The sequence below is a fragment of the Cannabis sativa genome, chromosome 5, assembly GCF_029168945.1.
Source record: "Cannabis sativa cultivar Pink pepper isolate KNU-18-1 chromosome 5, ASM2916894v1, whole genome shotgun sequence".
In the NCBI taxonomy this organism is placed as follows: Eukaryota; Viridiplantae; Streptophyta; class Magnoliopsida; order Rosales; family Cannabaceae; genus Cannabis; species Cannabis sativa.
The window spans coordinates 43,208,902-43,497,259 of NC_083605.1; the positions used below are offsets into that span (position 1 = coordinate 43,208,902).

The following is a 288,358-nucleotide window of genomic DNA, read 5'->3' on the forward strand; positions in this document are numbered from 1 at the left end:
CTGCAAGAGCATTGGTCAGTCCAAAAGACATAACCAGGAATTCGTAATGTCCATACCTAGTGCGGAAAGCTGTCTTTGGGATATCCTCCTCTCGTATTCTCAACTGATGATAGCCCGATCGGAGATCAATCTTTGAAAAGACAGTCTTCCCCTGAAGTTGATCAAAAAGATCATCGATCCTAGGTAAACGATATTTATTCTTGGTTGTTAGCTTATTCAATTCTCGGTAGTCAATGCACATCCGCAAAGATCCATCTCTCTTCTTAAAAAACAGTACTGGAGCTCCCCAGGGTGACACACTGGGTCGGGTATGTTGGAAATTATTTTGCCAGGATCTTAGATCTACTCACAAGTATGTTTATTAACATCCTAAATAAGAACTTTCTAAAACGATAAATTAAACACATATAAAGTTTAAGAAACCTTACATTGGGTGCAGCGGAATAATATGACTCCTTCCATTCAGATATCTAGCCCTTGATTCCTTTCTGTAGTAGAGCATTATCAATATCTGAACCTGAATCTCTTTCTCTGAATCTTTGATGCTGAAACTCCTTTGCTGATGATCTTTCTTCACGATCTTCCTCACTATGATTGAGGTATCACTTGATGTGTGTGGGCACTACTCTAATCACTAAGGATTTCGAAATATTGAAGAAGAAGAGAGGGAGTGGTCAGCTAGATAGGGAGAGAGAAGGCTCAGTTTTTCTGATTCAGAAAGTGTCAGGAAAAAGTCTAATTTTCCTGAAGCCTTCACTATCTATTTATAGCATTCCACTAGGGTTAGATTTGAATTATATGGCATTAAAATAATGAAAAAATCAACTTAAAATACTACAATAAGTGGCCGGCCATACACTTAGTGGATTGGGCCTTGCTTTTTGCAATTTTGCAATTTTAACACCTTTTGTATCTGATTTTCTCAAAAATGTCAATTTCCTAATTCAACCATTTAAATGCCAATTCTAACTATTTAATAACTATAAATAATTATTAAATAATATTGTCATTTATCATATTTATTAACTGAACCATACAAAGTATCATAATTAACAAATATGCCCCTATAAACTCTTTCTTTACAATTTCGCCCTTACTTAGTGAAAATTTCACAAATAGACATAGTCTAATTTGAGAATTATAATTGATTAATCAAAACCAATTACATGAGTCTTACAAGCAATATTATCTCAACTAGTGGGGGGACCATGGGTTTATATAACCGAGCTTCCAATAAGTAGATCAAGAATTTAGCACTAAAATTAACTAACTTATTAATTCTTCGTTGAATCCACGCATAGAACTTAGAATTGCACTCTCAGTATATAGAATGCTCTATATGTTCCCCCATATAGACACATCATTAGTTATCCATTGTTATAATCCTAATGTGATCAATTATCCTCTATATGAATGATCTACACAGTAAAGGGATTAAATTACCGTTACACCCTACAATGTATTTATTCCTTAAAACACTTGACCCCGTATAAATGATATTTCAGCTTATGTGAAATGAGATCTCCACCATTTATTTTCGTTTGGTCAAGCTCGAAGGAGATCATCCTTTGCTTACTATTCGCCAGATAGAAGCTATAGATTCCATGTTTATGCTAGCGCTCCCACTCAATTGCACTACCGTGTTCCCAAAATGTACGTATCACCCTGACCTAAAAGTAGGCTTAACTAACAAATCAAAGAACACGAATAGCCTTTCAAGATTGAGCCTAATCATAACAGGATTAAGATTATTTGATCTAGGATAAACTAGGCGATATTGACTTGAATAGATTTTACGGTAACTTTAATTAAATCTAAGTCAAAGTTCAATATCGGTCCCTTCCGATGCATACTCCATGCATCCAACCTGAGCTTTACTTTAACCAATGTTCTGGAAAGAACATAGTATTTCTCCAAATACAAGTAAACTCTTGTTGTAGATTATCATATCAGTAAAACCCTGTGTCTGATAAATCTAGGAAACTTTATTCACATAGTCATGTTTACTTTCCAATGTGTTGACGGCACAATAAACAGGATCAAGTATGTGAAAAGGGTTTCAGATGAATCTATACATTATGTACATATAATCATGAAATAAATCATGTGAACCATGCAACATTAAATGTTATTTCTGATCTATATTAATAAGTAAATCTGATTATATTGAAATGAGTTTTATTTAGGGCATAAAACCCAACAGGGTAAACCCTATGTCAAGCAACCCCTGGAGTTGAATTTTCAATTCTTTAAGTTATGCTGAACCATTCTGTAAGGATCCTTGGAAACCGATTCTGCTCAAGGTGCCAAGTCAATAAGAAAATCAATTTCTCTTTGAGATGGTAAACCTGGAAGTTCGTCGGGAAAAACATCTAGAGATTCCCAAACAACCTTGATGTCTTCTGGCCGAACAGAGTTAGGCCGAGTGGTATCCAATACCACAGCTAGAAACCCTAGACATCCCTCTCGTAACAATTGCCTAGCGGTTAGCACTAAAATTACTGGGATCCGAGATCCCTGAACTAAACTGACAAAGACAAAAGGTTCTTCACCTTCAGGTTGGAAGATTACCATCTTCCTCTTACACTCAATACTGGCTGAGTACTTGGACAAGAAATCCCTTCCCAGTATAATATCAAGATCCACTAAATTCATCTTTATCAAATCAGCACTCAACTCTCTATCTTCTATTCTGATTGGCATAGACCTAATCCACCTTTTGGAGATAACTAACTCTCTGCCAGGCAGTAGGGTTCCAAACCTTGTTTCATAACTATCATGCGGTCTATCAAATTTACTAAAAATTTTGGCCGCCACATAAGAGTGAGTGGCCCCAGAGTCAAACAACACAAAGAAATAAGAGTTGTTGACTGAGAGCTGACCTGTTACCACAGAGGGGCTGGCTTCTGAATTAGTCCGAGTTATCACGAACACCCTGGCCGGAATGGGTTTCGCTGCAGTCTTTGGTGCTTCGATTCTGAGCTGGGGACAATCCCTCTTGTAATGCCCTAGCATACCACACTGAAAGCACCCCTGCCCTTTACACTCCCCCAGATGGTGCTTTTTACAACTGGGGCACTCTGGGTAGGTGTATCGGGTTTCAGTGCCACCCTGGCGATTGCCTCGACCCTAGTTCCCCCAGAACCTCTTATTCTGACCCGAGCCACTGGTTGCAGTAGATGCTTTTCTTTTTTATCTATGGTCGAACCACTACCTCCCCTGCTAAAACTTGATGTAGGAGGGGTAGGAGCCCCGCCAGACTCAATTGTACATCCCACTACACCCTCAGCTCGCAGTGCCGTATCCACCATTTTAGCATAAGTGGTTCTGTCATCAGTTGTAATCATTAGATCGTGCCTGATCTTTGCATTCAACCCATTCAGGTATTTTTCTTTCTTACTGAAGTCAGTTGGCACAATTCCTAAGGCCAACCTCGCCAAACGGTCAAATTGCGTTGTATACTCAGTAACACTCATATTTTCTTTCTGAGTCAAATGAGTAAATTCTTTTCTCTTAGCACTCCTAACTGCTTCATTGTAATAATTTGCATTGAAAAGTTCCTGGAACTTTTCCCAGGTCATTGTCGTAACATCCTGAATCATAGACACCATGTCCCCCCAGACCAGTGCATCTTCTTGAAACTGGAAGGTGGCACAGACCACCCAATCATTACTGGTGATGCCCATAAAGTTCAAGATTCTAGTAATCACTGTTAGCCATTGCTCGGCTTTCATGACATCCGGACCTCCCAGAAAAACTGGAGGTGCTTCTTTACGGAACCTTTCATACAGAGGTTCCATCCAATTCACCGCCACCACTGGTTCGGCCTGGACAGCAGGGGCAGGTGCCACTGGAATTTCTGGAGCAGGCACTGCAGGAGCACCCTGCTGTCTCAACTGTCGAATCTCATTATCTTGTTCATTGATTCTAGTTTGCATTTCTGCAAACCTGTTTTCCCAATTCAGGGCATCCTGAGCAGTTTGGGCAGCTTTGGCAACTTGTGGCGGGTAAGCATCACCCCGACCACGTGCCCTGCCCCTGGGACCTCTACCTCGGCCAAGGACATTTAGGTGTATCTAAGCTCCCTGACCATCATTAGATCCAACCGAATTGCCCTGGCTCTTGGTATTTCACGTAGCGTTCATGCTAATCTCAACAGCCTGCGTAACCAAGAGCTAGTTTGGTCAGATTGTGATCAAAGAGAAACTTACGAATGCCGCTTATTTGGAAATGAAAAACATGCGCCTATTCTACTATCACGCTACTAGTATGCTTCCTAACAAGGTTTTCTTAAATCATACTATAGAAAATAAACTACTAAGCAATAAAAGCTTACTGAACCGTGAAACGAGCTAACTGTTGATGATGATTGTGTTGGGTTTTATGCCCTAAATAAAACTCATTTCAATATAATCAGATTTACTAATTAATATAGATCAGAAATAACATTTAATGTTGCATGGTTCACATGATTTATTTCATGATTATATGTACATAATGTATGAATTCTATTTAAGTCCAGAACATATCAATTTGTTAATGATTATAGTGTTGTCAACACAGTGGAATATAATCTTAATTATATGTTTGAAAGTTTATTCCCTGATTTGTCAGAACACTGGATTTAGACTGACATGGTATAATCAGGGATAGGTATTCTTACACCTTGGATAAGTGTTATGTCCTTTCCAGGGCATTGGCAAAGTTTACCAGCATCGGATGTATGGAGTATACATCCGAAGGGACCGATATTGAACTTTGATTAGATATATTAAAATTTACCGTAATATCTATTCAATTCAATATCACCAGTTGATCATATATCAAATGATCTTAATCCTGATATGAATAGGTTCAATCTGAAGAGTGTTATTCGTGTTCTTTGATTTGTTAGTTAAGCCTACTTTTGGGTCAGGGTGATAAGTACATTTTGGGAACACGGTAGTAAAATTGAGTGGGAGCACTAACAGAATTATGGAATCTATAACTTCTATCTGGTGAATAGAAAGTAAAGCGTGATTTCCTTCGAGCTTAACCAAACGAAAATAAATGATGGAGATCTCATTTCACTTAGCTGAAATATCATTTATACAGGGTTAAGTGTTTTAAGGAAAAAATACATTGTAGGGTGTTACGGTAATTTAATCCCTTTACAGTGTAAATCATCTATATAGAGGATCATTGATCACATTAGGGTTATAACAATGGATAACTAATGACGTGTCTATATCGCGGAACATATAGAGTGTTCTATATACTGAGAGTGCAATTCTAAGTTCTATGCGTGGATTCAACGAAGAATTAATAAGTCAGTGAATTCAAGATATAAATTCTTGATCTACTTATTGGAAGCTCGGATATATAGACCCATGGTCCCCATACCAGTTTAGACTATGTCTAGTTTATGAATTTTCATTAAGCAAGGGCGAAATTGTAAAGAAAAGAGATTCTAGGTTTATTTATTAATTAAGAGACTTTATATGTCTAATTAATAAATATATTAAATGACAATATTATTTAATAATTAATTTTACTTATTAAATAATTAGAATTGGCATTTAAATTGTTGAATTTGAAAATTGACGTTTTTGAGAAAATCAGAGGCAGGAATGATAAAATAGCAAAATTGCATAAGTGAGGCCCATTATCCAAGCCCATGGCCAGCCACACTTTATGGGTTTTATCATTTATTTTTCATTATTTTATTGCCAAATAATTCTAACCTAAACCTAGGTGGTTACCTATAAATAGATAGTGATGACTCTCATTCACACTTGAACTTCTGTCAGATGAAAACTGAGCCTCTATCTTTTCTCTATTGGCCGAACCTCTTCCCTCTTCTTTTGTTCTCTAAATTTCAAATTCCTTGAGTGAATGAGTGAGTGCCCACCCACATCAAGTGGTATCTCAATCATAGTGTGTAAGACTGTGGAAAACCATCCAACAAGAAGGAGAATCAACATCAAAGGAAGGAGAGAAAGAGATCCAGGTTCAGATATTGATAATGCTCTGCTACAGAAAGGAATCAAGGGCTAGATATCTGAACGGAAGGAGTCATTATATTCCGCTGCACCCAATGTAAGGTTTCCTAAACTTTATATGTGTTTATTTCATTGTTTTAGAATTCATATTAGGATGTTGATGAAACATACTTGTTAGTAAATCTAGATCCTAGTAAAATATATCCAACAACTGGCCTCAGAGCCATGGTAATGATTTACTTTCATGAAATATGAATTCAAACGATGTTATGTGTTGATTTGGATGGTTTCATGTGGTTTATGTGCTTATTTGATGATAGTTTAGAAATCGCAATATATGTTACTGAAATCTTTTTATTTCGATCTGGAATTATTTTTCTGGAAAGTAGACGAAAAATTAATAAATTTAGGCTTTTACAGAACTTAATTTTGATTTTTTATGAATTAGTTATGATTTTTTGAATTTGAACGAAAATATCGGGTTTTGAATGTCACACGCGCGCGCACGAGCCTCGGATCCGCTCGGACTGCTGTCTAAAGGGCAGCTCGCGCCCAAGATCCTTGGTCAAATGGGGCTGCTTGCAGCCTCTATCTTGGGCCACACCCTTGCTTCCGCACGCGCAGATTGCATACCCCTGTGCCTCAAACTTGTTTTTGTCATAACTTTTGATTCAACAAATCGTTTTTCATTGAAACAAAAGCCAAATTTTTGTAGAATTTTGTGTAGAATCTAAATTTTCAAATAAAAATCTAATTTTCAGAATAAAATTAATTTTTATTAATTTTTTAATTAATTAAAATTAGTTTATGATATTAGTAGGCTTTGAATTTCGAAAATTTGATTTCTCACAAGGAGCCTTATGGTTAATTTTGAAATTTTAGATTATTTTATTTATTCTTAATTATAAGATCAAATATTATTATTTTTTAAATGATCTTACTTTGGTATTAAATATTATTTTTTTTAAAATAATTTTGTACTAATTTCAAAATTTGCTAACCATATCGTATCTTTTTCAAATTTGTTATTTTAGAAATATATTTTATTAATTAAAATTATAAGATTAGGAATATGTTAGGTTTAACATTTTATCTTATTAGACATTTTTTTTTATTAAAATTATATTTTGGCAAAAATAACATGAAAATTTAAAAAATTTGTTAGGTTAGTTTGAATAGATATTTTAAGGTTTCAAACCATAAATTTTTCAAACTTATTATTTTATTATTTTTTTTAAATATTCTAACCATATTAAATATCTTATTTTTCAATTAGTTTATTTATGTAATATTTAAATTTATTAAATTATAAGACTTAGAATATAATATAAATATCTAAATTTAAAATTCAAGATATTTTATTATATTATCTTATTAGAAATTTTAAATAAATTTAAATTTTGAATAAACTTGATATTTAAAAAATTGGTTAGATATTTTTGATTTTTTGTTAGAATTTAAGAAATTTACGAGTTTGTTGAATTTTGAATTTTTTCAAATATTCTCTAACAACCTAAATTTGAATTCTAGTTAAGATATTTATTTAAAATTTAATTTTATTTTAAATTTTAAAATTGAGATATTTTAGCTTACTTTCTAGATATTCCAGATCAGTTATTATTGTTTGTATTGTTTGATTATATTATTATGTATTCAAATTTTTTTTACAAACCTATTATTTATTTGATCTAAATTGCTATGATTAACTTGTTGACAGATCCAATGATCTGATTTTAATCATAGTCCAATTGTCAATAGATCTTATAAATAATTTGTAACAGGTAAATTTTGCAATTTCTTTCATCTGTGTAAACCTAGTAACATGATAGGGCCCATCCAAATCTTTTGACCTGTGTGAGCCTATATGTTTGCTATTGGGCTCAGATGCATATAAGAAGCCCATTTAAATTTTACTAAGTAAATGGACTAGGTTGCTAAAATAAATTTTGAAATAAGTATATTTATTTAGGCCCAATTAGATTTGGGCTTATTCAATGAGTAACAATTGTTTATTTAAAGGTTAAATTCCTCTCTTTTGGGCCTTGTGTGAGAGTTGGGGGCCAATAGAAGTGGGTATGACATACTGAACCCAGCTCCCCCTCACATGAACTACCCCAATTGTGAAGGCCCATTTGCCTTATTTAAATAATTGTATTAGGTTAATTATATTAGTCTAACCTAATTAAAATTGAATTAGCAACAGAATTAACTTTTCAAATATATGAAATTTAATTTTTCATTTCATATTTTAAAGTTAGTTTTAGAAAAACACTTAGTATATGAAATTATTCTAGATAGTTATTTCTGGAACTAGTTATTTTTTCTAATATTTAATTAGGAAAATATCATAGATTGTGAAATTAATTGTTTAATAATTAATTTTGGTACAATCTAAGTTAAGTATATTTTTCCTAGTATTAAACTACAATTAATAATTAAGTCTCTTCTATACTTAATTATTTATCTTGAATTTAATACATTTAATTAAATTGAAAATTTAAATATTTAAGTTGATTTTCATCATGATACTTAAATATTATTATTTTCATATTATTAATTAAAATTGAAAATTATTTTAAGTTTGAAATCTTATTTCATAATAACTTAAATTTGAATAATTTTCAAGATATATTTTATTTTATTTTATTAATCTTTTTCCCACAATTTCGAAATCGTATTTTTTAAATGCAATTATTTCGAATTTTATTTGAAAAATAGATTAAAGTTGTAAATTATTTATTTTTATTTTGGACCAACTTAAATCAGTGATTTTTTCATTTAATGATTAATTAAAATAAATGAAGTAATATATATTTAGTTAGAAAATGAATTAATTAGTCCATGAAAATCTAGATAGATATTATCTGTTTTTGCTTGAAGTATTTTTCTAGTGTATTTAATTAAATAGAATATTAATATTTAAGTTGATTTTCATCATCATACTTAAATATTTGAAATTTTTCTTATATATTTAATTAAATAGGAAAATTATATTTTTTGTTGTAAATTAATTTTATTAATTAATTTTGGGCCAACATTAAATTAGAATAATTTTTCTAGGATTTATTTTTATTTTATTTTAACAAGAAATTTCGAAAATTGTATTATTAAATACTTCAATTTTTCGAAATACAATATATATTTATAGAAAATTAAATTTGAGTTGTAAATTAATTTAAATTAATTTTGTAACAACTTAAATTGAATATTTTTCTAAATATTTATTGGAAATTATAACTAAGATGGAAATAATTCATGTTATTTTCATATCCATCTAAGTAAAATTCATAAATATTAAATTAAAATTTATAGTTAGAATTTTTCATTCTAAATTGGAAATTTTAATTAAATAAATATATATATGTAAAATAAATAGATTAAAATAAATATTCGAAGAAAATACACTTTAAATAATGAGCTTTATTATTAGGACATTCGATCTCCATTGTTGGTTTTACATAGCTTTTGTTTTAGTGAGTAATCCTCCCTAATGGAGGAACGTTCATTAGCAAGTTAGCACCGTTTAATCTCGAAAGATAAGTAGCTTTGTAAGTGTTTTATATGGTATGGATCACCCTACTGGTGGCGACTGTATTTGACTTACAAAATATGAAACAATGGTGGAAGCTCATAAGATAGAATAGCCTTGACTCTCGCCTAAACGGGACAACGTTGGATTCCAATCTTGATCGAATAAAAGGTTGCTAGAATGTTTTACATTTTAGATGAGCTGACAACTCTATTCAATGGATAGTAGCTTTGACTCTCGCCTAAACGGGACACTGATATCAGTTTGTTGAAGACCTTGGAAATTATTTAGGATTGTATGTTTTAGTATTTTCACTTGTCATTCCTACTTGCTATATGTTTAATAATTTCTGAATTGTGTATGAATTTATATTGAACCATGTTATTTTCTATTATTAAATTGTAGTTTAATTTCGAATCTTCATTGTTGGTCTAACTTGGTTTGTTTATCTAATGAGATAAATCCCTAATAGATTTTTACCATTAGATATACATAATAGTGTTAAATCTCGAAAGATAAATATTATATATGCAACATCTACCTGTTCATCAATAGATGACACCTTAGACTAGTATTTTTACAATATGAAACAAGAAGATTGTATAAATAAAATTACTTTGACTCTCGCTAATCGAAGCATCGTTGGATTCTTATTTATAAACAAAATTATCCTAATTCCTCTTAGCTTATTCATTTCGAATTAGCTCAATAAGATATCATTGGATGAATGGTCTATATATCATTTCATGTCATTCTATTTTTCTCCTCAGAAATTAAATGATGCATATGATTATAATCCTTAAATTCTATTCCAAAATGATATAAGTCCTCAATCTTAGAAATCTCCTACTTGTATGGGCAAATCTGACTTAGAGTTTAAATTACTAGTGGTGGTCCAAGAAAGAATTACTCATTATATTTGGTTAAATTTAAGTCTTTGACTTTAATTTTAGATTCCAAACAGAAATTTTTTTATATTTCTAATTCCAGGATACAATACAGTTACACTTTCACAAGTGTTTAATAACCATTTTCTATCAATGGATTCAAACTGTATGGAATATGAGTTTAGTATTCTGTGACCAGGATCCATTTTCACTATTCTAAGAACTCTTAGATGTAACTAAACCTAAGTCCTCAAAAAGACACAACCACACATTTTTAATCTATGGCTTTTGTATCTTGATCATAGTGGTATTGACAAGATCAATCTCTGCAAAGAGTTAATATGCCTATATCCACTGAAAGTAGGTTCATCTCATTCGCAGATGGATGTACATTTAGGGGTGGATATGAGTTTTTCGTTATATTCTTAAAACGATCACTCTAGATTTACCTTATGCAAAGAAATTTGAAATGTTTGAAAAATTTCATGAATTTCTAGCAATGGTGAAAACCATTAAGGTAAGTGGTTAAAGATCTTGCGAATTGAGAGGGGTGGAGAAATAGTTAGTAGATATGCAGTTCAAAGATCATTAAATTGATTTTTGAATTATATCCAAACTTACCTCCCAAGAAATTCGATTCGCATATTGATGATTAGTTACTAGTCGTTGCCTAAATCCTTTTATGGTAATACAATTTCAGAATGATGTAATGGTTGTAAACTTAATGTAAATCATTACTAGATTCATGGATGACCTAATCGAATTCTTAAGAAAATCTAGAACTGTTAACCATTGTTTGCATGTTTGTTCGCTATTCTAAGTGATTAGGGGTGGACCATCCCATAGTCAATAGATAAGAAAGTGTTTGTTTAAACAAATACTACTTTTCTAAGAAAATGACTAAGTCTAAAACAAAAGTAGAAAATAAAGGAGATATTTTTCTTGATTCCAAAAGTGTTCTATCATCTTATTTGACATAGGATGATCCCACTGCCTCTGTTGTCTTGTCACAACTGAAGAGGTTAATACCATTTAGTTTTCTTAGACATAATTCACAGTACCTTGTCGTAGTGGGAGAGTTTCTAAGAACTCACCTTCTTGGAAGACACTAGTGATTAAAATCCATTGTGATTTTAAACAAGTAATGGATTGTCAAGATAAGAAACTAAGAAGAAAAGCCAATAGAACTATGGTTTAATCCATTCAGATGGAGTAACCTAAATTTTTCTATTACAAGGACATAAAAGGAAATTTTGTTAATAAGTCTATTTAATGGACTTAACAAAACTTCATGTTCCTAGTATTATAGGTTTGAGTTTATCTAAACCTATGGCTTGTGGTATACCTGGTAATTACTTACTCTAATGCAAGCAACTTACTTTAGTAAGATGCTGAAGCATTTTCTTTCTAATGGCAATCTATAGAAGCTTCTCGACTTCTAGGCATAGATTTTATTTATCTAAGGAAAAGTCTCAACTATTCCAGAAAAGATAAAGTCATGAAAGAATTTCTTATATCAAGAACGAGAGGTCTCAGATATGCTTTAGTATGCCTTAGACCAGACACCTGCTGTTGAGTGGGAGTAATGAGTAGGTATCAGATTAATCCAGGAGAGGAACATTGGAAGACAATCAAGTAAATCTTAAGATTAAGAAGAGGAACTATATGTTAGTCAATAAGGGTGTGTTTCAACTCTTAGACTACACCACATCAGATTTCAAGACTTGCCTTTGTGTTAGAAAGTCTGCTGATAAGATGGTGATTACTCTGGGGTGGAATAGTGATTTTGGAGAACTGTAAAAACCTATATAAAGTCTCTAGGTCTACCAGAAAGGGCCTGAATGTTAAAGTTGCAGGAAAAGTACTTATTCAGTCTAAGGAAAGTTCTATACATTTGTGGCACCGTTCCAAATTGCCTTAACTACTAGTGTTACTTCCTGAATAACCAAGAAGTAGTTGCCAAAGGTATAGAATCCAGTATCCCAAAAGAGTAGACATATAGAAAGGAATTTCACAATATCAATGATTTTGTTATTAAGGGAAAGTAATGGTGGAGAAAAGGTTGTGTTTAATTCAACCTTTCAGATCCTATTACGAGGAGTTTACTACCACTACACTTGATTTGTATATCAAGGTGTTGAGATTATTTGAAATGCACATTTTGCTTTATATTAGTGCAAGTTTGAGTTTGTTGGGTTTTATGCCCTAAATAAAACTCATTTCAATATAATAAAATTTACTTATTATTATAGATCAGAAAGAACATTTAATGTTGCATGGTTCACATGATTTATTTCATAATTATATGTACATCATGTATGAATTCTATTTAAGTCCCGAACATATCAATTTGTTAATGATTATAGTGTTGTCAACACAGTAGAATATAATCTAAATTATATGTTCGGAAGTTTATTCCCTGATTTGTTAGAACACTGGATTTAGACTGACATGGTATAATCAGCGATAGGTATTCTTACACCTTGGATAAGTGTTATGTCCTTTCCAGGGCATTGGCAAAGTTTACCAGCATCGGATGTATGGAGTATACATCCGAAGGGACCGATATTGAACTTTGATTAGATATATTAGAATTTACCGTAATATCTATTCAATTCAATATCGCATGTAGATCCTAGATCAAATGATCTTAATCCGTATATGATTAGGTTCAATCTCAAGAGTATTATTCGTGTTCTTTGATTTGTTATTTAAGCCTACTTTTGGGTCAGGGTGATACGTACATTTTGGGAACACTGTAGTACAATTGAGTGGGAGCGCTAACATAAATATGGAATCTATAACTTCTATCTGGCGAATAGAAAGTAAAGGATGATTTCCTTCGAGCTTAACGAAACGAAAATAAATGGTGGAGATCTCATTTCACTTAGCTGAAATATCATTTATACAGGGTTAACTGTTTTAAGGATAAAATACATTGTAGGGTGTTACGGTAATTTAATCACTTTACAGTGTAAATCATCTATATAGAGGATCATTGATCACATTAGGGTTATAACAATGGAGAACTAATGACGTGTCTATATCGTGGAACATATAGAGCGTTCTATATACTGAGAGTGCAATTCTAAATTCTCTGCGTGGATTCAATGACGAATTAATAAGTCACTGAATTTAAGATATAAATTCTTGATCTACTTATTAGAAGCTCGGATATATAGACCCATGGTCCCCATACTAGTTGAGACCATACTGCTTGTAAGACTCAGTTAATTGATTTTGATTAATTAATTATAATTCTAAAGTTACACTATGTCTAGTTTATGAATTTTCACTAAGCAAGGGCGAAATTGTAAAGAAAAGAGATTCTAGGTTTATTTATTAATTAAGAGACTTTATATGTCTAATTAATAAATATATTAAATGAAATATTATTTAATAATTAATTTTAGTTATTAAATAATTAGAATTGGCATTTAAATGGTTGAATTTAAAAATTGGCGTTTTTGAGAAAATCAGATGCAGGAACGGTAAAACAACAAAATTGCATAAGTGAGGCCCATTATCCAAGCCCATGGCCGGCCACACTTTATGGGTTTTATCATTTATTTTTTCATTATTTTAATGCCAAATAATTCTAACCTAAACCTAGGTGGTTACCTATAAATAGATAGTGATGGCTCTCATTCACACTTGAACTTCTGTCAGAGGAAAACTAAGCCTCTATCTTTTCTCTATAGGCCGAACCTCTTCCCTCTTCTTTTCTTCTCTAAATTTCGAATTCCTTGAGTGAATGAGTGAGTGCCCACACACATCAAGTGGTATCTCAATCATAGTGTGTAAGACTGTGGAAAACCATCCAACAAGAAGGACAATCAGCATCAAAGGAAGGAGAGAAAGAGATCCAGGTTCAGATATTGATAATGCTATGCTACAGAAAGGAATCAAGGGCTAGATATCTGAACGGAAGGTGTCATTATATTCCGCTGCACCCAATGTAAGGTTTCCTAAACTTTATATGTGTTTATTTCATTGTTTTAGAATTCATATTAGGATGTTAATGAAAGATACTTGTTAGTAAATCTAGATCCTGGTAAAATATATCCAACAGATTGTACATGTCGTGACGATCTTCGGAAGACAACCTGGTGACTCTGATACCAAATTATAACACCCTTACTAGCATAGGCGTGTTAATGTGATTTTAAACATACTGTGCAGCTCGTTGCTAATCAACGAGGTTATTGAAAATCGTGAATAATTAAATATTGGTTTTTTTATTAAAAACTTAAAAGTATTACATACAAAATATTTTGGGATCCCGTTTACAAAATACTTTGCAAAAGTTTGCTATACACATATACAAAAGTTTTTCGCCTAGCGACGATGCAGCAAAAGCCTCGAAGTCCCAAAGATCCTACGTTTCAGGCCTAACCGCCCCAACATGTACAATCTTCATCTGCTCGTCCTCAAGATTCCTCAGCTTTAGCCTTGCCCTTAACTACACATGGAAATAGCATTTTGAGTCGACAAACCCAGTAAGAAAAGCATAACATAAACATACAACTAACCTGGGTTATAACCTGGCGCCCATACACCCGATCATAACCCTAATCCCCGTGTCCCACACGGTACTGAGTCTAGAACGTTCATACGATAATACTATCGACCATAATGTCATCCTATACTCAATATGCTAGTCATACTCTACCCATATTAATGTGACAACATCAATCAGTATTTTAGCCAACATACATATATCAGTAATCAGTACAACTCTATGTATACTATTACTGCTATCAATGTAATCTAACAGGAAATAACAACATGTACGCTAAACATGTAATAACATATGCATGATATTATACTAATCTTACCTCAATTGAGAATTCAGGTGTGGCGGTCCACCTGACTGGAACAACTGCTCGACAAATTATAGGCCCTCAAATCACATCGATAATAACACACATAAGTGACTCGCTAAATCACAACCGGGACTAAGGTTTAAAACCAAAACCCTATCTACTGCAACTTAATATGGTAATATCCCAAACTAGGAGGGAATAAACCAACTAGAAACCAGAAACTGACACGAAACGACAAGCTGAAAAACCGGTATTCCCCCTGCTGCAAAATCCGGGTAACCGGTTTTACCCAGAAAACAACAAAAAATTCATACCCTAACCAAATCGTTTCGAAACTCAATCAAACCTTCCAGACCTGCATATCACTACTACAAATATCAAAATTCTCGACGGTCCTAAAAATAATTTTTTTCGAGGACCGTCGCTAAAAAAATTAAGTAACTATTTAAAACCGTCAGGAAAAATTTAGTATTGTCGATGGTTTAAAATCGTAGTAAACAAAATAGGTGACTTTTTTTAATACAATGCGATTTTTTAATGGACCCTTATAGGCGACCGTTTAAAACCGTCGCCCATACTATAGGCGACCGTTTAAAATCGTCGCCTATAAGGGTCCAATTAAATAATCATCACCTACTTCTTGCCACATTTCCCATGTGCCCACCTGCTTTTTTTCTATTTCCCACATGCCCACCTATATCTTCTCACATATTTCTTCTCCATTTCCCACACCCTAAAACGAAAATCTTAACTCCCAAAAACCCCACCCACGCCTCCACACCATTGCCCTCCTCTCTCGCCACCTTCCTCCCTCTCTCGATCTCCCTTTCATCTTGTCTCTCTCATCCATCGATCTCCACCCAACCCTCCTCCCGTCGATCTCCCTCTACTCATCGTCGCATACATCGGACCACCACCACCTCCTGTCCGTCTCTTTCTCTCTTTCTAAGCTCGGTATAAATACATTTATTTATTTATATACTTTTTTATTTATTATGTATATTTATTTTGTTATTGTATAAATTTAATGTGTTTTAAAGTTAGTTGTTATTGTAACAAAATGAATTAGTTGTTTTATTTTAATTTAGGTAAAATGATAAAGCTAATGGAGGAAAAAAATGGGGGAAAATATAGATTTTATTTTAATGGAAGAAAAACCGTCACCTATACCCAGTTAAAGGCAACAATTTTAAACCGTCGGGAAACCCACATTAGCGACGGTTTTGAACCATCTCCTATTATGCCCGTTTTACGACGATCGTATAGGCAACGGTTATAGAAACTGACTGGAATACTTTAAACGACTATTTAAAAACGTCGGGAAAACCCATTTTTGTACTAGTGTATTATACCCTAATAAACTATTTCCAAGCAACAAAACAACAATCAAAGCCCAGAATATATTTTCACCATTAAAGCTTCAATCTTGAGTTCTAAAACTCAAAGCTTGCTAAAACCGTCGAAAACTGACACGAAACTACAAGCTGAAAAACTGGATTTCCTCCCTGTAGAAAAATCCGGGAACTGGTTTTGTAAGCATTGTAAAACCGGTTAATCGGTTTTACCCAGAAAACCAACAAAAATTCATACCCTAACCAAATCGTTTCCAAACTCAGTCAAACCTTCTAGACCTGCATATTATGCCCCAATAAACTATTTCCAAGCAATAAAACAACAATCAAAGCCCATTGTTAATTTTCACCATTAAAGCTTCAATCTTGAGTTCTAAAACTCAAAGCTTGCTAAAACCTTCAAACAACTACTAATTCATGCTTAACTCAACATAATAAATCATATTCTAACTATAGAAACATGATTCAAACACCAACAATAATCACAACAGCTACCAACTCAAAATCATGCAAAATCCATTTCTTCAAATTCAAGAAAACCTAACTAGAAATTGCTAGAAACTTACCTTCGCTTGGATTCACACTAAATCTTGCTTCAACTTGCTTGAATTGGGAAGAAAAAACCAGAACCTAAATGGTTCTCTAGTGTTTGAAAAGAGAGAGAGAGCTTGAGAGAAAAGTTTGCTTTCTTTTGAATTTTCTTATTTTTGGAAAATAAATGAGATAACACTTATTTTATTAAATATTTCAGCTAATTAAACTTTAAAGATCAGATTACTCATCAACATAAAGTCCACTAAAGGACAAAAATACAAATGGGCAAAAAGACCATTTTTCTCTTCCACAGTCACAAAATGGCACTAAGGAGGTATTTTGGGAAATTCTAAAATCCCGACTATTCCCAACATTCCTAATGTCAAAAATATTGTCCCGTTAAACTAAAAATACTAACATGTGATTCTAATAGCCATACACCGTGTTGAACTCGCTTTTAGCCAACGACAACGAGTCTATTTGATAAGCGATAAATGATTTATAATAACAAATATATTATAAAGCAATAAAGAGACAAAGGAATTTTATAGAGGTTCAGCCCCGAGCAGTTTGGTAATAGCCTAATCCTCGTTACTTGTATTGACTTAAGATCAAGGAGAAAGATTCCTTTTCTTATAGCTCTTACAATCTAGATTCCTCTGAATATATAATTCTTAGATAATATATTTAGGGTATAGTCTTAGCTCAACAGCTTTTTGACCGATCTCTTGCCAAGCGAACATGCATCACTATTTATAAGGCTAGTAAGCTTGGGGAGGAAGAGTATCCCCTCTCGTTACAATGCGTATAAACAGAAAGATCGTTGGATCAATGCTGAATGAAAGGATCGTGGGATTGAAATTTAGAATACAATCGATAGCGTGGATCGTGTTTATGCCATATCCATGTAAATTGATCCCTAAGTTATAGGGATTGTGTTGATGACTCATGATGCCAAATTTGAATTCGTTAAGTGTTTTGGCCATTCTGTGCGAATTAGTGAATACATTGCTCTAGGCATGCCAGTGAGGCATCCTGCTCGGATTGTGCTTCTCGAGCAGTTGTTCCAAGTAGACTCTATGTGTCACCATTCATTTGATGCCACGTTAGAGTGCAAAAATTGGAATAACATTTGCCCCCCAAGTTTGTACGGGCTTCCGAAGTTGCGTGTAGACTCTATCCAAGCCGCTCCTGCTTTTGGATGGGGACACGTGTTGAGTGCGACCGTCCGAGACTCGATGTGAGGCTTACTGGGTGTCCCTTCGGTTTCGACTAATAAATGCTCTGACACTTTATATTTTGAAATCTTTCTTTGTCTCTCCATGGCTGACGGCTACACTTGATTATTTTTTATTTCCCATATTCGCTTTTAAGGAGGAAAATTGAGGCGTTTGAGGTTCCTTTGAGACGATTATCTCCTTTTGTGACTTGCCTATAAATACCAAACACCATTGGCACATAAGCTCATTTTCATCACCTTTCTTTAATGAATAAGCTTCAGAGCGAAAAGAGAGATTCTTTGCTTCAAAGTTGCCGAAGCGCCTTCATACAAACTGCTTGTTGGATTGACGTTGCTCGCACCCAGACTTCTGACCCTCGAGTAAGTCTCAGGTTTCCTTTATGCTTATCTTTGCATGCTTATATGTCAAATGCACCCTCTACTTTGCTGTAGAAAAATGTTTAGGAAACCCTAGGCTCAAAAACCTCTGCGATTCTTCTTTATCATGTCTTCGTGTGATTTTACAGTCATAACACTTGTTTCTGAATTGCGCAACATCTATCTTTCATCTTGCTTATTCTAAGCTTCATGAACTCGAGAAAATTTTTTGACTTCTTGAGTTCTGACTTTTCTTCAAACATAATGGTTCTTTAATCTGTTGAGTACTTCTGGTCGGCATATTTTCTTGTTTATCGTTCGATATTCCGACAAAAGACTCATCTTGTGCGTTGTCTTTTGTAGATGAACTCAGGTAAGTCTTGGGAAAACGGACATCGGATCGACCAGGACTTGCTTCAACTTCTGCACGAGGATCATCCTCATCTTTGTTCTAGTCCACCTTCCTCTAGCGAAGGAAATTCTTCAAACCCTGTACCCAGCCATAGAATGATGGCTTGTACAAAGAAACTATGTGTCTGGCCGACGCGTCTGACCGACGCATCTGACCCTTAAGTGGCTCGGCATGCCGCTTTGCCTAGCGCCGAACAGGATCCAGCCGTACAGATGGAGGAGGATCATGAAGGGGACCCTGAGGTCCAAGAGATCGAGGGGCAGGACAATGTACGTCCTGGCAGTTCCTTCGAGGAGAAAAAAGAGGCAGAGGTTGCACCCCCAAACTACGGGGAGTACAACGAGGCTGGGGAGCCAGTCGATGCTAACGGAGATGTCCTGGTTGAGGTCGTGGACTACGTTAGTGAGGAACTTGCTGTGGTGGTTTCTCATAAAACGCAGGGTGCCTTGGGCGCCACGTGGGTAAGCCCTCCATCCAAGATAACGGAGGCGCGCCTACGAACTCTTGACCAGGGCGGATACTTGGGCGAGCTGCACTGCTACATTCCTGCCCACAATAATCATGCCACAACAGATCTTGATAATGCTGTGCTACAGCGAGGAATCAAGGGCTAGAGATCTGAACAAAAGGAGTCAATACATTCTGCTGCAATCAATGTAAGGTTTTCTTAAACCCTTATGTGTTTAATTCATTGTTTTAGAAATTCATATTAGGATGTTAGTGAAACATACTTGTTAGTAAATCTAGATCGTGGTAAGATAATTCCAACAACTGGACTCAGAGCCAGTAATTTTTTACTTTCATGAAATATGAATTAAAACGATGTTTTGTGTTGACTTGGATGGTTTCATGATGGTTTATGTGCTTATTTGATGATAGTTTATAAATCGCAATGTACGTTGCAAAAATATTTTTATTTCGATTTGAAATTATTTTAACTGGAAAGTAGACGAAAAAGTAATAGATTTTGTCTTTTACAGAACCTAATTTGGATTTTTTATGAATTAGTTATGATTTTTTGAATTTGAATGAAAATATCTAAAACCGATCACACACGTGCGCGTGCGGATGGGATGCTCCCTCGGACAAGAGGCCTTCAGACAAGGCGCTGTCTGAATTTTTCCCCTCCTAACCAAGGTTTGCCCCCCATACAGGCTGCTTGCAGTGTAACGCCCTAAATAATTAGGCACGCCACCCAAAATACCTATGAAACCCTAATCCCCTAATCGGGATTACTAATCAAAATAGCGCAGAATTTAAACTTTTATATTAAACAGAATGAAAATAAACTTGTGATATATATTTAAACTTTCAAAATAATTGGGATCCCAAAAATATTTACAAACTCATTACAAGTCTTTTCTTTCTAGCCGACCTAAGCGGCAAAACATAATTCAAAAGTTCAACATTGATAGACCCATAACCCGCTTGGTCTGAAGTGGCATGAACATGTACATTCTCCGCCCTGCTCTTGAAACTCATGGTTGATCAGCTAATGCCTTACCCTTTCCTGCACAGCAGAGCACCCATGAGCCAAGCCTAGCAAGACAGTATAAATTATAACAAATATTATAAGGTCATTCACATATGCCTGTATAGCACAGACCTGATCATTATATTAACATGCTCATTTATGTCTAAGTGGCGTAGACCTATGTGTTGCGCTCACACATCTAATTAAATCTACGTGACGTAGACCCACGTGTTCCTCTCACACGTCTAAGTACATTAAGGCCTTAGAAGAGGTTCATCTCGGTTATGAGTACCGAGTCCAACCTGATTATGCCTTGAGCGCATAATCCCTAAATCTCATTTCAATTAACATGGCATGGCATTTACACACATATATCACTAGGGAAATAACCCTCGGCTATTAAACCGTTCCTATTAGGGTAATAACCCTAATCCCGGTTACTAATCATTCATGCATATCATTCTCAATATAAGCGCCACTGCGCATACTCTACGTGCTAATCACTATCTTACCTGTTGTCCAGCAATGGAAAGAGATTCTGAATCCCCGGGTGCTCCTGATGAGGTGCCGGTAATCCTAGTCACACAAATCTGGGATAATTCACACTTATGTTTAACCCCCGACTTTCAACTCAATAAAATTCAAGCATGGCATTTACAATTCAGATAATCATATAGAGCTCGGAACGAGCTTTCCAAAGATATAAAGAACTCCCAAATCGGAGCTCGGAATCAAAAGTTACGAACTTTCGAAAATTAACTCAAAACTGCCCAAAAACACGAGGACGAGCCGCGACATGCCGAGACCATGTCGCGGCACCTGGGACCAATTCCCAGGTCCACTCAAAGGAGCGGGCCGCGGGCGGCATCTGGGTGTAGAACCCAGAAACCAGCAAGCTCCTCTTCGAATTTAAGCTACCAAACCTGTAACACCCTAACTAGCATAGGCGTATTACGTGATTTTTAAACATGCTGTGCAGCTCGTTCCTAATCAACGAGGTTTATGGAAAACGTGATTAATTAAAATTTTTGCTTTTTAATTAAACTTGTAAAATATTTATACAAAAGACTCGGGATCCCGATTACAAAATCATTTACAAAAGTTTACTATTCATACAAAATATTTGTCGCCTAGCGACTAGTTACAAAAATAGCCTCGCTGTCCCGATGATCGTACGCTCTAGGCCTAACCGCCCCGACATGTACAATCTTCATAGGCTCGTTCACGGTCCATCAGCTCTAGCCTTGCCTTTACCTACACATAAACATAGCACTGTGAGTCGACAGACTCAGTAAGAAAAGCATAATAATACTCATACATAAATCCCGGTCATGGTCAGACGCCCATACCCCTGACCATAACCCTAACTGCCGTGTCCAACACGATACTGAGTCCCCCTAACTGTCGTGTCCAACACGGTACTGAAGTCTGAACGTTCATAGGGACGGTACTATTGACAAGTAACAGCCTGATCGGTCGAACCGGTCATACTCCGGCTGCTGGTCATACTCCAGCCTGTACTGACGTGTTACAGTGTCAGCCTAATCGGTCGAACCGATCATACTCCGGCTGCTGGTCATACTCCAGTATGTACCGACGTGACACAGTTGGATGGTTCGAAGCCAACATACATATCTAATGTAATCTAACAGGCTTCCGGCATGCATGCTAAACATGTAATCTACATATGCATACTGTTATACTAATCTTACCTGGATTTCGAATTCAGGTGTGCCGGTCAACCTGACTGGAACTATCTGCGCGGTGGATTACAGGCTCCTAAACCATAAAAATCACAACACTATAAGTGATACGCTAGATCACTTCCCGGGGACTTAAACTAGCAACTAAAAGTTTCCCTATCGATAAAAAGCATGGCAATACCCCCAAAAACATAAAATCGAGGAAAACTAGGGTTCCTGAATTTTCCCCAACCGGTAGACTGGTTGCCCAACCGGAATTCCGGTTCTGGGAAATTTCAGAACCCCATCCGGAATTCCGGATGCACAACCAGAATTCGAGTTCCTCGCAGGCAGAACTTCAAAAATTCACACAATGCTCAAATCAACTCCAAACCAAACCAAAACTTCCAGACCTGTTCTATATAACACCTAGAACATTTCTAAAGCATCAACACAGCCCAGAAAGTAGAGAAATCAAAATCACCATTAAAGCCCAAGCTTTGAGTTCTAAACTCAAACTTGGTTAAACCTAGATAACATGCATCCAAACTAGCTCAAATCTACTTAAACAAGCATAAAATAACCTCTCAAAATAGTAGCAAACATCAACAACAAGTATACTACAGATTCAAGACATTTCTTTGAAAAATCATAGTTTTTGAACAAAATTTCACAAACTTGAACCAAGGTAACTAGCATGCATGAAACCTACTTAATTCCATTCAATTCAAGCATAGAAAATCACAGAAAACAACCTAAAACTACAACAGCAACAACATCAAAATTGAACATGCAACCATTTTAATTTTTTTCTTGAAAACTAAGAAAACTAAAGAGCAAGATTCAAGGCTTACCAAGAGCTTAGAATCACACAAAATCAGCTTGAAAATCAAAGGAAATCCAGCCCTAGCACCCACACAACCAGCCGAGAGAGAGAGAGAGGAAAAGAGAGAGTGTTTTCCAAATTTTTTTTCTATTTTCTCTAACTTTGAAATTTTGAAAAGTAAAATGAAATAAAATAAGGGATTCTAACTATTCTTTTCAGCCAACAAATAATTAAAATAAACACATAAAATTCATTCACTAAGTCCACTAAAGGACAAAATATCATTGGGGCAAAAAGACTATTTTGCCCCTCCACACTAAAATAAGATAAATAACACTAAAGGGGTATTTTTGGAAAATTCCAAATTCCCGGCCATTCCCGACATTACCAATGTCTAATAAACCGTCCCAAACTACTAACATACTAAGTTGTGATTTTACTGAGCCAAACACCGAGTTCCAAAATACCGGGCACCGGAAATGCAAAATTATGAAAACTACTAAATGACATAAAAATGCATCTCTGAATTCAATAATAACAGTATAATAATTATTTAAATAGCTATAAATAATTTTCATAATTAAACGTGATTAACTGCTAATTTCCAAATTAAACTAAGCGGTCTTTACAACTATTCCCCCCTTAAAAGGATTTCGTCCCCGAAATCTAACCTGAATAACTCTGGATATTGAGCTCTCATATCTGACTCTAGCTCCCAGGTGGCTTCCTCCACCTTGCTGTTTCTCCAGAGAACTTTGACCAATGCTATGGTCTTATTCCGAAGGACTTTATCCTTTCTATCCAGGATCTGCACTGGCTGTTCTTCATATGACATGTCTGGCTGCAGTTCAAGGCTCTCATAACTGAGTATATGAGAGGGATCTGAAACGTATTTTCTCAACATCGAAATATGGAATACGTTGGGAACTGCTGATAAAGCTGGAGGCAACGCTAACCGGTATGCCACTTGACCTATCTTCTCGAGAATCTCGAAAGGTCCTGTAAATCTAGGGCATAACTTGCCTCTTTTCCTGAAACGTTTGATTCCCTTCATCGGAGATACCCGTAAAAACATATGGTCCCCTACTTGGAACTCAACATCTCTGCGTTTTGGATCTGCGTAACTCTTCTGTCTACTCTGTGAAGCGAGCATTCTAGCTTTTATCTTCTCTATTGCCTCATTGGTCCGCTGCACTGACTCTGGACCTAGGTATTTCCTCTCCCCTGTCTCATCCCAGTGAATGGGAGATCTACACTTCCTACCGTATAACAGTTCATAGGGAGCCATCCCTATCGTACTCTGATAACTGTTGTTGTAAGAAAATTCTATCAACGGTAGATATTTATTCCATGAGCCTTCAAAATCCATAACACAGGCTCGCAACAAGTCCTCCAATATCTGAATTGTCCTTTCGGAATGACCATCTGTCTGAGGATGGAATGATGTACTGAATTTCAGCTTTGTACCCATTGCTCGCTGCAAACTCTGCCAAAATTTGGAGGTGAACTTCGGATCCCCGTCCGAAACTATAGACTTCGGTACCCCGTGAAGTCTTACGATCTCTCTGACACACAACTCTGCCAACTGATCCACTGTAAATGTTGTTCTAACCGGCAGAAAATGAGCAGATTTCGTAAATCGATCCACCACTACCCAGATGGAATCAAACAAACCCGTGGTCCTAGGTAACCCGACCACAAAATCCATCGTGATATCTTCCCACTTCCATTCTGGTAGGGTTAGAGGCTGCAACAACCCTGCTAGTCTCTGATGTTCAGCCTTAATCTGTTGACAAGTGAGGCATCTCGATACGAATTCTACCAAATTCTTCTTCATACCGCTCCACCAGAAGTACGGTTTAAGATCTTGGTACATCTTAGTGGTGCCGGGATGCAGAGAATACGGGGTAGAATGAGCCTCCTCAAAGATCTCATTCCTGTGTTCCGCACTATTCGGAACACAAACCCTAGCTTTATAAAGAAGCATCCCGTTGTCTGACACTGAAAAGTCCTTGGCTTGACCAGCCAAAACCTCATCTCTGATCTTCACTAACTCTGGATCCGTCATCTGAGCGACTTTAATTTTTTCCAACAGATCAGATTGCAGCGTTAAGTTGTGAAGCTGACCCACCACAAACTCAATGCTAGATCTAACCATATCCTCTGCTAGCTGAGGCGAGATCTGAACCATACAAGCTACTTGCCCGGGACCCTTTCTGCTGAGGGCATCGGCCACTACATTGGCCTTCCCAGGGTGATAAAGAATCTCGCAGTCATAATCCTTCACTAATTCCAACCAACGTCTCTGTCTCATGTTCAAATCTTTTTGAGTAAAGAAATACTTGAGACTTTTATGGTTGGTATAGATTTCACACCTTTATCCGTAAAGGTAATGCCGCCAAATCTTCAATGCAAAAACCACCGCGGCCAACTCTAGGTCATGAGTCGGGTATCGCTGTTCATAATCCTTTAACTGTCGGGAAGCATAAGCGATGACCCGATCGGCTTGCATCAACACACACCCCAGACCCTGTCTGGATGCATCACAATAAACTACAAACTTTTCATTGTCTGAAGGCAAAGCTAGCACTGGAGCGGTAATCAACCTTTGCTTCAGCTCCTGAAAACTAGCTTCGCACTTGTCTGACCAGACAAACCGCTTATTCTTCTTTATGAGTTCGGTTAGGGGCATTGAAATTTTAGAGAACCCTTCCACGAACCTACGATAATACCCAGCTAAACCCAAGAAGCTTCTGATCTCTGTCACTGTCTTCGATCTCGGCCAATCCCTGACGGATTCGATCTTCCCGGGATCCACCTTGATCCCGTCTTTGCTTACAATGTGCCCTACGAAGGACACCTGAGATAGCCAAAATTCGCATTTCTTGAACTTGGCATAAAGCTTCTGTTCCCGAAGTCGTTGCAGTACCATCTGAAGATGTAGCTCATGCTCCTCTTCTGATTGAGAGTACACGAGGATGTCGTCGATAAACACAATCACACAGATATCGAGGAAATCCTTGAATACTCTATTCATCAAGTCCATGAATGCTGCAGGAGCATTGGTTAGTCCGAACGACATAACCAGAAATTCATAATGTCCATACCTAGTGCGGAAAGCCGTCTTCGTAATGTCCTCCTCTCGGATTCTCAACTGATGATAAACCCAACAGAGATAAATCTTAGAAAAGACCGTCTTCCCCTGAAGCTGATCGAACGAATCATCGATCCTAGGTGATGGATATTTATTCTTCACTGTCAGCTTGTTCAATTCCCTATAGTCGATGCACATCCTCATAGTTCCATCTTTCTTCTTGACGAATAAAATCGGGGCTCCCCAGGGTGACAGACTAGGCCGGATAAACCCTATGTCAAGCAACTCTTGAAGCTGAATCTTTAATTCCTTAAGTTCAGCTGGAGCCATTCTATATGGAGCCTTGGAAACCGGTTCCACCCCTGGTGCCAAATCTATCACGAAGTCAATCTCCCGCTGAGGTGGTAACCCTGGAAGTTCTTCGGGAAAAACATCTAAAAATTCCCGAACCACCTTGATGTCCTCTGGCCGAATGGTATCTGGCCGAGTGGTGTCCACCACCACGGCCAGAAACCCTAAACAACCGCCATGCAATAATTCTTTAGCTGACATGGCCGAAACCACTGGGATCCGAGATCCCCGAACTGAACCAACAAACACGAACTGTTCTTCACTTTCCGGTTGGAAGATCACCATCTTCCTTTGGCAATCAATACTCGCTGAATATTTAGATAGGAAATCCATTCCTAAAATAATATCGAACTCTACTAAACTCATCTCTATCAAGTCAGCACTTAACTCTCTAACATCTATCCTGATCGGCATAGACCTAATCCACCTGTTGGAGATAACCAACTCTCCGCCAGGTAATAGGGTTCCAAACCCTGATTCATATCTATCATACGGTCTTTCCAATTTTCTAAAGACTCTGGTTGCCACATAAGAACATCCTTGACCTAAACACTCACCCGGAGGATGCCTCTTACTAATGAGACACTCCCGTAGGAATAGCGGGTCTCAACACTACCCTGACGACCGTCTTGATTCTGGTTCCCTTGGAACCTCCTGTTCTGCCCCGAGCCACCGGATGCAGTGGATGATTTCCTCCTCTAGTCCATGGCCGAACCACTACCTCCCCTGCTGAAACCTGACGCAGGAGGGGTAGGAGCCCCGCCACGTTCTGGAGTCCTAACTGATTCCAACATACATCTAACTGCGCCCTCAGCTTGCACTGCCTTCTCCACCATCACAGCATAGGTGGTCTTGTCGTCGGTAGTAACCATAAGGTCATACTTGATCTTCACATTAAGTCCATCAAGATATTTTTCCTTCTTACTGAAATCGGTTGGCCTAAATCCCGAGGCCAACCTCGCCAACCGATCGAACTGAGTAGTATATTCTGTCATGCTCATATTCTCTCGCTGGGTCAGGTGAGCGAACTCTTTCCTCTTGATGCTTCTGACCACCTTGTTATAATACTTGGCGTTGAAGAGTTCCTGGAACCTTTCCCTAGGTCATGGTGGTGACGTTATGGATCTGAGACACCATGTCCCACCAGACCAGAGCGTCTTCTTGAAACTGGAAGGTGGCACACACCACTCTGTTGTTCACGGTGACACCCATAAAATTCAGAATTTTGGTGATCACCGTTAGCCACTGTTCGGCCTTCATCACATCTGGACCTCCCAAAAAGACCGGAGGTGCTTGCTTCCGGAACCGTTCCTACAAAGGTTCCATTCACTTTGCCATTACCACTACCTCGGCCTGAGCAGCAGGGGCGGGTGCCACTGGAACTTCTGGCACCGGCACTGCAGGAGCACCCTGCTGCCGCAATCTCTGAATCTCATTATTTTGCTCCTCTATTCTGGCTTGCATTTCAGCAAACCTAACTTCCCAATTCTGCGCTTCCTGATTGACTTGGGCAACCTGTGGCGAGTTAACATCACCCCGACCACGAGCCCTGCCCCTGGGACCTCTACCTCAGCCCATAACACTTGGGGGAAAAACTAAGCTCCTTGACCTTGATCTGACCTGACTGAGATGCCCTGACTCCTAATATTTCGTCTGGCTTCCATCTAGTCTGAACCGCCTCTGTAAAGCCCGCTTAGTTAATTTGGAAATTATCAGTTGTTTATGATTGATTATGAGATTATTTATTACTATTTAAATAATTTATCATACTGTTATTTATGTTATTCAGTATCTTGGATATTTTGCATTTCCGGTGTCCGGTATTTTGGAACTCGGCGTTTGGCTCAGTAGAAATCACAACTTTGTATGTTAGTAGTTTGGGGACGGGTTTTAGACATTGGGAATGTCGGGAATGGCCGGGAATTTAGAATGTCCCAAAAATACCCCTTTAGTATGATTTATGTGATTTTATGATGGAGGGGCAAAATGGTCTTTTTGCCCCATTAGTGTTTTGTCTTATGTGAATTTGCTAAATGAAAATTAAATATTTATTTATGTTTACTTGGCTGAAATGAAATATGTTAAGTGGGTTTATATTATTTCTTTCATTTTTACAAAAAACACTTAGAAAAGAAAATAGAATTTTTCAAAAACTCTCTCTTTTCCTCTCCATTTTCGGCTGGGTATTTGGGGTGCAAAGGCTGGGTTTTTCTCCAATTTTCAAAGCTAGATTCAACCTAATTGTGAACTCTAGGTTGTGGTATGTAATTTCTAACTTTCTCTCTTTAATTTATTGGAAAAAAATGATGAAAAGGGGTGATGCATGCATGATTTTTAATTGCTGTTGCTGCTGTGATTTTGTTGTTAAATTATGTAGTTTAAAGCATGTTAATTGATGTTAATTGAGCTGTGTTGGAAGCATGTCGGATAGATGGTTTAAAGCTTGAGTTTTCTATGCAAAAATGTGGTTTTTGGAGGAAAATATAGTGATTCTGTTATTGTGTTACTGCTGTAGTTTCTAATAGTTTTCAGAGATGATTTTATGCTAGTTTAAGTTGATTTGTGCTAGTGGATTGCATGTTTAGGTGGTTTTGCTCAAGCTTGAGTTTGGAACTCAAAGCTTGAGCTCCAATGGTGATTTTTGATTCTGTGGTTTCTGGGTTAGTTTGAGGCCTTGGAAATGTTCTAGGGAAGATATAGAACAGGTCTGGAAAGTTTGGAACCAATTGGGGTTGAATTGGTCGAGTTATGAAAAATTTGGTTTGCTGCCTGCGAGGAACCGGAATTCCGGTTGTGCATCCGGAATTCCGGATGAGGGTTCTGAATTTTCCAGAACCGGAATTCCGGTTGGGCAACCGGTCTACCGGTTGGGGAAAATTCAGGGACCCTAGTTTTCCTCGTTTTTATGTTTTAGGGGGTATTGCCATGCTTTTTATCGATAGGGAAACTTTTAGTTCCAAGTTTTAGTCCCCGGGAAGTGATTTAGTGTGTCACTTATAGCGTTGTGATTTTTATTGTTTAGGAGCCAGTAATCCGCCGCTCAGCTTCAGTTCCAGTCAGGTTGACCGGCACACCTGAATTCGGAATCCAGGTAAGATTAGTATAACAGTATGCATATGTAGATTACATGTTTAGCGAGCATGTAGGAAGCCTATTAGATTACATTAGTTGTATGTTGGCTTCGAACCATCCAACACTGTCACGTCGGTACAGGCTGGAGTATGACCAAGCCAGCCGAGTATGACCGGCTTGACCGATCGTCGACACTTGGTTGGTGGTTCCGTGCTATTGACGTATCCCGTCGGTACAGGCTGGAGTATGACCAGCAGCCGGAGTATGACCGGTTCGACCGATCAGGAGGATATAGTAACACGTCGGTACAGGCTGAAGTATGACCAAGCCGGAGTATGACCGGTTCGACCGATCAGGTTGTTACGTGTCAATAGTCCCGTCCCTATGAACGTTCGTAACTCGGTACTCATGTTGGACATGGCAAGTAGTGGCTCGGCACCATGTTGGACATGGCAGTAGCGGGACTCAGTATCGTGTTGGACACGGCAGTTAGTATTATGTATGAGTATTATTATGCTTTTCTTACTGAGTCTGTCGACTCACAGTTCTACGTTGATGTGTAGGTAAAGGCAAGGCTAGTGCTGATGGACCGTGAGCGAGCTTATGAAGGTTGTACATGTCGGGGCGGTTAGGCCTGGAGCGTACGATCATCGGGACAACGAGGCTGATTTTGTAACTGGTCGCTAGGCGACATGTATTTTGTATATCAGTTAAACAGTTAAACCTTTTGTAAATGATTTTATAATCGGGATCCCGAGTCTTTTGTAATGTTGTTTTATAAGTTTAATTAAAAAGCAAAATTTTAATTAATCACGTTTTTCCATAAACCTTGTTGATTAGCAACGAGCTGCACAGCATGTTTAAAAAATCACGTAATACGCCTATGTTAGTTAGGGTGTTACAATTTGGTATCAGAGCCGCCAGGTTGTCTTCCGAAGATCGTCACGACATGTACAATCATCATCAGCAGTTAGCTCGTTTCACGGTTCAGTAAGCCTTTATTGCTTTAGTAGTTTATTTTATTCAGTTATGAAAAAGAAAAGCCTGTTAGGAAGCATGTTAGTAGCCTGATAGTAGAATAGGCGGATGTTTCGTTTTTAATTTCTAAATTAAGCGGCATTAGTAAGCTCTCGATGATCGTGACCTGAGTGCCAACTCGGGATTTCGAGGCGGTTCAGACTAGATGGACGCCAGACGAAATATTAGGAGTCAGGGCATCTCAGTTGGGTCAGATCAAGGTCGAGGAGCTCAGTTCCCCTCAAGTGTTATGGGCCGAGGTAGAGGTCCCAGGGGTAGGGTTCGCGGTTAGAGTGATGTTAACTCGCCGCAGGCTGCCCAAGTCAATCAGGAAGCCCAGAATTGGGAAGTTACGGTTTGCGGAAATGCAAGCCCGGATAGAAGAGCAAGATCTCGAGATTCAGAGGTTGAGACAGCAGGGTGCTCTTGCAGTTCCAGTGCCCGTAGTTCCAGTGGCACCTGCCCCTGCTGCCCAGGCCAAGATAGTGGTGGCGGCCATTAGATTGGAACCTTTGTGCGAGCGGTTCCGGAAGCAGGCACCTCCGGTTTTCCTGGGAGGTCCGGATGTGATGAAAGCCGAGAAGTGGCTGATGGTGATCACCAAGATCTTGAACTTTATGGGTGTCACCGGGAACGACAGAGTGGTGAGTGCCACTTTTCAGTTTTAAGAAGACGCTCTGGTCTGGTAAGACATGGTGTCTCAGATCCATGACGTCATCTCTATGACCTTGGAAAGGTTTTAGGAACTCTTCAGCGTTAAATGTTATAACGAGGCGGTCAGAAGCGCCAAGAGGAAAGAGTTCGCCCACCTGACCCAGCGAGAGAATATGAGCATGACGGAATATATTACTCAGTTCAGCCGGTTGGCGAGGTTAGCCTCGGGATTTGTGCCAACCGATTTCAGTAAGAAAGAGAAATATCGGGATGGACTTAGTGTGAAGATCAAGTACGACCTTATGATCACTACCGACGATAAGACCATCTATGCGGAGATGGCGGAGAAAGCATGGTGAGCTGAGGGCGCAGCTAGATGTATGTGGAATCAGTTAGGACTCCGGAATGTGGCGGGGCTCCTACCCCTTCTGCGTCAGGTTTCAGCAGGGGAGGTAGTGGTTCGGCCATGGACTGGAGGAGGAAATCATCCCGCACGCTCCAGGTGGCTCGAGGCAGAACAAGAGGTTCCGAGGGAACCAGAATCAAGACGGTCGTCAGGGTAGTGTTGAGACCCGTTATTCCTTCTGAAGTGTCTCATTAGTAAGAGGCATCCTATGGATGAGTGTTTAGGTCAAGGATGTCTGGTGTGAAAGCCAGAGTTTTTAGAAAATTGGAAAGATCGTATGATAGATATGAATCAGGGTTTGGAACCCTGTTACCTGGCGGAGAATTGGTTATCTCCAATAGGTGGATTAGGTTTATGCCGATCAGGATAGATGGTAGAGAGTTAAGTGCTGATCTGGTAGAGATGAGTTTAGTCGAATTCGATATTATTTTAGGAATGGATTTCCTATCTAAATATTCGGCGAGCATTGATTGTAAAAGGAAGAGGGTGATCTTCCAACCGGAAAGTGAAGAACCATTTATATTTGTTGGTTCGGTTCAGGGATCTCGGATCCCGATGATCTCGGCTATGTCAGCGAGAGAATTGTTGCACGGCGGTTGCTTAGGGTTTCTGGCCGTGGTGGTGGACACCACTCGGCCAGATACCATTCGGCCAGAGGACATCAGAGTAGTTCGGGAATTTTTGGATGTTTTTCCCGAAGAACTTCCAGGGTTACCACCTCAGCGGGAGATTGATTTCGTAATAGACTTGGCACCAGGGGTGGAACCGGTTTCCAAAGCCCCGTATAGGATGGCTCCAGCCGAACTTAAGGAATTAAAGATTCAGCTCCAAGGGTTGCTTGACACAGGGTTCTTTCGGCCCAGTGTGTCACCCTGGGGAGCCCCAGTTTTGTTCGTCAAGAAGGAGGATGGATCTATGAGAATGTGCATCGACTACAGGGAGTTGAACAAGCTAACAGTGAAGAATAAATATCCATTACCTAGGATCGATGACTTGTTCGATCAGCTTCCGGGGAAGACGGTCTTTTCTAAGATTGATCTCCGTTGGGGTTATCATCAGTTGAGAATCCGAGAGGAGGACATTCTAAAGACGGCTTTCCGCATTAGATATGGACATTACGAGTTTCTGGTTATGTCATTCGGACTAACCAATGCTCCTTCAGCATTCATGGACCTGATGAATAGAGTATTCAAGGATTTCCTCGATATCTGTGTGATTGTGTTTATCGACGACATCCTCGTGTACTCTCAATCAGAAGAGGAGCATGAGTTACATCTTCAGATGGTACTGCAACGACTTCGAGAACATAAGCTTTACGCCAAGTTCAGGAAATGTGAGTTCTGGCTATCTCAGGTGTCCTTCCTAGGGCACATTGTGAGTAGAGATGGGATCAAGGTGGATCCCGGGAAGATGGAATCCGTCAGGGATTGGCTGAGACCGAAGACAGTGACTGAGATCAGAAGCTTCTTGGGATTAACTGGGTACTACCGTAAGTTCGTGGAGGGGTTCTCCAAGATATCAATGCACCTAACCGAGCTTACAAAGAAGAATCAGCGGTTTATTTGGTCAGATAAGTGCGAAGCTAGCTTTCAGGAGCTAAAGCAGAGGTTGTTTACTGCTCCGGTGCTAGCTTTGCCTTCAGACAAGGAGAAGTTCGTAGTCTACTGTGACGCATCCAAACAGGGTTTGGGGTGTGTATTGATGCAAGCCGATCGGGTCACCGCTTATGCCTCCCGTCAGTTAAAGGATTATGAACAGCGATACCCGACTCATGACCTAGAATTGGCCGCAATGGTTTTTGCACTGAAGATTTGGCAGCATTACCTTTATGGGGAGAAGTGTGAGATCTATACCGACCATAAAAGTCTCAAGTATTTCTTTACTCAGAAAGATTTGAACATGAGACAAAGGCGTTGGTTGGAATTAGTGAAAGATTACGATTGTGAGATCCTCTATCATCCCGGAAAAGCCAATGTAGTGGCTGATGCCCTGAGCAGAAAAGGTCCCGGGCAAGTAGCTAGTACGATTCTGATCTCACCTCAGCTAGCAGAGAATATGGTTAAATCCAGCATTGAGTTTGTGGTAGGTCAGCTTCACAACTTAACGCTGTAATCTGATCTGTTGGAAAGAATAAAAGTCGCTCAGATGACAGATCCGGAGTTAGTGAAAATCCGAGATGAGGTGTTGGCTGGTCAAGCCAAGGACTTTTCAGTGTCAGACAGTGGGACGCTTTTGTATAAAGCCAGGGTTTGTGTTCCGAACAGTGTGGAACTTAGAAATGAGATCTTTGAGGAGGCTCATTCTACCCCGTATTCTCTGCATCCCGGCACCACCAAGATGTACCAAGATTTGAAACCGTACTTCTGGTGGAACGGTATGAAGAAGAATTTGGTAGAATTCGTATCGAGATGCCTCACTTGTCAGCAGATCAAGGCTGAACATCAGAGACCAGCAGGGTAGTTGCAGCCTCTAACCCTACCAGAATGGAAATGGGAGGATATTACGATGGATTTTGTGGTCGGGTTACCTAGGACCACGGGTTTATTTAATTCCATCTGGGTAGTGGTGGATCGATTTACGGAATCTGCTCATTTTTCTGCCGGTTAGAACAACATTTTCAGTGGATCAGTTGGCAGAACTGTACGTCAGAGAGATAGTAAGACTTCACGGGGTATCGAAGTCTATAGTTTCGGACAGGGATCCGAAGTTCACCTCCAAATTTTGGCAAAGTTTGCAACGGGCAATGGGTACAAAGCTAAAATTTAGTACAGCACTCCATCCTCAGGCAGATGGTCAGTCCGAAAGGACAATTCAGATATTGGAGGATATGTTGAGAGCCTGTGTTATGGACTTTGAAGGCTCATGGAGTAAGTATCTACCGTTGATAGAATTCTCTTACAACAACAGTTATCAGAGTACGATAGGGATGGCTCCCTATGAACTGTTGTACGGTAGGAAGTGCTGATCCCCTATCCACTGGGATGAGACAGGGGAGAGGAAATACCTAGGTCCAGAGTCAGTTCAGCGGACCCATGAGGCGATAGAAAAGATAAAAGCTAGAATGCTTGCCTCACAGAGCAGACAGAAAAGTTACGCAGATCCGAAACGCAGGGATGTTGAGTTCCAAGTAGGGGAACATGTGTTTTTACGGGTATCTCCGATGAAGGGGATTAAACGTTTCGGGAAAAGAGGCAAGTTATGCCCTAGATTTACAGGACCTTTCGAGATCCTCGAGAAGATAGGTCAAGTGGCATATCGGTTAGCATTGCCTCCACCAACTTTATCAGCAGTGCACAACGTATTCCATGTCTCAATGTTGAGAAAATACGTTTCAGACCCCTCTCATATACTCAGTTATGAGAGTCTTCAGCTACAGCCAGACATGACTTATGAGGAACAGCCAGTGCAGATCCTGGATAGAAAGGATAAAGTCCTTCGGAATAAGACCATAGCATTGGTCAAGGTACTCTGGAAAAACAGCAAGGTGGAGGAAGCCACCTGGGAGCTAGAGTCAAATATGAGAGCTCACTATCCAGAGTTATTCAGGTTAGATTTCGGGGACGAAATCCTTTTAAGGGGGGATAGTTGTAAAGCCCGCTTAGTTAATTTGGAAATTATCAGTTGTTTATGATTGATTATGAGATTATTTATAGCTATTTAAATAATTTATCATACTGTTATTTATGTTATTCAGTATCTTGCATATTTTGCATTTCCGGTGTCCGGTATTTTGGAACTCGGCGTTTGGCTCAGTAGAAATCACAACTTAGTATGTTAGTAGTTTGGGGACGGGTTTTAGACATTGGGAATGTCGGGAATGGCCGGGAATTTAGAATGTCCCAAAAATACCCCTTTAGTATGATTTATGTGATTTTATGATGGAGGGGCAAAATGGTCTTTTTGCCCCATTAGTGTTTTGTCTTATGTGAATTTGCTAAATGAAAATTAAATATTTATTTATGTTTACTTGGCTGAAATGAAATATGTTAAGTGGGTTTATATTATTTCTTTCATTTTTACAAAAAACACTTAGAAAAGAAAATAGAATTTTTCAAAAACTCTCTCTTTTCCTCTCCATTTTCGGCTGGGTATTTGGGGTGTAAAGGCTGGGTTTTTCTCCAATTTTCAAAGCTAGATTCAACCTAATTGTGAACTCTAGGTTGTGGTATGTAATTTCTAACTTTCTCTCTTTAATTTATTGGAAAAAAATGATGAAAAGGGGTGATGCATGCATGATTTTTAATTGCTGTTGCTGCTGTGATTTTGTTGTTAAATTATGTAGTTTAAAGCATGTTAATTGATGTTAATTGAGCTGTGTTGGAAGCATGTTGGATAGATGGTTTAAAGCTTGAGTTTTCTATGCAAAAATGTGGTTTTTGGAGGAAAATATAGTGATTCTGTTATTGTGTTGCTGCTGTAGTTTCTAATAGTTTTCAGAGATGATTTTATGCTAGTTTAAGTCGATTTATGCTAGTGGATTGCATGTTTAGGTGGTTTTGCTCAAGCTTGAGTTTGGAACTCAAAGCTTGAGCTCCAATGGTGATTTTTGATTCTGTGGTTTCTGGGTTAGTTTGAGGCCTTGGAAATGTTCTAGGGAAGATATAGAACAGGTCTGGAAAGTTTGGAACCAATTGGGGTTGAATTGGTCGAGTTATGAAAAATTTGGTTTGCTGCCTGCGAGGAACCGGAATTCCGGTTGTGCATCCGGAATTCCGGATGAGGGTTCTGAATTTTCCAGAACCGGAATTCCGGTTGGGCAACCGGTCTACCGGTTGGGGAAAATTCAGGGACCCTAGTTTTCCTCGTTTTTATGTTTTAGGGGGTATTGCCATGCTTTTTATCGATAGGGAAACTTTTAGTTCCAAGTTTTAGTCCCCGGGAAGTGATTTAGTGTGTCCCTTATAGCGTATTGATTTTTATGGTTTAGGAGCCGATGTCATCCGCTCGGCTTCGGTTCCGGTCGGGTTGACGGCACACACACGAATTCGAATCCGTGTAAGATTAGTATAACAGTATGCATATGTAGATTACATGTTTAGCGAGCATGTAGGAAGCCGATTAGATTACATTAGTTGTATGTTGGCTTCGAACCATCCAACCCTGTCACGTCGGTACATGTGCCGGAGTATGACTGGGCCAAGCCCGGAGTATGACCGGTTTGACCGATCAGGCTGACACTTGGTTGGTGGTTCCGTGCTATTGACGTATCCCGTCGGTACAGGCTGGAGTATGACCAGCAGCCGGAGTATGACCGGTTCGACCGATCAGGAGGATATAGTAACACGTCGGTACAGGCTGGAGTATGACCAGCAGCCGGAGTATGACCGGTTCGACCGATCAGGTTGTTACGTGTCAATAGTACCGTCCCTATGAACGTTCAGAACTCAGTACCATGTTGGACATGGCAGTAGTGGCTCAGTACCATGTTGGACATGGCAGTAGCGGGACTCAGTATCGTGTTGGACACGGCAGTTAGTATTATGTATGAGTATTACTATGCTTTTCTTACTGAGTCTGTCGACTCACAGTTCTACGTTGATGTGTAGGTAAAGGCAAGGCTAGTGCTGATGGACCGTGAGCGAGCTTATGAAGGTTGTACATGTCGGGGCGGTTAGGCCTGGAGCGTACGATCATCGGGACAGCGAGGCTGATTTTGTAACTGGTCGCTAGGCGACATGTATTTTGTATATCAGTTAAACAGTTAAATCTTTTTGTAAATGATTTTATAATCGGGATCCCGAGTCTTTTGTAATGTTGTTTTATAAGTTTAATTAAAAAGCAAAATTTTAATTAATCACGTTTTTCCATAAACCTCGTTGATTAGCAACGAGCTGCACAGCATGTTTAAAAAATCACGTAATACGCCTATGTTAGTTAGGGTGTTACAGCCTCGAAATCCCGAGTTGGCACTTCAGGTCACGATCATCGAGAGCTTACTAATGCCGCTTAATTTGGAAATTAAAACAAAACATGCGCCTATTCTACTATCAGGCTACTAACATGCTTCCTATCAGGCTTTTCTTATTTCATAAAATAAAGAAATAAACTACTAAAACAATAAAGGCTTACTGAACCGTGGAACGAGCGAACTGCTGATGATGATTGTACATGTCGTGGCGATCTTCGGAATACAACCTGGCGGCTCTGATACCAAATTGTAACACTAGCATAGGCGTATTACGTGATTTTTAAACATGCTGTGCAGCTCGTTGCTAATCAACGATGTTTATGGAAAACGTGATTAATTAAAATTTTTGCTTTTTAATTAAACTTGTAAAATATTTATACAAAAGACTCGGGATCCCGATTACAAAATCATTTACAAAAGTTTACTATTCATACAAAATATTTGTTGCCTAGCGACTAGTTACAAAAATAGCCTCGCTGTCCCGATGATCGTACGCTCCAGGCCTACCCGCCCCGACATGTACAATCTTCATAGGCTCGTTCACGGTCCATCAGCTCTACCCTTGCCTTTACCTACACATAAACATAGCACTGTGAGTCGATAGACTTAGTAAGAAAAGCATAATAATACTCATACATAAATCCCGGTCATGGTCAGACGCCCATACCCCTGACCATAACCCTAACTGCCGTGTCCAACACAATACTGAGTCCCCCTAACTGTCGTGTCCAACACGGTACTGAGTTCTTAACGTTCATAGGGACGGTACTATTGACAAGTAACAGTCTGATCGGTCGAACCGGTCATACTCCGGCTGCTGGTCATACTCCAGCCTGTACCGACATGTTACAGTATCAGCCTGATCGGTCGAACCGGTCATACTCCGGCTGCTGGTCATACTCCAGCCTGTATCGACGTGATACGTCAAATAGTACGGAACCACCAACCTAAGTATCAGCCTGATCGGTCGAACCGGTCATACTCCGGCTGTTGGTCATACTCCAGCCTGTACCGACGTGATACAGTGTCAGCCTAATCGGTCGAACCGGTCATACTCCGGCTCCTGGTCATACTCTAGCCTGTACCGACGTGACACAGTTGGATGGTTCGAAGCCAACATACATATCTAATGTAATCTAACAGGCTTCCTACATGCACGCTAAACATGTAATCTACATATGCATACTGTTATACTAATCTTACCTGGATTCCGAATTCAGGTGTCCCGGTCAACCTGACTGGAACTATCTGCGCGGCGGATTACAGGCTCCTAAACCATTTAAATCACAACACTATAAGTGATACACTAAATCACTTGCCGGGGACTTAAACTAGGAACTAAAAGTTTCCCTATCGATAAAAAGCATGGCAATACCCCCAAAAACATAAAATCGAGGAAAACTAGGGTTCCTGAATTTTCCCCAACCGGTAGACCGGTTGCCCAACCGGAATTTCAATTCTGGGAAATTTCAGAACCCCATCCGGAATTCCGAATACACAACCGGAATTCTGGTTCCTCCCAGGCAGAACTTCCAAAATTCACACAATGCTCAAATCAACTCCAAACCAAACCAAAACTTCCAGACCTGTTCTATATAACCCCTAGAACATTTCTAAAGCATCAACACAGCCCAGAAAGTACAGAAATCAAAATCACCATTAAAGCCCAAGCTTTGAGTTCTAAACTCAAACTTAGTTAAACCTAGATAACATGCATCCAAACTAGCTCAAATCTACTTAAACAAGCATAAAATAACCTTTGAAAATAGTAGCAAACATCAACATCAAGTATACTACAAATTCAAGACATTTCTTTTAAAAATCATAGCTTTTGAACAAAATTTCACAAACTTGAACCAAGGTAACTAGCATGCACGAAACCTACTTAATTCCATTCAATTCAAGCATAGAAAATCACAGAAAACAACCTAAAACTACAGTAGCAACAACATCAAAATTGAACATGCAACCATTTTCATTTTTTTCTTCAAAACTAAGAAAACTAAAGAGCAAGATTCAAGGCTTACCAAGAGCTTAGAATCACATAAAATCAGCTTGAAAATCAAAGGAAATCAAGCCCTAGCACCCACACAACCAGCCGAGAGAGAGAGAGAGAGGAAAAGAGAGAGTGTTTTCCAATTTTTTTTCTATTTTCTCTAACTTTGAAATTTTGAAAAGTAAAATGAAATAAAATAAGGGATTCTAACTATTCTTTTCAGCCAACAAATAATTAAAATAAACACATAAAATTCATTTACTAAGTCCACTAAAGGACAAAATATCATTGGGGCAAAAGGACCATTTTGCCCCTCCACACTAAAATAACATAAATAACACTAAAGGGGTATTTTTGGGAAATTCCAAATTCCCGGCCATTCCCGACATTCCCAATGTCTAATAAACCGTCCCAAACTTCTAACATACTAAGTTGTGATTTTACTGAGCCAAACACTGAGTTCCAAAATACCGGGCACCAGAAATGCAAAATTATGAAAACTACTAAATGACATAAAAATGCATCTCTGAATTCAATAATAACAGTATAATAATTATTTAAATAGCTATAAATAATCTTCATAATTAAACGTGATTAACTGCTAATTTCCAAATTAAACTAAGCGGCCTTTACAAAACCTAACCAAATCACTCCAATTTCATAACCAAACCCACAAATTAACCAATATAGATGCTAGCAATCAAGAAGGAATTTAAATCATAGCATCAAGCTTCAAAATCCAGCAACAAACCCTCAAGAATTCATGCACAATCATGGCTATACTAAGCTCTTGAACAAGAGCTTCATCAACAACAATCCAACCTTTTCAAGCAGTAAAAACCATAAGCAACAATTGGATTAAGCATGAAAAACAACTTTGAATTATACTCTAAGCTCAAACCAACACAACACAAGAGATTAACAAGCTTAAACATCCAATTCACTAAGCATGCAACCTATCATCAGATTCATCAACAACATGAAATTCACAAACCCAAACATGCCTTTTCCACAATATTTCAGCAATTAAAACAAGGTTAAGATCATAGAAACTACCTTGATTCTCAACAAAACAAGAGCAAAGATTTTCCTCCAAACTCAAGCTTCAATCAAAGAGAAAAACCAAGCTTTTTCTTCAACAATTCAAGTTTTGAAAACAAGAGGGTAAGAGAGGGAGAGGGAGAGGGTGAGAGATAAACACAAGCAGAAATTACATTTCACTTCTTCAAAAAATCACTTTTAATTCAATGTAAATCCAATATGGTCAAATGACCATTTTGCCCCCGTGGCTTAACATTCACACCCTCACAAGGGTAATTTAGCCATTTCACACTCAATTATATCCAAATAAATTTCAGATTATCACTCATCAAATAAAATGCCAATTAAATCAATTCAATTTGCATTTCAGGCCCGAACCCGGTTCGGCCCGAAATTCCCGATTATGACTATACCGCGCTAACCTGTCAGAACACACCTGAAAAGACAATACAGGCATACTATATACCAATATAGTTCTATTAAGCACATAATTAAGTTAATTTCATCATTTTACCCTTCTCGGGTCATAATTACCAAAATGCCCCTGGCTCACCAACGGGGTCTTACCATATTAAAATTCATATAATTTCAGATATATATTGAACTATATAATAATATAATTCCTCAATTATACATAATTATCTAGTTAGGGTTTTGCTAATCTATTTTTCTTAATTCCGGGTAGTACATGCAGTCTCTCCCTCGCGCATGTGCAGCCTCTTGTGCGCACGGGGAGTATGCAATGCATCAATCTTGTTTTTGTGATATCTTTTGATTAAAAAATCGTTTTTCATTGAAACAAAAATCAAATTTTGGTAGAATTTTGTGTAGAATTCAAATTTTCTATCAAAAATCTAATTGTCAGAATAAAATTAACTTGTATTAATTTTAATAAAAATTAGTTTTAAATATTAGTAGGCTTTGAATTTTGAAAGTTTGATTTCTCACAAAAATAGCCTTATGGTTGATTTTGAAATTTTAGATTATTTTATTTATTTTAATTATAAGATCAGATATTACATTTTTGTTATTAAATTTGAATGATCTTATTTTCGTATTAAAATATTATTTTTTAATTTTAAAATTTGCTAACCATATCATATTTTTTTTTTCAAATTTGTTATTTTTGATATATATTTTATTAATTAAAATTACAAGATTAGGAATATGTTAGTTTTAACATTTTATCTTATTTTATATTTTTTTTATTAAAATTATATTTTGGCAAAAATAACATGAATTTGGAAAAAATTAGTTAGTTTAGGTTTGAATAGAAATTTTAGGGTTTCAAACCATAAATTTTTCACACTTATTTTATTTTATTATTTTTAATAAAATTGAAATATTCTAGCCATACAAATATCTTATTTTTCAAATAGTTTATTTTGTAATATTTAAATTTATTAAATTATAAGACTAAGAATATAATATTAGGAATATCTAAATTTAAAATTCAAGATATTATATTATATTATCTTATTAGACAATTTAAATAATTTAAATTTTGAATAAACTTGATATAAAAAATTGGTTAGATATTTTTGAATTTAAGTTAGAATTTTTACAAACCTATTATTTATTTGATCTAAATTTCTATGATTAACATGTTGACAGATCCAATGATCTGATTTTAATCATAGTTCAATTGTCAATAGATCTTATAAATAATTTGTAACAGGTAAATTTTACAATTTCTTTCATCTGTGTAAACCTAGTAACATGATAGGGCCCATCCAAATCATTTGACTTGTGTGAGCCTATATGTTTGCTTTTGGGCTTAGATGCATATAGGAAGCCAATTTAAGTTTTAACTAAATAAATGGACTAGGTTACTAAAATAAAATTTCACATAAGTAATTTTATTTAGGCCCAATTAGAATTGGGCTTATTCAATGAATAACAATTATTTATTTAATGGTTAAATACCTCTCCTTTGGGCCTTGCGTGAGAGTTAGGGGGCCAATAGTAGTGGGTACGACATACTGAACCCAGTCCTCCCTCACATGAACCAACCAAATTGTGAAGGCCCATTTGCCTTATTTAAATAATTGTATTAGGTTAATTATATTAGTCTAACCTAATTAAAATTGAATTAGCAACATAATTCACTTTTAAAATATATGAAATTTATTTTTCATTTAATATTTTAATGTTAATTTTAGAAAAACACTTAGTTAATTGAAATATATTCTAGATAGTTATTTCTAGTACTAGTTATATTTTCTAATTTTTGAATTAGGAAAATATTTTAAGTTGAAAATTAATTATTTATTTTAATTAATTTTTGACCAACTTAAATTAAGAATATTTTTCCTAGTATTAAATTAGAATTAATAATTAAGTTTCCTTTATACTTGATTATTTAATTCTAGTATTTAATACATTTAATTAAATTGAAAAATTAAATATTTCAGTTGATTTCATTCTTGATACTTAAATATTATTATTTTTCAGAATATTTAATTAAATAGAAAATTATTTTAAGTTGGAAATTTTAATTTCAGAAGAACTTAAGTTTGAATAATTTTCAAAATATATTTTATTTTACTTTATTAATCATTTTTTTATAACAATTGGAAATTGCATTTTTTTATTTAAATGCAAAAATTTTGAATTTTTGAAAAATAGATAAAAGTTGAAAATTAATTATTTATTTTAATTAATTTTGGACAAACTTAAATCAATAATTTTTTCATTTAATGATTATTTAAAATAAATGGACTAAAATATATTACAATTAGAAAATGAATTAATTAGTCAATGAAAGTCTAGATAGTTATTGTCTGTTTGCTTGAAGTATTTTTCCAGTGATATTTAATTAAATAGAAAATTTATATTAAGTTGATTTTAATCATGATACTTAAATATTTGATAATTTTTTTAAATATTTAATTAAATAGGAAAATTTTATTTATGTTGAAAATTAATTTATTAATTAATTTTGGACCAACATAAATTAGAATAATTTTTCAAGCATTTATTTTATTTTATTTTATTTTAAGCAATTTCGAAAATGTATTTATTTTAAATACATTATTTTTTTGAATTTTGCATTATATATTTATAGAAAATTAAATTTGAGTTGAAATTTTTTAATTAATTTTGGATCAACTTAAATTGAATAATTTTCATAATATTTATTAGAAAATTAATACTAAGGATGAAAAATAATTTATTTTTATTTTTCCAGATCTTCCTTAAGTATAATTTTATAAATATTAAATTAAAATTTACATTTAGAATTTTATTCTAAATTGGTAATTTTAATTAAATAAATAAATATATATATATATTAAAATAAATAGATTAAAATAAGTATCAAAGACAATACAACTCTTTAAAATAATGAGCTTTAGTTATTAAGATATTCGATCTCTATTGTTGGTCCAACATGGTTAATATGTTTTCAATATAACCTCGAGACGCTAGACTTCGTCCCCCTAATGGATGGTTATTCGTTGAAGCATTTAACACTGTAACTATCTCTTATGATATGTATTTTGTAAGTTTTTGTCTCTATTAGACTCTCTCCTACGGTGACTACTTAGAGATAAATTTGCGAAGTATGAAACAATGATAGAAGCTCATACAATAAGAATAGCCTTGACTCTCGTCGAGGTTGCTAGAATGTTTTTCATTTTAGATGAGCTGACAACTCTATTCAATAAATGATACTTTGACTCTCGTCTACCGGGACACTGTATCAATTTGTTGGAAACCTTGGAAATTATTTAGGATGTGCTTGTTTTGTATTTTCACATGTCTTTGTTATTTGATAGATGCATAATAATTTCGAAATTGTGTTGTGAATTTATATTGAACAATGTTATTTTCTTTTATTAATTGTAGTTTAAATTTTGAATCTTCACTGTTGGTCTAACTTGGCTTGTTGTTTTTAATGGGACAAATCCCTAATGGATTGTCATCCATTAGACAAACATAATAGTGTTAGATCTCGAAAGATAAATATTTGTAAATGCAATATCTAGCTGTTCATCTATAGATGACACCTTAGACAAGTATTTACAATATGAAACAATGAAGACATTTACAAATAAGAATAACTTTGACTCTCGCCTACCGAGATATTGTTGGATTCTTATTTTATATCGAAATTATCCTTTACTTATTCCTCTCAGCTTATTCATTTTGAATTCGCTTACATAGAAAAATTATGTTTAGCAACACTTTTTCTTAACTAAAAAATATTAAAAGATAACACTTATAAAAGTGTTGCTTCCAAACCGTTGCCAAAAATTAAGACTTTAGATAAAACTTGTAAAAGTGTTGCTTAAGATGATATTTCATTTCTTAAAAAATATGGCTTATATTATCACATTTAATTCAAGTATTGCTATATGTTTAGCCCATTATTATTATTATTATTATTATTATTATTATTATTACTTTCACCATATTTAAATTATTAATATTTAAATAAAAATTAAAATATATATAAAAAATATTCAATAATATTAGGATAATTTTTTCTAAATAAAATTTGCAGTACAATTATAATATTAATAAAATTTGAAATTCCGTATTTTAATATTCCCAGTTTGATTATTTAATTAAATGATTAATTAAATGCGGAATAATAAAACTGGTACTGAAAACAGTTTTCTGTAGTTACAGAATGCAACTCTGTAACTCCAGAGAAATCCAGAAAAACAAACAGTGCATAAAAGTAAAAACACACAAGATTTTTGTACGTGGTTTCAACAATCCTTTCAGATTGTTACTAGTCCACGGGGCCACGCCCAGAGATAAGATTCATTAGATCGGTATCAAAAATACAAAGTAATTGACTTATGCATAAATAGACTCCCTCTTATTGTATGCCGCAAGCTTGATGTATTCCACCTACTAACCGAATCTTGATAAAACTCCAAGAGCTCGAACTCCCTTCGATCACCTTGAAGAGTGCTTGAATCCTCCCGATTCAAGGCTTAAAGGCTATCTCCCGAAAGCCTATACAACCATCTGCCGAAGGTTGTGTGCTTGTATCCTCCCGATGCAAGACTTCAAAAGCAATCTCCCGAAAGCTTGTAAATACCCTTCTCCCGAAGGTGCACTGATGTTCTTCTTCGTTGTAGACTTGAATACAGACTCAAGACAATACAAACAACAAATAAACAGAGTAAGAGTAGAACAACTCTTCTCTACAAAACAAAGACACTCTTTTCTTAAGATATGAAAGTGAATAAAAGAGTTAACATAACAAAGACACTCTTTCCTTAAGATATGAATACAATTCTAAGTGTGTGAAAGAGATACAAAACCTAGCAGCTATAAGATGTATTTATAATGAATATACATCTCATAGACAGCTTACATTCGGTCTGAACAAGACCTCAACCCACTAGAAACTTCCCTAAAATAATTCTTCAATCAGTCCAGGAATTTCCGTTTCTGTACCTACAGAATCGTGGGCAGTAACTACAACTTTCCTTTTATAGAAAAGGAAAGTTTAGCTCCGGCTTTCTCTTCAAGAAACGTGATCTTAGAAAATGTGAAACTCAACACAAGATCAGAATAACAGCTGGTTAGCAAAGAATCAATGTGTAATCAAAACTTACCATTTTTACCTCAATTTCCATAAATAGGAAAGCTAGTCAAACTTTCCTTCCAAGTTTAGATTTACACAAATAGGGAAACCATATCAATATATGCCAGCCGAAATATACATTAAATAATAAAATATTTTTGTCAATTAAATATGCCAAAAATGGAATTAACAATCTCCCCCTTTGGCACTTTGATTGACAAAACATTTTATTATGAGAAAACCTGCATCAAGTGTTAGAATCCAAAGCAAATAGCTTTTTAAAAATACAAGAGTATAGAAAATACTCCCCCTGCATGAAAGCTCTCTAACACATAAAACATAGAACTTTTTTTGGACGGAAAAGCTTGCAAACCGAAGAACACAACTTTTTAAATGTAAAAGTGTTAAACCACAAACAACTTTTTAAACGGAAAAGTGTTAAACCACAAACAGGCAACTCCCCCTAAAACCAAGGGTCCAGAGTTGTAACAAAGAGTTCAATGAATCCAAAAAATAATACTACTCCCCCTTTTTGTCTATCAAGGAGCCAAAGATAACAAAAACAAACATGGACAAAGTCATAAGTTCAAATAAACATTAATAAAAAGCAAAAGATAAAAGATTGAACCACTTATTCATCATCATTGGGTCGGAAGTATTTCATGATGTTGTCCATCTTCCTAAGAAGCAAGGCCTGACTTTTCTCCATTCTTCCCAAACGCAAGTTGAATTCTGCCATTTCTGTAGGAGCAGAAGTGGAAGCAGATCCAGCAGTAGGATCATTTGTAAGACCAGGGGAAGCAGACCGAGCCTTTCTTTGAGCAGCTTTTCCTTGAGGAGGCTTCTCAGGAATTTTGAAAGTGGTTCCAACAACAGGCATCTCAATTGATTCATTCTCAAGAATCAATTCCTCTTGATCAGATAAAATTTTATAGATTAAGTGAGGAAAAATGAGATTGAGCCTAGGTTTCTTACCCTTTCGAAGAGAGACAATTTGCTCCCAAATCATGTCAGCCAAATCAATTTTAGCACCAATTGAAACTTTATACAAAAAGAAAGCAAGTTCATTTGAAACATTTACCGGATTGGAGCAAGGAAACCAATTGGATAGGGCAAACCTCATGAGAGCAGCATGTTGATAGGTGAGTTGAGACATGTGCATGGTGTCGGAGAGTTCAATTTCATTATCACCAGAGAGATAACCGAACACCTTTTGACGATCAAACTCCACATCAGTTGGCTCAATTCCCATAGGCAAATTGAGAGCCTCAGCAACATCCTTCACAGTAAAGGAATACCAGTGTCCTCTGACAAAAACTTTGCCAAACATGAAAGAGTCCTCATCGAGAAACTCATCAGTGATGTTAGCATAAAATTCCTTCACAATTCTATCCACATACCCATCAAAACCGATCAAGGTATCTACCCATTGTCTTTCTTTCAACATGTTATACACTCCAAAAGGCTTATGAGCAATAACATTAAAATTTTTCTCCACAGTAAAATTCCTATTCTCATAGAATTTCATATCTCTAGCATGATCATTATAACAAAAATAATGAGAGTGGGGCTTGAAGTTATCAAGAGAAATACCAGAGGGCCTCTTTCTTTTCTGTGGAAGAACAGGATTTGTAGAGATAATGGGCCTTTTTCCTCTGTCCTTCTTTGGAACAGCAGGAGGGACTGGAACAGATTCTGTAGTGACAGGTTCAGTTTCTGGTTCTTCACTCTCGGATCCAGAATCATCAACAACAGGAAGATCTTTGGGCACAAATTCTTCACTTGAATCGGACAAGCCCTCTGAATCATGATCCTCCTCACTTTCTTCTGGTTCAGAATCCGAGGAAGAGACCGAAGGGGGATTCTCCTTGAGATTTTTGCCTTTTGAAGATGAAGAAACCACCTTTTTCCCTTTGGATGCAATTTTAGGTTTAACCACTTCAGGCTTTTTAGGAGTGGAAACCTTGGACCTAGGTCGAGAACTCACCGTGGGCAAGGTCACCAAAGTTTGGTCGACATTAGGAGCACCATTCGAAGAAGAGGACTTCGACAATGTGTGATCGGATGAATGGGATTCATCATGATCACCCAACCCAGGTGTTGGAGAAGCAATAGGAGAGGCACCAACAAGAGGAGATGAGAAATTTGCCACTGATTTTCGAGCTTGGGTCTTCGATTTCTTGGCAGACTTCGTCGGAGCAGAAGACGAACCAGAAGCTCCGGTTGCTTGTGCAGGCGGCGCAGGCGGGGTGACCGGAGAAGCAGAAGCAAAGCCACGAGAGGGCTTCTTGGACGGTTGGGCATTCTCAGTTTTGGCCATTTTTCTTTGAAACCCTAGAACACAAACACTCTGACACTTTGAAAAATATTAGACCTTTGAGAGAAAAAAAATAGAAAGAAAAGAGAGAGTGGTGATCGTGGGTTAATGGGTAGTTGAGAATATATAACATTTCAATTTTAATTACCCAATAAGAAAAAAATAGAAAAAAGGAAAGTAACTTACTTACCTTAATCACCACGTGGGGAGAGAAAAAAAAGGAAACCAAAAGATGTTTTTCAAAAATGGTCAAAGTTTCCTTAAATGGAAAAAGGAAACCAAATGTCCCCACAAAATCTAAGAATTTAAAAACCCTTACCAAAACCGAAATTGCCACCAAAAAGGAAACAAAAAATAATTAATTGTTTAAGTACAAGTTTCCTATACACACCAAAAAGACCAAATCTCCACAAATAAAGGAAACATTCAAAATAAATAAATACAATTAAAACATGTTTCCATAAAATGAAAAAACTAAAAGAAAAAAATTACAAGGATTCGAAAAATATTCGAAAAGAAAAATTGCAAATAAAGAACAAGAGAACACACCAAGACACAAAAAGCACTAATCACCACTTAAGAGCAAAAAATTGTGTCTAAGAACATAATGAAACATAACAAAAAAAATAACAAAAAAATTTTTAACAAAGCTCACTTGACAACTCGATCACGAACCTTTTCAATGGTAGCGTATCTTCTACATAACTCCTAATTACATAGTTCCAACTTACTCAGAGATGGCTTTCACACATTGAGATAGGTAGCTCTATTCATCCAATGGAGCTTGAACACACAGTTTTTGAACAACATTATTCGAAAATGGTAGCTTACATAACACTGTTTGATGAACCTGAATATTCCTGTGAGGAGTGGACAATTTTCCTGACAAACCTGTATGACATCATAATATTACAACATTAGCAATAAAATAATGACTGAAATTCTTATAAGGTTGAAATTTTCTTCTAGGACAAAGACAATACATTATGAACTCTAAGACAACTCAAATATCAAGGATTATGAAAAAATAAAAGCATTAAACAGTACAAACCCCTAAGGATTTCCTTAGTGAAATAAATAGGACCGAGTCAAGAGCTTTAGTAAAAATATCTGCAATTTGTTTGCTAGTTTCAACATATTCTAAGACAAGAATTTTATTTTCCACAAGCTCTCTAATAAAGTGATGACGAATGTCTATGTGCTTTGTGCGAGAGTGTTAAACAGGGTTCTTAGAAATGTTTATAGCACTAGTGTTATCACAAAGGATGGTTAAAGTTTTCAAATCAAACCCATAATCTACCATCATTTGTTTCATCCATAACAATTGGGTACAACAACTACCCGCATCAATGTACTCAGCCTCCGCTGTGGACAGAGAGATTGAGTTTTGCTTCTTGCTATGCCATGAAACCAGATTGTTTCCAAGATAGAAACATCCACCACTAGTACTTTTTCTATCATCTGCATTACCTGCCCAATCAGCATCACTAAAGCAAACAAGGTTAGAATTAGTGTCTTTTGAAAACCAAATCCCAAAATCAATAGTGCTATTTACATAGCGAATGATTCTTTTCACAGCAGAAAGATGGGATTCCATGGGATTTGCCTGATATCGTGCACAAACACCAACACTATAACAAATGTCAGGACGACTAGCAGTAAGATAAAGCAAACTACCTATCATACTTCCATACAAAGTTTGATCTACCTTTACTCCTTGTTCATCTTTGTTTAATTTCAAGGTTGTGCTCATGGGAGTGTTGGTATGTTTGGCTTTCTCAAGACCAAACGTTTTCACCAAATTCTTTGCATACTTGCTTTGAGTGACAAAAGTTCCCTCATCTGATTGCTTCACTTGAAGACCGAGAAAATAAGTGAGTTCACCTACCATACTCATTTCGAACTCCTTTTGCATTTGGGAAACAAAAACCTGCACTTCAGAGTTAGAAGTAGAGCCAAACACAATATCATCAACATATATTTGAGCAACAATCACATCAGAATTAATGTTTTTGATGAAAAGTGTTTTATCAACATTTCCTCTCTTGTAATCATGAGAAAGCAAGAATTCAGTTAGACGCTCATACCAAGCACGTGGTGCTTGTTTTAGACCATACAAAGCCTTGTCTAACTTATAAACATGATCAGGAAAATGTGGATCCTCAAACCCTTTAGGTTGTTCCACATACACCTCTTCTTTTAACAGCCCATTCAAAAAAGCGGATTTGACATCCATTTGATACAATTTAATACCAAGAATGCAAGCTATGGAAAGAAGTAACCTGATCGATTCCAGTCTAGCTACTGGAGCAAATGTTTCATCAAAATCAACACCCTCAACTTGAGTGTATCCTTGAGCAACCAACCTTGCCTTGTTTCGAATGATAGTGCCAAACTCATCACTCTTATTTTTGAAGATCCATTTGGTTCCAATGATGTTCACAAACGGTTGTCTTGGAATCATTTTCCAGACTTTGTTTCGAACAAACTGATGAAGCTCATCCTGCTTAGCTAAAAACCAATCTTCATCCATTAGTGCTTCTTTTACAGATTTAGGTTCTAAAGAAGAAATAAAACATAAAAATTGAATTATATTTGCATATTTTCTTCTTGTAACCATGCTCTCATCCAAGTTCCCGAGGATGAGATTTGAAGGATGATTCTTTTTAACCCTGGAGGATGGTTCCCTCTGTATTGGATCAGTGATTGAATTTAAAGGATACTCGGATTCTTTTGTTGTTGGTTTTTCTGTAGCAACAGATTCCTGCACAGTAGCCTCGACGACTGCTTCCGAGGCTTCGTCAGGTTCCTTTTCCTCAGCAGCAGGCTTTTCAAGCAAATCTTCAATCTGTTCTTTTGTAGAAAACTCAGAAAAATCTTTTAGATCATCAACAACAACATTAGCAGATTCCATAACAGTTTGGGTTCTCATGTTATACACACGATATGCCCTCCTATTTGTGGAATATCCTAAGAAAACACCTTCATCACTTTTAGCATCAAATTTACCAATGTAATCACGATCTCGTAAAATATAACACACACATCCAAACACATGAAAGTGACTTACATTTGGTTTCTTACCTTTCCAGATTTCATATGGTGTTTTGTGAGTACCTGGACGTAAGAATACTCTGTTGATGGTATAGCAAGCAGTGTTAATGGCTTCGGCCCAAAGACGCTTTGTGAGCTTCTTGCTATTCAACATTACTCTAGCCATTTCTGTTAGAGTACGATTCTTTCTTTCAACCACTCCATTTTGTTGAGGAGTTTTAGGAGCAGAAAATTCATGAGAAATACCGTTAGTTTTACAAAATTCATCATATACGGTATTTTCAAATTCCTTACCATGATCACTCCTAATCCTAACAATTTTGCCAATGTTACAATCTTTTTCAACTCGTAATTTCAAACACAGAGATTGGAAAGCTTCAAAAGTATCAGATTTTTCTCTCAAAAAATCCACCCATGAGAATCGAGAAAAATCATCAACACAAACAAAAATATACCTCTTACCATTTAAGCTTTCTACCTGGATTGGACCCATTAAGTCCATGTGCAAGAGTTCGAGAACTCTAGAAGTATTCACATCCGGGACACTCTTGTGAGAAATTTTCAGTTGCTTACCTAACTGGCATGGTCCACATTTTCCCAATGACTCTTTACCTAATTTAGGTAATCCTCGAACAATCCCTGAAACAGATAATTTTTTCAGATTTTTGAAATGGATGTGACCAAGTTTTTCATGCCATAGGTCAGTAACATTTTCAATGACAGAATGACAAGTGGCATGCGTAGTGAGAGTATAACAATTATCACTAGATAGCAGCCCTTGTAACACAGTTTCATCAAGAATATTATATACATAGCAATGATTGCTATCAAAGCTCACAGTATAACCCTGATCACAAATCTGACTAATGCTAAGAAGATTAACTTTTAGTCCTTCAACCAACATGACATTCTTTAGTTTAGGAAGCCCTTCGAACTTGAGAGTTCCCATTCCTATGACTTTACCAGTAAGACCGTTACCAAATGTAACTTCTCCACAGTGCATTGGTCTTATGTTCACAAGAAATTCTTTTTCACCTGTCATGTGTCTAGAACAACCACTATCAAAATACCACATGTTAGAAGCAACAGTTTTAAAACAAGTAGAACCTACCAAGCATTTGTTTTTGACAACCCATTTTTGTTTTTGTAAAACATGTTTATTTCCAATGTAATTAGATTTAAACATGTTATGCATGGTTATGCATTTAGGTCGAATGTGACCTTTTACTCCACAAAAATGGCAAATAGGAATGAAACGTCTTCCAGTCCCTTTGAAATTGTCAAACTTACCGTGCTGCTTCTTTTCTGTAACAGCAGAGTGCTTTGCTGTAGAGACAGAAACCTGCGAGGTAGAAACAGTTCTTCCAGAAACAAAACTATTAGTGGTATTAGAAACAGGTTGATTTGGAACATAACCCAGCCCAGCATGATTGGTTTGGCCAGATTTTTGAATTTTTTCAAAGATGGTGGAACCTGGATTTAGCATTTTAACATTCTTTTTAATGTTATCAATTTCCTTTGTTAAAGAAATAATCTTTAACTCTTTTAAAGACAATTCAGATTCACAACATTTGAGTTTATCTTCCAACTCATTAATGTTGTTACACAAAATTTTATTATCTTTAACCAGGGAGCGATTTTCAGCACAAGTTTCCAACCACTTACCAAACATTACCTTGTAGGATTCAACCATGGAATCCTCATCAATTTCTGACTCATCTGATTCGGATCTGGATTCTTCCTTGTTGTCATTGATCAGGATATTGTTCAAGCAAATGCTTTTTCCTTTTTCCTGCAAATTTCTTGACAAAACACTTGTTAGGACAACTTTTTCTTTTTCATCCTCACTACTCTCAGAATCATCACTCCAAGTAACATTTAATCCCTTTTTATTTTTCTTTAAGGTATTAGCACATTCGGATTGAGTGTGACCAAAACCTTCACATTCTCTGCATTTAATACCTTTTTTATTGTTAGATGAAAAAGGTTTAGAGGGAATATTACCAGAAATGTTACCTTTTGGGTTCTTTGAAAAGATCTTTTTATTTCCAGCAGATTTCATGAATTTTTGGAAATTTTTTGCCAATAGAACCATTTCATCATCATTTTCATCATCAGAAACAATATTTTCAGAAGCATTAAAGGCAATACCTTTGCTTTTCTCATTCAAGAGATTTTGCTTACTCTTTTTCTTGATTTGTTGATTCAACTCAAAGGTTCTTAAAGATCCCATGAGTTCCTCAACCTTCATTTTGCCAAAATCTTTTGCCTCTTCCATTGCAAGTAATTTTGTATCAAACCTGTCAGGAAGAACTCGAACAATTTTTCGAACCAAGACAGATTCATCTAGTTTTTCTCCCAAGGCAAAAAACTCATTAGAAATATCAGATAATCTTTCATAGAAATCATTTAAAGTTTCAGTATCTGACATTCTCAATTCATCAAATCTAGTTTGTAGCATGGTAAATCGTGATCTCTTTACATCAGCAGTACCTTCAAATTGAATTTGAAGGATTTCCCATGCTTCCTTTGCAGATTCACAAGATGAGATTAATTTAATAAAGCCTTCACCAACACCATTAAAAATAGCATGTAAAGCCTTATTATTATAACCGTGCTTTTTCATCTTCAGTGGTCCAACTGAGTTCAGATTTTACCTGAATATTACCTTTTTCATCATTTTCAGTAGGTTGAGACCAACCTGTAAGAATAGCTCTCCGTGCCTTCTCATCTTGCGATTTGATGAATGCTCTCATCCTGACCTTCCAATAAGGATAATTCGACTCATTTAATAGAGGAGGTCTAGAGATAGAGCTTCCTTCTGCAAACAAAGACATCTCACACAAAACAAGTTAAACGGAATAACCTCAAGATCTCACTAAGAATTTAGTGACTTGCTCTGATACCAATTGAAATTCCGTATTTTAATATTCCCAGTTTGATTATTTAATTAAATGATTAATTAAATGCGGAATAATAAAACTGGTACTGAAAACAGTTTTCTGTAGTTACAGAATGCAACTCTGTAACTCCAGAGAAACCCAGAAAAACAAACAGTGCATAAAAGTAAAAACACACAAGATTTTTGTACGTGGTTTCAACAATCCTTTCAGATTGTTACTAGTCCACGGGGCCACGCCCAGAGATAAGATTCATTAGATCGGTATCAAAAATACAAAGTAATTGACTTATGCATAAATAGACTCCCTCTTATTGTATGCCGCAAGCTTGATGTATTCCACCTACTAACCGAATCTTGATAAAACTCCAAGAGCTCGAACTCCCTTCGATCACCTTGAAGAGTGCTTGAATCCTCCCGATTCAAGGCTTAAAGGCTATCTCCCGAAAGCCTATACAACCATCTGCCGAAGGTTGTGTGCTTGTATCCTCCCGATGCAAGACTTCAAAAGCAATCTCCCGAAAGCTTGTAAATACCCTTCTCCCGAAGGTGCACTGATGTTCTTCTTCGTTGTAGACTTGAATATAGACTCAAGACAATACAAACAACAAATAAACAGAGTAAGAGTAGAACAACTCTTCTCTACAAAACAAAGACACTCTTTTCTTAAGATATGAAAGTGAATAAAAGAGTTAACATAACAAAGACACTCTTTCCTTAAGATATGAATATAATTCTAAGTGTGTGAAAGAGATACAAAACCTAGCAGCTATAAGATGTATTTATAATGAATATACATCTCATAGACAGCTTACATTCGGTCTGAACAAGACCTCAACCCACTAGAAACTTCCCTAAAATAATTCTTCAATCAGTCCAGGAATTTCCGTTTCTGTACCTATAGAATCGTGGGCAGTAACTACAACTTTCCTTTTATAGAAAAGGAAAGTTTAGCTTCGGTTTTCTCTTCAAGAAACCTGATCTTAGAAAATGGGAAACTCAACACAAGATCAGAATAACAGCTGGTTAGCAAAGAATCAATGTGTAATCAAAACTTACCATTTTTACCTCAATTTCCATAAATAGGAAAGCTAGTTAAACTTTCCTTCCAAGTTTAGATTTACACAAATAGGGAAACCATATCAATATATGCCAGCCGAAATATACATTAAATAATAAAATATTTTTGTCAATTAAATATGCCAAAAATGGAATTAACAAAATCAATTTTCTCTGATCATAAATGCTAAGTACACAATTTATTCAATCAAAAAATTAATAAATTTAAATACTATTTTGAATTGTTACAATAATATATCTAATTTATCAATATATATGATATATATGTATAAATATATTCATCCTCTAACACTTTTAATCATTTCACGAAGAAGAAAAGTTGTGTAATTCTAATTTTCCATCCTTCATAGTCAATCCATGTCGTATGTTAGCTGCACCATCGAAAAAAAAAATAAGAAACAGATTCATCAATTAAAGATAGCATATATACTTAAATAACTTACTTTGTATAGTCAACAAATATGTGATATTCATAGCAAAATCGAAATCTGTGAGACAAATAAAAATGTAGAATTGATTGATCAAAAGAATTAAACCATAAAAGTAATATGAATTAATTGAGTTAATTTAATAAGCATAGAGATATACATATATAGCTTTCTTTGATTTCTCTGCATTAGAGTTTGAAGGAATAATGATTGTTGGAGAAGAAAACAATAATCACGATCGTATTAGTAGGAGAAGAAAACGACTTAGTGGGGTAATTACATGCAACACTTTCTAAAAAGTAGTTGCCTCCTTTTTAATATCTATTTTAATTTTTTGTTAAAATATAATAATTATAATTAGTGACACTTTTTAAAAAAGCATGATAGATTTTATTATAGTGCAATATGAGACAACAATTATTTTAGAAGTGTTGCCTTATGACATTTAAGTTTGTTATTCAAATAAATATTTTTATTAAGTTAATATTATCTGGTAACACTTATTGTATATGTTTCTAAATAAGTATTTTAATAAATTTGTAACACTTTTTTCTCATGTGTTGCTAAAAAGGTGTTGCAAAATATTCTTTTTGTAGTAGTCCATGGATGAATGGTTTACAAATCATCTACTTATAATGTCATTCTATTTTCTTTTATGAAATTGAATGGCACAAATGATTCTAATCCTGACATTCTATCCCGAAATGATATAATCCTCGATCTTAGAATTTCCTACTTATATATGCTTACTTTAGGAAAATTAGACTTAATGTTAGATTAGTAGTGTGTTACGAATTTTATGTTTATTACGCAAGTATACGCAATCAAGTAGTATCTCACGCAAGTGAGGTCGAACAACAGGGAATTGGATTAAGTACTACTAAACTATACTTATGATTCTATTTGGTAAAATAATAATTTTGCAATTTAAAAGTAAATAACTCAGAAAATTAAAGAGAAAATAAACGAAGATTAATCAAGATGAGAGATTTGGGAGGTGAATCCTGTTGATAAGTTACCAATGTTAATACCTAATTGCTATCCTTATGTCAATGTGAAAGACAGATTATAAATTAACCTAACTCTTTTCCGATCTTTTAGGTTCTAAATAATATGTTCTCTAATTAACTTCTTAATTAAATCAACACAAAATCAGCATTACGCAATAATCTATTTGTCATTGAGGCTATATAAATACTTTCGTTTCACATCAAAACCTAGACTATCCAATTTTAGCATTCTCAATTCTCACTTTTCAGATTTAGACACATAGTCGACAACCAATAGAATGTACTAATTGCTAAAGGATGAAGGAAAAGGACCCATGAAGTCTATCCCCCACACATCAAATAATTCCACTTCTAAAATCCTTGTTTCTTGAGATATTACTTGTCCGTTGACAACGATCACATGCCTTAACAAAGGTAGTAGCATCCTTGAATAGTGTTGGCCAAAAGAATCCACTTTGCAACACCTTAGCAGCAGTTCTGGTTCCACTGAAATGTCCTCCACATGGTAAAGCATGGCAATGATTTAGGATAGAATACATCTCCTCTTCAGGCACACATCTTCTAATTATCTGATCGGCGCAGTGCTTGTAGAGGATTGGCTCTTCCCAGTAATAATGTTTCACCTCAGAAAAGTACTTCTTCAATTGCTGACGCGAAAGCTCGGGAGGGGTTATTTTTGCAGCCAAGAAATTGACATAATCAGCATACCATGGTACCATCAGGTTTTCCCTCACACTAAAGAGTTGTTCATCAGGAAATTGCTCATTTATCTGTACCTCCTTTGTATTTTGACTTTCTTCCAGCTCTAGTCTTGACAAGTGGTCTGCTACCAGATTTTCGGTGCCCTTCTTATCTTTTATCTGTAAGTCAAACTCTTGAAGTAGAAGTACCCACCGAATCAGTCTCGGCTTTGCATCTTTCTTAGTCATAAGGTATTTGATCGCTGAATGATCTGTGTAGACAATTACCTTATTCCCAATCAGGTAGGGTCGGAATTTATCACAAGCAAACACAATTGCTAGCATTTCTTTTTCTGTAGTGGCATAATTTAATTGAGCATCATTCAGAGTTCTACTAGCATAATAGATTGTGTGAAACACCTTGTCAACTCTTTGACCCAAGACCGCTCCAATTGCATAATCACTTGCATCGCACATCAACTCGAAAGGCAATTCCCAATTTGGTGAAGTGACTATTGGTGCTGAAATCAATCTCTCCTTTAGAACTTTGAATGCCTTTAAGCAATCTTCTCCATACTCAAATGGAACACCATTGACAAGTAAACTGGACAAAGGTTTTGAGATCTTTGAGAAGTCCTTGATAAATCTTCAGTAGAAGCCAGCATGTCCTAGGAAACTCCTCACTCCTTTTACAGAAACTGGAGGTGGCAAATTTTCTATTGTTGAACATTAGCCTTATCCACCTCAATTCTTGCCTTTGAAATTTTGTGCCCAAGAACAATTCCTTCTGTTACCATAAAGTGGCACTTCTCCCAGTTTAGCACCAAGTTAGACTTCTCGCACCTTGTTAGCACCTTTTCTAGATTTTCTAAACAATGATCGAAGGAGGAACCAAAGACCGAGAAATCATCCATGAAGATTTCAATACAAGATTCAATCAAGTCTGAAAAGATAGCCATCATACACTTTTGAAAAGTAGCAGGGGCGTTACACAAACTGAATGGCATTCTTCTGAAAGCAAAGGTACCGTAGGGACATGTGAAAGTAGTCTTTTCCTGATCTTCAGGTGCTATAGCTATCTGGTGGTATCCAGAGTAGCCATCAAGAAAGCAGTAATACTCTTGCCCCGCCAATCTGTCTAGCATTTGATCAATGAAGGGCAAAGGAAAGTGATCTTTTCGGGTTGCTTTGTTGAGTTTCCTGTAATCGATGCAAATCCTCCAACCAGTGACTGTTCTCGTAGGAATCAACTCATTCTTTTCATTCTTGATCACAGTCATTCCACCTTTCTTTGGAACCACTTGCACCGGGCTAAGCCACTTACTATCTGAAATGGGATAAGTAACTCCAGCATCCAACCACTTGACTACTTCTTTTCTGACAACTTCCTTCATGGGTGGAATGAGTCTTCGTTGAGCGTCGATTGTCGGTTTGGGATTGTCTTCCATTATAATTCGGTGCATCACCGTTGAAGGACTGATTCCTTTGACATCACCTAGTGTCCAAGCGATAGCCTAGTTGTGAGCTCGGAGTACCCTCAGTAGTCTATCAGTTTCCACATAAGAAAGAGAAGCTGACACAATAACTGGCAGCTTTTTATCTTTACCCAAAAACTCATACCTCAAGTGACTAGGAAGCACCTTCAATTCAAGTTCTGGAGGCTTTTCAGTAGATGGCATCAGCTCTTTTGGAACTACTCCCAATTCCTCATAATACCTTCTGTTCAAGGGCCCATAGGAATAAAGCCACTTCACATAACCCATGACCTCTTGTCCCTCTTGCTCCGTCAATTCAACTTCAGTTAAACTCAGTTCGAGAGGATCATCTAGCAGCTTTTTCTCACCCACAATTTCATCAATCAAATCAATGAAGAAACAGTTATCACTTGCCTTTGGGTATGTCATAGCCTTTAGCACATTAAAGACCACTTCTTCTCCTTGGACTCTCAGCTTTAATTCACCCTTTTGAACATCGATCAAGGCTTGGCCAGTTGCCAAGAATGGTCTCCCAAGAATGATTGGGACATTGCTATCTTCTTCCATATCCAGAACAATGAAATCAGCTGGAAAGATGAACTTGTCAACTTTAACTAACACATCCTCAATGACTCCTCTAGGATGAGCTAGTGATCGATCCGCCAATTGGAGAGTTACCGTGGTTGGCTTTGCTTTACCCAAGTGCAATCTTTTAAACACTGATAGAGGCATCAAGTTAATGTGGCTCCCAAGTCACATAGTGCATTTATTCCTTCAATTCTCCCAATAGTACAAGGAATAGTGAAACTCCCTGGATCTTTGAGTTTGGGAGGGGGTTTCTTCTGTAGAATGGCGCTGCAGTCTTCAGTTAGAGCCACTGTCTCATAATCCTCCATCTTTCTCTTCTTTGACAGAATCTCCTTCATGAACTTCACATAACTTGGCATCTGCTCTAAAGCTTCAGCAAAGGGAATGTTAATGTGAAGTCTTTTGAAGACTTCTAGGAATTTGGTGAACTGCTTGTCTAGACTTGACTTTCTGAGCCTCTGAGGATAGGGTATTTTCACATGGTGATCAATGCTAATAGGTGGAGACTTTTGTGGTTGTGTTGGGCTGTCAGTAGCCTTCTCTGCTGTTGGTGTTGGGGTTGGCATTGGTTGAGCTTTATTCTCCTTGTCTCCATCAGCTGGTTGTGGCAATTCAAGACCATCATAATTCTTACCGCTTCTCAGGGTAATTGCTTTGCAGTTTTCTTTGGGATTGACTTCAGCTGTGCTAGGCAAATTTCCTTGAGGATGGGTTGCTACCTAAGTTGCTAGTTGGCCCATCTGAGTCTGCAGGTCTTTGATTGAAGATCTAGTTTCAGTCATGAATTGTAGCAGTAAATCTGTTTGCAAACTAGAATTTCAACCAGAGGCTTGTTGCTGATTAAACTGTTGGTTTTATGTCTGGTTCTGATTTCATTGCTGATAGAACCCACTGTTTCTTCGGTTACCACCTTTGTTGAACCCATAGTTGTTGTTGTTATTCTACGAAAAATTTCCAATGGCTTTAGCTTCATCCATTGGCAAATCATCCACATCTGCTTGACACTCTGAAAAGTGATGACTTCCTCCACATAACTCACAAACAACTTTGGCTTGCTTAGCTTGCCCTGCAATTAGCTTTGTCAATGCCTCAACCTGAGCTGTCAACTTTGTGATGGCATCAACCTCTAACACACCAGCTACCTTCTTAGTTTGACTCATTTCAGTTGGCCACTGCTGATTGTTTAGAGCCATCTCCTCCAATAGATCGTAAGCCTCATTAGCACTCTTTCTCATAAAGGCTCCACAAGCTGCTGCATCTATCAGAGTTCTAGTGTTACCAACCAACCCGTTGTAGAAATTGTGGACCAGCATCCACTTCTCTATACCATGATGAGGGCACTTTCTGATCAGATCCTTAAACCTCTCCCAAGACTCATGGAGAGATTCATTATCTTGTTGGCAGAAGTTGTTGATTTCTTCTCGCAGCTTTGCAGACTTAGCTGGAGGAAAGAACTTTGACAAGAATTTCGTTGCCAGATCATTCCGGGTGGCTATAGAGTTGGGTGGCAAGGAGTTTAACCAACTCTTGGCTCGTTCTCTGAGCGAGAATGGGAACAGTCTCAGTCGAATGGCATCATCACTAACTCCATTAACTTTAAAAGTTTCACAAAGTTCCATGAAGTTAGAGAGATGCAGATTAGGATCTTCAGAAGGGAGGCCACCAAACTGAACTGACGACTGCACCATTTGAAGTATGGCAGGTTTGATCTCAAAGTTATTCGCATCCACTGCCGGTGGCCTGATACATGACTGCACTCCCGTCAGAGTAGGGAGAATGTAATCTCTCAAGCTACGACCATTAGCTTGATCTTCCACGGCGCCACCATTATTACCGTTATTACCTCCATTGTTTGCAGCATTAGCATTCACATTAGCAACCATGATTTCTGAAGTTTCAGCAGTTGCTGAAACTCCTTCTTGCCTCTTGTTCTTTCAGTTTCTCCTACAAGTTTTCTTTATTTCAGGATCAACTAGTAATATGACTGCTTGTCCTTGACGGCGCATACACTTAGGATTCCTGAAATAGATCAAGAAAATATTGCAAGAAAAAGGTTAGAAAATCAACAAGAGAAAATATACTAATGTAGAAGTTAGTATAATTTTGTGCAGTATTGATCTTTAAACAGTTCCCCGGCAGCGGTGCCAAAAACTTGTTACGAATTTTATGTTTATTACGCAAGTATACGCAATCAAGTAGTATCTCACGCAAGTGAGGTCGAACCACAGGGAATTGGATTAAGTACTACTAAACTATACTTATGATTCTATTTGGTAAAATAATAATTTTGCAATTTAAAAGTAAATAACTCAAAAAATTAAAGAGAAAATAAACGAAGATTAATCAAGATGAGAGATTAGGGAGGTGAATCCTGTTGATAAGTTACCAAAGTTAATACCTAATTGTTATCCTTGTCTCAATGTGAAAGACAGATTATAATTAACCTAACTCTTTTCAGATCTTTTAGGTTCTAAATAATATGTTCTCTAATTAACTTCTTAATTAAATCAACACAAAATCAGCATTACGCAATAATCTATTTGTCATTGAGGCTATGTAAATACTTTCGTTTCACATCAAAACCTAGACTATCCAATTTTAGCATTCTCAATTCTCACTTTTCAAATTTCGAATTGAGATCATTAAACATGTAAAAGGTGATCAAGCTTGCACGTGGAATTAAACACAAATATAGATAGTATTCACGCATAAGATGAAGGAATGGCAATTATTTATTAACTAGGCATAAACTTAAACAACATTCATCATCCTCCCTTATTGGGAAATTTAGTTCAACATAACTCTAAAAATATCCATGATTAATTCAGAAACAAAACTAAACATAAAAGAAGAAATTAAGGGTAAAAGAAAGAAACTAGAAGGTGATATCGCTCCGGGTCTTCAAGATAGCTTCCTCTCCACTTGCATCCACTATTTAGGTCTATTTCTGCTTACCCTGACCTTCAGTGTCATATTCCTTATATAGGGATGAGAGGTGTGCCTCCAATTTGAGAAAAAATCAAAATTAGGTCAAATCTGCGATTTCCGTACCTTGTCGCGACTAGCATTTAAGCTGGTCGCGACTATAGGCAAACCTCGAAAATCAGAGGTTCTGCCAAATCTCGAAGTCGCGACCAGAGTCGCGACCAGGAAAAAGGGTCGCGACTTGGCTCTCTGGAGGTCGCGACTACTGACGCGTCTGGAGCCGAATTTTCAAATTTTTTTCCAGTTTGTCCCAGTTTTTTGCCATTTGACTGAATTTGAAATTTAACACCCCGGGAACCTGAAATAATGAAAATCAAGCGTAAAACTGCTCCAAAAGACACCAATAGACGAGAAAATGCTAACTTTAAAGACCCAAAACATAGGCTAAATATAACCTAACATAGTGGTGGTCCAAGCTATAATCATTACTCATTGTATATTTGGTATAAATTTAAGTCTTTTACTTTAAATTTTAGATTCCAAATAGAAATTTTATATTTTTGTTTCCAGAATACAATACAGTTCAACTTTCACAAATGTTTAATATCAATTTTCTGTCAATGGATTCAAACTGTATATGTTAAAGTATGGAATATAAGTTTAGTATTCTGTGACCAGGATGCACTTGCACTATTCTAAGAACTCTTTAATGTAACTAGACCTAAGTCATCGAAAGACCACAACCACATTCTTATATAGATCTATGGCATTTGTATCTTATTCATAGTGGTTTTGACAAGATCCTTCTCTGGAAAGTGTCAATATGCCTATATCCACTGAAAGGAAAATCATCTCATTCAATGATGAAGGTACATGCAGGGGTGGATATGAGTTTTCGTTATATTCTTAAAACGATTACTCTAGATTTTACCTTATGCAAAGAAATTTGAAATGTTTGAAAAATTTCATAAATTTCTAGCAATGGTGAAAAACCGTTAAGGTAAGTTGTTAAAGATCTTGCGAACTGATAGGGGTGGAGAAATATTTGATAGGTATGCAGTTCAAAGATCATTAAGTTGATTTTTGAATTATATCGAAACTTACCTCCCCAGAAATTCGATTTGCATATTGATGATAATATAAGGTCTATGATTAGTTACTAATCGTTGCCTAAGTCCTTCTAAGGAAATACCCTAGTGATAGGAAAATTTTAGAATGATGGAATGGTTGTGTACTTAGTATAAACCATTACTAGATTCATGGATGACCTAATCGTGATCTTAAGAAAAGCTAGAACTGTTAACCAAGGTTTGCATGTTTGTTAGCTATTCTAAGTGATTAGGGGTGGACCATCCCATGGTCATTAAGATAAGAAAGTGTTTGTATTAACAAATACTACTTTTCTAAGAAAATGACTAAGTCTGAAAACAAAGTACAAAATAAAGGAGATATTTTTCTTGATTCCAAAAGTGTTCTATCATCTTATTCTGTATAAGATGATCCCACTACCTCTGTTATTTTGACACAACCGAAGAGGACAATACCATTTAGTATTCTTAGACAAAAAATTCACGGTACCTTGTCGTAGTGGGAGGGTTTCACGGAACTCACTCTGTGATGACTTGGAAGACACTTGTGATGAAAATCCATTGTTAGTTTAAACAAGTAATGGATTGTGAGAATAAGGAACTAAGAAGTACAACCAAGAACACTATGGTTAAAACCATTCACATGGAACAACTAAAAGTTTTCTATTACAAAGACAAGCAAGGAAATTTTGTTCGTAAGTCTATTCAATGGACTTAACAAAACTTCCTGCTCCTAGTATTGTAGGTTTGAGATTATCTAAACCTATGGTTTGTGGTATACCTGATAATTTACTTACTCTAGTGCAAGCAACTTTCTTTAGTAAGTTGTGGCAATCTATAGAAGCTTCTCGACTTCTAGATATAGATTTTATTTATCTAAGGAAAAGTTTAGCCTATTCCAGAAAAGATAAAGCCATGAAAGCATTCCTTCAATCAACAATGAGAGGTCTCAGATATGCTTTAGTATGTCTTAGACCAGACACATGTTGTTGAGTGGGAGTAAAGAGTAGGTATTAGATTAATCCAGGAAAGGAACTTTGGAAGACAATCAAGTAAATCTTAAGATCAAGAAGAGGAACTATATGTTAGTCGATAAGGGTGTATTTAATACTCTTAGACTACCCCGAATCAGATTTCTAGACTTGCCTTAGTGCTAGAAAGTCTACTGATGAGATGGTTATTACTCTTGGGGTGGAGTAGTGATTTTGGAGAAGTGTAAAAACCTATCTGAAGTCTCTAAGTCTACCAGAGGGACTGAATGTTAAAGTTGCAGGAAAGATACTTATTCAGGCTAAGGAAAGTTCTATACATTTTTGGCATTGTTCCAACATTTATTAACTACAAGTGTTACTTCCTAATTAACGCAAAAGTAGTTGCCAAAAGTAAAGAATCCAGTTTCCCTAAGGGAGTAGACATATATAGAGGAATTTTACAATATCAAGTATTTTATGATTAAGGAAATGTAATGGTGGAGGGAAGGTTGAATTGAATACAATTTGTTAGATCCTATTACGAAAACTATACTACAAACTACACTTGATTTGGATATCCAGATGTTGATATTATTTGAAATGCACCTTTTGTTTTATATTAGTGCAAGTGGGAGTTTGTTGGATTTTGTGCCCTAAATAAAATCCATTTCAATATAATCAGATTTACTAATTAATAAAGATCAGAAATCCTTTTATGTTGCATGGTTCACATGATTTATTTCATGTATATAAATTCTATTAGGTCCAGAACATATGTATTTGTTCATGATAATAGTGTTGTCAGCACAGTGGAATATAATAATGATTATATGTTCAAAAGTTTAATTCCCTGATTTGTCAGTTCACTGGATTTAGACTGGCATGATAATCAACGATAGGTATACTTACACCTTGGATAAGTGTTATGTCCTTTCCAGGGCATTGGCAAAATTTACCAGTATCGGATGTACGGAGTATACATTGGAAGGGACCGATATTAATCTTTGATTAGATATGATAAATTTACCGTAACATCTATTCAATTCAATATGACCTAGTTGATCCTAGATCGAATGATCTTAATCCTGACATGGTTAGGTTCGATCTCAAGAGTGTTATTCGTGTTCTTTGATTTGTTAGTTAAGCCTACTTTTTGGTCAAGGTGATACGTACATTTTGGGAACACGGTAGTACAATTGAGTGGGAGCGCTAAACATAGATATGGAATCTATAACTTCTATAGGTATTTAGAAGTGAAACGACGATTTCTTTCGAGCTTGGCTGAATAGAGATAAATGATTAAGATCTCATTTTAGTGATTATAATATTTCACTAAAATATCATTTATAGGTGGTCAAGAGTTTTAAGGATAAAGTACATTGAAAGGGTGTAACGGTAATTTTATCCCTATGCAATGTAGATCATCTATATATAGAGGATCATTGATTATTGGGATTATAACAATGGATAATTAATAGCGTATCTATATCGTGGAACATATAGAACATTCTATGTAACTGAGAGTGAAATTCTGAGTTCTATGAGTTGATGCAATGAGAAATTAATAAGTTAGTGGATTTACTTGGTAAATTCTAGATCACCTTATTAGAAGCTCGGTTATATAGGCCCATGGTCCCCATACTAGTTGAGACCATACTGCTTGTAAGACTCAATTAATTGATTTTAATTAATCAATTATAATTCTAAAATTAGACTATGTCTAGTTTAATGAATTTTCACTAAGCAAGGGCTTAAATGTGAAGAAAAGAGATTCTAAGTCTTATTTATTAGTTAAGAGACTTTATTAAGTCTAATTAATAAATATATTAAATGACAATATTATTTAATAATTAATTTTTAGTTATTAAATAATTGGAATTGACATTTAAGTGGTTAAGTTGGAAAATTAGCGTTTTTGAGAAAATAAGATGGGAAAATGACAAAATGGCAACATTACAAAGTGGGGCCCATTATCCAACCCATGGCCGCCCACTATGCATGGATTTTACAATTTATTTTTCTATTATGTTAATGCTAATTAAATCTAACCTAAATCTAGGTGGTTACCTATAAATAGATAGTGATGGCTCACACTTAAAGATTGATGAAATTTCACTTTCAGAAAAAAATTTCCCGAGCCTTCTTTCTATTAGGCCGAAACAACATTCTCCTCTTTTCTTCTTCAAGTTATCATACCTTGAGTGATAGAGTGAGTGCCCACACACATCAAGTGGTACCTCAATCACAGTGTGTCAGACTGTGAAGAATCCAATCAACAAGAAGGAGAATCGGGCTCAAGGAAGCAGAGAAAGAGATCCAGGTTCAGATCTTAATTATGCTCTGCTACAGAAAGGAATCATGGGCTAAAGATCTAAACAGAAGGAGTCATTATATTTTGTTGCAATCAATGTAATGTTTTCTTTAACCCTTATGTGTTTATTTCATTGTTTTAAAAATTCATATTAGGATGTTAATGAAACATACTTGTTAGTATATCTAGATTCTGGTAAAATAATTCCAACACATGCATCAACCATTCTAGACATACACATACATGTTTAATTTTTTTGTACAGCCGTAAAATTGTACTTACTTTTGCCTGGTCTACGAGGTTTTTTGTGATACTTGTTTCTAGGAACATCTTTTAGCATAGCAATATATTTAGGCTTTGACATTTGCAATGTATAGTTGCTTGTTAAGGGTTTTTTTTGAAGTGTGTGGTTCCAACGGCCATCACTCCAACTTTTTGACATTTATGGACTTTCTATCCCTCTACTAGCTTAGGAGGTACTCAAGAAGTACCTACTTCCTTTTGTTAGGAGAGATAATCTTGATCCTTTTTAAAAATTTCTCGAGACAACTAATGCTATTGAAAACATGAATGGTTTCCCATGGAGCTCCAAGATAACCTTATTTTCACAAGACTTTGATATTTTTTCAGGCGCTAGGGCCTTTTTTTTATCTAAGAAGGTCGGTTTCACACGCTATGGATTTTGGATGGTATTTTGGTAACGATAATACCAAAATCTATTGGAGCTCAAGTGAAGCCTTAATAGTTTTAATCTTTTTATATGAACATTCTTATAAAAGTTTCTGAGAAGGAATTCAGGCAAGTATCTCCCAATTGAGTGTATATATTAAGCTTCAAGAAGGAATTCAAGCAGTTGTTCCTTTGCTTAAGGAACTTTGTTGAAAACGGATCCTATTTTAAGCAAAGAATCATCAAAAAATAAATTGAACATAATGCGACACACCGTACGTTTTTTGGGGCACAATCAACTTGGCACAATCAACTAGGTATGATACCCTCAAAGTGAGCTAAGAAGTGTGGATGTCTCCACCTTACTGGTCACTTGTTTAAAACACAACTTGTGGCCTAAAAACATAATGTAAAATGTTAGCATAAAATACTTTTGTTCTCATTGGATGATGCATGGAGGCAATTTGTCCAGAAGTTAATTACATAAACTGTTTACAAAAACACTCCAAATTAAATCACTGCCCGGTGTGTATCGCCTATTTGTAATATCGGCATAAATGATCCGCATTCTAGGGGTTGGGGACCCTCGATCCATCCATCAATTTTAGACAAAAGTACCTTGTCCCACCTTCTCAAGTATCCCTTAGGGGCCTTCCTAGTTTGGGCTAAGCACCCCCACTCCTCGTTCCTAGGAAGCTAGGAAGACTCTTCGCAGTACAAGATTGCCAATATCGAAGGTACGACTTTTCACCTTTGAGTTGAAATGCCAGGCGATCTTTCCTTGGTACATTTTGAGCTAGACCTGGGAGTTATCCCAGACCTCGTCTATTAAGTCTAGTGACTCCTGAAGCAGAGAGTGTCAACGGGAAGGGTCGTAGGTGTCTTACTGATTGGATGGGATTGTAGTCTCTACTTGGATTACTGCTTCGCATCCATAGGCCATTGCATATGGCGTATGCCCCGTCATAGTTCTTTTGGTCATTCTATAGGCCCATAGAACTTGAGGGAGTTCCTCCGACCAATGGGCTTTACAAGCTTGCAGCTTCTTCTTCAACGTGGTCTTCAGAATTTTGTTGACAGCTTCCACTTGTCCATTAGCTTGTGGTCGAGCTATAGTAGAGAAGCCTTTCATAATTTCGTGCTGGACACAGAAGTTGGTGAAATGCTCACTATTAAACTGCTTCCCATTCTCTGACAGAATCTTATAGGGGAGTGCGTATCAGTAAATGATATTTTTGATAACAAAATCCAGCGCCTTCTTGAAGGTAACCGTATTCATAGGTTCAGCCGCAACCCACATGGTGAAGTAGTCAACAACGACAATGGCGTATTTGAGTCCACCTTTACTGGTGGGGAGGGATTCTACTAATCAATGCCCCCAATTGTAAAAGGCCAAGGGATTCTCATTAGGGTGATTTCTGTTGGTGGTGCGCGCAAGACATTAGTGAATCGATCACACTTCCTCACGTATTCCATGCAATCCTTCTTCATGGTGGGCCAGAAGTACCCTTGCCTTAGGATTTTCTTGGAAATGCTAGGTCCAGAAGTGTGATCTCCGTAGAAAACTTCATGGACCTCATGCCTTACTACGCTAATTTTTGTCTTAGTGATGCACCTCTAATATGGCATAGAAAACCCCCTGCGATATAGCTTCTCGTCCATTATCACATAGCGAGGAGCTTGGTATTGGACTCTAACACCCTAACAACAGCTCGTTGCTAATCAACGAGGTTATTGAAACTCGTGAATAATTAAAATTTGCTTAGCTAATTAGAAACATAAAGGAATACATCCATTAAATTCCGAGATCCCGTTACAAATTAAATTTACAAAATTTTACTAGTTTAATACAAAAGTTTTGTCGCCTAGCGATTGTCAGCAAAAGCCTTGATGTCCCCTAAGATTGTACACTCAGGCCGAACCGCCCTAACATGTACAATCTTCATATGCTCGTTCTCACGGCTCCACAGCTTTAGCCTTGCCTTTACCTACACATGAAAATAGCCCGGTGCGACTCAGTAAGAAAAGCATAACATAAAACATACTAATATCCCTGGTTATAACCTAGCGCCCATACACCCGATCATAACCTTAATCCCCGTGTCCCACACGGTACTGAGTCTAGAACGTTCATACGAAAATACTATCGACCATAGTGTCAGCCTATACTCAATATGCTAGTCATACTCTAGCCATATTGATGTGACAACATCGATCAGTATTTCAGCCAACATACATTTATCAGTAATCAGTACAACTCTATGTACACTATTACTGCTATCCATGTAATCTAACAGGCACAAACAACATGTACGCTAAACATGTAATAACATATGCATGACATTATACTAATCTTACCTCAATTCCGAATTCAGGTGTACCGGCCAACCTGAGTGGAACAACTGCTCGGCGAATTATAGGCTCCTAAATCACATCAACAATAATCACAAATAAGTGACTCCCAAACCACTACCGGGACTTAGGTTTAAACAAAAACCCTATCTACTACAAAATAATATGGCAATACCCTAAACTAGCAGGGAGTTAACCAACCTGAAACCTGAAACTAACGTGAAACGATAACCTGAAATTTTCAAGAATCCCTACTGCAAAAACCGGTTACCAAGTTTTACAGGCCCCTGTAAAACCGGTTAGCCGGTTTTCCCCAGAAAAACCAAAAAATTTCAAACCCTAACCAAATCGTTTCCAAACCTTACCAAACCTTCCAGATCTGCATATTATACCCCAATAAACCATGTCCAAGCAACAAAACAACTATCTAAGCTCAGAATTGAAAAACACCATTAAAGGTCCAAGATTGAGTTCTAAAACTCAAAAGTTGATTAACCCTACTAACAACCCCTTAATTCATGCTCAAATCAACATAAAACAACATAACTAAACTTCAGAAAACAAAACCAAACACTAACAGCAACCACATAGCTCAATTTCTCAAAATCATGCAAAATCCAAACTTTGAAACTTAAGAAAACTAAAGAAAGAGTTGCGTAAAGACTTACCTTGATTTAAATCCTCTTAGAACTGCTAGAAATCACAACAATTGATGGACAAACAAGGAACCCTTCCTGGTCTAGGGGGTTCGAAAAGAGAGAGAGAGAGAGACTTGAGAGATAAGTTGATTTTTGATTAACATTTGATTTTTTTACGTAAAATGAGATATAAATTGTTTGTTTTATTAAAAATAATCTGTCAACTAAACATAAAAATCAAATTATTAAATAAAACAAAGTCCACTAAAGGACAAAACACAACTGGGCAAAAAGACCAAATTGCCCTTGCCCACACTAAACAATCACAAAATCACTTAGGGGTATTTTCGAAAATTCTAAAATCTCGACAATTCTCGACATTCCCAATGTCTAACTATATTGTCCCGCTATACTAAAAAAAATACTAGGATGTGATTCTAATAGCCAAACACCGCGTTCAAATGTTGCCGGACAGAAAACATGCAAAAATTATGAAATTTCTATATATGACATAAAAATGCATTCTGAATTCAAATAAATCAACATAAATAAATAATTAAATATTTTCATAATTAGGCCCTAATTATATGCTAATTTCCAAATTAAAGCTAAGCAGTTTTTACATGGACCTTTCGGGATGCAGCCCAATCTACGGGGAGTTATCCCGTGCTAAACAACTGATAAATTCGTGCCATCCATGAGTGTGAATTATCAACTAGTGCACTCAACCCCTGGACGTCGATGCTGGATCTTTTTAGGTGACTAACATGGACTATTCCGTGTTCTACAATTTTTTGATTTGTAGCCAACTTAGCCAATATGTCAGCGAATGAATTTGTTCCCTCGTGATTTGCCTTATATTATAACCCTTAAATCCCTATAGTAACTCACGCAACATTAGGACATAGGAAGCCATTCACTCGCCTTTTGTCTGATACTCACGGGAGACCTGATTCACCACTAGCTGGGAATCACTTTAAATATCCACCTTGTTAGCGCCTACTTCTTTCGCTAGCTTCAACCCTACTATCATAGCTTCCTCTTCTACATCATTGTTCGAGGCACGGAACCCAAAACGTAGGGCACTTTGGAGCTGGTGTCCCTATGGAGAGATTAAAATTAAGAAAGCTCCAACCCCTTTCTCATTGGACACACCATCAACATAGATCTTCCAAGTGGGTAGCTTAGAAATGGGCTCTTTTGGGAGGTCGTTGAAGCTTTGTGCAGTTTGCTACAAAGTCAGTGAGGGCCTATTATTTTATTGACACCTGTGGCTGGTAATGGATGTCAAATTGGCTAAGTTCCATAGCCCACTTCAGTAATTTGCCAGACAATTCTGGCTTTTACAGTATTTGTCGTGGTCCTGGAAGTATGGTCGTAGCTTATGCAATGCTATTAGTATACAAAAGGTTAGTGTTGACCGAGGTTTTCGGCAACTATTAAAATATGATTATAATAAAGAGCTGTAAGAAAGTGAGATGAAGATTTTTTACGTGGTTGGGGCGTTAATGAGCCTTATTCCACGAGCCACTGTTATTAATGGATGTATTTAATACAGATTCTACACTTGAGAGAATGTCTTTCTCATAAATACAGAGAATGTTCTTGGTGAGTATTTTCTCTTTTTGCTCTTTTGCAACCCAAGATTCTCTACCCCATTAAATGAGCTTTGAGGGGGTATTTATAGTGTTTTGGTGGGGTAATCCCTAGAATTGTTCTTACACATGTGTCTGTAAGTATCCATAAAGTTGGGCATTTCCGATGAATATACCATGGGTGATGCATGGTCAAATCCCTAGGTGCTGTAGGGCTTTTATGGAGAATGTCCTTTTTGCCTTGTGATTGACATGACTCTTCGCAGAGTAGCCGTCGCTAGACTTAAATGATCATTACTGTAGCGCTGCTGTTTGGGGGTTGTGCCGTCAGACTTTATTGCGTGTTACAGTCCCAACACGCTTCCTCCCATGCAGCATTAAATGCGACTTGATCGCTCGGGAGAGACCTGACATATCTCGGAGAGCCTTCACGCTATACTAGCTTCCTAGAGTACCTTGTACTCCGGGTGCCTCCTCCGGGACCCATGCTAACAGTGCTTCCTGGTGGCGCACAAAGACTTAGCAAATCTTTCCAAGTTATCTGATCCACGTGTCCCCTCTCGACTGGTCCACGTATTTTGGGCGAATTCTGGAGCAACATTTACCCCCCAAGCCTTGTTTACTTAGTAAAAATAAACCAAGGCTTGTTCAAGTGTCTCCGGTTGACTCCTCGTTTCCCTAGCTCGAGCCTCGAGCGCGTGGGGGCAAATTAAATGATGTCATTTAATGCACCGATTTGCTTTTTGCAGGAATGTCTCCAGCCGCCTCCTCGGTCTTCTAATACGATCCTGGGGCGCGTGGAGGTGCGTCTGATAATGGCATTCAATGCAGCGATTCGCTTTTGCAGAGGTCGATTCGTTTCCCACCCCATGATTGATGCGGCGCATTAATGGTGTCAGACGGATACTCAAACGTTTCCACCGCCTTAATGGTAGATTGATCTGATCCGTGGATCTTTGGGAATTCGAATCGTGCGTCTCCCCCACCGTGCGATTGGTAGGTGGTGACACCTGTTCCTCATGCATTTTTGCCTATAAAAGCCACCACCTTTCCTTCATTTCGGTTACTTTCCATTCCTTGCCATTTCTGCTCGAATTTCCTAGAGAGAAAATTCCTCGAAGTAGCACGAACTGTCTTAATACCCAGACACTTCATTCAGTTTTCCGGTGTTTGACGTTGCCAGCTCTTCTCAACTCTCACTCAACCACATTCAGTACCTCCAGTTCAACGATCGACTGTAAGTTTCTTGCATCCTTAGATAATAACATGCTTATATTTACTTCGCTCGTTTTCTGGGTTCGTACTTAGAGGCTTCTGTGAGTGTTTAAGTTCTTCGAGTTCTGCTGTATGTTTACTGCGTTAGTTGTAGAATAGCCATTATCGTGCCCCTGTTGTAGTTATACAGTTCTGTTTGAAGAGGGCCATGTGTTCTTCGTTTAACAGTAGCTTAGGGCATATGATGGCTTTTCTCTTTTTTTTTTCTTTTTTTCTTTTTGCAAAACCACTTTCTGCGACTTCACTGCACCCGACACTTGTTCAGGGATTCTCTCCAGAGTTTCCCATGTGACACGTGTCCGGAGGGGGCCTCTTTCCAGCGGTTAGGGGACCCCCACTCCCTTTTTCTTGATTTAGGGTTTGGTATGGGACCTAACTGCTGGACTTTTCTTTTTCCCTTTTTGTTTTTTCTCAGAACACAAAATGTCTGCTTCTGGCTCAAAATCTTCGAAGAAGAAAGGGAAAAATATGGCCACGCTGGAGGAGGTTTCTCTGGGACCCGTTGCCCAGGAGGGGTACAAGTCCCGTGCAACCGGTTGGGAAGCGGCCGAGCTTCGATCAACCCTGACTTGTCCTCACCAGCTGGAGAACAGTATTAATGTGGCCGGGATCAAACCCTCCACCTCAGGGACATTTCACCGGCCTCCTCGCGACTCGGAGACGCCTAATCATAACTATGACGGCTTCGGGGCTTGGAGTCAGACCCATTTGATGACCGGTGCCATGCTCCCGCTCCAAGATTACTTTGTTAATTTTCTTGTATTTGTCGGCCTTGCGCCATACCAACTTATTCCTCAAGCTTACCGCCTGCTCTCAGGCTTATTTATTTTTTACACCGCCCGTGGCTGGGGGTCTCCCAGCCCGGCGGAAATTTTATATTTTTATGAACTTGTATCCGTCCCCAAGAAAGGGGACAAACTTAAGGATGGTTTTTATGGGTTCCGGATCCACCCTGCTAACGAGGGGGTGGTTCCGTATAATAGGCAGACTCATGTTAAGGAGTACCGCCACCGCTTTTTCTTTTCTTCCGGGTTCCGGGCCGTGGACCACCCGGAGCTTCTCACGGAGTGGTTGCGGATCCCACCTTATCAACGGACACTTCCCACTCAGGCTTTCCTTCGAAGGGCCCAAGCCTTTGCCTCCTACGACCACGCCGATCTTGATGTCGGGGGCCTAGTCACCACGGAGAACTGTAGGAAGGCCAAACTTATCCTTTCTCACCAATCCGTGGATGACTCCAACCTCTCACGGGTCATCTGCCCCAATGTGAGGGCGTCGGTTGCGGAGAAGGCCTTCCGGGATGAGCTCATTGCTACGGCAGAGAAGAAGTACCAAGATTATCTCTACCGGAAGGCCCAGGAGAAGGCGTACTCTAAGGCCCAGGCTGCCTCTGGGAGAGGGCTTCGCGTGGGGAGTCCGGTGGTGCGAAGGAGCCAAGCCATTGGCGGGAAGTCCGAAGCAAAATTTTTTGACAAGATACTTCAAGAAGAGATTGAGGATCGTCCTGCCGGGGGGCCCCTTCGTCTTGAAGATTCTTCCGAGAGACAGACTTCCTGGCCTCAGCCTTCAGCCCCTGAACCAAACTCGGGTGCTCCCGGTGCTAGCACTTCCGGTGCCGGCGGTAAGTCTCCCTTGATAATACGCTATGTTCCTTCCGTTGATGAATATACCAATCATAGGCCCGTAGGGTTCGACGAGCGTCTTCGTAGATTTAAGATGCCGTTGACCCGGTAAGGGGATCGATTGAATGAATTTTATTTTACTAACTTAGGAGATTACCTAGGTCGGTCCCGGATGGGCTCCGGCCCTCCGGAACCTATTCCCTTAGGTCCATCAGCTTACATAGCGTCCAGCTGGTTTCGGCCCTCGGACAGTTATCTTGGAGATGATGCTGCCAGCATTAAAGTTCAGGACTTTGCTAGGGCCGAATTAGGAAGTTCGGGTAGGAGTAGCTTATTTGCTGTATCTTTTATAAGCGGTTTCTCACGAACTTCTAACACTTGCTTATTTTTTGGAACAGGTACCTCCATGGATGCCATCTTGGAACAGCTTGCCGGGGTTCATACTCCCGTGGCTCCTCCGGCTTTCACCCCCTCTCCCCCGGCCCCTTCCTTGAAGGTTCCTTCCGGCGCTCCTCCCGAAACCATTGACTTAGTGGATGACGAGGAGGTGCTTCTGGGAGAGGCCGTTGAGGGTGCAGGAGAGCCTCAAGCCCTTCCGAAGGTAGCAGAGGAGGACGAGGAGGAGCCTGAAGTGGCCCTAATCCGCAAGCGTAAGGGCAAGATGATTGCCCAGGAAGAGCCGAAGAGGCCTCGGAGGGCCGACACTCCTGCCCATGGCCTAGACGGCGGGGTCTCCCCGATGGAGGAAAATCCTACTCCTCCCCACATCGAGCTTACCCCGATTCTGGGGGATGAGGGGAGGCAGGAGCTTCGCATAGCCAAACACAACTACGCTATGGACGAGTACTCCCGGGCGTATGCCGAAGTGGAGGCCCTTAGGAGGATTCTGCGGGCTGAGATTGAGGCGAGCATCAACCACCCGGAATACCGGGATCCGTGGAACCTCAATCTGGACCCCTTAACGGACTGGTTCCGGCCTCTCCTAGGGCCTACTTTGGCTCCCTTTGCCGCGGAGATGACCAGCGAGTTCGCCTCTCATCTTACACGTTGTGCGCCCAAGCGGTTTGCCACTTGTGCTTCCCTGAACTCCATCTTCCAGGTCCAGGACCTCAGCCATTCTCTCACGGTGGTAAGTACTTTGCGATTTTTTGCGTTTCCTTTTTGTTGTTTGTATTTTGTTTTCTTCCTTTGAGAAATTTTTCCTTATATCTCGTTATGGTTCAGCTTGCTGCTGAGGCTGGCCGCCTCTCCGGGAACATCATAAACCATGGCTTCGCTCTGTCCGACTTTGGGGACATGAATGACGTCAGGAAGGTCCTCCAAGACCTCACAGCGGAGAGGCAGATCTACCAGGAGGCTGCCGAGCGCCAGGAGGCAGCGGCCAAGGCCAAGGAAGAGGAGGCCAGACGGAGGGAGGCTCAGGCGGAGGCCATGATCCGGGACGAGGCTCAGCGGAGAGACAGGATGGAGGCCCATCATCAGGAGGAACTAAGGGCTGCTGCCGAGAAGGCCAGACGAGATCTCCGGGAGGCAAGGGAGGCTTTGGATGAAATGGCCGCCAAGGTGAGATCTCTAGAGGAGACTCACCAGTCAGACATTGAATCCAAGGCCGCTTTAGCTGCGGAGCTGAAGGAGCTTAGGGATTTCAAAGAACAGTCCACCAGGAAGGCCAAGAGGGTCGAGCTCCTTTCCCCTCGTTTCTCGCGCCGTGCCCGAAGCGCTTTGATGATGGTGTCTACATGGCTTGGGCCACCAATGATCGTAGTATCAAGCTTACTTTTTATCCCAAACCCGAGGAGATGATTGCCGCATTTCGGGAAAAGAAGAAGAAGCTTGATGCCGCGCTGAGGCACGGATTGGACCTCGTCTTCCTCCGCGGGCTGACTGAGCTGCCGTATTATTGACCCAGATTCTACCCGTTTCTTTTATAACTCTTTTTTTTTGTTTGTACATATTTGCTGCTGCCTTAGAACAATTTACATATAGGCGGCAGCTTTCCTTTGAAGGGGAGACAATTATATTTTAAGGCCTGTCCCCGGGCCATTTATATGTATATGACCTGCCCTTTGGGCTAGGATTTTTATACTTATGCTTTTTATTTTTGCGCATATTTTTTGACTTGCCCTTTGGGTCAGGATATTTTACTTAGTTTGTTTTTGTTTGTCCGTGCGGTATACCCTAGTACCCCCCTGAGTGGCATAGAAACTTTGTTTTTAAGGCACTCATTTTTATTTAATATAGAGGAGGCATACATTTGGACGGTACAAACCCTTTGAACAAAATCTAAGTTTAATTTGCTACTGGTAATATTTTCTGAGGTGATCGGCATTCCAGGCTCTTGGGACAGTAGTTCCGTCCATTCTTTTCAGTTTGTAAGTGCCAGAACCGATTTCGTCCTCGATTTCATATGGTCCTTCCCAATTTGCTCCAAGTACCCCCACTCCGGGTTCTTGGGTGGCTGGAAAAACCCTTCTTAGGACCATATCCCCAATAGCAAATTTTCTGTTTTTAACCTTGGAGTTAAAATACTTGGTCACCTTCTTTTGATAAGCAGCCATCCGTATTTGAGACTCATCCCGGAGTTCTTCGACTTGATCCAAAGCCTCTTGGAGCGAAGGCTCGATTAGTGGCCGGATCATAAGTCGTCCTCCTGTGGGATGGGAATAATGTTTCCACCGGGACCATTGCTTCACAACCGTATGCCATTGAGAACGGCGAGTGACCGGTTGTGGTTCTGGGGGTCGTCCGGTAGGCCCACAATACCCTTGGCAATTCTTCAGGCCAGTTATTTTTACAGGCCAGTAGCTTCTTTTTCAAGGTGACCTTTAGGATTTTATTTACTGCTTCCGCCTGGCCGTTTGTTTGAGGCCGGGCTACCGCGGAGAAGCTTTTTACCACTCCGTGTTGGTTGCAAAAGTCAGTAAATTCCTCGCAATCAAATTGCTTTCCATTGTCTGAGACTATTTTATGAGGCAAGCCGTATCGACACACTATGTTTTTAATAACAAAGTCCAATGCCTTCTTAGCAGTTATTGTCTTCATAGGCTCAGCCTCTGTCCACTCGGTGAAGTAGTCCACTGCTACTATTGCATACTTTACCCCTCCTTTTCCCGTGGGTAGAGACCCGATGAGATCTATTCCCCAGACCGCGAAGGGCCAGGGGCTGGTCATCAAAGTGATCTCATTTGGAGGAGCTCTCGGTATGTTTGCGTACCTTTGGCACGAGTCACACTTTTGGACATAGTCTATACAATCTTTTTTCATTGTTGGCCAGAAGTACCCTTGCCTCAATATTTTCTTTGAGAGGCTGGGTCCTCCTGTATGATCTCCACAGAACCCTTCATGGACCTCCAGCATGATTTGCCTAGCTTCAGGGTCCGATACACACCTTAAATAAGGCATGCTGAGTCCTCTCCGGTAGAGAATTTGATCCATCATTACATAACGATGAGCCTGATACTAAATCTTTCGAGACAGTGCCCTCTCTTGGGGCGACTCACCTGTGGTTATGTACTTTATGATGGGGACCATCCAGCTGGGTTCTTGACCAGCCGTTTGTGTGGTCTCTTTTATTTTGATGCTTGGCTCCGCCAAGCGTTCCACTGGTACTACCCCCAGCTCTTCGATTTCGCTGTCCGAGGCTAACTTAGCCAGACAGTCCGCATGAGCATTCTTCTCTCGGGGGATTCTTTCTATTTTGTAGTCCGTGAACTCGTGGAGCAATTCTCGGACTATGGCTACGTACGCGGCCATCCGCTCGTCGCGAGTTTGGTATTCTCCGGAAACTTGGTTTACGACCAGCTGAGAATCACTGTAGACTTCCACTCTCTTGGCTCCTACAGCTTTAGCCAATTTTAGCCCTGCTATCAGGGCCTCATATTCGGCTTCGTTATTCGAAGCTGTGAAGTTGAATCGGAGTGCTGCCTGGAGCCGCAATCCAGTAGGTGATATCATAGCCACTCCGGCTCCTGAACCGTTCTCATTAGAAGCTCCGTCCACAAATACTCTCCAAGTGGGGATTGGTGGCTCCGGTGTATTGGCTGTTGCCTCGGCTTCATTGCATTCGGTGATGAAGTCTGCCAAGGCTTGGCCTTTTATGGAAATCCGGGGCACGTAATGTAAGTCGAACTGACTCAGCTCCATTGCCCACTTGAGGAGTCTTCCGGATGCTTCAGGCTTCTGGAGAACTTGCCGGAGTGGATGATTGGTCAAGATTCTGATCGGATGGGCTTGGAAGTATGGTCTCAACTTCCTTGATGCCATCGTGAGGCGTAATACTAATTTTTCAATAACCGGTACCTTGTCTCGGCCCCTACCATGCGCTTACTAACATAGTACACGGGGTGCTGAATTTTTTCTTCCTCCCGACCAAGGCAAGATCGACCGCATGCTCGGAGACGGCCAAGTAAAGGAACAAGTCTTCTCCAAGGACGGGTTTTGATAGGATAGGAGGTTTGGCCATGTGGTCTTTTAACCTTTTGAATGCCTCCTCGCATTCATCTGACCATTCAAATTTTTGGCATTTCTTCAGTATGTTGAAGAATGGTATGCACTTGTCCGTGGATCGTGAGATAAAGCGGCTCAGTGCGGCTACCTTTCCGGTCAGGCTCTGCACGTCCTTATGTTTCTTGGGGGATGGCATATCCAGGAGAGCTTGGATTTTCTCTGGGTTCGCCTCGATCCCCCTTTGGCTGACTATGAAGCCCAGGAATTTTCCCGACTTGACCCCGAAGGTGCATTTTTTCGGATTGAGCTTCATGCCGTATCTCCGGACGACTTCGAAACATTCTTCTAAGTCGTTTGCATGGCTGTTGCATGCTTTGGATTTGACGAGCATGTCGTCTACGTATACCTCCATGTTTCGTCCCAGGAGGCTTTTAAACATCCGGTTAACCATTCTTTGATAGGTTGCACCGGCGTTTTTCAGTCCGAAAGGCATGACTAGGTAACAGTATACCCCCTTATCGGTCCTGAAGCTAGTGCACTCCTGGTCTGCCGTATGCATTTTTATTTGGTTGTACCCAGCATAGGCATCCATGAAAGATAGCAGCTTAAATCCGGACGTGGCGTCTACCATCTGGTCGATCCTGGGCAGCGGAAAGCAGTCCTTTGGGCAGGCTTTGTTTAGATCTGTGAAATCTATACAAACCCGCCAAGTCCCGTTCGGCTTGGGCACCAGGACCGGATTGGCCAGCCATTCCGGATAATACACGTCGCGGATCATGCCATTGGACAAAAGTTTATCCACCTCTTTCTCTAAGGCCTCGGCTTTCACCGAGTCGAGCGGGCGTCTCTTTTGCTGTACAGGGGGCAAGTCCGGGTTGACATTGAGTACATGGGTGATGACATGAGGGCTGATGCCGGTCATGTCTTCTTGGCGCCATGCGAAGATGTCGATGGCGCCCTTCAGTGTTTTTATTATTTTATCTTTTTCCTCCGGATCCAGGCTCCTCCCTATCCGGAGTACTTTGGTGGAGTCGTCGTCGCACACTGGTATTTCTTGGACGTCCTCCATTGGTTCCACGACCCTTTCAGACCCTATGCGAGGATCCAACTCGTCCTCTTCAGCCTTCTCTATCTCAGGGGGCCCCCGGACCATGAGTACTGGCAAGTGGGTGGCAACATTGTAACATTGCCTGGCCTCTCCTTGATTTCCCCTCACCGTTCCGACTCCGGCTTCCTGGGTAGGGAATTTTAGGCATAGATGTCGGATTGAAGTAATTGCACCAAAGTCGACGAGGGCCGGTCGGCCTAGGATTGCGTTATAGGCTGTTGGACAGTCTACCACCACGAAGGTGCAATACTTGAATGTGCTTTGGGGGTATCCGGGCACAGGTGACCGGGAGCCCGACTTTTCCCATCGGGATTAGCGTCGTTCCGTTAAACCCCGTGAGCCGGGATCCACTAGGCGAGAGGTCCCTACGGTCAACCCTATCGCAGTTGAAGGCTTCTTTGAAGAGCAAATTCACGGAACTCCCATTGTCAATCAGGACCCTAGCCACCACCTTATTTGCGATGGGGGTCTCTATGACCAGCGGGTCGTGGTGAGGAAAACGCACCGTCTTGGCGTCTTCTTCCGTGAACGTTATGGGCTGGTCCATTAGCCGAGGTCTTTGAGCCAGGAGTTGAGTGACCTCCCACACCTCACTGTGTCTTGCGGCCTCGGCATATCTTTTTCGCTCCTTGCGAGTGTTTCCTCCGATATGGGGACCTCCTGGAGATCATGGCTACCCGTCCATTAGGCCGGGCGGTAGCCCGGTATATGCCGGGTGTCACTCGGCGGGGCAGGAGGCAATACTCCCGCCGTAGCCCCCGGCGTTCCCCGAAGCATACCCCCGCCACCGCCCCGGATTAAGGTGGGGCAACCTATTTTTGATCCACTCATGAGGTGGCCCAAACGGATCAAATTTTCAATCTCGTCTTTGAGATTTTTACACTCATTGGTGCTATGACCAATGTCGTTGTGGTACTCGCACCGTTTCCTCGGATCTCTCCGGAGCCGTCTTTGTACAATGGCCGGGGTCTCCCGGTAGTGTGTATTCGCCTTGTGGCAAAATATACACGTTCTCGCGAGTCCGTGAGCTCCGTGTACTGGGTGTATTGGGGTGTGTACCCCTTCTTTTGGCGCTTCTCTCCCGTTCGGGTGCTGCCCTTGGAGGACCTTTTGCTCCTCGACCCCTGGGTAGGGCCTGTTAAGCTAGCAGTCGGGGCAGCCTGTGAAGGAGTCCGTCCATTCACCCCGGACGGGTTGCCGTAATGGGAAGATGCCGGGGCCAAAGCTTGACCACAGGCTGTATCCGGGAGTGGCGGAAGGAACTCGTATGCCACTTACCGGGAGTTGCGGTCGTGACGATGCCGAGGGCGACACTCCCGGCATGTATCCCGCTATCCCGGTGGGATAATAGCCTCCGTAAGCCACGATCCGGGCTTCTTCGAGGTTAATATATTTTTGGACTCGCTCGGAAGTCCTGAAGGCTAGCAGCGCCTTCTTGCTGTAATTCGTTCCAGAAGGGAGTCCCAGTGCGGATTCCTGCTTGGAGAAGCGCAAGCTGTTGTCCGTCGTCGACCTTCTTGGTCTTCGAGGCTTCCTCTCGGAACCTCTTGATGTAATTCTTCAAGGTCTCGGTGGGCAGTTGCTTGATGTTGGTCAAGGCACTAACCTCCAAGTTGACCTTCCTGGCAGCGACAAATTGTCTCCGGAAGTTGGTTTGGAGTTTGTTCCAGAAACCCACCGATCCTGGTTCCAATTTTTTGAACCATTCCTCTGTCGATCCGCTCAGAGTGAGGGGGAAGCACAAGCATTTGGCGTCATTGCTGACCCGCATGACTGTCATGACCCGGTTGAACCGTGACAAGTGATCACTGGGGTCGGAGTTCCCGCATATGCCGCCATTTCGGGCATCTTGAAGTTTTTAGGGAGCTCCGCCTCCAGGATATGTTTGGCACAAGGCTCCCGATCCTCACTGTCCGAGTCGGAGTCGTCTCCCTTCTGCCTCCGGGAGACTCGAGCAATATCTTTTCGAAGTATGGCAAGTTCTGCCATAATCCCTTCGTTTACAGTACCCGAGGAGACCACGGGCCTGTATCTTTTTTGGTCAAGGTGATCCCGGAGGTCACCTTGATTCCCATTGATTTGATTTCTCAGATCAATGGGTGGACATCTCTGTCCTCTTCTTCCTCTACCCCTGGTTCCTGGTGCACGGAAACGCTTTTCCGGTCCCCTCGATCCTGAGGGCCAAGACTCCCTCTTTGGGGCTTGCCCCTCTGCGGACCTTTCCCTTTAGGGAAATCCGAGCGGACCCTTCGCGGATCCTGCACCTTTTTCTTCCGACCAGGGGTAGAAGTAGGGTTTTTTGTTTGGTTTTCCTCAGCAGGGTGCCTTATAGGGCTAGGTTCCCTAGGTCTTTGCTGCTGGGAATTAGGCGAAGACGTCGCTGGCTCCCCGTCGAGCCCAGCGGCCATCGCTTTGGGATGCACGTGAATACCAGCTGCCTCCATGGCTTTCTACATGGCTAGCATCACTTCCTGCATTTTTTGGTTTTGCACTTTCTGAGCTTCGATCTCAGTTTCATGATCGATAGCTTTTTGTCTAAGGAGCACCAACTCCGAGTAGCTTCCTCCGTCGTAGGCATACTCGTCGAGGTGTTCCTCGTAGTTCTCGTCGGGAACTATTTCTTCTTCTTCTTCCTCGGACTCCTCTGCTGCCCTTGAGGCTACATCTTCCTCATTGGGGTCTTGAGCGTCTTCTAGAGGGCGAGGATGACGTGTAGCTCTTGTCTCCACCATTGTTGTGAAGTTAAATGCTTGTTGTGAAGCAGCTTTCCTCAGCTCTCAATGAAAGCACCAAAATGTTGACCGAGGTTTTCGGCAACTATTAAAATATGATTATAATAAAGAGCTGTAAGAAAGTGAGATGAAGATTTTTTACGTGGTTGGGGCGTTAATGAGCCTTAGTCCACGAGCCACTGTTATTAATGGATGTATTTAATACAGATTCTACACTTGAGAGAATGTCTTTCTCATAAATACAGAGAATGTTCTTGGTGAGTATTTTCTCTTCTTGCTCTTTTGCAACCCAAGATTCTCTACCCCATTAAATGAGCTTTGAGGGGGTATTTATAGTGTTTTGGTGGGGTAATCCCTAGAATTGTTCTTACACATGTGTCTGTAAGTATCCATAAAGTTGGGCATTTCCGATGAATATACCATGGGTGATGCATGGTCAAATCCCTAGGTGCTGTAGGGCTTTTATGGAGAATGTCCTTTTTGCCTTGTGATTGACGTGACTCTTCGCAGAGTAGCCGTCGCTAGACTTAAATGATCATTACTGTAGCGCTGCTGTTTGGGGGTTGTGCCGTCAGACTTTATTGCGTGTTACAGTCCCAACATGCTTCCTCCCATGCAGCATTAAATGCGACTTGATCGCTCGGGAGAGACCTGACATATCTCGGAGAGCCTTCACGCTATACTAGCTTCCTGGAGTACCTTGTACTCCGGGTGCCTCCTCCGGGACCCATGCTAACAGTGCTTCCTGGTGGCGCACAAAGACTTAGCAAATCTTTCCAAGTTATCTGATCCACGTGTCCCCTCTCGACTGGTCCACGTATTTTGGGCGAATTCTGGAGCAACAGTTAGCTTTTCAATCATAGGGTATTTTAACTGTGCGCTTAGTAATCTTTTGCTCACGTAATACACCAATACTGGACCTTGTCTTCCTCTCGCACAAGTGCGGCACTAACAGCATGATCTGACACTGCCAAGGACAGAAAAAATCTTCTCCTTCCACAGGTTTAGATAAGATAGGAGACTTTGTGAGATGGTCCTTTAACTTCTAAAAAGTGACTACGCACTCTTTAGTCCACACGAATTTTTTTTTTGCCTCGCAACACATTAAAAAATGGGATACGTTTGTTGGTAGATTTTGAAATGAACTGACTAAGAGCAGCAACAAGCCCTGTAACACTCTGGACATCTTTATGCTTCTAGGGAGAGGGCATATCAATGAAGGCCTTCATTTTCTCTGGATATGCCTCGATTCCCCCGAGAACTTACGATATATCCCAAGAACTTTCTAGAAGAGACCCTAAAGGTTCACTTTTTGGGATTCAACTTCATCCCATACTTCCTTATGACCGAAAAGACTTCTTCCAGGTCTCAGTCATGCCCATTAAAATATTTGGACTTTACCAGCATGTCATCCACATATACTTCTATGTTTCAGCCCAACTTGTCCTTGAACATCCAGTTCACCATTCTTTGGTACGTCGCTCTCGCATTTTTGAGTGCAAATGGCATCATCTTGTAGTAATAAATGCCTTTGTTAGTCTAAAAGTTGGTGTGGTCTCGTCAGAAATGTGCATTTTAATTTGGTTATACCCAAAGTATGCATCCATGGAAGTAAGCAATTTAAATCTTGATGTGGCAACTACCGTCTGATCAATTCGTGGTGGTGGGAAATAATATTTTGGGTAGGCCTTATTTAGGTCTGTGAAGTCTATACACATTCTCAACGTACCGTTGGGCTTTGGGACTAGAACTGGGTTTGCAAGCCAGGCTGGAGATAATGACTTCTAGAGGAAGTCATTGGCAGTCAACTTGTCAACTTCTGTTTTTACTACATTAGCCCTCATAGGATCTAGAGGCCTTCTTTTTTGACGGAATAGAGTTGCATCTTTGTCGATGTTCAAAGCATGGCAAATGGTATTTCGATCAATTCTAGTCATGTTAGAATGACTCCAGGCCAGTACGTCTTGATTTTCCTTCACCGTGTTAATTACGTTTTCTTTCATGGTTGGAGGAAGGTGCTTTCCCACACAAATTGTTTTAGTGGGGTCTTCCTTGCAGATGCTCACTTCCTCAATCTCCCCCATTAGTTCTAAATTTTGCTCAAGTTTGATTCTTGAATCTAACTCATCTTCATATGCCTTTGGTATAGCCTCCGTATCCATCAGGTCCTCCAACCCAAGTTCCCCGAGCGCTTCTTCCTTAACCATGTACACGACTCGGGTTGAAACATTATAGCAATTTCTTACGCTCTGCTAGTTTACTTTAATGTACGATGCATGCATCATCACATGGGACCGTCAGACATAGGTATCGGATGGAGGTCACGACACAAAAGTCCACCAGAGTCGGTCGGCCCAATATGGCGTTGTAAGCTGTGGGACAGTCAACTACAACGAAGGTTGAGTGTTTATATGCACTTGTCTTGTTTTCACCCTTGAGGGTGATTGGTAGATTGATTTTTCACATGGGCATCAAAGTGTCGCCATTAAAGCCTTGTAATTGGACAGGGCATGGAGTTAGATCTGCTTAAGTGACTCTATTTGCTTGGAACACAAACTTAAACAAGATATTAACGGAAGTACTGTTGTCAATCTGTGCATTGATTACCAAAGGATCGTTGTGGGGGAAGCGTACATTCTTAGTGTCTTCTTTGGTGAAGGTTATCGAGAGATTCATCATTCTCGAACACTCTGTGGGAGATTGTACCATTGCATAGACTTCCCCGTCTTCCACTTCCTTTATGTATGTTTTTTATACATTATGGGTACTTCTGGCGGGATGGGGTCCACCGGATATTGTGGCCACGTGCTCGTCCACAGGTGGTGGAACAATTCTGAGAGGATATGGGGTTCTTGGTTCGAGAGCTAGCAATGCCACCCCAGCTCGAGCTGGCTGGACTACAAGAGCATATAAAGACGTTCTTGGAGCTTGAAGGCATGCAAGCCCCTGTGGGGGATTTACAACGCCCTGCTATCCATGAAGCATAATGTTTCCCTTGAATACCCCCTATCTGGGATAAATGATTGGAATACAGACCCATTGTCCCAAATGCCCGACTCGGACCAACATCTTGATCTCGCCTTTCAAGTACTCACACATATTTGTAGTGTGACCCTTTTCCGTGTGATATTCACATTGCTTGCTTTAATCTTGCTTGTTCCTTTTGCCATTTGACATACACGGGGGTTTCCAGTAATGGATCATGTTGCATGTTGCTTTGTAGACATTTTCCCGAGTGTCTATTAGACTCCTATACTCGATGTACTTTGGGTCTTCCTTGGTTTCTTCACTGAATCATTCCGACTGTGGCTCTTTCCTCCCCTCTTTCTCCATGACTGCCCTGCGCTAGAGTCCGGGACCTCAAATTTAGACTATCTAGAAACCACACTGCACCCAGTCTGTGCTGTCCTATACCCAGAGAAATGGGTATGCGTTGCGATAAGGCCAAATGTAGTAAGTCCGTAAACAGTTGGGGAAAATTGAGATCCGGGAAGCGATAAGGATGGGGCGACAGTCTGAGAGGCAAAACTTGGAGCGGCTTTCATACCCATTGGTGCTAGAAGGACTTCTAATGCTTGGATGTAGGCATCTTTAAGGTTAATTATGCCTTGTGCTTTGGACATAAACTCACTTAGTGTTTCAGCGCTTTTTCTTTGCATCTCCCCCCACAATAAGGAACCCATAGCCAATCCTGACTGGAGAGCCATTAGTTTCAGATCATCGCTGACATTGGTTTGGCGACTGCCCCCGACATCCTCTAAATGAAAGCTTTTAAGCTCTCATTGTGTTGTTGTTTGACATTTGTCAAAGACCCAACCTCCAGGTCTTTCTCACGGGCAGCGATGAATTGCCCTGGAAGGCAGATTATAGATCCTTCCAACTGTCAATCGATCCTAAGGCCAGTCGTTTCCATCATTCTTCGGCAGACTTGGTCAAAGTCAGGGAGAAACACAAACATTTAACATCGTCACTAACTCGAGGAAATTGCATCGTCTTGTTAATATTTAGCTAAGTGCGTTCGCGGATCAGTTCTTCCTTTGTACAACTTGATGCGTGGCATCTTGAAGTTTTTGGGAAGAGGGATTTCTGTGATCCTTTTTACGCAGGGTTTTGGGTCTTCATCCTTGGAATGCGACAATGCCCTACTTTGGTTTTTTACCAACTTCATCAGGGCAACAATTTTTTCTTCCATCCTCTTGGCGTCACTTTTCAGGAGGTCACACCCCCTTAGTTTGTCACACATATTATTCCTTAGGTCACCCCCACGTAGGGTTGCTCAAAAAAATTTACAAACCCCCCAACCCGAATAAACTGCCCAAACTAAACCGAATAAACCGATAAAAAATATAACCTGAATAACTTTCCGAAAAATTCAAACCGCCCAATGAACATATTGGGCGGGTTGAATATTATTCTAACCCACCCAAATAAATCGATTTACATATTTTTCACTAAAATTATTTATAACATAATATATAAATTACGTTTAATAGTTAAACTATTTTCCATTTAAAGTTTATATTTTATAGTGTTTAATTTAAAATTTAGAATTTGTAGTTGATAATTTTAATTGTATTTGAATATTGAAGTTGAAATTTAAAATTTACATATGAGTATACATTTTTGTTCTATTTCTTAAAAAATATTGTTTAATATTTTAATGTTTATTCAATTTATATTTACTTTTTTAAAATTAATTTAAATTATAAGTATTTTAATCTTAAAAGGCATATGCTATACATTTATTTTTTCAAATCAATTATTTGAACGCCAAAAACTAACCACAATGAAAAAAAGTAAAAAATAAAGATCAGTTTAAACGGATTAACCCGACCAAATCGACAAAAATCATAGGATGGGTTACACATTTTCTATTTTTTCATTGGACGGGTTACAATTAGATATTTACAAGCCGACATTTATATTGGGTTGGTAAAAATACACTATAACCCGACAAAACTGACCGATGTACACCCCTACCCCCATGTGTCCTCACCCTCTCGCTCTTGTACCTCTCGTACTTTGCATCTAATTACCATTGCAGATCCATCGTAGACCAACTATCCTCTTTGTGATTGGCAGTGGTCCTTACATCATGATTGACGGAATCGCTTGGGAGATCCATTCATCTTCTAGGCCTGAGGACATCGCCGCCGATCCTTTCTGCACAGTCGTATTTCGAGGGCCAGATGGGTGTCCAAGCCCAAAGGCACCGATGGTCTTCTACGTCCTCGAGGGTTGTTCGACAAGTGGAGCATGTTTCTGATGAGGTTTAGGAACGGTTATGCATGAGGGTTCTCCCACGTAACTTTAGCCTTGTCCGTACGAGGGTTCTGAGCTCCAACATTAGTTTGCATCTGGGCTTGCCCTTCAGCTACCTCTTTTATAGATGGTTCCCCGTCTGATCCAGTCAAACCGTTAAACATATTTTGTACCTTCTCCATGGTCTCTTTCATCCTAGCAGTTAGTAGTTGTTCTTTCATTAGGGCGTCTTGTGTATCTGTCAGCCCTTTAGTTACTCGTACCATACTAGGTCTTGTTCGTAACCCTAATCATAAACCCTAAATCTAAACCCAAACTCGGACCTAGACCCAGAAGCAGAATCAAACCTAGACACGACCCTTATCCCGAATAGGGATCGTGGCCAGGCCCAGACTCGGACCCAGACCCAAATCAGATTCAGAATTCTGGACCAAGAGCACAACTCGGACTCGAACCTTGACCCAGACTCAAACTCGGACCTAGACTTGGAACTGGAACCAGAACCGACTCCAAACCTCCCCTAGACGTGAATATTGACTACGACTTGGACCAGGACTCGGACAAAGACCGAAACCCTTCCCCCAAACACAGAGCAAGATTGGAACACGAGACCTGGACATGGACTTGGATCCATACCCAAACCCCGACCCGCACCTAGATGGGGATTCAAACCCAGACCAGAACCACGGCCCGAATCTGAACCCAGAGTCGAACCCACACCCAGACCTGGACTCAGACCTAGACACAGACGGAGATTGGATCATAGGACTCACACCTAAACCCGAACCCGGACCCATACCGAGACCTGAACCAAGTTCAAGACCTAAACCCGAACCTAGGAACTGAACCCAGACCTAGACCTAGACTAGGATCTAGACACGAACTCAGACCCAAACTCGATCAAAGATTCGAACTCGACCTGAACCTGCACCCATAATCAGAATCGGAACAAGAACTAGTCTAGGATCGGGACCAAGACTTAGATCTGAGACTTGGGATCGAACCGGACCCAAACCTAAACCCAAAACTGTAAACGCTAAACCCAAAACTTTAAACCGTAAACCCTAATCCCTAATCCTTATAGCCTAAGTCATAAATCATAAACCCTAAACCCTAATCCCTAAACCATAAACACTAAACACTAAATGCTACACCCTAAACCCTAAAACCTAAATTTTAAATCCCTAAATACTTAACCTAAATAAATAAACCCTAAAACCTAAAAAAAATCCTAAATCTGGAATTTAGAACTAGAATCGAACCCAAACCCGTCCCCGAACCCAAACCAGGATTAGAACTCAGGACCAATACCTAGACACTGACTCGGACCTCGACCCGGACACGGATGTGGAACCAAAAGCAAGCCAAAACCTGACCCTAAACCCGAACAAGAATTGAGAACGAGACCGAGACTTGGACCCAGTCTTGAACCCGAACCCAGACCCAAACCGAGACTGGGATTAGAACCAGGGACCCCAACCTAGACCTAGATTTGGGCCCAAACCCGAGAGCCAAACTCAAACACGAACCCAAACCGAAACCCAAACTCGGCCCCAGACCCAAACACAAACAAGAATTTGAATCCGGACTTGGACGAGGAACCGGAACCAAACAAAGACCTAGACCCGAACCTAGACCCGAACCCGGACCAAGACCTAGACCTGGATCAAAACCCAGGACCTGGACCCAAACTTAGACCTAGACCCAAACCCGGACCTGAACCTAAACCAAAACCTGGACCCAAACCCGGGACCTGAGCCCAAACCCAAACTCAAACCCAAACTCAAACCCCAACAAAGAGCCAGAGCCGAACCCATACCCGAAATCGGAATAGGACCGGGACCAGGACTAGGACCCAGACTTGGGACTAAAACCGAAACAAAACCCAAACCGAAACCCAAACCCAGAATGGAACTCGTACAAGGACCTCGACCCTTACTGTGACCTAGGAACTGGGACCCAAACTCAGACTTAGACCTAGAACCAAATTGGGAGCTAGATCCAAACCAGGATCTGAACCCAAACCAAGACCAGGACTTTAGACCAGAGACTTGAGAATCTGACTGGGACTGGGACCTGGACTAGGACCTAAACTCAAACTTGGAATTGGAACTCGGACCTGGACTCAAATTGGGACCTAGGACCAGAGATCGTGACTCAAACCTGGATCGGTATTAGGACACAGACCTGACGCTGAACTCGGACGGAAACATGGTCTCGGACTAGGACCTGAGACCTTAATTTGAACCCGCACCCAAACTTGGACCCATACTAGGACTTAGGTCCTGGACCTGGATGGAGGACCCAGGCCCCTGAACAAGGATAGTGACTTGGGCCCCGAAATTGGGAGTGAGACTTGGGACCCGAACCCAGACCTAGACCCAAACCTAGGACCTAGATTGGGTTTCGGGACCTGAGATCAAGATCTAAATCAAGACCTGGGGCTTGGACCTGACCCAAAGTCAGTGTCTTGATTTAGGATCTAGAGCCAGACTTGAACCTGAACCCGCACTTGGACCCAAAGTCGGACCAACAACAAACTCGAACCCAAACCTGGGCCTGAACCCGTACTCTGTGATAGAAACTTGAACAGAAACCGAAACTGGAATGGGAGTCAGGCCGGGACCTAAACCCAGACCCGAACCCAGACCAGCACCTGGACTAGGACTGGGACCTAGGACCCTGCGATCTAGACTTGAGGCTAGGAACTAACTCGTAGTTAGTGTCAGGATCTGGGACCCAAACTCGGACCATAAACAGGACCTAGACCTAGACAAGGACCCAGACTCAGACCCAGACCTGTACCCCATCTCCCAAAACTAGAATTGAAAGAAGACCAGGACCCGCGAACGGGACTCAGAATAGAACCTGGACCTAAATTTGGAATAAGAACTTGATGAGGACCTTAACTATGACCCCAACCCAGATCCAAACCCGAACTGGGACTCAAGACAGGAACCCAAACCTAGACCTACACTTGGACCCATGACCCAAATCTAGATTGGGGACCCAGACCCTGACTCGGGACTCAAATTGGATCCAGACTGGGATTCGAATCTCAACTCAAGACCTAAGAAACGGGGCTTGGACCTAACGCATAGTCGGTGTCTAAATTTGCGTATCAGACTAGGACCTAAACTCGGACCAAGACCTGGACCAAGACCCGTACCTTGACCCAAACCCAGCACCTAAAATTGGAACCAGAACCGGAATTCGAACTATGACCCTAGAAAAGGATCGGGACCAAGAGTAGAACCCAAACTCAAAACAGGACCTAGGCCAAGACGCAAACCGAGATTGGAACCTCGGCCCAAACCTAGGCCCAGGCTGGGATCGAGACCCAAACCAAAACTCGAACTCGGACCTGAACTTGAACCTGGACTTGGGATCCGAAACTCAAAACCCAAGACCTGTGACCCAGGACCCGGACTGGAACCTAAACACAGACCCAAACACAAACCCAGACTCAAATCTAAAACTCAAACCCAGACCTAGGACTCAAGACTCGACCCTAGACCCAAACCTTGACAACGGAACCAGATTGAGATTTGGATCTGGACCCAGGACTTGGGGCCTGGTCCCGACCTATAGTTGGTGTTTGAATTTGGAAGACCTAGACCCAAACCTAGACCAGGATTGGGTTGCTGGACCCAAATCAAAACTTAGACTGGGACTCGGGTCCTGAACCCAAACTCAGACACTGACTAGGATTCGAGACCCAAAACTGGGACTGGGACTTAGGAACAGATCGGGTCTAAGTCTGGGTCCTAGTCTAGGTCCAAGTTTGGGTTCGGGTCCCAGAACTAGACATACACTACGGGGTGGGTCCAAGTCTCGGGTCCCTAGTCCTAGGTCAAATCCTCATTTAGATCCTTGTCTTGGGTCCCAGTGCAGTTTCAGTTCGGGTGCTAGGTTTGGGATCTAGGTCCCAGTTCAAGTTCAGGTTCGAGTTCGGGTTTGGGTGCGATATGGGACTCGGTCTGATCTGGGTTCAAGTCCAGGTCTAGGTCTAGGTCTTGGTTTGGGTAAGGGTTCGTGTTCAGGTGCAGGACCAGGCCTGGGTCTGTGTTTGGGTTCTAGTCCAGGTTTGGGTCTAGGTCCTTGTCCAATTTTGGGTCCCAAGTTGGATCCAAGTCCGAGTCCTGGTTGTAGTCTGAGTTTGGGTCTAGTTTTGGTTTTGGGTCCAGGTCCTTGTTTTGGTCCTAGTCTAGTTCTAGTTCTAGTTCCTATTTTGGGTCCCATGTTTGGGTTTGGGTTTGAGTCTGGGTCTAGGCCTAAGTCTGAGTCTTGTTTTGGGTCCAAGTTTGGGTCTAGGTTCAGGTCTGAGTTTGGGTGCGGGTCAAAGTTCAGGTCCAGGTCTTAGGTCTGTTTATGGGTCTTGGTCTGGGTCTGGGTTTGGGTCTGGGTCCGGGTCTCGGTATGGGTCTAGATCCGTGTCTAGATCTAGGTCCCAGTCCATCCTCGATCTAGGTCTGGGTCCACTTCTAGTTTCGTGTCTGGGTTTTGGGTTTCGGGTTTAAGGTTAAGGGATAAGGAATTAGGGTTTAGGGTTGAGGAATTAGGTATTAGGGTTTAGGGGTTTAGGGCTTAGTGTTTAGGGTTTATGGTCCAAGGTTTAGGGTTTAGGGTTTTAGGATTTTAAGATTATTGTTTAGGTTTTAGAGTTCTGGGTCTAAGTTCAGGTTGAAGTTTGGGGCCTGAGTCCCAGCTTGGGTTTGGATCCAGGTCCAAGTCGCGATCCGGGTCTGGGTCCGATCCAAGTTCGGGTCCTGGTCTTGGTCTAGGTCTGAGTCGTAGTTCGGGTCCAAGTCCAAGATTCAGATTTCGAATAAGTGTCACATCCAAGCCCCAGGTCCCATGTCTTGCATCCAGATCCAGATCTCGATCTCAAGTCCCGATCTGATTCTAGTTTGGGTCCTGAGTCCCAGTCTGGGTCATAGATCTTGGTCAGGGTCTAAGGTCATGTCCTGGTCCCAATTCTTGGGCTCAGGTCTGTGTTCCAGTGTCGGTCCGAGTTCGAGTCCCGATTCTTGTTTGGGTCCGAGTCCTGGCCTAGTCCAGGTCTAGGTCCCTGTCTTGTTCTCAGGTCTAGGGTTTGAGTTTTGAGTCTCAAGTCTTGGTCCAGATTAGGTCCTAATCCAGTTCTGAATTTGGGTCCCAATCCTGGTCCCCATCACCTAAACCCAAACGTAGACCCAAACTCAGCCTCAGACCTAGACTTAGACCCAAACCCGCTGCCAGTCCCAGTCTGGGTTCGAGTTTTGGTCTGGGTCTCAGGTTCAGGTTTGGGTCTGAGTCTGGTCCGTGTCTGGGTCCAGGTTCTGGTTTGGGTCCAAGTTTTGGTCCAGTTCCTAGGTCACAAATCTCGGGTTCAGGGTTGTGGTTTGATTCCCAAATCTAAACATCGACTAAGGGTTGGGTCCAAGCCTCGGGTCCGAAGTCGATATTTTGATCCCAGTCTCGGTTCCTGGTCCATGTCCCAAGCCTATGTCCAAGACCAAGACTGGGGTCCATTCGTGGGTCCCAGTCTAAGTTCTGGGTCCAAGTTTAGGTCCCCTATCCACGTTTTGGTCCTAAGTTTGGGACCAGATCTAAGTTCGGGTTCGAGGTTGTGTTTTGGTCGAAAGTCTTGGTTTGGGTTTCGATCAGTGTCTTGGTCCTTATTCGGGTCCTAGTCTGAGTTCCAATTCGGTTCCATGTCTGGGTCTGGGTTCGAGTCTGAGTTTTTGTCCTGGTCTGGTTCTAATTTTGGGTCTGGGTCTTGGTCTCGGTCCTATTCTCTTATGCCGGTTTGCTTTTGGTTTGGGTTTTAACTTGGGGTCAAGGGTACGGGTTTGGGTCCTAGTATGGGTCTGGGTCGGGGTCTTCGTCCAAGTCCCGGTGTAAGTTCGCGTGCAGACTCGGGTCTGGGTTTGGGTCCTAGATTAAGACACCAACTACAGTTTGTGTCCAAGCCTTCGGTCCAGATCTGGATCCTGGTCTTGGTTCCCTGTCCAGTTCGTTCTACTTCTAGTCCTGGATCCCGATCTCGGTTCCCAAACAAAGTTTGGGTCCTAGGTTTTAGTTTGAGTCCATGTCAAGATTACGGTTTTGGTCCCGGTCTGAGTCTAGGTCTCACTCTGGGTCTGAGTTTGGGGTCTTGTTTGGGTCCAGGTCCTGATAATGTTCGAGTCTAGGTCCAAGTCCCAGGTCTTGGGTTGCAGTCTTAGTCTAGGTCCCAGTTTTTGTCTAGGTCTTAGTCTTGGTTCTTGTTTGGGTTCGGGTTTCGGTCAAGTTCATGTCCTAGATCTTGGTTTTAGTCCAGTCATGGTTCAGTTCCAGTTTTGTTTTTGATTTTGGGTCTGGGCTAAGTTCAAGTCTAGGTCAAGGTTTTAGTCCTAGCCCGACTGCGGGTCTGGGTCTAGGTTCGGATCCCGGTCTACATCCTAGTCCAGATCCGACTTCAAGTCCTAGGTCAGGGTTCGAGTTTGGGTTTGGGTCTAGGTCCTAGGTTCCGATCCCTATATGGGTCTAGGTTTGGGTTTATGTTCGGGTTAGGGTTACGGTTAGGGTTTAGCAGATTAGGATTTTGGGTTTAGGGTCTTTTTAGGGTTTAGGTTTAGGATTTTGGTTTTAGAGTTTAGGGATTCGGGGTTTAGGGATTAAGGTTTAGGGGTAAGTGTAAACGGTTTAGGGTTTATGGCTTAGGGTTTAGGGTTTAAGGTAAAACTTCCGGTATTGGTTCTTATATTAGGTAATGGGTTACAAATTTTGGTCCAGGTTTGGGTTTGGGATCGGGTTTCAGTTTGAGTCTAGGTCCAAAATCCGTACACCAACCATGGGTTGGGTCCATGCCCTGAGTGCAAATTTGGATCCTAGTCTCGAGGCCCAATCTGGTTCCAATTCGGGTCCTGGGTCCTAATCTGGGTCCTAAGTGCAGGTCCAAGTCTAGGTCCCAAATCATAACACCAACTACGGGTCGGGTTTAAGCCCTAGGTCTAGATCTGGATCTCGATCTCAGGTCAAATCTGATTCCTGTTCGGTTCCCAGGTCCCGCAGTTCTAGAGCTTGTGTTTGGATCCCAATTCCCAATCCATGTCTGGGTGCTAGGTCTCGGTTTGGGTCCACGTCCGGGTTCAGGTTCGAGTCCAAATTTCTTTCTAGGTCCTGATCAAGGTTCGAATCTAGGTCCAAGTTCTGGATCTCGGGTCGCGATCTGAGTCCAGTCCCGGTTTCGGTCCAAGTCTCAGTCTGGGTTCTGGTTTGGGTTTGGGTTCAGGTTTGGGTCCAGTTCATGTCCTACTCTGGTTTTTAGTCTCGATCTTGTTTCGATTCTCGTTTTGTTTTTGATTTTGTGTCTAGGTTCGAATTGGAGTCTATATCAGGGTTCGAGTCCTAGTGCAAGTGCGACTCTGGGTCTAGGTCCAGATCCCTGTCTAGGTCTGAGTCTAGATCAAGGTTCAGGTCCTAGGTCGGGGGTCGGGTTTAGGTTTGGGTCCGGGTCCTGGGTTCCGATCCCTTGGTCTAGTCTGGGTTCGTGTTTGGGTTAGGGTTAGGGTTTAAGGGTTTAGGATTTGGGGTTTAAGGGGTTTTTAAGGGTTTAGGGTTTAGGATTTTGGGTTAGAGTTTAGGGATTTAGGGTTTAGGGGTAAGCGTAAAGGGTTTAGGGTTTAGGGTACCACTTTCGGTTTTGGTTCTGATATCAGGTCATCGGTTAAGAATTGATGTCCAGTTTTGGGTCTGGGTTTGAGTCCAGGTCCAGTTCTGAAATCCATACACCAACAACGGGTCGGTACATGCCTTGGGTCCAAATCTAGATCCTAGTCTCGGGTCCCAGTCTGGTTCTTGTTCGGGTCGCAAGCACCAGTCTGGGGTCCTAGGTGTGGGTCTAGGTCTAGGGTTGTGTACTGGGTCCTAGTCCCGATCCCCGATCTAGGTCCATTTCCTAGGTCCCGGTCTAGTTCCTGGTTTGGGTACAGGTTAAGGTCTTGCTCTTAGTCTAGTTCCCGGTCTGGATTCAGGTCTAAGTCCATGTCCTAAGTCCCGAGTCTAGCTCTGGGTTCGGGTCTAGGTCCCGGGTTCCAAGTTCCTGTCTAGGTCCAGGTCTGAGTTCTGGTTTGGGTTTGGTTTTGAGTTTGGGTCCAGTTCGTGTCCTAGGTTTGGGTCCTGGTCCTGGTCCATGTTTGGTTCTAGTTTTGGTTCTTATTTTGGGTTCGGGTTTGGGTTGGGGTCTGAGTCCTGATCTAAGTCTGGGTCTAGGTCCGGGTCTGGGTTTGGATTCTTGTCTGGGTCCGCATCTGGGTCCTAAGTTCGGGTCTGGGTCTAGGGTCAAGTCTCGAGTCTCGGTCCTAGTTCTGTTTATGGGGTCTAGGTCTTTGTGTTGGTTACCAATCCAACTTAGGGTCATAGATCCCGGTCTGGATCCATGTCTAAGTTCGGGTTTCAGTCCAAGTTCAAGTCCAGGTCTCGGTGCAGGTTTGGGTCTGTGTTTGGGTCCCAGTCCGATTCTCGAGTTCTAGCACCTGGTCTTGGTTCTAGTCCAGGTTTGGGTTCAGCTTTGGTCCCAGGTATGGGTCCTAGTCCTAACCCTGGTTTGGTACCAGTTTCAATTCTCTGTCCTAGTTTGGGTGTCGATTCAGTTCGGGGTCTGAGTCCTGATACGAGTCTGGTTACAGGTATGGGGCTGGGTAAGAATCCCAGTCTGTGTCTGGGTCTGGGTACGGGTTCGCGTACCGAGTCAGGGTCCAAGTCTTAGTCTTGGTTTGGATTCGGGTCCTGGGTTCCGATCCCGGTGTGGGTCTAGGTCCAGGTTTGGGTCTATGATAGAGTGAGGGTTTAGGGTTTAGTGTTTTTTAGGGTTTAGGGTTTAGGGTTTAGTGTTTAGAGAGTTAGGGTTTAGGTTTTATGGTTTAGGCTTTATGGGTTATTGTAAAGGTTTTAGGGCTTAGGGCATAGGGTTCAGGGTTTAGGGGTCCGCTTCTTGTTCCAGTTCCGGTTCTAATTTTGGGTCATGAGGTACGCGTTCGGATCAGGGTCTGGGTTCGAGTTTGGGTCCAGGTTTGCGTCTGAGTTCGGTGTCTGAGTCATGATACGAGTCTGGTTACAGGTATGGGGCTGGGTAAGAATCCCAGTCTGTGTCTGGGTCTGGGTACGGGTTCGCGTACCGAGTGAGGATCCAAGTCTTAGTCTTGGTTTGGATTCGGGTCCTGGGTTCCGATCCCGGTGTGGGTCTAGGTCCAGGTTTGGGTCTATGATAGAGTTAGGGTTTAGGGTTTAGTGTTTTTTAGGGTTTAGGGTTTAGGGTTTAGTGTTTAGGGAGTTAGGGTTTAGGTTTTATGGTTTAGGCTTTATGGGTTATTGTAAAGGTTTTAGGGCTTAGGGCATAGGGTTCAGGGATTAGGGGTCCGCTTCCTGTTCCAGTTCCGGTTCTAATTTTGGGTCATGAGGTACGGGTTCGGATCTGGGTCTGGGTTCGAGTTTGGGTCCAGGTTTGCGTCTGAGTTCGGGTCCAGGTCCGTGTCCCAGATCGAGACGCCAACTAGGGGTCGGGTCCAAGCCCCGAGTCCAGACCTGGTTACCAGTCTCCGGGCCCAGTCCGGTTCCTGTTCAGGTCTGTGATCCTGGTTCGGGTCCTAGGTCCAGGTCCATGTCTAGCTTAGAGTCTTGGGTCCCGGTTCCAATTCTGAGTTCTGGTTTGGGTTTGGTTTTGAGTTTGGGTCCAGTTCGTGTCCTAGGTTTGGGTCCTAGGTCCCGGTCTAGGTCAAGGTGCGGGTTCGTGTTCGTGTTCAGGTCTCGGTCTGAGTACAAGTCTCGATCCGGGTTTGGGTTCGGGTCCTAGTACGGGTCCCGTGTCCCAAGTCTCAGGTCCAGGTTTGGGTTAGGGTTTGAGTGTCAGTTTGGGTCGAGGTCCTGGGTTCCAGGTTCTCGTCGGGGTCTAAGTCCCGATTTGGGTCCAGTTTTGGTCTCAGGTTCGGGTCTTAGTCCCTATTCTGGTTCAGGGTGACATATAATCTCGGTCTAGTTTTGGGTTCGGGTTTTGGTTGGGGTCCGAGTCTAGGTCTGAGTTTGAGTTCGGGTTCGTGTTTGTGTCTGCATCTTGGTTTGGGTCCAGATTCCAGTCCAAGTTCAGGTCTCGAGTTTGGGGGACATGTCTAGGTCCAAGTCTAGGTCCGGGTTCGGGCCCGTGTTACGAGCTCTATATGGGTCTCTTGGTCCATGTTCAGGTTAGGATTAGGGTTTAATGGTTTAGGATTTAGGGTCTAAGGATTAGGGTTTTGGGTTTAGTGTTTAGTTTTTTAGCGTTTAAGGTTTAAGGTTTAGGGGTAAGTGTAAAAGGTTTAGGTTTTATTGTTTAGGATTTAAGTGTCCGTTTCCGGTTCCAATTCTGATTTTAGGTCACGGGTATGGGTTTGGGTCTATTTCTTGGTCTAGGTCTGCGTTCAGGTCTGAGTCCGAGTCTAGATCCCTAATCCAAACACCAACTACGGGTCGAGTCCAAGTCTCAGGTCTCAGGTCGCAGCCCGAGTCTAGGTGCGGGTCCCAGTCCACGTCCTGGTCCTGAGCTCCAGGTACTGGTCCATGTCCAAGTCCATGTCTTGGTCTTAAGGAATAAACCGTTTCCTCATTATGATTACTTTCTTACTATATTTGGGAAGGATCGTGGAAATGGACAAGGTGGTGTGGGTTTTTCTGAAACAATGGATGAGATTGATAGAGAAACAGAAAATGATCAACAATGTGAGTTTGATCCATTTTCCCCAATAGATGATCTTGTTGGTAATGCAACCTATAGTCAGACAAGTACTGGAACAACTTCAGCCCAATCAAGAAAGAGAAAGATGTCTAGGAATGTAGATTCATTAGTTAAGGTACTGACTACCCAGAGTGAACAAATTCGATAAAATACAAGCTGCTACTGGTGATAGTATTAGAAGAATTGTTGATTGTTTCCAATTCGAGACAAAAGGTGCAAGTAGAAGACTAAAAGTGATCGATGAACTGAAAAAAAAATCGATGCACTGTCATTTGAACACGAATTGAAGCTAGAAAACTTGTTGTCCAAAATCAAGCTTATAAGGACCTTTTATTCACTTTGGATGATGAAGTTGGCATTGGTTCTTGGTTTGTTTAAGTAATATAGGATTTAATAGTTTATGGTATTTCGAAAAATACTATTGGGGTGACTTTATGTAACGTAAGTGTTTTACTTTTAAAAAACTTTTGGTTGGTTAATATCATCTTTTGGAAGAAACTTTTGACAATATAATAATATGTCATATTTTGGATTATAAATTAGATAATATGCAAACTTTGGGAATTTAAAATTTTAATCAATATTTGTTTTTTTAAAGTGATTTTAACCAACATTTTTAATATATACTATTATGTGTTAAAGAGCTTTTATTGTTGTTTAAATAATTTAATCTTGGAAAAATTACTTAAAAATTAATTTTGCAATTAATTGTTCTGACAAATATATATAGGAATGGCAATTTAGGCTTTTTTTACGGGCTGGGTCTTCGGTCATATAAATTTAAAAATTCTACCATTAAAAAGAAGAAGAAAGGGGTCGGGTCAAGCCCGACCGGTTTATCTCCAGTAGGGCCTGACCCACTAGGCTGAAAGAAGTAGTGGGGCCAGATCGTGCCAAAGAGATATCCTGTCGGGCTAGGTCATTAGTGGGTTGAGCCCGACCCGACCCAATTGACATTACTATATATATCTATATTAACTTTTTATAATTATTTATTATTGTCAATTTTTTTATAAAATTATATGAAAAATAATAAATAAAAATTATTTCATACACTTAAAAGGAAAAAGAAAGTATTAAATTATTAGTATTTTACAAAAAAAAAAATCATTATTATAAAGAAAAGTTGTCACATTCCATTCCTAAGTAAACCAAACAAACTAATCTTCATATTCCCAAACATCATCATAATATTACTGCGCCCAACCAAATACAATAATGTTGCTTTCCTATGTTTATAATTCCCTTCATCACTTGCCAAGCAATGTTAAATATATTCCCATGAAATAAAACTTGCATTCCAAACGGCGCCTAAAGGGTTTAAGGTTTAGGGTTCGGGTTTTGGTCTAGATCCGGGTTTGGGTTCGAGTCTAGGTCAAAGTCTGAGTTTAGGTTTGTGTCCAAATCCAAGATCTAGACACCTACCACTTGTCGGGTCCAATCCCATGGTCCTTATTCAGATCCCAGTCTCGTGTCTTAATCCGGTTCAAATTCGGGTCCCGAGTCTCTAGTCCCAGTCTTGGTCGTAGGTTTAGGCCGAGGTCCAGGGTCGAGTCCCCGATCACAGTCCTGATTCCCAATCTAGGTCCAAGTCCTAGATCTCGGTCCAACTCTAGGTTCAGGTTCGAGTTCAGGTCCTAGTCTTAGTCCAGGACTCGGTCTGGGTTTGGGTCCAAATCTAGGTCCTGAGTCTCGAATATGGGTATCGGGTCTCGGGTCCTAGTTTGGGTTTGGGTCCAGGTCCAATCCCAGGTTCTAGGTCCCAGTCCATGTCTAGGTCTCGATCCGACTTCTTGTCTGGGTTTGGGTACAATTCTAGTCCCAGGTCAAGGTCCTAGTCCGGTCCTTGTTTGGTTCTGCTTTCGTTTCCAATTATGTGTCTAGGTTTGGGTCGGGGTCTGAGTCTTGGTCCGAGTCAAGGTTTGGGTCTGGGTCTGGGTCAAGATCCCTTTCTGGGTCTACGTCCAGGTTCGGGTTCGGGTCTCAAGTCTGGGTCTACGTCCGATTATGGGTGCGGGTCTAGGCCCCAGTCCCATTCCCTGTTTGAGTCCTTGGGCGGGTTCAAGTCCCAGTCCCTATTTGGGTCCTGTGCCCGGTTCGGGTCGTGGTCCCCGTTCTAGTCTTAGGCCAGAGTTTAGGGTTTAGGGTTTAGGGATTAGGGATATGGGTTTAGGGTTTAGAGTTTATGGTTTAGGGTTTCGGGTGAGGATTTATATTTAGGGTTTAAGGTTTAGGGTTTAGGGTTTAGAGTTTAGGGTTCAGGGTAAATAAAATTAAACATATTTATCATTACTAATGATAAAATTAATATAAGTAATGATAAATAATGATTAGTAATGATAAGTAATAATAATATGTAATAATAAAGTTAATTTAAGTAATGATAAGAAATAATTAGTAATGATAAGTAATGATAATTAGATTTATTTTTAATTACCTAAACCCTAGCCCTAAACCCTAAATTGTAAACCTTAATCCCTAAACCCTAAACCCTAAACGCTGAACGCTAAACCCTAAATCCTAAATCCTAAACCGTAAACCTTAATCCCTAAACCCTAAACGCTAAACCCTTAACCCTAAAACCTAAACCCTACTCCCTAAACCCTAGACCCTAGATCCCAAACCCTAAATTATAAACCCCTAAACCTTAAACTCGGAATTGGACTCATACCCAAAACAAGAACCAAACCCAGACCTGGCTCCAGACCCAAACCAAGATTGGGATCAGAACTTTGGACCCACACTTGGAACCTTAACTAAACCCAGACTCGGCCCCAGATCTGAATAGGTACCGAGACCCGGACCCGGACGTGCATCATGACACGAACCCAGACACAGACTTAGGACCCTGACTTGGACCCAAATCCAAACTCGAAATCGGGAGCCATACAAAAACCCAAACTTAGATGGGAATCCAGACCAGGACTTGGACCCAAACCGAAACCCAGACCCAGACCGAGATCGGATGCAGGGACCCAGACCCAAACCCGGACCCAAACAATTAACTGGATCCAGTCCTGGACTTGGGACTCAAACCCATACCTCGGCCCAAACTGAAATCTGGACACAGACCTAGACTTAGACACTAACTTGGACATAGATCCAAACCTAGAATCAAAACTAGAACCGATTTCGGACTGGGACTAAGACCTGGACATGAGACAGAAATAAGACCCAAACTCGAACCCAAACTCAAACCAAAACGCAGATCGGGACATGGCCGAGACCGAGACCTAGAATCCGGGACCCGAACCCTGATCAGTAACAAAACCGAGACCTGGACCCAGACCCAGATCAGGACTATGACTCGAGACCTAAGACCCAGACCTAGGACCCAATACCCAGACAAAGACCCAGACCCGGACTAGCACCTGGACCCAAACTCAAAACCGAACCTCATCCCGAACTGGGCCCTAGGACCTAGACCTGGATGGGGGACTCGGACTCGGGACCCATGCCCCAAAATCGAGACCTGAGACTCGAAATGGAAGAGGACCATGACCACGACCTGTAGTCAGTGTCTTGATCAAGGACCAGGACATGGAGCCACACCTGGACCTAGACTTGGACAAGGACCCAAACCCAAACCCAAACCCAAAATCAAACCCCGACCTAAACCCGTACCCCACAATTTGAACTCAAACCCTGACCCAGACCTGGACCGGAACATGAATCCAAATCCAAACACGGATAGGGACTTGGGACCTAAACCCAAACCTAGACTTGAACTCAAACCCGAACCCAAACCTAGGACCCAAGCTTGGATAAAGTCCCCAAACCCAGACCCAAAACAAGATGCAAGATCAAGAACCAGGACTGAGACCCAGGACCCGACCATGGTCTAGGTCCTCGACCCCAACCCGGACTAAAATTGGGGACCCAATCACCGAACCAGAAACAGACCGCGACACTAGACTAGGATTTTGATCTGAACCCTTGACCTAGGACCCGGAGCTTGAATCCAACCTGTAGTCAGTGTCTGGATTTGGGACTCACAGCAGGTCCTGAAAACTAGACCTAGACCTGGACCCGAACTTGGACCTGCACGAGGACCCATACCTGGCCCCAGACATGGACTCAGAACCTAAACCGAAACTAGATCAGGACCCTGGAACAGGACTAGGACTAGGACCAAGACCCAGAACAAGACCCGAACTCGGCCCCAAACCTAGACCCAGACCTGGGCCCATAACAGAACCCAAACCCAAACCTGGCCCCAAACTTAGACCCACACCAAAACCCAAGACCCCAACTCGGACCCAAACCCAGACAAAGACCCAAACCTAGATCTAGACCGTACCAAAACCCGAACCAAGACCTAAACCAATACCTGAACCCAAACCTAGAGCTAGATCAAAACATGGGACCCAGACCTTGACACAGACTAGGACCTGGACCCGAACCCAGGACTCAAACCCAAACTCAGACTAGGACTCTTACCCTGACCCAAAGATAAACTCAGACCCAAATCTAGACCCAAAATTTATATCAAAACCATAACCTGACTAGGATGGGGACCAAGATCCGAACCTAGGACCAAAACAAAACCAGAACCCAAACATGGAACAAAACTCGAACGAGGACCCAGGACCTGAACCTAGACTAAGACCCTCACTAGGACCCAGACCAATACTTGGAGCTGGATTGGGACTCAGACCTAGACCTAAGACTCGAGACCAGGACCTGGACTCGGACAGGGACTTGGACTCGGACAGGGACCTGGACTCAGATTGGGACCTAGACTCTGACAAGGATCTAGACTGAAATCGGGACTCAGGTTGCGAACCAGAACCTTGACCCAGACCGTGACCCAGAGCTGGATAGGGGACCAGGACCTAAAAGTCGGGCCTTGGAACTAGGACCAGGATATGGGCCTCCAAAGTGGGATAGAGACTCAGTCCCTAAAATTTGCACCTTGGACCTAGGACCTGACCCCTGAACCGGACTCGGAATTAGGATCCAAACCGAGACTTGGGACCCAAACTAGAACCAAACTGGAATCAGAGACTAGGATCCAAATTTGGACTCGGGGCTTGGACCTAACCCATAGTCGGTGTTTGGATCTAGGACCCGGGCCCGAACCTAAACAAGGACCTGGACCCGTACCCACACCAGGACCGAGACCAGAACCTAAACCCAGACCTGTCCATGAAATTTGAACCGAAACAAGTAGGGAACTGGGACCCAGGAATTGGACTAGGGACCTGGACCCAAACCAAGACCCAGACTGAGACCTGGTCCCAAATCCAAACTTGGGCTGAGACTCAGGACACAAACCAGAACCTACACCTGGACTTGGTCCGGGACCCAGACCCGCACCTTGGACCCGAACCTGCATTAGTGTTCGAGACCCGAACTCAGAACTAGACCCAACACCCGTAACTAGAACCAAGGCCCAGGACCTGACCCCAGTCTCAGTCACGGACCTGGACCAAGACTCAAGACCAAAATTAGAACCAGACCGCGACTTGAGACTAGGATTGGGATCTCAACCCAGGACACGAGAGCCAGGGCTTGGACCCAAACCATAGTCAGTTTTTGGATCTGGGAATTGGACCAGGACCCGAACCCAGACCAAGACCCAGACCGGGACCTGGGATCAAAATGAGAACTCGAATCGGTACTCTAGAATAGGATTAGGACAAGGACTCAGACCAAAACCTAGACCCTGCTCTAGACCCAAACTCAGATTGGAACCCAGGCCCAAACCTAGACCTACATTAGGATCGTGACCTATATCTGGACCCGAACCTAGACCCATACCTTAACCTAGCCTGGGACCCAGAACGCAGACCCAAACCCAAGACTCGGACTGAGGGTTTGGGTCGAATGTCGAGTCCCGGGTACCACTCCCGATTTTGGGGCCCAAATCCTAGTCTTAATGCCCAATCCAAGTCAAGGTCCTAGGTCGCAGTCCGGGTCCAAGACCAAGTTTAAGTTTGAGCCCCAAATCTCAGTCGAGGTCCCAATTCGGGTATGGGTTTGGGTCCCGGTTCTTGAGTCCCAATCCAGGTCTGGGCTTGGGTCCTTGTGTGGGTCCAGGTCCTGGGTTTCATGTCTCGGTCTGGGTTCAAGTCTCTATTTAGGTTCTGTTCTGAGTTTGGGTTTGGGTCCAGTTCTTGTCCCAAGTTTGGGTCCTCATCCCGATCGTGGTACGAGTCCGGGTCTCGGTCTCGGTTAGAGTCCCAGACTTGGGTCTAGGTTCGAGTGTGGGTCCGAGTCCGAGTCTATGTGCCAAGTTCCGATCTCCATATGGGTTTGGGTCTAGGTCTATGTTTGTGTTAGGGTTTAGGGTTTTGGGTTTAGTGTTTAGAAATTTAGGGTTTAGGGTTTACGGCTTAGGGTTTTAGGGGTAAGTCTAAAGGGTTTGGGGTTTAGGGATTTAGTGTTTAGGGTTTAGGGCTTAGGGTCACGGGGTACATCTTAAGGTCTGGGTTTGGGTCCTAGTCTTGGTCTAGGTCTGGATTTGGGTTTAGGTCTGGGTCTAGGTCCTAGATCCAAACACCAACCATGGGTCGGGTCCAAGGCCCAAGCGTCTAAATCTTATGTCCCGATCCGATTCTAGTAGGGTCCTTGGAACTGATCTGAGTCTAGGCTCGAGTTTTAGGTCCCAATATCGGTTCCTAGTCTAGGTTTGGGTCCTAGGTCCTAGTTTGATTCCAGGTCTGGGTTCTGGTTCAGGTCCCGGAAGTGTCCAGGTCCAAGTCTGGGTTAAGGTCTGAGTCCGGGTCTGATACCATGTCTTGGGTCTCAAGTCCCGGTCTAAGTCTAGGTTTGGGTCTCGATTTGGGTGTGGGTCTCCATTTGGGTCTCGGTCCCAATTTAGGTCCAAGTCATGGGTTACAGGTCTTGGTTTGGGTCCAGGTCCCAGTTTGGGTTTGGATTTGGTTGTTTTTTCTTGTCCCAGGTTCGGGTCCTGGTTCGGTTTCGGTTTTGGTTTCAATTTTGGGTCTTGGGTTCAGGTTGGGGTCTTAGTCTAGGTCGGGGTCTGGGTATGGGTCGGAATCCCGGTGTGAGTTTGGGTCCTGGGTCTGGGTCAAGGTCCGAGTTTGGGTCCAGGTCTAGGTCCCTTCCGTATTTGGGTCCTAGACCAGATCCAGGTTTCTATCCCGGTCCTTATTCAGTTTTTGTGTTAGGTCTAGGTTCCAGTCCCAATTCTTTTTTTTGGCCTGGGTTTAGGGTTTAGGGTATAGAGATGAGGGATTCAGGTTAAGGGTTTAGTGTTTAGGACTTAGGGTTTAGGGTTTAAGGGTTTAGTGTTTAGTGTTTAGGGTTAGGGTGTAATTTAGAGTTTAGGGGTTAAGGTTTAGGGTTTAGGATTTAGGGTTTAAGGTTCAAGCATTAAGATTTACAGTTTAGGGTTCATGGTAATTAAAAATAAACATATTTATCATTGCTTATAAGTAACGATGAGTAATGATTAGTAATGACAAAGTTAATATAATTAATGATATGTAATAATAAGTGTTATATGCATTTTCATTGATACGACACGTATATACTAATTAATGAAGGATAAGGAGTCATTGAGCCACTTAAGTTCCTTACCATGTGCTTTGAGAAGATAGTAGCATAAAACTCGTAGAACATGTCCCAACGAGAGATGCCTTCCCGGAGGAGACCACAAAAGAGATGACCACGAACCAGAGACATTCTTTATTCTAGAAGACAAGACCCCTTTTCGTTCCCATGAAGGGTATGAGTCTTCCACCAGGGTGCGTCAGTCTGAGATACACCTTCAACAGACGGAGGTTCAATCCGCGCATGCAAGGCAACAGGCCAATTGACCATGCCTTTTTTCCATGTACGATGTTAAAGTTTGTCTCCTATGCCACGCTACCATGCAGAGCATGCTTGCCCTCGCATACCATGTTAGGTGATCTAACGGCTATGGATGATAGAAATTCAAATAAGAATGGCTCTGAGATGACACGTGTCTAAAGCCCCGCCAATTTAGCCAGTACGATCTGACATGGATAAAGACAACACGGAAAATGTGCCACCTACCAATACAACGGTGGGGATTCATCCCTACGAAGATCCGTTCAAGACAATTTGGGCAATGGAATCAGCCTATAAATACTCTAACTGATGCACAAGTGAAATGATCCAAACCCATCCTCTGGACTCTCACCTAAAGATCCAAGACCTTCACATCACACTTAACCCTACTAATAACTCCAGAATATTCCTACTAAGCTTCTTCTTCTACAAGAACATGGGGGAAGACGAGAAAAGTCCATCATTATGTATATGTATAAATAATCTCTTGCCAAAGAGCCTAATATAATGGACTCATGGACTAAGGATAGGTAACACCTGAAGCACATAAAAATATTTTGCTTGTTATTGCATTATCCACGCCTTCATTACTTTCTGAAGCTCTGAAATTATTTGGTTTCTGAAAAACTTGGTAAACATTTTGGAACTATCATTGATAGTTGAAGAAAAAGATATGCACGGCTACCACCAGTGCAAGCCCGTTTCAAGAAGGTCCATGTAAGGAAAGAAGGAAGACCTCCTGATCGCTTGTCGAGGTTCGAACAAGGGACAAAAATGTGCATATTTGAGGTGTTGCCCAAAAAAAGACTCGATGCGACAGTCTGCCCAAGAAAGGTTGCGAAAGTGAATGAACACAATCTTAAAGCACTTGACGCACTGATATCCGTCCCTAAAAGCTCAAATCACGCCATCCAACTCTCTAGAGGCAAGATCAACTACCAAGATCCTCAGGCTCAGATCCACCACTACATCACTATACGTAAATAGAGTAGTTCAAGAGGTACTGGGGCCAGACGAAGGAGCTATGACCCGATGCGATCATGAAGACTAACTCAGAAAGGGTCGTGAGATGCAACGACTCTATCCAGCTAGAAACTCCAGCATCAGCACGGGCGAGAGGGCTAGATCTGTCTCATGACGACTACTTCCCCTGCCTTTTCTGGGTGTGTGAAGTTTCCCAAAAATAGATCCTATGATGGCAGCTGGTGAGAGGAGACCATCGGTACCATCGGTCGCTGCTGGGTTACCAGTGAGGCTCAGTTATGGTCTGTTGGTAGAAGTAGGTGACTTTTGGAAAAGTTCACTCTAGGTTGTCCTTGTCGCCTAGTGTAGCTGAAACCCTAGAGTTACATCAGAGGGAAGCAACTCGAGACATTATAAACCAATTAGGGAACCCTTGCGACATGCTTGTGCCATTAGAAGTCTGAGTTTCTGCATTAGAGACCCTCAAATACCCTGTGCTTTGATGAAGGAGACGAACTACCCGGGAGATCCTAGGTGTTGACCTCGCTTTTAGCCAACGACAATGAGTCTGGTTTGTAAGCGACAAGTAGTTTAATGAAAGTATAGTGTAATTAAAGCAAATAAAGACACAAGAATTTCTTAGATGTTCAGCCCCGAGCAGTTGGGTAATAGCCTAATCCTCGTTATTTGTATTGACTTAAGAACAAGGAGAATGGTTCGTTTTCCTAGAGCTCTTACAATTATATCTCTGAATATGAATTCTTAGACAAAAATTTTTGACCCTTTGCCCAGCGAGTATGAATCACTATTGATAGGGGTATAAGCTTTGGAGGGAAGTATTTCCCTTCTGGTTACAATTGATATAAGTAGAAAGATTACATAATATATACAGAATGCACTAATCGTGGGATTTGGATAGCTTGCCATATCTTTGTAATCTGATCTCAAATTTATAGCAATTCCTTTTATGACTCATGATGCGAAAGGTGAATTTGCTAAGTGTTGGTGTGTTGCACGAATTGCTAACTACTCGGTTAAGATGATTTCGTCCGAGAAAATGTATGTGGTAACCTTTTCGGCTCGTGTCTTGCAAGCGAGTACCAAGACTTGAATCCACGTGTGGGGCCACGTTAGAGTGCTAAAATTTGAATAAAATTTTCCCCACAGTCTATACGGGACTTCCAAAGTTACGTCTAGACTTCATCCGAGCTATCTTTGCGTTTGGATGGGTAACAAGTGTCAGGTGCGTCTGTTGGCGATTTGATGTGAGGCTGACTAGGTGTCTCTTCGGTTTTCGGCTAATAGATGCTCTGACGCAATTGATGTTTTGAAATCTGATTTTCTCTCACCACATTTGACGGTTACACTTAATTACTTTTGATTTCTAATATTTTCTTTTGGGGGGAACCAAGGCGTCTAAGGTTTTTGAAATGATTACTCCTTTTTGTTTTTCTACCTATAAATATGACTGAGCATTGTTCATAAACTTATTTTCTCCAACTTCTCTATTAAGCAAGTTCAGAGCAAAAAAAGAGAAATTTTCGTCTCGAGTTTACCGTGAAATTTTCACAAGAACCATCCAAGAAACTTCGCTTAGAGTGAATCCAGACGTCGATCAGTAAGTAAGTTCTCAATTTCTTCTACTTTCATTTTGTACACTTAATATCTGAATGCGATCTTAACCATGTTGTGGAAGATAGGTAGAAAACCCTAGGTTCATAAACTCTGCGATTTTTCTTTGCAATGATTTATACAACTGCACAATTCACAATGCTTACTTTTTGACTGCACAATGTCTGTCTTTCACCTTGCTTATTCAAAGCTTCGCAAAATTTTTGCCCTAACTCTTAAAAATTTTAAACATCTAAGATTTGACTTATTCGTCGAATATTTCTATTCTTTAATCTGTTGAGTACTCCTGGTCGGCATATTTGGCTATTTACGGTTCGATATCCCGACCAAACACTCATCTCGCGTGTTGTCTTTTGTAGATGAACTCTGGTGAGTTTTGGTGAAGCGAACACTGAATTGACAAGGATTTGCTTCAACTCTTGCACGAGGATTACCCTCGTCTTTATTCTAGTCCGCCCTTTTCAAGCGACGGACGTCTTAACTCAATCTTCCCGTTTAGCCACAGGATGATGGCTCGCACTAAACAGACAATGCATAAAGTCAACGCGTCTTACCCTCACGTTGCCCAGCACGCTACCCTACCTAGCGCCGAACAGGATCCACAAGTCTAGGAGATAGAGGAACAGTGCGATGCCCACCCTGGCAGTCGTTGCGAGGCGGAGGAAGAGGAGGAAGCTGCACCTCCAAATTTTGTGGGATAGAACAAGGTCAGGGAGCCAATTGACGCGGACGGTGATGTCCTGGTTGAAGGAGTGGACTACGTCAATGAGGAGCTTACTGCTGTAGTTCCTCAAAGGAGACAAAGTACCTTGGGTGTTAGGTTGGTGAGTCCTCCATCCAAGGTCACTGAGCCACGCTTACGGGATCTCGACCAGGGCGGCTATCTGGGCGAGCTAGAATGTTATGTTCCTGCCTCGAACAACTGAGCCTCCAACCCAAAGAAGGGGATGTGTGCCTGGTCGGGTGCTCATTCCAAACAAGGGGCATTATTGCCTTTGCACCCGTACTTTAGGAAGTTGGCAAACTTCTTCTGTCTTTGTCCGACCCAATTCACTCCCAAGGGCATCATCATAAATAATAAATAAAAATTATTTCATACACTTGAAAAGAAAAAAAAAAGTATTAAATTATTAGTATTTTACAAAAAAAAAAACAATCATTTTTATAAAAAAAAGTTCTCACATTCCATTCCTAAGTCAACCAAACAAACTAATCTTCATATTCCAAGACATCATCATAATATTACTGCGCCCAACCAAATACAATAATGTTGCTTTCCTAGGTTTATAATTCCCTTCATCACTTGCCAAGCAATGTTAAATATATTCCCATGAAATAAAACTTGCATTCCAAACGGCGCCTAAAGGGTTTAAGGTTTAGGGTTCGGGTTTTGGTCTAGATTCGGGTTTGGGTTCGGGTCCAGGTCAAACTCTGAGTTTAGGTTTGTGTCCATATCCAAGATTTAGACACCAACCACTTGTTGGGTCCAATCCCATGGTACTGATTCTGATCTTAGTCTCGTGTCCTAATCTGGTTCCAATTCGGGTCCCGAGTCTCTGGTCCCGGTCTTGGTCGTAGGTCTAGGCCTAGGTCCAGGGTCGAGTCCTCAATCACAGTCCTGATTCCCAATCCAGGTCCAAGTCCTAGATCTCGGTCCAACTCTAGGGTCAGGTTCGGGTTCAGGTCCTAGTCTGAGTCCAGGACTAGGTCTGGGTTTGGGTCCAAATCTAGGTCCTGAGTCTCGAATCTGGGTCTCGAGTCTCGGGCCCTACTTTGGGTTTGGGTCCAGGTCCAGTCCCAGGTTCTAGGTCCCAGTGCATATCTAGGTCTCGATTCGAGTTCTTGTCTGGGTTTGGGTACAATTCTAGTCCCAGGTCAAGGTCCTAGTCCCGGTCCTTGTTTTGTTCTGCTTTCGTTTCCAATTCTGTGTCTAGGTTTGGGTCGGGGTCTGAGTCTTGGTCCGAGTTAAGGTTTGGGTCTGGGTCTGGGTAAAGATCCCTTTCTCGGTCTACGTCCAGGTTCGGGTTCGGGTCTCAAGTCTGGGTCTACGTCCGATTCTGGGTGCGGGTCTAGGCCCCGGTCCCATTCCCTATTTGAGTCCTTGGGCGGGTTCGGGTCCCAATCCCTATTTAGGTCCTGTGCCCGATTCGGGTCCTCGTCCCTATTCTAGTTTCAGGCCAGAGTTTAGGGTTTAGGGTTTAGGGTTTATGGTTTAGGGTTTCCGGTGAGGGTTTACTATTTAGGGTTTAAGGTTTAGGGTTATAGTTTAGGGTTTAGGGTTTAGAGTTTTGGGTTCAGGGTAAATAAAATTAAGCATATTTATCATTAGTAATGATAAAATTAATATATGTAATGATAAATAATGATTAGTAAACATAAGTAATAATAATAAGTAATAATAAAGTTAATATAAGTAATGATAAGAAATAATTAGTACTGATAAGTAATGATAATTAGATTTATTTTCAATTAACTAAACCCTAGTCCTAAACCCTAAATTGTGAACCTTAATCCCTAAATCGTAAACCCTAAACGCTGAACGCTAAACCCTAAATCCTAAATCCTAAACCGTAAACCTTAATCCCTAAACCCTAAACGCTAAACCCTTAACCCTAAAACCTAAACCCTACTCCCTAAACCCTAGACCCTAGATCCCAAACCATAAATTATAAACCCCAAATTATAAACCCCTAAACCTTAAACTCGGAATTAGACTCATACCAAAATCTAGAACCGAACCCAGACCTGGCCCCAGACCCAAACCAAGATTGGGATCGGAACTCTAAACCCAGACTCGGCCCCAGATCTGAATAGGTACCGAGACCCGGACCCGGACGTGCATCATGACATGAACCCAAACACAGACTTAGGACCCTGACTTGGACCCAGATCCAAACTCGAAATTGGGAGCCATACCCAAACCCAAACTTAGATGGGAATCCAGACCAGCACTTTGACCCAAACCCAAACCCAGACCCAGACCGAGATCGAATGCAGGGACCCAGACCCAAACCCGGCCTAGACAATTAATTGGATCCAGTCCTGGACTTGGGACTCGAACCCATACCTCGGCCCAAACTGAAATCTGGACACAGACCTGGACTTAGACACTAACTTGGACATAGACCCAAACCTAGAATAAAAACTGGAACCGATTTCAGACTGGGACCAAGGCCTGGACATGAGACAGAAACAAGACGCAAACCCGAATCCAAACTCAAACCAAAACTCAGATCAGGAATTGGCCCAGACCGAGACCTAGAATCCGGGACCCGAACCCTGATCAGTAATAGAACCGAGACCTAGACCCAGACCCAGATCAGGACTATGACTCGAGACCTAAGACCCAGACCTAAGACCCAATACCCAGACGAAGACCCAAACCCAGACTAGGACCTGGACCCAAACCCAAAACCGAACATCATCCCAAACTAGGCCCTAGGACCTAGACCTGGATGGGGGACTCAAACCCAGGACCCATGCCCCGAAATCGAGACCTGAGACTCGAAATGGAAGAGGACCATGACCCGAGACTAGGATCTGAATCTAAACTTGGCGCTTGGACCCGGCCCGTAGTCAGTGTCTTGATCAAGGACAAGGACTTGGACCCACACCTGGACCTAGACTCGGACAAGGACCCAAACCCAAACCCAAACCCAAACCCAAAATCAAACCCCGACCTAAACCCGTACCCCACAATTTGAACTCAAACCCTGACCCAGACCTGGACCGGAGCATGAATCCAAATCCAAACACGGATAGGGACTTGGGACCTAAACCCAAACCTAGACTTGAACTCAAACCCGAACCCAAACCTAGGACCCAAGCTTGGATAAAGTCCCCTAACCCAGACCCAAAGCCAGACGCAAGATCTAGAACCAGGACTGAGACCCAGGACCCGACCATGGTCTAGGTCCTCGACCCCAACCCAGACTGAAACTGGGGACCTAATCACCGAACCAGAAACAGACCGCGACACTAGACTAGGATTTTGATCTAAACCCTTGACCTTGGACCTGGAGCTTGAATCTAACCTGTAGTCAGTGTCTGGATTCGGGACTCACAACAAGACCTGAATCTGGACCTAGACCTGGACCCGAACTCGAACCTGCACGAGGACCCATACCTGGCCCCAGACATGGACTCAAAACCTGAACCGAAACTAGATCAGGACCCTGGAACAGGACTATGACTACGACCCAGACCCAGAACCATACCCGAACTCGGCCCCAAATCTAGACACAAACCTGGGCCAAGAACAGAACCAAAACTTAAACCTGGCCCCAAACTTAGACCCACACCAAAACCCAAGACCCCAACTCGGACCCAAACCCAGACCAAGACCCAAACCTAGATCTAGATCGTACCAAGACTCGAACCAAGACCTAAACCCAAACCTGAACCCAAACATAGAGCTAGATCAAAACATGGGACCCAGACCCTGACACAGACTAGGACCTGGACCCGAACCCAGGACTCAAACCAAAACTAAGACTAGGACTCTTACCCTGACCAAGAGATAAACTCGGACCCAAATCTAGACCCAAAATTTATATCAAAACCATAACCCTGACTAGAATGGGGACCAAGATCCAAACCTAGGACCAAAAAAAAACCCGAACCCAAACATGGAAAAAAACTCGAACCAGGACCCGGTACCTGAACCTGGACCAAGACCCTGACTAGGACCCAGACCAAAACTTGGAGCTGGATTGGGACTCAGACCTAGACCTAAGACCCGAGACCAGGACCTGGACTCGGACAGGGACTTGGACTCGGACAGGGACCTGGACTCAGATTGGGACCTAGACTCGGACAAGGATCTAGACTCAAATCGGGACTCAGGTTGCGAACCAGAACCTCGACCCAGACCGTGACCCGGGGCTGGATAGGGGACCAGGACCTAAAAGTCGGGCCTTGGAACTGGGACCAGGATACGGGCCTCCAAAGTGGGATAGCGAATCAGTCCCTAAAATTTGCACTTGGGACCTAGGACCTGACCCCTGAACCGGACTCGGAATTAGGACCCAAACCGAGACTTGGGACCCAAACTGGAACCAAACTGGAATCAGAGACTAGGATCCAAATTTGGACTCGAGGCTTGGACCTAACCCATAGTCAGTGTTTGGATCTAGGACTAGGCCCCGAACCTAAATAAGGACCAAGACTCGTACCCACACCAGGACCGAGACTAGAACCTAAACCCAGACCTGTCCATGAAATTTGAACCGAAACAAGAAGGGAACTAGGACCCTGGAATTGGACTAGGGACCTGGACCCAAACCAAGACCCAGACTGAGACCTGTTCCCAAATCCAAACTTGGGCTGAGACTCAGGACACAAACCAGAACCTACACTTGGACTTGGTCCGGGACCCAGACCCGCACCTTGGACCCGAACCTGCATTAGTGACTGAGACCCAAACTCAGAACTAGACCCAACTGCCGTAACTAGAACCAAGGCCCAGGACCTGACCCCAGTCTCACTCACGGACCTGGACCAAGACTCAAGAACAAAATTAGAACTAGACCGCGACTTGAGACTAGGATTGGGATCTCAACCCAGGATAAGAGAGCCAGGGCTTGGACCCAAACCATAGTCAGTTTTTGGATCTGGGAATTGGACCAGGACCCGAACCCAGACCAAGCCCCAGACCGGGACCTGGGATCCAAAATGAGAACTGGAATCGGTACTCTAGAATAGGATTAGGACAAGGACTCAGACCAAAACCTAGACCCTGCTCTAGACCAAACTCAGATTGGAACCCAGGCCCAAACCTAGACCTACATTAGGATCGTGACCTATATCTGGACCCGAACCTAGACCCAGACCTTAACCTAGCCTGGGACCCAAAACGCAGACCCAAACCCAAGACTCGGACTGAGGGTTTGGGTCGAATGTCGAGTCCCGGGTACCACTCCCAATTTTGGGGCCAAAATCCTAATCTTAATGCCCAATCCAAGTCAAGGTCCTAGGTCGCAGTCTGGGTCCAAGACCAAGTTTAAGTTTGAGCCCCAAATCTCAGTCGAGGTCCCAATTCGGGTATGGGTTTGGGTCCCGGTTCTTGAGTCCCAATCCAGGTCTGGGTTTGGGTCCTTGTGTGTGTCCAGGTCCTGGGTTTCATGTCTCGGTCTGGGTTCAAGTCTCTATTTAGGTTCTGTTCTGAGTTTGGGTTTGGGTCAAGTTGTTGTCCCAAGTCTGGGTCCTCATCCCGATCCTTGTTCGAGTCCGGGTCTCGGTCTGGGTTAGAGTCCCAGACTTGGGTCTAGGTTCGAGTGTGGGTCCGAGTCCAGGTCTATGTGCCAAGTTCCGATCTCCATATGGGTTCGAGTCTAGGTCTATGTTTGTGTTAGGGTTTAGGGTTTTGGGTTTAGTGTTTAGGGATTTAGGGTTTAGGGTTTAGGGCTTAGGGTTTCAGGAGTAAGTCTAAAGGATTTGGGGTTTAGGGATTTAGGGTTTATGGTTTAGGGCTTAGGGTCACGGGGTACAGTTTAAGGTCTGGGTTTGGGTCCTAGTCTTGGTCTAGGTCTGGATCTGGGTTAAGGTCTTGGTCTAGGTCCTAGATCCAAACACCAACCATGGGTCGGGTCCAAGGCCCAGGCCTCTAAATCTTATGCCCCGATCTGATTCTAGTAGGGTCCTTGGAACTGATCTGATTCTAGGCTCGAGTTCTAGGTCCCAATATCGGTTCCTAATCTAGATTTGGGTCCTAGGTCCTAGTTTGATTCCAGGTCTGGGTTCTGGTTCAGGTCCCGGAAGTGTCCAGGTCCAAGTCTGGGTTCAGGTTTGAGTCCGGGTCTGATCCCATGTCTTGGGTCTCAAGTCCCGGTCTAAGTCTAGGTTTGGGTCTCGATCTGGGTCTAGGTCTCCATTTCGGTCCCGATCCCAATTTAGGTCCAATTCACGGGTTAGAGGTCTTGGTTTGGGTCCAGGTCCCAGTTTGGGTTTGGATTTGGTTGTTTTTTCTGGTCCCAGGTTTGGGTCCTGGTTCGGTTTCGGTTTTGGTTTCAATTTTGGGTCTTGGGTTCAGGTTGGGGTCTTAGTCTAGGTCGGGGTCTGGGTATGGGTTTGAATCTCGGTGTGAGTTTGGGTCCCGGGTCTGGGTCAAGGTCCGAGTCTGGGTCCATGTCTAGGTCCCTTCCCTATTTGGGTCCTAGGTCAGGTTCAGGTGTCTATCCCGATCCTTATTCAGTTTTTGTGTTAGGTCTAAGTTCCGGTCCCAATTCTTTTTTTCGGCCTGGGTTTAGGGTTTAGGGTATAGAGATTAGGGATTCAGGTTAAGGGTTTAGTGTTTAGGAATTAGGGTTTAGGGTTTAAGGGTTTAGTGTTTAGTGTTTAGGGTTAGGGTTTAATTTAGAGTTTAGGGGTTAAGGTTTAGGGTTTAGGATTTAGGGTTTAAGGTTCAAGCATTAAGGTTTACAGTTTAGGGTTCATGGTAATTAAAAATAAACATATTTATCATTACTTATAAGTAACGATGAGTAATGATAAAATTAATGTAAGTAATGATAAGTAATGATTAGTAATGACAAAATTAATATAATTAATGATATGTAATAATAAGTGTTATATGCATTTTCACTGATACGACACGTATATACTAATTAATGAAGGATAAGGAGTCATTGAGCCACTTAAGTTCCTTACCATGAGCTTTGAGAAGATAGTAGCATAAAACTCGTAGAACATGTCCCAACGAGAGATGCCTTCCCGGAGGAGACCACAAAAGAGATGACCACGAACCAGAGACATTCTTTATTCTAGAAGACAAGACCCCTTTTTGTTCCCATGAAGGGTATGAGACTTCCACTAGGGTGCGTCAGTTTGAGATACACCTTCAACAGACGAAGGTTCAATCTGTGAATGCCAGGCTACAGGCCAACTGACCATGCCTTTTCCCATGTACGATGTTAAAGTTTCTCTCCTATGCCACGCTACCATGTAGAGCATGCTTGCCCTCGCATACCGTGTTAGGTGATCCAACGGCTATGGATGATAGTAATTCAAATAAGAATGGCTATGAGATGACACGTGTCTAAAGCCCCGCCAATTTAGCCAGTACGATCTGACATGGATAAAGACAACACGGAAAATGTGCCACCTACCAATACAACGGTGGGGATTCATCCCTACGAAGATCCGTTCAAGACGATTTGGGCAATGGAATCAGCCTATAAATACTCTAACTGATGCACAAGTGAAGGGATCCAGACCCATCCTCTGGACTCTCACCTAAAGATCGAAGACCTTCACAGCACACTTTAACCCTACTAATAACTTCAGAATATTCCCACTAAGCTTCTTCTTCTACAAGAACATGGGGGAATACGAGAAAAGTCCATCATTATGTATATGTATAAATAATCTCTTGCCAAAGAGCCTAATATAATGGACTCGTGGACTAAGGATAGGTAACACCTGAAGCACATAAAAATATTTTGCTTGTTATTGCATTATCCACGCATTCATTACTTTCTGAAGATCTGAAATTATTTGGTTTTCGAAAAACTTGGAAAACAATTTAGAACTTTCATTGATAGTTGAAGAAAAAGATATGCACGGCTACCACCGATGCAAGCCTGTTTCAAGAAGGTCCATGTAAGGAAAGAAGGAAGACCTCCTGATCGCTTGTCAAGGTTCGAACAAGGGCCAAAAATGTGCATATTTGAGGTGTTGCCCAAAAAAAGACTCGATGCGACAGTCTGCCCAAGAAAGGTTGCGAAAGTGAATGAACACAGTCTTAAAGCACTTGACGCACTGATATCCGTCCCTAAAAGCTCAAATCACGCCATCCAACTCTCTAGAGGCAAGATCAACTACCAATATCCTCAGGCTCAGATCCACCACTACATCACTATACGTAAATAGAGTAGTTCAAGAGGTACTGGGGCCATACGAAGGAGCTATGACCCGATGCGATCATGAAGACTAACTCAGAAAGGGTCGTCAGATGCAACGACTCTATCCAGCTAGAAACTCCAGTATCAGCACTGGCGAGAGGGCTAGATCTGTCTCATGACGACTACTTCCCCTGCCTTTTCTAGGTGTGTGAAGTTTCCCAAAAGTAGATCCTATGATGGCGGCTGGTGAGAGGAGACCATCGGTACCATCGGTGGCTGCTGGGTTACCAGTGAGGCTCAGTTATGGTCTGTTGGTAGAAGTAGGTGAGTTTTGGAAAAGTTCACTCTAGGTTGTCCTTGTCGCCTAGTGTAGCTGCAACCCTAGAGTTACATCAGAGGGAAGCAACTCGAGACATTATAAATAAATTAGGGAGCCCTTGCGACATGCTTGGGCCGTTGGAAGTTTGAGTTTCTGATTTTGACCCCCTCAAATACCCTGTGCTTTGATGAAGGAGACGAACTACCGGGGAGATCCTAGGTGTTGACCTCGCTTTTAGCCAACGATAATGAGTCTGATTTGTAAGCGACAAGTAGTTTAATACGAGTATAGTGTAATTAAAGCAAAATAAAGAGACAAGAATTTTATAGAGGTTCAGCCCCGAGCAATTCGGTAAGAGCCTAATCCTCGTTATTTGTCTTGACTTAAGAACAAGGAGAATGGTTCGTTTTCTTAGAGCTCTTACAATTATATCTTTGAATATGAATTCTTAGACAAAATGTTTTGACCCTTTGCCCAGTGAGTATGAATCACTATTTATAAGGCTATAAGCTTTGGAGGGAAGTATTTCCCTTCTGGTTACAATTGATATAAGTAGAAAGATTACATAGTATATACAAAATGCACTAATCGTGGGATTTGGATAGCTTGCCATATCTCTGTAATCTGATCTCAAATTTATAGCAATTTCTTTGGTGTGTTGCACGAATTGCTCACTGCTCGGTTAAGATGATTTCGTCTGAGAAAATGTATGTGGTAACCTTTTCGGCCCGTGTCTTGCGAGCGAGTACCAAGACTTGAATCCACGTGTGAGGCCACGTTAGAGTGCTAAAATTTAGATAACATTTTCCCCAAAGTCTGTACGGGACTTCCAAAGTTACGTGTAGACTTCATCCGAGCTATCTTTGCGTTTGGATGGGTGACAAGTGTCAGGTGCATCTGTTGGCGATTTGATGTGAGGCTGACTAGGCGTCTCGTCGGTTTTTGGCTAATAAATGCTCTGACGCAATTAATGTTTCGAAATCTGATTTTCTCTCACCACGTTTGACGGTTACACTTAATTACTTTTGATTTCCAATATTTTCTTTTAAGGGGAACCAAGGCATCTAAGGTTTTTGAAATGATTACTCCTTTTTTGTTTTTCTACCTATAAATATGACTGAGCATTGTTCATAAACTTATTTTCTCCAACTTCTCTATTAAGCAAGTTCAGAGGAAAAAAAGAGAAATTTTCATCTCGAGTTTGCCGTGAAATTTTCACAAGAACCATCCAAGCAACTTCGCTTAGAGTGAATCTAGACGTCGATCAGTAAGTAAGTTCTCAATTTCTTCTACTTTCATTTTGTACACTTAATTTCTGAATGCGATCTTAACCTTGTTGTAGAAGATAGGTAGAAAACCATAGGTTCATAAACTCTGCGATTTTTCTTTGCAATGATTTATACAACTGCACAATTCACAATGCTTACTTTTTGACTGCAAAATGTCTGTCTTTCACCTTGCTTATTCAAAGCTTCGCGAAATTTTTGCCCTTACTCTCAAAAATTTTAAACATCTAAGATTTGACTTATTCGTCGAATATTTCTATTCTTTAATCTTTTGAGTACTCCTAGTCGGGATATTTGGCTATTTACGGTTCGATATCCCAACCAAACACTCATCTCGCGTGTTGTCTTTTGTAGATGAACTCTGGTGAGTTTTGGTGAAGCGAACACCGAATTGACAAGGATTTGCTTCAACTATTGCACGAAGATTACCCTCGTCTTTATTCTAGTCCGCCCTCTTCAAGCGACCGACGTCTTAACTCAATCTTCCCGTCTACCCACAGGATGATGGCTCGCACTAAACAGACAATGCGTAAAGTCAACGCGTCTTACCCTCACGTAGCCCAGCACGCTACCCTACCTAGCGCCGAACAGGATCCACAAGTCTAGGAGATAGAGGAACAGGGCGATGTCCGCCCTAGCAGACGTTGCGAGGCGGAGGAAGAGGAGGAAGCTGCACCTCCAAATTTTGTGGGGTAGAACAAGGTCTGGGAGCCAGTTGACGCGGACGGCGATGTCCTCGTTGAAGGAGTGGACTACGTCAATGAGGAGCTTACTGTTGTAGTTCCTCAAAGGAAACTAAGTACCTTGGGTGTCAGGTGGGTGAGTCCTCCATCCAAGGTCACTGAGGCACGCTTACTGGATCTCGACCAGGGCGGCTATCTGGGCGAGCTAGAATGTTATGTTCCTGCCTCGAACAACCGAGCCTCCAACCCAAAGAAGGGGATGTGTGCCTGGTCGGGTGCTCATTCCAAACAAGGGGCATTATTTCCTTTGCACCCGTACTTTAGGAAGGTGGCAACCTTCTTCTGTCTTTGTCTGACCCAATTCACTCCCAAGGGCATCAAGTTTCTATCTGCCTTGTTTGTTCTTTTGGCCATCCAAAAGTGGGGTATGCCTTCTCCTCAAGAGGTAAGCTAGTTTTTTGACTTGAAGTCTACTCCCAAGTAGGGTAGGTCGGGATACTTTTATTTTTCTCAGCCAGACTTCAAGTGGTTGACGGGCACCAGGGACAAGGCCGTTAGCAAAATTTGGAATTTTGTTGACGAGTATTACATGGTGGATGGCATGGGCACCACCTACACTCAGTTCCAGCAGATCCCTATATATCACCGTCCACCCTTCACACTTGCTCTCAGGGTTAGAGCTCAAAGGATTGCTTAGTTAACGGGTGCTACTCAGAATATCACTTGGTTAACCTCGAAAGAGAACTTTGTGGAGTACGGGCTCTACCCGAAGGATTTCAATCCCCAGCCTGTGATGGAGAAGAAGAGGAAATCCAGTGCTAACCAGGCTGAGGGAGCTCATCAGGAGAATGAACTCATTCAACTCAATTGTGAAGCTAAGTTGAAGGGAGGTGGGGGAGCCAAGAAGTATGGTCAAAAGCATCTTGAGTAGGAAGACGAGGTTGAGGAAGAGAAGGTGACTCCGCTCAAAAGGAAGAAAAAACTTTCGGCCAAGCACAGGCCTATTGTGTTGGAAATTATTTTACCAGGATCTTAGATCTACTCACAAGTATGTTTATTAACACCCTAAATATGAACTTTCTAAAACGATGAAATAAACACTTATAAAGTTTAGGAAACCTTACATTGGGTGCAGCGGAATATAATGACTCCTTCCGTTCAGATATCTAGCCCTTGATTCCTTTCTGTAGAAGAGCATTATCAATATCTGAATCTGGATCTCTTTCTCTGAATCTTTGATGCTGAAACTCCTTTCGCTGAATGTCTTTCTTCACGATCTTCCTCACAATGATTGAGGTATCACTTGCTGTGTGTGGGCACTACTCATACACTAAGAATTTCGAAATTTAAGGAAGAAGAAAGAGAGACTGGGTTCGGTCAAAGATAGGGAGAGAGAGAGGCTCAGTTTTTTCTGAATCAGAAGTGTCAGAAAAAAAGTGTAATTTTCCTGAAGCCTTCACTATCTATTTATAGCATTCCACTAGGGTTAGGTTTGAATTATTTGGCATTAAAATAATGAAAATATCAGTTTAAAATGCCTATAAAAGTGGCCGGCCATGCTTAGAGGATTTGGGCCTCACTTTTTTCAATTTTGCAGTTTTATCTTTTCTACATCTGATTTTCTCAAAAACGCCAATTTTCTAATTCAACCATTAAAATGCCAATTCTAACTATTTAATAACTATAAATAATTATTAAATAATATTGTCATTTATCATATTTTTTAATTGAACCATACAAAGTATCATAATTAACAAATATGCCCCTAAAACTCTTTCTTTACAATTTCGCCCTTACTTAGTGAAAAATTCACAAATAGACATAGTCTAATTTGAGAATTATAATTGATTAATCAAAACCAATTACATGAGTCTTACAAGCAATATTATCTCAACTATTGCGGGGACCATGGGTCTATATAACCGAGCTTCCAATAAGTAGATCAAGAATTTAGCTCTAAAATTCACTAACTTATTAATTCTTCGTTGAATCCACGCATAGAACATAGAATTGCACTCTCAGTATATAGAATTCTCTATATGTTCCACCATATAGACACATCATTAGTTATCCATTGTTATAATCCTAATTTGATCAATGATCCTCTATATATGATCTACACTGTAAAGGGATGAGATTACCGTTACACCCTACAATGTATTTATTCCTTAGAACACTTGACCCCGTATAAATGATATTTCAACTTATGTGAAATGAGTACTCCACCATTTATGTTCGTTTGGTCAAGCTCGAAGGAGATCATCATTTGCTTACTATTCGCCAGATAGAAGCTATAGATTTCAGGTTTATGATAGCGCTCCCACTCAATTGCACTACCGTGTTCCCAAAATGTACGTATCACCCTGAACTAAAAGTAGGCTTAACTAACAAATCAAAGAAGACGAATAGCCTTTCAAGATTGAGCCTAATCATAACAGGATTAAGAACATTTGATCTAGGATCAACTAGGCGATATTGACTTGAATAGATATTACGGTAAGTTTAATAAATCTAAGTCAAAGTTCAATATCGGTCCCTTCCGATGCATACTCCATGCATCCAACCTGAGCTTTACTTTAACCAATGCTCTGGAAAGAACATAGCATTTCTCCAAATGAAATTAAACTCTTGTTGTAGATTATCATATCAGTAAAACCCTATGTCTGATAAATCTACGAAACTTTATTCACATAGTCATGTTTACTTTCCAATGTGTTGACGGCACAATAAACAGGATCAAGTATGTGAAAAGGGTTTCAGATGAATTTATACATTATGTACATATAATCATGAAATAAATCATGTGAACCATGCAACATTAAATGTTATTTCTGATCTATATTAGTAAGTAAATCTGATTATATTGAAATGAATTTTATTTAGGGCATAAAACCCAACAAACTCCCACTTGCACTAATATAAAACAAAAAGTGCGTTTCAAATAATCTCAACACCTCGATATACAGATCAAGTGTAGTAGTAGTAAACTCCTCGTAATAGGATCTGAAAGGTTGAATTAAACACAACCTTTTCTCCACCATTACTCTTCCTTAATCACAAAATCATTGATAATGTGAAATTCCTCTCTATATGTCTACTCTCTTGGGATACTGGATTCTATACTTTTGGCAACTACTTTTGGTTAATCAGGAAATTAACACTAGTAGTTTAAGGCAATTTGGAGTGATGCCAAAAATGTATAGAACTTTCCTTAGACTGAATAAGTACCTTTCCTACAACGTTAACATTCAGTCCCTCTCTGGTAGACCTAAAGACTTCAGATAGGTTTTTACACTTCTCCAAAATCACTATTCCACCCCCAGAGTAATCACCATCTTATCAGAAAGATTTACTAGCACAAAGGCAAATTTCGAAATCTGATATGGTGTAGTCTAAGAGTTTTAAACACACCCTTATAGACTAACATATAGTTCCTCTTCTTAATCTTACGATTTACTTGATTGTCTTCCAATGTTCTTCTCCTGGATTAATCTGATACCTACTCATTACTCCCACTCAACAGCAGGTGTCTAGTCTAAGGCATACAAAAGCATATCTAAGACCTCTCACTGTTGATATAAGAAATTCTTTCATGGCTTTATCTTTTCTGGAATAGTTGAGACTTTTCCTTAGATAAATAAAATCTATGTCTAAGAAGTTGTGAAGCTTCTATAGATTGCCATTAGAAAGAAAATGCTTCAGCATCTCACTAAAGTAAGTTGCTTGCATTAGAGTAAGTAATTACCAGGTATACCACAAGCCATAGCTTTAGATAAACTCAAACCTATAATACTAGGAACAGGAGGTTTGTTAAGTCCATTGAATAGACTTATTAACTAAAATTTCATTTTATGTCCTTGTAATAGAAAACTTTAGGTTATTCCCTGTGAATGGATTAAACCATAGTTCTATTGGCTTTTCTTCTTAGTTTCTTATCTTGACAATCCATTACTTGTTTAAACTCACAATGGATTTTAATCACTAGTGTCTCCCAAGTCGTAAGAAGGTGAGTTCCTAAAAACTCTCCCACTACGACAAGGTACCGTGAATTATGTCTAAGAAAACTAAATGGTATTGACCTCTTTGGTTGTGACAAGACAACAGAGGCAGTGGGATCATCATATGTCAAATAAGATGATAGAACACTTTTGGAATCAAGAATTAAATATCTCATTTATTTGCTACTTTATTTTCAGACTTAGTCATTATCTTAGAAAAGTAGTATTTGTTTGAACAAACACTTTCTTATCTATTGACTATGGGATGCTCCACCCCTAATCACTTAGAATAGCTAACAAACCATGGTTAATAGTTCTAGCTTTTCTTAAGATTTTGATTAGGTCATCCATGAATCTAGTAGTGTTTGTTTGAACAAACACTTTCTTATCTATTGACTATGGGATGCTCCACCCCTAATCACTTAGAATAGCTAACAAACCATGGTTAATAGTTCTAGCTTTTCTTAAGATTTTGATTAGGTCATCCATGAATCTAGTAATGATTTACATTAAGTACCCAACCATTACATCATTCTGAAATTGTATTACCATAGAAGGAATTAGGCAGCGACTAGTAACTAATCATCAACATGCAACTCGAAATTTCTGGGGAGGTAAGTTTGGATATAATTCAAAAATCAATTTAATGATCTTTGAACTGCATATCTACTAACTATTTCTCCACCCCTATCAGTTCGCAAGATCTTTAACCACTTACTTTAATGGTTTTAACCATTGCTAGAAATTAATGAAATTTTTCAAACATTTCAAATTTCTTGCTAAAAGGTATAATCTAGAGTTATCGTTTTAAGAATACAACGAAAGACTCATATCCACCCCTGAATGTGCATCCATCTGCGAATGAGATGAACTTACTTTCACTGGATATAGGCATATTAACTCTTTGCAGAGATTGATCTTGTCAAATCCACTATGAACAAGATATAAATGCCATAGATTTAAAAAAAATTGTAGTGTCTTTTGATGACATAGTTTTAGTTACATCAAAGAGTTCTTAGAATACTGTAAGTGGATCCTGGTCATAGAATACCTAACTCATATTCCATACAGTTTTAATCCATTAATAGAAGATGGATATTAAACACTTGAGAAAGTGTAACTGTATTGTATTCTGGAATTAGAAATATAAGAAAATTTCTATTTGGAATCTAAAATTAAAGCCAAAGACTTAAATTTATACCAAATATAATGAGTAATTCTATCTTCGACCAGCACTACTAATACAAACTCTAAGTTAGATTTGCCCATACAAGTTAGAGATTTCTAAGATTGAGGATTTATATCAATTGGGAATAGAATTTCGAGATTATAATCATATGCGTCATTTAAATTTCTTAAGAGAAAATATAGAATGACATGAAATGATTTATAGACCATTCATCCAATGATATGTTTTGAAGCTAATTCCAAATGAATAAGCTAAGAGGAATTAGGATAATTTCGTTTAAAATAAGAATCCAACGATGCTTCGATTAGCGAAAGTCAAAGTAATCTTATTTATACAATCTTCTTGTTCCATATCGTAAAAATACTAGTCTAAGGTGTCATCAATTGATGAACAGCTAGATGTCGCATATACAATATTTATCTTTCGAGATCTAACACTATTATGTATGTCTAATGGTGAAAATCCACTAGGGATTTATCTCATTAGATAAACAAGCCAAGTTAGACCAACAATGAAGATTCGAAATTAAACTACAACTTAATAACAGAAAATAACATGGTTCAATATAAATTCGTACACTATTCAGAAATTATAAGCATATAGCAAGTAGAAATGACAAGTGAAAATACTAAAACTTACAATCCTAAATAATTTCCAAGGTTTTTCAACAAACTGATACAGTGTCCCGTTTAGGCGAGAGTCAAAGCATCATCCATTGAATAGAGTTGTCAGCTCATCTAAAATGATAACCATTCTAGCAACCTTTTATTCGATCAAGATTTGAATTCAGCGTTGTCCCGTTTAGGCGAGAGTCAAGGCAATTCTATCTTATGAGCTCCCACCATTGTTTCATAATTTGCAAGTCAAGTATGGTCGCCACCATTAGGGTGATCCATACCATACAAAACACTTACAAACTACTTATCATGCGAGGTTAAACGGTGCGAAATTGCTAATGAACGTTCCTCCATTAGGGAGGATTACTCACTAAAACAAACGCGGTGTAAAACCCACAATGGAGATCGAATGTCTTTTGATTAAAAGCTCATTATTTAAAAGGAGTTGTATTTTCTTTGATTCTCTTTATTTATTCTATTTATTTTAAATATATATTTATTTAATTAAAATTTCCAATTTAGAATGAAAAATTCTAAATATAAATTTTAATTTAATATTTATAAATTTTACTTATATGGATATGAAAATAACATGAATTATTTCCATCTTAGTAATAATTTCCAATAAATATTTAGAAGAATATTAATTTAAGTTGTTACAAAATTAATTTAAATTACTTTACAACTCAAATTTTATTTTCTATAAATATATATTGCATTTCGAAAAATTAAAGTATTTAAGAATACAATTTTCGAAAAATGCATATTAAAATAAAAAATAAATCCTGGAAAAATTATTCTAATTTAATGTTGTCCCAAAATTAATTAATAAAATTAATTTACAACAAAAAATATAATTTTCCTATTTAATTAAATATATAAGAAAAATTTCAAATATTTAAGTATGATGATGAAAATCAACTTAAATATTAATTTTCTATTTAATTAAATACATTAGAAAAATACTTCAAGCAAAAATATCATCTATCTAGATTTTCCTTTGACTAATTAATTCAATTTCTAATAATATACTTTAATTCAATTTATTTTTTAATTAATCATTAAATGAAAAAATTATTGATTTAAGTTGGTCCAAAATTAAAATAAATAATTTACAACTTTAATCTATTTTTCAAATAAAATTCGAAATTCCAGCATTTAAGAAATGCAATTTCGAAAATTGATTAATAAATTAAAGAAAAATATATTTTACTTCATTTATTTTAATTAATCATTAAATGAAAAATCATTGATTTAAGTTGGTCCAAAATTAAAATAAATAATTTACAACTTTAATCTATTTTTCAAATAAAATTCGAAATTCCAGCATTTAAGAAATGCAATTTCGAAATTTGATTAATAAAATAAAGAAAAAATATATTTTGAAAATTATTTAAATTTAGTTGAAAAAATAAATTTCAACTAAAAATAATTTTCTATTTAATTAAGTGTCATGAAAAAGAAATATTTAAGTATCATAATGAAAATCAACTTAGATATTTAATTTTCAAATTAATTAAATGTATTAAATTCAAGAAATAAATAATTAAGTGTAGAGAAGACTTAATTATTAATCTCTAGTTTAATACTAGGAAAAAATATACTTAAAATAAATTTTACCAAAATTAATTATTTAAATAATTAATTTCACAATGTATAATATTTTCCTATTTAATATTAGAAATAATAAGTACTCTAGAAATAACTATCTAGAAAATATCTTATTTGACTAAGTATCTTTTCCACAAAATTTGAAAAAATATCTAATTTAAGTTGTATTAGAAAAAATCTAGAACTTAAATATTTTCAAATTTAAATTTAATTAAATATCAAAAATTAAGTTGTAACCACTTAATTTAAAAATATTCCATTTTAAGTTAATATTCGAAAAGATATTAACTTAAAAAATATCTAAAGAATCTTAATAACCAATGCCCAAAATTCCTCAACTTAATTTTGAAATTTGAAATTCAAAAGATATTCAGATTAAAGTTGATTAGTTGTATATAACTAAATATCAACTTAAAGAGGAATATTTAATGAAAATTTTAAATTAAGCTGCTGAAAGAATCTAGATGGTTATAATTCCATATTTAATTAATTACAAGAAAATACATATAGTTTAGCTTAGAATATAAAATTCTTTAAACTATAATTTTCTTAAATTAATTTCAAAATAAATGAAATTAATTATGTTGCTAATCAATTTTATTTAGGTTAAACTTGTTTAATTAACCTAGTACAGTTATTCAAATCAGGCAAATGGGCCTTCACAATTGGGGTGGTTCATGTGAGGGGGTGCTAGGTTCAGTATGTCGTACCCACTACTATGGCTCCCAACTCTCACACAAGGCCCAAAAGAGAGGAATTTAACCTTAATAAGAACAACTGTTATTAATTGAATAGGCCCAAAAACTAAATGGGCCTAAATAAAATCTATCAAGAACTATGACATTTTATTTAGCAACAGCAACCTATATGCATCTATAATGAATTTAAACACATAGGCTCACACAGGCACACTTTGGATGGGTCCTATCATGTTGCTAGGTCATACACAGATGAAAGAAGATTGTAAATATACCTGTTACAAATTATTATCTTAACCAAGGGAGCCATCAGATCAATAGATCTGGCAAAAGGTAACCATGGCTATTTGCAATCAAGTAATAATAGGTTTTGAAAACTTACACATAAGCTAAAACACAAACTCCTGCAACAAGGTTAGCTGGATAGTTGGATGTAGGATTTATTTAATTTTAAATTAAATAATTTCGAAAAATAATTAATTAAATAAATAAAAATTTATTTTCGTAAAAAAATTTAAAAAAAATTTAAAAAAATTTCAAAAATTAAAAAAAAAAAAAAAATTAAACCTACAATTTTGAAAAATTAGGTTTCAACCAACCTAAATATCATTTCAAAAAAAATTGCTAACTACTTTTAAAAATTAAATGTTATTTTATAAATAAAAATTAGAAAAGATAAATTAAATATCTTTTTCAGATTTTAAATTTAATTTAAATAAATAAAATAACAAAATTTAAAAGTTAGCAAAATATCTTACATCTATTTAAAATTACATGATTATAATTATCTTATTTTAAATTTAAATAAGGTCAAAATATTTAAAAAAAAAAATTAATTTACAAAAATATATAAAATCTGACCTTAAATTTAAAAATAAGATAAGATATAATCAAATTTAAAAAATAAGATAGATTATTAAGCAAAAAAGATAGATACTAACTATTTTCAAATTCAAATTACACTAATATCTTAAATTAAATTTAAAAAATATTAAATTAATTCAAAATGATAATTAGAATTGAATTAGGAATAGTAATAGTATAAATATAGAACTACACAAAAAATTGGAAGTTAATTCCATGAAAAAGCATGAAAAATCGAAGAAAAACGAAAAAATTGTGAGCTGTTCGGACAGTTTTCGCTATTGCAGGAAAATTTTAGCACAACTCCAATTTTTTCGAATCTTCAAAAAATCATAACTAATTCAAATTAAATCGAAATTGAGTTCTGTAAAAAAGTAACTTGCTTAATTTTTTCCATAATATCCAATAAAAATAATTCCAGAAACAGATATTCAATTATTTTTAACGAAAATTCACAAACACCAATCAATCATCAAATAACACTCAATACAACATGATACCATCCAAAAACAAACAAAAAATCGTTTTAAAGTCCAAATTTCTTGCAAGTAAATCAATTACCATGGCTCTGAGGCCAGTTGTTGGAAATTATTTTACCAGGATCTTAGATCTACTCACAAGTATGTTTATTAACACCCTAAATCTGAACTCTCTAAAACGATGAAATAAACACTTATAAAGTTTAGGAAACCTTACATTAGGTGCAGCAGAATATAATGACTCATTCCGTTCAGATATCTAGCCCTTGATTCCTTTCTGTAGCAGAGCATTATCAATATCTGAACCTGGATCTCTTTCTCTGAATCTTTGATGCTGAAACTCCTTTTGCTGAATGTCTTTCTTCACGATCTTCCTCACTATGATTGAGGTATCACTTGCTGTGTGTGGGCACTACTCATACACTAAGAATTTCGAAATTTAAGGAAGAAGAAAGAGAGAGTGGGTTCGGCCAAAGATAGGGAGAGAGAGAGGCTCAGTTTTTTCTGAATCAGAAGTGTCAGAAGAAAAGTGTAATTTTCCTAAAGCCTTCACTATCTATTTATAGCATTCCACTAGGGTTAGGTTTGAATTATTTGGCATTAAAATAATGAAAATATCAGTTTAAAATGCCTATAAAAGTTGTCGGCCATGCTTAGTGGATTTGGGCCTCACTTTTTGCAATTTTGCAGTTTTATCTTTTCTGCATTTGATTTTCTCAAAAACGCCAATTTTCTAATTCAACCATTTAAATGCCAATTCTAACTATTTAATAACTATAAATAATTATTAAATAATATTGTCATTTATCATATTTATTAATTGAACCATACAAAGTATCATAATTAACAAATATGCCCCTAAAACTCTTTCTTTACAATTTCGCCCTTACTTAGTGAAAAATTCACAAATAGACATAGTCTAATTTGAGAATTATAATTGATTAATCAAAACCAATTACATGAGTCTTACAAGCAGTATTATCTCAATGCGGGGACCATGGGTCTATATAACCGAGCTTCCAATAAGTAGATCAACAATTTAGCACTAAAATTCACTAACTTATTAATTCTTCGTTGAATCCACGCATAGAACTTAGAATTGCATTCTCAGTATATAGAATGCTCTATATATTCCACCATATAGACACATCATTAGTTATCCATTGTTATAATCCTAATTTGATCAATGATCCTCTATATGAATGATCTACACTGTAAAGGGATTAGATTACCGTTACACCGTATAAATGATATTTCAGCTTATGTGAAATGAGTTGTAACACCCTAACTAACATACGCGTATTACGTGATTTTTAAACATGCTGTGCAGCTCGTTGCTAATCAACGAGGTTTATGGAAAAACGTGATTAATTAAATTTTTTTTGCTTTTCAATTAAACTTATAAAATAATATTACAAAAGACTCGGGATCCCGATTACAAAATCATTTACAAAAAAGATTTAACTGTTTATAAAAAATAATGTCGCCTAGCGACTAGTTACAAAATCAGCCTCGCTGTCCCGATGATCGTACGCTCCAGGCCTAACCGCCCCGACATGTACAATCTTCACAAGCTCGCTCACGTTCCATCACCTTTAGCCTTGCCTTTACCTACACATAAACGTAGAACTGTGAGTCGACAGACTCAGTAAGAAAAGCATAATAATACTCATACATAATCCCGGTTATGATCAGACGCCCATACCCCTGATCATAACCCTAACTGCCGTGTCCAACACGATACTGAGTCCCGCTACTGCCGTGTCCAACACGGTACTGAGCCACTACTGCCATGTCCAACATGGTACTGACATTTGTACGTTCATAGGGACGGTACTATTGACACGTAACAACCTGATCGGTCGAACCGGTCATACTCCGGCCGCTGGTCATACTCCAGCCTGTACCGACGTGTTACTATATCCTCCTGATCGGTCGAACCGGTCATACTCCGGCTGCTTGTCATACTCGAGCCTGTACCGACGGGATACTTCAATAGTACAGAACCACCAACCAAGTGTCAGCCTTATCGGTCGAACCGGTCATACTTCGGCTGCTGGTCATACTCCATCCTGTACCGACGTGACAGGGTTTGATGGTTCGAAGCCAACATACATAACTAATGTAATCTAACAGGCTTCCTACATGCACGCTAAACATGTAATCTACATATGCATACTGTTATACTAATCTTACCTGGATTCCGAATTCAGGTGTGCCGGTCAACCTGACTGGAACTTTAGCTGAGCGGCGGATTACAGGCTCCTAAACCATAAAAATCACAACACTATAAGTGACACGCTAAATCACTTCCCGGGGACTTAAACTAGGAACTAAAAGTTTCCCTATCGATAAAGAGCATGTCAATACCCCCTAAAACATAAAAACGAGGAAAACTAGGGTCCCTGAATTTTCCCCAACCGGTAGACCGGTTGCCCAACCGGAATTCCGGTTCTGGGAAAATTCAGAACCCTCATCCGGAATTCCGGATGCACAACCGGAATTCCGGTTCCTCGCAGGCAGCAAACATAAAAATTCATAACTTGCACAATTCAACCCCAAATCACATGAAACCTTCCAGACCTGTTCTATACCTCCCCTAGAACATTTCTAAAGCATCAAAACCACCCAGATCGCACAAATTCAAAATTCACCATTAAAGCTCAAGCTTTGAGTTCTAAACTCAAACTTGAGCAAACCTAGCTAACATGCAATCAAACTAGCTTGAATCTACTTAAACAAGCATATTATAACCTCTGAAAACAATTAAAAACATTAACAACAACCCAGCAACAGATTCACAACATTTCCTTCAAAAATCACATTTTTGCATAGAAAATCATAACTTTAAATAATCTAACAATCAAGCATTACAAGAAGCTTAATTAAACTCTATTCAACATGCTTACACCTCAGAAAACAACAACAAGATCACAACAGCAACAATATTTCAAATTCATGCATGCATTACACCAAATTTTCTTAAAACTCAAGAAAACACAAAGGGAAGTTACAAGTGATCAAACCTTGACTAGGATTACACAAAGAGGAGATGAAAATCACAAGATTTGAGCAGAAAAATCCCAGCCCTAGCAGTCCAAGTCTTGGCCGAAAAGAGAGAGAGAGAGAGCTTTGAGTGTGTGATTTTGAAATGTTTTTTCTAATTTTGACTAAGTGTAGAAAATGAGAGAAAATGACTTTTAAGGCATATAACACTTAATTTCAGCCAAGTAATACATAATTAAACATTTTATTTTCATTTAGCAAAATCACAAAAAGACAAAATACTAATGGGGCAAAAAGACCATTTTGCCCCTCCACACTAAAACCACATAATAAATACTAAAGGGGTATTTTTGGGAAATTCTAAATTCCCGGCCATTCCCGACATTCCCAATGTCTAAAACCCGTCCCAAACTACTAACATACTAAGTTGTGATTTCTACTGAGCCAAACGCCGAGTTCCAAAATACCGGGCACCGAAAATGCAAAATATGAAAACTACTGAATGACATAGCAATGCATTTCTGAATTTCATAAATAACAGTATAATAATTTATTTAAATAGCTATAAATAATTTCATAATTAATCAAGATTAACTGCTAATTTCCAAATTAACTAAGCGGGCTTTACAACTATCCCCCCTTAAAAGGATTTCGTCCCCGAAATCTAACCTGAATAACTCTGGACATTGAGCTCTCATATCTGACTCTAGCTCCCAGGTGCCTTCCTCCACCTTGCTGTTTCTCCAGAGAACCTTGACCAATGCTATGGTCTTATTCCGAAGGACTTTATCCTTTCTATCTAGGATCTGCACTGGTTGTTCTTCATAAGTCATGTCTGGCTGTAGCTCAAGGCTCTCATAACTGAGTATATGAGAGGGATCTGAAACGTATTTTCTCAACATCGAGACATGGAATACGTTGTGAACTGCTGATAAAGCTGGAGGCAATGCTGACCGATATGCCACTTGACCTATCTTCTCGAGAATCTCGAAAGGTCCTGCAAATCGAGGGCATAACTTGCCTCTTTTCCCGAAACGTTTAATCCCCTTCATCGGAGATACCCGTAAAAACACATGGTCCCCTACTTGGAACTCAACATCTCTGCGTTTCGGATCTGCGTAACTCTTCTGTCTGCTCTATGAGGCAAGCATTCTAGCTTTTATCTTCTCTATCGCCTCATTGGTCCGTTGCTCTGACTCTGGACCTAAGTATTTTCTCTCCCCTGTCTCATCCCAGTGGATGGGAGATCTACATTTCCTACCGTGTAACAGTTCATAGGGAGCCATCCCTATCGTACTCTGGTAACTGTTGTTGTAAGAAAATTCTACCAACGGTAGATATTTATTCCATGAGCCTTAAAAGTCCATAACACAGGCTCTCAACATGTCCTCCAATATCTAAATTGTCCTTTCGGACTGACCATCTGTCTGAGGATGGAATGCTGTACTGAATTTCAGCTTTGTACCCATTGCTCTTTGCAAACTTTGCCAAAATTTGGAGGTGAACTTCGGATCCCTGTCCGAAACTATAGACTTCGGTACTCCGTGAAGTCTTACGATCTCCCTAACATACAATTCTGCCAACTGATCCACTGTAAATGTTGTTCTAACCGGCAGAAAATGAGCAGATTTCGTAAATCGATCCACCACTACCCAGATGGAATCAAACAAACCCGTGGTCCTAGGTAACCCGACCACAAAATCCATCGCGATATCTTCCCATTTCCATTCTGGTAGGGTTAGAGGCTGCAACAACCCTGCTGGTCTCTGATGTTCAGCCTTAATCTGCTGACAAGTGAGGCATCTCGATACGAATTCTACCAAATTCTTCTTCATACCGCTCCACCAGAAGTACGGTTTCAAATCTTGGTACATCTTAGTGGTGCCGGGATGCAGAGAATACGGGGTAGAATGAGCCTCCTCAAAGATCTCATTCCTGAGTTCCACACTGTTCGGAACACTAACTCTAGCTTTATACAAAAGCATCCCACTGTCTGACACTGAAAAGTCCTTGGCTTGACAAGCCAACACCTCATCTCGGATCTTCACTAACTCTGGATCTGTCATCTGAGCGACTTTTATTCTTTCCAACAGATCAGATTGCAGCGTTAAGTTGTGAAGCTGACCTACCACAAACTCAATGATGGATCTAACCATATCCTTTGCTAGCTGAGGTGAGATCTGAACCATACTAGCTACTTGCCCGGGACCCTTTCTGCTCAGGGCATCGGCCACTACATTGGCTTTTCCGGGGTGATAAACGATCTCACAATCGTAATCTTTCACTAATTCCAACCAACGCCTCTGTCTCATATTCAAATCCTTCTGAGTAAAGAAATACTTGAGACTTTTATGGTCGGTATAGATCTCACACTTTTCCCCGTAAAGGTAATGCCGCCAAATCTTCAATGCAAAAACCACTGCGGCCAACTCTAGATCATGAGTCGGGTATCGCTGTTCATAATCCTTTAACTGACGGGAGGCATAAGCGATGACCCGATCGGCTTGCATCAATACACACCCCAAACCCTGTTTGGATGCGTCACAATAAACTACGAACTTCTCCTTGTCCGAAGGCAAAGCTAGCACTGGAGCGGTAATCAACCTCTGCTTCAGCTCCTGAAAACTAGCTTCGCATTTGTTTGACCAAATAAATCGCTGATTCTTCTTTGTAAGTTCGGTTAGGGGCATAGAAATTTTAGAAAACCCTTCCACGAACCTACGGTAGTACCCAGCTAAACCCAAGAAGCTTCTGATCTCTGTCACTGTCTTCGGTCTCAGCCAATCCCTGACGGATTCAATCTTCTCGGGATCCACCTTAATCCCATCTTTGCTCACAATGTGCCCTAGGAAGGACACCTGAGATAACCAGAACTCACATTTCTTGAACTTGGCATAAAGCTTATGTTCTCGAAGCCGTTGCAGTACCATCTGAAGATGTAACTCATGCTCCTCTTCTGATTGAGAGTACACGAGGATGTCGTCGATAAACACAATCACACAGATATCGAGGAAATCCTTGAATACTCTATTCATCAGGTCCATGAATGCTGCAGGAGCATTGGTTAGTCCGAATGACATAACCAGAAACTCGTAATGTCCATACCTAGTGCGGAAAGCCGTCTTCGGAATGTCCTCCTCTCGGATTCTCAACTGATGATAACCCGAACAGAGATCAATCTTAGAAAAGACCGTCTTCCCCTGAAGCTGATCGAACAAGTCATCGATCCTAGGTAATGGATATTTATTCTTCACCGTTAGCTTGTTCAATTCCCTGTAGTCGATGCACATCCTCATAGATCCATCCTTCTTCTTGACGAATAAAACCGGGGCTCCCCAAGGTGACACACTGGGCCGAATGAACCCTATGTCAAGCAACCCTTGGAGCTTAATCTTTAATTCCTTAAGGTCAGCTGGAGCCATTCTATACGGGGCTTTGGAAACCGGTTCCACCCCTGGTGCCAAGTCTATCACGAAGTCAATCTCCCACTGAGGTGGTAACCCTGGAAGTTCTTCACAAAAAACATCCAAAAATTCCCGAACCACCTTGATGTCCTCTGGCCGAATGGTGTCTGGCCGAGTGGTGTCCACCACCACGGCCAGAAACCCTAAACAACCGCCGTGCAAAAATTCTCTAGCTGACATAGCCGAGATCATCGGGATTCGAGATCCCTGAACTGAACCAACAAACACAAATGGTTCTTCGCTTTCCGGTTGGAAGATCACCATCTTCCTTTTACAATCAATGCTCGCCGAATATTTAGATAGGAAATCCATTCCTAAAATAATATCGAATTCGACTAAACTCATCTCTATCAGATCAGCACTTAACTCTCTACCATCTATCCTGATCGGCATAGACCTAATCCACCTATTGGAGATAACCAATTCTCCGCCAGGTAATAGGGTTCCAAATCCTGATTCATAACTATCGTATGGTCTACCCAATTTACTAAAGACTCTGGCCGCCACATAAGAATGTGTAGCCCCAGAATCAAACAGCACTGAATATAGCGAGTTATTAATAGAAAGCTGACCTGTGACAACGGATGGGCTGGCATCTGCATCAGCCTGAGTGATAGCGAACACCCTGGCTGGAGTGGGTATCGCTGGAGCTCTCGGTGCCTCTGATCGGAGCTGGGGACAGTCCCTCTTGAAGTGTCCGGGCATGCCACAGTGAAAGCATCCCTGACCTTTGCACTCACCCCGATGGTGCCTCTTGCAGCTAGGGCACTCGGGATAGGAGAATCGGGTCTCAGTACCACCAGGACGACTCCCTCTGTTCTGGTTCCCCCGGAACCTCTTGTTCTGACTCGAGCCACCGGAAGCAGTGGGTGCTCTCTTCCTCTGATCAATGGCCAAACCACTACTCCCCCTGCTAAAACCTGACGCAGGAGGGGTAGGAGCCCCGCCACTCGCCGGAGAACTAGCTGACTCCGACATACACCCAACTGCACCCTCAGCTCGCAGTGCCTTCTCCACCATCTGAGCATAGGTGGTGCAGTCGTCCGTGGTGATCATCAAGTCGTGTTTGATCTTCGCATTCAACCCATCCTGGTACTTCTCTTTCTTGCTGAAGTCGGTCGGCACAATTCCCGAGGCTAACCTCGCCAACCGATCAAACTGAGTAGTATACTCAGTGACGCTCATATTCTCACGCTGGGTCAGGTGAGCGAACTCTTTCCTCTTGGCGCTTCTGACCGCCTCATTGTAATACTTTGCGTTGAAGAGTTCCTGGAACCTTTCCCAGGTCATGGTGGTGACGTCATGGATCTGAGACACCATGTCCCACCAGACCAGAGCGTCCTCCTGGAACTGGAAAGTGGCACACACCACTCTGTCATTACCGGTGACACCCATGAAATTCAGAATCTTGGTAATCACCGTCAGCCACTGCTCGGCTTTCATCACGTCCGGACCTCCCAAGAAAACCGGAGGTGCTTGCTTCCGGAACCGTTCGTACAGGGGTTCCAATCTATTGGCCGCCACCACTATCTCGGCCTGGGCAGCAGGGGTAGGTGCCACTGGAACTATGGGCACTGGAGCTGCAGTAGCACCCTGCTGTCTCAACCTCTGAATCGCGAGGTCTTGTTCTTCTATTGGTTGTATTTTCTTAAATGTTCCCCATTCCAACACCTTGGTACCAGAACGAGTTGCATTTTTTAATCATACTTACCCATTTTGTATGCTCCTGATTCGAGAACTTCAACCACATATATGGTCCTTTCTAGTTAGGTCCGAGTACACCTATCATATTGTCTTTGGTGTTTAGAAATACACTTATTAGGACCATCTCTCCCACAAAGAATTCTCGAGCCTTCAATTGTTTGTTGAAATACCAAGCTACTTTTTGCTGATGGGCCATCAACTTTAAGTTTGTTGTGGTTTGCTTCTCTTTGATTTCATGAAGTGATTCGGCAAGGAGTACGTGATTTGCTTCTTGGCTATACGTCCATCTTCTGTGGGATGGTGGCTCAAGTTCTAGGGGCAGCATTGCTTCATATCCATATGTCATGGCAAACGGGGTCTGTCTGGTTACCGTTTTCTCAGTTGTTCGGTATGACCATAGAACTTCAGGAAGTTCCTCCAGCCAGTTTCCTTTAGCATCCTTAAGTCTTTTCTTTATTGTATCCTTCAATGTCTTGTTGACTACTTCAACTTGACCATTTGCTTGGGGATGCGCCACTGCAGAGAAACTTTTGATGATGCCATGGTTCACACAAAAATCATTAAAGGATTGGGTGTCAAACTATTTTGCCATTGTCTGAAACTATTTTGTACAGTAATCCGAACCGGAAGATTATGTTCTTCACAGCAAAGTCTTGAACATTATTAGATGTAATGGTTGCCAGTGGTTCTGCTTCCTTCCACTTAGTGAAATAATCAACCGCAACCACTGCAAACTGCACTCCACCTTTGCCCTTGGGTAATTGTGCGGTCAAGTAAATTCCCCAAATGGCTAAAGGCCAAGGACTTTGCATCTAGTTAACTCGTTGGGCAGAACTTGCGGTATATTTAAAAATCTTTGGCATTTGTCACATTTTTTAACATAGGCCTTTGAATCCTCGATCATTGTCTGCCAGAAAATAACCTTGCCTTATAATTTTCTGAGATAAACTCTGCTCGACGGCGTTATTTCCACAAAATCAATCGTCCATTGTAGACAAAAGTCGTGCAACTTCTTCTTGGGTAACACATTTGAGCAATGGTATGGAGAACCCTCATTTGTACATAATTCCCTCTACTATGATATACTGTGCAACCTTCCTTCTCATCTTTCAAGCTTCATTTCGATTATCTGGGACTTCTCTAGTGTTGAGGTAGGTCGCTATTGGCGTCATCAAGTTTGGGGAAGTATCAATCATTTCGATCTCTTCCATGCCAGTGATGCTAGGTTCTTTGAGGCACTAGATAGGAACCATGTTCGCTTTATCACTCACATTACTTCCCGAAAGCCGAGCTAATGCATCAGCAGTCGTGTTTTTTGCCCTTAGAATTTTTTTGAGAGCGTAGCTTTTGAACTATGCGAGTAGATCGTATACTTTGCTCAAATATGTTATCATATTTTCTCCCCAAGCTTCGTATTTTCTAGATACATGATTTACCACCAGCTGTGAATCACTGCAGATTTAAATATGTTCAACCTTCATCTCTCGGGCTAGTTTAAGACCAGCAGTTAAAGCTTCATATTTGCCTCATTATTGGAAGCTTTAAATCCAAACTTGACTGCAGCGTGTAGGTGTTGCCCCCCAGGTGTGACAAGGGCGATTGCTGCACCATATAGTTGATCTGTAGATGACCCGTCCACATGTAGTTTTGAAGTCGGCTTGTCTTCATTGTTACTTGGCTGAGGTATTTGTACTGGCTCGGGGTTGCCTTTCGATATGTTTTCTTCCTTTCCTGTGCATTCTACCACAAAGTCTGCTAAGGCCTGGCCTTTGATTGTTGTTCGAGGTTGGAAAGTAATTTCATACTGACCCAGTTCTACCGCCCACTTGAGTAACCGTCCAAAGGTATCCGACTTTTGGAATATTTGGCGTAACGGTTGGTCAGTGTACACCCGAAAAGGATGAGCTTGAAAATAGGGCCATAACTTTCTTGTTGCTAGACTCAGGCAATAAGTGAGTTTCTCTATCAATGGGTATCGGCCTTCAACCTCAATGAGTATTTTTCAAATGTAATAGACCGGGTGTTGTATGTTATTTTCCTCTTTGATCAGCATGACACTTACAACATGTTCCGTGACAGCTAAGTATATCCCAAGTTCATCTCCGTCCAGAGGTTTTGAGAGTACGGGAGGTTTTGCGAGTTGTATTTTTAGGTCCTGAAAAGCTTTTTCACATTCCTCTATCCAGTAAAATTGTTTGTTTCCTTGTAGGATGTTGAAGAATGGAACACACTTGTCTATTGATTTTGAAACAGATCTATTGAGTGCGGTGATCTGGCCAGTCAAGGTTTGTACTTCCTTGGTTCTCGTTGGCGATTTCATATCTAGGAGGGCTTGAATCTTCTTTGGATAGGCTTCAATTCCTCAGGCGTTGACAATAAAGCCTAGAAACTTAACCGAGCTGACTCCAAAGGAGCACTGTAAGGGATTTAGTTTCATGTTGTATTTCTTGAGGACTTTAAAGCATTCGTCCATGTCATCCATGTGCCCCCCAGCCTTCCTGGATTCGTCCATGTCATCTTTGGTATGTTGCTCCAGCGTGTTTGAGACCAAATGGCATGACTTTGTAGCAATACAAACCAATATTTGTTCGGAAACTTGTATGCTCTTGGTCTGGTGGATGCATTTTGATTTGGTTGTACCTCGATTAAGTGTCCATGCAGCTTAATATTTCGTGCCTAGTTGTTGCGTCCACAAGCTGATCGATTCTTGGGACTGCAAAACAGCCTTTTGGGCATGCCTTATTGAGGTCTGTAAAATCAATACAAACTTGCCATTTCTTGTTCGGCTTGGTTACCAGTACGGGATTGGCAACCCAAGCCGGGTAGAAAGCTTCAATTATGAAGCTGTTATTTGGTAGCTTCTCTACCTCTTCCTTCAAGGCTAGAGCTCGCTCTTTGTCCAACAACCTTCGTTTTTGTTGAACTGGTCGGAAGTTGGGATCAATATTTAGGGCGTACAAAATTACAGAAGGATCAATTCTGACCATATCCTCATGTGACCAGGCAAAAACATCTAGATATGCTCTCAGAAATTTTATCAATGCTGATTTTACTTCGAGCAACAAACCTTTTCTAATTTTTAGGGTTTAGGGTCGAAATATCTAGATCGATCTCGATCTCCTCAAGTTCTTCCACATGTCCAACATTGCTACTTGGGTCCCCAAGTCGAGGATCCACATCTTCATCCTCGCCTTGTGAAGTTCCCTACTTAGAAATGTTTTTTCCCTTGTCCGAGCTCTGGCTAGAGGATACTTCCTTCTTAGCATTGGCTATGGCAAGGTTATAACATTCCCGAGCAATCTGCTGATTTCCTCTTAGACACCCTACCCCATTCTTTGTTGGAAACTTCAGGCGAGAATGGAATATCGACGTAACAACCTTTAAGTCATACAAAGCTGGTCAGCCTAACATGACGTTAAAGGTTGACAGAACGTCCAATACCAAAAATTGTGCCATTATAGTTATGCTTGTCGAAGCTTGTCCAACAGTGAGGGGTAGGCAAATTTTCACTACAGGTGCGACTCCTTCACTGGAGAAACCATACACAGGCAGAAGACAGGGGGTTAGATCTTTAAGTTGGAGCCCCAACTTTTCATATGTGGTCTTAAATAAGATGTTGGAAGAGGCTCCATTATCTATCATGGTTCTGGCTACCATCTTGTTTGCTATCTGGACTTCCACGACCGACGGGTCGTTGTGCGGAAATCTGATCTTGACAGCATCTTCATCATTAAATGTTATGGTGGGTTCCCCTGCCCATGGGACCTTTCGTTTTGTCTCTTCCACGCCCAGTACTACTTCTTCTTGCTCATGCTGTACTGTTCGGGCATACCTCTCCCAAGCTTTGCCTGAATCTCCAGCTATGTGCAGGCCTCCAATAATGACTTGCAGATGTCCATCTACTGGTGGTTGTTGCAAGTCTTGGTTATTATCGCCCCGCTGACTTTGATCGGCCTTGACAAACTTCTGTACGTGCGGATTATTTTTCCTTATCAGGAATTTGATTTCCCGCTTCAGATTGTTGCAGTCATTGGTGTCGTGGCTGTAATCCCCATGAAATCGACAAAACTTTGTCATATCTCTCTTGCTGACATCTTTTTTCATGGGTGCGGGCTTCTTCTACGGGGCTAATGACTGAGTAGCCATATAAACACTTTCCATGTCTTCCATCAAGATAGTAAATACAGTATACTTGGAAGGATTCTCCCAGACAGCTTGTTTGGTCTTGCCAATGAACTTTCCCTTTTTCCTATTCCCTTGCCTATTATTGTTGCTGGACCGTTTACCGTTTGAGCTCGAATTACTTGGGTAATGGGGGAGCTGGACGGATGTCCCAGTAGAAGGAGCTTTTGACTTGCCAGGTTTTTGTTCACCTTCTGCTCGCTGAATGGCCTCTTCAAGTTTGATAAAACCTTCTGCACGATCAAGAAAATCACTCATCGAGTCTACTGGTCTGTTCTTCTTTGAGTCCTTCCAAAGCTCACCAAGGACTTGAATGCCCCCAGTATTGCGGACAACTTTTCGTCCTCGGTTACCAGTGCAACCTTAGTCGCCTCCGTCATGAATCTGTTGATGTAGGCTCGGAGCGGCTCTCCTGGTCTTTGCTTCACTTCGATTATATCTCTTAGGTGCAATGGAAGTTGGCGAGAGGAGGAGAATTGTGCATAGAAATCTGAGGAGAAAGCCTTCCATGAGTTGAACTTTCCGGGTGCCAACTTGAAATACCATTATTTGGCGGTTTTTGATAGGGTGGCAAGAAAAACTCTGCAACATACATCTCCTTGTACTCCTTGCAGGTCCATTTGCATCTCGAAATACTTAAGGTGGGATAAGGGATCTTCCTTCCCAGTACACATCTTCTACGTTGGCATCTTAAACTTGTGGGGAAATTCCAAGATATTAATCTTGGGGGAGAAAAGGGTTCCGCGTGCTCGGTCCAACTCGAGATCGTTGTTCCTCTGACCGGCCAGGCCTGGGAACATATTTTCTAATTCGTCCAACTATGCCTCCATGGTTGGACTAACCTGTTTGGCCTCTTGGCCGATCTGAGTTACATCAGCCTCATTTTGAGTGGGATTTTGAGCACAGGTTCTAGGTTGCACAATTGGCGCATCAAGCTAATCGTCCACTCCTCTCGTCCTGTTCAGATCGTTTCTGAGATCATGATTCGTCCCCAACCTATCAAATACGGAAATGCCTTGTTGTCTCAGTGAATGATTGGTTTGTCCAATTTGCTGACCGCACCATTAACCTTGTTGGAATTACTAGACAAGGTCTGCCGCCTACCACTTGGCCTTTAGATGGGACCTATGACTGGCGATTTTACGGCTGACCATTTATAGTCTACGAGGTATTCATCGCTGGATCTTCGTCTGTTTTGCCCAAGGGGATGACAGTTATGGGCTGTTGCCCAGCAATTTGATAGGCTTTTCGTATCAGCACACTGGCTTGCTGACTACGATCGTCAATGACTGCTTGCTGAGCCCTTAACGTTTCCATCTCCTTGTCTCTCCATTCGGCAAACATGCGCCTCTGCTCTTCAAAAGTGAGGTTCACCGGAGCACCGAGTTCCACCTGATGGTGATGTAGGGTGTTGGTATGACCCTGCATGATTCCATGAGCGTCATGGCGATTCTACATTTTAGTGTCATCTTCAATGGTTGTTTGAACATTGGAAGCGGCCAGAACAGTTGTGCTATGAATCCCCTGGTTGGCTGCGGAACTGGTATTCCCAGTCTCTTGCACACCAGGTACGATTTCATCCACATGAGTTGTCACACCGTGACCCACAGTTGATGGCTGTCCAGGATTTACGGTTGGCGGAACCCTTGTGTTTCTTGGGTTCTGGAGTGCAGGATCCACCGTTTGTGGATTCGTCGGATCAACCACGCCCCTACGAGTCAGCACCACAATCATAATAGTGATTAGATTTGAAATAAAGAGAGATCCTTGATTCTCCTCTCAATGAAAGCACCAAAATATTGAACTCGCCTTTAGCCAACGACAATGAGTCAGATTTGTAAGCGACAAGTGGTTTAATACGAGTATAGTGTAATTAAAGAAAATAAAGACACTTGAATTTTATAGGGGTTCAACCCTGAGCAGTTCAATATTAGCCTAATCCTCGTTATTTGTATTGACTTAAGAACAAGGAGAATGGTTCCTTTTCTTAGAGCTCTTACAATTATATCTCTGAATATGACTTCTTAGACAAAATGTTTCGACCCTTTGCCCAGTGAGTATGAATCACTATTTATAAGGCTATAAGCTTGGGAGGGAAGTATTTCCCTTCTGGTTACAATTGATATAAGTAGAAAGATTGCATAGTACATAAAGAATACACTAATCGTGGGATTTGGATATCTTGACATATCTCTGTAATCAGATCCCAAAGTTATAGGGATTTCTTTGATGACTCACGATACAAAAGCTGAATTTGCTTAGTCTTGGTGTGTTGCACGAATTGCTTACTGCTCAGTTAAGAGGACTTCGTCCGAGCAAACGTATGTGGTGTCCTGTTCGGCCTGTGTCTTGCGAGTAGGTGCCCAGAGTTGAATCCACGTGTCACCATCGTGTGATGCCCCGTCAGAGCGCAAAAATTGGGATAACACTAGGGTTGTAACCATGCACCTCTTAAACTTTCCCCGGGCTCCAGAGATGCGCGCCAACCTGCTCCTCGTGTGTGGAAGATCATTGGGAGTGACGTACGTCTTTCAACCATCTTTCCCGGAAGGGAAGGACCGCTTCAAGTCTGCTTTACTCCCAGTGACTCTTCCACCCCCTGATCTTTTCAAGCAAAGTATAAGCTTGAATTTTATACAACTTTATCCTTCCTTCTAGGAAGCCAAAGCTTGTTACATAAAAATTCAAGATGACTCTCGCATGCACGTTGTTTTTGTGCAAGAAAGATCACTAGGGGTACAATACGTCTTTGACCCTCTTCCCAGATTGGAAGGTGTTAGCCCAATTTTTGCACTCTGACGTGGCATCAAATGATTGTGACACGTGGAATCGACTTCGAGTATCATATGCATGCTCGAGGCAAAGCAATCAGCAATCCGCGCAGATCGACCAACAATTAGCGAATTCATCTTTCGCATCGTGAGTCATCAGATTACAGAGATATGGCAAGGTGTCCAAATCCCACGATCAATGTATTCTATATTTACTATGCAATCTTTCTTCTTATATCCATTATAACGAGAAAGGAAATACTTCCTCTCCAAGCTCATAGCCCTATAAATAGTGATGAATGTTCACTGGGCAAAGGGTCGAAAGATTTTACTTGAGAGACATTGTCTAAGAACTATTATTCAGAGATACTGTTGTAAAAGCTATAAGAAAATGAACCTTTCTCCTTGTTCTTGAGTTAATACAAATAACAAGGATTAGGCTATTACCGAATTGCTCGGGGCTGAACCTCTATAAAATTCCTTTGTCTTTATATTGCTTCTTTATATTTCAATCGTTATAAACTACTTGTCGCTTACTAAGTTAGACTCACTGTCGTTGGCTAAAAGTTAGGTCAACATTTTGGTGCTTTCATTGAGAGCAGAATCAAGAATTGCTCTTCATTCTAAATTTAATCACAAGTATGATGGTGGTATAGACTCGTAGGGACATGGTTGATTCGGCAAATCCATAGGCGCTGGATCCTGCATAGCAGAACCTAATAAACAGAAGGGTTCTGCCAGCTGTTAATCACGAGCCACCGTCAAACCCGGGTCATGGTGTGAAAACTTGTGTGGATGAAATTGCACCTGGTGTGCAAGAGATTGGGAATACCAGTTCAACATCCAGCCAGGGCATTCTTAACACAGCCGTTCCGCCTGCTACCAACATTCGAACAACCATTGGAGATGATACTGAGATTCAAAACCTCCGTGTTGCTCTTGGACTCATGCAGGATCATACTAACTCCCTCCATCATGACAAGGAGGAACTCCGTGCTGCGGTAAATCTCGCGTTCAAAGAGTAGAGGCGCATGTTTGTCGATTGTAGAGACAAAGAGATGGAAGCATTAAGGGCTCATCATGCAGAGATTGAAAATTGTAGTCGGCCAGCTACTGTGCTGATACAAAAAGCCTACCAAACTGTAGGGCAGCAACCCCCGAATGTCATCCCTTTGGGTGAAACAGACGAAGATCCAGCCATGAATACTTCCCAGACTATAAATGGTCAGCCGCCAAATATCCGGTCATAGGTTCCGCCTGTGGGAAGGGCAGTAGGTGGGCAGACCTTGTCTAGTAATTCATCAGGAGAAGTCATACCTGATAATTTCGACCAGGCTAACGGTGCCAGTCCACCTGTTAACCAAGCCAATCAATCATTGAGACAGCCAGACGCTTCTGTATTCGATAGGCTGGGAACGACTCATGATCTCAGAAACGATCTGAACAAAAGGACAAGATTAGACGATCAGCTTGGCACGCCGATCGTGCAGCCCAAAACCCGTGCTCAAATTCTCGCTCAGATTGATAATGACGTGACTCAAATCAGCCAAAATGTCGAACAGCTTAGTCCAGCTATGCAGGCACAACTAGACGAAATAAAGAATATGTTCCAAGGCATGGCTGGACAGAGAAACAATCTCAAGTTGGACCGAGCACGTGGAACCCCTTTCTCTTTTGAGATCAATCTCCTGGCGTTGCCCCACAAGTTTAAAATGCCAACTTTGAGGATGTACATTGGAAGACAAGATCCTCTTTTCCACAGTCCGAGCAGGATGCCTCACTGGCATGCCCAGAGCAAAGTATTCAGTAATCCGTACTTTGGAGAAGTGTAAAAACCTATCTGAAGTCTCTAATTCTACCAGAGAGGCTGAATGTTAAACTTGCAAGAAAGATACTTATTCAATCTAAGGAAAGTTCTATACAGTTTTGGCATTTGTTCCAACATTTATTAACTACTAGTGTTACCTACTGACTAACGCAAAAGTAGTTGCCAAATGTAAAGAATCCAGTATCCTTAGAGGAGTAGACATATAGAGAGGAATTTCACAATATCTAGAATTTTTTGATTAAGGAAATGTAATGGTCGAGGAGAGAGTATAATACATACTACACTTGATTTGAATATCAAGGTGTTGAGATTATTTGAAATGCACTTTTTGTTTTTATATTAGTGCAAGTGGGAGTTTGTTGGGTTTTGTGCCCTAAATAAAACCCATTTCAATATAATCAGATTTAATTAGTAAAGATCAGAAATCACATTTTATGTTGCATGGTTCACATGATTTATTTCATGATTATAAATTCTATTAAGCATGATAACATACGTATTTGTTCATGATTATAGTGTTGTCAGCACAGTGGAATATAATCATTATTATATGTTCGAAAGTTTAATTCCCTACTTTTTCAGTTCACTGGATTTACACTAGCATGATAACTAGCGATAAGAATGTGGCATACTTCTTCGGCCTCTGCCCGGCCCAGTTCACTCCTAAGGGCATCCAGTATCTGTCTGCCCTCTTCGTCCTCTATACCTCCCAAAAATGGGGTATGCCCTCTTCCCACAAGGTTGCTTGGTACTTTGATTTGATGTCCACCACCAAGCAAGGCAGGTCGGGGTACTTCTACTTCTCTCAACCAGGCTTCAAGTAGTTGACGGGCACGAACGATACGACCATCAGCAAGATTGGGCGCTTTGCTGATGAGTACTTCATGGTGGATGGCACGGTCATCACTCGCACTCGGTTTCAGCAGATTCCGACATATCACCACCCTCCCCTCACTCTTGCTCTTAGGGATAGAGCTCAAAAACTTGCCCGACTCCTGGGGGAAGACCAAAATATTATTCAGTTGACTTCCGAGGATAATCTTGTGAGGTATGGGCTCTATCCTAAGGACTTTACTCTTAAGTCCGTAACGGGGAAGAAGAGGAAATCTGGTGCTGGCTAGACCGAACGGGCTCATTTGGAGGATGAGTTGATTCAACTAAAGGGCGAGGCTAAGTTGAAGGGTGGTGCAAGGGCCAAGCAGTATGCTCAGGAGCCCTTGAATCTTGAAGATGAGGCTGAAGAAGAGCAGGTGACTCCACTGAAAAGGAAGAAGAAACTCCTGGCACCGCCCAGGCCAAGGCCTACTAAACATGCGATTCGCATAAGGGAGCCCATTTAACCTGTTCGGTCATCCCCTCCCGTGTTTGGAAAAGGGAAAGCTGTTAGGTCTGAAATAAGATCGATGTCAAGTGATGATGGACTTCTGAGTCTTGTTCGGGCAGTCACCTTGCATGTTACTTCATCTTGTTTCTAAGCTTCTTGACCTTCATACCTTATGTTTCTGATGTCTGTTTTCTAACCATGTTGTTTTTGTTCTGTACAGACATGTCTCGGCTGATGCTCGACGCTCTGAGGAAGAGAATAGGCAGAAGCTCTAGTGCCTCTCCTCCAGCCAAGAAGTCTAAGGGCGGTGAGGGGTCCTCTACTAAGGGAAAAAGGCCTACTGGGGAGGTTATTAATCTTTCTGAGGAGCTGACTGCTGCAAACCCCTCTACCCCAAAGTTGTCAAGTCTAAGGAGTCTCCACCATCGAAGGTTGGGTCTCAACTTGTCAGGAGTGATCTTGAAAGGGTGCGGGCACTTACTCCACCGTTGTCGGTGCTTCTAAAGGCCAAAATGGGCAAGGAGATGATGGCCCATTATATGAACAGACTGGTTCCTGAGGTCAGTGAGCAACTGGCTGGTGCTGACAATGACTCTTCTTTGGAATTTCTGGTGGGCGGAGTCTTAAAAGTGTTCACCAGGGTAAGTCTTTCTTAATACTTCCCTTTACTCTTCCATACCTAGCTCAAATGCTAAAGTTTTTTCCTTGTGCAAGCTGGTTAGAAGTTGGCTTACACTTACTCCCAGGCTAAGTCTGCTGCTTCCAAGAACACGGCTCTGTCCAACACCCTGAGGGTGGAGGTGGACTTTGCTAGGAAGGATACTGAAGAAGCCAGGGTGAAAGTCGGAGTTGTTCAGTTGGAATTGGGTGAAGACAACAAGAAGTTGTTTGCCGCTCAAAAGAAAATCACTGTGCTGACTAAGGATCTCGAGGTTGTTGACCATTTTGAGGAGACCATCGAGACCTTATCTGCTGATGTAAACAGTCCTCAGAACGAGAGGACTTCCCTTCCAGCAGTTCTTCATCGGATGAAGGAGGAAAAGGAAGCAAGGAGGAGGAGCTTTCAGTTGAGGTGGACAGGTTGAAGGAGAAGGTCAATGCCTTGGAGACAGCTGGTCTCAAGCTCTTCTTTGATTTTTGGAAGGTTAATCCTCAGGCCAATTTTGACTACTTGGGCGATGCTAAGGACATGTACCTTAAGTCTGCGCGTCCCAAGTGGCTTATGGACAAACTGAGGCAGCTACTTCAACCTCCAGTCATACTACTGATACACCTCCTATTCAAACAGCAGATCCTCATGTTCCAGTTGGCCCAGAAGAACCGAACCAAGAGCCTGGGACTCTAGCTGCTTAAACACTTCTCTTTTTATCAGTTTATTTTATATATCTTATTCGGCCTCAGGGCCTTTTCTAAGACATCATGACTGGCCAAGCAGTCTTTAAACTTGGAATTATTTTTCATTTTTTGGACAACAGGCTGACCGGGAAGCTTTTAATCCCACTATTACGTGCTTTTGTTATCCTTAATGAATTTCATTCTTTGTACGTGTATAGGTGCCCCCCAAGTGACCGAGCAGACGTATGACTCTTGGTCACTTGTCCTTTACAAATATATTATTTATCTGTTCGGTGTTTTGGGTTTGACCAAACCTTTTGTACGCATTGTATGGTAAATTAGAAACATGCTGATAATTTCGACTCAATTGAATTTTGAAATAACTATCTTTATCCATTTATTGATCGAAAAGTGTATTTGTTACCGTAGCAACTTACATCAGAGCTATTTCATCTAATCTGATCTTTTAGCTTAACATGAAATAAAACAAATTACAGACATAAGAAACTGTACTTTAAAGTGGTCATCTGACCTGAGTACTCAATTGATTTTATCGAAACCTTTGAGCATAGTCCGCCCAGAAGGCCATTCACTTAAAAGCAAATGTTCATTTAGTACTTAAAGTGGTCATCCGACTTGGTACTTTATTGGTAGTATTTTCTTAAATTTTCTCCATTCCAGTATTTTGCTACTAGAATGAGTTGCATTTTTTCGTCATACTTACCTAGCTTGTATGCTCTGAAGTTGAGAACTTCGACCACTTGATATGGTCCATCCCAGTTAGCTCCAAGTACACCTGCCGTACTTCCTTTGGTGTTTAGGAATACCCTTCTCAAGACCATATCTCCCATGAAGAATTTCTGAGCATTCACTTGTTTGTTGAAATACCGAGCTACTTTTTGTTGATGGACCATCAACTTTAAGTTTACAGCTGCTCGGTTTTCTTCGATTTCATCAAGTGATTCTGCAAGGAGTATGTGATTGGTACCTTGATCGTATGTCAGTCTTCTGTGGGAAGGTGGTTCGATTTCGACGGGCACCATAGCTTCATAACCGTATGCCATTGCGAATGGTGTTTGTCCAGTTTCTGTCTTTTCAGTTGTACGGCATGACCATAAGACTTCAGGAAGCTCTTCTAGCTAGTTTCCTTTGGCATATTCAAGTTTTTTCTTTAGTGTAACCTTGAAGGTTTTGTTGACTGCCTCAACTTGACCGTTTGCCTGAGGATGCACCACTGCGGAGAAACTTTTGATGATACCATGGTTCGCATAGAAATCAGTAAAGGATTGGTTGTCGAAATGCTTGCCATTGACCGGCATATTATGTTCTTCATAATAAAGTCTTGAACTTTCTTTGATGTGATGGTTGCGAGTGGTTCGGCCTCAGTCCACTTAGTAAAGTAATCAACCACTACCACTACATACTGCACTCCACCTTTACCTTTAGGTAATTGTCCGATCAGGTCAATCCCCCAAATGGCAAAGGGCCACGAACTTTGCATCAGTGTTAACTCGTTGGGTTGAGGTCTTGGTATCTTTGAAAATCTCAGGCATTTGTCACACTTCTTAACATAGGCTTTTGAATCTTAAATCTTGTCGGCCAGAAGTAACCTTGCCTTAGAATTTTCTTGGGTAAGCTTTGTCCGGTGCCATGATTTCCATAGAATCTGTCGTGTACTTCGGATAGGAGTTGTGCAGCTTCTTATTGAGTGAAACATCTGAGCAATGGCATCGATAATCCTCTTCTGTACATGACTCGTTCTACTATGATGTACCGTGCAACTTTCCTTCTCATTTTCCGAGCTTCATTTCGGTTATCTGATAGTTCCCAGACTCAAGGTAGGCCGCTATTGGTGTCATCCAGTTTGGGGATGTATCAATCATTTCGATTTCTTCCGTGCAAGTGATGCTAGGCTCTTCGAGGAATTGGATAGGAACCAAGTTTGCCTTGTCACTCACATTGCTGCTTGCCAATCGAGCTCACACGTCTGCATTTGTATTTTCTTCTCTTGGAATTTGTCTAAGACCATAGCTTTTGAATTGTGCGAGCAAATCATGTATTTTGCTCAGATATGCTATCATCTTTTCTCCCCGAGCTTCATATTCTCTAGATACATGATTTACCACTAGCTGTGAATCACTACAGATTTCGATGTGTTCGGCCTTCATCTCCTGGGCTAGTCTTAGCCTAGCGATTAGAGCTTCGTACTCGGCTTTGTTATTAGATGATTTTAATTCGAACTTGACTGGAGCGTGCAGGTGTTGCCCCCCAGGTGTGACAAGGGCAATTCCTGCACCAGATAGTTGATTTGTAGCCGACCCATCCACATGTATTTTCCAGGTCGATTTGTCCTCATTGTGACTTTGATGAGGTATTTGTAGCGGCTCGGGGTTGCTTTCTAGTATGCTTTCTTTTTTGCTTGTGCAATCTACCACAAAGTTTGCCAAGGCTTGGCCTTTGATTGTTGTTCGGGGTTGGAAAGTGATTTCGCACTGACCCAATTCTACTGCCCACTTGAGTAGTCGTCCAGAAGCATTTTGTTTTTGTAGTATTTGGCGTAGTGGTTGGTCGGTATACACCCGAATAGGATGAGCTTGGAAATAAGGCCTCAACTTCCTTATTGCTAAAATGAGGCAGTAAGCGAGTTTTTCTAATAACGAATATCGGCCCTCTGCCTTAATGAGTCTTTTACTGATGTAATAGACTGGGTGTTGTAGATCATTCTCTTCTCTAATTGGCACGGCACTCACGAAATGTTCTGTAACAACTAAGTATATTCGCAGTTCCTCGCCGTCTAGAGGTTTTGAGAGTACGGGAGGTTTTCCAAGTTGTGCCTTTAGCCCTTGGAAAGCTTTTTCACATTCCTCTGTCCACTCGAACTGCTTGTTTCCTCGCAGGATGTTTAAGAATGGGACACACTTTTCTGTTGACTATGAAATGAATTCGTTGAGCGCGACGATCCAACCAGTTAAGCTTTGCACTTATTTGGTTTTTGTTGGCGAGTTCATATCTAAGAGGGCTTGAATCTTTTCTGGATTATCTTCAATTCCTCGAGCATTGACGATGAAGCCTAGAAGCTTTCTCGAGGTGACTCCGAAGGAACACTTTAAGGGATTTAGTTTCATGTTTTATTTTCAGAGGACTTTGAAGCATTCGTCCAGGTCGTCTATTTGCCCCCTATCCTTTCTGGATTTTACGAGCATATCATCTACGTATACCTCCATATTTCGCCCGATCTAATCTTTAAACATTTTGTTTACCAATCTTATGTACGTAGCCCCAGCGTTTTTTAGACCAAACGACATGACTTTGTAGCAATAGGGACCCATATCTGTTAGGAAAGTTGTATGTTCTTGTTCTTGTGGATTCATTTTGATTTGATTGTAGCCTGAGTAAGCGTCCATGAAGGATAATATGTCGTGCCCTGTTGTTGCATCTACAAGCTGATCGATTCTTGGAAGTGGAAACAGTCTTTCGGGCACGCCTTGTTGAGGTCTGTGAAATCAATACAGACTCACCATTTCTTGTTCGGCTTGGGCACTAGTACGGGATTCGCGACCCAAGCCAGGTAAAAGCTTCAATTATGAAGTTGTTGTTGCGCAGCTTTTCAACTTCATCCTTCAAAGCTACTGCTAGTTCTTTGTTCAACAACCTTCATTTTTTTTGAACTAGCTGGAAGTTGGGATCATTATTCGAAATATGTGAAATGATAGAAGGATCGATTCTGACCATATCCACATGTGACCACGCAATAACATCTAGGTTTGCTCTCAGAAATTTTATCAATTCTGATTTTACTTCGAGCAACAAATCTTTTTCGATCTTTAGCTTTCTGGTCGGGATATCTGGATCGATTTCGATCTCTTTTAATTCTTCTACAGGTCCAACATTGCTGCTTGGGCGCCCAAGTCGAGGATCCACATCTTCATCCCCGCCTTGGGAAGTTCCCTACTTGGGAATGTTTTTTCCTTTTGCTGTGCTCAAGCTGGAGGATACTTCCTTCTTAGCCTTGGCCACTGCAAGATTATAACACTCCCCTACCGATTGCTGGTTTCCTCTCAGACACCCTACCTTATTCTTTGTTGGGAACTTCAAGCACGAGTGAAATATTGATGTGACAACCTTTAAGTCATACAAGGCCGGCCGACCAAGCATTACGTTGAAAGCTGAAGGAACATCCAATATTAGAAACGGTGCCATGATAGTCATGCTCGTCGGAGCTTGTCCAACAGGGTAGACAAATTTGTTCTAGAGGTGGAACTCCTTGACCGGAGAAACCATAGACAGGCTGGAGGCATGGGGTTAGATCGTGTAATCTTTTCATAAGCAGTCTTGAACAAAACGTTGGAAGAGGCTCCATTATCGATCATTGTTCTGGCCACCATTTTATTGGCTATCTGGACTTCCACAACCAGCGGGTCGTTGTGCAGAAATCTAATTTTGACAGCGTCTTCATCGTTGAATGTTATGGTTGGCTCTCCTGCTCGTGGAACTTTGGTCTTTCTTTCTTCCACGGCCAGGATGACTTCTTCTTGCTTGTGTTGCACTGTTCGGGAATACCAATCCCGAGCTTTGCCCGAATCTCAAACAATGTGAGGGCCTCCAACAATGACTTGCAAATGTCCATCTACTAGTGGAGGTAGCAAATCTTGGTTGTTGTCGTTCCTCTGACCTTGGTCGGTCTTAACATAGTTTTGTAGTTGCGGATTGTTTTTCCTTATTAGGAATTCAAATTCCCACTTCAAGTTGTATCATTCTTTAGTGTCGTGACCGTAGTCTACGTGGAACCGATAAAATTTTGTCATGTCCCTTTTGTTGGCATCTATCTTCATGGGCCTGGCCTTCTTATACGGGGCCAGCGACTGAGTTGCCATGTATACACTTTCTATATCTTCAGTTAGAATAGTGAATGAAGTGTATTTGGCATGATTCTCCCGGGGAGCTTGTTCGCATTTGCTAGTAAACTTTCCTTTCTTCCAGTCCCTTGCTTATGGTGGTTACTGGAGCGCTTACCACCTAAGCTTGAAATGTTTGGGTATTGGGAATTTGGGCAGATGTTCCAATGGAAGGAGCCTTTGACTTGCCAGGCTTTTGTTCACCTTTCGCTCGTTGAATAGCTTCTTCGAGCTTTATGAAGCCTTCGCCCCGATCAAGGAAATCACTCCTTGAGTCTACTAGTCCGTTATTCTTTATATCCTTCCAGAGTTCATCGAGGACTTCTATGCCCCCCAGTATTGCGGATAACTTTCCATCCTCAGTTACCCGTGAAACTTTGGTCGCCTTCGTCATGAATCTGCTGATGTATGCCCGGAGTGGCTCGCCTGGTCGTTGCTTAACTTCGACCAAGTCTCCCAAATGCAATGGGAGTTGGCGCGAGGAGAAGAATTGGGTATGGAATTTCAAAGAGAAGGTTTTCCATGAACTAAACTTTCCAGGAGCCAACTTGAAATACCATTGCTGAGCGGCTTTTGACAGAGTGGCAGGGAAAATTCTGCAACTTACATCTCCTCGTACCCCTTGCAAATCAATTTAAATTTCAAAGTACTTGAGATGGGAAAGGGGATCTTCTCTCCCCGTGTACATCTTCCACGTCGACATTTTTAACTTGTGGGGCAGTAGCAGGAGATTGATCTTAGGTGAGAAAGGAGTTCTGCGTGCTCGTTCTAGCTCAAGATCACTATTTCTTTGTCCAACAATGTCGTGAAACATATTTTTCAGTTCGTCTAGCTGGGCCTGTACGGCTGGGCTGACCTGCTTCGGATTCTGGCCAATTTGAATTACGTCAGCATCTTTTTGAGCGAGTACGGGCTTCGGGCTGCACGATTGTCGTAAGATTCTGATTGTCTATTCCCCTCATTCTGTTTAGATCATTTCTTAGGTCATGGGTTGTCCCTAACCTTTCGAACAAAGAAGCGCTTGGCTACCTTAGCGGTTAATTCGCTTGGTTGACAGGTGGAATGGCACCACTGATCTGGTTGGAACCATCAGGTATGACTTCTCCCGACAAATTACCAGATAAGGTCTGCTCGCCTACCGCTGGGCCCACGAGTGGAACTCGTGATCGGGGATTGGGCGGCTGACCATTTGCAGTCTGAGAAGTATTCATCGTTGGATCCTCGTCCGTTTCTCCCAGGGGAATAACATTCGGCGATTGTCGACCTACAATTTGGTAGGCTCTTCGTATCAGCACGGTAGCTTACCGACTGCGATCTTCGATCTCTACATGGTGAACCCTTAATGCCTCCATCTCTCTATCTCTCCATTCGACGAACATGCGCCTTTGTTTGTCAAACGCAAGATTTACTCCAGCGCGTAGTTCGTCTTGATCATGATGTAGGGTATTATTATGACCATGCATGAGTCCGAGCGCTGCACAGAGATTTTTTAATAAAGTGGCATCTCCGATAGTCATCTAGGCGTTGGTTCCAGGAGAAACAGTTGTGTTATGTACGCCCTGGTTGAGTGCGGAACTGTTATTCCCAGTCTCTTACACACCAGGCGCAATTTCACCTATAAGAACTGCTTCACCATTCGCCATGCTTGGCAATTGTCTATGATTAACAGCAGGCGGAACCCTCGTGTTTCCTGTGAATTTGTTGGATCAGTCAGGCCTCTACGAGTTTGCACCATCGTATTGGCGATCGGATGTTGAATAAAGAGCAATTTGTGATCCTGCTCTCAATGAAAGCACAAAAATGTTGACCTCACTTTTAGCCAATGACAACGAGTCTATTTTATAAGCGATAAATGATTTATAATAACAAATATGTGATAAAGAAATAAAAAGACATAGGAATTTTATAGAGGTTCAACCCTCATCCGTTCGGTAATAGCCTAATCCTCGTTGCTTGTATTGACTTAAGATCAAGGAGAAAGATTCCTTTTCTTATAGCTCTTACAACAGTATCTCTGAATATATAATTATTAGATAATATATTTAGGGTATAGTCTTAGCTCAACTGCTTTTCGACCGGTCTTTTGATTAGTGAACATGTATCACTATTTATAGGGCAAGTAAGCTTGGGGAGGAAAAGTTTCCCCTCTCGTTATAATCCGTATAAATAGAAAGATCGTGGGATCAATGCTCAATGCAAGGATCGTGGGATTGAGGATGAATACACTGATAGCGGGATCGTGTGTATGCCATATCCACGTAAATTGATCCCTGAGTTATACGGATTGTGCTGATGACTCACGATGCAAAAGTTTAATTCTCTCAGTGTTTGGTCATTCTGTACGAATTACTGAATACTTTGCTCTGGGCATGCCAGTGAGGCATCCTGCTCAAACTGTGCTTCCCAAGCAGATGTTCCTAGTAGACTCCACTTGTCACCATTGGTGTGATGCCACGTTAGAGTGAAAAAATTGGGATAACACGGAAAATACGAGGATCGGAGAGAAAACATGATAGCATATTTGAGCAAAATACATGATCTGCTCGTGCAATTCAAAAGTTACAGTCTCAGACAAATTCCAAGGGAAGAAAACACAACTGCATATGCGTTAGCTCGAATGGCAAGCAGCAATGTAAGTGACACGACAAACTTGGTTCCTATTCAGTTCCTCGAAGAGCCTATCATCACTGACACAGAAGAAATTGAAATGATTGATACTTCCCCAAACTGGATGACACCAATAGCAGCCTACCTCGACTCTAGGAAACTCCTAGATAATTGGAATGAAGCTCGAAAAATGAGAACGAAAGGTGCACGGTATATCATAGTAGAGGGAATTATGTACAGAAGAGGATTCTCAATGCCATTGCTCAGATGTGTTACTCAAGAAGAAGCTGCACGACTCCTATCTGAAGTGCACGACAGATTTTGTGGAAATCATGCCGCCGGGCAAAGTTTATCTAAGAAAATTCTAAGGCAAGGTTACTTCTCACCAACGAAGATTGAAGATTCAAAAGCCTATGTTAAGAAATGTGACAAATGCTAGAGATTTTCAAAGATACCTCGAGCTCCACCTAACGAGTTGACTCAGATGCAAAGTCCGTGGCCCTTTGCCATTTGGGGAATTTACCTAATCGGACAATTACCCAAAGGCAAAGGAAGAGTGCAATATGCAGTTGTAGTGGTTGATTACTTCACAAAGTGGATAGAAGTCGAACCACTCCCAACCATTACATCAAAGAAAGTTCAAGACTTTATTGTGAAGAACATAATCAGCCGGTTCGAACTGCCGTACAAGATAGTTTCAGACAATGGAAAGCAGTTCAACAACAAATCCTTCACTTACTTTTTTGCGAACCATGGTATCATCAAAACTTTCTTTGCAGTGGCACATCCTCAAGCGAATGGTCAAGTTGAAGCAGTCAACAAGACCTTGAAGGATACACTGAAGCAAAAACTTGAAGATGCCAAAGGAAATTGGCCAGAAGAGCTTCCTGAAGTTCTATGGTCATATCGAACAACTGAGAAAATGGCAACCGAACAGACACCATTCGCTATGGCATACGGATATGAAGCTATGCCGCCTATAGAACTCGAGCCACCAACCCACAGAAGATTGATGTACAACCAAGATACCAATCATGTACTCCTGGCCGAATCAAATGATGAAATCGAGGCAAGATGAGCCACTACAAACTTGAAATTGATGGCCCATCAAAAAAAATGTAGCTCGATATTTCAACAAACAAGTGAAGGCTCAGAAATTCTTCGTGGGAGATATGGTCCTAAGAAAGGTATTCTTAAACACCAAAGACAGTACAGCAGGTGTACTTGGACGTAACTGGGAGGGACCATATCAAGTGGTCAAAGTTCTTGAATCCGGAGCACACAAATTAGGTAAGTATGATGAAAAAATGCAACTCATTCTAGTACCACGATATTGGACTGGGGAACATTTAAGAAAATACTACCAATAAAGTACCAGGTTGGATGACCACGCTAAGTACTGCATGAACATTTGCTCTTAAGTGAATGGCCTACTGGGCGGACTACGCCCAAAGGTTTCGATAAGAGGAAAAAAGTACTCAGGTCAGATGACCACCATTTAAAGTACAATTCCTATTTCTGCAATTTGTTTTATTTTGTGTTAGGCTAAAATATCATATTAGATCAAATAGCTCTGATGTAAGTTAATACAGTAACAAACACATTTTTTGATCAATAAATGAATAAAGATAGTTATTTAAAAATTCAAATTGAGTCGAAATTATCAGCATGTTTCTAATTTACCATCCAGTGCGTACAAAAGGTTTGGTCAAACCCAAAGCACCGAACAGATAAAAAATATACTTGTAAGAAACAAGTGACCAAGAGTCATAAGTCTGCTCGGTCACTTGGGGGCACCTATACATGTACAAAGCATTTGGTAAAAATAAAACAGTCACAATTGCACGATGACTATAAACAGAGAATGAAATTCATTAAAGATAACAAAAGCACGTAATACCGAGATTAAAAGCTACCCGGTCAGCCTGTTGTCTACACAATGAAAAATAATTCCAAGTTTAAAGACCGCTTGGTCGGTCATGATGTCTTAAAAAAGGCCTTATGGCCGAATAACATAATGTAAAAATAAAAGGATAAAAGAAGAAGTATTTAAACAGCTGGAGTCCCATGCTCTTGGTTCGGGTCTTCTGGGCCTGTAGGAGTTGGAGGATCTGCTATTTGAACGGTATGTACATCAGCATTCTGGCCGGAGGTAGAAGCAGCCACCTCGGTCTCATCATAAGCCACTTGGGAAGCACAGAACTCAAGGTACATGTCCTTGGCTTCACCCAAGTAGTCGAAGTTTGCTTGAGGATTAGCCTTCCAAAAGTCATAAAAGAGATCAAGATCGGCTGTCTCCAAGGCATGAACTTTCTCTCCCAGGCTCGTCACCTCGACCGTAAGCTCCTCCTCCTTACACTTCATCTCCTCCTCCACTCGATGAAGGACCGCTCGAAGAGATGTCCTTTCATCTTGAAGGCGGTTCACTTCAGCAGATAAAGTCTCGATGGTCTCCTCAAATCGGTCCGAAGCCTCAAGATCCTTAGTCGGCTCAGTTATTTTCTTCTGGGCGGTAAAAAGCTTCTTGTTGGCTTCACCCAACTCCATCCAAACAGCTCAGAGTTCCGTTGTGGCATCATCAGCATCCTTCGTGGCAAGTCCACCTCCGCCATCATGGTGTTGGACAAAGCCGCGTTCTTGGAAGTAGCAGACCTAGCCCAGAAGTATGTGTAAGGCAACTTCAGACCGGCCTGCACAGAGAAGAAACTTTAGTATTTGAGCCAAGTAAAGAAGATTAAAGGAAATTGTTAAGAAAGACTTACCCTTGTGAATTCCTTTAAGACTCCTCCCATCAGTAGCTCCAGAGAAGAGTCATTGTCAGCACCGGCCAATTGCTCACTAATCTCAGGAACCAACAGGTTCATATAGTGGGCGAGCATCTCCTTGCCTTTCTTGGCCTCTGTAAGCACTGGCAAAGGTGGAGTAGGGGTCTGCACCAGCTCAGACCCACCTCTCGATTGGTCAGACCTATCCAAACTCCCTCCTCAAGACTCCTTAGACTTTGCACCTTTTGGAGTAGAGGGGTTTGCAACTGTCAGGTCCTCAGAAAGATCAATGACTTCCCTGGTAGGCGTCTTTTCCTTAGAATAGGCCCATTATATGAACCGACTGGTTCCTTAGGTCAGTGAGCAACTGGCTGGTGCTGACAATGACTCTTCTTTGGAATTGCTGGTGGGCGGAGTCTTAAAAGTGTTCGCCAGGGTAAGTCTTTCTTAATACTTCCCTTTAATCTTCCATATTTAGCTCAAATGCTAAAGTTTTTTCCTTGTGCAAGCCGGTAAGAAGTTGGCTTACACTTACTCCCAGGCTAAGTCTGCTGCTTCCAAGAACACGGCTCTGTCCGACACCCTGAGGGTGGAGGTTGACTTTGCAAGGAAGGATGTTAAAGAAGCCAGGGCAAATGTCGGAGCTGTTCAGTTGGAATTGGGTGAAGCCAAGAAGAAGTTGTGTGCCACTCAGAAGAAAATCACTGTGCTGACTAAGGATCTCGAGGTTCCTGACCGTTTTGAGGAGACCATCGAGACCTTATCTGCTGAGGTAAACAGTCTTCAGAACAAGAGGACTTCCCTTTGAGCAGTTCCTCATCAGATGAAGGAGGAAAAGGAAGCAAGGAGGAGGAGCTTTCGGCTGAGGTGGACAGGTTGAAGGAGAAGGTCAATGCCTTGGAGACTGCTGGTCTCGAGCTCTTCTTTGATTTTTGGAAGGCTAATCCTCAGGCCAATTTCGACTACTTGGGCGATGCTAAGGACATGTACCTTGAGTTCTACGCGTCCCAAGTGGCTTATGGCAAAACTGAGGCAGCTACTTCAACCTTCGATAAGACAACTGATGCACCTCCTATTCAAACAACAGATCCTCCTGCTTCGGTTGGCCCAGAAGAACCGAACCAAGAGCCTGGGACTCTAGCTGCTTAAACACTTCTCTTTTTATCGGTTTATTTTATATATCTTATTCGGCCTCAGGGCCTTTTCTAAGACATCATGACCGGCCAAGCAGTCCTTAAACTTGGAATTATTTTTCATTTTTTGGACAACAGGCTGACCGGGCATCTTTTAATCCCGGTATTACGTGCTTTTGTTATCCTTAATGAATTTCATTCTTTGTACATGTATAGGTGCCCCCCAAGTGACCGAGCAGACGTATGACTCTTGGTCACTTGTCCTTTATAAATATATTATTTATCTGTTCTGTGTTTTGGGTTTGACCAAACCTTTTGTACGCATTGTATGGTAAAGTAGAAACATGATGATAATTTCGAATCAATTGAATTTTGAAATAACTATCTTTATCCATTTATTGATCGAAAAGTGTATTTGTTACCGTAGTAACTTACATCAGAGCTATTTGATCTAATCTGATCTTTTAGCTTAACATGAAATAAAACAAATTACAGACATAAGAAACTGTACTTTAAAGTGGTCACTCGACCTGAGTACTCTGTTGATTTTATCGAAACCTTTGAGCATAGTCCGCCCAGAAGGCCATTCACTTAAAAGCAAATGTTCATTTAGTACTTAAAGTGGTCATCCGACCTGGTACTTTATTGGTAGTATTTTCTTAAATGTTCTCCATTCCAGTATTTTGCTACTAGAATGAGTTGCATTTTTTCGTCATACTTACCTAGCTTGTATGCTCTGAAGTCGAGAACTTCGACCACTTGATATGGCCCTTCCCAGTTAGGTCCAAGAACACCTGGCGTACTGTCTTTGGTGTTTAGGAATACCCATCTCAAGACCATATCTCCCACGAAGAATTTCTGAGCCTTTACTTGTTTGTTGAAATACCAAGCTATTTTTGTTGATGGACCATCAACTTTAAGTTTACAGTTGCTCGTTTTTCTTCGATTTCATCAAGTGATTCTGCAAGAAGTATGTGATTGGTACCTTGATCGTAAGTCAGTCTTCTGTGGGAAGGTGGCTCGAGTTCGACGAGCAGCATAGGTTCATAAGACTTCAGGAAGCTCTTCTGGCCAGTTGCCTTTGGCATCTTCAAGTTTTTTCTTTAGTGTATCCTTGAAGGTTTTGTTGACTGCCTTAACTTGACCGTTTTCCTGAGGATGCGCCACTGCGGAGAAATTTTTGATGATACCATGGTTTGCACAGAAATCAGTAAAGGATTGGTTGTCGAACTGCTTGCCATTGACCAGCATATTAGGTCCTTCACAATAAAGTCTTGAACTTTCTTTGATGTGATGGTTGCGAGTGGTTCGGGCTCAGTCCACTTAGTAAAGTCATCAACCACTACCACTACGTACTGCACTCCACCTTTACCTTTAGGTAATTGTCCAATCAGGTTAATCCCCCAAATGGCAAAGGGCCACGGACTTTGCATCACTGTTAACTCGTTAGGTGGAGCTCTTGGTATCTTTGAAAATCTCTGGCATTTTTCACACTTCTTAACATAGGCTTTTGAATCTTCAATGATTGTCGGCCAGAAGTAACCTTGCCTTAGAATTTTCTTGGATAAGCTTTGTCCGGCGCCATGATTTCCACAGAATCCGTCGTGTACTTCGGATAGGAGCTGTGCAGCTTCTTCTTAAGTGACACATCTGAGCAATGGCATCCAGAATCCTCTTCTGTACATGACTCCTTCTACTATGATGTACCGTGCAACTTTCCTTCTCATTTTCCGAGCTTCATTTCGGTTATCTGAGAGTTTCCCAGACTCAAGGTAGGCCGCTATTGGTGTCATCCAGTTTGGGGATGTATCAATCATTTTGATTTCTTCTCTGCCAGTGATGCTAGGCTCTTCGAGGAATTGGATAGGAACCAAGTTTTCCTTGTCACTCACATTGCTGTTTGCCAATCGAGCTAACGCGTCTGCAGTTGTATTTTCATCTCTTGGAATTTGTCTTAGACCATAGCTTTTGAATTGTGCGAGCAAATCATGTATTTTGCTTAGATATGCTATCATCTTTTCTCCCCGAGCTTCATATTCTCCAGATACATGATTTACCACCAGCTGTGAATCACTACAGATTTCGATGTGTTCGGCCTTCAACTCCTGGGCTAGTCTTAGCCTAGCGATTAGAGCTTCGTACTCAGCTTTGTTGTTATATGCTTTTAATCCAAACTTGTCTGGAGCGTGCAAGTGTTGCCCCCAGATGTGACAAGGGCAATTCCTGCACCAGATAGTTGATCTGTAGCCGACCCATCCACATGTAGTTTCCAGGTCGGTTTGTCCTCATTGTGACTTTGATGAGGTATTTGTAGCGGCTCGGGGTTGCTTTCTAGTATGCTTTCTTTTTTGCTTGTGCATTCTACCACAAAGTTTGCCAAGGCTTGGCCTTTGATTGTTGTTCGGGGTTGGAAAGTGATTTCGCACTGACCCAATTCTACTGCTCACTTGAGTAGCCGTCCAGAAGCATTTGGTTTTTGCAGTATTTGGCGTAGTGGTTGGTCGGTATACACCCGAACAGGATGAGCTTGGAAATAAGGCCTCAACTTCCTTATTGCTAAAATGAGGCAGTAAGCGAGTTTTTCTAATAACGGATATCGGCCCTCGGCCTCAATGAGTCTTTTACTGATGTAATAGACTGGGTGCTGTAGATCATTCTCTTCTCTAATTGGCACGGCACTAACGACATGTTCCGTAACAACTAAGTATATTCCCAGTTCCTCGCTGTCTAGAGCTTTTGAGAGTACGGGAGGTTTTCCAAGTTGTGCCTTTAGCCCTTGGAAAGCTTTTTCACATTCCTCTGTCCACTCGAACTGCTTGTTTCCTCGCAGGATGTTTAAGAATGGGACACACTTGTGTGTTGACTTTGAAACGAATCTGTTGAGCCCGACGATCCAACCAGTTAAACTTTGCACTTCTTTTGTTTTTGTTGGCGAGTTCATATCTAGGAGGGCTTGACACTTTTCTGGATTAGCTTCAATTCCTCGAGCATTGACGATGAAGCCTTCGTCCAGGTCGTCTATTTGCCCCCTAGCCTTTCTGGATTTTACGAGAATATCATCCACGTATACCTAAATATTTCGCCCGATCTAATGTTTAAACATTTTGTTTACCAATCTTTTGTACGTAGCCCTAGCGTTTTTTAGACCAAACGGCATGACTTTTTAGCAATAGAGACCCATATCTCTTCGAAAACTTGTATGTTCTTGTTCTTATGGATGCAATTTGATTTGATTGTAGCCTGAGTAAGCGTCCATGAAGCATAATATTTCGTGCCCTGTTGTTGCATCTACAAGCTGATCGATTCTTGGAAGTGGAAACAGTCTTTCGGGCACGCCTTGTTGAGGTCTATGAAATCAATACAGACTCACCATTTCTTTTTCGACTTGGGCACTAGTACGGGATTCGCGACCCAAGCCTGGTAAAAGCTTCGATTATGAAGTTGTTGTTGCGCAGCTTTTCAACTTCATCATTCAGGGCTACTGCTAGTTCTTTGTTCAACAACCTTCGTTTTTGTTGAACTGGCCGGAAATTGGGATCGATATTCAGAACATGTGAAATGATAGAAGGATCGATTCTGACCATATTTGCATGTGACTAGGCAAAAACGTCTAGGTTTGCTCTCAGAAATTTTATCAATTCTGGTTTTACTTCGAGCAACAAATCTTTTCCGATCTTTAGCTTTCTGGTCGGGATATCTGGATTGATTTCGATCTCTTCTAATTCTTCTACAGGTCCAACATTGCTGCTTGGATCCCCAAGTCGAGGATCCACATCTTCATCCCCGCCTTGGGAAGTTCCCTACTTGGGAATGTTTTTTCCCTTGTCTGTGCTCAGGCTGGAGGATACTTCCTTCTTAGCCTTTGCCACTACAAGGTTATAACACTCCCGTGCCGACTGCTGGTTTCCTCTCAGACACCCTACCTTATTCTTTGTTGGGAACTTCAGGCACGAGTGAAATATTGATGTGATAGTCTTTAAGTCATACAAGGCCGGCCGACCAAGCATTACGTTAAAAGCTGAAGGAACATCCAAAATTAGAAACTGTGCCATGATAGTCATGCTCGTTGGAGCTTGTCCAACAGTGAGGGGTAGACGAATTTGTCCTAGAGGTGGAACTCCTTGACCGGAGAAACCATAGACAGGCTGGAGGCATGGGGTTAGATCCTTGAGTTAGAGTCCCATCTTTTTGTAAGCAGCCTTGAACAAAACGTTGGAAGAGGCTCCATTATCGATCATGGTTCTGGCCACCATTTTATTGGCTATCTCGACCACCATTTATGAAAGTGATCTATATGTTAGATATTAAAGAACTATATATCGGTTATCCTTGTATCTTCTGTTGGGTTTAATGCCCTAAATAAAACTCATTTCAATATAATCAGATTTACTTATTAATATAGATCAGAAATAACATTTAATGTTGCATGGTTCACATGATTTATTTCATGATTATGTGTACATAATGTATGAATTCATCTGAAACCCTTTTCACATACTTGATCCTATTTATTGTGTTGTCAACACATTGGAAAGTAAACATGACTATGTGAATAAAGTTTCCTAGATTTATCAGACACATGGTTTTACTGATATGATAATCTACAGCAGAGTTTACTTGCATTTGGAGAAATGCTATGTTCTTTCAAGAACATTGGTTAAAGTAAAGCTCAGGTTGGATGCATGGAGTATGCATCGGAAGGGACCGATATTGAACTTTGACTTAGATTTATTAAACTTACCGTAATATCTATTCATCTCAATATCGCCTAGTTGATTTCAGATCAAATGATCTTAATCCTATTATGATTAGGCTTAATCTCGAGAGGCTATTCGTGTTCTTTGATTTGTTAGTTAAGCCTACTTTTGGGTCAGGGTGATACGTACATTTTGGGAACACGGTAGCGCAATTGCGTGGGAGCGCTAACATAAACATAGAATCTATAGCTTCTATCTGCGAATAGTAAGAAAAGGATGATCTCCTTCGAGCTTGACCAAACAAAAATAAATGGTGGAGTACTCATTTCACATAAGCTGAAATATCATTTATACGGGGTCAAGTGTTTTAAGGATAAAATACATAGTAGGGTGTAACGGTAATCTAATCCCTTTACAGTGTAGATCATTCATATAGAGGATCATTGATCAAATTAGGATTATAACAATGGATAACTAATGATGTGTCTATATGGTGGAACATATAGAGCATTCTATATACTGAGAGTGCAATTCTAAGTTCTACACGTGGATTCAACGAAGAATTAATAAGTCGGTGAATTTAGGTAATAAATACTTCATCTGCTTATTGGAAGCTCGGTTATATAGACCCATGGTCCCCCCACTAGTTGAGATAATATTGCTTGTAAGACTCATATAATTGGTTTTGATTAATCAATTATAATTCTCAATTTAGACTATGTCTATTTGTGAATTTTTCACTAAGTAAGGGCGAAATTGTAAAAAAAGAGTTTTAGGGGCATATTTGTTGATTATGATACTTTGTATGGTTCAATTAATAAATATGATAAATGACAATATTATTTAATAATTATTTATAGTTATTAAATAGTTACAATTGGGATTTAAATGGTTGAATTTGAAAATTAGCGTTTTTGAGAAAATTAGATGCAAAAATGATAAAACTGCAAAATTGCAAAAAGTGAGGCCCAAATCCATATTGTATAGGGCCGGCCACTTTTATAGGATTTATCATCTGATATTTCATTATTTTAATGCCAAATAATTCAAACCTAACCCTAGTGGAATGCTATAAATAGATAGTGAAGGCTTTAGGAAAATTACACTTTTACTTCTAATTTCCTTCAGAGAAAAACCTGAGCCTTCTCTCTCTATACCTAGCCGCCACCTTCTTCTCTTTCTTCCTTCTTCAATTTTGAAATTACTTAGTGTTAGAGTAGTGCCCACACACAGCAAGTGATACCTCATTCATAGTGAGGAAGATCGTGAAGAAAGACATTCAACAAGAAGGAGTTTCAGCACTAAAGAATGAGTGAAAGAGATCCAGGTTCAGATCTTGATAATACTCTGCGACAGAAAGGATACAAGGGTTAGAGATCTGAACGGAAGGAGACATTTAATTCTGCTGCACCCAATGTAAGGTTTCTAATGCTTTATATGTGTTTATTTCATAATCGTTTTAGAAGTTCATATTTAGGGTGTTAATCAACATACTTCTGAGTACATCTAAGATCCTGGTAAAATAATTTCCAACAACTGGCCTCAGAGCCATGGTAATTGATTTTCTTGCAAGAAATTTGGACTTAAAACGATTGTTTGATGTTTTGGATAGTATAATGTTTTATTGAGTGTTATTTGATGATTGATTGATGTTTGTGAATTTTCGTGAAAAATAATTGAAAATCTGTTTCTGGAATTATTTTTATTGGATATTATGGAAAAAATTAAGCAATTTACTTTTTTACAGAACTCAATTTTGATTTAATTTGAATTAGTTATGATTTTTTGAAGTTTCGAAAAAAATCAGTAATCGTGCAACAGGGTTCCGCGCGTGGAAATCATGCTGGAACCCTCCCTGCACCAAAAACCTCGGCTGTGCACTCCCCTGCGCGCGCGGACGTGTATGCACAACATATCGTCCGTACAGCTCGCGTTTTTTTTTTTGTTTTTCTTTGATTTTTCATGCTATTTCATGGATTTAACTTCCGATTTTTTATTTAGTTCTGTATTTAAACATTTACTATTCCTAATTCAATTCTAAATATCATAATTAAATTAATTAATTTTTTTAATTTAATTCATGATATTAGTGTAATTTGAATTTAAAAATAGTAAATATCTATCTTTTTGGTTAATCATCTATTTTATTTTTAAATTTGATTATATCTTATCTTATTTTTAAATTTAAGGTCAGATATTAAATTTCTTAAATTAAATATTTTTTAAAATAATTTGACCTTATTTAAATTTAAAATAAGATAACTATAATCATGTAATTTTAAATAGATGTAAGATATTTTGCTAACTTTTAAATTTTGTTATTTTATTTATTTAAACTAAATCATAAAATCTGAAAAAAGATATTTATTTATCTTTTTTAATTTTTATTTATAAAATATCATTAAATTCTTAGAAGTAGTTAGCAAATTTTGAAATGATATTTAGGTTGGTTGAAACCTAATTTTATAAAATTGTACGTTTAATTTTAAATATTATTTTATTAATTTCGAAAATATTTAAGTTACATTTTATTATATTTCGAAAATAAATTTTTTTATTTAATTATTTTTTCGAAATTTAATTATTTAAAATTAAATAAATCCTACATCCAACTATCCAGCTAACCTTGTTGCAGGAGTATGTGTTTTAGCTTGTGTGTAAGTTTTTAAAACCTATTATTGCTTGATTGCAACTAGCCATGGTTAACTTGTTGACAGATCCAATGATCTGATTTTGACTCATGGCTCCCTTGGTCAAGTAAATAATTTGTAACAGGTAATTTTCACAATCTTCTTTCATCTGTGTATGACCTAGCAACATGACAGGATCCATCCAAATGTGTGCCTGTGTGAGCCTATATGTTTAATTTTGTTATAGATGCATCTAGGTTGTTGTTGCTAAATAAAATATCATAGTTCTTGGTAGATTTTATTTAGGCCCATTTAGTTTTGGGCCTATTCAATTAATAACAGTTGTTCATTTTAAGGTTAAATTCCTTGTGTGAGAGTTGGGAGCCATAGAAGTGGGTACGACATACTGAACCCAACACCCCCTCACATGAACCACCCCAATTGTGAAGGCCCATTTGCCTGATTTGAATAACTGCACTAGGTTAATTAAATTAGTTTAACCTAATAAAATTGATTAGCAACATAATTAATTTCATTTATTTTGAAATTAATTTAAGAAAACCATAGTTTAAAGAATTTTATTCTAAGCTAAACTATATGTATTTTCTTGTGTTTAATTAAATATAGAATTATAACCATCTAGATTCTTTCTGAAGCTTAATTTAAATTTTTCATTAAATATTATTATTTAAGTTGATATTTAGTTATCTCTAACTAATCAACTTAAATCTGAATATCTTTTCGATTTAAAATTTCAAAATTAAGTTGAGGAATTTTTTGGAATTGGTTATTAAGATTCTTTAAATATTCTTTAAGTTGATATTTTTTCAAATATTAACTTAAAATGGAATATTTTCAAATTAAGTGGTTACAACTTAATTTTTGATATTTAGATAAATTTAAATTTGAAAATATTTAAGTTCTAGATTTTTCTAATACAACTTAAATTAGATATTTTTTCAAATTTTGTGGAAAAGATACTTAGTCAAATAAGATATTTTCTAGATAGTTATTTCTAGACTACTTATTATTTTTAATATTAAATAGGAAAATATTATACATTGTGAAATTAATTATTTAAATAATTAATTTTGGTAGAATTTATTTTAAGTATATTTTTTCCTAGTATTAAACTAGAGATTAATAATTAAGCCTTCTCTACACCTAATTATTTATTTCTTGAATTTAATACATTTAATTAAATTTAAAATTAAATATCTAAGTTAAATTTCATCATGATACTTAAATATTTCTTTTTCATGACACTTAATTAAATAGAAAATTATTTTTAGTTGAAATTTATTTTTTCAACCAAATTTAAATAATTTTTGAAATATATTTTTTCTTTATTTTATTAATCAATTTTCGAAATTGCATTTCATAATGCAAGATGATTTTGAATTTATCTTGAAAAATAGATTAAGTTGTGAATTAATTATTTATTTAATTAATTCTTGGAGGAACTTAAATCGATGATTTTTTTCATTTATTGATTAATTTAAAATAAATGAATTAAAGTATATTATTAGAAATTGAATTAATTAGTCAAGGAAAATCTAGATATTTGATATTTTTGCTTGAAGTATTTTTCTTTGTAATTATTATTATTTAAGTATTTCGAAAATATAAAGTTTTTATACTTTCCTTTTCAAAATACAATTAATATATTCTCATGAAAATTTATTTTGAGTTGCAAATTAATTTAAATTAATACAACTTAAATAATTTTCTTAATATTTATATATATATCAAAATTACTACTGAGATGGAAATAATTCAATTTATTTCAATCACCATCTAAGTATAATTTTATAAATATTAAATTAAATTCTAATTTAGAATTTTAATTCTAAATTCGATATTTAATGAATATATTTTATTATAAATGAAAATACATTTTAAAGAATGAGCTTTATTATTATTAGGACATTCGATCTCCATTGTTGGTCTTACAATAGTTAAATGTTTTCAATATAACCTCGAGACGCTAGACTTCGTCCCCCTTATGGATGGTTATTCGTTGAACGCATTTAACACCGTAAGATCTCATTTGATAAGTGTTTTGCAAGTTTTCGTCTCTATTAGACTCTCCCCTACGGTGACTACTTAGAGATAAACTTATAAAACATGAAACAATGGTGGAAGCTCATAAAATGAGAATAACCTTGACTCTCGCCTACCGGGACAATGTTGGACTCTTATTTTGATCGAATAAAAAGTTGCTAGAATGGTTTGCATTTTAGATGAGCTGACAACTCTATTCAATGAATGATACTTTGACTCTCGCCTACCGGGACACTGTATCAGTTTGTTGGAAACCTTGGAAATTATTTAGGATTGTATGTTTTAGTATTTTCACTTGTCATTCCTACTTGCTATATGTTTAATAATTTCTGAATTGTGTATGAATTTATATTGAACCATGTTATTTTCTGTTATTAAAGTGTAGTTTAATTTCGAATCTTCATTGTTGGTCTAACTTGGTTTGTTTATCTAATGAGATAAATCCCTAATGGATTTTCACCATTAGACATACATAATAGTGTTAGATCTCGAAAGATAAATATTGTATATGCAACATCTAGCTGTTCATCAAATGATGACACCTTAGACTAGTATTTTTACTATATGAAACAAGAAGATTATATAAATAAGATAACTTTAACTCTCGCTAGTCGAAGCATCGTTGGATTCTTATTTATAAACGAAATTATCCTAATTCCTCTTAGCTTATTCATTTCGAATTAGCTCTATAACATGTCATTGGACGAATGGTCTATATATCATTTAATGTCATTCTATTTTCTTTTAAGAAATTAAATGACACTTTTGATTATATTCCCGAAATTCTATCCCAAAATGATATAAATCCTCAATCTTAGAAATCTCATACTTTTATGGCAAATCAAACTTAGAGTTAAATTAGTAGTGGTGGTCCAAGAAAGAATTACTCATTATATTTGGTATAAATTTAAGTCATTGACTTTAATTTTAGATTCCAAACAGATATTTTATTATATTTCTATTTCCAGAATACAATACAGTTACACACAAGTGTTTAATATCCATCTTCTATTAATGGATTCAAAACTGTATATTAAAGTATGGAATATGAGTTTAGTATTCTGTGACCAGGATCCACTTGCACTATTCTAAGAACTCTTTGATGTAACTATACCTAAGTCATCAAAAAGATACAACCACATTTTTATTAATCTATGGCTTTTGTATCTTGTTCATAGTGGTTTTGACAAGATCAATCTCTGCAAAGAGTTAATATGCCTATATCCACTGAAAGTTATTCATCTCATTCGTAGATGGATGTACATTCAGGGGTGGATATGAGTTTTTCGTTGTATTCTTAAAACGATCACTCTAGATTATACCTTATGCAAAGAAATTTGAAATGTTTGAAAAATTTCTGATTTCTAGCAATGGTAGAACACCATCAAGGTACGTGGTTAAAATCTTGCGAACTGATAGGGGTGGAGAAATAGTTAGTAGATATGCAGTTCAAAGATCATTAAATTGATTTTTGAATTATATCCAAACTTACCTCCCCAGAAATTTCGATTTGCATATTGATGATTAGTTAGTAGTCGTTGCCTAAATCCTTCTATGGTAATACAATTTCAAAATGATGTAATGGTTGTATACTTAATGTAAATCATTACTAGATTCACGGATGACCTAATCAAAATCTTAAGAAAACGTAGAACTGTTTGTTGGAATTATTTTACCAGGATCTTAGCTCTACTCACAAGTATGTTGTTTAACACCCTAAATATGAACTTTCTAAAACGATAAATTAAACACATATAAAGTTAAGAAAACCTTACATTGATGCAGCGAAATTAATGTCTCCTTCCACTCAGATCTCTAACCCTTGTCTCCTTTCTGTAGCAGAGTATAATCAAGATCTGAGCCCGAATGTCCTTCTTCTTTGAGTTTGATCCTTCACAGTCTTCCAATCTATGATTGAGTTACTACTTGCTGTGTGTGGGCACTTACTCTTTCACTAGGGTCACGAAATTTATGAAGGGAAAAGAGAAGAGGGATTTCGGCCAAGGTATAGAAAATAGGGAAGGCTCAGTTTTTCTGAAGAGAGAAATTTCTGTCAAATAACTAATGAATGTGTGTTTTGACTGAGCCATCACTTTCTATTTATAGGCAACTACTAGGTTTAGGTTAAGAATTATTTGGCATTAAAATAATGAAAAATCAATTTTAATTCCCATAAATAGTGGCCATGGCCGGTGTGTTTATGGGCCCCACTTGATTTTGCAGTTTTAACAAATTTTATTTCTATTTTCTCAAAAAAGCCAATTTTCCAATTCTAACATTTTAAATGCCAAAACTAATTATTTAATAACTAAAACAGATTATTAAATAATATTGTCATTTAATTTAATTATTAACTAGACATAGAAAGTCCATTAATAAATAAATAAACCTAGAATCTCTTTTCTTTACAATTTCACCCCTGCTTAGTGAAAATTCATAAATTAGACATAGTTTAACTTTAGAATTATAATTGATCAATCACGAATCAATTAATGAGTCTTACAAGCAGAATGTTCTCAGCTAGAATGGGGACCATGGATCTATATGCTGAGCTTCCAATAAGTGAACCAAATTTACCATGTAAATTCCTACTTATTAATTCTTCGTTGAATCCACTCTTAGAACTTAGAATTGCACTCTCAGACTTATATAAAGCATATTATATGTTCCACGATATCAATATGCTGCCTCATTTAACCATTGTTATAATCTTATTGAGATTTAAAGATCCTCTATATAGATGATCTACATCGAGATGGGATTTCTTTACCGTTCTCACCCCTTAATGTATTTTGCCCCTTAAAACACTTGGCTACCTGTAAATGGTGTTTAGTGATCTAATAATTAGTCAGTTAAACAAGAGCTCATCCATTTACTTCTATTTGCTAAGCTCGAAGGGAATCATCACTTGACTTCTATACACCAGTAGAAGCTATAGATTCCATATTTATGTTCAGCACTCCCACTCAATCATACTATCATGTTCCCAAAATATACGTATCACCCTGACCTAAAAGTAGGCTTAACTAATAAATCAAAGAACATGAATAACACTCCTGAGTTGAGCCTAAGCATATCAGGATTTAGATTCTTTTAATCATAAGATCAACTACTGATATTGACTTGGAAAGATATATATAACGGTAAGTTTGTAATATCTTAACTTAGTTACAATATCGGTTCAGTCCAATGTATACTCCCTACATTCGAAACTAGTATACTTTACTAATGTCCTGGAAAGAACATAACACTTACTCCAAGTGTAAGTACACATCATCGCTGATTATCACATTAGTGTAAATCCAATAACACTGATGAAACAGGGACCAAGTCTTTTGATTCATATGATCACAATCACATTCCACTGTGTTGACGATACTGTAATTGTGAATAAACATATGATCTGGGTTTAACTGATTTTGTGTGTGTGAATGTAATAAGCATATTAAACCATTAGCATGTAAAATTCATGCAAACATCAATCACTTCAAATTTCTTGTGTTGATAACTAATCAAATTGTAAAGAGTTTTATTTAGGGCATAAAACCCAACAAACTCCCACTTGCACTAATATAAAACAAACTGTGCAAATAGGTCAATCTGATGTCTTGATCTTCAGATCAAGTGTAGTATATTTGAATCCACCCAAACTTCTGGAAACTAGTTCATAAATTCTCTTATGAAACATCCTTTACTATATGCTTTACTCATCAAGGGATACTGAAATCTTTACTGTTTTAAAAGTACATCTGAATTAACAGAAGACATATCTCTCATATTTTACAATATGTAATTGAGATAATACAGTGTAGACTCTTCTTCAGCAATATAACTTTCTGGTATTTTTGAAATTTACAAAGTTATAATTCTTCTCTGGTAGAGCTTGAATTATTATAGAATAATTCCTCCACCCCCAAAGTAAGCACCATCTCATGAAATCTCGAAATGAGTTGGTGAGATACAAGGACAACTGATACACAGTTCCTTAATATCTAACATATAGATCACTTTCATAAATCTTTCTTGAATATCTTCTAATGTTCCCTATTTGATTACATCTCAGATAGCTCCCACTCAATAGCAGATGTCTGGTTAAATAATACTTTTAACCTCTTATTGTTTGGAGAGTTACCTAGTTGTGACTTTTGTATTAGTCTGAAACTTTGAGTTAAGACTAAGTCATCAACATAGCAGACTAGTATTTGAAGTGAAAAATACATGCCAGAGATTTAGTAATCATAATTAAGATACCATAAAATTTTATGAGGATTAAGAATTCTTGGTTCAAGTCATTCGAATAGACTGAACTAGAGTCTCTATCTTATTCTCATAATTCTGATAAGTTATACCTATCCATGTGTATGGTTAGATTTGCTTTTCAGTAGTGTTCTTAAGTACCTATCACAAGTATCAACCTGATGAAGATGGGAATAGAATTTTAAAATTCTCCCACTCAATTAAGGTATTGTGAAACTTTATCAAAGAACTTTCATAGGTATCAAACTATTACTTACAACAGTAAAAACGAAATGGAACATACAATCAAGATCAAGGATTTATATGGATAATAGCTAACTCATTATGTTACTTCCATGTTTAAAGAAAAATATGTGTTACATAGGGAATTGTGGAATATACTCCACCCCTAAGTATATACATATAGGGTACTTGTGGATAATAGCTAACTCATTATATTACTTCCATGTTTAAAGAAAAATATGTGTTACATAGGGAATTGTGGAATATACTCTACCCCTAAGTATATACATATAGGGTACTTTGTGGATAAACTCCACCCCTAAGTATATAGAGATTATGATCTACCCCTAAAGGTTGTAAAGATCATGATTCTCTAAGTGTGATAGAGTTTATGTGGACTTGAATACTATCCAGAGTTCATTAGATATAAAAGATCGTTGAACTGTATAGTTTTCTTAACTTTTCTCCACCCCTATCAGATCAAAAGGATCCTTTTATTAAACAAATTCTTAATAATTGTGTTAGAATTAACAATTATTAATAAACATAGAAATGATCTAGTGTTTATTTAATATAACTCTATGAAGAGTTGTAAATATTATAGAATTTGCATCAATAATAAAAACACTTACACATACAAACATGTAAATATAATGTGGTAATAATTGATGAAGATAAATTAAATGAAGCTCAATCTCATAAATTGCAATGGTTGAATTCGAAAAATAAAAAAACTTTATTAATAATAAAAAAAAATATTGCAACAATATGAGAAAAACAGGGATAAATATCCCTAACTAAAATTTGAAATCCAAATTGTCTTTAAACTAAAACAATTAAGTCAAAAATAAATTGAAGAGCTTCATCTTCATCTGGACAAATTTTCACATATTTTAAAAGTTAATTATGTTGCTAATTCAATTTTATTAGGTCAAACTAATATAATTAACCTAGTACAGTTATTTAAATCAGGCAAATGGGCCTTCACAATTGGGGTAGTTCATGTGAGGGGGTGCTGGGTTCAGTATGTCGTACCCACTTCTATGACTCCCAACTCTCACACAAGGCCCAAAAGAGAGGGATTTAACCTTAAAATAAATAACTGTTATTAATTGAATAGGTCCAAAAACAAAATGGACCTAAATAAAATCTATCATGGTGTGACATTTTATTTAGCAACAACCTATATGCATCTATATAATAAAATAAACACGTAGGCTCACACAGGTACACACTTGGATGGATCCTATCATGTTGCTAGGTCATACACAGATGAAAGAAGATTGTAAAATTTACCTGTTACAAATTATTAACTTGACCAAGGGAGCCATCAGATCATTAGATCTGGCAAAAAGTAACAATGGCTATTTGCAATCAAATAATAATAGGTTTTGAAAACTTACAAACAAGCTAAAACCACATACTCCTGCAACAAGGTTAGCTGGATAGTTGGAAGTAGGATTTATTTAATTTTTAAATAAATAAATTTTGAAAATAAATAATTAAATAAATAAAATTAATTTTCGAAAAATTAAAAAAAAATTATTTTCGAAAATAAAAAAATATTATTAATTTAAATTTCGAAATTATTAAAAATAAATATTTAAAATTAAACCTACAATTTTGAAAAATTAAGTTTCCACTAACCTAAATATCATTTCAAAATTTGCTAACTACTTTTAAAAATTAAATGTTATTTTATAAATAAAAATTGAATAAAAATTAAAAAAGATAAATTAAATATCTTTTTCAGATTTTAAATTGAATTTAAATAAATAAAATAACAAAATTTAAAAGTTAGCAAAATATCTTACATCTATTTAAAATTACATGATTATAGTTATCTTATTTTAAATTTACATAAGCTCAAAATATTTAAAAAAAAATTAATTTTAAAAAATTTAATATCTGACCTTAAATTTAAAAATAAGATAAGATATAATCAAATTTAAAAATAAGATAGATAATTAAGCAAAAAGATAGATATTTACTAATTTCAAATTCAAATTACACTAATATCATTAATTAAAATAAAAAATATTAAATAAATTAATTATGATAATTAGAATTGAATTAGGAATAGTAAATATATAAATACAAAATTACACGAAAAATCGGAACTTAAATCCATGAAAAAACATAGAAAAATGAAGAAAAACGAAAAATTTGTGAGCTGTACGGACGGTAGGCGTTGCATACCGTCCGCGCGCGCACAATGGAGGGACTGGCCAAGAAAACTCGGCGGACAAGGGAGCTTGAAACATATCCGCGCGCGGAATGGGGTGTCATCAGACATCCGCGCGCGTTGTTCAGACAAAATCCTATCTGAACACGCGTGTGACCGAGGTTGACTCGGTTCCGCGCTCGCGTGAAGGTGCACAACAACCTTATCTTTTTTCGAATCTTCAAAAAATCATAACTAATTCAAATTAAATCGAAATTGAGTTCTCTAAAAAAGTAACTTACTTAATTTTTTCCATACTATCCAATAAAAATAATTCCAAAAACAAAATTTCAATTATTTTTCACGAAAATTCACAAACATCAATCAATCATCATATAACACTCAATACAACATGAAACCATCCAAATAACAAATAATCGTTTTAAAGTCCAAATTTCTTGCAAGAAAATCAATTACCATGGCTCTGAGGCCAGTTGTTGGAATTATTTTACCAGGATCTTAGATCTACTCACAAGTATGTTGTTTAACACCCTAAATATGAACTTTCTAAAACGATAAATTAAACACATATAAAGTTAAGAAAACCTTACATTGATGCAGCGGAATTAATGTCTCCTTCCACTCAGATCTCTAACCCTTGTCTCCTTTCTGTAGCAGAGTATAATCAAGATCTGAGCCAGAATGTCCTTCTTCTTTGAGTTTGATCCTTCACAGTCTTCCAATCTATGATTCAGTTACTACTTGCTGTGTTTGGGCACTTACTCTTTCACTAGGGTCACGAAATTTATGAAGGGAAAAGAGAAGAGGGATTTCGGCCAAGGTATAGAAAATAGGGAAGGCTCAGTTTTTCTGAAGAGAGAAATTTCTGTCAGATAACTAATGAATGTGTGTTTTGACTAAGCCATCACTTTCTATTTATAGGCAACTACTAGGTTTAGGTTAAGAATTATTTGGCATTAAAATAATGAAAAAATCAATTTGAATTCCCACAAATAGTGGCCGGCCATGGTGTGTTTATGGGCCCCACTTGATTTTGCTGTTTTAACAAATTTTATTTCTATTTTCTCAAAAACGCCAATTTTCCAATTCTAACCTTTTAAATGCCAAAACTAATTATTTAATAACTAAAATATATTATTAAATAATATTATCATTTAATTTAATTATTAACTAGACATATAAAGCCCATTAATAAATAAATAAACCTAGAATCTCTTTTCTTTACAATTTCACCCCTGCTTAGTGAAAATTCATAAATTAGACATAGTCTAACTTTAGAATTATAATTGATCAATCAGGAATCAAGTAATGAGTCTTACAAGCAGAATGTTCTCAACTAGAATGGGGACCATGCATGTATATGCTGAGCTTCCAATAAGTGAACCAAATTTACCAAGTAAATTCCTACTTATTAATTATTCGTTGAATCTACTCTTAGAACTTAGAATTGCACTCTAAGACTTATATAGAGAATATTATATGTTCCACCATATCAATATGCTATCTCATTTAACCATTGTTATAATCTTATTGTGATTTAAAGATCCTCTATATAGATGATCTACATCGAGATAGGATTTCTTCACCGTTCTCACCCCTCAATGTATTTTGGCCCTTAAAACACTTAGCTACCTGTAAATCGTGTTTAGTGATCTAATAATTAGTCAGTTAAGCAAGAGCTCATCCATTTACTTCTATTTGCTAAGCTCGAAGGGAATCATCACTTGACTTGTATACACCGGTACAAGCTATAGATTCCATATTTATGTTCAGCAGTCCCACTCAATCATACTATCATGTTCGCAAAATATACGTATCACCCTGACCTAAAAGTAGGCTTAACTAATAAATCAAAGAACATGAATAACACTCCTGAGTTGAGCCTAAGCATATCAGGATTTAGATTCTTTTAATCTTAAGATCAACTACTGATATTGACTTGGAAAGATATATATAACGGTAAGTTTGTAATATCTTATCTTAGTTGCAATATCGGTCCAGTCCAATGTATACTCCGTACATTCGAAACTAGTATACTTTACTAATGTTCTGGAAAGAACATAACACTTACTCCAAGTGTAAGTACACATCATCGCTGATTATCACATTAGTGTAAATCCAATAACACTGATGAAACAGGGACCAAGTCTTTTGATTCATATGATCACAATCACATTCCACTGTGTTGACGATACTGTAATTGTGAATAAACATATGGGATGGATTTAACTGATTTTGTGTGTGTGAATGTAATAAGCATATTAAACCATTAGCATGTAAAATTCATGCAAACATCAATCACTTCAAATTTCTTGTGTTGATAACTAATCAGATTGTAAAGAGTTTTATTTAGGGCATAAAACCCAACACTGTTAACCATGGTTTGTTAGCTATTCTAAGTGATTAGGGGTGGACCATCCCATAGTCAAAGAAAGTGTTTGTTTAAACAAATACTACTTTTCTAAGAAAATGACTAAGTCTAAAAATAAAGTAGAAATTAAAGGAGATATTTTTCTTGATTCCAAAAGTGTTCTATCATCTTATATGACATATGATGATCCCACTGCCTCTGTTGTCTTGTCACAACCGAAGAGATCAATACCATATAGTTTTCTTAGACATAATTCATGGTACCTTGTCGTAGTGGGAGAGTTTCTAGGAACTCACCTTCTTATGACTTGGAAGACACTAGTGATTAAAATCCATTGTGAGTTTAAACAAGTAATGGATTATCAAGATAAGAAACTAAGAAGAAAAGCCAATAGAACTATTGTTTAATCCACTCACATGGAGTAACCTAAACTTTCTATTACAAGGACATAAAAGGAAATTTCGTGTATAAGTCTATTCAAAGGACTTAACAAAACTTCCTGTTCCTAGTATTATAGGTTTGAGTTTATCTAAACCTATGGCTTATGGTATACCAGGTAATTACTTACTCTAATGCAAGCAACTTACTTTAGTAAGATGCTGAAGCATTTTCTTTCTAATGGCAATCTATAGAAGCTTCTCGACTTCTAGGCATAGATTTTATTTATCTAAGGAAAAGTCTCAACTATTCCAAAAAAGATAAAGCCATGAAAGAATTTCTTATATCAACAGTGAGAGGTCTCAGATATTCTTTAGTATGCCTTAGACCAGACACCTGCTGTTGAGTGGAAGTAATGAGTAGGTATCAGATTAATCCAGGAGAAGAACATTGGAAGAAAATCAAGTAAATCTTAAGATTAAGAAGAGGAACTATATGTTAGTCAATAAGGGTGTATTTAAAACTCTTAGACTACAACACATCAGATTTCAAAATTTTCCTTTGTGCTAGAAAATCTTTCTGATAAGATGGTTATTACTCTGGGGGTGGAATAGTGATTTTGGAGAAGTGTAAAAACCTATCTGAAGTCTCTAGGTCTACCAGAAAGGGACTGAATGTTAAAGTTGCAGGAAAGGTACTTATTCAGTCTAACGAAAGTTCTATACATTTTTGGCACCATTCCAAATTGCCTTAACTACTAGTGTTATTTCCTAATTAACCAAAAGTAGCTGCCAAAGGTATAGAATCCAGTATCCCAAAAAGAGTAGACATATAGAGAGGAATTTCACATTATCAATGATTTTGTGATTAAGGAAGAGTAATGGTGGAGAAAAGGTTGTGTTTAATTCAACTTTTTAGATCCTATTACGAGGAGTTTACTATTACTACACACTTGATTTGTATATCAAGGTGTTGAGATTATTTGAAATGCACTTTTTTGTTTATATTAGTGCAAGTGGGAGTTTGTTGGGTTTTATGCCCTAAATAAAACTCATTTCAATATAATCAAATTTACTTATTAATATAGATCAGAAATAACATTTAATGTTGCATGGTTCACATGATTTATTTCATGATTATGGGTACATAATGTATGAATTCATCTGAAACCCTTTTCACATACTTGATCTTGTTTATTGTGTTGTCAACACATTGGAAAGTAAACATGACTATGTGAATAAAGTTTCCTAGATTTATCAAACACAGGGTTTTACTGATATGATAATCTACAACAGAGTTTACTTGCATTTGAAGAAATGCTATGTTCTTTCCAGAACATTGGTTAAAGTAAAGCTCAGGTTGGATGCATGGAGTATGCATCGGAAGGGACCGATATTGAACTTTGACTTAGATTTATTAAACTTACCGTACTACCTATTCAAGTCAATATTGCCTAGTTGATCCTAGATCAAATGATCTTAATCCTATTATGATTAGGTTTAATCTCGAGAGGCTATTTGTGTTCTTTGATTTGTTAGTTAAGCCTACTTTTGGGTCAGGGTGATACGTACATTTTGGGAACACGGTAGTGCAATTGAGTGGGAGCGCTAACATAAACATGGAATCTATAGCTTCTATCTGGCGAATAGTAAGCAAAGGATGATCTCCTTCGAGCTTGACCAAACGAAAATAAATGGTGGAGTACTCATTTCACATAAGCTGAAATATCATTTACACGGGGTTAAGTGTTTTGAGGATAAAATACATAGTAGGGTGTAACGGTAATCTAATCCCTTTACAGTGTAGATCATTCATAGAGAGGATCATTGATCAAATTAGGATTATAACAATGGATAACTAATGATGTGTCTATATGGTGGAACATATAAAGCATTCTATATACTGAGAGTGCAATTCTAAGTTCTCAATTTAGACTATGTCTATTTGTGAATTTTTCACTAAGTAAGGGCGAAATTGTAAAGAAAGAATTTTAGGGGCATATTTGTTAATTATGATACTTTGTAAGGTTCAATTAATAAATATGATAAATGACAATATTATTTAATAATTATTTATATTTATTAAATAGTTAGAATTGGCATTTAAATGGTTGAATTTGAAAATTGGCGTTTTTGAGAAAATTAGATGCAGAAATGATAAAACTGTAAAATTGCAAAAAGTGAGGCCCAAATCCATATTGTATAGGGCCGACCACTTTTATAGGATTTATCATCTGATATTTTCATTATTTTAATGCCAAAATAATTCAAACCTAACCCTAGTGGAATGCTATTAATAGATAGTGAAGGCTTCAGGAGAATTACACTTTTACTTTTGATTTCCTTCAGAGAAAAACCTGAGCCTTCTCTCTCTATACTCTATGATAGAAAGGATACAAGGGTTAGAGATCTGAACGAAAGGTTTCTAATACTTTATATGTGTTTATTTCATAATCGTTTTAAAAGTTCATATTTAGTGTGTTAATAAACATACTTGTGAGTAGATCTAAGATCCTGGTAAAATAATTTCCAACATCTTCCCCAACTCATTCGAAATTATGAGATGGTGGTTACTCTGGGGGTGGAGGAGTTATTCTATAATAATTCAAGCTCTACCAGAGAAGATTACCAGAAAGTTATATTACTGAAGAAAAGTCTATGCTGTATTATCTCAATTCCATATTTTAAAATATGAGAGATATGTCTTCTGTTTATTCAGATGTACTTTAAAACAGTAAGGACTTCAGTATCCCTTGATGAGTAAAGCATATAGTAAAGGATGTTTCATAAATGTATTTATGAACTAGTTTCCAAAAGTTTGGGTGGATTCAAATATACCACACTTGATCTGAAGATCAAGACATCCGATTGACTTATTTGCTCAGTTTGTTTTATGTTAGCGCAAGTGGGAGTTTGTTGGGTTTTATGCCCTAAATAAAACTCTTTACAATCTGATTAGTTATCAATATAAGAAATTTGAAGTGATGTATGTTTGCATGAATTTTACATGCTAATGGTTTAATATGTTTATTACATTTACACACAAAATCAGTTAAGTCCAGATCATATGTTTATTCACAATTACAGTATCTTCAACACAGTGGAATGTGATTGTGATCATATGAATCAAAAGACTAAGTCCCTGTTTCATCAGTGTTTTGGATTTACACTAATGTCATAATCAGCGATGATGTGTACTTACACTTGGAGTAAGTGTTATGTTCTTTCCAGGACATTAGTGAAGTATACTAGTTTCCAATGTATGGAGTATACATTGGATTGGACCGATATTGCAACTTAGTTAAGATATTATAAACTTACCATCATATCTTTCCAAGTCAATATCAGTAGTTGATCTTAAGATTAAAAGAATCTAAATCCTAATATGCTTAGGCTCAACTTAGGAGTACTATTCATGTTCTTTGATTTATTAGTTAAGCCTACTTTTGGGTCAGGGTGATACGTATATTTTGGGAACATGATAGTATGATTGAGTGAGAGTGCTGAACATAAATATGGAATCTATAGCTTGTACTGGTGTATAGAAGTTATGTGATGATTCCCTTCGAGCTTAGCTAAATAGAAGTAAATGGATGAGCTCTTGTTTAAGTGACTAATTCCTAGATCACTAAACATCATTTACAGGTAGCTAAATGTTTTAAGGGGCAAAATACGTTGAGGGGTGAGAACAGTAAAATTATCCCATCTCGATGTAAATCATCTATATAGAGGATCTTTGATCACAATAAGATTATAACAATGGTTAAATGAGATAGCATATCTTTATCGTGGAACATATAATATGCTCTATATATGTCTGGGAGTGCAATTGTAAGTTCTAAGAGTGGATTCACAAAGTTGTCCTCGGAGGTCAACTGAATGATATTTCGGTCATCCCCTATTTGTTGGGCAAGCCTTTGAGCTCTATCTCTAAGAGCAAGAGTGAAGGGAGGGCGGTGATATGTGGGGATTTTCTGGAACCGAGTATGGGCGATGCCCATACCTTTAACCATGAAGTATTCGTCATTAAAATGCCCAATTTGGCTAACAGCTTTGTCCCTGGTGCTTGTCAAGCACTTGAAGTCTGGTTGAGAGAAATAGAAGTACCCCAACATGCTTTGTGTAGGGGTGGACTTCAAATCAAAAAACCAGCTTACCTCATGCGGAGAGGGCATATCCCACCTTTGGGAAGCATAAAGAACGAAGAGGGCAGACAGATACTTAATGCGCTTAGGAGTGAATTGGGTCGGACAGAGGTGGAAGAAGTCTGCCACGTTCCTAAATTACGGGTGCAAAGGCAGCAATGCCCCTTGCTGGGCATGAGCACCCGACCAAGCGCACATTCCCCTTTCAAGGTTTGTGGCTCGTCTATTGTGGGTGGGAATGTAACAGTCCAATTCACCCAGGTAGCCATCCTGGTCGAGATCCCACAAGCGTGCCTCAGTAACCTTGGATGGAAGGCTCACCCTCTTGGCACCCAAAGTACCTTGCCTTCTATGTGGAACCACAACAGTAAGTTCCTCACAGGCGTAGTCCACGCCCTCAACCAGGACGTCTCCATCAGCATCAACTTGCTCCCCAGCCTCATTGTATCCCCCATAGTTTGGGGGTGCCATCTCCTCCTCTACCTCCGCCTCAGAGGGATTGCTAGGACGGACATTGTCCTGCTCCTCAATCTCTCGGACCTCAGTGTCCCCTTCATGATCCTCCTCCTCGAAGATGGCTGGATCTTTTTCGGTGCTGGGTAAGGTGGTGTGCCGGGCCACTTGAGGGTCGGATGCGTAGAGTATATGCGTTGTCTTTTTGGTACGAGCCATCATCCTATGGCTGGACAAAGGACTTAAGCTAGAATGCCTGTCACTCGAAGAAGGTAGGCTAGAACGAAGACTAGAATGATCCTCGTGCAAGAGTTGAAGCAGGTCTTGGTCGATTTCGTGTTCGCTTCCCCGAAACTCAGCTGGGTTCATCTATAAAAGACAACACACAAGATGAGTGTTTGGTTGGAATATTGAACGTTAAAACGGGCAAATATGCCGACCAGGACTACTCAACAGATTAGAGAATAACAATATTCAATGAAAAGTCAAAACTCAGGAAGTTTGAAATTTTCGCGAGTTAGGGCAAAAAATTTCATAAAGCTTAGAATAAGCAAGATGAAAGAAAAGCATTATGCATTTCAAAAGGCAAGTATTACAGATGATGAAATTGTTGGGTTTTGTCCCCTAAATAAAACCAATTTCAATATAATCAGATTTACTAGTTAATAAAGATCAGAAATAACATTTTATGTTGCATGGCTCACATGATTTCTTTCATGATTATAAATTCTATTAAGTCCATAACATATGTATTTGTTAATGATTATAGTGTTGTCAGCAAAATGGAATATAATCTTGATTATATGTTCGAAAGTTTAATTCCCTAATTTGTCAGTTCACTGGATTTAGACTGGCATGATAATCAGCGATAGGTATTCTTACACCGTGGATAAGTGTTATGTCTTTTCCAGGGCATTGGCAAAGTTTACCAGTATCGAATGTATGGAGTATACATTGGAAGGGACCGATATTGAACTTTGATTAGATATGTTAAATTTACCGTAATATCTATTCAATGCAATATCACCTAGTTGATCCTAGATCAAATGATCTTAATCCTGATATGATTAGGTTCAATCTCAAGAGTATTATACATGTTCTTTGATTTGTTAGATAAGCCTACTTTTGGGTCAGGGTCATACGTACATTTTGGGAACATGATAGTATAATTGAGTGGGAGCGCTAAACATAGACATGGAATCTATAACTTCTATAGGGATTGAGCTGATGACTCATGATGCGAAAGCTAAATTCGCTAAGTGTTGGTCGCCCTGCACGGCTTGTTGAATATTTCATTCTGGATGTGCCAGCAAGGCGTCCTGCTCGGCCTATTGTCTGAGAAGATGCTCCAAGTGGAGTCCACGTGTCACTATTCTCGTGATGCCACGTCAGAGTGCCAAATTTGGGATAACATTTGCCCCCCAAGTCTGTACAGGACCTCTGAGGTTGCGTGTAGACTTATTCCGAGCTAGCTCTGCCTTTGGATAGGGACACGTTTCGAGCATGACCGTTCGAGACTCGATGTGAAGCTGACTGGGCGTCCCTTCGGTTTTCGGCTAATTAATGCTCTGACAATTAATATTTTGAGAATCTGGATTTCTCTCTCCACGGCTGATGGTTGCACTTGATTACTTTTGATTTCCCATATTTGCTTTTGAGGTAGGAAGTCGAGGCGTCTAAGGTTCCTCTGGATACAGTTCCCCCTTTGCCTTTAAATACTCATCGTACTAGTACATAACCCATTTTATCACCCTTCGTTGCTAAGTAAACTCCAGAGCAAAAAGAGAGTTTTCTGGCTTCAAAGTTGCCAAAGTGCCTTCAGACGATTGTTGGTTTGCTTGAACTCAGACATTAGAATCTTTGAGTAAGTTTCTGATTCGTTTTATGCTTTTCTTTGCATGTTTACGCTTTGAATGCAACTACGCTTTAGAAAGAATGCTTAGGAAACCCTAGGGTTAGAAACTTTTGCGACTCTTCTTTTCCATGTCTTCATATGGGCTTTCAGCCGTAGAGCTTATTTTTGAACCGCATTGTGTCTGTCTTCCATCTTGCTTATTCTAAGCTTCATGAACTTTTTTGCCTTAGCTCAAGAAAACTTTACAACTTCTTGAGTTTTGACTTTTCTTTAAACATAGTCGTTCTTTAATCTGTTAAGTACTCCTGTTCGGCATAGTTGCTTATTTTTCGTTTGATACTCCGTGGAACACTCATCCTGTGTGTTGTCTTTTGTAGATGAACCCAGGTGAGTCATGGGAACTTAGGCATCAGATCGACTAGGATTTGCTTCAACTTCTGCACGAGGTTCATCCTCGTCTTCGTGCTAGTCCTCCTTCTAGCGAAGGAAACTCTTCTGATCTCGTACCCAGCCATAGGATGATGGCTCGTACAAAGAAAACCACGCGTCTGGCCGACGCTTCTGATCTTCAAGTTGCTCGGCTTGTCACTCTGCCCAACGCCGAGCAGGATTCGGCCGTCCCGATGGAGGAGGACCGTCAGGGGGACGCTGAGGTCTAGGAGGTTGAGGAGCTGGACGAGGTGCCTCCGGGCTGTCCTTCCGAGGCGGAGGGAGAGGAAGAGGTTGAACCCCCTAACTTCGGGAAGTACAACGAGGCTTGGCAGCCAGTCGATGCTGACGGAGACGTCTTGGTTGAGGGTGTGGACTACATCAGTGAGGAGCTTGCTGAGGCGGTTCCTCATAGGAGGTAGGGTGCCTTGGGTGCTAGGTGGGTAGGTCCTCCGTCCAAGATTTCGGAGGCACGCCTCTGAACTCTCGACCAGGATGGGTACATGGTCGAGCTGGACTGCTACATTCCTGCCCACGACAATCGGGCCACAAATCCTGATAAGGGAATGTGCGCCTTGTCACGGGCTCATGGCCAGCAAGGGGCGCTGATGCCATTGCACAAGTACTCAGGGATGTGGCAGACTTCTTTGGTCTCTGCCCGGCCCAAATTACTCCAAGGAGCATTAAGTTTTTTTCCGCTCTCTTCGTCCTCTACGCTTCCCAAGGATGGGATGCTCCTTCCCCCCACGAGGTTGCTTGGTTCTTCGACTTGAAGTCTACCCCCAAGCAAGGCAGGGCGGGGTACTTCTACTTCTCTCAGCCAGGCTTCAAGTGGTTGAGCGGCACGGATGACAAGGCCATCAACAAAATAGGGTATTTTGTTGATGAGTACTTCATGGTGAAGGATCCGAGTATCACCCGGACTCGGTTTCAGCAGATTTTGACATATCACTGTCCTCCCCTAACTCTTGCTCTTAGGGATAAAGCTCAAAAACTTGCCCGGTTGCCGGAGGAAGACAGAAATATCATCCAGTTGACCTCTGATGAGAATCTGGTGAAGTATGGTCTTTACCCTGAGGACTTTTCTCCTAAGTTTGTGGCAGGGAAGAAGAGGAAGTCTCGTGCTGGCCGGCCTGAACGAGCTCATCCGGAGAATGAGTTGATTCAACTGAAGCGAGAGGCTAAGTTGAAGGGAGGTGTCAGGGCCAAGCAGTACGCTCATGAGCCTTTGGATCCTGAGGATGAGACTGAGGCTGAGACTGAGTAGCTGACCCCATTGAAGAGGAAGAAGAAACTCCCGGCCACGCGCAGGCCTGTTGAACATGAAATTCGCATAAGGGAGCCAATTTCACCTGTTCGGCCATCTCACCCCTTTGCTAGAAAAGGAAAGGTTGTCATGTCTGAAATAAAATTGATGTCAGGTGATGATGGACTTCTGATTCTCTCTGCGGGCGGTCACCTTGCATTTTTCTTTACTTTTGAGCTTCTTGACTTTCATACCTTGTGTTTTCTGATGGCTGTTTTCTAACCACACTGTTTTTGTTCTGTGCAGATATGTCTCGGCAGATGCTCGATGCTCTAAGGAAGAGAATGGGCGAAAGCTCTAGCGCCTCTCCTCCGGCCCAGAAGTCTAAGGGCGGTGAGGGGTCCTCGGAGAAGAGACCTTCTAGAGAGGTCATTGACTCCTCCGAGGAGCTGACTGTTGCAAACCCTTCTACCCCTAAATCTGCCAAGTCCAAGGAGTCTGGACCACCAACGGATGGGTCTGAACTGGTCAGGAGTGTTCTTGAGCGGGTGCAGGCACCAACTCCACCTTTGCCCGTGCTGCTAGAGGCCAAAATGGGCAAGGAGATGCTGGCCCACTATATGAACCGTCTGGTTCCTGAGGTCAGTGAGCAACTGGCTGGTGCTGATAGTGACTCATCTCTGGATGTGTTGGTGGGCGGATTCGTGAAGGAGCTCACCAGGATAAGTCTTTTTTGATACTTCCCTTTAACTTTCCACACTCAGCTCCATATGCTGACTTTTTTCCTTTGTGCAGGCCGGTTTGAAGTTTGCTTACACTTACTCCTGGGCTAAATCTATTACTTCCAAGAGTGCGGCTCTGTCCGACACCTTGAGGGCGGAGGCGGACTTGGCCAGAAAGGAAACCGAGGAGACCAGGGTGGAAACTGGAGCTATTCGGTTGGAGTTGGGCGAAGCCAAAAAAAAGTTGTTTGCTGCCGAGAAGAAGATCTCCGTGCTGACAAAGGATCTCGAAGCTACTGATCATTTTGAGGAGACCATCGAGATCTTATCTGCTGAGTTAACAGTCTTCAGGATGAGAGGACTTCTCTGCGGCAAGTTCTTCTTCGGATGAAGGAGGAGAAGGACGCCAAGGTGGCCGAGGAGGACAGGTTGAAGGAGAACGTCAATGCCTTGGAGACAGCCGCCCTCGAGCTCTTCTTCGATTTCTGGAAGGCTAATCCCCAGGCCAATTTAGACTAATTGGGCGAGGCTAAGGACATGTACCTTTAGTACTGTGGGGCCCAAGTTGCTTATCGTGGGAACGAGGCGGCTGCTTCAACATCCGTCCAAGCCTCTGGCCAAGATGTTGATGCTTCTCCTGTTCGAACAACAGATCCTCCTCCTCTAGTTGGCTCAGAAGAACCGAACCAAGAGCCTGGGACTCCAGCTGTTTAAACACTTCTCTTTTTATCTCCTTTATATATATATATATATTGTTGGAAATTATTTTAACAGGATCTTAGATCTACTCACAAGTATGTTTATGAACATCCTAAATAAGAACTTTCTAAAACGATAAATTAAACACATATAAAGTTTAAGAAACCTTACATTGGGTGCAGCGGAATAATATGACTCCTTCCGTTCAGATATCTAGCCCTTGATTCCTTTCTGTAGCAGAGCATTATCAATATCTGACCTGGATCTCTTTCTCTGAATCTTTGATGCTGAAACTCCTTTGCTGATGATCTTTCTTCACGATCTTCCTCACTATGATTGAGGTATCACTTGATGTGTGTGGGCACTACTCTCACACTAAGATTTCGAAATTGAAGAGGGAAGGAGAAAGAGAAGGGTCAGCCAAAGATAGGGAGAGAGAAGGCTCAGGTTTTCTGAATCAGAAGTCTTAGAAGAAAGTGTAATTTTCCTGAAGCCTTCACTATCTATTTATAGCATTCCACTAGGGTTAGATTTGAATTATATGGCATTAAAATAATGAAAAAATCAACTTAAAATACCTACATAGGTGGTCGGCCATGCACTTAGTGGATTGGGCCTTGCTTTTTGCAATTTTGCAATTTTAACACCTTTGTATCTGATTTTCTCAAAAATGCCAATTTCCTAATTCAACCATTTAAATGCCAATTCTAACTATTTAATAACTATAAATAATTATTAAATAATATTGTCATTTATCATATTTATTAATTGAACCATACAAAGTATCCTAATTAACAAATATGCCCCTATAAACTCTTTCTTTACAATTTCGCCCTTACTTAGTGAAAAATTCACAAATAGACATAGTCTAATTTGAGAATTATAATTGATTAATCAAAACCAATTACATGAGTCTTACAAGCAATATTATCTCAACTAGTGGGGGGACCATGGGTCTATATAACCGAGCTTCCAATAAGTAGATCAAGAATTTAGCACTAACATTCACTAACTTATTAATTCTTCGTTGAATCCACGCATAGAACTTAGAATTGCACTCTCAATATATAGAATGCTCTATATGTTCCACCATATAGACACATCATTAGTTATCCATTGTTATAATCCTAATTTGATCAATGATCCTCTATATGAATGATCTACACTGTAAAGGGATTAAATTACCGTTACACCCTACTATGTATTTTATCCTTAAAACACTTGACCCCGTATAAATGATATTTCAGCTTATGTGAAATGAGATCTCCACAATTTATTTTCGTTTGGTCAAGCTCGAAGAAGATCATCCTTTGCTTACTATTCCCCAGATAGAAGCTATAGATTCCATGTTTATGTTAGCGCTCCCACTCAATTGCACTACCGTGTTCCCAAAATGTACGTATCACCCTGACCTAAAAGTAGGCTTAACTAGCAATTCAAGGAACACGAATAGCCTTTCAAGATTGAGCCTAATAATAACAGGATTAAGATCATTTGATCTAGGATCAACTGGGCGATATTGACTTGAATAGATTTTACGGTAAGTTTAATTAAATCTAAGTCAAAGTTCAATATCGGTCCCTTCCGATGCATACTCCATGCATCCAACCTGAGCTTTACTTTAACCAATGTTCTGGAAAGAACATAGTATTTCTCCAAATACAAGTAAACTCTTGTTGTAGATTATCATATCAGTAAAACCCTATGTCTGATAAATCTAGGAAACTTTATTCACATAGTCATGTTTACTTTCCAATGTGTTGACGGCACAATAAACAGGATCAAGTATGTGAAAAGGGTTTCAAATGAATCTATACATTATGTACATATAATCATGAAATAAATCATGTTAACCATGCAACATTAAATGTTATTTCTGATCTATATTAATAAGTAAATCTGATTATATTGAAATGAGTTTTATTTAGGGCATAAAACCCAACAAACTCCCACTTGCACTAATATAAAACAAAAAGTGCGTTTCAAATAATCTCAACACCTTGATATACAAATCAAGTGTAGTAGTAGTAAACTCCTCGTAATAGGATCTAAAAGGTTGAATTAACCACAACCTTTTCTCCACTATTACTCTTCCTTTATTCACAAAATCATTGATAATGTGAAATTCCTCTCTATATGTCTACTCTCTTGGGATACTTGATTCTATATCTTTGGCAACTACTTTTGGTTAATCAGGAAATTAACACTAGTAGTTTAAGGCAATTTGGAATGATGCCAAAAATGTATAGAACTTTCCTTAGACTGAATAAGTACCTTTCCTGCAACCTTAACATTCAGTCCCTCTCTGGTAGACCTAGAGACTTCAGATAGGTTTTTACACTTCTCCAAAATCACTATTCCACCCCCAGAGTAACCACCATCTTATCAGAAAAATTTACTAGCACAAAGGCAAATTTCGAAATCTGATATGGTGTAGTCTAAGAGTTTTAAACACACCGTTATAGACTAACATATAGTTCCTCTTCTTTATCTTAAGATTTACTTGATTGTCTTCCAATGTCCTTCTCCTGGATTAATCTGATACCTACTCATTACTCCCACTCAACAGCAGGTGTCTGGTCTAAGGCATACAAAAGCATATCTAAGACCTCTCACTGTTGATATAAGAAATTCTTTCATGGCTTTATCTTTTCTGGAACAGTTGAGACTTTTCCTTAGATAAATAAAATCTATGCCTAAGAAGTTGTGAAGCTTCTACAGATTGCCATTAGAAAGAAAATGCTTCAGCATCTTACTAAAGTAAGTTGCTTGCATTAGAGTAAGTAATTACCAGGTATACCACAAGCCATAGGTTTAGATAAACTCAAACCTATAATACTAGAAACAGGAAGTTTTGTTAAGTCCATTGAATGGACTTATAAACGTAAATTTCCTTTTATGTCCTTGTAATAGAAAACTTAAGGTTACTCCATGTGAATGGATTAAACCATAGTTCTATTAGCTTTCTTCTTAGTTTCTTATCTTGACAATCCATTACCTGTTTAAACTCACAATGGATTTTAATCACTAGTGTCTCCCAAGTCATAAGAAGGTGAGTTCCTAGAAACTCTCCCACTACGACAAGGTACCGTGAATTATGTCTAAGAAAACTAAATGGTATTAACCTCTTTGGTTGTGACAAGACAACGGAGGCAGTGGGATCATCATATGTTATATAAGATGATAGAACACTTTGGGAATCAAGAAAAAAATATCTCCTTTATTTGCTACTTGTTTTTCAGACTTAGTCATTTTCTTAGAAAAGTAGTATTTGTTTGAAGAAACACTTTCTTATCTATTGACAATGGGATGGTCCACCCCTAATCACTTAGAATAGCTAACAAACCATGGCTAATAGTTCTAGCTTTTCTTAAGATTTTGATTAGGTCATCCATGAATCTAGTAATGATTTACATTAAGTATACAACCATTACATCATTCTGAAATTGTATTACCATAGAAGGATTTAGGCAACGACAAGTAACTAATCATCAATATGCAACTCAAATTTCTGGGGAGGTAAGTTTGGATATAATTCAAAAATCAATTTAATGATCTTTGAACTGCATATCTACTAACTATTTCTCCACCCCTATCAGTTCGCAAGATCTTTAACCACTTACCTTAATGGTTTTAACCATTGCTAGAAATTAATGAAATTTTTCAAACATTTCAAATTTCTTTGCTAAAAGGTATAATCTAGAGTTATCGTTTTAAGAATACAAAGAAAAACTCATATCCACCCCTGAATGTACATCCATCTGCGAATGAGATGAACTACTTTCAGTGGATATAGGCATATTAACTCTTTGCAGAGATTGATCTTGTCAAATCAACTATGAACAAGATACAAATGCCATAGATTAAAAAAAAGTGGTAGTGTCTTTTGATGACATAGGTTTAGTTACATCAAAGAGTTTTTAGAATACTGCAAGTGGAACCTGGTCACAGAATACCTAACTCATATTCCATACAGTTTTAATCCATTAATAAAAGATGGATATTAAACACTTGAGAAAGTGTAACTGTATTTTATCTGGAATTAGAAATATAAGAAAATTTCTGTTTGGATTCTAAAATTAAAGTCAAAGACTTAAATTCAACCAAATATAATGAGTAATTCTTTCTTGGACCACCACTACTAATACAAACTCTAAGTCAGATTTGCCCATACAAGTAGGAGATTTCTAAGATTGAGGATTTATATCAATTGGGAATAGAATTTCGGGATTATAATCATATACGTCATTTAATTTCTTAAGAGAAAATATAGAATGACATGAAATGATTTATAGACCATTCATCCAATGATATGTTATTGAGCTAATTCGAAATGAATAAGCTAAGAGGAATTAGGATAATTTCGTTTAAAATAAGAATCCAACGATGCTTCGATTAGCGAAAGTCAAAGTAATCTTATTTATACAATCTTCTTGTTTCATATCGTAAAAATACTAGTCTAAGGTGTCATCAATTGATGAACAGCTAGATGTCGCATATACAATATTTATCTTTCGAGATCTAACACTATTATGTATGTCTAATGGTGAAAATCCACTCGGGATTTATCTCATTAGATAAACAAGCCAAGTTAGACCAACAATGAAGATTTGAAATTAAACTACAACTTAATAACAGAAAATAACATGGTTCAATATAAATTCGTACACTATTCAGAAATTATAAGCATATAGCAAGTAGAAATGACAAGTGAAAATACTAAAACTTACAATCCTAAATAATTTCCAAGGTTTTTCAACAAACTGATACAGTGTCCCGTTTAGGCGAGAGTCAAAGCATCATCCATTGAATAGAGTTGTCAGCTCATCTAAAATGATAACCATTCTAGCAACCTTTTATTCGATCAAGATTTGAATTCAGCGTTGTCCCGTTTAGGCGAGAGTCAAGGCAATTCTATCTTATGAGCTCCCACCATTGTTTCATAATTTGCAAGTCAAGTATGGTCGCCACCATTAGGGTGATCCATACCATACAAAACACTTACAAACTACTTATCATGCGAGGTTAAACGGTGCGAAATTGCTAATGAACGTTCCTCCATTAGGGAGGATTACTCACTAAAACAAACGCGGTGTAAAACCCACAATGGAGATCGAATGTCTTTTGATTAAAAGCTCATTATTTAAAAGGAGTTGTATTTTCTTTGATTCTCTTTATTTATTCTATTTATTTTAAATATATATTTATTTAATTAAAATTTCCAATTTAGAATGAAAAATTCTAAATATAAATTTTAATTTAATATTTATAAATTTTACTTATATGGATATGAAAATAACATGAATTATTTCCATCTTAGTAATAATTTCCAATAAATATTTAGAAAAATATTCAATTTAAGTTGTTACAAAATTAATTTAAATTAATTTACAACTCAAATTTAATTTTCTATAAATATATATTGCATTTCGAAAAATTAAAGTATATAAGAATACAATTTTCGAAAAATGCATATTAAAATAAAAAATAAATCCTGAAAAAATTATTCTAATTTAATGTTGGCCCAAAATTAATTAATAAAATTAATTTACTACAACAAATATAATTTTCCTATTTAATTAAATATATAAGAAAAATTTCAAATATTTAAGTATGATGATGAAAATCAACTTAAATATTAATTTTCTATTTAATTAAATACACTAGAAAAATACTTCAAGCAAAAATATAATCTATCTAGATTTTCCTTTGACTAATTAATTCAATTTCTAATAATATACTTTAATGCAATTTATTAATCAATAAATGAAAAAATCATTGATTTAAGTTGATCCAAGAATTAATTAAAATAAATAATTAATTTACAACTTAATCTATTTTTCAAGATAAAATTCGAAATTCTAGCATTTAAGAAATGCAATTTCGAAAATTGATTAATAAAATAAAGAAAAAATATATATTTTGAAAATTATTTAAATTTAGTTGAAAAAATAAATTTCAACAAAAAATAATTTTCTATTTAATTAAATGTCATGAAAAAGATATATTAAAGTATGATGATAAAAATCAACTTAGATATTCAATTTTCAAATTAATTAAATGTATTCAATTCAAGAAATAAATAATTAAGTGTAGAGAAGGCTTAATTATTAGTATCTAGTTTAATACTAGGAAAAATATACTTAAAATAAATTGTACCAAAATTCATTATATAAATAATTAATTTCACAATGTATAATATTTTCTTATTTAATATTAGAAATAATAAGTAGTCTAGAAATAACTATCTAAAAAATATCTTATTTGACTAAGTATCTTTTCCACAAAATTTGAAAAAATATCTAATTTAAGTTGTAATAGAAAAAATCTAGAACTTAAATATTTTTCAAATTTAAATTTAATTAAATATCAAAAATTAAGTTGTAACGACTTAATTTGAAAATATTCCATTTTAAGTTAATATTCGAAAAGATATTAACTTAAAAAATATCTAAAGAATCTTAATAAACAATGCCTAAAATTCCTCAACTTAATTTTGAAATTTGAAATTCAAAAGATATTCAGATTTAAGTTGGTTAGTTGTAGATAACTAAATATCAACTTAAATAAGAATATTTAATGAAAAATTTAAATTAAGTTCCAGAAAGAATCTAGATGGTTATAATTCTATATTTAATTAAATACAAGAAAATACATATAGTTTAGCTTAGAATAAAGAATTCTTTAAACTATAATTTTCTTAAATTAATTTCAAAAAAAAATGAAATTAATTATGTTGCTAATCAATTTTATTAGGTTAAACTAGTGTAATTAACCTAGTACAGTTGTTCAAATCAGGCAAATGGGCCTTCACAATTGGAGTGGTTCATGTGAGGGGGTGCTGGGTTCAGTATGTCGTACCCACTTCTATGGCTCCCAACTCTCACACAAGGCCCAAAAGAGAGGAATTTAACCTTAATAAGAACAACTGTTATTAATTGAATAAGTCCAATGACTAAATGGGCCTAAATAAATTCTATCAAGAACTATGATAATTTATTTTAGCAACAACAACCTATATGTATCTATAATCAAATTAGACACATAGGCTCACACAGGCACACTTTGGATGGGTCCTATCATGTTGCTAGGTCATACACAGATGAAAGAAGATTGTAAATATACCTGTTACAAATTATTAACTTGACTAAGGGAGCCATCAGATCATTAGATCTGGCAAAAAGTAACCATGGCTATTTGCAATCAAGTAATAATAGGTTTTGAAAACTTACAAACAAGCTAAAACACATACTCCTGCAACAAGGTTAGCTGGATAGTTGGATGTAGGATTTATTTAATTTTAAATTAAATAATTAATTTCGAAATAATTAATTAATTAAAAAATAATTTTTCAAAAATTTAAAAAAAAAAATTTGAATCATTCAAAATTTTAAAAAAAATTTAAATTTAAAATTAAATCTACAATTTTGAAAATTTAGGTTTCAACCAACCTAAATATCATTTCAAAATTTGCTAACTACTTTTAAAATTTAAATGTTATTTTATAAATAAAAATTAGAAAAGATAAGTTAAATATCTTTTCAGATTTTAAATTTAATTTAAATAAATAAAATAACATAATTTAAAAGTTAGCAAAATATCTTACATCTATTTAAAATTACATAATTATAATTATCTTATTTTAAATTTAAATAAGGTCAAAATATCTAAAAAAGATTTAATTTAAAAAATATATATAAAATCTGACCTTAAATTTAAAATTAAGATAAGATATAATCAAATTTAAAAATAAGATAGATTTTTAAGTAAGAAGATAGATACTAATTCTATTCAAATTCAAATTACACTAATATCTTGAATTAAATTTAAAAAATATAAAATTAATTCAAAATGATAATTAGAATTGAATTAGGAATAGTAATAGTATAAATCAAAAACTATACAAAAAATCGGAAGTTAATTCCATGAAAAAGCATGAAAAATCGAAGAAAAACGAAAAAATTGTGAACTGTACGGACAGTTTTCGCGATCGTAGGAAAATTTCAGCACAGCTCCGATTTTTTCGATTCTTCAAAAAATCATAACTAATTCAAATAAAATCGAAATTGAGTTCTGTAAAAGGCTAACTTGCTTAATTTTTTCCATACTATCCAATAAAAATAATTCCTGAAACAGAATCGCAATTATGTTTCACGAAAATTTACAAACATCAATCAATCATCAAATAACACTCAATACAACATGATACCTTCCAAAAACATACAAACTATCGTTTTGAAGTCCAAATTTCTTGCAAGTAAATCAATCACCATGGCTCTGAGGCCAGTTGTTGGAAATTATTTTACCAGGATCTTAGATCTACTCACAAGTATGTTTATTAACATCCTAAATAAGAACTTTCTAAAACGATAAATTAAACACATATAAAGTTTAAGAAACCTCACGTTGGGTGTAGCGGAATAATATGACTCCTTCCGTTCAGATATCTAGCCCTTGATTCCTTTCTGTAGCAGAGCATTATCAATATCTGAACCTGGATCTCTTTCTCTGAATCTTTGATGCTGAAACTCCTTTGCTGATGATCTTTCTTCACGATCTTCCTCACTATGATTGAGGTATCACTTGATGTGTGTGGGCACTACTCTCACACTAAGATTTCGAAATTGAAGAGGGAAGGAGAAAGAGAAGGGTCAGCCAAAGATAGGGAGAGAGAAGGCTCAGGTTTTCTGAATCAGAAGTCTCAGAAGAAAGTGTAATTTTCCTGAAGCCTTCACTATCTATTTATAGCATTCCACTAGGGTTAGATTTGAATTATATGGCATTAAAATAATGAAAAAATCAACTTAAAATACCTACATAGGTGGTCGGCCATGCACTTAGTGGATTGGGCCGCTTTTTGCAATTTTGCAATTTTAACACCTTTGTATCTGATTTTCTCAAAAATGCCAATTTCGTAATTCAACCATTTAAATGCCAATTCTAACTATTTAATAACTATAAATAATTATTAAATAATATTGTCATTTATCATATTTATTAATTGAACCATACAAAGTATCATAATTAACAAATATGCCCCTATAAACTCTTTCTTTACAATTTCGCCCTTACTTAGTGAAAAATTCACAAATAGACATAGTCTAATTTGAGAATTATAATTGATTAATCAAAACCAATTACATGAGTCTTACAAGCAATATTATCTCAACTAGTGGGGGGACCATGGGTCTATATAACCGAGCTTTCAATAAGTAGATCAAGAATTTAGCACTAAAATTCACTAACTTATTAATTCTTCGTTGAATCCACGCATAGAACTTAGAATTGCACTCTCAATATATATAATGATCTATATGTTCCACCATATAGACACATCATTAGTTATCCATTGTTATAATCCTAATTTGATCAATGATCCTCTATATGAATGATCTACACTGTAAAGGGATTAAATTACCGTTACACCCTACTATGTATTTTATCCTTAAAACACTTGACCCCGTATAAATGATATTTCAGCTTATGTGAAATGAGATCTCCACCATTTATTTTTGTTTGGTCAAGCTCGAAGGAGATCATCCTTTGCTTACTATTCGCCAGATAAAAGCTATAGATTCCATGTTTATGCTAGCGCTCCCACTCAATTGCACTACCGTGTTCCCAAAATGTACGTATCACCCTGACCTAAAAGTAGGCTTAACTAGCAATTCAAGGAACACGAATAGCCTTTCAAGATTGAGCCTAATCATAACAGGAATAAGATAATTTGATCTATGATCAACTAGGCGATATTGACTTGAATAGATTTTACGATAAGTTTAATTAAATCTAAGTCAAAGTTCAATATCGGTCCCTTCCGATGCATACTCCATGCATCCAACCTGAGCTTTACTTTAACCAATGTTCTGGAAAGAACATAGTATTTCTCCAAATACAAGTAAACTCTTGTTGTAGATTATCATATCAGTAAAACCCTATGTCTGATAAATCTAGGAAACTTTATTCACATAGTCATGTTTACTTTCCAATGTGTTGACTGCACAATAAATAGGATCAAGTATGTGAAAAGGGTTTCAAATGAATCTATACATTATGTACATATAATCATGAAATAAATCATGTTAACCATGCAACATTAAATGTTATTTCTGATCTATATTAATAAGTAAATCTGATTATATTGAAATGAGTTTTATTTAGGGCATAAAACCCAACATATATATTATATGCAGCCTCAAGGCCTTTTTTAAGACATCATGACTGACCAAGCGGTCTTTAAACTTGGAATTATTTTTCATTTTTTGGACAACGGGCTGACCGAGCAGCTTTTAATCCTGGTACTACGTGCTTTTGTCATCCTTAATGAATTTCATTCTCTGTTTATAATTGTCGTGCAATTGTGATTTTTTTATTTTTACCAAATGCTTTGTACAGGTGTAGGTGCCCCCCAAGTGACCGAGTAGGCGTATGACTCTTAGTCACTTGTCTTTCGCAAATATATTGCCTATCTGTTCGGTGTTTTGGGTTTGACTAAACCTTTTGTACGCACTTTAGGTAAATTATAATCATGCTGATTTTTTTGACTCAATAGAATTGGAAATACTATCTTTATTCATTTATTGATCGAAAATGTATTTGTTACCGTAGTAACTTACATCAGAGCTAGTCATCTAATCTGATCTTTTAGCTTAACATGACATAAAACAAATAAGAAATTGTACTTTAAAGTGGTCTTCCCGACCTGAGTACTTTGTTTCTGAAACCTTTGCTCGTAGTCCGGCCAGAAGGCCATTCACTTAGAAGCGAATGTTCATTTAGTCGGAATATCGAGCGATAAACAAGCAAATATGCCGACCAGGAGTACTCAACAGATTAAATAACGATTATGTTTGAAGAAAATTCAGAACTAAAGAAGTCAAAATTTTCTCGAGTTAGGGCAAAAAAGTTCATTAAGCTTAGAATAAGCAAGATGAAAGACAGACGTTACGCAGTTCAGAAACAAATGTTATGACTATAAAAATGCACGAAGGCATGATCAAGAAGAATCGCAGAGGTTTCGGGGCCTAGGGGTTCCTAAACATTTTTCTACAGCAAAGTAGAGGATGCAGTTGACATATAAACATGCAAAGATAAGCATAAAGGAAACCAGAGACTTACTCAAAGATCAGATGTCTGGGTGCGAGCAACGTCAATCCAACAAGCATTTTGTATGAGAGCACTTCGACAACTTTGAAGTCAAGAATCTCTCTTTTCGCTCCGAAGCTTACTTAGCAAAGAAAGGTGATGAAAATGAGTTTATGTGCCAATGATGTTTGGTATTTATAGGCAAGTCACGAAAAGAGGTAACCGTCTCAAAGGAACCTCAGACGCCTCAGCTTCCCTCCTTAAAAACGAATATGGGAAATAAAAAAAACTCAAGTGCAGCCGTCAGCCATGGAGAGAGAAAGTCAGATTTTGAAATATTAAGTGTCAAAGCATTTATTAGCCAAAAACCGAAGGAACGCCCAGTCAGCCTCACATCGAGTCTCGGACGGTGTCGCTCGACATGTATCCCCATCCAAAAGAAGAAGCAGCTCGGATAAAGTCTACACGCAACTTTAGAAGTCCCATACAGACTTGGGGGGCAAATGTTATCCCAATTTTTGCACTCTGACGTGGCATCACATGAATGGTGACACGTGGAAGCCACTTCGAACATTTGCTTGGGAAGCATAGTCCGAGCAGGATGCCTCCCTGGCATGCTCAAAGCAAGGTATTCAACAATCCGTGCAGAGCAACCAACACTAGCGAATTCAACTTTCGCATCATGAGTCATCAGCACAATCCCTATAACTCAGGGATAAATTTACGTGGATATGGCATACACATGATCCCGTTATCAGTGTATTCAGCCTCAATCCCATGATCCTTGCATTCAGCATTGATCCCACGATCTTTTTGTTTATACACATTGTGGGGAAACTCTTCCTCCCCAAGCTTACGAGCCCTATAAATAGTGATGTATATTCACTAGGCAAAGGATCGGTCGAAAAGCAGTTGAGCTAAGACTATACCTTAAATATGTCTAAGAATTATATATTCAGAGATACTGTTGTAAGAGCTATAAGAAAAGGAATTTTTCTCCTTGATCTTAAGTCAATACAAGTAGCGAGGATTAGGCTATTACTGAACTGCTCGGGGCTGAACCTCTATAAAATTCCTGTGTCTTTTTATTGTTTTATCATATATTTGTTATTATAAATCCTTTATCGCTTATAAAATAGACTCATTCTCGTTGGCTAAAAGCGAAGTCAACACCTTGTATACTGATAAATCTAGGAATATATTTAATCACACAATCTTGATTACTTTCCATTGTGCTGACGACACAATAAACAAGAATATTAATGTGATTAGGGTTTGGATGAATTTATGAATCAAATAAAGATATAAATGATAACATGAACCAAATGACACATATAATAAGTGATGAAAATACTTCTGTCTCTTTATTGCTAATTAAACAATAGAGATTTCATTGAAATAGAGTTTTATTTAGGGCACAAAGCCCAACAAACTCCCACTTGCACTAATATAAAACAATCACTATATTTCAATTAATCCTAAATTTTGACGGTGCTTTTCAAATGGAGTTCCTGCCAAAACTTTGGTGAATGGATCAGCTAGGTTGTCCTCTATGTCCACTTTCTCCACCAGTACATCCCCTCTTGCCACATACTCTTTGATGATATGGTATTTCCTTTCTATGTGTTTGCTTCTCTTATTGCTTCGAGGTGTTGGAAATGTTTTACCAGGATCTAGATTTACTACCATGTATGTTTCAATAACATCCTAATATGAATTCTAAAACAATGAAATAAACACATATAAAGTTTAGTAAACCTTACATTGGGTGCAATGGAATATAATGACTACTTCCATTCAGATCTCTAGCCTTTGATTCCTTTTTGTAGCAGAGCATTATCAAGATCTGAATCTGGATCTCTTTCTCTCCTTCCTTTGATGCTGATTCTCCTTCTTGTTGTTTGGATTCTTCACAGTCTTACACACTATGATTGAGATACCACTTGATGTGTCGACACTACTCTATCACTCAAGGTATTTCGAAATTCAAGAGAAGAAGAAGAAGAAGAGAGGGGCTGCTATGGCTTTTCTCTTAAAGGAACAATATGCAAGTCATAGTTTCCTGAAGCCATTACTTTCTATTTATAGAATGCCATCTAGGTTTAGGTTAGAATTGCATGACATTAAAATAATGAAAAATATAAATGGTAAACCCTTTGCATAGTGGCCGGCCATATAAGGGAAATGGGCCTCACTTTGCAACTTTCCCATTTTGTCATTTTTCAATCCTATTTTCTCAAAATGCCAATTTTCCAATTTAACCATTTAAATGCCAATTCTAATTATTTCATAACTAAAAATTAATTATTAAACAATATTGTCATTTAATATATTTATTAATTTAGACATATAAAGTATCTAAATTAATAAATAAACCTAGAATCTCTTTTCTTTACAATTTTGCCCTTGCTTAGTGAAAATTCATAAAGTAGACATAGTCTAACTTTAGAATTATAATTGATTAAACAAAATCAATTAACTGAGTCTTACAAGCAGTATGGTCTCAACTAGTATGGGGACCATGGGCCTATATTAACCGAGCTTCCAATAAGTTGAATCGAATTTACCAAGTAAATTCCCTAACTTATTAATTCCTTATTGAATCCATACTTAGAACTTAAAATTGCACTCTGAGTCCTATAGAACGCTCTATACGTTCCACGATATAGATACGCTATTAATTATCCATTGTTATAATCCTAATTTGATCAATCACCCTCTAATAGATGATCTACATTGAATAGACACTAAGTTACCGTTACACCTTCAATGTATTTTATCCTTAAAACACATAGCTCCGTATAAATGATATTTCAGCGAAGTAGAATGAGATCTCCACCATTAATTTCTGTTTAGCCAAGCTCGAAGGATATCATCGTCTCACTTCTAAATTACTATAGAAGTTATAGACTTCATATTTATGTTAGCGCTCCCACTAAATTATACTATCATGTTCCCAAAATGTACGTATCACCCTGACCCAAAAGTAGGCTTAACTAAACAAATCAAAGAACATGTATAATACTCTTGAGATCGAACCTAACCATATCAGGATTAAGATCATGTGATCTAGGATCAACAGGTGATATTGAATTGAATAGATATTACTATAAATTTTAACAAATCTAATAAAAGTTCAATATCGGTCCCTTCAGATGTATACTCCATACATCCGATACTGGTAAAATTTGCCAATGCCCTGGAAAGGACATAACACTTATCCAAGGTGTAAGAATACCTATCGCTGATTATATCATGCCAGTCTAAATCCAGTGTACTGACAATCAGGGAATAAACTTTCGAACATATAATTAAGATTATATACCACTGTGCTGACAACACTATAATCATTAACAAATTCATATATTCTGGACTTAAATAGAATTCATACATTATCCACATATAGTCATGAAATAAATCATGTGAATCATGGAACATAAAATGTTATTTCTGATCTTTATTAGTAAATCTGATTATATTGAAATGAGTTTTATTTAGGGCACAAAACCCAACAAACTCCCACTCGCACTAATATAAAACAAAATGTGCCTTTCAAATAATCTCAACACCTTGATATACAAATCAAGTGTAGTAGTAGTATACTCCTCGTAATAGGATCTGACATGTTGAATTCAACACAACCTTTTCTCCACCATTACTCTTCCTTAATCACAAAATCCTTGATATTGTGAAATTCCTCTCTATATGTCTACTCTCTTGGGATACTGGATTCTATACTTTTGGCAACTAATTTGTGGTTATTCAGGAAGTAACACTAGTAGTTAAGATAAGTTGGAACGGTGCCACAAATGTATAGAGCTTTCTTTAGACTGAATAAGTACCTTTCCTGAATCTTTAACATTCAGTTTCTCTCTGGTAGACCAAGAAACTTCATATAGGTTTTTACACTTCTCCAAAATCACTACTCCACCCCCAGAGTAATCACCATCTTATCAGCAGACCTTCTAGCACAAAGGCAAGTCTCGAAATCTGATGTGGTGTAGTCTAAGAGTTTTAAACACACCCTTATCGACTAACATATAGTTCCTCTTCGTAATCTTAAGATTTATTTGATTGTCTTCCAATGTTCCTCTCTTGGATTAATCTGATACCTACTCATTACTCCCACTCAACACCAGGTGTCTGGTCTAAGGCATACTAAAGGATATCTGAGACCTCTCACTTGTTGATTTAAGGAATTCTTTCATGGCTTTATCTTTCCTGGAATAGTTGAGACTTTTCCTTAGATAAATAAAATCTATGCTTAGAAGTCGAGAAGCTTCTATAGATTGCCATTAGAAAAGAAAATGCTTCATCATATTACTAAAGTAAGTTGCTTGCATTAAAGTAAGTAATTAACCCGGTATACCATGAGCCATAGGTTTAGATAAACTCAAACCTATAATACTAGGAACAGGAATTCTTGAATAGAAAACTTTAGGTTACTCCATGTGAATGGATTAAACCATAGTTCTCTTGGCTTTCTTCTTAGTTTCTTATCTTGACAATCCATTACTTGTTTAAACTCACAATGGATTTTAATCACTAGTGTCTTCCAAGTCATAAGAAGGTGGATTCCTAGAAACCCTCCCACTACGACAAGGTACCGTGAATTATGTCTAAGAAAAGTAAATGGTATTGACCTCTTCAGTTGTGTCAAGACAACAGAGGCAGTGGGATCATCTTGTATCAAATAAGATGATAGAACACTTATGGAATCAAAAAATATCTCCTTTATTTGTTACTTTATTTTCAGACTTAGTCATTTTCTTAGAAAAATAGTATTTGTTTAAACAAACACTTTCTTATCTATTGACTATGGGATGTTCCACCCCTAATCATTTAGAATAGCTAACAAACATACAAACAGTTCTAGCTTTTCTTAAGATTTTGATTAGGTCATCCATGAATCTAGTAATGATTTACATTAAGTATACAACCATTGCATCATTCTGAAATTGTATTACCATAGAAGGATTTAGGCAACGACTAGTAACTAATCATCAATATGCAAATCAAATTTCTAGGGAGGTAAGTTTGGATATGATTCAAAAATCAACTTAATAATCTTTGAACTGTATATCTACTAACTATTTCTCCACCCCTATCAGTTCACAAGATCTTTAACCACTTACCTTAATGGTTTATCACCATTGCTAGAAATTCATGAAATTTTTCAAACATTTCAAATTTTTTTTTGCATAAGGTAAAATCTAGAGTGATCGTTTTAAGAATACAACGAAAAACTCATATCCACCCCTGAATGTACATCCATTTGCGAATGAGATGAACTTACTTTCAGTGGATATAGGCATATCAACTCTTTGCAGAGATTGATCTTGTCAAAACAACTATGAACAAGATACAAATGCCATGGAAAAAAAAATGTGGTTGTATCTTTTGATGACTTAGGTTTAGTTACATCAAAGAGTTCTTAAATAGTGCAAGTAGATTCTGGTCACAGAATACTAAACTCATATTCCATACTAACATACAGTTTGAATCCATTGATAGAAAATTGTTATTAAACACTTGTGAAAGTGTAACTGTATAATGAGTAATTCTTTCTTGGACCACCACTAGTAATTTAACTCTAAGTCTGATTTTCCCATACAAGTAGGAGATTTTTAAGATTGAAGATTTATATCATTTAGGGATAGAATTTCGGAATATAATCATATGCGTCATTTAATTTCTTAAGAGAAAATATAGAATGACATTAAATGATTTATAGACCATTCATCCAATGATATGTTATAGAGCTAATTGGAAATGAATTAGCTAAGAGGAATTAGGAGAATTTCGTATTTAAATAAGAATCCAACGATGCTCTGATTAGCGAGAGTCAAAGTAATCTTATTTATACAATCTTCTTGTTTCATATTGTAAATACTAGTCTAAGGTGTCATCAATTGATGAACAGCTAGATGTTACATTTACAATATTTATCTTTCAAGATCTAACACTATTATGTTTGTCTAATGGTGAAAATCCATTAGGGATTTATCTCATTATAACAACAAACCAAGTTAGACCAACAATGAAGATTCGAAATTAAACTACAATTTAATAACAGAAAATAACATGGTTCAATATAAATTTATACACAATTCAGATTTTATTAAACATATAGCAAGTAGGAATGACAAGTGAAAATACTAAAACATACATTCCTAAATAATTTCCAAGGTCTTCAACAAACTGATATCAGTGTCCCATTTTGGCGAGAGTCAGTGATACCATACATGATAAACATTCTAGCAACCTTTTATTCGATCAAGATTGGAATCCAGCGTTGTCCCGTTTAGGCGAGAGTCAAGGCTATTCTATCTTATGAGCTTCCACCATTGTTTCATACTTTTGTAAGTCACATACAGTCGCCACCATTAGGGTGATCAATACTATATAAAACACTTACAAAATTACTTATCATTCGAGATTAAACGACGCTAACTTGCTAATGAACGTTCCTCCATTAGGGAGGATTACTCACTAAAACAATACCTATGTAAAACCAACAATGGAGATCGAATATCCTAATAATAATAATAAAGCTCATTATTTAAAGTTTATTTTCTTCTAATGTTTATTTTAATCATTTTATTTTAAATATATATTTATTTAATTAAAATTTCCAATTTAGAATGAAAAATTCTAAATATAAATTTCAATTTAATATTTATAAACTATACTTAGATGGATATAAAAATAAATTAATTATTTCCATCTTAGTATAATTTTCAATAAATATTTAGAAAAATATACAATTTAAGTTGTTTCAAAATTAATTTAAATTAATTTATAACTCAAATTTAATTTTCTATAAATATATATATATTACATTTCGAAAAATTGAAGTATATATAAGAATACAATTTTCGAAAATGCTTGTTAAAATAAAATAAAAATAAATTCTGGAAAAATTATCTTAATTTTTTGTTGGCCGAAAATTAATAAATATAAATTAATTTTTAACAAAAAAATATAATTTTCCTATTTAATTAAATATTAAAGAAAAATTTCAAATATTTAAGTATCATGATGAAAATCAACTTAAATATTAATTTTCTATTTAATTAAATATCACTAGAAAAATACTTCAAACAAGACAGATAATATCTATCCTGACTTTCATTAACTAATTAATTCAATTTCTAATTATAATATATTTTAATTCATTTATTTTAATTAATCATTATATGAAAAAAATCATTGATTTAAGTTGGTCCAAAATTAAAATAAATAATTTTCAATTTCAATCTATTTTTCAAATCAAATTCGAAATTTCTGCATTAAAGTGATGCAATTTCGAAATTGTGGAAAAAAGATTAAAAAAATAAAATAAAATATATTTGGAAAATTATTCAAATTCAAGTTATTCCGAAATAAGATTTCAAACTTAAGACAATTTTCAATTTTAATTAAATAACATGAAAATAACAATATTTAAGTATCATGATGAAAATCAACTTAGATATTGAAATTTTCTATTTAATTAAATGTATTAAATTCAAGAAATAAATAATTAAGTATAGAGAAAACTTAATTATTAATTCAAGTTTAATACCAGGAAAAATATACTTAACTTAGATTGTACCAAAATTAATTATTAAACAATTAATTTCACAATTTATGATATTTTCCTAATTAATATTAGAAAATAATTAGTACTAGAAATAACTATTTAGAATATATATCATTAACTAAGTGTTTTTCTAAAATTAACTTTAAAAATATTAAATGAAAAATAAATTTCATTTATTTTAAAAGTTAATTATGTTGCTAATTCAATTTTAATTAGGTTAGACTAATATAATTAACCTAATACAATTATTTAAATAAGGCAAATGGGCCTTCACAATTGGGGTAGTTCATGTGAGGGGGAGCTGGGTTCAGTATGTCGTACTCACTTCTATTGGCCCCCAACTCTCACACAAGGCCCAAAAGAGAGGAATTTAACCTTTAAATAAACAATTGTTATTCATTTAATAAGCCCAAAACTAATTGGTTTTAAATAAAATTACTTATGTCAAATTTTATTTTAGCAACCTAGTCCATTTACTTAGTAAAAACTTAAATGGGCTCCTATATGCATCTAAGCCCAATAGCAAACATATAGGCTCACACAGGTCAAATGATTTGGATGGGCCCTATCATGTTACTAGGTTTACACAGATGAAAAAAATACAAAATTTACCTGTTACAAATTATTTATAAGATCTATTGACAATTGGACTATGATTAAAATGAGATCATTGGATCTGTCAACAAGTTAATCATAGCAATTTAGATGTAAAGCCCGCTTAGTTAATTTGGAAATTATCAGTTAATCATGATTATTTATGAAAATTATTTATAGCTATTTAAATAATTTATTACTGTTATTTATGGAATTCAGAAATGCATGGTTATGTTATTCAGTAGTTTTCATATTTTGCATTTCCGGTGCCCGGTATTTTGGAACTCGACGTTTGGCTCAGTAGAAATCACAACTTAGCATGTTATTAGTTTGGGACGGTTTGTTAGACATTGGGAATGTCGGGAATGGCCGGGAATTTAGAATTTCCCAAAAATACCCCTTTAGTGATTTTTATGTGATTTTAGTATGGAGGGGCAAAATGGTCTTTTTGCCCCAATGACATTTTTGTCTTTTAGTGAATTGATTATTTGATTTTAATTGTTTATGTCATTTAATTTATGGCTGAAATGAAATAATATATGTGGTTTGTTTTCATTTATTCATTTTTTTCACAAAAAACACAAAGTTAGAAATTTTAAAGGAAAAACACTCTCTCTTTCTTTCCTCTCTATTTTGGCCAAGCATTTGAGCAGCAAGGAGATGGTTTTCTCCATTGATATTTGCTTGTTAATTCATCTCCTCTTAAGGTCCATTGCAAGCTAGGTTAGCTCTTCTTCTTCCTTCTTTAATTTCTTGAGATTTTGATGAAAAAGTTGAGTAAATGCATGATTATTTGAGTATGTTGTTGCTGTGTTTAATTGTTGTTTACAGAAGCTTAATTAGGCTTAAAATGAATGGATTATCTATGTTTTAATGCATGCTAGTTGTGTTGTTCAAAGTTTGGAATTTTTAAGCTTAAGAATGTGCTTTTGAAGAAAATGAAGAAATTGGTTGTTGTGTTTGTGGTGGTTGTTTTCTATTGTTTGCAGAGGCTTATTTATGCTTGTTTAAATAGATTCTAGCTTGTTTGAATGCATGTTTGTGGGATTTGCTCAAGTTTGAGTTTAGAACTCAAAGCTTGAGCTTTAATGGCAATTTGTGTATCTGTGATTTCTGGGTTAGTTTGATGCCTTGGATATGTTCTTTGGGGTATTTAGAGCAGGTCTGGAAGGTTTGGTATAAATTGGGTTTGATTTGGTTGAGTTAGGAATTTTTGAAAAATTCCTGCGAGGAACCGGAATTCCGGTTGTGCAACCGGAATTCCGGATGAGGGTCCAGTAATTCCCAGAACCGGAATTCCGGTTGGGCAACCGTTCTGCCGGTTGGGGAATTTTCAGAACCCGTGTTTTTCCTCGTTTTTATGTTTTAAGGGGTATTGCCATGCTTTTTATCGATAGGGAAACTTTTAGTTCCTAGTTTAAGTCCTCGGGAAGTGATTTAGCGTGTCACTTATAGCGTTGTGATTTTTATGGTTTAGGAGCCTGTAATCCGCCGCTCAGCTAAAAGTTCCAACGGGTTGACCGGCACACCTGAATTCGGAATCCAGGTAAGATTAGTATAACAGTATGCATATGTAGATTACATGTTTAGCGTGCATGTAGGAAGCCTGTTAGATTACATTAGTTATGTATGTTGGCTTCGAACCATCCAACCCTGCCACGTCGGTACAGGCTGGAGTATGACCAGCAGCCGGAGTATGACTGGTTCGACCGATCAGGCTGGCACTTGGTTGGTGGTTCCGTACTATTGACTTATCCCGTCGGTAGAGGCTGGAGTATGACCAGCAGCCGGGGTATGACCGGTTCGACCGATCAGGAGGATACTTGTCAATAGTACCGTCCCTATGAAGGTTCAAAACTCAGTACCATGTTGGATATGGAAGTAGTGGCTCAGTACCATGTTGGACATGGCAATAGCGGGACTCAGTATCGTGTTGGACACGGCAGTTAGAATTATGTATGAGTATTATTATGCTTTTCTTACTGAGTCTGTCGACTCACAGTTTACGTTTATGTGTAGGTAAAGGCAAAGCTAAAGCTGATGGGCCGTGAGCGAGCTTGTGAAGATTGTACATGTCGGGGCGGTTAGGCCTGGAGCGTACGATCAACGGGACAGCAAGGCTGAATTTTTGTAACTGGTTGTTAGACGACCTTTATTTTGTATATCATTTAAACAGTTAAATCTTTTGTAAATAATTTTATAATCGGGATCCCGAGTCTTTTGTAATATTATTTTATAAGTTTAATTAAAAAGCAAAATTTTAATTAATCGCGTTTTTCCATAAACCTCGTTGATTAGCAACGAGCTGCACAGCATGTTTAAAAACCACGTAATACGCCTATGCTAGTTAGGGTGTTACATTAGATCAAATAAATAATAAGTTTGTAAAAAAATTTTGAATAAACAATATAAAATTAAACAAACTTTGTCCATGTAACAAATGTGAAATAAGATATTAATATAATTAAATTATTATTCTTAAACTAATCAATTAAATTTTAAAAATTTAGGGTTGTTAAAACAAACCTTAAAAATCTCAAAAAAAAAAAACTAATTTTAAAATATCTAGGTTTATTTGAATCAAATTAAATTAAATATCAAATAAGATCAATGATTTGAAAGAAAGAATCTTCAATATCACTTTCAAATTATATAATTTAATAAAATAAACAAATTTTAAAATAGATTTGGTTAGATAATTATTATTTTAGGAATAAAATAATAAATAAATAATAATTACCATAATTATATGTCAAAATATCTCAAATGAAGCAATATTCAAATTTCTACAAAAATATCTAAGTTATTTAAATATTTAAGATATGATTTATAAATTTCCAATAAGTAAAAAAAATGATATAAATAGTAAGATCTCTATAAAAATATCTAGGTTAATTTCAAATCTATTAATTATTTAATTTGTCATATAAGATAATTTTAATATTATATTTTAAATAAAAAGATCAAGTTATCTTTTAATTTAAAATATGTTAAATATCAAAATATCTAATCTTACAATTAAATAATATATAAATATTAAAGAAATTAACAAATTTTTAAATCTGACCATAATTGGAAATATTTAAAATTGGAAAAAGTCTAATTTTGGGAAAACATCCCACAAAAATGGATTTTTGGGTTGGCAAAAACGTGGCTGCCCAGGAGGCTGCACGCGCAGCCGAGGAAGGCTGCATGCAGCCTCGGACGTGCGCGGAGTAGGAGGAGCTGGGCGAGAAAACTTGGCGCTAGCAGGGTGATCGTGGGCGAACAGCAGGGTGCGTGACCGAGGCTCACGCGCTCGCTCGGGCTTCCCAGTCTGAGTGCCTGGTGCTCACGAGCACCCACTCAACACCATGAAATCCAATTTTGTTTTTCTAAAAAAAAAATCATAACTTTCTCAATTTTTATCGGAATTAAGTTCCGTACAAACGAAAATTGCTTAACTTTTCACAAGGAATCCAAATAAAATATTTTCAAAAATAAAACAAAAATATTTTTCATGGAAAAATTTCGTACAACACATACATTCATTACATAAGCACATAAACCAACATGAAACCATCCAAATCAACACATAACATCGTTTTAATTCATATTTCATGAAAGTATATCATTACCATGGCTCTGGTGCCAGTTGTTGGAAATATTTTACCAGGATCTAGATTTACTACCATGTATGTTTCATTAACATCCTAATATGAATTCTAAAACAATGAAATAAACACATATAAAGTTTAATAAACCTTACATTGGGTGTAGCGGAATATAATGACTCCTTCCATTCAGATCTCTAGCCCTTGATTCCTTTCTGTAGCAGAGCATTATCAAGATCTGAATCTGGATCTCTTTCTCTCCTTCCTTTGATGCTGATTCTCCTTCTTGTTGTTTGGATTCTTCACAGTCTTACACACTATGATTGAGATACCACTTGATGTGTGTGGGCACTACTCTATCACTCAAGGTATTTCGAAATTCAGGAGCAGAAGAAGAAGAGAGTGGCGGCTATGGCTTTTCTCTGAAAGGAACAATATGCAAGTCATAGTTTCCTGAAGCCATTACTTTCTATTTATAGAATGCCATCTAGGTTTAGGTTAGAATTGCATGGCATTAAAATAATGAAAAATATAAATGGTAAACCCTTTGCATAGTGGCCGGCCATATAAGGGAAACGGGCTTCACTTTGCAACTTTCCCATTTTGTCATTTTTCAGTTCCCTTTTCTCAAAATGCCAATTTTCCAATTTAACCATTTAAATGCCAATTCTAATTATTTAATAACTAAAAATTAATTATTAAATAATATTGTCATTTAATATATTTATTAATTTAGACATATAAAGGATCTAAATTAATAAATAAACCTAGAATCTCTTTTCTTTACAATTTCGCCCTTGCTTAGTGAAAATTCATAAAGTAGACATAGTCTAACTTTAGAATTATAATTGATTAAACAAAATTAATTAACTGAGTCTTTCAAGCAGTATGGTCTACACTAGTAAGGGGACCATGGGCCTATATTAACCGAGCTTCCAATAAGTCGAACCGAATTTACCAAGTATATTCCCTAACTTATTAATTCCTTATTGAATCCACACTTAGAACTTGGAATTGTACTCTCAGTCATATAGAACGCTCTATATGTTCCACGATATAGATACGCTATTAATCATCCATTGTTATAATCCTAATTTGATCAATCACCCTCTAATAGATGATCTACATTGAATAGGCACTAAGTTACCGTTAAATCTTCAATGTATTTTATCCTTAAAACACTTAGCTCCGTATAAATGATATTTCAGCGAAGTGAAATGAGATCTCCACCATTTATCTCTGTTTAGCCAAGCTCGAAGGATGTCATCGTTTCACTTCTAAATTCCTATAGAAGTTATAGACTCCATATTTATGTTAGCGCTTCCACTCAATTATACTATCATGTTCCTAAAATGTACGTATCACCCTGACCCAAAAGTAGGATTAACTAACAAATCAAAGAACATGTATAATACTCTTGAGATCGAACCTAACCATATCAGGATTAAGATCATGTGATCTAGGATCAACAGGTGATATTGAATTGAATAGATATTATGGTAAATTTTAACAAATCTAATCAATGTTCAATATCGGTCCCTTCCGATGTATACTCATACATCCGATACTAGTAAACTTTGCCAATGCCCTGGAAAGGACATAACACTTATCCAAGGTGTAAGAATACCTATCGCTAATTATATCATGCCAGTCTAAATCCAATGTACTGACAAATCAGGGAATAAACTTTCGAACATATAATTAAGATTATATTCCACTGTGCTGACAACACTATAATCATTAACAAATTCATATGTTCTGGACTTAAATAGAATTCATACATTATACACATATAGTCATGAAATAAATCATGTGAATCATGCAACATAAAATGTTATTTCTGATCTTTATTAGTAAATCTGATTATATTGAAATGGGTTTTATTTAGGGCACAAAACCCAACATGAGGCTCTTTACTGTGAACAACACCGAGTCCTGTGAAGAACTTTCTAAGCCAAACAAGTTCTTTAGCAGCCTTTGCAAGAACCTATGTATCAGTGCCTCCATGGCAAAGGTTCGAAATTGCAGTTTGTTTACACTTCTCCAAACCAGTGCTCCACCCCCAAGAGTAAACACCATCCCAAATGTAGATTTTTTGTCATCAAGACATGCCTAAAAATCTTAATTGGTATAGCCTACGGGATTCAAAGCACCACCCTTGTAGACTAACACGAATTTCCTTTTACTTTTCAAGTACTTTAGGATATGCTGTTATGGGAAATATTTTAGAGAAAATAAAATATCGGGATTAAGCGGGGTTATGAAATTTGACCATTTTGCCCCTACACTTTATTTTAACTTAATTTAGGCTACAAGGGTATTTTATTAATTTTGTTAGGTGGGTTAGGTGGCTGGATTAGAAGGTGGCAGCTGGCCACTTATTCATTTTCAGCCAAAGTAAATTAATCTTCTCAATTTAGAAAAAAATCAAGAAAAAGGAAAACTAGGAAAAAGAGACATTTCCCTTGAAGCTCTCTCTCTCTCTCTCTCTCTCTCTCTCTCTCTCTCTCTCTCTCTCTCTCTCTCTCTCTCTCTCTCTCTCTCTCTCTCTCTCTCTCTCTCTCTCTCTCTTGGCTGAGACAAAACCAGAGGAAAAGCCAACTTTTCCTTCTCATTTTTCTAGACTTAAGCTAAGGATTAAGTATTCTTGAAGTGGAGGTAAACCCTAAAACTCTTGAATATGTGTTTTTAAGCTTTTTACTTAGTTTTAACTTGTGAAATTGTAAATTGGAGGATGTTAGGGTTTGATTCTTGTTCAATTCAAATTCTAGGGTTAGTTTGGATTGATTTTAGTTCCTAGCAGCTGGTTTTGAGGTTTGTTGTAAGTTTTGTGCAAGTTTAAGCTTTGAGTTCAAAGCTTTGGTCTTTAATGGCAACTTGAGTTTCAATGGTTTGTTCTGTGATTTTTTGGCTGGATATATTGTGTATACCCTTATTAGGTACTCTGGAAGGTTTCATTGCATTTGGTGGAGAATTGAGCAAAGAATGAAAGGTTTTGGGAAACCAGGTGCAAACCAGCTAGCCGGTTTGCAGAGCCTTTAAAACCGTCTAGACAGTTTTGGCAGGGTTCCCCGGGCCTTTCATTTTCTCAATTTTTGTCTTTGCGGTGCCTTGGTTTGGTGTTTCCCCATTTCCAGAGTTAGAATAACCTATAGAAAGTATAACAGAACCTAGGGTTAAGGTTTTGGGTTTCCCGTGATTAGGGTTTTAATCATGTAACATACCCAGTTTCAAAATGTTATTAGGGCATCCATCTAGCACGAGACTTCCGTTCAGGTCGGCCAACACACTTGAATTCGGAAAGAAGGTAAGAACTGAATATAATGTGTGATATGAATATATGAATGTATGTATATGTTATGTGTATATGCATGCTTAAATTGTTATTTGCACTACCAACACTTGTATGGTTATGGTATAGAGTTCATTGGTATAGTGAGTATTGTTTGTGAGTACAGTACAGTGATACCAACACAAGTACGGGAAAGTGCTGAGGTGTGTGGTATATCACTTAGTGGTACTCAGGGTACGAAACAAACCCTACCAACACTCGTACAGTGACGTACGTTGTGTATGTGGTATAGTGGTTGTACCCTAGTATTGAACATTATTACTCATCTGTTAAGCCTTGTAAACAGGTGTATGGGCACCTAGGTACAAGTCGGAATTATATGATATGTTATATGCTTTTCTTACTGAGTCTGTGGACTCACAATTCTGCTTCCATGTGTAGGTAAAGGAAAGGCGAAGGTTGAACAGGAGTGAACCTGAGCTAGGATGAGATTGTAGATGTCGAAGCAGCACGACCTGGAGTGTTCGGTCTAGGGACATCTGGGGATTGTATTTTGTAGTCACTGTGCGACCTGTAATATGTGTATTTTGGAATATTAACTTTTAAAGTTTGAAAACGGGATCCCGGCACTTGTAAATATTTTACTATATTATAAAGTTTATTAATTAATATAAAAGTTTTAATTTGACACTTTTTTCAAGAAAATTCTTTGATTAGAAATATTGCACTGTAACTGAAAAAGCACTGTAGCGTGCCTTAGCATTAGGGCATTACAACGCGAACCGACACCCGGAGCCTGATCTGGACCTAGACTGAAATCCAGACCCGAACAAAAACTTAGACCAGGACTCGAACTCCGACCCGAACTCAAACACAAACTCGAATTCAGAATCGCAAATGGAACTAGAACCGAACTAGGACTAGGACCAGGAATAGGACCTAAACCCAACCCCGAACCCAGATTAAAACCCAGACAGAGACCGAAACCCGAAACGAGACTAGGACTCAACCAAAACCTAGAACGAGACCCAAACCCACACAATAACCGGGACCTGGACCCAAAATTAGGATAGGGACCTGGGAAATAGAACTAGGACCGGGACCTAGTACCCGACCAAGACCCGAACTTTAACCTAGGACCCTGCTCGTGACCTGACACCAGAAAAGGAACTAGACAGGGACCCGAGATTGGGATTTGGATCTGGACCCAAGGCGTGGACAAAACCCGTAGTCGGTGTCTGGATTTGGGACCCAGCCCTGGACCCAAACCCTGACAAGGACCCGAACCCACACCCGGACCTGAACCCAGTCTCAAACCCTAAAGGGGACCCGAACCCGTACCCTGTGACCCAAAATTGGAACCAAAATCGGAAGTTGACTGGGACTGGAACTAGGACTTGGACTTGGAATCTTAACTAAAATTAGACATAGTTCCAGAACCGTAACCAGAACAGGACCCGAACTCCAAATCACACCTAAACTTGAATTGGGAGCCAAACCCGGATCCCAACCCAAACCTGGACTCGGGACCCGAACCCCAACATGAACTCAGACCCAAACATGGAACAAGACTAGTGACACAGAACTAGGGTCGGGACATAGAACCGCAGCCCAGTCTAGATCTTGAACCCAAACTCAGAAATTGGACCTGGGACCTGAACTAGAACCTAACCGAGACCCGTGACAGTGATCCAGATCTTGACTCAGGATTCGGGTAACGGGGCCTGGAAGAGACCCCAGTAGTCAGTGTCTAGATATGGGACTCAGACTAGGACCAGAAACTAGACGAAGAACCGAACCCGAACCCAGACCTAGACTTGGGACCCAAAATTAGAACCTGAACAAGAATCTCCGAACCAGGACCCTAGAACAAGACTAGGACCGTGACTAGGACCCGGACCCAGACCTAGAACCGAATACACACCTAGGCTCAGACCCAAAATGAGACTAGAACTCGGGCCCGGACCCGGACCTAGACCTAAATCTGAGACACGATCCCAAACAGAGACTTGGACCTAGATAGGGATCCGGATACGAACCTAGACTCTGACCAAGACCCAAACTGGGATCGAAATGTTGGACCTAGATCTGGACCGAGATCCTGGCCCACACCGAAACTTGGACCGGCACTCGGGACCCCAACTAGGACTTGGACCCGAACCTAGACCCAAATTTGGAGCCGGACCGGGATCCCAAACAAAACCTGGACTCGAGACCCGAACGCGAACCTGAACTCAGACCCCAACATGGAACCAAACTAGGGACACAGAACCAGGGCAGGAGCTAGAACAATACCTCAGTCTCGATCCCGAATCCAAACTAAGAAATGGGACCTGGGACCTGAACCAGAACAACACCGAGACCCGTGACAGTGATCCAGATCTTGACTCGAGATTCGGGTAACGGGGCCTGGAACAGACTAGTAGTCGGTGTCGAGATCTGGGACTCAGACTAGGACCAGAACCCAGACGAAGAACCAAACCAAAACCTAGATCTAGACCTGGGACCAAAAATTAGAACCTGAACAGGAATAGCCGAAGTAGGACCCTAGAACTAGACTAGGACCGTGACCAGGACCCGGACCCAGACCTAGAACCGAACACAGACCTAGCCTCAAACCCAAACTGAGACTGGAACTCTAGCCCGGACACGGTCGTGTACCCAGACACGAACTGAGACCCAAACTTGGACCTTAATCTGGGACACGATCCCAAACACAGACTGGACCTAGATACGGATCTGGATACGAACCTGTACTCGGATCAAGACCCAGACTGGGATCGAAATGCTGGACATAGATGTGGACCGAGATCCTGACAAAGACCCAAACTTGGACCCACACTCGGGACCCCAACTTGGACCTTGACGCGAACTTAGACCTAGATCGGGGTCAAGACCTGGACACAAACCCGGACACAGACTCAGACCCGAACTCAAACCCACACCTAGAATCAGACCCAAAGCTAGACTCGGACCCGGACCCAAACTCAAACCCAGACCAGGATCAGAATAAAAGACTTAGTCCCAGAGCTGAATCCGGACGCAGATCGGGATTGGAACTTGGGACTCGCACCTAACCTAGACGAAGACCCAGGAGGCGAACCCACACCCAGAGCTTGATCTGGACCTAGATTGAAATCTGAACCCGAACCGAAACTCAGACCAGGACTCGAACTTCGACCTGAACTCAAACCCAAACTCGAACTCAGAATCAGAAATGGAACTAGAACCGAACTAGGATTAGGAGCAGGACCAGGACCTAACCAAAACCCGAACCAAGATCAAAACAAGACAGAGACCTAAACCCTAACCGAGACTAGGACTCGAACCCGAACCTAGACTGGGACCCAAACCCACACAATAATCGGGACGTAGACCCAGAATCAGGATAGGGACCTGAGAAACAGAACTAGGACCGGGACCTAGTACCCAACCCAGACCCGAACTTGAACCTAGGACCCTGCTCGTGACTCGGCACCAAAAATAGAACCATTTTGGGACCCGAGATTGGGATCTGAATCTGGACCCAGGGCTTGGACAAAACACGTAGTCAGTGTTTGGCTTTGGGACCAAGCCTTGGACCCAAACCCTGACAAGGACACGAACCCACACCCGGACCTGAACCCATTCCCAAACTCAAAACTAGACTCGAACCCGTACCCGGTGACCCAAAATTGGAACCAAAACGGGAAGTTGATCGAGACTGGAACTATGACTTGGACTTGGAATAATAAATGAAATTGGACATAGATCCTGAATCGTAAACGGACCAAGACCCGGACTCCAAGTCAGACATAGACTCGAATTGGGAGCCGGACCTGGATCCCAACCCAAACCTGGACTCGGGACCCGTACCCGAACCTGAACTCAAACCCAAACATGGAACCAGACTAGGGACACAGAACCAGGGTCGAGACGTAGAATTGCACCCCAATCTCGATCTCCAACCCAAACTCAGAAATGGGACTTGGGACCTGAACAAAAACCTAACCGAGACCCGTGACAATGATCCAGATCTTGACTTGGGATTCGGGTAACGGGGCCTGGAACAGACACGTAGTCGGTGTCTAGATCTGGGACTCAGACTAGGACCAGAACCTAGACGAAGAACCAAACCCGAACCCAGACCTAGACTTGGGACCCAAAATTAGAACCTGAACAAGAATCGCCAAACCAGAACCCTAGAAAAGACTAAGACCGTGACCAGGACCCACACCCAGACCTAAAACCGAACACAGACCTAGCCTCAGACCCAAACGGAGACTGGAACTCAGGACCAGACACGTTCGTGTACCTAGACCGGAACTGAGACCCGGACCTAGACCTAAATCTGAGACACGTTCCCAAACACAGACTTGGACCTAGATAGGGATCCAGATACGAACCTGGACTCGGACCAAGACCCAGACTGGGATCGTATTGGGGAACCTAGATCTAGACCGAGATCCTGGTCCACACCCAAACTTGGACCCACACTAGGGACCTTAACTTGGACCTGTACCCGAACCTAGACCCAGATCGGGGTCCAGACCAAGACACCAACCCGGACACTGACTCGGACCCAAAGTCAAACCCACACCTAGAATCAGACCCAAAGCTAGACCCGGACCCGGACCCAAACTCGAACCCAGACCAAGATCAGAACCAAGGACTTAGACTAAGAACTGAATCTAGAGTCAGATTGGGATTGGAACTTGGGACTCGAGCCAAACCTATACCAAGACCCAGGACGCGAACCCACACCCGGAGCTTGATTTGGACCTAGACTGAAATTCAGACCCGAACCAAACTCAGACCAGGACTCGAACTCTGACCCAAACTCACACCAAAACTAGAACTCAGAATCGAAAAATGGAACTAGAACCGAAGTAGGAGTAGGACCAGGACTAGGACCTAAACCCAAACCCGTACCCAGATCAAAACCCAGACAGAGACCTAAACCCAAACCGAGACTAGGACTCGAACCTGAACCTAGACTAGGACCCAAACCCACACAATAGTCGGGACTTGGACCCAGAATATGTGGGAATTTATTTTACCAGGATCTTAGATCTACTCACAAGTATGTTTATTAACACCCTAAATATGAACTTTCTAAAACGATGAAATAAACACATATAAAGTTTAGGAAAACTTACATTGGGTCCAGCAAAATATAATGACTCCTTCCGTTCAGATATCTAGCCCTTGATTCCTTTCTGTAGCAGAGCATTATCAATAACTGAACCTGGATCTCTTTCTCTGAATCTTTGATGCTGAAACTCCTTCTTGCTGAAAGTCTTTTACGATCTTCCTCACTATGATTGAGGTATCACTTGATGTGTGTGGGCACTACTCATACACTAAGAATTTCAAAATTTAAGAGGGAAGAAAGAGAGAGGGAGTGGTCAGGCAGATAGGGAGAGAGAAGGCTCAGGTTTTTCTGAATCAGAAGTGTCAGAAGAAAAGTGTAATTTTCCTAAAGCCTTCACTATCTATTTATAGCATTCCACTAGGGTTAGGTTTGAATTATTTGGCATTAAAATAATGAAAAATATCAGAGGTAAATTCCTATAAAAGTGGCCGGCCCTATACTAGTGGATTTGGGCCTCACTTTTTGCAATTTTGCAGTTTTATCTTTTCTACATCTGATTTTCTCAAAAACGCCAATTTTCTAATTCAACCATTTAAATGCCAATTCTAACTATTTAATAACTATAAATAATTATTAAATAATATTGTCATTTATCATATTTATTAATTAAACCATACAAAGTATCATAATTAACAAATATGCCCCTATAACTCTTTCTTTACAATTTCGCCCTTACTTAGTGAAAATTTCACAAATAGACATAGTCTTATTTGAGAATTATAATTGATTAACCAAAACCAATTACATGAGTCGTACAAGCAATATTATCTCAACTAGTGCGGGGACCATGGGTCTATATAACCGAGCTTCCAATAAGTAGATCAAGAATTTATTACTAAAATTCACTAACTTATTAATTCTTCGTTGAATCCATGCATAGAACTTAGAATTGCACTCTCAGTATATAGAATGCTCTATATGTTCCACCATATAGATGCATCATTAGTTATCCATTGTTATAATCCTAATGTGATCAATGATCCTCTATATGAATGATCTACACTGTAAAGGGATTAGATTACCGTTACACCCTACAATGTATTTTATCCTTAAAACACTTGATCGTGTGTAAATGATATTTCAGCTTATGTGAAATGAGTACTCCACCATTTATGTTCGTTTGGTCAAGCTCGAAGGAGATCATCCTTTGCTTACTATTCGCCAGATAGAAGCTATAGATTCCATGCTTATGCTAGCGCTCCCACTCAATTGCACTACCGTGTTCCCAAAATGTACGTATCACCCTGACCTAAAAGTAGGCTTAACTAACAAATCAAAGAACACGAATAGCCTTTCAAGATTGAGCCTAACCATAACAGGATTAAGAACATTTAATCTAGGATCAACTAGGCGATATTGACTTGAATAGATATTACGGTAAGTTTAATAAATCTAAGACAAAGTTCAATATCGGTCCCTTCCGATTCATACTCCATGCATCCAACCTGAGCTTTACTTTAACCAATGCTCTAGAAAGAACATAGCACTTCTCCAAATGCAAGTAAACTCTGTTGTAGATTATCATATCAGTAAAACCCTATGTCCGATAAATCTAGGAAACTTTATTCACATAGTCATGTTTACTTTCCAATGTGTTGACGGCACAATAAATAGGATCAAGTATGTGAAAATGGTTTCAGATGAATTTATACATTATGTACATATAATCATGAAATAAATCATGTGAACCATGCAACATTAAATGTTATTTCTGATCTATATTAATAAGTAAATCTGATTATATTGAAATGAGTTTTATTTAGGGCATAAAACCCAACAAACTCCCACTTGCACTAATATAAAGCAAAAAGTACGTTTCAAATAATCTCAACACCTCGATATACAAATCAAGTGTAGTAGTAGTAAACTCCTCGTAATAGGATCTGAAAGGTTGAATTAACCACAACCTTTTCTCCACCATTACTCTTCCTTAATCACAAAATTATTGATAATGTGAAATTCCTCTCTATATGTCTACTCTCTTGGGATACTGGATTCTATACCTTTGGCAACTACTTTTGGTTAATCAGGAAATTAACACTATTAGTTTAGGCAATTTGGAATGGTGCCAAAAATGTATAGAACTTTCCTTAGACTGAATAAGTACCTTTCCTGTAACTTTAACATTCAGTCCCTTCCTAGTAGACCTAGAGACTTCAGATAGGTTTTTACACTTCTCCAAAATCACTATTCCACCCCCAGAGTAACCACCATCTTATCAGAAAGATTTTCTAGCATAAAGGCAAATTTCGAAATCTGATATGGTGTAGTCTAAGAGTCTTAAACACACCCTTATAGACTAACATATAGTTCCTCTTCTTAATCTTAAGATTTACTTGATTGTCTTCCAATGGCTTTCTCCTGGATTAATCTTATACCTACTCATTACTCCCACTCAACAGCAGGTGTCTGGTCTAAGGCATACAATAGCATATCTAAGACCTCTCACTGTTGATTTAAGAAATTCTTTCATGGCTTTATCTTTTCTGGAATAGTTGAGACTTTTCCTTAGATAAATAAAATCTATGTCTAAGAAGTTGTGAAGCTTCTATAGATTGCCGTTAGAAAGAAAAATGCTTCAGCATCCTACTAAAGTAAGTTGGTTGCATTAGAGTAAGTAATTACCAAGTATACCACAAGTCATAGGTTTAGATAAACTTAAACCTAGGAACAGGAAGTTTTGTTAAGTCCATTGAATGGACTTATAAACGAAAATTTCCTTTTATGTCCTTGTAATAGAAAAATTTAGGTTATTCCATGTGAATGGATTAAACCATAGTTCTATTGGCTTTCTTCTTAGTTTCTTATCTTGACAATCAATTACTTGTTTAAACTCACAATGGATTTTAATCACTAGTGTCTCCCAAGTCATGAGAAGGTGAGTTCTTAGAAACTCTCCCACTACGACAAGGTACCCTGAATTATGTCTAATAAAACTAAATGGTATTAACCTCTTTGGTTGTGACAAGACAACAGAGGCAGTGGGATCATCATATGTCAAATAAGATGATAGAACACTTTTGGAATCAAGAATTAAATATCTCCTTTATTTGCTACTTTATTTTCAGACTTAGTCATTTTCTTAGAAAGGTAGTATTTGTTTAAACAAACACTTTCTTATCTATTGACTATGGGATGGTCCACCCCTAATAACTTAGAATGGCTAACAAACCATGGTTAACAGTTCTAGCTTTTCTTAAGATTTTGATTAGGTCATCCATGAATCTTGTAATGATTTACATTAAGTATACAACCATTACATCATTCTGAAATTGTATTACCATAGAAGGAATTAGGCAACGACTAGTAACTAATCATCAACATGCAACTCGAAATTTCTGGGGAGGTAAGTTTGGATATAATTCAAAAATCAATTTTAATGATCTTTGAACTGCATATCAACTAACTATTTCTCCACCCCTATCAGTTCGCAAGATCTTTAACCACTTACCTTAATGGTTTTAACCATTGCTAGAAATTAATGAAATTTTTCAAACATTTTAAATTTCTTGCTAAAAGGTATAATCTAGAGTTATCGTTTTAAGAATACAACGAAAAACTCATATCCACCCCTGAATGTACATCCATCTGCGAATGAGATGAACTACTTTTAGTGGATATAGGCATATTAACTTTTTGCAGAGATTGATCTTGTCAAATCCACTATGAACAAGATACAAGTGCCAAAGATTAAAAAAAATGTGCTAATGTCTTTTGATGACATAGGTTTAGTTACATCAAAGAGTTCTTAGAATACTGCAAGTGGATCTTGGTCACAGAATACCTAACTCATATTCCATACAGTTTTAATCCATTAATAGAAGATGGATATTAAACACTTGAGAAAGTGTAACTGTATTGTATTCTGGAATTAGAAATATAAGAAAATTTCTATTTGGAATCTAAAATTAAAGTCAAAGACTTAAATTTGTACCAAATATAATGAGTAATTCTATCTTAGACCAGCACTATTAATTTAACTCTAAGTCTGATTCGCCCATACAAGTAGGAGATTTCTAAGATTGAGGATTTATATCAATTGGGAATAGAATTTCGGGATTATAATCATATGCGTCATTTAATTTCTTAAGAGAAAATATAATGACATTAAATGATATATAGACCATTCATCCAATGATATGTTATTGAGCTAATTCAAAATGAATAAGCTAAGAGGAATTAGGATAATTTCGTTTATAAATAAGAATCCAACGATGCTTCGATTAGTGAAAGACAAAGTAATCTTATTTATGTAATCTTCTTGTTTCATATTGTAAAAATACTAGTCTAAGGTGTCATCAATTGATGAACAACTAGATGTTGCATATACAATATTTATCTTTCGAGATCTTACACTATTATGTATGTCTAATGGTGAAAATCCATTAGGGATTTATCTCATTAGAAAAACAAACATGTTAGACCAACAATGAAGATTCGAAATTAAACTACAACTTAATAACAGAAAATAACATGGTTCAATATAAATTCATACACAATTCAGAAATTATTAAACATATAGCAAGTAGGAATGACAAGTGAAAATACTAAAACATACAATCCTAAATAATTTCCAAGGTTTCCAACAAACTGATACAGTGTCCCGGTAGGCGAGAGTCAAAGTATCATTTATTGAATAGAGTTGTCAGCTCATCTAAAATAGAAACCATTCTAGCAACCTTTTATTCGATCAAAATAAGAATCCAACGTTGTCCCGGTAGGCGAGAGTCAAGGTTATTCTCATTTTATGAGCTTCCACCATTGTTTCATGTTTTATAAGTTTATCTCTAAGTAGTCACCGTAGGGAAGAGTCTAATAGAGACGAAAACTTACAAAACACTTATCAAAGGAGATATTACGATGTTAAATGCGTTCAACGAATCACCATCCATAGGGGGACGATGTCTAGCGTCTCGAGGTTATATTGAAAACATTTAACTATTGTAAGGCCAACAATGGAGATCGAATATCTTAATAATAATAAAGCTCATTATTTAAAGTGAGTTGTATTTTCTTTGATTCTCTTTATTTAATCTATTTATTTTAAATATATATTTATTTAATTAAAATTTCCGATTTAGAATAAAAAATTCTAAATGTAAATTTTAATTTAATATTTATAAATTTTACTTAGATGGATATGAAAATAATATGAATTATTTCCATCTTAGTAATAATTTCCAATAAATATTTAGAAAAATATTCAATTTAAGTTGTTACAAAATTAATTTAAATTAATTTACAACTCAAATTTAATTTTCTATAAATATATATTGCATTTCGAAAAATTAAAGTATTCAAGGATACAATTTTCGAAAATGCATGTTAAAATAAAAATTTAATCTTGGAAAAATTATTCTAATTTAATGTTGGCCCAAAATTAATTAATAAAATTAATTTACAACAAAAAATGTAATTTTCCTATTTAATTAAATATATAAGAAAAATTTCAAATATTTAAGTATGATGATGAAAATCAACTTAAATATTAATTTTCTATTTAATTAAATACACTAGCAAAATACTTCAAGCAAAAATATCACCTATCTAGATTTTCCTTTGACTAATTAATACAATTTCTAATAATATATTTTAATTCATTTATTTTAAATTAATCAATTAATGAAAAAATCATTGATTTAAGTTCGTCCAAAATTAAAATAAATAATTTACAACTTTAATCTATTTTTCAAATAAAATTCGAAATTCCAGCATTTAAGAAATGCAATTTCAAAATTTGATTAATAAAATAAAGAAAAAAAATATATTTTGTAAATTATTTAAATTTAGTTGAAAAATTAAATTTCAACTAAAAATAATTTTCTATTTAATTAAGTGTTATGAAAAAGAAATATTTAAGTATCATGATGAAAATCAACTTAAATATTTAATTTTCAAATTAATTAAATGTATTAAATTCAAGAAATAAATAATTAAGTGTTGAGAAGGCTTAATTATTAATCTCTAGTTTAATATTAGGAAAAATATACTTAAAATAAATTGTACCAAAATTAATTATATAAATAATTAATTTCACAATGTAGAATATTTTCCTATTTAATATTAGAAATAATAAGTAGTCTAGAAATAACTATCTAGAAAATATCTTATTTGACTAAGTATCTTTTCCACAAAAATTTGAAAAAATATCTAATTTAAGTTGTATTAGAAAAAATCTAGAACTTAAATATTTTCAAATTTAAATTTAATTAAATATCAAAAATTAAGTTGTAACCACTTAATTTAAAAATATTCCATTTTAAGTTAATATTCGAAAAGATATTAACTTACAAAAAGATATCTAAAGAATCTTAATAACCAATGCCTAAAATTCCTCAACTTAATTTTGAAATTTGAAATTCAAAAGATATTCAGATTTAAGTTGATTAGTTATAGATAACTAAATATCAACTTAAATAGGAATATTTAATGAAAAATTTAAATTAAGCTTCAGAAAGAATCTAGATGGTTATAATTCTATATTTAATTAAATACAAGAAAATACACATAGTTTAGCTTAGAATAAAATTCTTTAAACTATGATTTTCTTAAATTAATTTCAAAATAAATGAAATTAATTATGTTGCTAATCAATTTTATTAAGTTAAACTAGTTTAATTAACCTAGTACAGTTATTCAAATCAGGCAAATGGGCCTTCACAATTGGGGTGGTTCATGTGAGGGGGTGCTGGGTTCAGTATGTCGTACCCACTACTATGGCTCCCAACTCTCACACAAGGCCCAAAAGAGAAGAATTTAACCTTAAAATGAACAATTGTTATTAATTGAATAGGCCCAAAAACTAAATGGGCCTAAATAAAATCTATCAAGAACTATGACATTTTATTTAGCAACAACAACCTATATGCATCTATAATGAAATTAAACACATAGGCTCACACAGGCACACTTTGGATGAGTCCTATTATGTTGCTAGGTCATACACAGATGAAAGAAGATTGTAAATATACCTATTACAAATTATTTACTTGACCAAGGGAGCCATCATATCATTAGATCTGGCAAAAAGTAACCATGGCTATTTGCAATCAAGTAATAATAGGTTTTGAAAACTTACACACAAGCTAAAACACATACTCCTGCAACAAGGTTAGCTGGATAGTTGGATGTAGGATTTATTTAATTTTAAATTAAATAATTAATTTCGAAATTAAATAATTAATTAAAAAATATTTTCGAAAATTTTAAAAAAATATTTGAAAAATTCGAAATTTTAAGAAATTAAATTTAAAATTAAACCTACAATTTTGAAAAATTAGGTTTCAACCAACCTAAATATCATTTCAAAATTTGCTAACTACTTTTAAAATTTAAATGTTATTTTATAAATAAAAATTAAATAAAAAATTAACAAAAGGATACATGAATATCTTTTTCAGATTTTAAATGTAACTTAAATAAATAAAATAACAAAATTTAAAAGTTAGAGAAATATCTTACATCTTTTTAAAATTACATGATTATAGTTATCTTATTTTAAATTTAAATAAGGTCAAATTATTTAAAAAGGATTTAAGTTAAAATATTTTAAATCTGACCTTAAATTTAAAAATAAGATAAGATATAATCAAATTTAAAAATAAGATAGATTATTAAGCAAAAAAGATAGATACTAACTATTTTTAAATTCAAATTACACTAATATCTTGAATTAAATTTAAAAAATATTAAATTAATTCATAATGATAATTAGAATTGAATTAGGAATAGTAATAGTATAAATACAGAACTACACGAAAAATCGGAAGTTAATTCCATGAAAAAGCATGAAAAAACGAAGAAAAACGAAAAAATTGTGAGCTGTACGGACAATTTTCGCGATCGCAGGAAAATTTCAGCACAAGTCCGATTTTTTCGAATCTTCAAAAAATCATAACTAATTCAAATTAAATTGAAATTGAGTTCTGTAAAAAAGTAATTCCAGAAACAGATATTCAATTATTTTTCACGAAAATTTACAAACACCAATCAACCATCAAATAACACTCAATACAACATGATACCATCCAAAACATCAAACAATCGTTTTAAAGTCCAAATTTCTTGCAAGTAAATCAATTACCATGGCTCTGAGGCCAGTTGTTGGAATTTATTTTACCAGGATCTTAGATCTACTCACAAGTATGTTTATTAACACCCTAAATATGAACTTTCTAAAACGATAAAATAAACACATATAAAGTTTAGGAAACCTTACATTGGGTGCAGCGGAATATAATGACTCCTTCCGTTCAGATATCTAGCCCTTGATTCCTTTCTGTAGCAGAGCATTATCAATATCTGAACCTGGATCTCTTTCTCTGAATCATTGATGCTGAAACTCCTTCTTGTTGAAAGTCTTTCTTCACGATCTTCCTCACTATGATTGAGGTATCACTTGCTGTGTGTGGGCACTACTCATACACTAAGAATTTTGAAATTTAAGAGGGAAGAAAGAGAGAGGGAGTGGTCAGGCAGATAGGGAGAGAGAAGGCTCAGGTTTTTCTGAATCAGAAGTGTCAGAAGAAAAGTGTAATTTTCCTGAAGCCTTCACTATCTATTTGTAGCATTCCACTAGGGTTAGGTTTGAATTATTTGGCATTAAAATAATGAAAAATATCAGAGGTAAATTCCTATAAAAGTGGCCGGCCCTATACTAGTGGATTTGGACCTCACTTTTTGCAATTTTGCAGTTTTATCTTTTCTGCATCTGATTTTCTCAAAAACGCCAATTTTCTAATTCAACCATTTAAATGCCAATTCTAACTATTTAATAACTTTAAATAATTATTAAATAATATTGTCATTTATCATATTTATTAATTGAACCATACAAAGTATCATAATTAACAAATATGCCCCTAAAACTCTTTCTTTACAATTTCGCCCTTACTTAGTGAAAATTCACAAATAGACATAGTCTAATTTGAGAATTATAATTGATTAACCAAAACCAATTACATGAGTCTTACAAGCAATATTATCTCAACTAGTGCGGGGACCATGGGTCTATATAACCGAGCTTCCAATAACTAGATCAAGAATTTATTACTAAAATTCACTAACTTATTAATTCTTCGTTGAATCCACGCATAGAACTTAGAATTTCACTCTCAGTATATAGAATGCTCTATATGTTCCACCATATAGATGCATCATTAGTTATCCATTGTTATAATCCTAATGTGATCAATGATCCTCTATATGAATGATCTACACTGTAAAGGGATTAGATTACCGTTACACCCTACAATGTATTTTATCCTTAAAACACTTGACCCCGTATAAATGATATTTCAGCTTATGTGAAATGAGTACTCCACCATTTATGTTCCTTTGGTCAAGCTCGAATGAGATCATCCTTTGCTTACTATCCGCCAGATAGAAGCTATAGATTCCATGTTTATGCTAGCGCTCCCACTCAATTGCACTACCGTGTTCCCAAAATGTATGTATCACCCTGACCTAAAAGTAGGCTTAACTAACAAATCAAAGAACACGAATAACCTTTCAAGATTGAGCCTAATCATAACAGGATTAAGAACATTTAATCTAGGATCAACTAGGCGATATTGACTTGAATAGATATTACGGTAAGTTTAATAAATCTAAGTCAAAGTTCAATATCGGTCCCTTCCGATGCATACTCCATGCATCCAACCTGAGCTTTACTTTAACCAATGCTCTGGAAAGAACATAGCAATTCTCCAAATGCAAGTAAACTTTGTTGTAGATTATCATATCAGTAAAACCCTATGTCTGATAATTCTAGGAAACTTTATTCACATAGTCATGTTTACTTTCTAATGTGTTGACGGCACAATAAACAGGATCAAGTATGTGAAAAGGGTTACTGATGAATTTATACATTATGTACATATAATCATGAAATAAATCATGTGAACCATGCAACATTAAATGTTATTTCTGATCTATATTAATAAGTAAATCTGATTATATTTAAATGAGTTTTATTTAGGGCATAAAACCCAACAGAATAAGTATAGGGACCTGGGAAACAGAACTAGGACAAGGACCTAGTACCCGATAAAGACCCGAACTTGAACCTAGGACCAAGCTCGTGAAGCAGCACCAGAATTGGAACCAGACTGCGACCCGAGATTGGGATCCGGATCTGGACCTAGGGCTTGGACAAAACCCGTAGTCGGTGTCGTGATTTGGGACCCAGCCCTGGACCCAAACCCTGACAAGGACACGAACCCACACCAGGACTAAACCCAGTCCCAAACCCAAAAATGGACCTGAACCCATACCCTACAACCCAAAAATAGAACAAAAATTGGAAGTTGACCGGGACTGGGACTAGGTCTTGGACTTGGAATCATAACTGAAATTGGACCTAGATTCAAAACCGTAACCGGACCAGGACCCGGAGTCCAAACATGGAACCAGACTAGGGACACAGAACCAGGGTCGGGACCTAGAACCGCACCCCAGTCTTGATCCCGAACCCAAACTCAGAAATGGGAACTAGGACATGAACCAGAACAAGACCGAGACCCGTGACAGTGATCCAGATCTTGACTCGGGATTCGGGTAATCAGGCTTGGAACATACTAGTAGTCGGTGTCTACAGCTGGGACTCAGAGAAGGACCAATACCCATATGAAGAACAAAACCCGAACCTAGACCTAGACCTGGGACCCAAAATTAGAATCTGAACAAGAATCGCCGAACCAGGACCTTAGAAAAAGACTAGGACCGTGACCAGGTCTTGGTCCAAGACCTAGAACCGAACACAGACCTAGCCTCAGACCTAAACTCAGACTGGGCCTCGGGCTCGGACACGGTCGTCTACCCGGACCCGAACTGAGACCCGGACCTGGACCTAAATCTGGGATGCGATCCCAAACACAGAATTTGACCTAGATAGAGATCCGAATACGAACCTGGACTCGGACTAATACCCAGACTGGGATTGAAATACTGGACCTAGATCTTGACCGAGATCCTGACTTAGACACAAACTTGGACCCGCAGTCGGGACAGCATTTTTGACTTGGACCCAAACCTAGACCCAGATCGGGGTCTAGACCTAGACACAAACCTGGACACAGACTCGGACACGAACTCGAACCCACACCTAAAATAAGACCCAAAGCTAGACCCAGACCCGGACCCAAACTCGAACCCAGACGAGGATCAGAACAAAGGACTTAGACCCATAAGTGAACCCAGACTCAGATCAGGATTGGAACTAGGGACTCGCACCCAACCTAGACCAAGACCCAGGACGCGAACCCACACCCAGAGCCTGATCCGGACCTAGACTAAAATCTGGACCAAAACCCAGACTGCGACCCGAGATTGGGATCTGGATCTAGACCCAGGGCTTTGAGAAAACCCGTAGTCGGTGTCTAAATTTGGGACCCAGCACTGGACGTGAACCCTGATAAGGACCCGAAGCCACACCCGGACATGAACCCAGTCCCAAACCCAAAAGTGGACCCGAACCCGTACCTGTGACCCAAAATTTGAACCAAACTGGAAGTTGACCGGAACTGGAACTAGGTCTTGGACTTGGAATCATAAATGAGATTGGACCTAGATCCAGAACCGTAACTGGACCAGGACCCGGACTCCAAATCAGACCTAGACCCGAATTGGGAGCCGGACCCGAATCCCAACCCAAACCTGGACTCGGGACCCGAACCCGAACCTGAACTCAGACACAAACATGGAACCAGACTAGGGACACAGAACCAAGGTCGGGACATAGCACCGCACCCGAGTCTCGATCCGGAACACAAACTCAGAAATGGGACCTGGGACGTAAACCAGAACAAGACCGAGACCCGTGACAGTGATCCAGATCTTGACTCGGGATTCGGCACCGGGCCCGGAAACGGTACCCGCAGAGGCCTCGGTGTCTAGATCTGGGACTCAGACTAGGACAAGAACCGAGGAAAAGAACCAAACCCGAACCAAGACATAGACCTGGGACCCAAAGTTAGAACATGAACAAGAATCGCCGAACCAGGACCCTATAACAAGACTAGGACCGTGACCAAGACCCGGACCCAGACCTAGAACTGAACACAGACCTAACCTCAAACCTAAACTGAGACTAGAGCTCGGGCCCAGACTGAAACTGAGACCCGGACCTGGATAAAAATCTGGGACCCGATCCCAAACACAGACTTGGACTTAGATAGGGATCGGGATACGAACCTGGACTCGGACCAACACCGAGACTGGGATCGAAATGCTGGACCTAGATCTGGACCGAGATCCTGACCCAGACAAAAACTTGGACCCGCACTCGAGACCCCAACTTGGACCTAGACCAGAACCTAGACCCAGATCGGGGTCCAGACCTAGACACAAACACGGACACAGACTCGGACCCGAACTCAAACCCACACCTAGAATCAAACCCAAAGCTAGACCCGGACCCCCACACAAACTCAAACCTAGACCAGGATCAGAACCAAGGACTTAGACCCAGAACTGAATCCAGACTCAGATCGGGATTGGAACTTGGGACTCGCATCCAACCTAGACCAAGACCCAGGACGCGAACCCACACCCAGAGCCTCATCTGGACCTTGAGTGAAATCCAGACGCGAACCCAAACTTAGACTAGGACTCGAACTCTGACCCGAACTCAAACCCAAACTCGAACTTAGAATCGTAAATGGAACTAGAACCAAACTAGGACTAGGACTAGGACAAGGACCTAAACCCAAACCCGAACCTAGATCAAAACCCAGACAAAGACCTAAACCCGAACCGAGACTAGGACTCGAACCCGACCCTAGACCGGGAAGCAAATCCACACAATAACCGGGACCTGGATCCAGAATCAGGATAGGGACCTGGGAAACAGAACTAGGACGGGGACCTAATACCCGACCTAGACCCGAACTTGAACCTAGGATCCAGCTCGTGACCCAGCACCAGAAATGGAACCAGACTGCGACCCGAGATTGGGATTTGGATCTGGACCCAGGGCTTGGACAAAACCTGTAGTCGGTGTCTGGATTTGGGACCCAGCCCTGGACCCAAACCCTGACAAGGACCCGAACCCACACCCAGACCTGAACCCAGTCTCAAACCCTAAAGGGGACCCGAACCCGTACCCTGTGACCCAAAATTGGAACCAACACAAGAAGTTGACCGGGACTGGAACTAGGACTTGGACTTGGAATCATAACTGAAATTGGACCTAGATCCAGAACTGTAACCGGACAAGGACCTGGACTCCAAATCAGACCTAGACCCGAATTGGGAGCCCAACCCGGATCCCTACCCAAACCTGGACTCGGACCCGAACTTGAACCTGAACTGAGACCCAAACATGGAACTAGACTAGGGACACAGAACCACGGTCGAGACCTAGAACCGCACCCCAGTCTCGATCCCGAACCCAAACTCAGAAATGGGACCTGGGACCTCAACTAGAACCAGACTGAGACCCTTGAATGTGATCCAGATCTTGACTCGGGATTCGGATAACGGGGCCTGGAACAGACCAGTAGTTGGTGTTTACATCTGGGACTCAGACAAAGGACCAGAACCCAGACGAAGAACAAAACCCAAACCCAGACCTAATCCTCGGACCAAAAATAAGAACCTGAATAAGAATCGCCGAACCAGGACCCTAGAACAAGACTTGGACCTTGACCAGGACCCGGACCCAGACCTTCAACCGAACACAGACCAAGCCTCAGACCCAAACTGAGACTTGAACTCGAGCCCGGAGTCGTGTACCCAGACCGAAATTGAGACCTGCACCTGGACCTAAATCTGGGACCCGATCGAAAACATAGACTTAGACCTAGATAGGGATTCGGATATGAACCTGGACTCGGACTAAGACCCAGACTGCGATCGAAATGCTAGACCTAGATCTGTACCAAGAACCTGACCCAGACCCAAACTTGGACCAACACTCGGGATACCAACTTGGACCTAGACCCAAACCTAGACCCAGATCGGGATCCAGACCTAGACACAAACCTGGACAGAGACTCGGACCCGAACTCAAACCCGCACCTAGAATCAGACCCAAAGCTTGACCTGAACTTGCACCCAAACTCCAACCCAGACCAGGATCAGAACCAAGGACTTAGACCCAAAATTGAATCCAGACTCAGATCGGGATTGGAACTTGGGACTCGCACCCAACCTAGACTAAGACCCAGGACGCGAAACCACACCCGGAGCCTGATCTAGACCTAGACTGAAACCTGGACCCGAACCCAAACTCGGACCAGGACTCGAAATCCTACACGAACTCAAACCCAAACTTGAACTCAGAATCGCAAATGGAACTAGAACTGAACTAGGACTAGGACCAGGACCAGGACCTAAACCCAAACCCGAACCCAGATCAAAACCCAAAAAGACACATAAACACGAATCGAGACTAGGACTCTAACCCGAACCTATACCGGGACAAAAACCCACACAATAACCGGGACTTGGACCTAGAATTAAGATAGGGACCTGGGAAACAAAACAAGGATCGGGACCTAGTACCCGACTGAGAAAAGAACTTGAACCTCGGACCCAACTCGTGACCTGGCACCAGAAATGGAACCAGACTGGGACCTGAGTTTGGGATACCAATCTGGACTCAGGGCTTGGAAAAAAACTGTTGTCGGTGTCTGGAATTGGGACCCAGCCCTGGACCTGAACCCACACCTGGACCTGAACCCAGTCCCAAACCCAAAAGTGGACGCGAACCCGTACCCTGTGACACAAAATTGGAACCAAAACCGGAAGTTGACCGAGACTGGAACTAGGACTTGGACTTGGAATCATAATTGAAAATGGAACTTGATCCAGAACTGTAACCGGAGAAGGACCCAGACTCCAAATCAGACCTAGACCCGAATTGGGAGCCGGACCGGGATCCCAACCCAAACCTGGACTCGGGCCCGAACCCGAACCTGAACTCATACCCAAACATGGAACTAGACTAGGGACACAGAATCACGGTCGGGACCTAGAACCGCACCCCAGTCTTGATCCGGAACCCGAACTCAGAAATGGGACGTGGGACCTCAACCAGAACCAGACCGAGAGCCGTGACAGTGATCCAAATCTTGACTCGGGATTCGGGTAACGGGGCCTGGAACAGACCAGTAGTCGGTGTCTAGATCTGGGACTCAGACTAGGACCAGAACCCAGACGAAGAACAAAACCCGTACCCAGACCTAGAACTGGGACCCAAAAGTAGAACCTGAACAAGAATCGCCGAACCAGGACCCTAGAAAAAGACTAGAACCGTGACTAGGACCCGGACCCAGACCTAGAAATGAATACAGACCTAGCCTCAGACCAAAACTGAGACTAGAACTCGGGCCCGCACACGGTCGTGTACCCAGACCGAAATTGAGACGCGGACCTGGACCTAAATCCTTGACCCCATCCCAAACACAGACGATCTAAATAGGGATCCGGATACGAATCTAGACTCAGACCACGACCAAGACTGGGATCGAAATGCTGAACGTAGATCTTGGCCGAGATCCTGACCTAGACCCAAACTTGGACCCGCACTCAGGACCCGAACTTGGACCTGGACCCGAACCTAGACCCAGATCGGGGTCCGGACCTGGACACAAACCTGGACACAGACTCGAACCCGAACTCAAACCCGCACCTAGAATCAGACCCAAAGATATACCCGAACCCAGACCAAAACTCGAACCAAGACAAAGATTAGAACCAAGGACTTAGACCCAGAACTTAATCTAAACTCAGATTGGGATTGGAACTTGGGATTCGAACCGAACCTCGATTAAGACCCAGGACGCGAACCCACACCCGGAGCCTGATCTAGACCTTGACTAAAATTCGGACCTGAACCCAAATCAAAACCTACACAGAGACAGAAACCCAAACCAAAATTACGACTCGAACCCGAACCTAGACCGAGACCCAAAACCACACAATAATCGAGACCTGGACCCAGAATAAGGATAGGGACCTAGGAAACAGAACTAGGACTGAGACCTAGTACCCGACCCAGAGTCGAACTTGAACCTAGGACCAAGCTCGTGACCCGGCACCAGAAATGGAATAAGACTGGGACCCGAGATCGGGATCCGGATCAGGACCCAGGGCTTTGAAAAAATCCGTAGTCGGTGTCTTGATTTGGGACACAGCCCTTGACCCGAACCTTAACAAGGACCACAATCCTAACGAGGACCCAAACCACAACTTGGACGTAAACCCAGTCCCAAACCCAAAAGTGGACCCGAACCCGTACCCTGTGACGCAAGATTGGAACAAAAACCAGAAGTTGACGGGGACTAGAACTAGGACTTGGACTTGGAATCATAACTGATATTGGACATAGATCCTCAACCGTAACCGGACCAGGACCCGGACTCCAAATCAAACCTTGACCAAAATTGCGAGCCGGACCCGGATCCCAACCCAAACCTGGACTCGCGACCCGAACCCGAATCTGAACTCAGACCCAAACATGGAACCAGACTAGGGACACAGAACCAGGGTCAGGACCTAGAACCGCACCCAAGTCTTGACCCCAAACCCAAACTCAAAAATGGGACCTTGGACCTGAACCAGAACCAGACCGAGATTCGTGACAGTGATCTAGATCTTGACTCGGGATTCGGGTAACGGGGCATGGAATAGACCAGTAGTCGGTGTCTATATCTAGGACTCAGACTAGGACCAGAACCTAGACAACGAACCAAACCCGAACCTAGACCTAGACCTGGGACCTAAAATTAGAACCTGAACAAGAATCGCCGAATCAGGAGCGTAGAACAAGACTAGGACCGTGACCTGGACCCGGACCCTGACCTAGAACTGAACACAGACCTAGCCTCAAACCCAAACTGAGACTAGAACTCAGGCCCAGACACAGTCGTGTAGCCAGACCAGAACTGAGACCCGGACATGGACCTAAATCTGGGACCCGATCCCAAACACAGACTTAGACCTAGATAGGGATTCAGATACGAACCTGGACTCGGACCAAGACCCAGACTGGGATCGAAATGTCGGACCTAGATTTGGAATGAGATCCTAACCAAGACCCAAACTTGGACCGGCACTTGGGACCCCAACTTATACCTGGACTCGAACCTAGACCTAGATCAGGGTCCAGACCTGGACACAAACCCGAACACAAACTCAGACCCGAACTCAAACCCACACCTAGAATCAGACCCAAAGCTATACCCGCACCAAGACCCAAACTCAAACCCAGAACAAGATCAGAACCAAGGACCCAACCAAGATAAAGAACTGAATTCAGACTCAAATCGGGATTGGAACTTTGGATTCAGACCCAACTTAGATAAAGACCGAGGATGAGAACCCACACCTGGAGCTTGATCTGGACCTTGACTAAAATCTGGACCCAAACGCAAATCAAAACCTAGACAGAGACCGAAACCCGAACCAAAATTACGACTCGAACCCGAACCTAGACCGGGACCCAAACCCACACAATAATCGGGACCTGGACCCAAAATCAGGATAGGGACCTGGGAAACAGAACTAGGAACGGGACACAGTACCCGACCCAGAGCCGAACTTGAACCTAGGACCAAGCTCGTGACCCGGCACAATAAATGGAACAAGACTGGGACCCGAGATTTGGATCCGGATCTAGACCAAGGGCTTCGACAAAATCCGTAGTCGGTGTCTGGATTTGGGACCCAGCCCTTGACCCGAACCCTGACAAGGACCCAAACCCACACCTGGACGTAAACCCAGTCCCAAACCCAAAAGTGGACCCGAACCCGTACCCTGTGACGCAAAATTTGAACAAAAAATAGAAGTTGACGGGGACTGGAACTAGGACTTGGACTTGGAATCATAACTGAAATTGGACATAGATCCTAAACCGTAACCGGACCAGGACCCGGACTCCAAATAAAACCTTGACCCGAATTGTGAGCCGGAGCCGGATCCTAACCCAAACCTAGACTCGGGACCCGAACCTGAACCTTAACTCAGACCCAAACATGGAACCAGACTATGGACACAGAACCAGGGTCGGGACCTAGAACCGAACCCCAGTCTTGATCCCAAACCCCAACTCAAAAATGGGACCTTGGACCTGAACCGGAATCATACCGAGACCCGTGACAGTGATCCAAATCTTGACTCGGGATTCGGGTAACGGGGCATGGAACAGACCAGTAGTTGGTGTCTAGTTCTGGGACTCATACTAGGACCAGAACCCAGACGAAGAACCAAACCCAAACCCAGACCTAGACCTAGGACCTAAAATTAGAACCTGAACAAGAATCGCCGAATTAGGAGCGTAGAATAAGACTAGGGCCGTGACTAGGACCCAGACCTAGACCTAGAACTGAACACCGACCTAGCCTCAGACCCAAACTGAGACTAAAACTCAGGCCCAGACACGGTCGTGTAGCCAGACCAGAACTGAGACCCGGACATAGACCGAAATCTGGGACCCGATCCCAAACACAGACTTGGACCTAGATAGGGATCCGGATACGAACCAGGACTCGGACCAAGACCCAGACTGGGATCGAAATGCTGGACCTAGATCTGGACCGAGATCCTGACCCAGACCCAAACTTGGACTGGCACTCGGGACCCCAACTTATACTTGGACCCGAACCTAGACCCAGATCGGGGTCCAGACCTTGACACAAACCTGAACACAGACTCAGAGCCAAACTCAACCCCACACCTAGAATCAGACCCAAAGCTATACCGACACCCACACCCAAACTCGAACCTAGAACAGGATCAGAACCAAGGACCCCAACCAAGACCAAGAACTGAATCCAGACTCAAATTGGGATCGGAACTTTGGACTTGGACCAAACCTAGACCAAGACCCAGGACGCGAAGCCACACCCTAAGACTGATTTGGACCTAAACTGAAATCTGGACCCGAACCCAAACTCAGACCAGGACTCGAACTCCGACACGAACTCAAACCCAAACTCAAACTCTGAATCGCAAATGGAACTATAACTAAACTAGGACTAGCACAAGGTGTTGGGTTTTGTGCCCTAAATAAAACTCATTTCAATATAATCAGATTTACTTATTAATAAAGATCAGAAATAACATTTTATGTTGCATGGTTGACATGATTTATTTCATGATTATATATATAATGTATGAATTCTATATAAGTGCAGAACATATGAATTTGTTAATTATTATAGTGTTGTCAGCACAGTGGAATATAATCTTAATTATATGTTTTAAAGTTTATTCCCTAATTTGTCAGAACACTGGATTTAGACTAACATGGTATAGTCAGCGATAGGTATTCTTACACCTTGGAAAAGTGTTATGTCCTTTCCAGGACATTGGCAAAGTTTACCAGTATCGAATGTATGGAGTATACATCGAAAGGGATCGATATTGAACTTTGATTAGATATATTAGAATTTACCGTAATATTTATTCAATTCAATATCACCTGTTGATCCTAGATCAAATGATCTTAATACTGATATGATTAGGTTCAATCTCAAGAGTGTTATTCGTGTTCTTTTATTTGTTAGTTAATACGTTCATTTTGGGAACATGGTAGTGCAGTTGAGGGGGAGCGCTAACATAAATATGGAATCTATAGCTTCTATCTGGCGAATAGAAAGTAAAGGATGCTTTCTTTTGAGCTTAACCAAACGAAAATAAATGGCGGAGTACTAATTTCACTTACTTGAAATATCATTTATACAGGGTTAAGTGTTTTAAGGATAAAATACATTGTAGGGTGTTACAGTAATTTAATCCCTTTACAGTGTAAATCATCTATATAGAGGATCATTGATCACATTAGGATTATAACAATGGATAACTAATGACATGTCTATATCGTGGAACATATAGAGCGTTCTATATGACTGAGAGTGCAATTCCAAGTTCTAAGAGTGGATTCAATATGGAATTAATAAGTTAGGAAATATTTACTTGGTAAATTCGGTTCCACTTATTGGAAGCGCGGTTATATAGACCCATGGTCCCCATACTAGTTGAGAAAATACTGCTTGTAAGACTCAGTTAATTGATTTTGATTAATCAATTATAATTCTAAAGTTAGACTATGTCTACTTTATGAATTTTAAAGAAAAGAGATTCTAGGTTTATTTATTAATTAAGATATTTTATATGTCTAAATTAATAAATATATTAAATGACAATATTATTTAATAATTATTTTTAAGTTATTAAATAATTAGAATTGGCATTTAAAAGGTTAAATTGGAAAATTTGCATTTTTGAGAAAATGGAAATGAAAAATAACAAAATGGGAAAGTTGCAAAGTGAGGCCCAATTTCCTTATATGGGCCGCCCACTATGCATAGGCTTTTACCATTTTAATTTTCCATTATTTTAATGCCACACAATTCTAACCTAAACCTAGAGGGCATTCTATCAATAGAAAGTGTTGGCTTCAGGAAACTCATGACTTTGCACATTGTTTCTTTTAGAGAAAAGCCTAGCCACCACTTTCCTCTCTCTTTTCCTCTCTTCAATTTCTAAATTCCTTGAGTGATAGAGTAGTGCCCACATACATCAAGTGGTACCTCAATCATAGTGTGTAAGACTGTGGAAAATCAACCAACAAGAAGGAGAGAAAGAGATCCAGATTCAGATCTTGATTATGCTCTGCTACAGAAAGGAATCAAGGGCTAGAGTGAATGGAAGGAGTCATATTATTCCACAGCACCCACTATAAGGTTTCTTAAACTTTATATGTGTTTATTTCATTGTTTTAGAATTCATATTAGGATGTTAATGAAACATACGTGGTAGTAAATCTAGATCCTGGTAAAATATTTCTAACAATTGGTATCAGAGCCATGGTAATGATTTACTTTCATGTAATATGAATTAAAACGATGTTTTATATGTTTTGTGTTGATTTGGATGGTTTCATGTTGGTTTATGTGCTTATGTGATGAATGTATATGTTGTACGAATTTTTTCCATGAAAAATAATTTTTCTATTTTTGAAAATATTTTATTTGGATTCCTTGTGAAAAATTAAGCAATTTTTGTTTTTACGGAACTCGATTACGATAAAAATTGAAAGGGTTATGAGTTTTGGAAAATCGGGTTCAATGGTGTCCTCCACAAATTGCGATTTTTTGGGTTTTTTTCCCAAAAATCCAATTTTTTCATGGGATTGTTTCCCAAAATTCATTTTTTCCAATTTTAAATATTTTCAATTTGAAATATTTCCAATTTTAAAATATTTTCAATTTGGAATTTTTCCAATTTGAAATATATCCATTTTGGAATATTTCAAATTTTAAATATTTTCTATTATGGTCAGATTTAAAAATTTGTTAACTTATTTAATATTTATTTATTATTTAATTATAAGATTATATATTTTGATATTTAACATATTTTAAATTAAAAGATAACTTTGTCTTTTTATTTAAAATATTATATTAAAATTATCTTATATGAAATATTAAATAATTAATAAATTTGAAATTAACATCGATATTTTTATAGATACACTTACCATAATATTTTCAAATTCAAAATTTATTATTTTGTTAAATATTCACTTATTTATAAATTATAAGTTTAAAAATAATATTTTTCTATATATATCATTTTTTTCTTATTGGAAATTTATAAATCATATCTTAAATATTTAAATAACTTAGATATTTTGTAGAAATTGGAATATTGCTTAATTTAGATCTTTTGATATATAATTATGGTAATTATTATTTATTTATTATTTTATTCCTAAAATGATAATTATCTAACCAAATCTATTTTAAAATTGGTTTATTTTATTAAATTAAAGATTTGAAAGGATATTGAAGATTCTTTCTTTCAAATCATTGATCTTATTTGATATTTAATTTAATTTGATTCAAATAAACCTAGATATTTTAAAATTAGTTTCTTTATTTTGAGATTTTAGGGTTTGTTTTAACAACCCTAAATTTTCAAAATCTAGTTGGTTAGTTTAAGAATAATAATTTAATTATATTAATATCTTATTTCACCTCTATTACATGGACAATGTTTATTTATTTTTATATTGTTTATTCAAATTTTTTTTAACAAACCTATTATTTATTTGATCTAAATTGCTATGATTAACTTGTTGACAGATCCAATGATCTGATTTTAATCATAGTCCAATTGTCAATAGATCTTATAAATAATTTGTAACAGGTAAATTTTGTATTTTTTCATCTGTGTAAACCTAGTAACATGATAGGGCCCATCCAAATCATTTGACCTGTGTGAGCCTATATGTTTGCTATTGGGCTTAGATGCATATAGGAGCACATTTAAGTTTTTACTAAGTAAATGGACTAGGTTGCTAAAATAAAATTTGACATAAGTAATTTTATTTAGGACCAATTAGTTTGGGCTTATTCAATGAATAAAAATTGTTTATTTAAAGGTTAAATTCCTCTCTTTTGGGCCTTGTGTGAGAGTTGGGGGCCAATAGAAGTGGGTACGACATACTGAACCCAGCTCCCCCTCACATGAACTACCCCAATAGTGAAGGCCCATTTGCCTTATTTAAATAATTGTATTAGGTTAATTATATTAGTCTAACCTAATTAAAATTGAATTAGCAACATAATTAACTTTTAAAATATATGAAATTTATTTTTCATTTTAATATTTTAAAGTTAATTTTAGAAAAATACTTAGTTAATGATACATATTCTAGATAGTTATTTCTAGTACTAGTTATTATTTCTAATATTAAATAGGAAAATATCATTGATTGTGAAATTAATTGTTTCATAATTAATTTTGGTACAATCTAAGTTTAGTATATTTTTCTAGTATTAAACTAGAATTAATAATTAAGTTTCCTCTATACTTAATTATTTATTTCTTGAATTTAATACATTTAATTAAATTGTAAATTTCAATATCCAAGTTGATTTTCATCATGATACTTAAATATTGTTATTTTCATGTCATTTGATTAAAGTTGAAAATTATCTTAAGTTTGGAATCTTATTTCAGAATAACTTAAATTTGAATAATTTTTAAAATATATTTTTTTATTTTTTTTATTAATCTTTTTCCCAAAATTTCGAAATTGCATTTCTTTAATGCAGAAATTTTGAATTTTATTTGAAAAATAGATTAAAGTTAAAAATTATTTATTCTAATTTTGGACCAACTTAAATGATTGATTTTTTCATTTAATGATTAATTAAAATAAATGAACTGAAATATATTATAATTGGAAATTGAATTAACTAGTCAATGAAAGTCTAGATAGATATTATCTGTTTTGCTTGAAGTACTTTTCTAGTGTATTTAATTAAATAGAAAATTAATATTTAAGTTGATTCTTAATCATGATACTTAAATATTTGTAATTTTTCTTAAATAGGAAAATTATATTTTTGTTGTAAATTAATTTTATTAATTAATTTTGGGCCAACACAAAATTAAGATAATTTTTCCAAGATTTATTTTTTATTTTATTTTAAAGCATTTTCGAAAGTAGTATTCTTATACACTTCATTTTTCGAAACACAATATATATTTATAGAAAATTAAATTTGAGTTGTAAATTAATTTAAATTAATTTTGAAATAACTTAAATTGAATAATTTTCTAAATATTTATTGGACATTATTACAAAGATGGAAATAATTCACGTTATTTTCATATCCATCTAAGTATAATTTATAAATATTAAATTAAAATTTGTATTAAGAATTTTTTATTCTAAATTGGAAATTTTAATTAAATAAATATATATATTTAAAATAAATTGATTAAAATAAATATTAGAAGAAAATGCAACTTTCATTAAATAATGAGCTTTATTATTAAGACATTCGATCTCCATTGTTGGTTTTACATAGCTTTTTTTTTAGTGAGTAATCCTCCCTAATGGAGGAACGTTCATTAGCAAGTTAGCACCGTTTAGTCTCGAAAGATAAGTATGTTTGTAAGTGTTTTATATGGTATTGATCACCCTAATGGTGGCAACTGTATTTGACTTACAAAATATGAAACAATAGTGGAAGCTCATAAGATAGAATAGTCTTGACTCTCGCCTAAACGGGACCACGCGGATTCCAATCTTGATCGAATAAAAGGTTGCTAGAATATTTATCATTTTAAATGAGCTGACAACTCTATTCAATGGATGGTATCACTGACTCTCGCCTAAACGGGACACTGATATCAGTTTGTTGAAGACCTTGAAAATTATTTAGGATTGTATGTTTTAGTATTTTCACTTGTCATTCCTACTTGCTATATGCTTCATAATTTCTGAATTGTGTATGAATTTATATTAAACCATGTTATTTTCTGTTATTAAATTGTAGTTTAATTTCGAATCTTTATTGTTTGTCTAACTTGGTTTGTTTTTCTAATGAGATAAATCCCTAATGGATTTTTACCATTAGACTAACATAATAGTGTTAGATCTCGAAAGATAAAAATTGTATATGCAACATCTAGCTGTTCATCAATTGATGACACCTTGGACTAGTATTTTACAATATGAAACAAGAAGATTGTATAAATAAGATTATTTTGACTCTCGCTAATCGGAGCATCGTTGGATTCTTATTTAAAACGAAATTATCCTAATTCCTCTTAGCTTGAAATTAAATGAAGAACTTGATTATATTCCCGAAATTCTATCCCAAAATGATATAAATCATCAATCTTAGAAATCTCCTACTTGTATGGGCAAATCAGACTTAGAGTTAGATTAGTAGTGGTCCAAGAAAGAATTACTAATTATACAGTTACACTTTCACAAGTGTTTCATAACCATTTTCTATCAATGGATTCAAACTGTATGAGTTTAGTATTCTGTGACCAGAATCCACTTGCACTATTCTAATAACTCTTTGATGTAACTAAACTTAAGTCATCAAAAGATACAACCACATATTTTATAAATCTGTGGCATTTGTATCTTGTTCATAGTGGTTTTGACAAGATCAATCTCTACAAAGAGTTAATATGCCTATATCCACTGAAAGTAAGTTCATCTCATTCGCAAATGGATGTACATTTCAGGGGTGGATATGAGTTTTCGTTGTATTTTTAAAACGATTACTCTAGATTTTACCTTATGCAAAAGAAATTTGAAATGTTTGAAAAATTTCATGAATTTCTAGCAATGGTGAAAAACTATCAAGGTAAGTGGTTAAAGATCTTGCGAGCTGATAGGGGTGGAAAAATAGTTAGGTTATATGCAGTTCAAAGATCATTAATTTGATTTTTGAATTATATCCAAACTTACCTCCCAAGAAATTCGATTTGCATATTGATAATTAGTTACTAGTCGTTGCCTAAATCTCCCTATGGTAATATAATTTCAGAATGATGCAATGGTTGTATACTTAATGTAAATCATTACTAGATTCATGGATGACCTAATCAAAATCTTAAGAAAAGCTAGAACTGCTAACCTTGGTTTGCATGTTAGTTAGCTATACTAAGTGATTAGGGGTGGATCATCCCATAGTCATTAGATAAGAAAGTGTTTGTTTAAACAAATACTACTTTTCTATGAAAATGACTAAGTCTGAAAATAAAGTAGCAAATAAAGTAGATATTTTTTTCTTGATTCCAAAAGTTTTCTATCATCTTATTTGACATATGATGATCCCACTGCCTCTGTTATCTTGACACAACCGAAGAGGTCAATACCATTTAGTTTTCTTAGACATAATTCACGGTACCTTGTTGTAGTGGGAGAGTTTCAAGGAACTTCACTTCTTATGACTTGGAAGATGTGACCGAGGTTTTCGGCAACCAATAAAATATTATAAGATTAAAGAGCTGTAAGAAAATTAGAGAAGGATTTTTACGTGGTTGGGGCGTTAATGAGCCTTAGTCCACGAGTCTATATTATTTATGGATGTATTTAATACACAGAATGTATTTGGTGAGTGTTTCACTCTTATAAATACAGAGAATGTTCTTGATGAGTATTTACTCTTCTTGCTCTTATGTAGCCCAAGATTCTCGACCCCATTTAATGAGCTTTGAGGGGGTATTTATAGTGTTTTTGGTGGGGTGATCCCCAGAATTGTTGTACAAGTGTATCTGTAAGTATCCATAAAGTTGGGCATTCCCAATGAATATACCATGTGTAATGCATGGTCAAATCCCTAGGTGCTGTAGGGCTTTTATGTGGAATGTCCTTATTGTCTTTTGACTGATGTGACGCTTCACAGTGTAGCCGTCGATAGACTTAAATGATCATTACTTTGTAGCTGCAGGTTGGGGGTTGTGCCGTCAGACTTTATTGCGTGTAGCATTCCCAACACGTTTCCTCCCATGGGGCATTAAATGCGACTTGATTGCTCAGGGGAAGCCTGGCACCTCGCGGAGATGCCTTAGTATTACTTGGGCTTCCGGGAGCATATGGGACTCCCTATGTCTTCTCTGGGAGGCATATCCCGGATGCTGCCTTGTTACATAAAGACTTAGCAAATAATTTGAATGCTAAGCTATTTGATCCACGTGTCCTTGTCTGGTTGGTCCACCTATATTTGGCAAAACCAGGGGCAACATTTACCCCCCAAGCCTTGTTTATTTGAAAAATAAAACAAGGCTTGCTCAAGTGCCTCCGGTCGACTCCTCGGTTTCGGTGCACGAGCTTTTAGCGCGTGAGGGTGTATTTAATGATAGTCTTTAATGCAGCGATTCACTTTTTGCAGAGGTCGATTCGTTTCACGCCCATTGATTGATACGGCGGATTAATGGTGTCAGACGGATACTGAAACGTTTGCACCGCCTTAATTACGAATCAATCCAACCGTTGATCTTTGGGAATTCAAATCGTGCGTCTCCCCAACCGTTCGATTGGTAGGTGATAGTGCTTGTTCCTCATGCATTTTTTCCTATAAAAGCCACCATCTTTCCTTCATTTCGGTTACTTCCCATTTCTTGCCAACTTTGCTCGAGTTTCCTAGAGAGAAAAAATCCTCATACCAAGAGAACACCTTCGAACACTTTGCAAATTTCCCAGTTAACCTTCATTCACCACTGTCAATCTACCTTTCTTTGTTTGATCTACAGCAGAACCCCCAGTCTCAACACTTCACTATAAGTTTCTCGCATCCCTTGCTTTACTGTTACTGTACATGGCATGCTTTACTTATCTGTTCGTTTTTTCGGGGTTTGGTATTTGAAGTTTCAGGGAATGCATTCTTTTTGATTTTTCACGTAACAGGTCTAGATTCACCATTTCTGGTGTTAGGGTTACTATTGTCACGTATTTGTTGTTATTTTTTGCAAAGGACCATACGCTCTTCGTGTACCGGTCTTCTAGGGCATAGAGGAGACTTTGTTTTTTCTCGATTTTCTGCCCTTTCTTTTTCTTTTATGCGCAATGTTGTCTTCTGTGAGTTTATTGCACCCGACTTTTGTCCAGGAAATCCTTCTAGGGTTTTTTTGTTTGACAGACGTCCGGAGGGGGCCTCTTTCCAGCGGTTAGGGGACCCCCATTCCCTTTTTCTTGGTTTAGGGTTTGGTATGGGGCCTAACTGCTGGAATCTTAACTCTTTTTTCAGAATCAAAACATGTATGCGTTCGGTTCAAAGTCGTCCAAGAAGAGTGGTAAGCGTCTGGCTACCCTTGAAGACGTCTCACTAGGTCCCGTTTCCAAGGATGGGTATAAGTCTCGGGCCACAGGATGGTAGGCGGCAGAGCTTCACTCCACCCTAACCTGCCCCCACCAGCTAGAGAACATCGTGGAGGTGGCTAGAATCAAACCCTCAACATCCGGGACGTATCACCGGCCGACCTGAGATGCGGAGACGCCCAACCACAACTATGGCGGCTTCGGGGCTTGGAGCCAGAGGCACCTGATGGCTGGGGCCATGCCTCCTCTTCAAGACTACTTTATTAATTTTTTAGTTTTCGTTGGCTTTGCGCCATACCAACTGATTCCACAAGCATACCGCCTGCTCTCAGGCTTATTTATTTTTTACTCCGCCCGGGGATGGGGCTCTCCCAGTTTGGCGGAGATTTTGTATTTTTATGAACTTGTTTCTGTCCCCAAGAAGGGGGACAAATTTAAAGATGGTTTTTACGGATTTCGGGCCCACCCTTTCAATGATGGGATGGTCCCTTATAATAGGCAAACTCACGTTAAGGAGTATCGCCACCGCTTCTTATTCTCCTTCGGGTTCCAAGCAGTGGAGCACCCGGAGCTTCTCACAGAGTGGGTCAGGAATCCCCCCTATGAGCGCACCGCGCCTACTCAGGTCTTTCTCCGGAGGGCTCAGGTCTATTCAACTTACGACCGGGCGGAACTTGAAGTCGGGGGCCTAGTCACGACGGAGAATTGTCGGAAGGCCAAGCTCATCCTACCGCACCAATACTCCTGCTGCACCCCCCGGTGTTCCCTGGGGCACAACCCCTGTCGGCTGGCCCGGATTGAGGTGAGGCAGTCTATTCTTGATCCACTCATAGAGGTGGCCCAATCGGGAGCTATCCTTGTTTGGATCCCTCCGGGAGCTATCCTTGTACAAAGGATGTGGTCTCCGGTAGTGCGTATTTTGGGAGTCCGTCAGCTCCGTGTACTTGGTGTACTGGGGAGTGTACCCCCTCTTTTGACGTTTCTCCTGCGTCCGGGTGCTGCCTTTGGAGGATCTTTTACTCCTCGAGCCCCTGGAAGGGCCTGCAAGGCTAGCGGTTGGAGTGGAGTGTGAGGGAGCTTGTACATTTATCCCTGAGGGATTTCCAAAATGGGATGATGCGGGCGCCAAGGCCTGGCCCTGACTATATCCGGGAGTGGCAGAGAACTGTATGCCGCTCATCAGCGGAGCCGCGGTCGGGACAGTACCCGAGGGCGGTGCTCCGGACATGTACCCTGCTATCCCGGTGGGATAGTATCCTCCATAGGCCACTCTTTGGGCCTCTTCAAGGTTGATATATTTTTGGACTCTCTTCTCGAAGTCCTGAAGGCTAGCAGCCCCCTCTTGTTGTAGTTCGTTCTAGAAGGGAGTCCCTGTACGGATGCCTGCCTGGAGAAGCCCAAGCTGTTGTCCGTCATCAACTTTCTTGGTCTTTGAGGCTTCCTCTCGAAACCTCTTTATGTAGCTTTTCAAGTTCTCGGTAAACAGTTGCTTGATGTTAGTCAAGGCACTGACCTCCAGGTTGACCTTTCTCGCGGCGAAAAACTGTCTCCGAAATTTGGTCTGTAACTTGTTCCAACAACCCACAGATCCTGGTTCTAGCTTCTTGAACCATTCCTCCGCTAACCCACTTAGATTAAGCGGGAAGCACAGACATTTTGCGTCATTACTGACTCTCATGACCGTCATGACACGGTTAATCCGCGACAAGTGGTCGCTTGGATCGGAGTTCCAGGTATAAGCTGCCATTTCAGGCATCTTAAAGTTCTTGGGGAGCTCGGCTTCAAGGATGTGCTTAGCACATGGCTCCCGGTCCTCACAGTCTGAATCAGAGTCGTCCCCTTTTTGTCTCTGGGAGACTCGGGCGATATCTTTTAGGAGAATGACGAGTTCTGCCATGATTCCTTCATTTAACGTACCCGTGGAGACCGCGGGCTCGTATCTTTTTTGGTCAAGGTGATTCCGGAGGTCACCTTGATTCCCATTTATTTGATTTCTCAAATCAACGGGAGGACATCTCTGTCCTCTTCTTCCTCTACCTCTGGGCTCCTGGTGCACAAAAACGCTTTTTCGGTCCTCTCTATCCTGAGGGCCAAGACTCCCTTTTTGGAGCTTGCCCCTCTGCGGACCTTTCCCTTTAGGGAAATCTGAGCGGACCTTTCGCGGATCCTGCGCCTTTTTCTTTCGCCCAGGGGTAAAGGTAGGGTTTTTCTTTTGGTTCCCTTCAGCGGGATACCTTATGGGGCTAGGCTCCCTAGACTTTTGCTGTTGGGTACTAGGCGAGGATTCCTCTGGTTCCTTACCGAGTCAAGCAGTCATTGCCTTGGGATGCACGTGAATACCAGCTGCCTCCATGGCTTTTTGCATGGCCAGCATCACTTCTTGCATTTTTTGGTTTTGTGCTTTTTGGGCTTCGATCTCGGCTTCGTGATCGATAGCTTTTTGCCTTAGAAGCACCAACTCCGAGTAGCTACCTTCGTCGTAGGCGTACTCATCGAGGTTTCCCTCGTAGTCATCATCAGGAATTCCTTCTTCTTCCTCAGAACCCTCGGCTGCTCTTGAGGCTACATCCTCCTCATTTGGATCTTGAGCATCTTCTAGTGGGCGAGGTTGACGAGTACTTCTAGTCTCCACCATTTTTGTAAAGTGAAGTGTATTTTTGGGGCGTTAATGAGCCTTAGTCCACGAGTCTATATTATTTATGGATGTATTTAATACACAGAATGTATTTGGTGAGTGTTTCACTCTTATAAATACAGAGAATGTTCTTGGTGAGTATTTACTCTTCTTGCTCTTATGTAGCCCAGGATTCTCGACCCCATTTAATGAGCTTTGAGGGGGTATTTATAGTGTTTTTGGTGGGGTGATCCCCAAAATTGATGTACAAGTGTATCTGTAAGTATCCATAAAGTTGGGCATTCCCAATGAATATACCATGGGTAATGCATGGTCAAATCCCTAGGTGATGTAGGGCTTTTATGTGGAATGTCCTTATTGTCTTTTGACTGATGTCACACTTCACAGTGTAGCCGTCGATAGACTTAAATGATCATTACTTTGTAGCTGCAGGCTGGGGGTTGTGCCGTCAGACTTTATTGCGTGTAGCAGTCCAAACACGTTTCCCCCCCATGCGGCATTAAATGTGACTTGATTACTCAGGTGAAGCCTGACACCTCGTCGAGATGCCTTAGTATTACTTGGGCTTCCGGGAGCGTATGGGACTCTCTATGTCTTCTCCGGGAGGCATATCCTGGATGCTGCCTTATTACATAAAGACTTAGCAAATAATTTGAATGCTAAGTTGTTTGATCCACGTGTCCTTGTCTGGTTGGTCCACGTATATTGGGCAAAATTTGGGGCAACAGAAGACACTAGTGATTAAAATCCATTTTGAGTTTAAACAAGTAATGGATTGTGAAGATAAGAAACTAAGAAGAAAAGCCAAGAGAACTATGGTTTAATCCATTCACATGGGGTAACCTAAAGTTTTCTATTACAAGGACATAAAAGGAAAATTTCGTTAATAAGTCTATTCAATGGACTTAACAAAACTTCCTGTTCCTAGTATTATAGGTTTGAGTTTATCTAAACCTATGGCTTATGGTATACCTGGTTAATTACTTACTCTAATGCAAACAACTTACTTTAGTAAGATGCTGAAGCACTTTTCTTTCCAAAGGCAATCTATAGAAGCTTCACAACTTCTAGGCATAGATTTTATTTATCTAAGGAAAAGTCTCAACTATTCCAGAAAAGATAAAGCCAAGAAAGAATTTCTTAAATCAACAGTGAGAGGTCTCAGATATGCTTTAGTATGCCTTAGACCAGACACCTGCTGTTGAGTGGGATAAATGAGTAGGTATCAGATTAATCCAGGAGAAGAACATTGGAAGACAATCAAGTAAATCTTAAGATTAAGAAGAGGAACTATATATATGTTAGTCAATAAAGGTATGTTTAAAACTCTTAGACTACACCACATCAGATTTCAAGACTTGCCTTTGTGCTAAAAAGTCTACTGATAAAATGGTGATTACTCTGGGGGTGGAGTAGTGATTTTGGAGAAGTGTAAAAACCTATCTGAAGTCTCTTAGTCTACCAGAAAGAGACTGAATGTTAAAGTTGCAGGAAAGGTACTTATTCAGTCTAAGGAAAGTTCTATACATTTGTGGCACCGTTCCAACTTGCCTTCACTCCTAGTGTTACTTCCTGAATAACCAAGAAGTAGTTGCCAAAAGTATAGAATCCAGTATCCCAAGAGAGTCGACATATAGAGAGGAATTTCACATTATCAAGGATTTTGTGATTAAGGAAGAGTAATGGTGGAGAAGAGGTTGTGTTTAATTCAACCTGTCAGATCCTATTACGAGGAGTTTACTACTATTACACTTTATTTGTATATCAAGGTGTTGAGATTATTTGAAATGCACATTTTGTTTTATATTAGTGCAAGTGGGAGTTTATTGGGTTTTGTGCCCTAAATAAAACCCATTTCAATATAACAAGATTTACTTATTGATAAAGATCAGAAATAACATTTTATGTTGCATGGTTCAAATGATTTATTTCATGATTCTATATATAATGTGTGAATTCTATTTAAGTCCAGAACATATGAATTTGTTAATGATTATAGTGTTGTCAGCACAGTGGAATATAATCTTAATTATATGTTCGAAAGTTTATTCCCTGATTTGTCAGAACACTGGATTTAGACTGACATGGTATAATCAGCGATAGGTATGCTTACACCTTGGAAAAGTGTTATGTCCTTTCCAGGACATTGGCAAAGTTTACCAGTATCGAATGTATGGAGTATACATTGGAAGGGACCGATATTGAACTTTGATTAGATATATTAGAATTTACTGTAATATCTAATCAATTCAATATCACTTGTTGATCCTAGATCAAATGATCTTAATCCTGATATGATTAGGTTCAATCTCAAGAGTATTATTTGTGTTCTTTCATTTGTTAGTTAAGCCTACTTTTGGGTCAGGGTGATACGTACATTTTGGGAACACGGTAGTGCAATTGAGTGGGAGCGCTAACATAGATTTGGAATCTATAGCTTCTATCTGGCAAATAGAGAGTAAAGGATGATTTCCTTCGAGCTTAACCAAACAAAAATAAATGGTGGAGTACTCATTTCACTTAGTTGAAATATCATTTATACAGGGTTAAGTGTTTTAAGGATAAAATACATTGTAGGGTGTTACGGTAATTTAATCCCTTTACAGTGTAAATCATCCATATAGAGGATCATTGATCACATAAGGATTATAACAATGGATTACTAATGACGTGTCTATATCGTGGAACATATAGAGCATTCTATATGATTGAGAGTGCAATTCCATGTTCTAAGAGTGGATTCAATAAGGAATTAATAAGTTAGGGAATTTACTTGGTAAATTTGGTTCAACTTATTGGAAGCTCGGTTATATAGACCCATGGTCCCCATACTAGTTGAGACCATACTGCTTGTAAGACTCAGTCAATTGATTTTGATTAATCAATTATAATTCTAAAGTTAGACTATGTCTACTTTATGAATTTTCACTAAGCATGGGCGAAATTGTAAAGAAAAGAGATTCTAGGTTTATTTATTAATTAAGATATTTTATATGTCTAAATTAATAAATATATTAAATGACCATATTATTTAATATTTATTTTTAGTTATGAAATAATTAGAATTGGCATTTAAAAGGTTAAATTGGAAAATTGGCATTTTTGAGAAAATGAAAAAAAAAATAACAAAATGGGAAAGTTGCAAAGTGAGGCCCAATTTCCTTATATGGGCCGCCCACTATGCATAGGCTTTTACCATTTTAATTTTCCATTATTTTAATGCCACACAATTCTAACCTAAACCTAGAGGGCATTCTATAAATAGAAAGTGTTGGCTTCAAGAAACTCATGACTTTGCACATTGTTTCTTTCAGAATCAAAACATGTATGCGTCCGGTTCAAAGTCTTCAAAGAAGAGTGGTAAGCGTCATGCTACCCTTGAAGACGTCTCACTGGGTCCCGTTGCCTACGAGGGGTATAAGGCTCGGGCCACATGATGGGAGGCGGCAGAGCTTCACTCCACCCTAACCTGCCCCCACCAGCTGGAGAACATCGTGGAGATGGCTGGAATCAAACCCTCAACATCCGGGACGTATCACCGACCGCCCCGAGATGCGGAGACGCCCAACCACAACTATGGCAGCTTCGGGGCTTGGAGCCAGACGCACCTGATGGCCGGGGCCATGCTTCCTCTTCAAGACTACTTTATTAATTTTTTAGTTTTTGTCGGCCTTGCGCCATACCAACTGATTCTACAAGCATACCGCCTGCTCTCAGGCTTATTTATTTTTTACTCCGCCCGGGGATGGGGCTCTCCCAGTCCGGCGGAGATTTTGTATTTTTATGAACTTGTTTCTGTCCCTAAGAAGGGGGAGAAATTTAAAGATGGTTTTTACGGATTTCGGGCCCACCCTTTCAATGCTCGGGTGGTCCCTTATAATAGGCAAACTCACGTTAAGGAGTATCGCCACCGCTTCTTCTTCTCCTCCGGGTTCCAAGTAGTGGAGCACCCGGAGCTTCTCACAGAGTGGGTTAGGATTCCCCCCTATGAGCGGACCGTGCCTACTCAGGTCTTTCTCCGGAGGGCCTAGGTCTTTGCAACTTATGACCGGGCGGAACTTGACGTCGGGGGCCTAGTCACGACGGAGAATTGCCAGAAGGCCAAGCTCATCCTGCCGCACCAATCAGTGGAGGACTCTAACCTTTCTAAGGTTATTTTTCCAAACATGAGGGTGCCTGCCGCGGAGAAGACCTTCCGGGACGAAATCATCGCCACCGCCGAGAAGAAGTACCAAGAATATCTCTACCAGAATGCTCAGGAGAAGGCTTATTCCAAGGCCCAGGCAGCTTCCGGGAGGCCCCTTCGCGTGGGGAGCCCGGTCGAGAGGAGAAGCCAGGCGATCGCTGGGAAGCCCTTGTTGGAAATTATTTTACCAGGATCTAGATTTACTAAAAAGTATGTTGGATTAACAACCTAACATGAATTCTAAAACAATGAAAATAAACACATATAAAGTTAGAAAACCTTACAGTGGCTGCAGCGAAATAATATGACTCCTTCCGTTCAGATCTCTAGCCCTTGATTCATTTCTGTAGCAGAGCATCACCAAGATCTGAACCTGGATCTTCTTTTCTCCTTCTTTGATGCAGATTTTCCATAGTCTTACATACTTTGATTGAGGTACAACTTGATGTGTGTGGGCACCACTCATCTCACAAGGATTTCGAAATTTCTCTCTATTTTTCTCTCTCAATTTCGTGGCTTATGAAGCATACAAAGACATGCAAGAGAAGAGAACAAGGGTTGCTTTATATAGGGAAAAGGGAGAGCACAACTTTCCAAATAAAACAGTTTCCTTAATAACTGTGTAATTGATTAACTGCCTTATTTAGTGTGATCCACCACTTTCCTATTTTTGCTAGGCTTTGATTAGCAATTACATGGCAATTAAAATTAAAAATAATAATTGGGAAATAAGCAAAGGTAGTGGCCAGCCATAGAGGGAAATGGGCCTCACTTGGATTTTGCAGTTTCCTCAATTTTATTTCTATTTCTCCAAAAATGCCATTTTTCTAATTCTAATCATTTAAATGCCAAAACTAATTATTTAATAATGAAAATAGATTATTAAATAATATTGTCATTTAAAATAATTATTAATTAGACATGCAAAGTCTCTTAATTAATAATTAAACCTAGAAACCCTTTTCTTTACGATTTTACTTAGTGAGAATTCATAAAGTAGACATAGTCTAACTTTTAGAATTATAATTGATTAATTAAAATCAATTAACTGAGTCTTACAAGCAGTATAGTCTCAACTAGTATGGGGACCATGGGTCTACATAACCGAGCTTCCAATAAGTTGAACCGAATCTACCAAGTAAATTCCCTAACTTATTAATTCCTCATTGAATCCACACTTAGAACTTGGAATTTCACTCTCAGTCATATAGAACGCTCTATATGTTCCATGATATAGACACGTCATTAGTTATCCATTGTTATAACCCTAATGTGATCAATGATCCTCTATATAGATGATCTACATTGAAAAGGCACTACTGTTACCGCTACACCTTCAATGTATTTTATCCTTAAAACACTTAACCCTGTATAAATGATATTTCAGCTAAGTGAAATGAGATCTCCACCATTTATCTTCGTTTGGTTAAGCTCGAAGGAAATCATCCTTTACTTCTACTTGCCAGATAGAAGCTATAGATTCCATATTTATGTTAGCGCTCCCACTCAATTGCACTACCGTGTTCCTAAAATGTTCGTATCACCCTGACCCAAAAGTAGGCGTAACTAATTAAAATCAAAGAACACGAGTAACACTCTTGAGATTGAACCTAACCATATCAGGATTAAGATCATTTGATCTAGGATCAACAGGTGATATTGAATTGAATAGATATTACGGTAAATTTTAATATATCTAATCAAAGTTCAATATCGGTCCCTTCCGATGTATACTCCATACATCCGATACTGGTAAACTTTGCCAATGTCCTGTAAAGGACATAACACTTTTCCAAGGTGTAAGAATACCTATCGCTGATTATACCATGTCAGTCTAAATCCAGTGTTCTGACAAATCAGGGAATAAACTTTTGAACATATAATAAAGATTATATTCCACTGTGCTGACAACACTATAATCTTTAACGAACTCATATGTTCTGGACTTAAAAAGAATTCATACATTATATACATATAATCATAAAATAAATCATTTGAACCATGCAACATAAAATGTTATTTTTGATCTTTATTAATAAGTAAATCTGATTATATGAAATGGGTTTTATTTAGGGCATAAAACCCAACAAACTCCCACTTGCACTAATATAAAACAAAAAGTGTATTTCAAATAATCATTAACACCTTGATATACTAATCAAGTTTAATAGTAGTAAACTCCTCGTAATAGGATCTGACAGGTTGAATTAAACACAACCTCTTCTCCACCATTACTCTTCCTTAATCACAAAATCCTTGATATTGTGAAATTCCTCTCTATATGTCTACTCTCTTGGGATACTGGATTCTATACTTTTGGGCAACTACTTCTTGGTTATTCAGGAAGTAACCCTAGTAGTTAAGGCAAGTTGGAACAGTGCCACAAATGTATAGAACTTTCCTTAGAATGAATAAGTATCTTTCCTGCAACTTTTAAGATTCAGTCTCTCTCTGGTAGAATAAGAGATTTTTGATAGGTTTTTACACTTCTCTAAAATCACTACTCCACCCCCAAAGTAATCACCATCTCATCAACAGACTTTCTAGCACACAGGCATGTCCCAAAATCTGATGTGGTGTAGTCTAAGAGTTTTAAAACCACCCTTATTCACTAACATATAGTTCCTCTTCTTAATCTTAAAATTTACTTGATTGTCTTCCAATGTTCCTCTCCTAGATTAATCTGATACTTACTCATTACTCCCACTCAACAGCAGGTGTCTGGTCTAAGGCATACTAAAGCATATCTGAGACCTCTCACTGTTGATTCAAGAAATTCTTTCATGGCTTTATCTTCTCTGGAATAGTTGAAACTTTTCCTTAGATAAATAAAATCTATGTCTAGAAGTTGTGAAGCTTCTATAGATTTCCATTGGAAAGAAAATGCTTCAGCATCTCATGCTTGCATTAGAGTAAGTAATTACCAGGTATACCACAAGCCATAGGTTTAGATAAACTCAAACCTATAATACTAGGAACAGGAAGTTTTGTTAAGTCCATTGAATAGACTTATTAACGAAAATTTGCTTTCATGTCCTTGTTATAGAAAAACTTTAGGTTACTCCATGTGAATGGATCAAACCTTAGTTCTATTGGCTTTCTTTTTAGTTTCTTCTCTTGACAATCCATTGCTTGTTTAAACTCACAATAGATTTTAATCACTAGTATCTTCCAAGTCATGAGAAGAGTGAGTTCCTAGAAACTCTCCCACTACATCAAGGTACCGGGAACTATGTCAAAGAAAACTAAATGGTATTGACCTCTTCGGTTGTGTTAAGACAACAGAGGCAGTGGGATCATCTTATAACAAATAAGATGATAGAACACTTATGGAATCAAGAAAAAATTATCTCCTTTATTTCCTACTTTATTTTCAGACTTAGTCATTTTCTTAGAAAAGTAGTATTTGTTTAAACAAACACTTTCTTACCTAATGACTATGGGATGCTCCACCCCTAATCACTTAGAATAGCTAACAAACATGCAAACCAGGGTTAGCAGTTCTAGCTTTTCTTAAGATTTCAATTAGGTCATCCATGAATCTAGTAATGATTTACATTAAGTATACAACCATTGCATCATTCTAAAATTTTATTTCCATAGAAGGATTTAGGCAACAACTAGTAACTAATCATCAATATGAAACTCGAATTTCTTGGGAGGGTAAGTTTGGATATAATTCAAAATCACATTTATGATCTTTGAACTGCATATCTACTAACGTTTTCTGCACCCCTATCAGTTCGCAAGATCTTTAACCACTTACCATTGCTAGAAATTCATGAAATTTTTCAAACATTTCAAATTTCTTTTGCGTAAGGTAAAATCTAGAGTGATCGTTTTAAGAATACAACGAAAACTCATATCCACCCCTGAATGTACATCCATCTGCGAATGAGATGAACTTAATTTCAGTGGATATAGGCATATTAACTCTTTGCAGAGAATGATCTTGTCAAAACCACTATGAACAAGATACAAATGCCTTAGATTTACAAAATATGTGGTTGTATCTGTTAGTGTTATTATTTTGTGACAGTGTTTGTTCTGTTCAATGTCTAGTCGTATCTGGATTTTGAGTCTGTTATATCTGCACTAACGTTTGTTTACGCGAGTCTCATTTAAGTTTTAGTTAGTGCCAGCTGGACTTATTTTGTGGATATATAAATAGTCGGTTCTGTTAGTAGAGTGGTTATCCATTAAATCGTTCAGACAGTTATTTCGGTTGTTTGTGAAGAGAGAGTCGTATCTTGTTTCTTGTTGTTGTGATTATAGGTCAGATCTTGGAGCTTGAGGGTGTTCATCAATGGCGGAATGATCTAAATCTGGAATTGCTGAGTTCAAACTGAAGGGACTTCAGTGTCATCTTCATCATCAGATCTGAAGGGATTTCAGATTGAAGACATGTTGAAGAAGAGCTCAGTTGCTGCACAAGGGATTGTGCATTAACAATTAGTGTTCTTGATTGTCGTTGGTAATTCATTACTAATTGTTGTTAAGGTTGTATTTGATTCCTTTAGAGAGAATTGGAAATTTTAATATGAACCTTTGAGAATTAGTGGATGAACTTACCCTCGTTCGGGGAACCCAAGCACTAGTCAGCTGAGATGTGTTCTCAGTGCAGATGAAGCTTGTAAATTGGTGTGTGATTTACAGCTTGACTTTTAATTCATGTTCGTAATTCATATCTCGAAATCAATCAATCTAAAGATAGACAACTTGGTAATTTGAATCATTAAAATCTACAAGTTGCACTTTCATTTGGTATCAGAGCTTGAAATTTTATAAAAATTTGTGTTAGATCCTACCCCTGTATGATTCTTGATCGTTGATTCTTGAGGCAACCTGAACGATCGATTCTGTCTTAACTAACCTCCTCTGAGTTCTCTCTCAAAGAACTACAGAACATTTGTGTGTCTGTTTACCACTTCTGTGTGCAGGATGGAAATGTTTAGAGAAGGAGGCTCCACCTCGAGAGCTCCGATGTTGGAAGGAGCCAATTATCCATACTGGAAAACTAAGATGCGCGCGTTCTTGAGAGCTGTAGATGAAAGAGTTTGGATGTCCATAGAAGAAGGGTGGTGGAAACCAACGATGATGGAGAATGAAATCGTTATACCCAACCTATGAGTCAATGGACCACTGTTGAAATGGAAAGAGCGAATTTCAACTCCAAGGCTCTTCATGCCTTGTTTAATGCCGTCTCCAGTAACCAGTTGAAGGTTATAGCCAATTGTGAAATTGCTAAGGAAGCATGGGAGAAGCTAAAAATTAAGAACGAGGGAACTGATGCTGTCAAGAAATCAAGGCTGCGTGCCTTGGCAAAGGCTTTCGAAAATCTTACCATGGAGGAGGATGAGACTGTGGCTGAATTCCATGCAAAACTTTGTGACATCTCTAATGAATCGTATGCTCTGGGGAAAACTTACTCTAACTCAAAACTGGTTCGAAAGGTGCTTTGTGTCCTCCCCAGAAGATTCATGTCCAAAGTTACCTCAATCGAAGAAATGAGAAACATTGAGGAACTCGATCTTGACAAACTCATCGGGTCTTTGCAAAACTATGAGCTATCACTGTCTAGGTGGAAGAAAACCAAGAAACAAAAGGAGGTGGTGAAAGAAAAGTCAGATGCTAGCATTGCACTTATTCACCAAGAAAACAAGAAACCTGTTCTGGAATATTTGAACGGCATTACAGATAAAACGGTTGCCTTGTTAACAAGAAACTATGGAAAATTCTTGAAAAAGAACTACAGGAAAAATTCACCAGCTGACAAAGAAAATCTTCTGAAAAGAAACAAAGGAGAAAATTTCAAATCAGGACAAGCCTCTACTTATCAAAAGGGCCGAGGAATTAAGTGCAGAGAATGTGATGGATATGGTCACATTCAGGCTGAGTGCGCCAACACACTAAAAAAGAAAAAGGCCCTTGCAGCAACTTGGAGTTATAGTGATGAGGAAAGGAACTCCACAGCCAGTGAAGGATCAGATGAGGAAAAGTAGGTACTGGCATTCATGGCCCAAAGCTATAATCCAGTTGAGTCTGAAGATGATGCAGTCTCCACCTCATCAGAAGCAGACAGCACAGGTCGTCAACATGCTTATGAAGAAATTTTTGCACAATGGGAGTACATGACTAAACAGATCCGTGCCCTAAAGAACTCTCTAGAGCAAGTGGAGACTAAAAAAGGAAAGTTAGAAGACACTGTCAAAAATCTCAACCGACTTCTTGATGAAAAGGAGAATGAGATCTATAAACTCACAGCTGATCTAATTCGAACCAAGCAAGCTTTACAGTTCATTCCCCCAGGCACTGCTGCTATCAATCAAACCCTACAGCTTCAGAAGCCCTATGGTGATCGAACTTCCTTAGGATATAAGATGCTACATAAACAAGGGAATGATCTCTCCGTTGAGCATTCTTTACCCTCCAATGTCAATTCACCAAAGAAGGAAGATGGGTTACCTGACACCTCAATCACCATTAACGAATCTGACTCATCTGAGAGGAGACAGGTTCCAACTGGACCCATCAAACTCAAGTTTGAAGGAAGGAGGACTGATGCTGACAACCTTCTACAGAGTGACAATTTCATTCCTACATGTCATTTCTGTGATAGGAGAGGTCACATTCGTCCTAAGTGTTACAAATTACAGAACTACTTGAAAGCCATGATCAATAGACCAAATAGTTTCCCTCCACCAAATAAGGCACATGGACGCAAACCTCGACGAGAATGGAAAATAAAGTCCAAACCAAATCCTGATGTTGGTTTGGTTGCGAAGCTATCCCTGTCTGCCTTTGTTGAAGGTCAGTGGTACTTCGACAGTGGATGTTCGCGTCACATGACTGGAAATAAGAAATTGCTAGTTAACTTCAAAGATGAAAAAGGGGGATCTGTCACTTTTGGGGATGGTAACAAAGGGCAGATTGCTGGGAGAGGTGATGTGAATGTGAATGGAGCAGCTCAGCTGACTAATGTCCTATATGTGAGAGGACTCAAAGCAAATCTCATCAGCATCGGCCAATTGTGTGACGACAATCTCTCTGTAAGTTTCACTAAAACTCAATGTTTAGTTTCATCTGATGGGTGTGTTGTCTTAACAGGAAACACAACTGTAGACCAGTGCTATGCTGTATGCAATACCATAGTGTGCAACAGGACCTTCTTGGACAAACCTGACTTATGGCACTACAGTCTGGGACATTTGAACTACAGAGATCTCCAAAGATTGGTGAAGCTTCAAGCTGTAAGGGGAATTCCTGACATGAAAGTTTCCAAGGAGAGAGTATGTGGTCCATGTCAGCTTGGAAAACAGCATAAGGCATCTCATCCCACAATTAATAGACTTCTCACCTCTCGTGTGTTGGAACTAATGCACGTTGACTTAATGGGTCCTATGCAGAATGAAAGTATCAGTGGGAAAAGATATGTAATGGTCTTGGTGGATGACTACTCTCGGTTTACCTGGGTTGAATTTCTTAGAGACAAGTCTGACACATTTGGATCATTCTCTGCCTTGATACTGAGATTGCAAACTTAGAAAGACTCCAAAGCTGGAAAAGTCTTTAGACTGGGAAGTGACCATGGAAAAGAGTTCAAAAATTCCATATTCTCAGAGTTCTGTAATGGCATGGGAATTCATCATGAGTTTTTCAGCCCTAAAAACCCCTCAGCAGAATGGAGTTGTTGAGCAAAAAAATAGAACTCTACAAGAAATGGCTCGGGTCATGATGCAGGCCAAAGATATTTCAAAACGATTTTGGGCTGAAGCTGTCAATACTGCCTGCTACGTGTGCAATAGAGTTCATCTTCGCACTGGTACCTCTCAAACTGCCTATGAGCTATGGAAAGGAAGACCTCCTAACGTGAGCCACATGCACATTTTCGGATGTACGTGTTATGTCCTGAACGATCGGGATCACTTGGCCAAGTTTGATCCCAGGAGTGATGAAGGAACATTTCTGGGGTACTCCACCAACAGTCGGGCTTACAGAGTATTCAACAAAAGGACTCTCTCTGTAGTCGAATCAATGAATGTGAAATTTGATGATTTAGAAGGGCATGAAGAAGTGTGGATCGAAGATGATTCTCCTGTTCTCTCAGGCTCTAGACCAGTCCTCACTAGACAGCCTCAAGTGTACCCTGACACACCTACAAAGTCTCTAAATACTGCACCAGGCGTATCAGGTGACAATCAAGCAAGTGCCAGTGATCCAGGAAGAGGAAATGAAGTTGATAGTGCCCTCACCAAAGAACCACAACAAGCCAAAGTACATAAAAACGGACCCCCATCCTGGGTTGAGAAAGCTCATCCTCAGGCCACTGTCATAGGAAATCCGAATGATACCATGGTCACTAGACGTAAACTGCAGAATTTGTTAGCCTTTGCCTGCTATCTATCACAGATTGAGCCCAAAAGTGTTCGAGATGCTTTGTTAGATGAGTTCTGGTTGGCTGCCATGCAGGATGAAATGGGAAATTTTAAGAGACTTGGTGTATGGATAATGGTCCCTCGACCAGATGGTGCGAATGTTATAGGGACAAAATGGTTATTTAAAAACAAGTCTAAAGAATTTGGGACAGTGACTCGAAATAAAGCTCGACTTGTGGCTCAGGGATATAGTCAGGTTGAAGGCATCGACTTTGATGAAACGTTTGCACCCGTGGCTCGATTAGAATCCATACGCCTACTTCTTATCATTGCATGCTTTCTGAAGATCAAACTCTTCCAAATGGACGTCAAGAGTGCGTTTCTCAATGGGGTAATTCAAGAGGAAGTCTATGTCAAACAACCACAGGGGTTTGAAGATCCACATCATCCACACCATGTGTACAAGCTCAATAAAGCCTTGTATGGACTGAAACAGGCCCCACGTGCGTGCTATGATAGACTCACCTCATTTCTCATCTCTCATGGCTTCACTCGAGGTACTGCAGATAGCATTCTATTCATTAAACACATTGACAAAGGAATTTTTGTTGCCCAAATATATGTTGATGACATCATTTTTGGCTCAACTTGTGATAGTGAAGTCCAAACATTTGTCACTTTAATGACTAATGAGTTTGAAATGAGTTTAATAGGTGACCTTACTTTCTTTCTAGGACTCCAAATAAAACAACTAGATCATGGCACATTCATTTCACAGTCCAAATATGTCAAGTCTATGTTAGATAAGTTTGGATACTCTCAAGTCAAGCATGCACACACACCAATAGGCACCACATCCAAATTGTCACGAGATGAGTCTGGTGACCCTGTAGACCCCACTCTATATAGAAGTATGATAGGTGGCTTACTGTATCTCACAGCGAGTCGTCCTGATATATCCTTTAGTGTAGGTCTATGTTCCAGGTATCAAGCTAATCCTAAACAGTCTCATCTCTCTGCAGTCAAAAGAATTTTCAAATATCTAGCTGAGACAGTTACCTATGGTCTTTGGTATAGTTGTGACACGAACACCTCTTTGGTAGGATATAGTGACTCTGATTGGGTAGGGTGTATAGATGATAGTAAAAGCACTTCAGGGGGTTGCTTTTACATTGGGAATAACCTAGTCTCGTGGTATAGCAAAAAATAGCAGTCCATCTCCCTTTCCACTGCAGAAGCAGAATATATTGCAGCTGGCAGCTGCTGCACTCAATTGATATGGCTGAATAAAATGCTTACTGATTATGGATATCCTTAACACACACTGACCATCTTTTGTGACAGTACAAGCGCCATAAACATCTCTAAAAACCTTGTGCAGCACTCTCAGACTAAACACATCGACATCAGGTACCACTTTATCCGAGAACTAGTTGAGTCAAATATGCTGTCAATATCTCATGTGCCCACAACGAATCAATTAGCAGATCTGTTCACTAAAGCTTTAGATACTCAAACTTTTAATCATTTAAGAACATGTATTGGTCTCTGTACAATCTAAACTGTTCTTAGTGTCATCTGATCAATCAATTTTGCCTATGAGTATGCGTGTATGTCACAGTTCTTTAGCAATGGGTTCTTCTGTCCTTCCCCATCTACTATATGCTAATTTGATTGATACTACACTTGAATCTTCCCCAGTCAAAAAGGCTACCTCTTCCAGATGCAATGGGAAGAGCTCTCGTACACCTTGTTCTAATAAGTAGTATGCTCCTTCTCTATTAGTTCTTGGTACTCAAAGAGGACGGCTACATCTCTAGAAGAGAGTGAAAGCCATGTCTGGGTACTAAAGCAAAAGCCAGAGTGATATAAAACAAAAGGCTTCATATAAAAAAAAAACAATACAAAAATCGTCATTTTTCTATTATCAGTAGTTGCTTAGTTGAGAGAGTGGTCCAGCTGATTTTCACTCTTCTTGGACCACATGAGATCACTGATCACACACGAATCGAGAAAGACATTTATATCTGGTATATTAACTCTGTTTTTTTTTTTGTGGTCTTTAGTTTTCTTTGTTAGTCATTGAACATAACCTGTCAAGGGGGAGAATGTTAGTGTTATTATTTTGTGACAGTGTTTGTTCTGTTCAATGTCTAGTCGTATCTGGATTTTTAGTCTGTTATATCTGCACTAACATTTGTTTACGTGAGTCTCATTTAAGTTTTAGTTAGTGGCAGCTGGACTTATTTTGTGGATATATAAATAGCCGGTTTCTGTTAGTAAAGTGGTTATCCATTAAATCGTTCAGACAGTTATTTCGGTTGTTTGTGAAGAGAGAGTCGTATCTTGTTTCTTGTTATTGTGATTACAGGTCAGATCTTGGAGCTTGAGGGTGTTCATCAATGGCGGAATGATCTGAATCTAGAATTGCTGAGTTCAAATTGAAGGGAGTTCAGTGTCATCTTCATCATCAGATCTGAAGGGATTTCAGATTGAAGACATGTTGAAGAAGAGCTCAGTTGCTGCACAAGGGATTGTGCATTAACAATCAGTGTTCTTGATTGTCGTTGGTAATTCATTACTAATTGTTGTTAAGGTTGTATTTGATTCCTTTAGAGAGAATTGGAAATTGTAATATGAACCTTTGAGAATTAGTGGATGAACTTACCCTGGTTCGAGGAACCCAAGCACTAGTCGGCTGAGATGTGTTCTCAGTGCAGATGAAGCTTGTAAATTGGTGTGTGATTTACAGTTTGACTTTTAATTCATGTTCGTAATTCATATCTTGAAATCAATCAATCTAAAGATAGACAACTTGGTAATTTGAATCATTAAAATCTACAAGTTGCACTTTCAGTATCTTTTGATGACTTAGGTTAGTTACATCAAAGAGTTCTTAGAATAGTGCAAGTGGATTCTGGTCACAGAATACTAAACTCATACAGTTTGAATCCATTGATAGAAAATGGTTATTAAACACTTGTGAAAGTGTAACTGTACAATTAGTAACTCTTTCTTGGACCACCACTACTAATCTAATTCTATGATTTGCCTTTACAAGTAGGAGATTTCTAAGATTGAGGATTTATACCATTTTGGGATAGAATTTTGGGAATATAATCAAGTTCGTCATTTAATTTCTTAAGAGAAAATATAAAATGACATGAAATGATTTATAGACCATTCATCCAATGATATGTTATTAAACTGATTCGAAATGAATAAGCTAAGAGAAATTAGGATAATTTCGTTTTAAATAAGAATCCAACGATGCTCCGATTAGCGAGAGTCAAAGTAATCTTATTTATACAATCTTCTTGTTTCATATTGTAAAATACTAGTCTAAGGTGTCATCAATTGATGAACAGCTAGATGTTGCATATACAATATTTATCTTTCGAGGTCTAACACTACTATGTTAGTCTAATGGTGAAAATCCATTAGGGGTTTATCTCATTAGAAAAACAAGCTAAGTGACCAACAATGAAGATTTGAAATTAAACTACAATTTAATAATAGAAAATAACATGGTTCAATACAAATTCATACAAGATTCAGAAATTATGAAGCACATAGCAAGTAGGAATGATAAGTGAAAATACTAAAACACACAATCCTAAATAATTTCCAAGGTTTTCAACAAACTGATATCAGTGTCCCGTTTAGGCGAGAGTCAAAGCTACCATTCATTGAATAGAGTTGTCAGCTCATCTAAAATGATCAACATTCTAGCAACCTTTTATTCGATCAAGATGTGAATCCGCGTTGTCCCGTTTAGGCGAGAGTCAAGGCTATTCTATCTTATGAGCTTCCACCATTATTTCATATTCTTGCAAGTCTTATACAGTCGCCCCCATTAGGGTGATCATAAACTATATAAAAAACTTACAAGATTACTTATCTTTCGAGATTAAACGGTGCTAACTTGCTAATGAACGTTCCTCCATTAGGGAGGATTACTCACTAAAACAATAGCTATGTAAAACTAACAATGGAGATCGAATATCCTTATAATAATAAAGCTCATTATTTAATGAAGGTTTGTATTTTCTTCTAATATTTATTTTAATCCATTTATTTTAAATATACATTTATTTAATTAAAATTTCCAATTTAGAATGAAAAATTCCAAATATAAATTTTAATTTAATATTTATAAATTATACTTAGATGGATATGAAAATAACGTGAATTATTTCCATCTTAGTCATAATTTCCATAAATATTTAGAAAATTATTCAATTTAAGTTGTTTCAAAATTAATTTACAACTTCAAATTTAATTTTCTATAAATATATATTGCATTTCGAAAATGCTTTAAAATAAAATAAAATAAATCCTGGAAAATTACTCTAATTTTATGTTGGCCCAAAATTAATTAAAAATTAATTTTCAACAAAAAAATATAATTTTCCTATTTAATTAAATATCTAAGAAAAATTTCAAATATTTAAGTATCATGATTAAAAATCAACTTAAATATTAATTTTCTATTTAATTAAATACACTAGAAAAATACTTCAAGCAAAACAGATAATATCTATCTAGACTTTCATTGACTAATTAATCCAATTTCTAATTATAATATATTTTAGTTCATTTATTTTAATTAATCATTAAATGAAAAAATCAATCATTTAAGTTGGTCCAAAATTAAATAAATAATTTTCAACTTTAATCTATTTTTTAAATAAAATTCGAAATTTTTGCATCAAGGTGATGCAATTTCGAAATTTTGGGAAATAATTAATAAAATAAAATAAAATATACTTTGAAAATTATTCAGCTTTAAGTTATTCTGAAATAAGATTACAAACTTAAGATAATTTTCAACTTTTAATTAAATAACATGAAAATAACAATATTTAAGTATCATGATGAAAATCAACTTAGATATTGAATTTTTAATTTAATTAAATGTATTAAATTTAAGAAATAAATAATTAAGTAAAGAGGAAACTTAATTATTAATTCTAGTTTAATACTAGGAAAATATACTAAACTTAGATTGTACCAAAATTAATTTATTAGACAATTAATTTCACAATCAATGATATTTCCCTATTTAATATTAGAAATAATAACTAGTACTAGAAATAACTATCTAGAATATATCATTAACTAAGTGTTTTTCTAAAATTAACTTTAAAATATTACAATGAAAAATAAATTTCATATATTTTAAAAGTTAATTATGTTGCTAATTCAATTTTAATTAGGTTAGACTAATATAATTAACCTAATACAATTATTTAAATAAGACAAATGGGCCTTCACAATCGGGGTAGTTCATGTGAGGGGGAGCTGGGTTCAGTATGTCGTACCCACTTCTATGGCCACCAACTCTCACACAAGGCCCAAAAGAGAGGAATTTAACCTTAAAATAAACAATTGTTATTCATTGAATAAGCCCAAATCTAATTGGACCTAAATAAATTTCCTTATGTCAAAATTTATTTTAGCAACCTAGTCCATTTACTTAGTAAAAACTTAAATGGGCTTTCTATATGCATCTAAGCCCAAAGGAAATATATAGGCTCACACAGGTCAAATGATTTGGATGGGCCCTATCATGTTACTAGGTTTACACAGATGAAAGAAGTACAAAATTTACCTGTTACAAATTATTTATAAGATCTATCGTCAATTAGACAATGATTAAAATCAGATCATATGATCTGTCAACAAGTTAATCATAGCAATTTAGATCAGATAAATAGTAGGTTTGTTAAATTTTTTTGAATAAACAATATAAATAAACAAACATTGTCCATATAACAGATGTGAATCAAGATATTAATATAATTAAATTATTATTCTTAAACTAGCCAACTAAAGGAAACTAAGTTTAAAATATCTAGGTTTATTTGAATCAAATTAAATATCTAATAAGATCAATGATTTGGAAGGAAAGAATCTCCAATATCACTTTCAGATCTTATAATTTAATAAAATAAACCAATTTTAAAATAGATTTGGTTAGATAATTATTATTTTAGAAATACAATAATAAATGAATAATAATTACCATAATTATATGTCAAAATATCTCAAATTAAGCAATATTCAAATCTCTACAAAAATATCTATGTTATTTAAATATTTAAGATATGATTTACAAATTTCTAATAAGAAAAAAAAATGATATATATAGAAAAAATATCATTTTTAAACTTATAATTTATAAATAATTAAATATTTAACAAAATAAAAAATTTTGAATTTGAAAATAATTATGGTAAGTATACCTATAAAAATATCTATGTTAATTTCAAATTTATTAATTATTTAATTTGTTATATAAGATAATTTTAATATAATATTTTAAATAAAAAGACAAAGTTATCTTTTAATTTAAAATATCTTAAATATCAAAATATCTAATCTTATGATTAAATAATAAATAAATATTAAAGAAGTTAACAAATTTTTAAATCTGAGCATAATAGGAAATATTTAAAATTGGAAACATTCCAAAATAGAAACATTTAAAAATTGGAAAAATTCCAAATTGAAAATATTTAAAATTAGGGACATTTCAATTTAGAAATATTTAAAATTGGAAAAATGAATTTTGGGAAACAATCCCATGAAAAAATTGGATTTTTGGGAAAAAAACCCACAAAATTCGCAATTTGTAGGGGCTGCCAGGATAAGCTGCATACAACAACCATGGTTTCCAGTCTTCCAAAATTCATATCTTTCTCAATTTTTATCGGAATCGAGTTCCGTAAAAAAAAAATTACTTAATTTTTCACAAGGAATCCAAATAAAATATTTTCAAAAATCGAAAAATATTTTTCATGGAAAAAGGTACTGTACAACTTATACATTCATCAACTAACACATAAATCACATGAAACCATCCAAATCAACACAAAAACATATAAATCATCATTTTAATTCTTATTACATGAAAGTAAATCAGTACAATTGCTCTCGTGCCAGTTGTTGGAAATTATTTTACCAGGATCTAGATTTACTAACAAGTATGTTGGATTAACAACCTAATATGAATTCTAAAACAATGAAAATAAACACATATAAAGTTAGAAAACCTTACAGTGGGTGCAGCGGAATAAAATGACTCCTTCCGTTCAGATCTCCAGCCCTTGATTCCTTTATGTAGCAGAGCATCACCAATCTGAACCTGGATCTTCTTTTCTCCTTCTTTGATGCAGATTTTCCATAGTCTTACATACTTTGATTGAGGTACCACTTGATGTGTGTGGGCACCACTCATCTCACAAGGATTTTGAAATTTCTCTCTATTTTTCTCTCTCAATTTCGTGGCTTATGAAGCATACAAAGACATGCAAGAGAAGAGAACAAGGGTTGCTTTATATAGGGAAAAGGGAGAGCACAACTTTCCAAATAAAACAGTTTCCTTAATTACTGTGTAATTGATTAACTGCCTTATTTAGTGTAATCCACCACTTTTCTATTTTTGCTAGGCTTTGATTAGCAATTACATGGCAATTAAAATTGAAAATAATAATTGGGAAACAAGCGAAGGGAGTGGCCGGCCATAGAGGGAAATGGGCCTCACTTGGATTTTGCAGTTTCCTCAATTTTATTTCTATTTCTCCAATTGTAATCATTTAAATGCCAAAACTAATTATTTAATAACTAAAATAGATTATTAAATAATATTGTCATTTAAAATAATTATTAATTAGACATGCAAAGTCTCTTAATTAATAATTAAACCTAGAAACCCTTTTATTTACGATTTCATCCTTACTTAGTGAGAATTCATAAAGTATACATAGTCTAACTTTTAGAGTTATAATTGATTAATTAAAATCAATTAACTGAGTCTTACAAGCAGTATAGTCTCAACTAGTATGGGGACCATGGGTCTATATAACCGAGCTTCTAATAAGTTGATCCGAATCTACCAAGTAAATTCCCTAACTTATTAATTCCTCATTGAATCCACACTTAGAACTTGGAATTTCACGCTCAGTCATATAGAACGCTCTATATGTTCCATAATATAGACACGTCATTAGTTATCCATTGTTATAACCCTAATGTGATCAATGATCCTCTATATAGATGATCTACATTGAAAAGGCACTACTGTTACCGCTACACCTTCAATGTATTTTATCCTTAAAACACTTAACCCTGTATAAATGATATTTCAGCTAAGTGAAATGAGATCTCCACCATTTATCTTCGTTTGGTTAAGCTCGAAGGAAATCACCCTTTACTTCTATTTCCTAGATAGAAGCTATAGATTCCATATTTATGTTAGCGCTCCCACTCAATTGCACTACCGTGTTCCCAAAATGTTCGTATCACCCTGACCCAAAAGTAGGCTTAACTAATCAAAATCAAAGAACACGAGTAACACTCTTGAGATTGAACCTAACCATATCAGGATTAAGATCATTTGATCTAGGATCAATAGGTGATATTGAATTGAATAGATATTACGGTAAATTTTAATATATCTAATCAAAGTTCAATATCGGTCCCTTCCGATGTATACTCCATACATCCGATACTAGTAAACTTTGCCAATGTCCTGGAAAGGACATAACACTTTTCCAAGGTGTAAGAATACCTATCGCTGATTATACCATGTCAGTATAAATCCAGTGTTCTAACAAATCAGGGAATAAACTTTTGAACATATAATAAAGATTTTATTCTACTGTGCTGACAACACTATAATCTTTAACAAACTCATATGTTCTGGACTTAAAAAGAATTCATATATTATATACATATAATCATGAAATAAATCATGTGAACCATGCAACATAAAATGTTATTTCTGATCTTTATTAATAAGTAAATCTGATTATAAGAAATGGGTTTTATTTAGGACATAAAACCCAACAGCCCCTTCGCATTGGGGACTCGGCAGAGAGGAGGGCTCCCAGGCCAAAGCATTCGATTCAGGAGCCGAACACTGGGTCTCCTGGCGCCAGCACTTCCGGCTCGGGTAAGTCTCCTTTAGCAGTACATTACGTTCCTTCCGTTGGCGAATAAGCCAATCTTAGGCGTGTAGTGTTCGATGAGCGTCTCCATAGGTTTAGGATGCCCTCGACCCGGTGGGGAGACCATATGAAGGAATATTATTTTTCCAACTTAGGAGATTTCCTAGGTCGGTCCCGGATGGGTTCTGGTCCTCCGGAGCCCGTTCCCTTAGACCCTTCGGCTTACATTTCTTCCAGCTGGTTCCGGCCTTCGGACAGCTATCTCGGAGACGATGCTGCCAGCGTTAAGATTCGGAACTTTGCTAGGGCCGAATTAGAGAGTCAGGGTAGGGCTAGCTTGATTGCTTTATTCAAGTGTTTATTGTTTTCCATGGATGTTCTAACACTTGCCTTTTTTCTTTTGTTGTAGCAGGTACTTCCATGGATGCCATTTCGGCCGAACTTGCTGGGGCTCACACCCCTGACGCTCCCCTTCCTTTAACTTTCTCCCAGATGGCCACCCCCTTGAAGGCTTCTTCCAGTGCCCCTCCTGACACTATTGACTTAGTGGATGAGGAGGAGGTGCTTCCGGGAGAAGGTCAAGAAAAGCAATGGGGCTTTTCTGAGGAAGTTGAAGAAGGTAAAGAAGAGCAACGGGCTCTTCCTGAGGAAGTTGAAGAAAGTGAAGAAGAGCAAGAAGTTGCTCTGATTCGCAAGCGCAAGGGCAAGATGGTTGCCCAGGAAGAGCCCAAACGGCAGCGGAGAGCTGATACTCCGGCCCCTGGTCTTGATGCCGGGATCTCTCCCGAGGTGGAGGAACACACAGCCCCTCCCAACATTGTGCTGACTCCGGTTCCTGGAGATGAGGCGAGACAGGAACTCCGGATAGCTAAACACAACTACGCCATGGATGAATACTCCCGGGGGCATGCTGACGTGGAGGCTTTGAGGAGGGTTTTGCGAGTTGAGATGCCAAATACCCTTAACGACCCGAACTACCAGAATTCGTGGGATCTAAACTTGGACCCCTTGTCGAATTTGTTCGGTCGTTTCTTCGGGCCCACACTAGCTCCCTTTGCCGCGGAGATGACCGGCGAGTTTGCGTCTCAGCTTACCCGGTGTGCACCCAAGCGGTTCGCTGCTTGTGCATCCTTGAACTCCATCTTCCAAGTCCAGGATCTCAGCCACTCCCTCACCGTGGTAAGTATTTCGTAGTTTACTTTTTTCCTTATTATTTTCTCTTAAGGATTCTTACTCATACTTGTATCCTTTCCCAGCTTGCTGCTGAGGCCGGCCGCCTTTCCAAGAACTTAATTAATCATGGTTTCGTCCTATCTGACTTTGGTGGCATGGACGAAGTTATGAAGATCCTTCAGGATTTGACTGCTGAAAGGCGCCTTTACCAGGAGGACGCCGAGCGCCGGGAGGCCCTTGCCAAGGCCAGTGAGGAAGAGGCCAGGCGGAGGGAGGCACAAGCGGAGGCGATGATCCGGGAGGAGGCCCTTCAGGGGGATAGGCTGGAGGCCAGGCACCAAGAAGAGCTGAGGGCGGAGGGCGAAGCTGCTGCTAAGGCCAGGCGTGAGCTTTGGGAGGCTAAGGAAGCCTTGGATGAAATGGCTACCAAGGTTAAGTCCTTAGAGGAAGTTCACCAGGCAGACTTGGAGTCTAGGGCCAACCTGGCCGTGGAGCTGAAGGAGCTCAAGGACTTCAAAGACCAAGCCTTGAAGAAGGCAAAGAAAGATGAGCTCCTTTCTCCCACTTCCTACAGCCGGTGCGTCAAGCGTTTCGACGACGGCGTCTACATGGCCTGGTCTACAAATGACCAGAATATCAACTTGTATCCCAAACCCACGAAGATGATTGCAAAATTTCGGGAGAAGAAGAAGAAGCTTGATGCCATGCTGGAGGCGCGCATTGGTCCTCGCCTTCCTCCTCGTGTTGACAAGGCCGCTCTGAGTTCCACCCATTACTACCAGGATTTCACCCTTCTCTTTTTTTTTATATATTTACAGCTAATTATCTTGTACTTAAGACAATTTCTATTTACATAGCTGTTTTTATTAAAGGGGAGACAATATTTAAGGCCTGTCCCCGTGCCCTTTGTATATATTTTTGACCTGCCCTTAGGGCTAGGATTTTTATATATTTGTATATGATCTTTTTAGATGCACATATCTTCTTTTTTGGACCTGCCCTTTGGGTCAGGATGTTTATACATATGCTCTTTATTTAGCTTTTGGTCCTGCCCTTTGGGTCAGGATATTTTACTTAGCCTGTTTTTTGTCTGTCCGTGTTGTATACCTTAGTACCCCCCTGAGTGGCATAGAAACTTTGTTTTTAAGGCACTCAATTTTATTTAACATGCGGAGGCTGTATACATTTAGACGGTACAAACTCTTTAAACAAAGTCTAAGTTACACTTTTGGCTATTGGTAATATTTTCTGAGGTGATCGGTATTCCAGGCCCTTGGCACGATGGTTCCGTCCATCCTTTTTAGCTTGTAAGTGCCTGAACCGATTTCGTCCTCGATTTCATATGGTCCTTCGCAATTTGGCCCAAGTACCCCCACTCCGGGTCCTTGGGTGACTGGGAAGACTCTTCTTAAGACCATATCCCATATAGCAAATTTTCTATTTTTAACTTTGGAGTTAAAATATTTGGTTACCTTCTTTTGATAAGCTGCCATCCGTATTTGAGACTCGTCCCGGAGTTCTTCAACTTGATCCAGAGCTTCTTGAAGTAAAGCCTGATTCGTGGCTGGATCGTAAGTCGTTCTCCTGTGGGACGGGAATAACGTTTCTACCGGGACCATCGCTTTGCAACCGTACGCCATTGAAAAAGGCGAATGGCTGGTCGTGGTTCTAGGGGTTGTCCGGTAGGCCCATAACACTCTTGGCAACTCTTCGGGCCAGTTGTTTTTGCAGGCCAGCAGCTTTTTCTTTAGGGTGACCTTTAAGATTTTATTGACTGCTTCTGCTTGTCCGTTTGTTTGCGGCCTTGCCACCGCGGAGAAGCTTTTCACTACTCCGTATTGGTTGCAGAAGTCAGTAAATTCTTCGCAATCAAATTGCTTTCCATTGTCAGAGACTATTTTGTGAGGCAGACCATATCGACACACTATGTTTTTGATAACAAACTCTAGTGCTTTTTTAGCAGTTATAGTCTTCATGGGCTCAGCCTCCGTCCATTTGGTGAAGTAGTCTACTACTACTATTGCATACTTTACTCCTCCCTTTCCTGTTGGCAGGGACCCAATAAGATCTATTCCCCAAAATGCGAAGGGCCAGGGACTAGTCATCAGGGTAATTTCATTGGGAGGAGCTCTCGGTATGTTCGCGAACCTTTGGCACGAATCACACTTTTGGACGTATTTCATTGTTGGCCAGAAGTATCCCTGTCTCAATATTTTCTTTGAGAGACTGAGTCCTCCTGTATGATCTCCACAGAACCCTTCGTGGACCTCTGGCATGATTTGTCTAGCTTCAGGGTCCGATACACACCTTAAATAAGGCATGCTGAGTCCTCTTCGGTAGAGAATTTGATCCATCATTACATAACGATGAGCTTGATACTGAATCTTTCGAGACAGTGCCCTTTCTTGGGGCAACTTACCTTTTGTTATGTATTCTATGATGGGGACCATCCAGCTGGGTTCTTGCCCAACCGTTGTTATGGCCTTTTTTGCTTTGATGCTTGGCTCTGCCAAGCATTCCACTGGTACTACCCCCAGCCCTTCGATTTCACTATCTGAAGCTAACTTAGCCAGACAGTCCGCGTGAGCATTCTTTTCCCGGAGGATGCTTTCTACTTTGTAGTCCGTGAACTCGTGGAGCAGCTCCCGGACTATTGTTACGTACGCGGCCATTCGCTCACCGCATGTTTGATACTCTCCCGATATCTGATTTACGACCAGCTGGGAGTCACTGTAGACTTCCACTCTTTTCCCCACTACAACTTTCGCTAGCCTCAGCCCTGCTATCAAGGCCTCGTATTTGGCCTCGTTGTTTGAAGCTGAGAAGTCGAACCGTAGGGCTGCCTGGAGTCGCAGTCCGGTCGGGGATATCATTGCCACCCCTGCTCCGGATCCATTTTCATTGGAGGCTCCGTCCACAAACACTCTCCATGTGGGGACCGATGGTGTTGGCGTATTTGCGGTTGCCTCGGCTTCATTGCATTCGGTAATGAAGTCTGCCAAGGCTTGGCCTTTTATGGAGATTTGGGGAACGTAGTGTAAGTTGAACTGACTTAACTCCATTGCCCACTTGAGGAGCCTTCCGGATGCTTCTGGTTTTTGGAGGACTTGCCGGAGCGGGTGGTTGGTCAGTACCTTGATCGGATGTGCCTGGAAATATGGCCTTAATTTTCTTGAAGCCATCAAGAGGCAGAAAACTAGTTTCTCGATGATGGGGTACCTTGTTTCCGCTCCTATCATGCGCTTGCTAACATAGTACACGGGATGTTGAGTTTTCTCTTCTTCCCGAACTAGGGCAGCGCTGACCGCGTGCTCGGAGACAGCCAAATAGAGGAATAGTTCCTCTCCGAGAACGAGTTTTGACAGGATAGGAGGCCTGGCCATATGTTCTTTCAGCTTTTTGAATGCCTCCTCGCATTCGTCCGACCATTCAAACTTTTGACACTTCTTCAGTATGTTGAAGAAGGGGATGCACTTGTCCGTAGACCGGGAGATGAAGCGGCTCAGGGCGGCAACCTTTCCGGTTAGGCTCTACACATCTTTATGCTTTTTGGGGGATGGCATGCTCAGGAGAGCTTGGATTTTTTCTGCGGTTGCCTCAATCCCCCTCTGGCTGATGATGAAGCCTAGGAACTTCCCTGACTTGACCCCAAAGGTGCATTTCTCTGGGTTGAGCTTCATGTCGTATCTCCGGACTACCTCAAAACACTTCTCTAAGTCGTCCGAATGGCTATTGCATGCTTTGGACTTGACGAGCATATCGTCCACGTATACCTCCATGTTTCGCCCCAAGAGGCCTATGAACATCCGGTTGACCATTCTTTGGTAGGTCGCTCCAAAGTTCTTCAGTCCGAAAGGCATGACTAGGTAGCAGTATACCCCCTTATCGGTCCTGAAGCTAGTGCACTCTTGGTCTGCCGTGTGCATCTTTATCTGGTTATACCCAGCGTAGGCGTCCATGAAGGATAGCAACTTGAATCCGGAAGTTGCATCTACCATCTGGTCGATCTTGGGTAGCGGGAAGCAGTCCTTCGGACAAGCTTTGTTTAGATCAGTGAAATCTATACAAACTCGCCAAGTTCCGTTCGGCTTGGGCACCAGGACCGGATTGGCTAGCCATTCCGGATAGTATACGTCGCGGATCATGCTGTTCGCCAGAAGCTTATCCACCTCTTTCTCCAGGGCCTCGGCTTTCACCGAGTCGAGAGGGCGTCGCTTTTGCTGGACTGGTGGCATGTCCGGGTTAACGTTGAGGACGTGGGTGATGACATGGGGACTTATGCCAGTCATGTCCTCTTGGCACCATGCAAAAATGTCGATGGCGCCCTTCCGTGTTTTTATTATTTTTTCTTTTTCCTCTGGATCTAGGCTCTTTCCCAGCCGGAGTACTTTGGTGGAGTCGAGGTCGCACACTGATATTTCCTTGACATCCTCCATTGGTTCCACAATATTTTTGGACCCCACTCAGGAATCCAACTCATCTTCTTCAGTCATTTCTGGCTCAAAGGTTTCCCTAACCATCAGTACGGGCAGGTGGGTTGCAACATTGTAAGATTGCCTTGCCTCCCCCTGATTTCCTCTCACCGTCCCTATTCTAGCTTCCTGGGTAGGGAACTTTAAGCACAGGTGCCGAATGGATGTGACTGCGCCAAAGTCTACCAGGGCCGGTCGGCCGAGGATCGCGTTGTCAGCAGTCGGGCAGTCCACCACCACAAAAGTGCAGTACTTGAATGTGCTCTGGTCGGTGTCCGGGCACAAGGTGACTGGAAGTCTCACTTTTCCCATTGGGATAAGCATCGTTCCATTAAACCCCGTGAGTTGGGAACCACTGGGTGAGAGGTCTCGGTCCGTTAGGCCTATTGCAGTGAAGGCCTCCTTGAAGAGTAGATTCACGGAACTTCCGTTGTCAATCAAGACTCGGGCCACCACTTTATTAGCGATGGGGGTCTCGATGACCAACGGATCATGGTGAGGGAAGCGCACCGTCTTGGCGTCTTCTTCCGTGAATGTGATGGGTTGATCCATCAGCCGGGGCCTTTGAGCTGGGAGTTGAGTAACCTCCCAAACATCATTGTGCTTTACGGCCCTCGCATACCGCTTTAGTTCTTTGCGGGTAGTTCCTCCAATATGGGGCCCTCCAGAGATCATGGCTACCCTCCCGTTGGGTCTGGGCGGCAGACCGGGGATGTGCTGGGCATCGCCCGCGGGAGCAACTGGAGCCAATACTCCTGCTGCACCCCCCGGTGTTCCCTGGGGCACAACCCCTGTCGCCTGGCCCGGATGGAGGTGAGGCAGTCTATTCTTGATCCACTCATAGAGGTGGCCCAATCGGATCAGGTTTTCAATCTTGTACAAAGGATGTGGTCTCTGGTAGTGCGTATTTTGCCTATTAGCAAAGTACCCACGTTCTTGGGAGTCCGTCAGCTCCGTGTACTTGGTGTACTAGGGAGTGTACCCCCTCTTTTGACGTTTCTCCTGCGTCCGGGTGCTGTCTTTGGAGGATCTTTTACTCCTCGAGCCCCTGGAAGGGCGTGCCAGGCTAGCGGTTGGAGTGGAGTGTGAGGCAGCTTGTACATTTATCCCTGAGGGATTTCCAAAATGGGATGATGCGGCCGCCAAGGCCTGGCCCTGACTATATCCGGGAGTGGCAGAGAACTGTATGCTGCTCATCGGCGGAGCCGCGGTCGGGACAGTACCCGAGGGTAGTGCTCCGGGCATGTACCCTGCTATCCCGGTGGGATAGTATCCTCCATAGGCCACTATTTGGGCCTCGGCCTCTTCAAGGTTGATATATTTTTGGACTCTCTTCTCGAAGTCCTGAAGGCTAGCAGCCCCCTCTTGCTGTAGTTCGTTTCAGAAGGGAGTCCCTGTACGGATGCCTGCCTGGCGAAGTGCAAACTGTTGTCCGTCATCAACTTTCTTGGTCTTTGAGGCTTCCTCTCGGAACCTCTTTATATAGTTTTTAAAGGTCTCGGTGGGCAGTTGCTTGATGTTAGTCAAGGCACTTACCTCTAGGTTGACCTTTCTCGCGGCGACAAACTGTCTCCGAAAATTGGTCTGTAACTTGTTCCAACAACCCACGGATCCTAGTTCTTGCTTCTTGAACCATTCCTCCGCGGACCCACTTAGAGTAAGCGGGAAGCACAGACATTTTGCGTCATTACTGACTCTCATGACCGTCATGACACGGTTAAACCGCGACAAGTGGTCGCTTTGATCGGAGTTCCCGGTATAAGCTGCCATTTCGGGCATCTTAAAGTTCTTGAGGAGCTCGGCTTGCAGGATGTGCTTAGCACATGGCTCCCGGTCCTCACAGTCTGAATCAGAGTCGTCCCCTTTTTGTCTCCGGGAGACTCGGGCGATATCTTTTCGGAGTATGGCGAGTTCCGCCATGATTCCTTCATTTAACGTACCCGTGGAGACCACGGGCCCATATCTTTTTTGGTCAAGGTGATTCCGGAGGTTACCTTGATTCCCATTGATTTGGTTTCTCAAATCAACGGGAGGACATATCTGTCCTCTTCTTCCTCTACCTCTGGGCTCCTGTGCACGGAAATGCTTTTTTAGTCCTCTCGATCCTGAGGGCCAAGACTCCCTTTTCGGAGCTTGCCTCTCTGCGAACCTTTCCCTTTAGGGAAATCTGAGCGGACCATTCGCGGATCCTGCGCCTTTTTGTTTCGCCCAGGGATAGAGGTAGGGTTTTTCTTTTGGTTCCCTTCAGCGGGATACCTTATGGGGCTAGGCTCCCTAGACTTTTGCTGTTGAGTACTAGGCGAGGATTCCTCTGGTTCCTCACCGAGTCCAGCAGTCATTGCCTTGGGATGCACGTGAATACCAACCGCCTCCATGGCTTTTTGCATGGCCAGCATCACTTCTTGCATTTTTTGGTTTTGTGCTTTTTGGGCTTCGATCTCGGCTTCGTGATCGATAGCTTTTTGCCTAAGAAGCACCAACTCCGAGTAGCTACCTTCGTCGTAGGCGTACTAATCGCGGTTTCCCTCGTAGTCATCATCAAGAATTCCTTCTTCTTCCTCAGAACCCTCGGCTGCTCTTGAGGCTACATCCTCCTCATTTCGATCTTGAGCATCTTCTAGTGGGCGAGGTTGACGAGTACTTCTAGTCTCCACCATTTTTGTAAAGTGAAGTGTATTTTTGCAGAAGCTTTATTTAGCTCTCAATGAAAGCACCAAAATATTGACTGACGTTTTCGGCAACCAATAAAATATTATAAGATTAAAGAGCTGTAAGAAAATTAGAGAAGGATTTTTACGTGGTTGGGGCATTAATGAGCCTTAGTCCACAAGTCTATATTATTTATGGATGTATTTAGTACACAGAATGTATTTGGTGACTGTTTCACTCTTATAAATACAGAGAATGTTCTTGGTGAGTATTTACTCTTCTTGCTCTTATGTAGCCCAAGATTCTTGACCCCATTTAATGAGCTTTGAGGGGGTATTTATAGTGTTTTTGGTGGGGTGATCCCCAAAATTGTTGTACTAGTGTATCTATAAGTATCCATAAAGTTGGGCATTCCCAATGAATATACCATGGGTAATGCATGGTCAAATCCCTAGGTGCTGTAGGGCTTTTATGTCGAATGTCATTATTGTCTTTTGACTGATGTGACCCTTCACAGTGTAGCCGTCGATAGACTTAAATGATCATTACTTTGTAGCTGCAGGTGTGCCGTCAGACTTTATTGCGTGTAGCAGTCCCAACACGTTTCCTCCCATGCGGCATTAAATGTGACTTGATTGCTCAGGGGAAGCCTGACACCTCGCGGAGATGCCTTAGTATTACTTGGGCTTCTGGGAGCGTATGAGACTCTCTATGTCTTCTCTGGGAGGCATATCCCGGATGCTGCCTTATTACATAAAGACTTAGCAAATAATTTGAATGCTAAGCTGTTTGATCCACGTGTCCTTGTCTGGTTGGTCCAGGTATATTGGGCAAAATCAGGGGCAACAGAAGACACTAGTGATTAAAATCCATTTTGAGTTTAAACAAGTAATGGATTATGAAGATAAGAAACTAAGAAGAAAAGCCAAGAGAACTATTGTTTAATCCATTCACATGGGTTAACCTAAAGTTTTCTATTACAAGGACATAAAAGGAAAATTTCGTTAATAAGTCTATTCAGTGGACTTAACAAAACTTCCTGTTCCTAGTATTATAGGTTTGAGTTTATCTAAACCTATGGCTTATGGTATACCTAGTTAATTACTTACTCTAATGCAAGCAACTTACTTTAGTAAGATGCTGAAGCACTTTTCTTTCCAAAGGAAATCTATAGAAGCTTCACAACTTCTAGGCATAGATTTTATTTATCTAAGGAAAAGTCTCAACTATTCCAGAAAAGATAAAGCCAAGAAAGAATTTCTTAAATCAACAGTGAGAGGTCTCAGATATGCTTTAGTATGCCTTAGACCAGACACCTGCTGTTGAGTGGGATAAATGAGTAGGTATCAGATTAATCTAGGAGAAGAATATTGGAAGACAATCAAGTAAATCTTAAGATTAAGAAGAGGAACTATATGTTAGTCAATAAAGGTGTGTTTAAAACTCTTAGACTACACCACATCAGATTTCAAGACTAGCCTTTCTGCTAAAAAGTCTACTGATAAAATGGTGATTACTCTTGGGGTGGAGTAGTGATTTTGGAGAAGTGTAAAAACCTATCTGAAGTCTCTTAGTCTACCAGAAAGAGACTGAATGTTAAAGTTGCAGGAAAGGTACTTATTCAGTCTAAGGAAAGTTCTATACATTTGTGGCACCGTTCCAACTGGCCTTAACTCCTAGTATTACTTCCTGAATAAACAAGAAGTAGTTGCCAAAAGTATAGAATCCAGTATCGCGAGAGAGTAGACATATAGAGAGGAATTTCACATTATCAAGGATTTTTTGATTAAGGAAGAGTAATGGTGGAGAAGAGGTTGTGTTTAATTCAACCTGTCAGATCCTATTACGAGGAGTTTACTACTATTACTCTTTATTTGTATATCAAGGTGTTGAGATTATTTGAAATGCATATTTTGTTTTATATTAGTACAAGTGGGAGTTTGTTGGCTTTTGTGCCCTAAATAAAAACCATTTCAATATAATCAGATTTACTTATTAATAAAGATCAGAAATAACATTTTATGTTGCATGGTTCACATGATTTATTTCATGATTATATATATAATGTGTGAATTCTATTTAAGTCAAGAACATATGAATTTGTCAATGATTATAGTGTTGTCAGCATAGTGGAATATAATCTTAATTATATGTTCGAAAGTGTTATGTCCTTTCCAGGACATTGGCAAAGTGTTATGTCCTTTCCAGGACATTGGCAAAGTTTACTAGAATCGAATGTATGGAGTATACATTGGAAGGGACCGATATTGAACTTTGATTAGATATATTAGAATTTACTGTAATATCTATTCAATTCAATATCACTTGTTGATCCTAGATCAAATGATCTTAATCCTGATATGATTAGGTTCAATCTCAAGAGTGTTATTCGTGTTCTTTCATTTGTTAATTATGCCTACTTTTGGGTCAGGGTGATACGTACATTTTGGGAACATGGTAGTGCAATTGAGTGGGAGCGCTAACATAAATATAGAATCTATAGCTTCTATCTGGCGAATAGAAAGTAAAGGAGGATTGCCTTCGAGCTTAACCAAACAAAAATAAATGGTGGAGTACTCATTTCACTTAGCTGAAATATCATTTATACAGGGTTAAGTGTTTTAAGGATAAAATACATTTTAGGGTGTTACGGTAATTTAATCCCTTTACAGTGTAAATCATCTATATAGAGGATCGTTGATCACATTAGGATTATAACAATGGATAACTAATGACGTGTCTATATCGTGGAACATATAGAGCATTCTATATGATTGAGAGTGCAATTCCAAGTTCTAAGAGTGGATTCAATAAGGAATTAATAAGTTAGGGAATTTACTTGGTAAATTCGGTTCAACTTATTGGAAGCTCAGTTATATAGACCCATGGTCCCCATATTAGTTGAGACCATACTGCTTGTAAGACTCGGTTAATTGATTTTGATTAATCAATTATAATTCTAAAGTTAGACTATGTCAACTTTATGAATTTTCACTAAGCAATGGCGAAATTGTAAAGAAAAGAGATTTTAAGTATTTATTAATTAAGATATTTTATATGTCTAAATTAATAAATATATTAAATGACAATATTATTTAATAATTATTTTTAGTTATGAAATAATTAGAATTGGCATTTAAAAGGTTAAATTGGAAAATTGGCATTTTTGAGAAAATGGAAAAAAAAAATAACAAAATGGAAAAGTTGCAAAGTGAGGCCCAATTTCTTTATATGGACTGCCCACTATGCATAGGCTTTTACCATTTTAATTTTCCATTATTTTATTGCCACACAATTCTAACCTAAACCTAGAGGGCATTCTATAAATAGAAAGTGTTGGCTTCAGGAAACTTATTTGCACATTGTTTCTTTCAGAGAAAAGCCTAGCCACCACTTTCCTCTTTGTTTTCCTCTGTTCAATTTCGAAATTCCTTGAGTGATAGAGTAGTGCCCACACACATCAAGTGGTACCTCAATCATAGTGTGTAAGACTGTGGAAAATCAACCAACAAGAAGGAGAGAAAGAGATCCAGATTCAGATCTTGATTATGCTCTGCTACAGAAAGGAATCAAGGGCTACAGATCCGAATGGAAGGAGTCATATTATTCCGCAGCACCCACTGTAAGCTTTCTTAAACTTTATGTGTGTTTATTTCATTGTTTTAGAATTCATATTAGGATGTAATGAAACATACTTGCTAGTAAATCTAGATCTTGGTAAAATATTTCCAACACAAGGACCAGGACCTAAACCCAAACCCGAACCCAAATCAAAACCCAAACAGAGACCTAAACCCGAACCGAGACTAGGACTCGAACCCGAACCTAGACCGGGACCCAAACCCACACAATAACCGGGACCTGGACCTAGAATCAGGATAGCTACCTATGAAACAGAACTAGGACCGGGACCTGGTACCTGACCCAAACACGAACTTGAACCTAGGACCCAGCTCGTGACCCGACACCAGAAAAGGAACCAAACTAGGACCTGAGATTGAGATCCGAATCTGGCCCCAGTGCTTGGACAAAACCCGTAGTCGGTGTCTGGATTCGGGACCCAGCCCTGGACTCGAACCCTGACAAGGACCGAAACCCACACTAGGACCTGAACCCAGTCCTAAACACAAAAGTGGACCCGAACCCGTACCCTGTGACCCAAAATTGGAACCAAAACTGGAAGTTGACCGGGACTGGAACTAGGACTTGGACTTAGAATCATAACTGAAATTGGACATAGATCAAGAACCATAACTGGACCAGGACCCGGGCTCGAAATTAGACCTAGACCCGAATTGGCAGCTGGACCCGGAACCCAACCCAAACCTGGACTCGGGACTCGAACCCGAACCTGAACTCAGACCCAAACATAGAACCAGACTAGGGACACAAAACAAGGGTCGGGACCTAGAACCGCACCCCAGTCTCGATCCCAAACCCAAACTCACTCAGAAATGGGACCTGGGACCTGAACCAGAACCAGACCGAGACCCGTGACAGTGATCCAGATCTTGACTCGGGATTCGGATAACGGGGACTGGAACAGACCAGTAGTCGGTATCTAGATCTGGGACTCAGTCTAGGACCAGAACCCAGACGAAGAACCGAACCCAAACCAAGACCTAGACCTGGGACCCAAAATTAGAACCTGTAAAAGAATCGCCAAACCAAGACCCTAGAACAAGACTAGGACCGTGACCAGGACCTGGACCCAGACCTAGAACCGAACACAGACCTAGCCACAGACCCAAATTGAGACTAGAACTCGGGCCCGGACACGGTCGTGTACCCAGACCGGAACTGAGACCCGGACCTAGACCTAAATCTGGGACACGATCCCAAACACAGAGTTGGACCTAGATAGGGATCCAGATACGAACGTGGACTCGGACCAAGACCCAGACTGGGATCGAAATGCTGGACCTAGATCTGGACCGAGATCCTGACCCAGACCCAAACTTGCACCCGCACTCGGGACCCCAACTTGGACCTGGACCCGAACCTAGACCCAAATCAGGGTCCAGACCTGGACACGAAGCCGGACACAGACTCGGACCGGAACTCAAACCCACACCTAGAATCAGACCCAAAGCTTGACCCAAACCCAGACCCACACTCGAACAAAGACCAGGATCAGAACCAAGGACTTAGACCCAGAACTGAATCCAGACTCAGATCGGGATTGGAACTTGGGACTCGGACCCAACCTAGACCAAGACCCAGGATGTGAACCCACACCCGGAGCCTGATCTTGACCTAGACTGAAATCCGGACCCGAATTTAAATTCTGGCAAAGAGTCGAACTCTGACCCGAACTCAAACCCAACCTCGAACTCAGAATTGCAAATGGAATTGAACTGAACTAGGACTATGACCAGGACAAGGACCTAAACCCAAACCCGAACCGAGATCGAAACCCAAATAGAGACAAAAACCTGAACCGAGACTAGGACTCGAATCCGAACCTAGACCGGACCCAAACCCACAAAATAACTGGGACCTGGACCGAGAATAAGGAGAGGGACCTAGGAAACAGAACTAGGACCAGAACCTAGTACCCGACCCAGACCCCAACTTGAACATAGGACCCAGCTCGTGACCCGGCACCAGAAAAGGAACCAAACTAGGACCTGAGATTGAGATCCGAATCTAGCCCCAGGGCTTGGACAAAACCCGTAGTCGGTGTCTGGATTCGGGACTCAACCCTGGACCCGAACCGTGACAAGGACCCGAACCCACACCCGGACCTGAACCCAGTCCCAAACCCAAAAGTGGACCCGAACCCGTACCCTGTGACATAAAATTGGAACCAAAACGGGAAGTTGACGGGGACTGGAACTAGGACTTGGACTTAGAATCATAACTGAAATTGGATATAGATCCAGAACCATAACCGGACCAGGACCCTGGCTCCAAATCAAACCTAGACCCAAATTGGCAGCCGGACCCGAATCCCAACCCAAACCTGGACTCGGGACTCGAACCCGAACCTGAACTCAGACCCAAACATGGAACCAGACTAGGGACACAAAACAAGGGTCGGGACCTAGAACTACACCCTAGTCTCGATCCCAAACCCAAACTCACTCAGAAATGGAACCTCGGACCTGAACCAGAACCTAATCGAGACCCGTGACAGTGATCCAGATCTTGACTCGGGATTCGGATAACGGGGTCTGGAACAGACCAGTAGTCGGTGTCTAGATTTGGGACTCAATCTAGGACCAGAACCTAGACGAAGAACCGAACCCGAACAAAGACCTAGACCTGGGACCCAAAATTAGAACCTGTATAAGAATCGCTGAACCAAGACCCTAGAACAAGACTAGGACCGTCACCAGGACCCAGACCCAGACCTAGAACTGTATACAGACCTAGCCGCAAACCCAAATTGAGAATAGAACTCGGGCCCGGACACTATCGTGTACCCAGAACGGAACTGAGACTCGGACGTGGACCTAAATCTGGGACACGATCCCAAACACAGCGTTGGACCTAGATAGGGATCCGGATACGAACTTGGACTCGGACCAAGACCCACGCTGGGATCGAAATGTTAGACGTAGATTTGGATCGAGACGCACACCGAAACTTGGACCCGCACTAGGGACCCCAACTTGTGTTGGGTTTTATGCCCTAAATAAAACTCGTTTCAATATAATCAGATTTACTTATTTATAAAGATCAGAAATAACATTTTATAATGCATGGTTCACATGATTTATTTCATGATTATATGTATATAATGTATGAATTCTTTTTAAGTCCAGAACATATGAGTTTGTTAAAGATTATAGTGTTGTTAGCACAGTGGAATATAATCTTAATTATATGTTCAAAAGTTTATTCCTTGATTTGTCAGAACACTGGATTTAGACTGACATGGTCTAATCAGCGATAGGTATTCTTACACCTTGGAAAAGTGTTATGTCCTTTCCAGGACATTGGCAAAGTTTACCAGTATCGGATGCATGGAGTATACATCGGAAGGGACCGATATTGAACTTTGATTAGATATATTAAAACTTACCGTAATATCTATTCAATTCAATATCACCTGTTGATCCTAGATCAAATGACCTTAATCCTGATATGGGTAGGTTCGATCTCAAGAGTACTATACATATTCTTTGATTTGTTAGTTAAGCCTACTTTTGGATCAGGGTGATACGTACATTTTGGGACAAGATAGTATAATTGAGTGGGAGCGCTACCATAAATATGGAATCTATAACTTCTATAGGAACTTAGAAGTGAAACGATGATATCCTTCG

At 39.0% G+C, this 288,358-nt stretch overlaps 1 non-coding gene across 1 annotated transcript; it reads left to right on the top strand.

Moving 5' to 3' along the window:
- Positions 1-61,041: 61,041 nt before the first annotated feature.
- Positions 61,042-61,148, top strand: LOC115718206 (small nucleolar RNA R71). The gene has a single exon (XR_004011790.1). It is a non-coding gene; the product is annotated as a small nucleolar RNA R71 (small nucleolar RNA).
- The last annotated feature ends 227,210 nt before the right edge of the window (positions 61,149-288,358 follow it).